Consider the following 275725-nt stretch of genomic DNA (forward strand, 5'->3'; position numbering starts at 1 on the left):
CTTGGTTGGCAGTTTTTCTCCTTCAGTGCTCTGTATACGTCGTCCCATTCCCTTCTTGCCTGCATGGTTTCTGCTGAGTAGTCTGAACTTATTCTTATTGATTCTCCCTTGAAGGAAACCTTTCTTTTCTCCCTGGCTGCTTTTAAAATTTTCTGTTTGTCTTTGGTTTTGGCAAGTTTGATGATGATATGTCTTGGTGTTTTTCTTTTTGGATCAATCTTAAATGGGGTTCGATGAGCATCTTGGATAGATATCCTTTCTTCTTTCATGATGTCAGGGAAGTTTTGTGTCAGGAGTTCTTCAACTATTTTCTCTGTGTTTTCTGTCCCCCCTCCCTGTTCTGGGACTCCAATCACTCGCAAGTTATCCTTCTTGATAGAGTCCCACATGATTCTTAGGGTTTCTTCATTTTTTTTTAATTCTTTTATCTGATTTTTTTTCAGCTATGTTGGTGTTGATTCCCTGGTCCTCCAGAAGTCCCAGTCTACATTCTAATTGCTCGAGTCTGCTCCTCTGACTTTCTATTGCGTTGTCAAATTCTGTAATTTTATTGTTAATCTTTTGGATTTCTACATGCTGTCTCTCTATGGATTCTTGCAACTTGTTAATTTTTCCACTGTGTTCTTGAATAATCTTTTTGAGTTCTTCAACAGTTTTATCAGTGTGTTCCTTGGCTTTTTCTGCATTAATCCTAATTTCATTTGTGATATCTTTAAGCATTCTGTAAATTAGTTTTTTATATTCTGTATCTGATAATTCCAGGATTGTATGTTCATTTGGGAAAGATTTTGATTCTTTTGTTTGGGGGGTTGGAGAAGCTGTCATGGTCTGTTTCTTTATGTGGTTCAATATGGACTGCTGTCTCCGAGCCGTCACTGGGAAACTAGATTTTCCAGGTAATCAGCTTAAAAAAATGCAGTCAGATCCCTATCTGAATTCTCCCTCTGGCTCCGGGTATTCGGATGTTAATGGAGCCGCCTGGGGAGAGAGAGCTAGGAGTGTAGCACCACAGAATATAGAGCTGATCACCGCTTTCACGCTCCACCCCCGTCCGCCAAAATCCGGGCGGGATGGCTCCTCGGTTGGCACGCTACTCTCCCCGCTCCGAGACCAGTCACTTCCTCCCGGGGACTTCTCCCTCCGGCTGCGCCGCTACGCCGCCGCACCGCTCGCGCGAACTGGGTGGGCGTCACTCGCACGATGAGGTGGGCCCGCCTCCTGGGTCAATTCAGGGGAATATAATTGGAACCCTCGCTCACGCCCCGCCCACTTTCGCCAAAATCCCAGCAGGACGGCTCCCCGCCTGGGACGCTGCTCTCCCCGCTCCAAGATCGGTCACTGCCTCCCGGGTGCTTCTCCCTCCGGCTGCACCGCTACGCCGCCCGCGCCAACCAGCTAGACTCTCTCCCGGGATGGGTTCGGGGGGGTAGGGCTGGGCTCCTTGTCTGTGCCGTCTGCCCCCCTGGGCTCTGCCCCAGATCAGGCTCCGAAGGTCACCTGCCTGGTACGCTGGCTCCTAGTTCTGAAAACGGTCGCTGTCTGCCCGTATTTGTTCGTTTTCCGTTTCTAAGTCTGTGCTTGTTGTTCAGTGTTCGTAGATTGTTATATATGTGATCGATTCACTTGTTTTTCCAAGTCTTTGTTGCAAGAGGGATCCGCGGTAGCGTCCACCTAGTCCACCATCTTGGCCCCGCCTCTCAACTGATTTTTGTATGTTTATCTTGTATCCTGGTACTCTGCCGAACTCTTCTATTAGTTTCAGTAGTTGTCTGGAGGATTCCTTAGGGTTTTCTCTGTATAAGATCATGTCATTTGCAAATAGATACTTTTACTTCTTCCTTGCCAATATGGATGCCCTTTATTTCTTTATCTAGCCTAATTGCTCTGGCTAGGAGTTCCAGCACAATGTTGAATAAGAGTGATAATAAAGGGCATCCTTGTCTGGTTCCCGATCTCAGTGGGAATATTTTCAGGCTCTCTCCATTTAGGATGATGCTGACTGTTGGCATTGTATAAATGCCCTTTATTATGTTGAGGAATTTTCCTTCTATTCCTATTTTGCTGAGAGTTTTTATCATGAATGAGTGTTGAATTTTGTCAAATGCCTTTTCTGCATCAATTGATAAAATCATGTGATTCTTTTGTTTTATTTATGTGGTGGATTCCATTAATTGTTTTTCTAATGTTGAACCACCCCTGCATAAATCCCACTTGGTCATGGTGAATTATTTTTTTGATATGTTGTTGAATTCTATTGGCTAGAAGTTTGTTGAGGATTTTTGCATCAATATTCATGAGGGATATAGGTCTATAATTTTCTTTTCTTGTGGTGTCTTTACCTGGTTTTGGTATCAGGGATATGGTGGCTTCATTAAATGAGTTTGGTAGTATTCCATCCTTTTCTATGCTCTGAAATACCTTTAGTAGTAGTGGTGTTAACTCTTCTCTGGAAGTTCCGTAGAACTCTGCGGTGAAACCGTCCAGACCAGGGCTTTTTTGTTGTTGTTGTTGGGAGTTTTTTGATTACCTTTTTAATCTCTTCTTTTGTTATGGGTCTATTTAGGTGTTCTACCTCTGTTTGTATTAGTTCAGGTAGTTAGTGTGTTTCTAGGAATTCATCCATTTCTTCTAGGTTTTCAAATTTGTTTGAGTATAGTTTTTCACAGTAATCTGATAAGATTCTTTTAATTTCAGTTGGGTCTGTTGTAATATTGCCCATCTCATTTCTTATTCGGGTTATTTGCTTCCTCTCCTGTTTTTCTTTTGTCATTTTGCTCAGTGGTTTATCAATTTTGTTGATTTTTTAAAAAAGCCAGCTTTTGGTCTTGTTAATTCTTTCAATTGTTTTTCTGTTTTCTAGTTCATTTAGTTGAGCTCTAATTTTTATTATTTGTTTTCTTCAGGTGCCTGTGGGTTTCTTTTGTTGCTCTCTTTCTATTTGTTCAAGTTGTAGGGACAATTCTTTGATTTTGGCCGTTTCTTCTTTTCGGATGTGTGCCTTTATTGGTATAAATTGGCCTCTGAGCACCAATTTTGCTGTATCCCAAAGGTTCTGATAGGAAGTGTTTTCATTCTCACTGGCTTCTCTGAATTTCTTTATTCCATCCTTAATGTCTTCTATAATCCAGTCTTTTTTCAGCAGGGTATTGTTCAGTTTCCAAGTGTTTGATTTCTTTTCCCTGCTTTTCCTGTTATTGATTTCCACTTTTATGGCCTTATGGTCAGAGAAGATGCTTTGTAATATTTCAATGTTTTGGATTCTGCTAAGGCTTGCTTTATGACCTAATCTGTGGTCTATTCTATAGAATGTTCCATGTGCACTAGAAAAGAAAGTATACTTGGTTGATGTTGGGTGGAGTGTTCTGTATATGTCTACGAGGTCAAGTTGGTTGAGTGTGGCATTTAGATCTTCTATGTGTTTATTGAGCTTCTTTCTGGATGTCCTGTCCTTCACTGCAAGTGGTCTGTTGAAGTCTCCTACCATTATTGTGGAGCTGTCTATCTCACTTTTCAATGTTGATAGTTTGTTTTATCTTGCAGCCCTGTCATTGGGTACATAAATATTTAATATTGTTATATCTTCTTGGTGTATTTTCCCTTTAATCATTATATAGTGTCCTTCCTTATCCTTTCTGATGGATTTACCTTGAAAGTCTATTTTGTCAGAAATTTATATTGCCACTCCTGCTCTTTTTTGATTGTTTGCTTGATATATTTTTTTCCATCCTTTGAGTTTTAGTTTGTTTGTGTCTCTAAGTCTAAGGTGTGTCTCTTGTAGGCAGCATATAGATGGATCTTGTTTTTTAATCCATTCTGCCACTCTCTGTCTCTTCATTGGTGCATTGAATCCATTTACATTCAGGCTAATTATGGATAGGCATGAATTTAGTGCTATCATTTTGATGTCTTTTTTGTGTGTTGACAGTTTCTTTTTCCCACTTGATTTTATGTGCTGAGTAGATTTTCTTTATATATTGTCCTTTCCTCATATTTGTGGTTGTTGATTTTGTTTCTGCTGAGTCTGTGTTTTTCCCTTGTATTTTATTTTGATGAGTAGGATAGTTTGTCTTCTTTGTGGTTACCTTATTATTTACCCCTATTTTTCTAGATTTAAAACTAACTTTTATTTCTTTGTATTGCTGTATCTTCCTCTCCATATGGAAGGTGTATGATTACATTTCTTAGTCCCTCTTTATTATTTTAATGTTGTCTTCTTTCATAGAATTACATTGCTGTTACCCTGTTTTGGGTTTTTTTTTTTTTAATACTCTTGCTTATTTTTGGATTTCCCTGTCTGGGTTGACTTCTGGTTTCTCTGCCCAGTGTTCTAGTCTTGGGTTGATACCTGATATTATTGATTTTCTAATCAAAGCGCTCCCTTTAGTATTTCTTGTAGTTTTGGTTTGGTTTTTACAAATTCCCTCAACTTGTGTTTATCTGGAAATGTCTTAATTTCACCTTCATATTTAAGAGACAGTTTTGATGGATATATGATTCTTGGCAGGCAATTTTTTTCCTTCAATTTTTTAAATATGTCATCCCAATGCCTTCGTGCCTGCATTGTTTCTGCTGAGTAGTCTGAGCTTATTCTTATTGGCTCTCCTTTGTAGGTGACTTTTCTTTTATCCCTTGCTGCTCTTATAATTCTCTCTTTATCTTTGGTTTTGGCAAGTTTGATTATAATATGTCTTGGTGACTTTCTTTTAAGATCTACCTTATGTGGAGTTCGATGAGCAGCTTGGATAGATATCTTCTCATCTTTCACAATATCAGGGAAGTTTTCTGCCAACAAATCTTCAACAATTTTCTCTGTGTTTTCTGTTATCCCTTCCTGTTCTGGTACTCCAGTCACTCGTAGGTTATTTCTTTTGATAGAGTCCCACATGATTCTTAGGTTTTCTTCATTTTTTAAAATTCTCTTATCTGATCTTTCTTCAAATACATTAGTGCCAAGTGATTTATCTTTGAGTTCAGAAATTCTAGCTTCCACTTGCTCAGTTCTGGTCCTCTGACTTTCTATTGAGTTGTCTAATTCTGTAATTTTATTGTCAATCTTCTGAATTTCTGATTTCTGTCTGTCTATGGATTTTTCCACCTTATTAAACTTTTCATTATGTTCCTGAGTAATCTTTCTAATTTCTTCAGTTGCTTTATCTATGTGTTCCTTGGCTTGTTCTGTGTATTGCCTCATTTCCTTCCTGATGTCTTGAAGGGTTCTGTATATTAAACTTTTGTATTCTGCATCTGGCAATTCCAGGAATGCACTTTCATCTAGAAGATCCCTGGATTCTTTGTTTTGAGAGCCTGTTGAGGTGATCGTGGTCTGTTTCTTTATGTGACTTGAAGCTGACTGTTGTCTCCGAGCCATCTATAAGTTTTTGTATTAGTTTATGCTTGCTTACTGTATCATAGCTGCTTGCTTTGTTTTGTTTTGTTATACCCCTATGGGTTGCTTGAGTGAGCTAGCTTGATTATTTTTGCCTTTGGAGCTCTGATGTCCTGTCCCAGATGGCTAGAGCTGTTATCAGGTATATCAGTCTAGGATTCCATTCAGTTTTCTTGTATGAATTCAGCTCAGGTGTTCAGATATCTGATCATCAGGTGTGTGGTACAGGCTCTGTCCTACAGTCATAGAGGGGCAGGGGTGATTGGCGTATATACCGGTACCTGATTGCAGCAGGGGTCACACTCTGAACAAGGCAGGGGGCTGAGAACCGACCCCCAAGTGTCTCTGAGGAAAACGCATCCCTGTTCCCTACAGCGTGCTGGTGGGTGGGTTCTGCAGAGGGGCCATGGCACACAAAGTTTTTCGTTGTAATGGCTTGGAGGTACCAGTTATCTTTGGACCCCTTTCGCAGGTGGCTGGGTGACCTGAGAGGAGCTACCAGCCCTTAGGTCCCTGATGTGGGTAGCCGAGGACCTTGTTTAATAGGCAAAGCAATGTCAAGCGTGAAACACCCACCTCTCCACTGCACAGCTGAAATGGTTGGAGTTTGCCAACAAGGGCCGCTTCTCCTGAAATAGGCCCACACAGGTCCATGCAGAAGGGAAAGGTGCTCAAGGTCCACGGATGGTTTATGCCTGGACAGGAGCCGCTTCTGTCCTGAGCTCCCCTCGTTAATGGAGCTACAAATTATCTTTTTCCCCCAATTGCAAATTTTTTCCTTCCCCAAGGCCGGGACGATGGCTCTAGGTACTCACCAGGGTCTATTTCAGGCCTAGGGATTCAGCCTCTGAAGCCGGCTTGGGGGTGGGGGGGGGCACGGTAAAATATACGCAAGTACTTAGCTTTTTACTGAGAGCGCCATTCTCCTCAGGTTCTGGAGGAGCGAGTAGGCTGTGTGGCTGGCTGCTTCTCCCTGAGGAACCTGTGGCCGAAGGCTAGTACCAGCCCGCCACTGCCGCCGCTGCTGCCATTCAAGGAATGGTGCCTGACGTTTCCCGGCAATTCAGGGCCGGTAACTCCTCTCCACTTCCGAACGGTCTCTTTTTCCCCCTGCCCCTCAGTTCATTGTCTAAGCTGGCCTTTGATGCTTAGGGCTCCCAGCTTGTCACAAATATACCTGTTTCACTTGTTTTGTTGGGTCTTTCTTGTAAAGAGGGCTCGCCAGAAGCATCCGTCTAGTCCTCCATCTTGGCTCCGCCTCCATCAAATCTATTCTGGAAATGGTCTTTAAATTTGGGTGGGATACAGTACTTGGCTCTCATGGACTTGTAATTTTATTGAGCTTCAGCTTGGACTTGCACTTGAGCAACTGATGGTCTGTTCCGCAGTCAGCCCCTATCTTATTCTGACTGATACAGAGCTTTTCTATTGTCTCTTTCCACAGAGGTACTCAGTTTGACTCCTGTGTATTTCATCTGGTGAGGTCCACATGTTTAGACGCTGTTTATGTTGTTGAAAAAAGATATTTGCAATGAAGAAGTTGTTGGTCTTGCATAATTCCTTCATGCAATCTCTGGCATCATTTCTATCGATATATTCCAACTACTGATCCTTCTTGTTTCCAACTTTTGCATTCCAGTCACCACTAATTATCAATGCATCTTAATTGCATGTTTGATCAATTTCAGACTGTAGAAGTTGGTAATTGCTTGTGAAGATACTGACACTAGTAGCTTGAGACACTAGGTCTTTAAATCAAGAATTGTAAAGGTAAAAATAATTTTTATATTGTGTTGCAGACTGCCTCAGTCTTATGAAACAAATCTTAAATATGCTGTTATATGAATTCTGGAAAAAGTCATTTATATCTTGTTCCATCTACTTTCTGTTTAGTGGAGATTTCTTACAGATATTGAAATTATATAGTATCTATTTGAATTGTATCTTGGAGGGCACTGTTTTTTGTTTGCTACTTTTTAAAATGTGTTTATAGTTATGAAACCCCATTCTCCTTACTGCTAGCTATTTCTAAATCTAAAAAAAAAAAAAAGAGGCTATCTGAAATACTGCAAAGCCTGAGATACTTTGTGTGTGAGGGGGGATGGAGGGGACATTTTCCAGAAGAGATTTTCCAGACATGGTTTGATAGGTGATGTGATGTGAGGCTGACTGCAAATCAGTCTCATAATTTCAGAAAGTAACAAAAAGAAATTTAAGCATCACTTCAATCAAGTTAATTTAGTAATAAAAATTTCATGAGAAGTTAGTGACCTGGAAAGAAGTATAATTGGTAGATGCAGTAAAAGTATAGAATTTAATGTAGCTTTTGACTGGATAACCTGAACTAATGTCAACAAGGAAAAGCATGGTTTAGATCCAATGCTTATTACAAAATCTAAAAAGGATATTTAGCCCATTTCCATATATTTTTACTCTGTCATGTAATTAAAACACTAAGCCAAGAAGGTTAAAATAGATTTTTTTCTCATGTTTTTTAAAGGGTAGAGAGTAAAGGAAGATTAAAGTGAATTATGTATGATTTATGTTCTTTCTCAAGGACTGAATTATTAAGACCAACCTTGTGGCTTCCTCATTAAAAGACTGATATTTTTATTCAAATGTACATAGCAATATGAAAGCAAAAATCAGTTTACGCTATTTGCCAGTATTTTATTTTTATTTACCAATCGTTGGTACCCTGGTCAGATCATGACTCCAATATACCTGATAACCTTTCTTTAAAGAATATGAGAAATAAAAAATCTAACAACTGTATATGTCTAAGGATTTACAGAAAAAAAGCAATGCAGATTTAAGAATGCAAATAACAAAAAGGAGGCAAATTCTATACCAAACTGCTCATGTTTTATATTAATATCATAAAAGATAAACTGTATAGGAAAAATAAGTACCAGAGATGAGAGTCTTACTCTTCAATAATAAATTATTTGATTCAATTAAATATAATAAGACACTAGCAATTTTATTCCACCCTAGACCATTAGAGCAAGTCTAAAAACTTTATAAAACATTGAAATCAAATAGTCCCTATTCTCAAACCACATGTACTTTAGTCTGAAATCAATAAGCAAATGATAGTGGAAAAATCAAAGGAATTTCTAAATAATCCATTGTCCAAAATGAGTCATTCAGGAAATTAGAATTTTTTTTTTTTTAAACTGGATCACAGCATAAGCGTATGGGATATAGCTAAAGTTATACTTAAAGGTAAACTTATAGACTTTCATGCTTATATTAGGAAAAAAAAGGCAAAAAAATGAATGAAATAATCACCCATCATGAAGAGTTTGAAAACTACAACAAAATAATATAAAAGTGTTATAAGGAAAGAAAGAATGATTTGAATAGGAATTATTGAGTTATAAGACAAATACGAGATGATCTACATAAAAACAAAAATTACTTCTTTGTTTTAAAAAATGATAACACTGACCACCCTCTTGTTAGATTGAGCACAAAAATAAGGGAAAAATAAAAATATTGGGAATGACGAAAGATATAATTATATGTGCTCGGATATGAAATGAAAAAAGCATATTTTGAATGAGTTTATGCCAATAAATATGAAAATTTAGGTAAAAATTTCTGGTAAAATACAACTTGGTAAAGCTGACTAAAAGAGAAACAGAAAACCTGAATTATAACTAAAGCCAGATTTAGCTACTGTTCAATAATCTTTCCACATTAAAAATGGTAGGCACAGTTAGGTTCACTGATGAGTACTACCAGATACCTGAGTAACAAATAAGTCCTATCATATAAAAATATTAAAAGTAAATATAAAGAGTGAAAACATATTTTTGAGGCTAATCAGCACCTTAAAACAAAACTTAACAAGGATATTTAAAAAAAAAAGTAAAATTACAAAGCCAGTGAATCTCACAAACATTCATACAAAAATTCTAAGCAAAATATTAGGAAGAAAAAAGAACAATGTAAGAAGCATAATTCGCCATAACCAAGTTGGGCTTAAAAATTTTTATTCAAAATTAATTAGTGCAATTTGCTACCATGTAGATTAATGAAAAAAATATCATTTCAATACATGAAGAGGAGTGTTTATACAGAAAATATAGTTTCGGTTTGCTGTTTACTTAGAGTGAATTTTATAGTGATGAATTACCTTTAGCTATAGTATGAGAAATCTGATTGGAACCCTGCCTTCATCTCTCAGTTTTAACTTTAGGTGAGTGAGAAGGTGCGGAGAGTGGTTAAGAGCAATTTATAAGTTACAGTAATAAAATAAAAACTTGTGGTTACTTCTACCCTCTTCACCATCCCATTCCCATTTTTTCCTTTATCAAGGGATTCTAGTTTTATCAAGATTTTCTGTAGAAATTCTCCTGTTTCCATGAATTGCTATAGGTGTGTAATCTAACCTACCATAGAGTGGAAAATGAAATAATCATTTTGATGATTTTATAACTATGGTGATTTTTATAACTATGGTGGTTTCATAAGTGGTCTTATTAGCATCCCTAAAGCCCCAAATTTTATCCCTTTACTTATTCCTATCAAACATTTACAAAACTGAAACTATTAAGGCAAAATTAATATGAATAAACAACTCACTAAGGAGTACTGGTTGACATGGTTTTCAGAACTTTTGAAATATATCACTTCTTAAGCCTAATAACTCTCTAGTTGGTGAGATTCCTAACAAGATGAAGTTACAAAGCCGTCTGCCTGTGATTAAAAGTTGAAATGTTTGCAGATAAAAGGCTTTCATTTTACCTGACTTCTCTAACATATATGGTCCCATCCTCCATCCACAATTTTAAAAATAAAATAATTATTCCCTAGCTTCAGTTTTTGGATACCTGGTTTAGTAGCGGTTCAGAGCTCGGCTGCTAACCAAAAGGTCCTTGGAAACCCTATGGGGCAGTTCTACTCTATCGGGTGGCTGTAAGTTAGAGTCACCTATGATTCAGAATCAACTTGAGGGCAACGGATTTGTTTTTTGTTTCTTTTAGTTTCAGTTTTTAATGATTTTGTACATGAAATCTTTTGACTTGACAGATCTTTATAAGGTCACATGGCCTTAATGACTATCTTTTCTCTAGAAAAGTCATTAGACTGTTTTTCTTCCCTTTAAAACATGTTTTGTATGTCCATTTGGAAAATAATTCAATTGATAATTAGGTATAAGTATTTAAAATGTTGAGAGGAGTACCACTGAGGGCTAGAACATGGTTTTAAACAAGGATTTTCATATCTACTCTTGAGAAAAGAAGCATTTCTTGACTTATTTTCACTATGAGGAAATGAAATTTCTTTGAAAAAACAGGATGAAATATTCTTTACCAAGAATTATCATTGCTGACAGTGACATATTCAAATAGGTGATGGATTATTAATCTCTTAAATTGTTTTGAATTAGGTGCAAAATGCCAGATGAGGTTCACATAACATGTCACTATTAATTAGGTAGGTTATTCCTGCTGAGACGCTTATTGTAGACAAAATAAATGGTTTTCATTAACTAGCAATTAACCTGGTTACATTACAAAGGTCAAAAATTAGTCTGTGGCATAGAACACATTACCGGCGGGTTTCAAAAAATAAATGTATCCATCTAAATACTCTCTGGATGATATAAGTACTGAGAGATGCAGAATCACAGTCGGTGAATAAAGAACAACAACAACAAATCCCAAATAGAAGAGAGCTACATGTGGTAGAGTCAGGGGAAAATAAACTTTTATTGACCACTCACTGTGTGTCAAATATTATCATTTACAGTATTTAATTTAGTTGTCTTTACCACTGTAAAATGTGATAATATTATTGCCAAGTTAAATCCAAAGAATCAGAGGCTCAGAGATGTTAAATAAATTTTCCTAAGTCACAAAAAATATAAGGCATAGCTGGGAAATGATCCCACATCTATCCTCTGGCTGCCAAATTTCGCTGTTCTAGTAGCAGGGAAAAAAAAAAAGAAAATATATGCAAAGACTGGCATATGGATACTTAAATAATAACTTAATGAATGAGTGAGTAAAGTAATGTCTATATTCATACGTTAATAAGCAAGCACACATTTTCATATGTAATTTGACTCATAATTCTACATACACGATTTTAAATAGTTGAAATACCAGTGGTGGGGAAAAAAAAGGCAATGAGATAGAAGAGAGTCAAATCTATCATATTGTAACTAATAATAAAATAAATAAAATTTATTTTAAGGTCATTGGAATTTTAATAAGGATTGCATTAAATCTGTAGATCAATTTGGGTAATATTGACATTTTAACAATATTAAGTCTTCCAATTTATGAATGTGGTATCTCTTTTCATTAATATTAGGTTTTCTTTACTTTGTTTCAGCAAGGTTTTATAGTTTTCAATATACAAGTCTTCCATCTCCTTGGTTGAATTTATTTCCAAGTATTTTATTTTTTTGGATGGTACTGTAAATGGAACGGTTTTCTTAGTTTCCCTTTCTGATTGTTTATTGCTAGTGTATAGAAATACAACTGATTTTTATCTAGTGATATTGTATCCTGTAACATTGCTGAGTATGTTCATTAACTCTGATAGTTTTTATGTGGATTCTTTTGATTTTTCTGTATATAAAATCATGCTATCTGTGAATAGAAACCACTTTCCTTTTTCCTTTCTGATGTGGATGTCTTTTCTTTCTTTTCCTTGCCTAATGGCTCTGTCTAAAACATCCAGCACAATGTTGACTAGGAGTGGTCAAAGCAGGCATTCTTGTCTTGTTCCTCAATGCTATGGGAAATACTTTCAGGTTTTCATCATTGAATATGATGTTAAAAAAAAGTTACCTGTGGGTTTTTCATAAATGTCCTCTATGAGGTTGATGAAGTTTCCTTCTATTCCTAGTTTGTTAAGCATTTTTTTAATCATGAAAGTTTGTTGGATTTCGTCAAACACATTTTATACATCACGTGAGATGATCACGTGGTCTGTTTGTTTACTTTCCTTTATTCTATTACGGGGTGTGTTATTACACTGATTCATTTTTTATGTTGAACCACACTTGCATTTGGGGACAAACCCCACTTGATCATGGTATGTAATCTGCTTAATGTGTTGCTGAATACTCTTTGCTAGTATTTTGTTGAGGATTTTTGCATCTATATTTATAGGGGATATTGATCAGTAGATTTCTTGTGGTACCTTTGTCTGGCTTTGATATCAGGGTAATGTTGGCCTCGTAGAATGAGTTAGGAAGTGTTCCCTCATCTTCTATATTTTGGAAGAATTTGAGAAGAATTGGTGTTAATTGTTCTTTAAATGTTTGATAGAATTCATCTCTGAAACCATCTGGTCCTGTTTTTTGTTATCAGGGGGTTTTTGATTACTTAGTCAATCTCTTATAATAGGTCTATGCAACATTTCCTATTTCTTATTGAGTAGTTTTGGTAGTTTATGTGTTTTGGGAATTAGTCCATTTCATCTAGATTATCTAATTTGTTGACATCCATTTGTTCATAATATTCTCTTATAATTTTTATTTCTGTATGTTCGGTAGTAATGCCCCCATTTTCTCTTCTGAGTTTAATATTTTGAGTATTCTGTCTTTTTTTCCTTAGTCAGTCTAGCCTCTTCTTCATTTTCTGTTTTCATGGAATCTCCACAGGTGTTTTCGGTACTTAATTTAACTTTAAACAGACATCTTTGTTGCTGTTCTATTCTGAAAAGAAAGAGGGAAAATGTGACTAAGAGACTTAATGATCAAAATCTAGAATAAACCAAAAAAGTTCTAAAGTAACCAAAATAGCTAGGAACAATTTATTCTTAAATAATTACCATTCTAATGAGAATTATGTTTCAGACAAATTCTTCCAACCATGTACATTACTGGGTTATTTGACCCTTGGAAAATCTCCTCCTTCTTGAAAGAGAAGATTTCGATTACCTTTTGTCCAGTCAAACACATCCTTGGCTTCACTTCATCTAGGCTGACTGAGTGTCATTTACCTCCCCTGCACTTACACATTCTCTCCACAGTTGTCTTTTCATTAAGTGGCAGATAATCATATTTAACTTATACCAGTTTTGTGGTATAAGGTATTTAAATTATTTAGAATTACTGTAAACAACTCTATTTTTTGCAATGTAGCAGACTTAAGAGGTTTTATACAAGGAATATTTTCTCCTTTGCACCTCTTAGATTCTTGAGTTTAGTTTTTAAGATTTCCATGGAAAATATCACTCTATATTTTGTGGTATAGTTTGTGAACACGTTCCCTCGTTAAAAAGGTAATCCAATAAATTCTCAGAATTCTCTGTGAAATGCGGATTGAGTCAAGCACATAAAATCAGAGTTCAACTTGTTTTTTGTTACAGTTGTCATTGTATATGTATGTACGCAAATGACGTAACTACTTTTTTTTTGTAAATTTATCTTCTAGGCTGTGATCTTTTCTGAAGCAGCACTAATCTATGCCTAACATGTAGTAGTTACTCAAAAAATGTTTATGAAAAGAAATAAATGACTTGACTTGGTTAATAATTTAAATGTATAAATTAGTCTTTTATTAAAAAATGTAGACACAATGGTACCCTAAAATCATTGAATTCCAAAAAAACTAGTTATGGTTATGACAATTTATGCATGTTTTATACTAACAATTTTTTAATAATGAGTAGAACTGACTAAATTACATATTAAGCCCATATTAAAAATGCCCCTAAGAGACTAGAAATCACTCCACGTTTTCTGTAATTCAATACAAATCATAGCTATATAGTGTTTAATTAAAACATCTATTAGAGTCATCAAAGAGTGTTCTAGAAAACTTTATGAAAGCTTTAGTTTGCATTTCCATTAATATTTTAACTGGTACAAATCAATTGCAGGTGCTGGAATGGAAATGTATTTCAAAGCAGTAGAGCTCAGCTTCCAAGGCAACAGAACCTCAAACACACAGCACTAATCATACTTTTCTTTTATGTCCTAAGAGATGCAGAAAATTAGGGTATAAAAAGGAAAACATCCAACTGGAAATGATGCATAAAAACAATACATCCTAAATCCTGGACTGTGTTTTCCTTGAGCTACATATAATCCACATATTTAAAAGCCATTTTTATATGTTGTTTTTTTTCTTTTTTTGTTTTCCAGTTTTCCTTTTCTTTTTGAAACAACAATCCTGTTCTAATACCCAGGGTATTTTTTAACAATAGTTGAAACTTTCTGTTTTAAAATTTCAGGTATCAGAGTTAATGGACCGTCACGGGGGAGAATATAGAAAATATATTTAGTGTCCCTGATTAATCAAAACACAGATTAATCTTAGAGAATACCAGTACGGAGCTCTTAAATAAATGAAAATAGCATATGCTACGTTACAAAAACAATCATTTTTAAAATGGACAGCCATTCATTCTAAGTAAACTTTTAGATTCAGTTACAGGAAAACAAAAAATTAGGAATGATGCTGACAATAATTCTGATGGCAATCTTTTTTTTAATTTCATATTCTTTCTTTTTTGGGGGAGGTGTAATAATATAATGCTTTGAGTATTCAGGAGTCAGATTTCTGTCCCTTTTAACAATATGAGACATGGCCATTATCTTTAAAAATACCCTGTGTAAAAAAATCCACGTATCTCTATCACAGATATATAGACACACTCACAGAGTGCACGCATGATTCATTCACTTATTTTGTCATTCAATAAATATTGAATGTCTACTCTGTCCCAATGATTATTACAGTTACTGAGCAAGAACAGACAGTGCCCTGCTTTCATAGAGTTTACTTAGAATGAGTAAGACTTTGTGAGAAATAACTAGTCATGATGTCTTTTTTGCTTAAACTACAAACAGGGTTCCTGATACCAAGCACCACCACGTTAGTCCAACACTAGATGTGCCCGTAATTAGCCTTACTAAAGTGTTTTTCCTTACTATACCTGTGTTCAAAAGTTTTAAATTCTTTCTCTTACGAATAGAAGAAAATCCAAACTTCAAGACCTTTCAGAATCTAACCAAAACCTATCTGCCCTCTAATGACTCTTCTTTCTAGCCTATTACTTATTTCACCTTCTTTATCATACTTAAGGAGACCTGGTGCGCAAGGGTGAAGAAATACGGCAAGTTATCGCTGCTAATCAAAATGTTGACAGTTCAAATCCACCAGCCACTCCTTGGAAACCCTATCCAGCAGTTCTACTCTGTCCTATAGAGTCACTCTAAGTCAGAATCAACTGGAAGGCAAGGGGTTTGTTTTATCCTACTTAACATTGTAGCAAAATATCGAAGTCACTAGAATAAGGCTTTTTAAGGGCATACACTTGGTTTATCTTTTTCACCCCTTCACTTTCCTAGCATCTAGGACAGGGTCAGGCAGATACTAGTGGCTCAATAAATATGCTGAACAGCTTACTACTTTCTAAAATCTCTGCTCCAGGTGGTTAAGCATTGTTCGTGAAAATGCCTTACACTTACCCATCTGAACACTTTTGTGCACACAGTATCTGCCTGGAAAGTTTTTGCAGCAATTCTTGCCCGTGGTTAGTATGCAACTTATCAAGTGTCCGCTCAATTGAGGCCTGACATCTCATTACCTTTAATTAGTATTTCACAATTAATACTAGCCCAGCTTATGAAAGCTTTTCTGTTGATATTTTCAATTATTATTTAAATATGTTATTCCTAAGTGAAATATTTGAAGTAGGAATCATCTTTATTATAGTATTAACAATTCTAATAGCAATATATTGATTTCAAATTTCTATTTATTGTGAGGCCACTCTATACCAGGTCTTCATAATTGAGCTCTAAGTGCTTGTCCCACCCATACTATACCTTCTTCTGGTTTTATTTCCTACTGACTCAGGCAAGAATTTAATAATGATTGATTTTATTTCAAATAATACAGCAGAAGAATTACTGACAGAAGAAAAAAGTAGGAGTTTCTAAGTAAATAATTAGAGATAGTTTGGACCAGATAGGAGAGGGGAAACATACGTGCCTCCCTCAGTGTTACACAGGTATCATAACACTACAGTTATTAACATGATGGGGAGGCTCTGAATTATTAGGGATTATGATGTTTGGGTTTAGTATGCTCTGTTTTAGATAACATGTGTTTGGAGAATATATTTATATTTTTATTCAAAATACTTTGTAAAGAAATAGGTAACAAAGGTTTAAGGGATTATAAACTACTACATTAACAAAATAAATAAATAAACTGCTGGATTGACCAAGCAAAAATACGTGAAACGATGAAATATTGTTAACAGTCACCAATACCAACAGAGGAGATGAAACAACAGTAACACATTATTGTCAAGTGGAACAACTCAATTCTTGACACACTTGGTTTGGCAGTTGTTCATGTGTTTTTTCGCAGCTCCAAATCCTCTCTTCTTTCTCCCACTTTGTGATACTGGAGCTGGACTCAGTCAACTGCGTTTTTCCTTCCTCTGCATACAGGGGGGTACTATGCAGAGACTGAAGGAGGGGTTTTCTTTTCTTCCTCCTGCTTTTGTTTTTGTCCTCTGGTGGCCCCAAGGCTGTTGAGTGCTGCTGGTCTCTAAACGTTCCTGTGGCCCTTGGCTGTTCTGGTGGCTTCAGGCAGCCTCAATTTGTTTCATTACCCCAGGAATGGGTGGGCAGTGTGCTCTTAGAGCAGCCACACAATCTCCTAATTTAGGAGATTTTTTTGTTCTGTTGTTGTTAGGTGCTGTTGGGTCAGTTCTGACTCATAGCAACCCTACAGGACAAAGTAGAACTGCCCCATAGGGTTTCCAAGGAGTGGCTGGTGGATTTGAACTGCCGACTTTTTGGTTAGCAGCCGAGCTCTTAACTACTACACCACCAGGGCTCCTTAGGTAGGAGATTTAGGCGTCTTGATCTCTACCTTGTGGGTTCCTCCTCCAAGTTTCTCAGTATCTCCTTGTTCACTTGTCTCTCAACTGCGGGGGTCAGGGGTGTTAGTTCCTTTCTACAGCTGCCACTTCTATTCTGCCTTAGAGTTCTCTTTCATCCCTTTTATTTGATAGCCACCTATTATCTAGTTGTGGCATAGTGGTTAAGTTCTATGTCTGCTAACCAAAAAGGCAACAGGTGGTCCTTGAAAACTCTATGGGGCAGTTCTACTCTGTCTCATAGCTAGTTAACGATTAATTGTCAACCTAGTTAACGATTCTTTATGCTGAATTTCCCTTGTTCAAATTGCTGGTGTGATTTCTTTCTCCTTTCTGTATTCTGACTGACACAGGTAGATAAATGCAGAGTAGAACAGGACCTCTTGGTGTTTTAAGTACCAGGGGCTCTTCTTAGAACCAGGTTTTTGTTCCTTTGCTTCCTTGTTTGTTTTTCAACCTGCATTCTCAATCTCACTGGCACAAGACTGTTAAGCTATATGTTTAATAGGGTGGGGCTTTTTCCAAGCTTTAAGTTAAGGAAGATGCAGTGGGTCACCTGTTTATATAACAAACCATGGTATATTAATTTCTTTCCCTTCTTCCACGCACCCTGCTGTCAAATGAGGTGAAGATTGCCATTCAAGCAGATTCTGACTTTGTCTAAAACTTGCTCAGGATTCTTTTTCCAAAAATTGGAAAATTTATAAAAGGATATCTGTTCAGATAAGTTCTATCCAAGAATGTCTTTTAGCATTTTACATCTTGAAATAAAATTAAAAAAAAAAAAACTGGATGGAGAGAGGGCTTTCTATTTTAATGTAACATGGGCAACAATTAAGAACTAAAGAGTTTTATTATAACTTTTATTTTTTAATTGCATTCATAACAAAGAACTGATAATCATTTTTTAATAAGAATTGCTTGGGAGGGAATGAAAAGCACAGGTAATGGAAATCCTGACACCAATAAAGGAAGAGTGTTTAAAAATAAGCAAGAGCAAGCCCTTCTGTGGAGCAGAGTTTTATATTTAACATCTTCATATTTACAGCTGGCAGAAGATTAATAGTAAATAACTGTCAACCAAGTCTAGGATGGAAAAGCATCACAAGGAGGCAAAATGCCATATGTCTTCCAATATCCAGGTACTATAATGACATTAGGAAGGTGATTAAGTTGCAACCACACAGTGTCCAGGTGTAATATGGCATATGGTACATTTCCTGACTAACTGTGCATCTCATTGCTCTTGTCAGCTAAAACCACTAATAGACTTTCATTGCCACATGTATATGTGCAAATATGGGATTTGCTGTTTGAGTAAAACGCTCAGTATTATAATGATCGCTGTATTACTTATTTCACTACTTATAATTACATATTAAAATTGTTTTAAGGAATGTGAATATAGATAAATATGATTCGTAAATTGAAAAAAAATTAAAGGTAATAATAATAAACAACAAAAAAACAAAACCTGTTGCCACTGTGGACTCATAGCGACCCTATAGGACAGAGTAAAACTGCCCCATAGAGTTTCCAAGGAGCGCCTGGTGGGTTTGACCTTTAGTTAGCAGCCACAGCACTTAACCACTACACCACCAGAGTAATATTTACTGAATGTTTTCTAAATGTTACTGCTTTGCTTTAGATGTATTACCTCACTTAATTTTCACAATGAATGTCATTATTGAATTTACAAAAATAAAAAAACTAAAGTAAGGAATTAGCCCAGGATCACACATTAATAAATGGAAGAGTTGATATTCAAATCCAGATATTCTTAATTATAATTCCATGCATTTTCTACTAGACCATTCTCATTTTAAATATCACAGATATTTTTAATAAATTGTAACATGATGAAAACAAAACATACTAAGTACACTGATAATAAAAATAAGAACTAAGTTGAAGATAAGAAGCTCTTGATAATAGTTGTAAGACACATCAACAAATTCTTTAATGTTTCTTCCCTTAAGAGCTGGAGCTTGATTTTACTCTCCTTAAGTATGGGCTGGACTTAAGAGACTTAACTTCATTAAATAGAAATAGCAGACATGATGGCACATGCTTCTGAGATTAGGTTGTATATAGACCGGGCTTCCATCTTGGGTGTGTTTTCTCTCACTTTCACTTGGATGTTTAACTCTGCAGGAAGCCATGTCTTCAGCAGCTCTATGGAAAGGCCCACATGGAGAGGGCTGAAGCTTCCTGCCAACAGCCATGGGAGTAAGCTTGGGAGCAGAACCTTAACCCCTATCAAATCAATAGGGATTGCACCTGCGGCAAACAACTTGCCTGCAACCTCATGAGAGACCCCAAGCCAGAACCACCCAACCAACCCAACTCTGGGTTTCTCACTCTGATTCTGTGAAAACCAGTTGCTGTGGAATGGATTCCAACACATAGTGACTCCATAGGGTTTACATGGCCTGGTTTTTTGGAGGTAGGTTGCCAGGCCTTTCTTCCTAATCTGCCTTAGTCTGGAAGCTCTGTTGAAACCTGTTCAGCGTCATAGCAACATGAAAGCCTCCACTGACAGATGGGTAGTGGCTGCGCATGAGGCGCATTAGCCAGGAATCGAATCTGGATCTTGTATGGAAGGTGAGAATTCTATTACTGGGCCACCACTGCCTGACACCACACACACGCTACCTTCTTAAATTGTTTTGCTCTACTCCATTGAACTGATGACCATTTGAAATACTATATGCTTACATGCTGTGGTGCATTGGTTATAGGCACTTGACTACTACCCAAAAGGTTGCCAGTTAGAAACCACCAGTGGCTCTGCAGAAGAAAGACGTAGCAGTCTGCTTCCACATAGATTTACAGCCTTGGAAACCCTATGGGGTCACTATGAGTCGGAATCAACCTGACGGCAGTGGGTATGCCTGTATACTTTATATTGGCCCTCACTAAAATGTAAAGCCTGGAGAATATGGGACATTTTCTGTGTTGTTCACTATCGTTGACTTGCCTCAAACATGCCTGACGTGTAATTAGTACTTTTTGAATTAATAATATATCTGGAACATATCTGAAGATTCAGAACATTCTAGATCTACTCTGTTCTTTTTTAATGGCTATACAGTTCTTCATTTTATAGATGGATATTAGCTACCTATTTTCATTTGAGGGTTATTTATTTTCATTCCTTACTTTTGCAGAATTTTCTTCATTTTAATTCATGTTTTCATATTTAAAAGCAGTTCCCTGCTTTAGCCTCCCCACCTGCAATTCTCCCTCTCCAGAAACAACCATTTCAGCTTCTTAGCTTTTTTCATCTGGTATTTAATCTACTTAGACAGCTATTTTTTTTTTTTTTTTACTTTTCCATTATCGATAGTATCAGCACAAGAATGTATACATAAACACATATACAGACACGCACCTTTTTATCCACTTTACACTTGGTTCAGTGAATTTATGGGTGAGGAAGAGCATAATCTTGTGTTTTTCACTTACATCAACATGTACATTTATACGTGTGTGTAGGAAGGAATATTTGGGGATCTATATATTTTTCCTCCTCTTCCATTAGCTTTCTGTTTAGAGGTTGAGGAAAAGTTAATCCTAAATCTGTCAGCAGAGGGAATATCTGAAATCTACCTTACAGAAGCTATCTCCATGTACAGACACAAGCTCTATGGCCATTAGCTACGGCTTATAATGGTTTTTGGGATTCAGAGTCCTGCACATGGTTTAAACGAACAAGTACCGGATTCTTGGTCCACAAATCACCTAATAAGACTCCACGAAGCATTATTTCAAAGGGATTGAGAAGAAAGGTGATGCAATGATGCTGCCTTCATCTTACACAGCAAATTAAACAAGCATGCATTTGGGAAATATAAGAAAAACCAATGTGCCTCACATTTGTGTTGTCTACTTGCAGGTGATGGGTATGGCTGTGTTGCCATCCACATTATTTCTTATGCACAAATTCTTAATTTAAGTATCCATGGAAACTACTAATACTATTCATTGATTTATTTTACCTTTTATCATTAAGAAAGATTGAAGAGGGACCTGATGCTACCCAACAAAAGAAGATAGGAACTCCAAGGATAGCATCTGTCTCTTCTCCAAAGCTGTCCCTTACTTCTTTTGGCTTGAGCCTTGGACTCACCTTTGGATTTGGCACTTCTGAGACGAGTAGAGTTGGTGAATCATTTTTTTCTTATTTGAAGAAACCACTGACTTCCAGGTCAGATTCACATTCTGGCAAGTGCAATTGTGTTTTTAAAAAAGGTAAGCAGGCCTTATTTACATTCTCTCATCCCATTATAGAGTCAAGCCCATTGTTTGATGTATAGTAATTGGAACACAGCAGACAGCAGTTACCATATTCTTTGCATAGAAATGTGCTGTGTTGGCTCCATGCCACTCATTCTCCTGCCTGGCATAGCTACCTCTCTGGCTCACATGCGTTCATTCTTAATTAGAACTCAAAAATGCCGACAGTTTTTCTTGCTGTGAAATTGCCTTGTTCTCTTTTCTTAAGTGTGGGCATCTGTATGTTAATACATTATGAGTAAAATTTTGGATCTCTTCCTAAAATAAGTTCTTTCTGACAAAGAAGCTGCATGCTATCTGGCAACATACCATCTTATTATCTTAGGTATCCATTTTAATGATACACCCCTACTCATACATTAAAAACAGGTTTTTTTTCTACCAATGACAGATCAAACCAAAAGAAGGCTCTTTATATTAATTGCAGTTTTCCTAAATATAGGTCTTATTAACTTAGGATGGGTTAAGATGCTAAGATACTAGCATGGAAAAAATAGCAACAATGACATATAGCTTGCCTTTTCTAGAGTCCTTTAAGTTAAGGCATATGGAGTTAAAAAAGATGTAGAGAAGAACAGTGGTTAAAAACAAACAAAAAAATTGTTCAAGCACATTTCAGCTCATCAGTATTTAGTCAAAATATTCAAGTAATGGTCACTGATTAAAAAAAAAAAATTCCATACATATGAAACAGAAAAGCCCTGGTGGCACAGTGGTTAAATGTTCCATTGCTAAACAAAAGGTAAGTAGTTCAAACCCACCAGTCACTCTGGCAGGAGGTAAATGTGGCAATCTTCTTCTGTAAAGCTTACAGCCTTGGAAACTCTGTGCATCAGTTCTACTCTGTTCTATAGCGTTGTTATAAATCGGAAATGACTTGATGGCAAAGGGTTTTTTATAAGGGACAGTAAAAAAAGGATGTTGCATAACTCAAAGATGACCGTTGTTGCTGTTAGGTGCCATTGAGTCGGTTCCAACTCATAGCGACCCTATGTTACTACAAAACAAAACACTGCCCGGTCCTGCGCCATCCTCACAATCACTGTTATGTGTAAGTCCATTTTTGCAGCCACTGTATCAATCCATCTCACTGAAGGTCTTCCCTTTTTTGCTGACCCTCTACTTTATTAAGCATGATGTCCTTCTCCAGGGACAGATTCCTCCTGATAACATGTCCAAAGTATGTGAGACATATTTTTGCTGTGATTTTTTTTTTTTTGCTTCTAGGAGCATTCTGGTTATCCTTCTTCCAAGACAGATTTGTTCCTTCTTTCGGCAGTCCATGGTATATTCAGTATTCTTTGCCAACAGCACAATTCAAAGGGGTCAATTCTTCTTTGGTCTTCCTTATTCATTGTTCGGCTTTCATATGCATATGAGGCAACTGAAAATACCATGGCTTGAGTCAGATGGAGCTCATTCTTCAAGGTGACATCTTTGCTTTCAACACTTTAAAGAGGTCTGTTGCAGCATATTTGCCCAGTGCAATGAGTCTTTTGATTTCTTGACTGCTGCTTCCATGGGTGTTGATTGTGGATCCAAGTAAAATGAAATCCCTGACAACTTCAATCATTTCTCCGTTTATCATGATGTTGCTTATTGGTCCAGTTGTGAGGATTTGTGTTTCCTTTATGTTGAGGTATAATCCATATTGAAGGTTGTGGTCTTTGATCTTCATCAGTAAGTACTTCAGATCCTCTCCACTTTCAGCAGGCAAGGTTGTGTCATCTGCATAATGCAGGTTGTTAATGCATCTTCCTCCAATCTTGATGCCCCGTTCTTCAGAGTCTAGCTTCTCGTATTACTTGCTCAGCATACAGATTGAACAGGTATGGTGAAAGGATACAACCCTTACACACACCTTTCCTGACTTGAAACCATGTAGTATCCCCTTGTTCTGTTTAAATGACTGCCTCTTGATCTGTGGTGTACAGTTTCCTCATGAGCACAATTAAGTGTTCTGGAATTGCCATTCTCTGCAATGTTGTCCATAATTTGTTATGACCCACCCAGTGAAGTGCTTTTGCATAGTCAATAAAACACAGGCTTTCAGGTAGGATCCATCTGACATCGGCAATGATATTCCTGGTTCCACATCCTCTTCTGAACCCTGCCTGAATTTCTGGCAGTTCCCTGTCAATATACTGCTGCAGCCGCTTTTGAATGATCTTCAGCAAAATTTTACTTTTGTGTGATATTAACGATATTGTTGGAGAATTTCTGCATTCAGTTGGATCATCTTTCTTGGGAATAGTCATCAATATGGATCTCTTTCAGTCAGTTGGCCAGATAGCTGTCTTCCAAATTTCTTGGCATAGATGAGTGAATACTTCCAGTGCTATACCGTTTTGTTGAAACATCTTAATTGACATTCCGCCAATTCCTGGGGCCTTGTTTTTTGCCAATGCCTTCAGTGCAGCTTGGACATATTCCTTCAGTACCATCAGTTCCTGATTCATATGCTACCTCTTGAAATGGCTGAAAGCTGACCAATTCTTTTTGGTATAATGACTCTGTGTATTCCTGCTATCTTCTTTTGATGCTTCCTGCGTCATTTAATGTTTTCCCATAGAATCCTTCACTGTTGCAACGTGAGGCTTGAATTTTTTCTTTAGTTGTTTCAGCTTGAGAAAGGTGGAGCGTGTTCTTCCCTTTTGGTTTTCTAACTCCAGGCCTTTGCACATGTCATTATAATACTTTGTCTTCTTGAGCTGCCCTTTGAAATCTTCTGTTCAGTTCTTTTCCTTCATCATTTCTTCCTTTTGCTTTAGCTATTTGATGTTCAAGAGTTTCAGAGTCTCTTCTGACATTCGTTTTCGTCTTTTCTTTCTTTCCTGTCTTTTTAATGACCTGTTGCTTTCTTCATGTATGATGTCCTTGATGTCATTCCACAATTCGTCTGGTCTTGGTCATTAGTGTTCAATGTGTCAAATCTATTCTTGAGATGGTCAATAACTTCAGGTGCGATATACTCAATGTTGTACTTTGGCTTTCATGGACTTGTTCTAATTTTTTTCAGTTTCCACTTGAACGTGCACATGAACAATTGATGGTTTGTTCCACATTTGGCCCTTGGCTTTGTTCTGACTGATGATATTGAGCTTTTCCATTGTCTTTTTCCACAGATGTAGCCAATTTGATTTCTGTGTATTCTATATGGAGAGATCCATGTGTATAGTCACTGTTCATGTTGGTAAAAAAAGATATTTGCAATGAAGAAGTCATTGGTTTTGCAAAATTCTATCATTTCCATCACCAAGGCTATATTTTCCAACAACAGACCCTTCTTCTTTGTTTCGAACTTCAGCGTTCCAATCACCAGTAATTATCAATGCATCCTGATTGCACGTTTGATCAATTTCAGACTGCAGAAGCTGGTAAAAATCTTTAGTTTCTTCATCTTTGGCCTAAGTTGTTGGTGCATAAACTTAAATAATAGTTGTATTAAGTGGTCTTCCTTGAAGGGTGGGTCCTTCTTTCTAGTCTGTCTCAGTCTGGAAGCTCAGCTAAAACCTGTCTGCCATGAATGACCCTGCTGGTATGTGAATACTGGTGGCATAGTTTCCAGCCTCACAGCAACACTCACGCCATCACAGTACGACAAAATGAGACAAGTGGGAGCAAAGATGATTAAGTCTAATTAATTCAGCTGAATGTCTTGGTTGGGACTACAGGAACTTTTATTCTATAGGCAATTGTGAAAGAACATGTGGATGTCAAGATTATGTGTGCCAGATAAATGGACATATGCATTATAGGGTCTTTTTGATGAGCTCTTGGTAATCTGATACCTCAATATTAGTTTACAAGTTTTCTGAAAATCAGAGTATGTGATTCCACAAGATTGACACTTAAAAAAAAAAAAAAAGGTTTCTGAACATAATTGGAAATCCACAGGCTTAAGAATAAAGCTTTAACTTTGACAAGTACATCTGTCCTCCACTTTTCAACCCAAATCCAACAGAGAGTGAACTGTCTTGATCAATTTTGAGAAGAGTTGACCCTAATTTTAACTGCTACCTCAGGAATGATTGGGCAGAAAGAAGTGAAAAGGAAGTCCGAACCCTCTTTTGAGAACTAGTTTTAGGGAACATAGATCTACAAAGTTCATTTCAACACTGCCTGGTCCTGCACCATCCTCACAATGTTTGTTATGTTTAAGCCCATTGTTATAGCCATTGTGTCAATCCATCTTGTCAAGGGTCTTCCTCTTTTCTGCTAGACCTCTACTTTACCAAGCATGATGTCCTTCTCCAGGGACAGGTCACTCCTGATAACATGCCCAAAGTATGTGAGACGAACTCTCACCATCCTTGCTTGCTGAAATGCTAATCATCAATAAATATTTGTCAAGTGTATAACATATTTATCGCTATGAGTCGGAATCAACTCGATGGCAGTGGGTTTGGGTCTTTTATAATATATTTAGCATACTAAAATATTATTGTTCCATGTCGCCGAATTGTATATATAGAAATTATTGAGATTATGTATGTTTTCTTATATACATTTTCGTCACACACACAAAAAATTACTATTGTTCATAGCGGAAACCCTGGTGTTGTAGTGGTTAAGAGCTTCGGCAGTCAACCAAAAGGTCAGCAGTTTGAATCCACCAGGTGCTCCTTGGAAATCCTAAGGGCAGTTCTACTCTGTCCTATAGGGTCGCTACGAGTTGCAATGGACTCAATGGGAACGAGTTTTTTTTTTTTTTTTTTTAATTGTTCCTAGTAGGAGAAAAACTCAGGGATACTTATATTCATTATGCATAGGAACAAGGCACCAAACTGATTTGCTTTCTGTTGGTTATTTAAGAAGAGGCTTGGGACAGTCTATGTTTTTAAGAATTTACAGAGATGATATCCCTGGGGAATACCCTTGTGTCATGTAACAAAATAATATGGGAGAGTCATTATTATTTTTTTTTTAATTTAGAATGAGGTTACCCTCCTCATTCTGTATTCTAATTCATCTTTCTCCTTGGATGTCTGGTTTAATGAAACTTGTTTTCTATTAAGTGGCTGGAAACAGTTTTGAATTCATGATATAGTGTTGCAGAAAATGACGCACTTTTAAATGGGTTAATGATCAGACATTAACAGGGGAAACTTATTGAAAGAAAGCCAACTTCTATTAGTACTATTTACTACATATATTATTTATTTACTACATAATTGGCAATTAACCCCTTCCTTCTTTTTAAAATGGAACTCTTCTTTTAAAATTTAATTCTTTAAAAGTTGTACTTTCCAGATTATTGTCTTTTCCATCCCTGTTTTAAATATTAATTCTCCTAGATTTTTAAATCAACCTCCTTGGCTCTTTTACTCTCAAATATATACGTCGCCGCACTGTAGCTCCTAAAAGCCACCATACTGAACAGATCACCCTCTTCACTTAAATCTAATTTACTCCTCTCTGTCCTTGCACATCTGTTTCCTTCTAACATCTTCATTTGTTGTAGCAGTACTAGATTTTAACTCACATGCCATTAGTCTGTCATTGGAATCAAACCATTTGGCTGCACATGTAAAAATATGAAGATGAAGCTTACACTGCTTTGATATGACTAGTGTTGATGTGTCTAACTATAGGTGAGTTTCTTACTTGCATTAACAACATACACACACAGAAAAAAGTTTCTTTTTCCCCAAACTTGACTTGTTTTATAGTTCCAAACATGAGGTAGAGTTCTTACCTCTCCCCTTTTACTTATTTTTTTTTTTTAAGTTTCTTTTAGAAGAAGTGAACAAAAAAAGTATCTTTCTATGATGCCTGGAAATACAATTTTGTAAATACTATTAAATTTGAATATCATCCCTTACCGAGAGACGTTCTTATGCTACACAGACACTGTAATGAGAAAATCAGTGTTACCTATAACTCCATTCTTCTGGCTACCTAAAATACAGCAAACTGACTCTCTAATGGAGTTATTTTTGTGAATAGATAGGAAAAGAAAACCACGCCTTATTTTCTTCTAATTAAAACTCACCATGATACAAAAAGTTTAATATCTGAGCTAACAGTTTTACTCTTTTTTAGAAGCATGTGTACATGCTTTCTAAATCATAGCTAGTTTTCAATTCTCATTCTGAATTATTGAAAATTTGCTTACCAGATTTTTAGTTATTGGCATCATAGTATATATACTCTTGACAGGCTCATATACGTCAGTAGATCCAGGTTTTTTTTTTTTTTTTTTTTCCTGCTAAATTATTTGCTTCCTTAGATTTAGGGATAAGGAGAAATACATAGATATGCATTTTTGGTTGTAAGTATCAGGCTAATGTAATCAGTGATGGAATTTATTTTAAGGATATCAAGATGCTCACAGAGTCAACAGAAAGCTTAAAAATCATATCCAGAAAATGCCAAAAACCATGGGACACTGATGCTAGAGAACATTGTCACTGGGCACTGGGCGTGGGTGTTTGACGAGTAGAACATAGGTTATATGGCCATAGCCAGGCTGCCAGGCAGTAGGGAGGGGGAGTTACAGTTCAATTTCCATAATGAAAAGTGGAAAACTGTTCCATCAATAGTTTGCCTAATGTCAAATACCCAAATATATGAAAGACAAACAAAACAAAACAAATCTCAACCGGTGGGTATACATTAAAGAATGGGAACCCTCAGGGCCTTTCACTTCCATCATATCATAATGCAAGTTAAGTGTTTTTCTGTTCTTTGTACACTGAGTTAAAAGAGGACAGGTCATCATCTTTGACACCCTATAAACTGATTCTCTAAATACTGCTTTCAAATGAGTTTTTGAAAAGATTTGCATAATGTATGTGTTCATTCATTTTCAAAGAAACTGTGATCTTAAAATAGCACATTAAAATGCTTTGTTGCTGTGGCAGGCAGAATAAAGGCACCCGAAGATGCCAAAGTCCTAATCTCCATAACCTGTAGATATGTTACTTTATGTGGCAAAAGGAATTTTGCAGATGGATTAAGATGAAGGACCTTGACATGGGGTGATAATCCTAGATTATCTAAAAATATACATATATATATATATATATATATATATATATATTTTATCTAGGTGGGCCCAAACTAATCACATGGATCCTTAAAAAGTGGAGAACCTTTCCCAGAGATAAAGATGTGTTCAGAGAGAGATGTGATGACTAAAACAGGGTCAGAGAGATGTGACTTTCCTGGCTTTGAAGATGAGGAAGGGGCCCCAACCCAAGGAATGTATTCTAGGAGTTCGAAAAGGCAAGAAAAGGATTCTCTCTTGGAGCATACAGAAAGAAACGCAGTCCTGCCAACCTTGATTTAAATCCAGTTATATCCATTGAACTTTTGATCTACCAAACTGTGAGACAATAAATTTGAGTTGGTTTAAGCTCCTAAATTTGTGATAATTTGTTATGGCACCAATAGAAACTAATACAATTGCTCTCCTGTAACGTAAGCAAGTGGAGAGCTTTCCTTTTCTCACTTTACAGATGGACTGGTTACGTGAGACTCAGGAAGAGTAAAAGACTTACTCAATAAAATGAAATTCAAGTGTTAGGGAAATAAAGTGACCTAGTTCTACTTTTCCTGAAAAGGGTTAAATAATAACACTCTTCTATTGCATGTACATTACTGTGAAATTGTCAGTTTTGATTTTTTTTATATATTATACATTGTTAAGCAACATAATGATAAATGGAGAAAATATTGAAGTTGTCAAGGATGTTATTTTACTTAGATCCACAATCAACACCCATGGAAGCAGCAATCAAGAAATCAAACAACATATTGCATTGGAAAAATCTGCTATAGAAGACCTCTTGAAAACATTAAAAAAGCAAAGATGTCACTTTAAGGACTAAGATGCACCTGACCCAGGCCACGGTATTTTCAATTGGCTTGTATGCATGTGAACGCTGGACAATGAATAAGGAAGACCAAAGAACACTTGATGTCTTTGAATTATGGTGTTCATGAAGAATATTGGATATACCATGGACTGCCAGAAGAATGAGCAAATCTGTCATGGAAGAAGTACAGGTAGAATTCTCCTTAGAAGTGAGGATGGGGAGACTTTGTCCCACTTACTTCGGATGTGTTAGCAGGAGGGACCAATTCCTAGAGAAGGGCATCATGCTTGGTAAAGTAGAGGGTCAGCGAAAAACAGGAAGACTCTCAAGGAGGTGGACTGACACAGTGACTACAACAGTAGGCTCAAACATAGCAAAAATTGTGAGGATGGTGCAGGAGCAGGTGGCATTTTGCTCTGTTGTACATAGGGTTGCTATGAGTTGAAAATGACCTGATAGCATCTAACAACAACAAAAACACACCATGAAAAAGATTTTCAGAAAAAAATGAAGTTACTTGGTTTATAAATCCACATTTTCTAACGATAAATGTATAAATGCTAATACCAAGAGAAAGGCATTAACAGTCATCGTGCTCTTTTGTTTTCTATTTAAAAACACAACATGCAGATAAGACTTAATGTGTAATTGAGACTAGATTTTCAATGTTTTAGTTATATAGTCATGCAAAACTTATGTCATTCCTTACATGAGAATTTTCGAGCGTATAAAATTGGTGGTGGATCTCTACCTCAGGGCAAGGCTACATTGCAAGTTATATGCTCTACAAGACAAAGATATTACAGTAGGAGCAATTCCCTAGAAACTAGTTTGAGGGAAAAAAGAAATATCAGCGTATACTGCATTTAAAGAATTCTAGAGTTGGAAGGTAGCATAATGACTATTTTATCTTTAGTATTACCCTATACGAAAGTTATATAATAGAGAGGTAACTAGCCAATTGACACATAATGAAGTGGTAGACTTTGCCTCATTCAAGCAAGGTAAACATATAGATGGAATATTGACAGATCCTCTCCATCCCCAATATAAAAACTAGCACTCTGTAAAAGCCCATTCTACCCAACAAACAGCTCACTTCATTACCAAACCAAAAAAACAAACCCAGTGCTGTTGAGTCGATTCCGACTCACAGCGACCCTATAGGACAGAGTAGAACTGTCCCATGGAGTTTCCAAGGAGCGCCTGTCAGATTCGAACTGCCAACCCTTTGTTTAGCAGCCGTAGCACTTAACCACTATGCTCAGGGTTTCCCACTTCATTATGGCTGAGTATAAATTCATAGACATTTAGTGGAGTATGCCAAAAATGTATTAGCGTTCGTATTATGAACTGTGTTCCCCCCAAATATGTATCAACTTGGCTAGGTCACAATTCCCACTATTTTGTGGTTGTCCGCCATCTTGGGATCTGATGTGATTTTTCTATATGTTGTAAATCCTAACATCTATAATGTTAATAGGCAAGACTGTTGTTGTTGTTAGGTGCCCTTGAGTCGGTTTCTACTCGTAGTGATCCTATATACGACAGGACAAAACACTGCCTGGTCCTGCGCCATCCTCACAATCGTTGTTACGCTTAAGCCCACTGTTGCAGCCACTTTGCCAATCCATCTCATTGGGGTCTTCCTCTTCGCTGACCCTCTACCGAGCATGATGTCCTTCTCCAGGGACTGATTCCTCCTGACAACATGTCTGAAGTATGTGACATATATTCTTGCCATCCTTGCTTCTAATGAGCATTCATTCTGGTTATACTTCTTCCAAGACAGATTTGTTCATTCTTTTGTCAAAACCCACTGCCATCTTTTGTCAGTCCATGGTATATTCAACATTCTTCTCCAACACCACAATTTAAAGGGGTCAATTCTTCTTTGATCTTCCTTATTCATCATCTAGCTTCCACATGAATATGAGGCAACTGAAAACACCATGGCTTGGGTTAGGTGCACCTTAGTCTTCAAGGTGACATCTTTGGTTTTCAACACTTTTAAGAGGTCTTTTGTAGCAGATTTGCCCAACGCGATGCATCTGTTGATTTCTTGACTGCTGTTCCCATGGGAGGCAAGATTAGAAACAGTTATATTAATGGGGCTGGACTCAATCTACAGGATTAGGCTGTATCTTGAGTCAATCTCTTTTGAGATATTAAAGAGAGAAGCCAGCAGAGAGGGACCTCATTGTCACAAACAAGGAGAGCCAAGAGTGGAGTGCATCCTTTAAACCCAGGGTCCTTGCACTGAGAAGCTGCTAGAACAGGGGAAGATTGATGAAAAGGATCTTTCTCCAGAGTCAACAGAGAGAGAAAGCCTTCCCCTGGAGCTGGCACCCCAAATAGCCTCCTACACTGAGAGAATAAATTTCTATTTGTTAAAACCATCTATTGGGTTATTTCTGTTATAGCAGCAGATTACTAAGATAAACTTCTAAGGCTTATTCTGACTTTTTTACATGTGTTTTTATGACTGATAAAGAAATTGTAGGCACTAGAAATCCTTGGTGTTTCATGGAATCATAGGTGTATTAGTTTCCTAGGGCTGCTGTAAAAAAATACCATAATCTGGATGGCTTAAAATAAGAGAAATCAATTGTTTCACAGTTCTGGAGGCTGGAATTTCAAAATTAAGGTGTTAGTAGGGCCATGCTCTCTCCGTAGGCTCTAGGGGAAGATTCTTCCTTCTCTCTTCCTAACTTCTTGTGGTTCTTGGCAATCTTTGGCATTCTTTGGTTTACAGATGGATCACTCTAATCTCTGACTCCATCTTTGCATGGTATTTTCCTTCTATGTCTTTTTTTATATCTCTTCTTTGTATAAGGACACTAGTCATATTGGATTAGGGCACATCCCATTCCAATATGACCTCATGTTACCAAATAGCATCTTCAAAGACTCTCCAAACAAGGTCACATTCACAAGTACTGACTTCAACACTTTTGGGTGACACAATTCAGTCCATAACAACAGTCATGTACTCGCAGTGCTTGGCGCATTCACAAATACCAATGGCTAAATCATGGAACATCTTAATAGCAGTTGTCAGCAGGTAACTCAATTCAACAAATATTTTCTCTTTCCAAGCACTTGGCTATGTGTGGGAATGCAAAGTTGAAAAATGTCTGGTGAGGAAGACTGAACCTGACCCATCTAACAATGATCTGCTGTAAAAAATTTAGGGGAGAAAGAATGAAAAAAATACCTTATAAACATCAATCAAAGAGCATTTGATTCAAGGAGAATAGTGGGCATGGGAACTTGATGAAAGTTCTTCAAGGAAGAGTTCATAATCGAGTTAGACATTGAAGAATAAATATAACAGTCAGGTAGACAAAGATGACATTGAGGTGAAGTGAGAAGGAGGGATTTTGATATTAGGGCATGTAGAAGAAGATAACTACCAGAAAAAGAAACAAGGTTCTGAAAAAATATTAAATATATAAAGACTATTGATGAGCCCCAAGTATACAGAGCATAAATGGAAGGGAGTAACAGAAGAAGAGACTTGTAAAAGACTAAGTCAAGATTGGGAAAGAGATTTGAGTGTCCTTAGTAAGGAGATGAGGTTCTATTCTTTAGGAAATAAACAAATGCATGAAGTTTAATGTAATATTTCAAAAAATCAATTATAAAATAATCATGGTGATTGGAACTTGACATAATTTCTAAAAGATAGTTAAAGAACACATTTTATGTTCCTGAAATATTAGATTAATTTTGCTTATTTCAGTTGCATATAACATTTTTGTCTTGCTGAAATCTGTGCATACCCATGCAATAGAGTTAGATACCATTAATGATTAATATTGTTTCAAAATTGAAATCCATGATTTATTGTTTATACAGAAGTGAGCTGATCTAATATCATGTATGAATAATATAAAACATTACAGAAAGGAATTCAGGCTCATTTTATAAATAAAATGGTAGACAGCTTTTGGATGAGTTGCACAAATACATAGTTCTCCTAAGAAATAAGTCTATAAACAAAAAAAAAAAACTGAGTTTAAAGGCTATAGATTAAAATTATGAAAGTTGTGGAATTTTTTGTTTTGGTAAGATCATTTATACCAGTCTTGCTTCTAGAAATATCATCTAATTTTAATTTATCATCAACCTATAACTAGAGAATCATGATTCAATTCAAAAAGTCATTTTCTGGTCTGTGACATTCAAAAAGTTATTCAAACCTCATGTTGTTGTTGTTAGTGCCATCTAGTCAGTTTTTAACAAAACGCTGCCCCATCTTGTGCCATCCTTACAACCGTTATGATTAAGCCCATTGTTGAAGCCACTATGTCAATCCATCTCATTGACAGTCTTCCTCTTTTTCACTGACCAAAGTATGTGAGATGAAGTCTTGCCATTCTTGCTTCTAAGGAGCAATCTGGCTCTACTTCTTCCAAGACAGATTTGTTTTTTCTGGAAGTCCATGGTATATTCAATATTCTTCGACAACACCATATTTCAAAGGAGTCAATTCTTCTTCAGTCTTCTTTATTCATTGTCCAGCTTCCTCATGCATATGAGTCCTCTTTACTTTCAGCAAGCAAGGTTGTGTCATCTGCATATCATAGGTTGTTAATGAGTCTTCCTCCAATCCTGATGCCACTTTCTTCTTTATCTAGATCAGCTTTTCTGATTGTTCAGCTTACAGATTGAATAAGTATAGTGAAGGGATAAAACCTGATGCACATCTTTCCTGATTTTAAACCACATAGCATCCTCTCATTAGTTCAAACGTCTGTCTCTTATTGTATGTACAGGCTCCACATGACCACAATTAAGTGTTTTGAAATTCCCATTCTTCATAATGTTATCCATAATTTGCTATGATCCACACAGTCGAATGCCTTTGCATAGTCAATAAGACACAGGTAAACATGTTTCTGATATTCTCTGCTTTCAGCCAGGATCCATCTGCCATCAGCAGTGATATCTGTGGTTCCATGTCCTCTTCTGAATCTGGCTTGGGTTTCTGGCAGCTCCCTGATGATGTGCTGCCGCAGTCGCTTTTGAAAGATGTTCAGCAAAATTTCACTTGTGTGTGATATTAATAACACTGGTCGATTATTTCCACATTTTGTTGGATCATTTCTCTTTGGAATGGGCACAAATATGGATCTCTTCCAGTTGGTTGACCAACTAGCTGTCTTCCAAATTTTTTGGTCTAAAGTGCTTCATCTGTTTGTTGAAACATCCCAACTGGTATTCCATCAATTCCTGGAACCTTGTTTTTTTCCCAGGGCATTCAGTGCAGTTTGGACTTCTTCCCATACCACAGGTTCTTGACTATATGGTACCTCCTAAAATGGTTGTACATCAACCCATTCTTTTTGGTACAGTGATTCTGTGTATTCCTTCCATCTTCTTTTGATGCTTCCTGTGTCATTTAATATTTTCCCTACAGAATCCTTCACTATTGCAACTCGAGGCTTGAATTTTTTCTTCAGTTCTTTCAACTTGAGAATTGTCAAGTGTGTTCTTCCCTTCTGGTTTTCTAACTCTAGGTCTTGGCACATTTCATTATAATACTTTGTCTTCTCAAGCCTCCCTTTGGAATCTCCTGTTCAGCTCTTTTACTTCATCTTTTCTTCCTTTTGTATTAGCTACCCTGTGTTCAAGAGCAAGTTTCAGCATCTCCTCTGACATTGATTTTCATCTTTTATTTCTATCCTGTCTTTTTAATGACCTCTTCTTCATGTATGATGTCCTTGATGTCATGCCACAACTTGTTTGGTTTGGTCATCAGTGTTTAATGAGTAAATCTATTCTTGAGATGGTCTCTAAATTCAGATTGAATATACTTGAGGTCATACTTTGACTCTCGTGGGTTTATTCTAATTTTCTTCAGCTTCACCGTGAACTTGCATATAAGCAATTGATGGTCTATTCCACAGTCAGGCCCTGGCCTTGTTCTGACTGATGTTATTGAGGTTTTCCGTTGCCTCTTTCCACAGATGTAGTCAATTTAATTCCTATGTATTCCATCCGATGAGGCCCACGTGTTTAGTCTTCATTTATGTTGGTGAAAAAATGTATTTGCAATGAGGAAGTCATTGGTCTCGCAAAATTCTTTCAAGAGATCTCCAGCGTCGTTTCTATCACCAAGGCCACATTTTCTAACTACTGTTCCTTCTTCCTTGTTTCCAACTTTTGCATTCCAATCACCAGTAATTATCAATGCATCTGGATTACATGTTTGATCAACTTCAGACTTCAGAAGTTGGTAAAAATCTTCAATTTCCTCATCTTTGGCATTAGTGGTTGGTGCATAAATTTGAATAATATTTGAATTAATTGGTCTTCCTTGTAGGCATATGGATATTATCTTATCACTGACAGCCTTGTGCTTCAGGATAGATCTTGAAATGTTCTTTTTGACAATGAATGCAATGGCTTCCACTTCAAGTTGTTATTCCTGGCATAGTATACCATATGATTGTCTGATTCAAAATGGCTAATACTAGTCCATTTCAGCTCACTAATGCCTAGGATATCGATGATTAAACCTCATAAGCATCATTGTTCCTATCTGTAATATGAAATTATCACCATATGACAGATTTTTTGACATTTTAAAGAAGGAATACCTAGAAGAAAATAATATTATCTTTTTTGGTTTTCATTGATTGAGATAGTTTGCCAATTTCTACTTATTTTCTCATACTCTTCAGGCCACTTCTTTTTCACTTTCAAATACTTACATATTCCTGTTTGAAAGAATGTCTGAACTTTCCCTGCTTACTATTTACAATGTCAGTGACAAACTGAATATGTTGAACTTTCAGGACTTCCTATAAATTTCTATAATATTTTTTAAAATGTGCCATGGAAATACTATAAAATTAAATGTATCTGCTAATGTTTATCAGAATTCAAGACAGTCATGAAAGTTTTATGCAATTATTATGTTTTCTGATTCCCTTAAAATCCTTGACTAATAACAAATAACTGATTTATAAGAGAGTTTATAAATTTTCATTTTAAACTCTCAGTGACGGGTTTCCTTATTTTCAAAAAGTGTTACTAAATGCGTCTCCTACTTTTAGCCACTGGCTTGTATTAGCCCAGGACCACATATTGTTGTTAGGTGCCATCAAGTTGGCTTCATAGCAACAACAGAATGAAACTCTGGCCTGTCCTGCACTATCCTCATGATCGTTGCTATGCTTGAGCCCATTGTTGCAGCCACTTGTCAATCCATTTCATTGAAGATCTTCCTCTTTATTTGCTGACCCTCTGCTTTACCAAGCATGTGAAGCATGATATCCTTCTCTAGGGATTGGTGCCTCCAGATAATACGTCCAGAGCCCTGGTGGCAAAGTAGTTAAGAACTCGGCTGTGAACCAAAATGTCAGCATTTTGAATCCCCCAGCTGTTCCTTGGAAACCCTATGGGGCAGTTCTACTCTGTCCTATAGGGTTATTATGAGTGGGAATCGATTCCACTGAAATGCATTTTTATGGAATAACTTGTCCAAAGTACATAAGATGAAGTCTTCCCACTCTTGCTTCTCAGGCATTTTGACTGTACTTCCTCAAAGACAGATTTGCTTGTTCTTCTGGCAGTCTGTGGTATATTCAATACTCTTCACCAATATCATAATTCACATGTTGTTGTTGTTAAGTTCTATGGAGTCAATTCTGACTCACAGTAACCCTATGTACAACAGAATGATACACTGCCTGGTCCTGCACCATCCTCACAATCATTGTTATGCTTGAGCCCTTGTTGCAGCCACTGTGTCAATCCGTCTCATTGGGGTTCTTCCTCTTTTTCACAGGCCCTCTACTTTACCAAGCATGATGCCCTTCTCCAGGAACTAATCCCTCACAGTCATTGATATGCTTGAGCCCATTTTTGCAGCCACTGTGTTAATCCATCTCATTGAGGGTCTTCCTCTTTTTCGCTGACCCTCTACTTTACCAAGCATCATGTCCTTCTCCAGGGACTGATCCCTCCTGATAACATGTCCAAAGTATGTGAGATGTAGTCTCGCCATCCTCACTTCTAAGGTGCATTCTAGCTGTACTTCTTCCAAGACAGATTTGTTTGTTCTTTTGGCAGGCCATGGTATATTCCATATTCTTTGCCAATACCATAATTCAAAGGCATCAATTTTTCTTTGGTCTTCATGTAGATTTTCTTTATTTTTTTAAATGAACTTAATAATGTAATAAGCAGAAGTGAATGCTGGTACTACATGCATATTATTTCCACATCTTTGAAATGCCCCATTGGTGTTCTTTTGAGATCTGTAGCATGCCTTCTCAGCCTTCTTTCTCTGCCCAGACCTCCTTTATTTGCTTCCTCAGGTCTTAAGTCAACAATGTCCTCTTCTACTTTACACTATGATATGCAATTTTTTTCTTTAGCCACAGTTACATTTATCTATATACTGATGGCCCTCAAAAATATATCCAACCCATCCCTTTCTCCTGAGACCCAGCCATTTTACATAGCTACCTTTCATACACCTAAGAAAGATGAGTCTTCTTAACATGTTCACATCAGAGATTGTGATCTTTGTATTTACTGGTGAAGATTTTTATTACACCTTCATTTCCTACTCTAGTAACGGATATAAGTTTTTTTCATGTGATTCAACATTGTGACAGATCTTTGACTTTCCATTGTGTCATTACCAGCCCTCTCATTCTTATTGGTTTCATTTCCTGAATCATTAAATCCTGAGTATTTCCTTAACTCATGTGTCTTAGACCTCGCTCTAATTAGCCTAAACTATCCAGCTTCTTTTCGTACCTTTTGCAATTGTACCCTGTCCACTCTTGTCACCCCACTGATCTATGTTCTACTTAGTAGCCAGAGTGATGGTTATTACACAAACAACCTATTTGTCACTCTCCTGTTTAAAATCTCTACAGTAATTTATTAAAAAATCATTGTGAAATATAACTGATATACAAAGTATCGAAAATGTGTAAATAAAGGTAAAGAGTGGAAATGAAATTAACGGCTGTGTATCTATCACCAGGGCAAGGCAAAGAACGTTAAGTACAGCTTCCATGATCCATTCACTGACCACCTTTTTTCCCCTCCTCTCAGAAGCAACCATGACCCTGAAATCTGTAGCAATCACTCCCTATGTTTTCTAACTTTTTCATTATTCGGGTCTGCTTCCTCAATGAAAACTTTCTATACTAATACATATTTTAGACACCATATAACTGGAATTGTATTTATCTCCTGAGACATACTTCTTCCACTCAACATTATTCTTCTAAGAGTCAACACTATTAATACATGAAGTTGTGTTTCACTTGTTTTGTTTTATTGAATATTCCACAATTATTTATCCATTCTAAATTGATGTACATTTTGACTGTTTTCAGGATTTTTCTATCATGACATTGATACTATGAACTCTTTTATATTTTCTGGGTATGTACTTTATAGACGGGGGCCTATGTTATTGTAATAGCAAACCCATTGCCTTCGAGTCGATTCCAACAGATAGCGACCCTATAGGACAGAGTAGAACTGCCCCATAGGGTTTCCAAGGCTGTAATCTTTATGAAAGCAGACTGTCACTGCTCTTTGCTGTGCAGCAGCTGGTGAGTTTGAACCACCAACCCTTCGGTTAGTAGTTGAGCGCTTAAACATTGTGCCACCAGGGCTTCTCCATTGTAATGGCAGTGGTTCCCAAACATCAATGTACTTTAAAATCACCGAGGAAGCTTCTAAACATCCCAGTGTCCAAGTGTTAGTCCATACAAATTAAGTCAGAATGTCTGAGGTGGAGCCTGGCATCCTTTGTAAAAGTCCTCCAGGTGACTCCAGTGAGCTTCAAAGTTTAGAAACCACTGGACTAAGGGCTTGTTCAACTCTATCAAGCAATGCCAGAAAGGCTTTTTAAAGTGGTTGCATTTCAGTTTACATCTCCAGCTGCAGTAAATGAGTTACTGTTGCTTTTCATCATCACCAAAGCTTGATATTGTAAAACTGGAAAAAAAAAAAAAAAAAAAAGCCAAACTGTTGGATGAGAAATAGTACTTACATGGAGTTTTAGTTTGTATTTCCCTGGCTGCTAGTGAGTACTTGAGTACTTGTCCTAAGTTTTATGTTTAGGTGGGCCATTTCAGTTTCCTCATCTATACCTCTTCATGTTTTCTACCTGAAATTTTTGTAGGTCTATTTATGTTTTCATCTTTAAAATTGATTGGCAGGAAATCTTTAAGTAATCTTGAAAATCCTTTGGCAGTTATGTATGTTGCAAACAACATCTCTAGGCTTTCTTTTCACCATCTTTACGTGGATTTGGATAGACTAGTCTTGGTTTTTAATGTTGTCAGATTCATCTATTTGTTTTGTTTGGTATCTGTGCTTGTTCTGCTTCCAGTTTAAAAATCCTCCCCTACCTCAAGTTCATTAAAGATATTCTCCTATACTGACTTTTGAACATTTTAAAATTTTATTGTTCACATTCAGTCTTTAATCTGCTGAAATATAGAAGATGCCATGAAGATATGGAGTTGCTGGCTTCCTCCATTATGTTCCTGTAACTCACGTTTTTACAAACCCACACTAATGCATCTCTACGTATATTTTATCCCAGGAATAGAAACATACTGCATAAAAAATACCTTGCTCGCATTAAGCAGTTTCACAGTAAGGCATAATTATCTTTCATTGTCTCTTTTATGAAGTAAAAATAGTTTCAGCTCATCTACAAAACTCTAAAAATTTCTATTTAATGGCATAGGTCAATAGAAAAACTGACAGAAAGATACTTAGAATAAAACGAGAACCTCTTTCACATGGGGAAATGATGAAAACTTTCTATAATACACCAATGGTTGCAGAAAATACTGTTTTGAAAATAAGAAAAACTTTGTAATTTCAATTTTTATATGGTGCATTATATTGCCAAGTCGTTTTGCAAAATGTTTCAACAAAGTTTATTTTAATCTACAGACTAGATTTCATAATATTGGTACCCCTTCTTCTTTCTCAGAAACCCTGGTGGCATAATGGTTAAGAGCTACAGCTGCTAACCAAAAAAACCAAACCTGTTGCCATTGAGTTGGCCCCAACTCATAGTGACCCCATGTGTTACAGAGTAAAACCACCCCGTAGGGTTTTCTTGGCTGTAAGCTTCTACAGAGGCAGATTGCCAGACCTTTCTTTCAAGGTGCTATTGGATGGGTTCAAATGGCCAACTTTTGCCTTAGTAGTCATGCATAAACCATTTGTACCACCCAGGGATCTTTTATCCACAATAGGAACTCCTAACTCTTCACTGTCGCTGATTTCACTTATTTTAAAAATAGAGCCTTGAGGTTAAACTATAAACTAATTCATTTGAAGATGTGAATATTATATAAAATACATAATTACTTAATCCAAAGAATTTATAATCAACAGTACTTTGAACTACAAAGAGCTTCCTGGTACCCCTAAATCATTTTACAGGGAAGTGCCTTCTCTGAATAAAAGAGTCTATGCACAAAGGAAAGCCTGTAATATAACTTTTCTAGATATTAACGGAAGTTGTGTCACTTTAAGGGCTAAGGTGCACCTTACCCAAGCCTTGGTATTCTCAATCACCTCATATGCATGCGAAAGCTTGTCAATGAATGAATAAGACTGAAGAAGAATTGATATGTTTGAATTATGGTACTGGATGGACTCCCAGAAAAATGAACAAATATATCTTGGAAGAAGTACAGACAGAATGCTCCTTAGAAGGATTGCAAGACTTTGTGGTATGCACTTTGGACATGTTATCAGGAGGGACCAGCCCCTGGAGAAGGACATCATGCTTGGTAAAATAAGGGTCAGAGAAAAAGAGGAGGACCCTTAATGAGACTGACTGACATGGTCCTGCAACAAGCAATAAGTGGCTGCTAACATAGCAATGATTGTGAGGATGGTGCAGGACCGGGCACTGTTTTGTTCTTTTATACGTAGTGTCGCCATGAGTTGGAGCCAATTCCATGGCACTTAACAACAACAACAATGGAAGCTGAGTCACTTTCTACACTCAGCTACATTCCTATTTGCCTCTGTTTTCTCTTACTCTGATTCTCAGTGTTTTAATCTGGGACTCCACAAGAGAGGAGGAGTGGACTGAGGTGATTTATAAAAGCTTTGCTCTTACGATGATGCGTAATGCATATGTACTGAGTTAGCAAGTCTAGTGGAAGAGCTGTTCTGTGGTCCTAATATGATCCCTAAACAGTATAAAACCCAAAACAAAACCCATTGCCATCAAGTCAATTATGACTCAAAGCGACCCTATAGGACAGATTAGAACTGCCCCATAGAGTTTCTAAGGCTGCTATCTTTAGGGAAGCAGACCCCCACATCTTTCTCCCGTAGAGCAGCTGGTGGGTTCGAACCCATGACCTTTCAGTTAGCAACTGAGCACTTTAACCATTTTGTCACCAGAGCTTCTCCCTTAAGAGAATATCTGAATATATATCTGAAATACAAGACTCAAAACCTTATTTGTAACATGGTCATATTAGGATATTTCTAATCCACCCCTTCCCCCACAACCAAAAATTTAAGAGTAGATTGAAGATTTTAAAACAGTACAGAAAATAGGTCTCCCTCTGATATTCTAAGCTGAGGGAGAGGTGACCAAAAAGGAACACCTTTGCAAAATTTAAGTGAAGTTACAAGCTCAGCCCTAACTTTACCTAAAAATGACTGGTCTATGTGAGCACCACACTCCCATGCTGCCTCTCATTGGCTCTACCTTCTGGTTGAATCAGATGCAAGAATAATGTTTGTGTTCCTTCTGCTGTACATTTTGAAATGGATTTATTTCAGCATGAATGTAGAGTGCTAGTCTCTGCTAAATCACAGTGTTTCCAATAATAGCATTCCTTCTTTTTTTTGAAAGTGTAAATAGGAAAACTGAATGAGATAATTCTTGCATTTTAAGTATTATAGCTTAAAAGACATTCTGGAAAAAAAAAATCATCTTAAGCCTTAAATTATTTCTACAAAATTTTTGTATGCATTGTCCACCACACACACACACACACACACACACACACACACACAAAGACCAGGCACAAAAAACAGACAACAGACAGATAAAAAACCAGGCACAGATAACAGACAAAGGAAACAGATTCACAAAGAATCAGACATTGGAGTTTTCTCTATAAAACAATTAAGTGTATTAAGCTCATGGATGGCAAAGAGTCCAAGGTTAAAATTTTCAGCAAAAATCTGAATGTGTCTATACACATTGCAGAAAAGCAAGATAACTAACTGGAAATACTAGAATTGAAAATTGCAAAACTCTTAATAGTTAAATTTTGGAACAGTATAAATAATTGGCCTTATACTCTACAAAACTATTGAGACCTAAAAAGCAAAGAGGATGGCTTAGAACAGTTTCAGAGTGAAGAAGACTATAGAGACATGTCAATTATATGCTGTGCTGGATATGAGTTAGATTCTAAGCTACGAAAAAAAAAAAAAAAAGCCTATGAAGGATATTATTGAGACAATTGATAAAATTTAAATATGGACTATGGATTACATAAAAGTTTACATCAATGTTAAGTTTCCAGATGCTGAAGACTATAATGTGGTATGTCAGAAAATGTCCTTTTTCTTGGGATATACATATATGGTTTGTGCAGATATAGAGTAATGGTAACTCTCTTTCCTTCAGTTGGAGAACTGGCCTTACTTACACGGTTAAATATATCTATACGTGATGGCCTGGAAGTTCCCCTCTTTGGCATATATTTAACAGATATGTGTGCATATGTGTACCAGGAAACTTGTGCCCCAGCTAGAAAGCAACCCAAATGTGTGAAAACTGTATGTATTCTTTTGAGTATTTCTTTTGTTCAGTATTTTTAAGAGATACATCCAGTTTTGTGTGTAGCTGTAGTTCTTTCATTTCTATTGCTAGAGAGCATCCTATTATATATAAATTATGCTTTGTACACTTTGGGGCCCCAGTGGCACAGTGGTTAAGAGCTCAGGCTGCTAACTAAAAGGTTGGCAGTTTGAACTCACCATTTGCTCCTTGGAAACCATATGGTGCGGTTCTACTCTGTCCTATAGGGTCGCTATGAGTTGGAATTAGCTCAACGGCAGTGGGTTTTGGTGGGGTTATGTACAGTTTAATTCATGTTTATATAAAGTTCAAAACAGACAAACTGCATGGTTAGCAGTATACACCTAAGTGATAAAATTACAAGGGAAAGCAAGAAAGTGATTCCTATAGATGCTGGGAGATTGATTACAATTTAGGGGCAGCATTTTGTCGGGGCATGCTGCAATCTTCTGGAGTGAGAGCCATCTTCTACTTTTTGGTTTAGGTAGTGTGTTTTGTAAATTAATTTGTTAAGCTGTGCATTTTATTCATATTTTTCATTTTTATGGTATTTTTCCAAATAATTTTTTAAATATAAACAAAATGTGATGTCACCGGCTAAGAGGCTAAGAAAAAAAAAAAAAAAGCGGAAGCAAAATTGAGACAAAATTGTGACGGAAATATTTTATTGATTAAAAGCAAACATAAAATATCAATACTGAGATACATTTTCCTGCTATATTCCATCTTAAAGGATAAGAAAAGTAATCTAGTGCCTTTCATTCTCCAATTCTGGCTGAACCTTAAAATGAATTTGAAACGTTAAAAATTATAGATAAAGAATTGATAGAAAGGACAATAATCATTTCGTAAAGTGTTGGCTGAACAAATACATATGAGATTCGCTGCGCCTAGGCTGGAATTATGGGCAAAAATAGAAATGATTTTTAAAAGATAATCATCTTTCACCATAGTCTAATTCCCAAGTCAAAATAAAGAAGCTTAAATTTAGATAAGTTTTAATCAATATTTATAAAAGTTTGTTGGTTTAACATCAAGTTTCTAGGAGCTAAAAGGCTATTCCTCAAACTTTTTATATTCTGTCTTCAAATTTTTTTTATAACTTTTTACCAGACAGAATCTCAGAATAGAGATCACAGAATCTTGTAATAAAGAAACCATATCAAACATTTCCAAATGTGTAAATATTAGAATTAGAATGGAAGTTTTTGAATCATTCGAGAGAGTTCTTCTTTGTTTGGATATATATTACAGATTATAAAAATATTACTGTATTGATATTATGTACTGCTATATAAATATATGGAAACCCTGGTGGTGTAGTGGTTAAGTGCTATGGCTGCTAACCAAGAGGTCAGCTGTTCAAATCTGCCAGGCGTTCCTTGGAAACTCTATGAGGCAGTTCTATTCTGTCCTACAGGATCGCTATGAGTCGGAATCGACTCGACAGCAGTGAGTTTGGTTTTTGGACATAAATATGTAATGTCAATATTATATACCGATAATATTGGAAGCAAAATAGCACATTTTTAAAGGAAACTGGTAGACTGGATGATTTGGGAAAATTTCGATATTAAATATTTAAAAAGTTAATTATCATTTCATATTTAGAGTCAAAGAGTAGGACGCATTTTTATTTGCTGACTCTTGCTCATGTAATTGACTCATTGACTGAATGCCCCAATTAAACCTGCAGGATTTTGTAAAACAGCCTGAGGTAAATACAGTGTTTATTCTTAAGCATTTTGCGTCGTTCCTCTGGGCTTTCTATTTTATTCACTATTCATTTAAGTTGCTCTTTTTTTCTGAGTAAAGATTTTTAAGCAAACACCAAAAAACCAAACCTGTTGCTGGTGAGTCGATTCAAACTCATAGCGACCCTATAGGACAGAGTAGAACTGCCTCACAGGGTTTAAAAGGGGTGCCTGATGGATTTGAACTGCCAACCTTTTGGTAAGCAGCCTTAACACTTAACTACTACGCCTCCAGGATTTCCTTGGTTCACATACGAGCTCCTAAGTGAATACCCCAAAACAAAAAATCAAACCCATTGCCATCAAGTTGAGTTCGACTCATAGTGACCTTATAGGACATAGTAGAATGGCCCCATAGGGGAGACATAGTGCTTAACCAGTGTACTGCCAGGACTTCCTTAAGTGAATAGAAGACTCCAAACTCAAAATATCAATTCATTTTAAAAAGTATCATTTATATCATTGGCATGGCACCAAAAAACAAACACACTTTAACAAAATACAAGCTCTTGGCTACACGTGAGCCAATTAAGTCTGTTTGGCTGTTGCATCAACTGTCAAAATAAAAATGAACTCTGTACCAATTTTAAGGACAGTTCACATGGGACACTCTACAGAGTTTAATTAAGAAACAAGAAATGATCAAAAACAATGATACTGTACCTGCACTTAATGGCAATTTTTAAAAAACAAAAATAAATTTACTTTTACTATAGGGTTGCTATGAGCTGGAATTGACTCAATGGCAAAGGTTTTTTTTGTTTGTTTTTTACTTGAAGAAATGATGTTCATGTCCTTCTTCAGTACAAAAATTAAGAGAAAAAAAGGGGGGGGGGAAGAAATTCCACAGTCTGTCCACTGAGAAGTTTAAACGTAATTTAAAAAAAAAAAAAGATTGCCTAGAGTCAGTCTAAGACATTTCAGTGGACATGAACAAATTCTCTTATCTTAGACATCACATTTTAGAGAAGGTAGCCACGTAACATCCAAATCAAATGCCCCAAGAGCAGTACCAAAAAAACCCAAATTCGTTGCTGTTGGGTGATTCCAACTCATTGGGACACTAAGAACTGCCCCATAGGGTTTCCAGGGAGCAGCTGGTAGATTCAAACTGCTGACCTTTTAGTTAGCAGCTGAGCTCTTAACCACTGTGCCACCAGGGCTTCAAGAGCAGTACAGTAGCTAGTAATAGGGATGTTTACCTCGGTCCAGAGTAAGTATTGATTAACTGAAAAAAAACACAATGGGTTTCTTTATTTTTTTTCCATGTTTGCATTTTTTTTTTTTTTTGTCATGACTACTAATAGTAACTAGGTAAACAAATTTAAATATTCTGTGACTGTCCTCAGCTGGGTTCTCTAGAGAAGAAAAATCAGTAAAGGATATAAATATATATATAAAGAGATTTATATCAAGGGAACAGCTCACATGATTGTAGAGGCTGGAATGTCCCAAGCCCGTGGATCAGGATAGAGGCTTCTCCTGATTCACGTAGTCACAGGGGCTGGTGAACCCAAGATCAGCAGGTCGGAGAGCAGGGCTCTTGCTCACAGGCCGTGAAGATGGACAAATCCTAAGACTGGCAGGCTGCTAGCTCAAGTTCCAAGAACCGGAGGTTAGACAAGCAGGAGACAGCTGCAGGATCCAGAGCAGGCAAAAGCAAGAATGTCCATTTATATTCAGATGGAGGCCACCTGCCCAAGGAAACTCCCTTTCAACTGACTGGCTACTCACAGCAGATCCCACATGGAGGTGATTGCATATAAACACTGAGAATCATGTCCCAGCCAAGCTGACACACAATTTTAACCATTGCAGTGACCAGAGAAGAGTTATTTAATTTAGCAGAAAATAATTGAAATAGCTTTCATTTGTGTCCCATTGTTTTGCATCTAATTCTTCACTATTTTTCTAAAGTCTTTCACCAATGCCTTCTACTACATGCCATTCCACTCCTTAAACTATTTTCCTCAGGTCAGGGGCCCAGAGATAATCTGCCTAGAAGCCATAGTGGGAGCAAAGTGGAATAAAGAATGAGTACTACAAAGAAAATAAATACACATTTTAGAAAATAATAACCAATCATTACTGAACACTTATTTAATATTCAATATCTTCTGTATTGTCCCCAACAGACCCACTGCAGCTGTTGATACATCAATCATGCCCATTTTACAGAAGAGAAAGTCAAACTTTAGAGGAATAAAATTATTTTTTCAAAATAAACAAACAGCAGAACTCAAATTCTAGTAAAAGGACCAGCTTTAATGGTCGGACTGAGACTGAAGGAACTCCAGAAGACATGGCCCCTGGAAATTCTGTTAACCCAGAGCTAGAACCATTCCCGAAGCCAACTCTTCAGCCAAAGATTAGTCTGGACTATAAGACACAAAATGATACTCGTGAAGAGTATGCTTCTTAGTTCAAGTAGATACATGAGACTAATGGGCAGCTCCTGTCTGGAGAAGAGATGAAAAGGCAGAAAGGGACAGGAGCTGGTTGAATGGACGCAGGAAATCCAGGATGGAGAGAAGTGTGCTGTCACATTACAGGGATAGCAACAAGGGTCACATAACAATGTGTGTATAAATTTTTGTATGAGAAACTTACTTGACCTGTAAACTTTCACTTAAAGCAAATATATATATATATATATATATATATATAATTAAAAAAAAAAAAGCAAAGCTAAACAAGCAAAAAACCAATAAGGAATCAGCATGGAATTTAAATTCAGTTCAGTCAAATGGAAAGACCATACTCTCAATGACAACGTTATATATTCCTTTGACCAAATTTTTATGTTACTTCTATCAAATTGACTTTTCTCCCCGTATACCTACCACCATGACAAGCAGTGGATGAAAAGTTTTTGTAAGCAGTTGGCACATCAGGCTCTTCTCTTGGACTCTACATTAATAAAGTCTTAATTTTTCCTGCAGTGTGTGTGTAGTTCAGCACTCAGGCTCTGGATTGGAGATTGTTTTGCATCTTCCCCCCAACACTCACAGTGTGCCTGTGGGCAGGTTACAAAATATCTCAAAGTTTTGAGAGACATGAAGAGAAAATGTGCAAATTCCCATTTCCTGGCAGAAAGTATGCATTAGGTAACTATTAACTGCTATTATTATTATTGTCACAGTCTGTCCAAATGTTTTCAGGTATTATCTTCACTGTGCGTATCTAATTTTCTAAGGATACTGAAGGCAGAGTTGGCTAAAAGAAAAAGGGAAGCCTGTCAAGTGGATAAACTTTCACTTGAAGTACTCCTGCATGTCCTTCAATGACCCCTTTCTCTTCTGCCACTCATCCATCTCTTTTTTATTTTCTGTTTCCCCCAGGGACTTACTGAGATGTTAGTGGGTAGTTGATAAAAATATACATAATACTTTGTTGGAAGAAGTCGACTTTTTACAGAGCACAAAGACTGAATGATCTTTAAAAACAAAATAAGTGATCCCATGGTAGAATTTCAGGTTGAGGAGGTAAGAAAGGGTAAGAAACTACCATTTATTTACCATGTGCCACATGCCTAAAACACATTGTTATATTAAGCTTATCTCATTTAATACCCATGAGAGTCCTGCAGGTACGCAGTGGAAAAATTTACAGATCAGAAAACTGAGTTTTCAAAGATTAATTAACATTTTGGGAATCAAAGAACTTGTGGAGAATGCATCTTGGATGTGAACCCACATCTTTCTGACTTCCAGGTCTATGCTCTGTCTACTTCATGTTCATTGAATCTGGGACTTTCTGGAACCTCTCAGGTGACAGATTCCACCAATTACGAGACCTATACTGATTTCAGAAATACAAAGTAAGTGTGAGTTATTGCTCTGTCTTGGGAATTGGCAGGTACATAAATCCATACACCACAGCAAAGATATGAAATAAAATCAAATGCCAAATCTTAATTACTTAAAAGCTAATTATGTAAAACCAAACAAAAGAGTGCCCAGTCCTACACCATCTTCATGATCATTGGTATGTTTGAGTCCATATAAAGTGTTAGAGGACCATCAGTATAATACAATGCATTTATTTTGAAAGTTGAAGAAATTTAATATTCTTTAATTATTAGATTCAGTAAAGTACAGTGGAAAAACAGAGTCACAAGGCTAAATTTCTAGTTTGACACTAGTTAAACGTTAGCTTGACACTGGTTAGTCAACTGGTGTTGACACGGTTATCACTAGCGTTAACTAGTTTGATGCTAGCTACATAAATAAATACTACATTGAACAGATTTATAATTTGGGTCCTAGCTGGGGAAAAAGGCAAAGTGATACCATCTGTTTTGCGTGAGTATTTGTTGGAATCTACAAATAAAAAATCATTAAAAACAAACAAAACACAACACTCTTAAAATACATGGATATGGAACTGCCACCAAAGCAAATCAAAGCCATACTACTTTGCATTGCCCTTGGTGCAAACAGCTGGATCAGAACATCTTGGTATGTCCAGATGCAGATACATAAAGTGTTAATGTTCATCTCTATTAACTACCAGATGGTGTTCCTTCACATTTTTTTTTTTTTCATTCTGTTTCGGATTCATGATATGTTCTTTCCTAATGTATTAGTCTCTTACAAAGGATCTTCAAATAGGAAAGAAAGAGAAACTATGCTTATGTGTGGGTGTGGATGGATGCATGTGTCTTCGTTTATGTAATAAATAGCCTTTGCTTCCAGCATTTCTCTATCAGCTTATTTTAGAGCTGTCTGACTTGTGATCCACCCCCTGGATGAATCTGTACTTTAATGTGTCATTTGATCTAATAGCCTGTCCTGCCTTTCCTCCATGCAGTCTTCCACTTCATTCTTATGTTATTAATTCTGACACTTCATCTAGTGTTGAAAGCCCTCACAGAGCCCACAATAGATCAACCTGTCTTTTTGGCATCTGGAAATTTTGAATAATCTGTGTCTTCCTTTTTTCAACCATTTGGATCTTTGTTCCCTCTTCGTCATAATGGTAGCAAATCCTCAATAACAATCCCTAAGAATGGTTCTTACATATGAGCCCTAGAGCATCATGGGATGGTAAACAACAATTACCAACCTACCCTCGAGTATGATCTCTTGGTTTGAGCGTTGATAAGCTAATAATACGGAGGTGTGGCATCCCAAATTTGGGGGAGAACATTAGTCTGGGACCCTGATAGCTCAAGAGCTTAAGGTCTTTTTGGTACCATCCAGTGTGGGACAAAATGTGGATAGTTCATTTATGCTGGAGAGTCAGTGTGGTGACTTTTAACATGGATGATTTCATTTAATATCCATAAATCCATACGGAATAGGTACCTTTCTTTTAAAATAAGGATCCCAGAGTGCCAGTGAGATTAAGCTACTTGTTCCAAACAGCAATGCCAGGAATTGGGAGAGCTAGAACTTGAGTTCAGATTCTTCAACTATATGTTTCACATTACACATGCTAAAACTTCTATAGCCACAGAATCTTCCTGTCCATCCATCCATCCATCCATCCATCCATCCATCCATCCATCCATCCATCCATCCATCCACCCACCCACCCACACTCCCTCCCTCTCTCCGTCTGTCCATGTATTGTTCTGTATTAAAGCTTTGTTGGCTTTTCCAATGTGACAATTGAATAGTCTCTGATAAAATGGTTGATAGTGTAGTAGTGTATAGTTGTGTTCATTTAGTGGGAAAGCTCAGTCTGCAAATTCCAAAAGGTCCCTCATCCAAACATATATTATAGGTATGTTTAATTTACATAGAACATATATACTGCTTAGTTAAAGGTGTTCAGCTGCCTATGTTAAGTTGATAGGTTTCACCTGTGCCTAAGAAGAGGTCGCATATGTATAGGAAGAAATCATCAGGAGCTTGTCAGAGTTCCTTGAGTTCCCAGCTCTAAAACCATGTGCTACATGCAGAGAGAGGCCAGGAAGCTGTCCTCAGAATGCCACTTCTGTGCTACTCTACCACATCCAAAGACAAGTGAACTGAGAAATGGTGCTGCTGTAACTGGCATACTGAGGAGCCATACGAAGTGGAAGTTTTGAAGCAGGGACTATGTGTGGGCACCTCATCATCAGTGTACAATCCTGCACTGAGACAATACAAGCCTCCACTAGTTTCTTCTACAAAATGTAAGGCTGTACTAGTTAAAATGTGTTGAGTGAGACTATTAAGGGGCTGTTTGTTGTTGTTGTTGTTGGTTGCTGTCAAGTTGGCTCCAACTCATGGCGACCTTATGTATACCGGAATAAAACACTGGCAGGTCCTGCACCATCTTCGTGATTATTGTTATGTTTGAGCCCATTGTAGTGGCTATTATGTCAGTTTATCTCATCGAGCGTTTCCCTCATTTTTGCTGACCCTCTGCTTTACGAAATACAGTGTCCTTTTCTAGCAATTGGTCTTTCCTGATGACGTGTCCAAAGTAAGCTAGCTGAAGTCTCACCATCTTCTCTTTTAAGGAGCATCCTTGTTGTATTTCTTCTACAACTAATTTGCTTGTTCTCCTCACTAACAAAAAAAAAAAGAAAGAAAAGCCCAACAACAACAAACCCATTGCCGCTGAGTTGTTTCCGATTCATAGCAACCCTATAGGACAAAGTAGAACTGTCCTGTAGGGTTTCCAAGGCTGTAAATCTTTACGGAAGCAGACTGCCACATCTTTCTCCCATGGAGCGAATGGTGGATACTAACTGCAGACCTTTCGGTTAGCAACCAAGCACTTAACCACTGTGCCACCAGGTCTCCTGTTCTTCTGGCAGTCCATATTCTTTGTCAGCACTACAGCTCGAATGAATCAATTCTGTCTTCCTTTTTCATTGTCCAGCTTTCACACGCATTATGAGGTGACTGAAAAGACCATGGCTTAGTCATCAATGTTACATCTTTGCTTTTTAAAAATTTAAAAAGGTCTTTTGCAGTACGATGCAAAAAGGATAATATGGAAAGGTACATTGGCAAAAGCGTAAGAACAGAAAAAAAAAAATCATTTTTAATAAATGGATACCAAATGTATTTACAGTGTTCTTATTCATTTCAAATGCTATAACTTTTAAAAATTTAAAGTGCAGAAATTGAAAAATGGCTGGAAATATTTGAGAATTGGTAAGTTTCAAAGGCAATGTTCAGCAGGGGATTGAAACGATTATATTTTTTAGCTATGCAATTTCGAAGGAAAGAATAACGACCTTGAAAGACTGATCATCTTGGAGTCTCGATGGACCCACAGAAGCAAATAATATAAAATGAATAAACTTCTGAGGTAAAATTCTTAAGCAGGGAAATGTTACCAAACACACAAGATTATTCCTATGGGTAGGCTCTTTCAAGTTTCTCAGGTGTAATAAATTTTGTGCTAGGAATAGTCAAAATCTTAATTACTTAGAAGCTAATTATCTGCTTCATCAATCTCCCAAGACCTTTTTTCTCTCAGGTTTTCTTCTGTTGGTCACTGTTAACTAGTTCCCATATCCGTTGTGGGAGAGAGGAGGCTGGGGAGTAGGTTATAAAACCAAATACAGAGGAGAAAGAGCAGATAAAACTCAAATTCATTCATTTTATTATCTACAATTATCTTTGATGAAATTGCAATAATGAAAATGATTGATGATTAAAATGAATTTTCAGATGTTTTGTAACTTTGCAATTTGAAACTTAACGGAAGAGGCAATTCCTTTTTAAATCAGTCTGTGAAAGGATATTATTTAGTACAAATACGAAGTATATTTCACATTTCTAGTCAGAGGTGTAGAATTCAACTCAAATGTAATCTTCCTACCTGTGGTTTCAGTCTGCACATAGGAACTCAAGCATCTGTTGTTTACAGTAAAGATATTTTTACTCAGGGAATATTAACCAAGTCAGTATCTTTTTAAAGAAATCAGTACAAGTTGTGAACATTTTATTTTATACTTCTGTATCATATTTATTTTTCTCAATAGCAAAAATACCATAAATGTTTTCCAAAAATCTTGATTATTTTTTTCTTTCTACAGGATATACTTGTGTGACCAATAAAACCTTCAATTTTTAGTACTGATTCTAACGAACAAATAGATTTGGGCATAAAAGTTTAAAAAGTAAGCACTCTGTTTTAAATGAGGGACCACAAGTTCTCTAAGAAATAATAGATGTTACATCTCCTATAATTACAGACTATGGGTTTCTGCATTGTAATGACAGGAGTGCCTGAGAACCCTGGGATAATGGTTGCTTAGCGAAGACTCAACGTGTGGCAATCTTTCCTCCATTTAGAAATTGTGGATTTATCAACTGTCACTGAAACAAGGTACTATGGCTCAAGCCATTCCATTGTGTTCCAGTGGCTATAAAACAAATTATCCCAAACTTCATGACATGACACCAGTTGATTTTGCTCAGAGTCCAGGGGTCAGAAATTCAAACAGGGCACAGAAAGGTGGACTATTACTGCTCGGTGATGTCCGAGGCCTCAGCTGGAAGGCAGGAAGCCTGAAGTTTGGAATCTTCTGAAGGCTCATTCACTCATGTTTTTGGTGTCTGGTAGTTGATGGTGGGGGGACTCAAACTGCTGGAAGCTGAACAGCTAGGCTGCTGGACATTTGCCTTTTTATGGTCTAGTCTCACAGTCTATCTGTCATGGTTACTTCAGGGTAGCCAGATATCTTCCATGGTGACTCAGGGCTCCATAGCTGTATGTCCCAAAAGAGAGAGGGCCACAGAACCTGTATCACCTTCTCTAACCTGTTCCCACGTGTCACTTCTATTATTGCATTCTCTTTGTTAGAAGGGAGGCTCTAAGGCTGGTCTGTATTCATAGGGGGAAGAATTAGACTCCATCTCTTTATGAAAGGTGGGTCAGAGATTTTGCAGAATATTTCAAGCCATTATACACTGTTAGGGAATATTTATATTTTCATATTAAAAAAAATTTTTTTTTTAAAAGTGGAAACAAAGACGTAAGATATTTTTCAGTCTTTATAACATGCACTCTTTCTACTCCTCTGGAAAAGGAAAAGTGACTGCATGACACCCCTAACAACCTTCTTGAGGTAAAAGAGATAGATGTTATTTTAAGAGGTGAAAACTCCGATTAGGTCATGCAGAGGGAAATTATACGTTTCTGCCTCTTCTTCTTAATATGCTCTGGGTAGGTGGAGAACATGGGAGTTCCTATTCTGCTAGGGATGTTTTAAAAATATTTCAAGAAAAGCAGAGGCCTAAGCAGTGGTGGAGCAGTGGGTAAGAGCACAGCTGCTAACTAAAAGGTCAGCTGTTTGAATCCACTAAGCTGCTTCCTGGAAACCCTAGTGGGCAGTTCCATTCTGTCCTGTAGGGTCGCTATAAGTGGGAATCGACTCGATGGCAATGGGTTTGGTTTTTTGGAAGCTGTCAAGAGAAATGATGTTTGATTCTTACTTTATGTTACCCTTAATAGAGAACATAAAGACAATTTATTGAAAAATCCTCCTGAAAGATGTAACTCTCTTGACTTTCTGATTATTTTCTTCCCTGCTGGCTAAAAATAACTTATCAATTAAGTTGCGGACCACATTCTCTAATGGAGTTTCTCCTGAGATTTGGTGATAAATTCCCATAAAACATGATTGAGGTTGACTATTATATCAAAAATTTGTCTCCAAATATGAGATATGTCATTTTAAATGTCCTAGAATTCATGTTTGCCTTACTGTGATGATAGATGATTATCATAGCTTTACACATAATTATAACTATTAACTATTATATGATTCCAGTTATATAAAATATCTAGAATAGGCAAATATGTAGAGACCAAAGTTTATCAGTGGTTACTAGGGGTGGGAAGGATGGGAATTCCAGAACACTTAATTGTGCTCACGAGGAACCTGAACATAGATCAAGAGGCTGTTGTTCCAACAGAACAAGGGGATACTGCATGGTTTAAAGTCAGGAAAGGTGTGTATCAGGGCTGTATCCTTTCACCATGCCCATTCAATCTGTGGAGACCCTGGTGGCACAGTGGTTAAGAGCTACTGGCTGCTAACTGAAAGGCTGGCAATTCAAATCCACCAGGTGCTCCTTGGAAACTTTATGGGGTAGTTCTACTATGTCCTACAGGGTTGCTATGAGTTGGAATCAACTCGGCAGCAATGGTCTTTTTATTCATTTTTTTTTTTTCCAATTTGTATGCTGAGCAAATAATCAGAGAAGCTGGACTATATGAAGAAGAACAGGGCATCAGGATTGGAGGAAGAATCATTAAAAATCTGCCTTATGCAGATGACACACCCTTGCTTGCTAAAAGTGAAGAGAACTTGAAGCACTTGCTGATGAAGATCAAAGATCACAGCCTTCGGTATGGATTACACCTCAACAAAGAAAACAAAAATCCTCACAACTGAACCAATAAGCAGCATCATGATAAATGGCGAAAAGATTAAAGTTGTCAAGGATTTTATTTTACTTGGATCCACAATCAACTCCCACGGAAGCAGCAGTCAAGAAATCAAAAGACACATTGTATTGGGCAAATCTGCTACAAAGGATCTCTTTAAATTGTTGAAAAGGAAAGGTGTCACCTTGAAGACCAAGGTGCACCTAACCCAGGCCATGGTATTTTCAATACATGCAAAAGCTGAACAATGAATAAGGAAGCCTGAAGAAGAATTGATGCCTTTGAATTGTGGTATTGGTGAAGAAAATTGAATATATCATGGACTGCCAAAGGAATGAACAAATCTGTCTTTGAAGAAGTATAACCAGAATGCTCCTTAGAAGCAAGGATGGTGAGACTGCATCTTACATACTTTGGACATGTTGTCAGGAGGCATCAGTCCTTGGAAAAAGATGTCATGCTTGGTAAAGTATAGGGCGTATGAAAAAGAGGAAGACCCTCAACGAGATGGATTGACACCGTGGCTGCAACAATGGGCTCAAGCATAACAACAATTGTGAGCATGGCGCAGGATCAGGCAGTGTTTCATTCTGTGGTACGCAGGGTCACTGTGAGTGGGAACTGACTAGATGGCACCTAAAAACAACGACAAGGGATGGGAGGGAGAGGGAAAGGTGAAGCCATTGCTTAGAGGGCATTGAGTTTCTGATTATGGTAATGGAATTATTTGGAAATGTAATAGCGTTGAGGTTATACAAAGTGATGAAGGTAATCAAAGTCACTGAACTGCACATGTACAAAATACTGAACTGGCAAATGTTTTATTATATTTATTTTTATCCCAATAAAACAAGAGCAACAACAAAAAATGAAACAAACACCACTTAAAAAAAAAAAGAGAAGTGTACAGATCTATACCCTGGTCACTTCTAAATATCCATATGCTAAAAATATTTGGTCAATTTTGTATCTCAAAAAAAAGAAATAGTAACTCTGAGGAGCATTACAAGAGCAGAGAACTTTTGAAAAATCTTGTAAATGTATTGCAAGCAAAAAAAAAAAAGCCTTAAATGTACATACATAACGTTTACGTAATTTAAAGACTGGTAATCACTTAAATAGTATGCTAAGAGCCTAGAAAAAGAAAATGATATATTTAAGCAATTTCTAAGAACAGCATACCCTATTTTAATGCAAATGATGCATGCCCTGTACTTCCTCTGTTTGTTTGCCAACTGACCTCCTCCAAGTATTTTCTGTGTTTACAAAAATACCTCACAACGGGGGTAGGCATGGTTGGCAAACAAATGTAGAAGGCCTGTTATTTGCATAAAAATATGATACTATGCCCTCAAAAGGAAATTCTGTCATACCAATATCACAAATAAGAATAAGATGCTTTGACACTGGGAGCAAGTTTGTATTTTAAGAGAACTGAGAATTAGAAAGGAGTCCTGGTAGCACAGTTGTTAAGTGCTCAGCTGCTAACCAAAAGATCAGTGGTTCAGACCCACGAGCCGCTCCTCGGGGGAGGGATGTGACACTCTGCTTCCCTAAAGATTGCAGCCTCTGAAACTCTACAGGTCAGTTCTACTCTGTCCTATAGGGTCGCTGTGAGTCGCGGTTGACTAAAGGGCAGCGAGTTTGGTTTTGGTTTTGAAGAATTAGAGCTAAATATTTAGGAATTTCAATCCTTTTACCAAACGAATATCAGGATTATCTCGTGTGTTTCAGCTCCCATCTAATGGGTACTTGCACAACTGGGGCACATACCCACGCTCCCCCACACACTCAATTACTCCTTTACATTCTCCTCTTTAAGTTGGTTAAAAAAAAGTACATCTCATTTGAGGAAAGAAGTTATTGGACTCCTGATGGAATGACATGGTAGCACCAAACCAAAAAAACCCACTGCTGTCAGGTCGATGACAGCTCATAGCAACCCCATAGGGTTTCCAAGGCTGTAAACCTCCATGAAGGTGGACTGCCACGTCTTTCTCCAGAGGAGCCACTGGAGGTTTCCGACCCACCGACCTTTCGCTTAGCAGTCAATGGCTTTGACCACTGCATCACCAGGGCTCCTTTCATAGTAATACAACAGATAGAAAATAAAAGAAAAAAACAGACCACTTAAAAAAAACAAAAGAATAAGATGCTTAAAGTAAATACAAATTATCAAGTGTCAGAGCTGTTACATTAATCCTTTTTTTTTTATTTGCAAGTATGTACTCTTTCTAACATGTTATATGGCTTCTAACATTTTAAACTAAATATCACAAATTGGGTAATTTGAGCCAGAATTTTTTTTTTTTTTTTTTTTTAATTTTTATTAAGCTTCAAGTGAACATTTACCATTCCAATCAGTCTGTCACATGTAGGTTTACATACATCTTACTCCCTTCTCCCACTTGCTCTCCCCCTATTGAGTCAGCCCTTACAGTCTCTCGTTTCGTGCCAATTTTACCTTCTTCCATCTCTCTCTATCTTCCCATCCCCCCTCCAGTCAAGAGTTGCCAACACACTCTCCCGTGTCCACCTGATTTAATTAGCTCGCTCTTCATCAGTATCTCTCTCCCCCCCACTGACCAGTCCTTTTCATGCCTGATGATTTGTCTTCGGGGTTGGTTCCTGTCCTGTGCCATCAGAAGTTCTGGGGAGCATTGTCTCTGGGATTCCTCTAGTCGCAATCATACCATTAGGTGTGGTCTTTTAATGAGAATTTGGGGTCTGTATCCCATTGGTCTCCTGCTCCCTCAGGAGTTGTCTCTTGTGCTCCCTGACAGGGCAGACATCGATTGTGGCCGGGCACCAACTTGTTCTTCTGGTCTCAGGATATTGTAGGTCTCTGGTTCAAGTGGCCCTTTCTGTCTCTTGGGTTCTTAGTTGTCGTGTGACCTTGGTGTTCTTCCTTTGCCTTTGCTCCCGGTGGGTTGAGACCAATTAATGTATTTTAGATGGCTGCTTGTTGGCATTTAGGACCCCAGGTGCCACAATTCAAAGTGGGATGCAGAGTGTTTTCATAATAGAATTGTTTTGCCCATTGATTTAGAAGTCCTCTCAAACCAAGTTCCCCAGACCCCAGCCCCTGCTTCGCTATCCTTTGAAGCTTTCATTTTATCTCGGAAACCTCTTTACTTTTAATCCTGTCCAATTAGGCTGACCTTCCTTGTTTTGAGTGTTGTCTTTCCCTTCACCCAAAGCAGTTCCCATCTACAGATTGATCAATAAAAAGCCCTCTCCCTCCCTCCCTCCCTCCCTCCCCCCTTTGTAACCACAAAAGTATGTGTTCTTTTCCGTTTTTTCTATTCCTCAAGATCTTATAATAGTGGTCTTATACAATATTTGTCCTTTTGCAACTGACTCATTTCGCTCAGCATAATGCCTTCCAGATTCCTCCATGTTATGAAATGTTTCAGAGATTCGTCACTGTTCTTTATCGATGCGTAGTATTCCATTGTGTGAATATACCACAATTTATTTACCCATTCGTCCGTTGATGGACATCTTGGTTGCTTCCAGCTTTTTGCTATTGTAAACAGAGCTGCAATAAACATGGGTGTGCATATATCTGTTTGTGTGAAGGGTCTTGTATTTTTAGGGTATATTCCGAGGAGTGGGATTTCTGGTTTGTATGGTAGTTCTATTTCTAACTGTTTAAGATAACGCCAGATGGATTTCCACAGTGGTTGTACCATTTTACAATCCCACCAGCAGTGTATGAGAGTTCCAGTCTCTCCGCAGCCTCTCCAACATTTATTATTTTGTGATTTTTGAATTAATGCCAGTCTAGTTGGTGTCAGATGGAATCTCATCGTAGTTTTAATTTGCATTTCTCTAATGACTAATGATCGAGAGCATTTTCTCATGTATCTGTTGGCTGCCTGAATATCTTCTTTAGTGAAATGTGTGTTCATATCCTTTGCCCACTTCTTGATTGGGTTGTTTGTCTTTTTGTGGTTGAGTTTTGATAGAATCATGTAGATTTTAGAGATCAGGCGCTGGTCTGAGATGTCATAGCTGAATATTCTTTCCCAGTCTGTAGGTGGTCTTTTTACTCTTTTGGTGAAGTCTTTAGATGAGCATAGGTGTTTGATTTTTAGGAGCTCCCAGTTATCGGGTTTCTCTTCATCATTTTTGGTAATGTTTTGTATTCTGTTTATGCCCTGTATTAGGGCTCCTAGGGTAGATCCTATTTTTTCTTCCAAGATTTTTATCGTTTTAGTCTTTATGTTTAGGTCTTTGATCCACTTGGAGTTAGTTTTTGTGCATGGTGTGAGGTATGGGTCCTGTTTCATTCTTTTGCAAATGGATATCCAGGTATGCCAGCACCATTTGTTAAAAAGACTATTATTTCCCCAATTGACTGACACTGGTCCTTTGTCAAATATCAGCTGCTCATACGTGGATGGATTTATATCTGGATTCTCAATTCTGTTCCATTGGTCTATGTGCCTGTTGTTGTACCAGTACCAGGCTGTTTTGACTACTGTAGCTATATAATAGGTTCTGAAATCAGGTAGGGTGAGGCCTCCCACTTTCTTCTTCTTTTTCAGTAATGTTTTGCTTATCCGGGGATTCTTTCCTTTCCATATGAAGTTAGTGATTTGTTTCTCTATTCCCTTAAAGTATGACATTGGTATTTGGATTGGAAGTGCGTTGTATGTATAAATGGCTTTTGGTAGAACAGACATTTTTACTATGTTGAGTCTTCCTATCCATGAGCAGGGTATGTTTTTCCATTTAAGCGTGTCCTTTTGAATTTCTTGTAGCAGAGTTTTATAGTTTTCTTTGTATAGGTCTTTTACTTCCTTGGTAAGATTTATTCCTAAGTATTTTATCTTCTTGGGGGCTACTGTGAATGGTATTGATTTGGTTATTTCCTCTTCGGTGTTCTTTTTGTTGATGTAGAGGAATCCAAGTGATTTTTGTATGTTTATTTTATATCCTGAGACTCTTCCAAACTCTTCTATTAGTTTCAGTAGTTTTCTGGAGGATTTCTTAGGGTTTTCCATGTATACGATCATGTCATCTGCAAATAGTGATAGCTTTACTTCCTCCTTACCAATCTGAATACCCTTTATTTCTTTGTCTAGCCTAATTGCCCTGGCTAGGACTTCAAGTACGATGTTGAATAAGAGCGGTGATAAAGGGCATCCTTGTCTGGTTCCCGTTCTCAAGGGAAATGCTTTCAGGTTCTCTCCATTTAGAGTGATATTGGCCGTTGGCTTTGCATATATGCCCTTTATTATGTTGAGGAATTTTCCTTCAATTCCTATTTTGGTGAGAGTTTTTATCATAAATGGGTGTTGGACTTTGTCAAATGCCTTTTCTGCATCAATTGATAAGATCATGTGGTTTTTGTCTTTTGTTTTATTTATGTGATGGATTACATTAATGGTTTTTCTGATATTAAACCAGCCTTGCATACCTGGTATAAATCCCACTTGATCAGGGTGAATTATTTTTTTGATGTGTTGTTGGATTCTATTGGCTAGAATTTTATTAAGGATTTTTGCATCTATGTTCATGAGGGATATAGGTCTAAAATTTTCTTTTTTTGTAATGTCTTTACCTGGTTTTGGTATCAGGGAGATGGTGGCTTCATAGAATGAGTTGGGTAGTATTCCGTCTTTTTCTATACTTTGAAATACCTTCAATAGTAATGGTGTTAAGTCTTCTCTGAAGGTTTGGTAGAACTCTGCAGTGAAGCCATCTGGGCCAGGACTTTTTTTTGTTGGGAGTTTTTTGATTACCATTTCAATCTCTTTTTTTGTTATGGGTCTATTTAGTTGTTCTACTTCTGTATGTGTTAGTTTAGGTAAGTAGTGTTGTTCCAAGAATTTATCCATTTCTTCTAGGTTTTCAAATTTGTTAGAGTACAATTTTATGTAGTAATCTGATATGATTCTTTTGATTTCATTTGGTTCTGTTGTGATGTGGTCCTTCTCGTTTCTTATTCGGGTTATTTGTTTCCTTTCCTGTTTTTCTTTAGTCAGTCTAGCCAATGGTTTATCAATTTTGTTAATTTTTTCAAAGAACCAGCTTTTGGCTTTGTTAATTCTTTCAATTGTTTTTCTGTTCTCTAATTCATTTAGTTCAGCTCTAATTTTTATTATTTGTTTTCTTCGGGTGCCTGATGGATTCTTTTGTTGCTCACTTTCTATTTGCTCAAGTTGTCGGGACAGTTCTCTGATTTTGGCTCTTTCTTCTTTTTGTATGTGTGCATTTATCGATATAAATTGGCCTCTGAGCACTGCTTTTGCTGTGTCCCAGAGGTTTTGATAGGAAGTATTTTCATTCTCGTTGTTTTCTAAGAATTTCCTTATTCCCTCCTTGATGTCTTCTATAACCCAGTCTTTTTTCAGGAGGGTATTGTTCATTTTCCAAGTATTTGATTTCTTTTCCCTAGTTTTTCTGTTATTGATTTCTAGCTTCATTGCCTTGTGGTCTGAGAAGATGCTTTGTAATATTTCGATGTTTTGGATTCTGCAAAGATTTGTTTTATGCCCTAATATGTGGTCTATTCTAGAGAATGTTCCATGTGCGCTAGAAAAAAAAGTATATTTTGCAGCAGTTGGGTGGAGAGTTCTGTATAAGTCAATGAGGTCAAGTTGGTTGATTGTTGTAAGTAGGTCTTCCGTGTCTCTGTTGAGCTTCTTACTGGATGTCCTGTCCTTCTCCGAAAGTGGTGTGTTGAAGTCTCCTACTATATATGTGGAGGTGTCTATCTCACTTTTCAATTCTGTTAAAATTTGATTTATGTATCTTGCAGCCCTGTCATTAGGTGCGTAAATATTTAATATGGTTATGTCTTCCTGATCAATTGTCCCTTTTATCATTATATAGTGTCCTTCTTTATCCTTTGTGGCGGATTTAAGTCTAAAGTCTATTTTGTCAGAAATTAATATTGCTACTCCTCTTCTTTTTTGCTTATTGTTTGCTTGATATACTTTTTTCCATCCTTTGAGTTTTAGTTTGTTTGTGTCTCTAAGTCTAAGGTGTGTCTCTTGTAGGCAGCATATAGATGGATCGTGTTTTTTTATCCAGTCCGTGACTCTCTGTCTCTTTATTGGTGCATTTAGTCCATTTACATTCAGCGTAATTATAGATAAGTAAGTTTTTAGTGCTGTCATTTTGATGCCTTTTTATGTGTGTTGTTGGCCATTTCATTTTTCCACATGCTTTTTTGTGCTGAGACGTTTTTCTTAGTAGCTTGTGAGATCCTCATTTTCATAATGTTTAACTTTGTGTTTATTGAGTCGTTACGTTTTTCTTGGCTTTTTTCTTGAGTTATGGAATTGATATTCCTTTTTGTGGTTACCTTTTTATTTACCCCTATTTTTCTAAGTAAAACCCTAACTTGTATCCTTCTATTTCGCCTTGTATCACTCTCCATCTGGCAGTTCAATGCCTCCTATATTTAGTCCCTCTTTTTGATTATTTTGATCGTTTAGCTATTGATTTCCATGATTTCCTGTTGTGTGTATTATTTTGTTTATTTATTTATTTTTTAGAATTAGTCTTAATTTGTTTGTTTTTGTGCTTTCTCTGTTTGAGTTGCGTTGATATCAGGACGTTCTGTTTTGTGACCTTGTATTGTGCTGGTACCTGATATTATTGGTCATCAGGCCAAACAATCTCCTTTAGCATTTCTTGCAGTCTTGGTTTAGTTTTTGCAAATTCTCTAAACTTGTGTTTATCTGTAAATATCTTAATTTCTCCTTCATATTTCAGAGAGAGTTTTGCTGGATATATGATCCTTGGTTGGCAGTTTTTCTCGTTTAGTGCTCTGTATATGTCGTCCCATTCCCTTCTTGCCTGCATAGTTTCTGCTGAGTAGTCTGAACTTATTCTTATTGATTCTCCCTTGAAGGAAACCTTTCTTTTCTCCCTGGCTGCTTTTAAAATTTTCTGTTTGTCTTTGGTTTTGGCAAGTTTGATGATGATATGTCTTGGTGTTTTTCTTTTTGGATCAATCTTAAATGGGGTTCGATGAGCATCTTGGATAGATATCCTTTCTTCTTTCATGATGTCAGGGAAGTTTTGTGTCAGGAGTTCTTCAACTATTTTCTCTGTGTTTTCTGTCCCCCCTCCCTGTTCTGGGACTCCAATCACTCGCAAGTTATCCTTCTTGATAGAGTCCCACATGATTCTTAGGGTTTCTTCATTTTTTTTAATTCTTTTATCTGATTTTTTTCCAGCTATGTTGGTGTTGTTTCCCTGGTCCTCCAGAAGTCCCAGTCTACATTCTAATTGCTCGAGTCTGCTCCTCTGACTTTCTATTGCGTTGTCAAATTCTGTAATTTTATTGTTAATCTTTTGGATTTCTACATGCTGTCTCTCTATGGATTCTTGCAACTTGTTAATTTTTCCACTATGTTCTTGAATAATCTTTTTGAGTTCTTCAACAGTTTTATCAGTGTGTTCCTTGGCTTTTTCTGCATTTATCCTAATTTCATTTGTGATATCTTTCAGCATTCTGTAAATTAGTTTTTTATATTCTGTATCTGATAATTCCAGGATTGTATCTTCATTTGGGAAAGATTTTGATTCTTTTGTTTGGGGGGTTGGAGAAGCTGTCATGGTCTGTTTCTTTATGTGGTTTGATATGGACTGCTGTCTCCGAGCCATCACTGGGAAACTAGATTTTCCAAGTAGTCAGCTAAAAAAAAATGCAGTCAGATCCCTATCTGAATTCTCTCTCTGGCTCCGGGTATTCGGATGTTAATGGGGTCGCCTGGGGAGGGTGGGGGAGGGATCTGAGAGCTAGGAGTGTAGCACCACAGAATATAGAGCTGAACACCACGTTCACGCTCCGCCCCCGTTTGCCAAAATCCGGGCTGGACGGGTCCCTGGCTAGGACACTGCTTTCCTTGCTCGGAAACCAGTCCCTTCCTCCTGGGGACTTCCTCCGGTGCGCGGCACCGCTCGTGGGCACTGGGTGGGCGTTTCCCGCACGAACGGGTGGGCCCGCCCCCAGGGTCTATTCAGGCGATTATAATTAGATCCCGCGGTCACGCCCCGCCTGTGCGCGCGCCCAAATCCCAGCGGGATGACTTCCGGGTTGAGACGCTGCTTTCCCTGTTCGGGAACCAGTCACTTCCTCCCCGGGACTTCTCCTTCCGGAGCGCCACACCTCTCGCGCGAACTGGGTTGGCGTCACCTGCACGGCCAGGTGGGCCCGCCCCCTGGGTCAATTCAGGGCAATAAAAATGGACTCCGTGCTCACGCCCCGCTCGTGCGCGCGCCCAAGCCCCAGCAGGACGGAACCCCGTCTGGGACGCTACTTTCTGCGCTTCGGGACCAATCAGTTCCTCCGCACGTCCAGGTGGGCCCGCCCCCTGGGTCAATTCAGGGCGATAAAAATGGACTCCGCGCTCACGCCCCGCCCGCGCGCGCCCAAGCCCCAGCAGGGCGGCACTCTGTCTGGGATGCTACTTTCTGCGCTTTGGGACCAATCAGTTCCTCCGCATGGCCAGGTGGGCCTGCCCCCTGGGTCAATTCAGAGCAATAAAAATGGACTCCGCGCTCACGGCCCGCTCGTGCGCGCGCCCAAGCCCCAGCAGGGCGGCACTTTGTCTGGGATGCTACTTTCTGCGCTTTGGGACCAATCAGTTCCTCCCGGGGACTTCTCCTTCCAGTGTGCCGCACCTCTCGCGCAAACTGGGAGGGCGTCACTCGCACGACCAGGTGTTCCCGCCCTCTGGGTCAATTCAGGGTAATAAAAATGGACCCCGCGCTCATGCCCCGCCCGCGCGCGCGCGCGTGCCCAGATCGCAGCGGAATGGCTCCCCGTCTGGGATGCTGCTTTCCCTGTTTTGAGACCAGACACCTCCGGGGATTTCTCCCTCTGGTGTGCCGTGCCACACGCGCGGACTGGGTGCGCGTCCTCCCGCACGAACGCGTGGGCCCCGCCCTGGGGTCACTCCAGGGAAACACAGCTGACCCCCCCCCCCCGCGCGCGCCCCGTCGGCTTCTCGCCTAACTCCCGGCGGACAGCAGGGCACCCCAGCTGGGACGCTGTTCTCCCCCCTCTCAGATCAGTCACTGCCTCCCGGGTGTTTCTCCCTCCGGCTGCGCCCCTACGCCGCCCGCGCCAACCTGCTAGGCTTCCTCCCGGGATGGGTTCGGGGGGGAAGGGGTGGGCCCCCTTTCTGTGCCGTCTGCCCCCCTGGGCTCTGCCCCAGATCGAGCTCCGAAGGTCACCTGCCTGGTGCGCTGGCTCCTAGTTCTGAAAACAGTCGCTGTCTGCCCGTATTTGTTCGTCCTCCGTCTCTAAGTCTGTGTTTGTTGTTCAGAGTTCATAGATTGTTATGTATGTGATCGATTCCCTTGTTTTTCCGAGTCTTTGTTGCAAGAGGGATCCGCGGGAGCGTCCACCTAGTCCGCCATCTTGGCCCCCCTCCCCAGAATTTTTTTTCCTCTCAGGTTTTCTCCTGTTGGCCACTGTTCACAGTAGTACCCATTGTGGGGGAGAGAGAGGGTTAATGAGTCATTCTAAGAGAATATCTGTGCTCATATGGAGTGAGCAAATATGTATTTGTCTAGTAACTTATTTTAAAATGCATTTATTGAAGTAATTTTTATATTTGTATTCTTTAGTATCAACATTTCACTAAATCTCTTGTCAAATATAATAATATTTATTTGTAAAAATAGTTTTACGAGTAGTCACAGAAAAAAATACTACCCCCAAGATGAAGAAGAGAATGTATCAGCCCATTTTTCATTACATTATAGAATTATAGACAAAAAATACTTTTCCCCACCAAGCATTAAGTATACAGGAAACAAAAATAAAATTGGAATAATTTACCTAAGTTTCATATGACAAGGTCTAATTATAATAACCAAATAAATACTAATGCTCCGTTTAATTAAAACATCTGGAAAACTCAGTTTAAAAGAGAAAGATTTCTCAGAGCAGCAGAAAGTGAACTGACATAACCTTCATGTCTTGCTTTTAGGCAAGTGTTCTTCAAGCCTTCACTATGAAGCAACATACTGTATTTTACATATAATTCCCCTTCCTCAGTGAGATAAGAGAGAGACAGGTCAAGCTATCTTTTTAGATTTCTACCTCTAGTCCTATAGCTGACTAGATGGTCTGAGGAATCGTCTTATTTGTAGAAGAAATAAATACTGGACAAGGCAAACTTTCCAGTGTATTGCTGGTCTTGCAAGGCATGAGGAATGGCTCCCAGAAACACCCTCCACCTCCCCTCCCCAGTGAGGGAGAGCCTGAGCTGGGAGCTGACCAGTGTGGGCAGAGATAAGCTTAATTTCCCTCAGGGCAAATGCTAATTGCGTTACCCTAATCTAATGAAAGAATGATAAAACATAGAATAATAATAATAAATAATAATTAAAAAGTATACAATTTCAAAAATGGAAGAGGTGAATAATATAAATAAATTTTTATAAGACAGCTGTTCAAAAGGAAACAGCAAAAGAGAAAAAGAAACAGAAAAAGTGGGATAAATAGAAAAAAATTTAAGATACTGGAAAAATGCAAATACATATGCAATCACGAAACTCAAAAAATGATTTAAACTCACTGAATAAAAATGTCTGCTTATTAGATTGAAAAAAAAAATTCAGCTATGTCCCATATTTAAAGGAGGGTGGAAAGTCAAAACAGAAAGGAGGGGCAAGGTATAGAAAAAGTCTAAATACATTGACTCCTCACAAAATAGCTTCGAAATACATGCAATTGAAACAACCATTAAACAGATAACTGGATATTATAAATAACTTCTTTCCAGTAACTTAAAAACACAAATTACTTGAAAAATAACAAAATGAATTCAAGAAGAAATAAAAACTCTGAATATACTTAAAACTATTAAAGAAAATGAGTTTGTAATTAACACCTTTCTAAAGGTCCAGGTGGTTTCACAGGTAAAGTATGAAATAAAAATTAAGAAATAAAACCAAATTTATACAAATGTTTTCAGAAAACATGGAGGAGTGAGTCCTTCCTAACTTGTTTTACGAGTACCTATAACACTTATGGAGCCCTAGTGACACAGTGGATAACAGCCTGGCTGCTAGTCAAAAGGCTGGTAGTTCAAATCCACCAGCCGCTCCTTGGAAACCCTGAGGGGCAGTCCAACTTTGTCTGATAGGGTCACTATGAGTCAAATCAACTCAAAGGCAATTTTTTTTGTGTGTGTGTGTGATAACCTTCATGAAGCTTGTGCCATGGTGGCACAGTGGTTAAAGCGCTTGGCTACTAACTGAAAGGTCAACAGTTGGAACCAACCAGCTGCTAGGGAGAAAGATGTGGCAGTCCGCTTCTGTAAAGATTTACAGCCTTGGAAACTTTATAGGGCAGTTCTACTCTGTCCTACAGGGTCACTATGAGTTGGAATTTACTTGAGGGCAGGAGAATATAGCCCTTGTAAGAAAACCTGGTAAACACATTACAAGAAGAGAAATATTACAGACAAATATTGCTCATGGACATGAATATGTGTGTCTAAAGTTTTCCCTTTATTTTATATGAGCTGTAATTAAAAATAAATTTCCTTTAACAACAAAATTGCATAAATTTAAACATTGTGGACTTTGTTCTATATTTGAAATAACTTTTCCTAATTACATCTAAATCTCCTTCACTTTAATAAACCCGTTGCCATCGAGTCAATTCCGACTCATAGCAACCCTACAGGACACAGTAGAACTGCCCCAGAGAGTTTCCAAGGAGCGCCTGGTAGATGCAAAACTGCTGACCTTTTGGTTAGCGCCAGAGCTCTTAACCACTTCGGCACCACGGTTTCCTGTGGTATAGAAAACTCATATTGTTCTAGGTAATAAGATTATTTTCAAATGAAAATGGGACACTTTTATTTATTTTCTTCCTTGCTCCAATGGTCTATCACAAACAGGTAAACATTCTTCTGCTTAAATTCATGTTCTAAAATTTCACTTTGACATTTTGACATTTGAATTGTGTGTTATTTCAATAAACCTAGACATCCCTACCACTGTCCAAAAAAAAAAAAAAGGGTGGTGCAAATGGTTAACATGCGGCTGCTAACTGAAATGTTGGTGCTTGAAGTCCACCTAGAGGTACCTGGATAAAAGCCCTGGTGATCTACTTTTGAAAAATCAGCCACTGGAAATCCTATAGAACACAGTTCTGCTCTGACACACACGGGATTACCACAACTCAGAACTGGCTTAGACATCACCGTGTGCCACGGAATGTGTGTGCAATAAGCTGCATGGTCAAAATGCAGCTATAGCTTCTAAAGAACTGCTCATTAGGGATTTATCACTGCCCTCTGGAGACTGAATCAATTTCAGTATACCCATGTTGCAGAATACTGTGTAGCCATTAGACTAATGCGAGTTAACTCTAAGTGGGCATGCAGGGACTTATTGGGCAGGAGTATGAAAAATCTTCTTAAGACTGATTTATAGTGATAGTTGCACCACTTAGTAGAGTTACTTAAAGAATAATTAAATTGTATACTTGAAATGAATTACATAAAAAAATGCCTCAATAAATTTGTTAAAACAAAAGATTGTTACTCTATTTGTTGATAATGGATCTGTCATTTTTGTGTGTGTGTGTGAGAAAAAGCACATCACAAAACAACATTCACAGAATGATAATGTGTTTGTAAAAATTTATAAATATATGCCCTTCTTTACCTATAGTCAGTCTGCTGTTCTTGTTGTTAGTTGTCATTGAGTTGATTCCAACTCACGGCAACCTTGTATATACACAGTAGAACTGCTCTATAGGATTTTCAAGTTTTAGACCTTTCAGAAGCAAATTGTCAGGACTGTCTCCCAAGGAGCTTCTGGGTGGATTTGAACTGCCAGCCTTTCAGCTAGTAGTCAACTGTTTAACTGTTTGCGCTACCTAGGGAATCCTGCACTCAGTCTACTCTACCTAAACTCGCTCTCTTTTATGACTGAATCCAAACTTATAACTTTAAATATTATCTAAATGCTGATGATTACCAAATTTATCTCTATCCCCAGCTTTGCTCCCAACTTCCAGATTCATACATGTAATTGATTTCTCAACCTCTCTACTTGAAAATCTAATGTACTTCTTAAACTCAACAGGTTACAATTCCAAAGCTGAACTGACCTTTTGATCTGTAAGTTCTTCTTTCTACTGGTTTTCTTATCTCAGGTATGTTAAGTCCGTCTCTACAGTAACTCAGTATAAAAACTTGGAGCAAGCATAAACCCATTGCTTTCTCTAACACCCCAGTCAATCTGTTGGCTCTACCATCTACTGTATTTTTATATGAATAATGTACACATTATATATTTTTGCCAACTGAACTCCCCCAGGTATTTTGGTAATCATGCTTGGTTGGCAAAAAACATATAACGTGCGTGTTATTTGTGTAAAAATATGGTAATGTTTTAAACATTCAAATATGGATCATTTCTCAGTCTTTCCACCGGTACCACACACACACACTCTCTCTCTTGGATTATCACAACAGCCTCCTGACTAGTTTCCTCCATCTACATTTGTCCCCTCCTGTCTGTCTTCAACACACAGAAAGAACGTGGCCTTCTAAAATACCCAGTCTTACCGTTGTTCTGCTCAAAACCTTACCACCGAGGCTCTTCATTTCCCTCTGAGTAGAAGTAATATCTTGGCACTGTCCTTGCATTCACCTATGTTAATTTTGGCAATGATAGAGCCAGGTTTGACAGAATAATTTAACCACATAACTAAGGATTTTCAGCATGGTTGAGTAGCTATTCTTCCCTTCCACTAGATGAGATTTATTGTTTTGTACTTTTCAGGTGCACTGAAACTAAGCTGAAACATAATTTTTGAAATTGTCGGAGAATTCTCTTACTTTGCCATGGATGATCAGAAAAGTTCATTATGCAAATTAATTTGCTTTTGATTCATCTGAAGTCTTTCCCCCATTTACAGCACTTGGAAAGCTAGTTGAAAACCCTCCGTGGTGACCTGGTTCTAACACCTTTCCCCAGAAAATGTTGTATTATCAATGATTATTAAGAGAAAGCAAGGATGAAATCAGCACTCACGAGAATTAATTTATCCATTACTTAGACTTCTCCTTTGTCTTGTAAGGAGTTTGGGGATTGGAGGTGCCATGTTCCTACAGGTTAGGACAGTTACATGGTAGTAAAAATAAAGCAGTGAAATGGAAATATCAAACCAAGGAAGAAAGCACTTTGTGTAAACTTTAGGTTTGTTTCTCTGCTGTGTGAAGCTATATTTCCCAGAGTAAGAAAAATATCAGCTTATGGATGAAAAGTGGAGTCTATCTTCTTCCTCAATTTTCATTTATTTACCTCTCAACACATGTGTGCACGTGTGTGCACACACATACACACAGGTCGTGCTTATCCATATGTGCAAAAACATGCATACTGAAATTGGAAAGAATGCAATTTTATTCAAGAATTTTAATTTCATAGCCCCAGGTCATTTCAAGGATAACAACATTAAAAAAAAAAAACAAACTCAATTCTGCCTTTGTACATTTTGAGTCACCCTTTTTCCAAAATTCCTCATTCGTATATTCAAATTATTGAAACAACAAAACAAAGAAACACATGAGAAACACTGAAGAGTCGAAACAACTGACTATGGTAAATTAAGAGACGTGGGACCTCCACTGGCTAAAAGTGGCGACCTCTGTCACTGCAGGGAGGGCTTTCATTTCCAATTACACATGATATTTTTTAAAACTTGTGGAGTAGTGGATGATTTTGCATTCCATTTTTGCTTTTCTGGATTTTCCAAAAACGGTTTTAAAAATTAAAATTAATTTCATTATTGGTTTATAGCGTGTTCTATGATAAGATTTTACTCTTCAGTCTTAAAGGCATGACCTATTTTCTTATTTGTCATATTATCTATCAAAGTCAAGTTATACCATAGAATAGATGTGAACTGGTGAAAGAGCCTCTTATACACAGTCCTGGGTTTTTTTTTTTTTTTAACGAGAATTTAAATAACTTTCTAATATTGATAAATAAGAGAAAGAGTGGCAGAGCACAAGAGACCAGTTTAAGCCAATTGTGGGTACTAGCAATACTACAAAATATACGAATGCTGTACAGATCATTCATTTAACTTCTCTGGGCCTTTGTTCTCTTACTGACACTTTAAATGTTGAAGAGCAAATGGTATCTAAAATTCTTTTCAGTAAAATACCCAGAAATCTCTGATTGTGATGAAAATTACTATGCCATTACTACCAGTTGTGATGTATTTCCTCTGTGGTAACAGCCCTCTGGGTTCTTTGGGCCTCTTCTTCCCTTGTGACCCTTCTGAACAGGGTCAGAGCACCTCAACGACAATGCCTAGAGATATCCAGGCCTCCTATTGATTGCTTTCAAAGAGACTGTTTGGTATTATGGGAAATGAGGGAAAGAAACTGATAGATAATTTTTAAAAGGAAAGAACATTCTGAGACACCCTCATGTTATAAAGACACATACACGCTCAATATGGCAAGATCTAAAGAAAACAGACACACACACACAGTGACCCCAGAAATTGTTAAAAGCACCCCCATTCAATAATCAGAAAATAACTTAATGAATATTTTAGCATGTAGCTATTATGAATTAGTCTTTGAGCCACAGGTAAATTCAGATTGAGTAATTATTAATTTGGTAAACCAGCATTTGAAACCACACACTATTTACTAGGTACTCTGCAAACACTGAGGGTATACAAAGATCTCCCCCAAGGAATATCAAATTAAACACTGTATAAAATATTACATATGTTCTGAAAGAAATAGATTTAGGACTAGTGGAAGGACAGGGAAGGAAATGTGTGTTATTCTACTTTGTGGGGTAGGAGAGAAAAACAGTGAGGTTTGCCAACCTTTATAAGGGCGTTGACCTTTAAGTGAACATTAAAATTCAAATAGTTCTTGGCCTATTAGGAAAAAAAATCGACCGAAGGTACAAAGGTGTGATAATAAGCACTATTGACTGATTTTCCATCTATTCATTCATTATTGAGCCTTAAACTATGTTCTTGGAGCTAGCAATTCCAGAAGAATGAACAAAAAAATCACCTGCTGTTTCACAAGGCAAAGAATCCTGGGACCTGCCAACAGTAGCAGAAGGCCTACCTAAGACTAGAAGAAACTGAGGGGAGATTTTGAAAGGAAGACAAGAGGCCAGACATTACTTGAATATTAGCTAGATACCAATAAAATCAGCACAGCTTCTATCCTATGGTAGCCTATGGTACATACGGTACATGTTTTAGTAAGAGTCCGTATTTGCTTTCTCACGTGTCCATTTTGCAAGAGAAAATGCCCTTTTTAAATCACTCAGTAGTTTTATTCAGTATACAATGAAATCTGAGAGAGTTGGAACTTGACAAGACTGCCTTGTTTTTCTGGGTCTCGCAAGTTTTCCACCTCTGACAGGGTGCAGTCTTACCACTTTTCTATCACTCTCTCTCAGTGCAAAATATTTGAGTTTCCTTCTCTGAAAGGTTTCCATGTTACACGGGTTCTGGCTTTCACAAGTTTAACTGTAATTCATTTTACATCATACATTATACAAAAGAAAGAGGGGTTTTCTACTTATAAGTATGGCTTAGGAGCCTGTATCATTGTAAGTTAAATGGCATTTGTTCTATATGGAAGTCAAAGATTGTGACAAGTTTTGATTCTTGATCACTCATAAGTGACCCTATAGGACAGAGTAGAACTGGTCCATAGGGTTTCCAAGGAGCGGCTGGTGGATTCGAACTGTCACCCTTTTGATTAGCAACCAAATGCTTAAACCACTGTGCTACCAGGGCTCCAGTACAAAGACCTGTTCCTTTTTATTATTTTCATGTTTGGTCTGGGAAATTTTCAATAAATCTTCACATTTTAATGCATAATTTTCAGGCAATCCGTAGTCCTTACTGTGTCAATGTCATTGACTGAACCAAAATCTTTATTCATGTTGGCTCATCTTTTTTAAGGTAAAAGATATAGTTTGTGCAAGGTAGATTCAAAGAAGTAAAATGTCAGTCCTTAAAAATAATGTCTACTTGAGCTACAATTTAAAGATTTTATATATTGATCAGATACAACTGAAGGAATAAAAAAATCCCAAGAATGACTTTTCTGTTTACTTAAAATGATGAACAATTTTAGAGTTGACACATCTTCAGAGGAGTTAAATGCTGGACATGAGCTTAATTTCATCTAGGTATACTTCATTGCAAATATAATCTGAGGTCAGTATACGTATAGTGAAGTTTTACTTTATAAGAAAACATGTGCAGGTTCCCAGTTAAGATTTATACTCACATTCTAAATTACAGTTGATTTATTAATGAATGGCTAAAAAAAAAAAAAAATCATTAGGTCCAACACTGATTCAGAAATGACATATTTCCTTGCTTTTGCTATGGTCCTCATTAAGAAATATTCTTTGAATGATTACAGAAAGGCTGTAAGAGTGTGCCTTTCTGAAACATCATACCAATTTCAGAGAAGAACATTTAGTAACCGTCCAGAGCAAGTCAATTCCTTCATTACACAGACTGGCAAACTGAGACTTCAAGGCATACCTAGGAACTATCTCACACAACTAGAACCCAAACCCTGCCCAGGGATGGCCACACAACACATACATACACACACATGCACATGGCTAGATTCTGGGTATTTTTTCTAGATGTTTCATGTGCTTATACTTATTTTATCTACATCCATGGCCACAGTTACCTGTCAGTCAAATATATGTATGCGTGTGTGTGTATATATATATATATATATATATATATATATATATATATATATATATATATATATATATATGCACATAGACCCTGGGCGCTAACTTATCCACAAAAGAGAAGTCACACGGTAGATTCACAGGACTTTAATGCTGAAACAAGTGCCAATCCTGTCACTCTTTCTGTTTTGCTCTATTCGTACTGAGTGCGGTAATGTTAAACATCCTCTCTTCCATTGCCAAGTTAAAGGCAAAGAGTGCACAACAAACTTGAAGGAGGCTTTAAATAAATCAGAAAACCCATTCTCTGCTATACAAACAGATGGGCAGCTTTGCTCAAAATACAGTAATTTTCCGAGGAAAAGTTAGGAAAATCGCAGTCTTTGGGTATTGAAAATTGTAAGTTTTCAAATATTTCCCTAAAATAGCCCATAGTCATTTGTTCTGAAAATACCCAGAGAAAGAAAGAGATCTAGGGAAATATCTAAGGCATATTCTGGCAGAGAAAGAAAGGTAGAATTATTATGTCCAAGAGATACCATTTCCCTTATGTGCAGGAAGGTAGGAAATCAGTATCTAGGTTGTGGGTAGTGCCATTCTTTGTTAATAGCAAAATATAAGATCTTTATATGAGATAAGGCAAAATGAGGAAAAATCTCAAAAGATATTTGTACATATTATATTTTAACAATAATTCTAAATAAGCCAAAAAAAAAAAATTCCCCTTGGGGTTTGATAAAAATACAATTTTTCATAAAAGGATGTACATGTTTTGGTTGTGTTAGAGACTGCTGTTGCCCCTCAATATCCATTTTCACCTTTTTTAGTAACCCATAAAACTAAACCCATTCCTATCGATTCTGACTTACAGTGACCCTACAGGAGAGACTAGAACTGCCTCATAGGGCTTCCAAGGCTATAATCTTTTCAGAAGCAAACTGCCACATCTTTTCTCTCACAGAACAGCTGGTGGGTTCAAACTGCTGATCTTTCAGTTAGCAGCCAAGCACATAACCACGGTGCCACAAGGGCTTCTTTAGTAACAATACTCTAGTTTTTATCCCATGCACTGCCACCTGGGACAAAGACTACCTTTCCCACACTAACTTGCTGCTATCTGGGGCCCTGTGACTAAAATCCAACCAATGAGATGTTTGCAGAATTGCTGAGTGGCACTACCAGGAATTGCCTTAGAAGCTTAGGGACTGTCTTCTTCCCCTTCCAACCTGCTGCTCTATGAAACATCCACGTGATAGTTCATTCTCTAGCAATTATTAAAGATTATTAGCTTGACCTTAGCAATGGAAGCCATGCCCTCAATATGCAGAAATTTAGAAGCCTGTGTTTTTGATAACACCATGAAACCACTTTGTCAGAACTGTACTGCCTATCTAGATGTAACTTTTACAGAAGAATGAAATACAATTCTTTCTCATTTAAGGAGCTGCTATTTTTTTTCCCATGGAAGCAAACCTATCCTAATTAGCTGTTACCGTTGATTTGTCAAAAGATACAACAAAATTCATGCAGATGATAATGATTCTCTGACAAAACTTCATAGAAACATAATAATATCATAATACTGTATACTTACATGGAACCTCAGAATGTGGGATTTGGGATATATCTCATAACTTCAAATTCCAAATTCAGTCTTCATGGAGAACCGGTAAACACTAGAAATTCATGAAAATGCGATAAAATTTTATAGGCTCTGTTCTCTATTTCCCTGGTAAAACACTCAAATCTGAATACTTACCTGTGAATAGTGTCAAATGGATTAGCTCCAGTAGATAAAACCCAGATATCATAACTAAGAATTCTTTTTGTTGAATGTGCTAAAAATACGTAGTCTCCATACCATATAACTGTCGGTGTAGTTTCTATTCCCCATAGACACAGGACATCATCATTGCCTATAGATACATATCGAGACTTTCAAGTCATCACAGAGAACAAAATTCTATTTCTTCACATAACTGTGGTTAACAAAATGGATGGCTGAATCTGCAACAAAACTCTAGGCACTATGATTTTTATAGGTAAAAATTTCATATGCTCAGGAAGCATTAAGATGTAATGTAAAAAAGTACCTTTGATATTAATGGGATTGGTCAAGTGTTTTATGTTGTTGCCTTACGCAAATTGCCTATCCCTGTTACAGAAACATTTTGCTTGATTTTTGTTTGAGTTCAATGCAAATGATAAAAAAAAGACTTTTGGATTCCATTAATCTTAAATGTTCTTGTATTATATAGTACATTCATAATCATCATTAATGTTTTCTTCTTTTTAAATACCTAAAGCAGTACAATTCCATCTTTGCTGGTTTAACAAGAGGAGACTGAATATTGTGATCGTATATTTGCATTTAAATTGACAGGGTAAAATACAGGAGCCCCATCACCATTCAAGTTATTCCTTGTACTAAAAATTCTTGTTATCTCCTTCCAATTACCATAGTTTCTGTGCTATTAGCAAAGCAGTACAGTGAATTAATTAGTCATTTTATTAAAATGAGTTTCTTAAAAGATAATTACTAAATGGAAAATTATGGCTTATCAGCAAAATATTAGCTTTTCCTCTTGCCTTAATTTCAAAGTTGATTTGTCTTAAGAAATGATGGACACTTTTCACATTCATGTGTTAGTTTTATTGTAATTTCCATTCTAAAACTGGATTGTTAACTTTTTTATCCCTCCCCAATACCATATTCAAATACACACACACACACACACACACACACACACACTCAATCTCTCTCATCTTTATTTTACTGGGCTATTATGTTTACCAGTTGTACTAAAGTAAGCCTCCCGGAAACACCAAATAATGGGTTAAGAGGCATGTAATTTGTTCTGTGGCCCTTGAAAACAATGTTGACTTTTCTACTTTTCAGGTAAAAATGCTAGTTTCTTAACATTCCAAGATCTATTTTTTTTTTATCATTTTAGTAATTACTAATGCATATATATATATATATATATTTTTCTACATTAAGAAAAAATACAGTTTGTATAGAACACTAAATACTGATTTTCCAAACTGATGGAGCATAACATTTGAAGAGAATAAGAAAAATCCACTGATAATTTACCCAGCTAAATTTGCCTGGCTCTTCACATTTTTAAGCAACTTTATTGAGGTATAATTTACTTATTATACATGCACTCATTTCTAAGAGTATGATTCAATGACATTTAGCAAATGTATAGAACCAAGCAACCATTACCAAAATCTAGTTTTATCTGACACCCCAAAAAGATACAACCTATAAGCTACTAAAGGAGCCAAGGGTAGAAAGCCCTATTAAATCAAGTGCAGTCCTGGATGCATGGGAAATAATTGTCACTTGATAAATCAACATATCTAAATAATTGGAAGTTTTACTTCAGTTGGTGATGTTGACTTTTTCTTTTCTTAAAAATTTCATTATAAGACAATTCAGTGACCAAATCCCATTAAAAAATAAGTATTAAAAAATAATAAGTATTAAAAATTAAAACTCAAATAAACCAAACCTGTTGCCGTCGAGTTGATTCTGACTCATAAGCAACCGTATAGGACAGAGTAGAACTGCTCCATAGAGTTCCCAAGGAGTGCCTGGTGGATTTGAACTGCCAACTTTTTGGTCAGCAGCCATAGCACCTAACCACTATGCCTCCAGGATTTCCAAAACTCAAATAGTGACTTCATATTTTTCAATGTATAATTATTAAATGGTTTGCTCAAATTTTTCAGACCATGCAGATTCTGAGTGGCTGTGACTCAGTGGGGGTCTGAGAGTTTGCATCTAACAAACTCCTGGGTAGTATCTATGGGGCTGGATCATGGCCCACCCTTTGTGTGTTAAAGTATATAGTTTCTTAAACAATTCCACAGTTCACAAAGCATAATGAACACACACAGTTGAAAATAGAAAAATGCTAATTTTCTGTGTATTTAATATATTCACATTTCATAAAGGTAAATTTAGTTTTATATAGGAAAGTTAGAAAAAATATAAAATATTGAATAATGATATAATTATGACAGTGATTTTAAATTATTGCATCAAAATAGACATGAAAAAGGACCTTTACTGAACAGTTACTGTTCTGGTTTCTGGTTTCAGTGAAGTTTCCTGGATGTTGATAAATTAAATGGTATACATGCACTTTTAATTGATTGTACTTGAGAGAGTGTGGTGCACCTGGTGAAAATCTAAGTAGTGTTTAAATGGTGTGAATCTTCAAACTGAAAAGCTGCTGCTTCCAAACACCTCCATGCTTGCCCAGGTTTTTTGCTTGTCATATATTCTCTTTATAATAAAGGATATGAAAATAAATTAACACCTCATCTTCTAAATTTAAATTTATAAACTTCTGTCAATGTGTAGCATAGATTATTTAGACACCTCTATTTTAACATCTGTCATAAAACATGAACTGAATAAACATATAAGGCTCTCAAATAGGATGTACACCCTTCTTAACTGTGCTTGTACATTTTCTTTTTTTGCTATAGATGTTAATTATAAATGTAAGTGTATTCATTTGAATGTGATTCAGAAATGGAATAGGAGGATGTTTATGTGCCATCCTGGATAGATTGGGCAGGGGAATCTCAAAGATCAGGAAATTAGAAGTGTGGGTAATGATAGGAATAAGAAAAGAAACTACTTTGATATAGGCTGAGTCACAGAGAACATCCTAAGAAGCAAGGCTGGGTTAAAGAGAAAAAATAAACTATAGACAATTCCTCTACACTAAAATTTGGACAAGATGACAGGGTATAGGAAAAGGGTGGACACAGGAAACAGCTTGGGGTGTTGGGCCAGTTACCTGAAGTCAACGTTGGAGCAGATAGCAATTACAAAGGACTATATATTCATAAGAACAGAAAATTGTACTGATTTGATTGAAAATCAGAGCAGAGAAAGAATAAACAAACAAACAACAACCACAAAAAACCTATCTTTACCATCTGAACCTGACCAAGCAGTTTCTCTGACTAACATGTATATTTTGATGATTCTGAACTCAGTCTGTATACCAAGAAAAGCCACGTGGAAAATGGTTTCTAAAATTCTAAATGGATAATTGAATCAAAGATGAAAATAAACACTGCACCTTCTGAATCTGAATTTATAGACACTGTCAAATGTGTATCATATGTTATTTAGACCAATCCATATTAAAACATGAACTGAATAAAAATATATAAGAAGAACTCAGGTGGGGGATAGTTTCCCTCAGATTTCCGTTTTCTGTTGGTGAGTGTAGAGTAGGTCCTGTTTCCATGTGGATGGCCCTCACGTTTTGTAACATGGGGAGAGCATTTCTACTTTTAGTTTATGAGGCTGACATTATTGACAGGCTTCAAGGATTTTAGCATTTATTTAGACAGGTGTGGAAATGAAGAAAATGTAGGTGTTTTGCTTGGAAACTGTTACTGGGCATTCTGATACAGAACTCAGTGAAATGATGGAAAAGCAGTAACATTTCAGAAATGTTCTTTTACGACCCCATGAAAGGAGCAGATGGCAGGTACTGTGTGAGTTCATACTGATGCTTCTGAAGGTTGACAACGACTGCTCAGTTTCAGGTTTTGAAGTCAACAATAATCTAATTACTGGAGCTGTCTGGTCATTACAATGGGAGGATGAAATGCAACGGGACACAGTGACTTCATTCCAGTAACAGCTGCAGACACTAATCAAACCCAACAGTGCTAATTACAATTGGGAAGAAACAGAACAGTGACAAAAACAAACGGATTTTGTAGGATAACAACCACTCAAAGGTGGCCTCCATTTGATATCAAGGTAGCCAAATATACCATATGCTATGAAAAAATGGGAGGCAAGGGTGAGGCAATGCCTTTATAGTAGCTAAACAATAGAGATTAGACCAAAGTCTCCACATAGAAAGAGCTTTCAAAGAAAAAAAAATACTCATTATAGAAGAAATTTCAAGGATTAAAAAAATAATTGAAACTAGCTAAAATGTAAATTTCATAGCATTGAATGATGTCAAAAGAAGGCATTATAAGAGCAGAAGAAAGAGAACGCTTTTATGAGACTCATACAGAGAATGCTGAAATATTCAAATATTGGTGAAAGTCTCAATTCTCAGATTCTCTGGAAGAGTGCTGTTCAAAGCATAGTTTCCAGACTGATGGTGCTCCTTCAATGAGATAAGGAGCTTGTGCCAGAATATAAATAAACTGCATTACTGAGGACGGTGTTCACTTAAGCCTCTTCCTTTTTAATAATAAGATTTATTTATGAAGAAAACTGTGCTGATTTATATTTTAGGAAAAGATCAAATCTGCAGCAGACAAGTATTAAGCAGTTACCTTAGAAACTCTCTAAAAGGCATTCCCCTTGAGTAATGATAATAATAAGTACTATATCATATAATGCTTATGCTAAAGGATAGTCTTTAGAACCCTATTTTATGTTGTAAACATAAAAAAAGGGCAGAAGTGAGACTTAGTATTTATTGAATGTATCAGTCAATGTTCAGTCTGGAGACAAAAAACAGAACAGTCTCTGAACAGGGAATTTGGAAATTTCTAAACTTTAAAAAAATAGCAAAATAAAAACAACAGGTTTACAGACAAGTAAGAAGTACATGAAAGAAAATGCTGGTATCTAATAAATTTAAATCTATAAGAAAATATTTCAACTTAAAATTAACTCCTTAATTACAGATATCTGATATTTTTAACTCCAAAGGTAAATATTGTTGTAAAAGAAGTGGTAGAGCCAAGATGTTGGATTAGTCAGTTGCCTAAGCCATTTTGCTGCAACAAAGACCTGAAAAACCAAGTAAAACATAACCCTGAACTAAAAAGGGATAAAGTATTAGATCGAATTCACTGAGAAGAAGAAACTGATAGAAAACGGGGAAGGAACACAGAGATGAAGCGGTGGTTCCCAGCCAAACAGCATGACTCAATGTAGCCATCTTGGAATAAAGCCAACAATCCCACACACTGAAAGGCACCTCTGTGGAATTCCCAATAGGAGATAGAGGTATGGCATAGACAAACCCAGGCTAAGTAAGACCACATTTCTTGGTTGCAACTCAAGGAGGAGCCCAGACTCTCTCAACTGTTGAAAGACTGGTCCTGTATACCTGGACAAGGTAGTAAGAACTATCGCACCCACAGACGAGCAAGCAATAAAGCATGCCCAGACCACCCACCCAGACATAACCAAACCAAACAAAAAAGCAGGACAAAACAAACAAACAAACCTACAATCAGTAAATAAAGAAAATAATATCTGAATGTGTTGGAGACAGCAGACAATATCAAAACATAAAAAACAACAACAACAAAAAACAAACAAACAAAAAACAGGAAAATATGCCTCCAGTAAGTGAGTGGCCAGAATAAAGCAACAGTTGACCTTCTCGCAGAAGAGAAGGCAATGGAGCTGCTTGATAGGGAATTCACAAGTCTAATATTCAGAGCTCTCCAAGAGATCAGGAAGGAGATCAAGGAAAATGCAGGCATCATCATGGAAAACATGGTCAAAAACAATCAAAACATAGACAAAATAAAGGAAAAGACAGGCAAAGCAATAGAAGAATTCAGGAAAATAATACAAGAACAAAATGTCAGAATAATAAAACAATTAAAAATCATACAAAAATAATAATTAGAAACCAAAAAGATAAACACAAAATTTCAGAAATGAACAATGCAATAGGTTTTACTAGCAAATATGAAACAGTGGAAGACAGAATCAGCGAAACTGAAGATAAAATCCATGGATGCCAAGTTCTTTGAGGAAAAATCAGAGAAAATAATGAAGAAAAATGAAGAAAACCTAAGAACTATGTGGGATAAAATTAAGAGCAAAAATTTATGTATGATTAGACTTCCAGAACAAGGGGAAAAAATGAAAAACACAGAGAGGATCATTGAAGATTTGCTGACAGAAAACTTCCCTAGTATCATAAAAGATGACATCCAAGAAACTTAACGAACCACATATAGGGTAGACCTCAAAAGAAAGTCATCGAGACATATAATCACACTTGCCAAAACCAGAGACAAAGAAAGAACCCTAAGAGCAGCTCAAGGAAAACAAAAAGTCACATACCAAAGGGATATGGTAAGACTAAGCTCTGATTACCCAGCAGAAACCATGCAGGCAAGAAAGCAATGGGATGATATACATATATATAAATCCTTGAAAGGAAAAAATTGCCAACCAAGAATAATATATTCTGCAAAACTCTCTCTCAAATATGACGGTGAAATTAGGACATTTCCAGATAGACAGAAATTAAGGGAATGTGTAAAAATCGAACCAAACTTACAAGGATTATTAAAGGGAGTCCTTTGGTTAGAAAGCCAGTAACAGCAGACTACAACCTGAATCTAGGACACAGGTCAGTATCAGCCAACTCTCAAGGATAAAACAAAACTAAAAGATTCAAAACAGGGAACTAGAGGCAGCAATCTATAAATAACAACAACATCAGAACAATAAAAGGCAGAATACACAGTGTAGGCATAAAACTTTCAAAGGAAGAGGAAGTCAAGGTGATATCAAGTAATAAAAGACTGGTTCAAACTTAGGAATATAAGCATAAATTTTAAGGTAATCACAAAGAAAGTTAGCAAGCCTATTCAACAAAACAAAATAGAAAAACACAAAGTCTCAGTAAATACAAAATCTACAATAACAAAAGAGACAAAAAGAAATTTTACAGACAAAAGGAACTCAGCATTGGAAAGTAAGAGTAACAAACGAAACATAAATACCACAAAAAAGAAGCACTACAAAATGACAGCAGTAAACTCACACCTATTGATAGTCACACTGTATGTAAATGGCCCAAATGTACCCATAAAGAGACAGAAAGTGACAGAATGGATTAAAACAAACAAACAAACAAACAAACAAAAATCACATCAATATGCTGCCTACAAGAGACAAACCTTAAACACAAACACATAAGGATATTAAACATCAAAAGATGGAAAAAATAGGTCAAGCAAACAGCAACCAAAAAAGAGCAAGAGTGACAATAATAACCACAGATAAAACAGACTTTAAGGCAAAATCCACCATAAAAGAGAAGGGAGGACATTATATAATGATTAAAGGGAAAATTCACCATGATGACATAAGCATAATAAATATCTATGCACCCAACAACAGGGATCCAAAATACATAAAACAAACTCTAACAGCATTGAAAAGAGAAATTAATAGTTCCATAATAATAGTAGGAAACTTCAACATACCATTCTCGGTAAAGGACAGAACACCTAGATAGAAACTCAGCAAAGTTACAAAGCCATAAAGGCCACAATCAACCATCCTGATCTCATAGACATATACAGAACACTCCACCCAACAGCAGCAAAGTACACATTCTTTTCTAATGTAAATGTAACATTCACCAGAATAGACCACATCTTACACTACAAAGCAACCTCAACAAAATCCAAAACACTGAGATAATACAAAGCATCTTCTCAGATCACACCACCATAAAAGCAGAAATTAATAACAGGAAGACAAAGGGGAAAAAAAATCAAATACATGGAAAATGAATAACACCTTGCTTAAAAACCACTGAGTAACAGAAGAAACCAAAGATGGAATAAAAAGTATTCCTAAATTAAAATGAGAATGAAAACACACTGTACCAAAACCTTTGTAGCACACCAAAACAGTTCTCAAAGCTCAATTTATAACAATAGACACACACATCAAAAAAGAAGGGACAAAATCAAAACGTTAGCTATACAACTCAAGAAAATAGAAAGAGAACAGCAAAAGAAGACCACATCTACCATAAGAAAGGAAATAATAAAGATCAGAGCAGAAATAAATGAGAGAATAGAAAAACAATAGAAAGAATCAATAAAACAGAAAGTTGGTTCTTTGAAAGGAGCAACAAAATCAAAAACAACTGGCCAAACTGACAAAAGAAAAACAGGACAGGAAACAAATAAATTATATGGGGGGTAGAGTACTATGAAAAATTGTACACTAACAAATTTGAAAGCCTAGAGGAAATGGACAAATTTCTGGAAACATACTACCTACTTAAACTAACAAAAACTGGGGCTGAAAATCTGAACAGACCCGTAACAAGAGAAGAGATTGAAAAGGTTAAAAAAAAAAACAACAAAAATAAAAACCTCCCAATTAAAAAAAGTACTGGCCCAGATGGCTTCACTGGAGAATTCTACCAAACATTCAGAGAAGAGCTCACACCAGTACTACTGAAAATATTTCAGAACATAGACAAGGAAGGGATACTTCCAAATTCTGGGAAGCTAGCATAACCCTGATACTAAAGCCAGGCAAAGACACCACAAGAAAAGAAAATTACAGGCCAGTAACTCTCATTAACATAGACGCAAAAATTCTCAACAAAATTCTAACCAATAGAATTCAGCAACATAAAATAAATAAATAAATAAAAATGCCCCGACCAAGTGGGATTCATACCAAGTATACAAGGATGGTACAACATTAGAAAATCAATCAACATAATTGATCATATAAATAAATTAAAAGGAAAGAATCGACACAGAGAAGGCATTTGATAAAGTCCAACACCCACTCCTGATAAAAACTCTCAAAATAGGAAAAGAAGGGAAATTCCTCAACATAATAAAGGGCACCTATACAAATGGAGTCCTGGTGGCACAGTGGTTAAGAGCTCAGGCTGCTAACTAAAAACCTGGCAGTTCAAATCCACCAACGGCTCCTTCAAAACCTATGAGGCAGTTCTACTCTGTCTTACAGGGTCGCTATGAGTAGGAATCAACTCGACAGCAATGGGTTTGGTTTTCTTTTTTCTTATACAAAACCAACAGCCAACATCATTCTTAATGAAGTGAGGCTGAAAACATTCCCCCTGAGAACAGGAACAAGACAAGGATGCCCTTTAGTGCCACTCCTGTTTAACACTGTGCTGAAGTCCTAGCTAGAGCAATAAGGCAAGAAAAAGAAATAAAGTGTATCTGAATTGGCAAGGAAGTATTAAAACTATCCCTATTCACAGATGATATACTATATATTGAGAACCCAAAGGACCTCACAAGAAATCTACTAGAACTAATAGAAAGATTTACCAGAGTAGCAGAATACAAGATAAACATTTAAAAAATCAGTTGGACTTCTATACACCAATAAAGAGAACTACCAAAAGGAAATCAAAGCAATACCATTTATAAAAAGCCCCTAAAAAAATAAAAAAAACTTAGGAATAAATCTAACCAGGGACATAAAAGACCTATACAAAGAAAACTATAAAACATTACTGCAAGAAACCAAAGAGAAGTACATAAATGGAAAAACAAACCTGCTCATGGATAGGTAGACTCAACATTGTGAAATGTCAATTATACCCAAAGCAATCTACAAGTACAATGCAATCCCCGTCCAGATACCAACAGCATTCTTTAACGAGACGGAAAAACTAATCATTAACTTTACATGGAAAGGAAAGGGACCCCGGAAAACTAAAGCACTAGTGATGAAGAACAAAGCAGGAGCCCTCACATTACCTGACTTCAGAATCTACTATACAGCTACATGGTCAAAACAGCCTTGTACTGGTACAACGACAGACACGTTGACCAACGGATCAGAACTGAGAACCCAGATGTAAATCCGTCTACCTGTGGCCACCTGATCTTTGACAAAGGCGCAAAGTCCATTAAATGGGGAAAAGACAGTCTTTTTAAGAAATGATGCTCGCAAAACTGGGTATCAATCTGTAAAAAAATGAAATAGGACCCTGCCTCACACCATAGGCAAAAACTAATTCAAAATGGATCAAAGACCTAAATATAAAGCCAAAAGATCATGGAAAAAATAGGGTCAACACTAGGGGCCCTAATACATGGCATAAACAGGATACAAACCATAACTGACAATACACAAACATCAGAGAATAAGATAGATAAATGCTATCATCATCAAAATTAAACACTTATGCTCATCGAAAGACTTCACCAAAAGAGTAAAAGAGAACTTACGGACTGGGAAAAAAAAAATTTGGCTATGATATATCTGACAAAGGTCTAATCTCTAAAATCTATAGGAAAACCCAAAACTTCTACAATAAAAAGACAAATAATCCAAGTAAAATATGGGCAAAGGATATGAACAGACACTTCACCAAAGAAGATATTCAGGCTGCTAACAGACAGATGAAGAAATGCTCATGATCAATAGCCATTATAAAAAAAAAAAAAAAAAGCCATTGCTGTCAAGTCGACAGCCATTAGAGACACGCAAATCAAAACTACAACGAGATACTATCTCACCCTGACATTACTGGCACAAATACAAAAAACAGAAAATAATAGATGTTGGAGAGATTGTGGGGGGGATGGGAACTCTTATGCACTGCTGCTGGGAATGCGAAATGGTACAACCATTTTGGAAAACGATATGACGCTTCCTTAAAAAGCTAGAAATAGAAATACCATATGATCTAGCAATCCCACTCCTAAGAATATATCCTAGAGAAATTAGAGCCATCACATGAATAAACATATGCATACCCATGTTAATTGCAGCATTATTCGCAATAGTAGAAACATGGGAACAACCTAAGTGGCTATCAACAGTTGAATGGAAAAACAAACTATGGTATAAATACACACAATGGAACATTAAACCCCAAACCAAACCAAACCCACTGCTGTCGAGTCGATTCTGATTCATAGTGACCCCATAGGCTTTCCAAGGCTGGAAAGCTCTATGGAAGCAGATTGCCACATCTTTGTCCTGCAGAACTGCCGGTGGTTTTGAACCGCCAACCTTTCAGTTAGCAGCCAATTGCTTTAATCACTGCACCAGCCATAGAAATGGTGATTAAAATTTCATAATGAAAATAAGGATACATGGAATACCTTTCTTGTTCCAATCTCACTGCCCAGGGATCACTCTTTCTTTAAGCCACAATCTAGATATTCTTTCTTAATGCTTTTTTACATAAAACTCATGTTTGATCTTATGATAGTTACAACATGGCAGTGATTTCATTTACTTAAATCTCTGGGAAGGAATATTCTCTGTAGCTAAGCAGTTTGTATAGTGGCCAGGACAAGAGAGAGATAGTAATGGAGAAGGTGCTGTCAAATTGGCTCCAACTCATAACAACAGAATGAAACACTGCCCGGTCCTGCGCTATACTCACAATTGTTGCTATGCTTGAGCCTACTGTTGCAGGCATTGTGTCAATTCTTCTCGTTGAGGGTCCTCCTCTTTTTCGCTGACCCTCTACCAAGAATGATGTCCTTCTCTAGGAATTGGTCCCTCCTGATAATATATTCGTAGTCCTGGTGGCACAGTGGTTAAGATTTCGGCTGCTAACCAAAAGGTCTGCAGTTCGAATCCACTAGTCACTCCTTGGAAACCTTATAGGACAGTTCTACTCTGTCCTATAGGGTCACTATGAGTCGGAATCAACTCGATGGCAATGGGAATGGAATATTACGTAAAGATAAAGAACAATGATGAATCTGCAAAACATTTCACAACATGGATGGGTCTGGAGGGCATTATGCTAATCGAAATAAGTCAATTACAAAAGGACAAATAATGTATGAGTCCACGATTGTAAAAACATGAAATGTTTCCACTCAGAAAGAAATAATCACTGATGGTTATGGGCGGGTGGTGGTGAAGAGGGAAAAACACTAACTATATGGGAGATAAGTGGTAACTTCGGTGAAGGGTAAGACAGTATACAATACTGGGGAAGCAAGCACAACTTGACCAGAGAAGAGTAATAGAATGTTCACAGACATATCCAAATGCCCTGAGGGATCGAGCTACTGGGTTGAGGGCTAGGGATCATGGTCTTGGGTGACATCTAGCTCAATTGACATAACATAACATAACATAACATAACATAACATAACATAACATAACATAACATAACATAACATAACATAACATAACATAACATAACATAACATAACACAACACAACACAACACAACACAACACAACACAACACAACACAACACAACACAACACACCTCACCTCACCTCACCTCACCTCACCTCACCTCACCTCACCTCACCTCACCTCACCTCACCTCACATCACATCATCTATTAAAAAAAGTCTACATCTGACTGTGGTGAGTAGCGACTGGGGTCTTAAAGGCCTGTGAACGGCCATCTACTGGTCCTATCCTGGCTGAAGCAAAGGAGAATGAAGAAAACCAAAGACACAAGGGAAAGATTAGTCCAGAGGACTAACGGATCACAACCAGCACAACCTACACCAGATTAAGTTCAGAACAACTAGATGGTGCCCGGTTACCACCACTGACTGCTCTGGCAGGGATCATGATAGAGGGTCTCAGACAGAGCAGGAGAAAAATGTAGAACAAAGTTCAAATTAGGAAAAAAAAAAAGACCAGGCTTTCTGGTCTGACAGAGATTACAGAAACCCAGAGAATATGGGCCCCAGACACCCTTTTAATTCAGTACTGAGGTTACTTCTGAGGTTCAACCTTCAGGCAAAGATTAGACAGGCCTATAGGGCCAACAATAACACATGCGAGGAACGTGCTTCATAGTTCAATCATGTACATGAGAGTAATGGACAGTCAAGTCCAAAAGCAAAGATGAGAAGGGAGGAAGGGACAGGAAACCTGGATGAATGGAAACAGGGAACCTGGGGTAGAGACGGGGAGAGTGTTGACACATCATGGAGTTGGCAGCGAAAGTCACAAAACAATGTGTATTAACTGTTTAACAAGAAACAAATTTGCTCTGTAAACTTACACCTAAATCAAAATTAGAAAAAAAAAAAAAAGATGTATTTCTCAGTGAATACGAAGGTGATATTATTTTCAGCACCGCTTCAAGGTAAGACTTAGTGATCTTATTCACAATTTTTGAGATCTCTGTCGGCCATACACTGTTTCACATTCAGTACATGACATCTCCCAGCCTTGACATTATGCTTAGGTAGAAAAGTAGAAAAGCCTAATAAATCAATGACAAGACACCATGTGGATCATTCTAGATCCACCAATGACAGCACTGTTGTATGAACTCAACTCCTATCTGTTAAAAAATAATACATGATGTTCTAACTCAGTCCCTAGGCTTCTTCTTCATGACCCTGAATTTTGTACTGGAGTGGATAATTTATTCATAAACAGACAACCTTTAATATATGTGTTGTAATAAAACCATCCTGAACACATAGAAAATGAGTTTTCTATGACAAGATTTTTTGACAGAAATATTCATCATGTTTAATGGATTCTCTCAGATTAGAAATTACCAAGTAAAACTTATGCATATCAAATGAAGTAGAAAACTTTCACTTTAATTATACAATCATTAATTATCACCATGTCTGTGTAATATCTACACCTTAACTAAGATATACACAGAATTAGCTCATGAGGCTTTCTTTTGAATTTAGTCACTTAATTAACATACGAATGTGTAGCTCATTCTGATGGACTCATCTAAGCCATCCATACAAATGGTGACTACAGTTTCATAATAAAAATAAGGACACATGGAATACCTTCCTTGTTCCAATCCCTTTGCCCAGGGATCATGCTTTTTTAAGCCACAATTAAAGTATTAACCTTTTCTTGATGCTTTTATACATGAAAATCATGTTTGATCTTATAACATGATACAACACGGCAATGATTTTGTTTAATTAAATCTCTGGGAAGGAATGTCCTCTGTAGCTAAGTAGTTTGTATAGGGGCCTGGGACGAGAGAGATCAGTAATGGAGAAGGCGTGGTATTGGCTTCGGTACTTGGTCCTTGGTCCAGCAAATAGGTGAAGACAGATTGTTCCTTGCTACCCAGAGGCTGTCTGTAAAGTGGCAGGTAGCACTAGCCTAACACCTCACTATCACTTTCCAGCCTTGGAGGCCCCAGGCTTGCATGTAAAATAAAGCAGGGAAATAGTCTTCTTACTTCTCCATCTTTTCCTTCCTTTTCATTTCTATTTTTTCCACTGTTCCTTCTTCCTCTCTGTTTGTTATCCTTGTCCCTCCTTCCTCTCTCCATCTCCCAGGAAAGTTAAGGAATCTCATCAACATTAACTAAAGGGATAGTCATCTATCTCCTTCACCTTCATCAGGTAATCTTTCCGTTCATGCACTGGTCCTCAAGCTGGAAGGTGTATCAGATCACCCGAGAGTTTGTCAAAACACAGACTGCTGGGCCCTACCTCCAGTCTCTGATTCAGTCAGTCTGAGGTGGGGTTCAATAATTTGTACCTCAGGCAAGTGAAAAAGTGATGCTGATGTTTTTGCTACTGTTTAGGGGACCATGCTTTGAAACCACTGCCTTAATATGGTATAGTCATGGCTACCCCATGTGTGTTGGTATAGAACTGTGCTCCACAGGGTTTTCAATGTCTTGACCTTCTGAAAGTAGATCAGCAGGACTTTCTTCTGAGATGCCTCTGGGTGGGCTTGGACCTCCAACCTTTTTTTAGCAACCTAGTGCATTAAATTTTTCCATTGCATGGAGTTGTCATAAGTTCAAGTCAACTGAACAGCAACTGGTTTTAATATAGTATAACAAACAGACTGCAGCAGCTAATGCTAATACAAAATTTTATGCCAGGTATTCTTCCACTCTCATTACATTTATGACATCATTCAGACTTCATAACAACAACATGAAATATCTATTCCTATTTTACATATGGGGACCTGAGAAAGATCAAGTGAGTTTTCCAAGAGTTTTCCAAGTAATCCCCAGGGCCTAAATATGAATCTATGCAGTCTACTCAGAGTTAACGAGCTTAAACACTCAACTGTACCATTTCCACAACCCCTGAAGAAAAACATTAAACCATCAAATAAACTGGAATTTGTATAACAGATCACCATGGAGAAATCAGAAATATTACCCTTTTATGTGATATTAGCAGGAAAAATGGAATATAGAAGAGACCACTGAATACTTAGTGATTTTACCACTGATTTTCTTAAATCTGCAACATCTATCTATCTCCCATGTGTCTGTCAGTTTGTCATACTGTGGGGACTTCTGTGTTGCTGTGATGCTGGAAGCTATGCCACCGGTATTCAGATACCAGCAGGGTCACCCATGGAGCATAGGTTTCAGCTGAGCTTCCAGACTAAGACAGACGAGGAAGAAGGACCCAGCAGTCTACTTCTGAAAAGCATTGGCCAGTGAAAACCTTATGAATAGCAGTGGAACACTGTCGGATATAGTGCTGGAAGATGAGCACCCCAGGTTGGAAGGCACTCAAAAGATGACTGGGGAAGAGCTGCCTCCTCAAAGTAGAGTCGACCTTAATGACGTGGATGGAGTAAAGCTTTCGGGGCCTTCATTTGCTGATGTGGCACGACTCAAAATGAGAAGAAACAGCTGCAAACATCCATTAATAATCGGAACATGGAGTGTACGAAGTAAGAATCTAGGAAAATTGGAAATCGTCAAAAATGAAATGGAACGCACAAACATCGATATCCTAGGCATTAGTGAGCTGAAATGGACTGGTATTGGCCATTTTGAATCGGACAATCATATAATCTACTATGCTGGGAATGACAACTTGAAGAGGAATGGTGTTGCATTCATCGTCAAAAAGAACGTTTCAAGATCTATCCTGAAGTACAACGCTGTCAGTGATAGGATAATATCCATACACCTACAAGGAAGACCAGTTAATACAACTATTATTCATATTTACATACCAAACACTAAGGCCAAAGATGAAGAATTAGAAGACTTTTATCAGCTGTTGCAGTCTGAAATTGATCGAACATGCAATCAAGATGCATTGATAATTACTCGCGATTGGAATGCGAAAGTTGGAAACAAAGAAGAAGGATCAGTAGTTGGAAAATATGGCCTTGGTGATAGAAACAATGCCAGAGATTGAATGATAGAATTTTGCAAGACCAACGACTTTTTCATGGCAAATACCTTCTTTCACCAACATAAATGGCGACTATGCACATGGACCTCGCCAGATGGGACACACAGAAGTCAAACTGACTACATCTATGGAAAGAGACAGTGGAATAGCTCAATATCATCAGTCAGAACAAGGCGAGGGGCCGACTGTGGGACAGACCATCAATTGCTCATATGCATGTTCAAGCTGAAACTGAAGAAAATCAGAGCAAGTCCACGAGAGCCAAAATATGACCTTGAGTATATCCCACCTGAATTTAGAGACAATCTCAAGAATAGATTTGACACATTGAACACTAGTGACCGAAGACCAGGTGAGTTATGGAATGACATCCAGGACATCATCCATGAAGAAAACAAGAGGTCACTGAAAAGACAGGAAAGAAAGAAAAGACTAAGGTGGATGTCAGAGGAGGCTCTGAAACTTGCTCTTGTGCATCAAGCAGCTAAAGCAAAAGAAAGAATTGATGAAGTAAAAGAACTGAACAGAAGATTTCAAAGGGCCTCTCGAGAAGACAAGATATTCTAATGACATGTGCAAAGAGCTGGAGATGGAAAACCAAAAGGGAAGAACATGCTCGGCGTTTCTCAAGCTGAAAGAACTGAAGAAAAAATTCAAGCCTCAAGTTGCAATAGTGAAGGATTCCATGGGGAAAATATTAAATGATGCATGAAGCGTCAAAAGAAGATGGAAGGAATACACAGAGTCATTATACCAAAAAGAATTAGTTGATATTCAACCATTTCAAGAGGTGGCATATGATCAGGAACCGATGGTACTGAAGGAAGAAGTCCAAGCTGCTCTGAAGGCATTGGCGAAAAACAAGGCTCCAGGAATTGATGGAATATCAATTGAGATGTTTCAACAAACAGATGCAGTGCTGGAGGTGCTCACTCGTCTATGCCAAGAAATATGGAAGACAGCTTCCTGGCCAACTGATTGGAAGAGATCCATATTTATGCCTATTCCCAAGAAAGGTGATCCAACTGAATGTGGAAATTATAGAACAATATCATTAATATCACATGCAAGCAAAATTCTGCTGAAGATCATTCAAAAACAGCTACAGTGGTATGTTGACAGGGAACTGCCAGAAATTCAGGCCAGTTTCGGGAGAGGACGTGGAACCAGGGATATCATTGCTGATGTCAGATGGATCCTGGCTGAAAGCAGAGAATACCAGAAGGATGTTTACCTGTGTTTTATTGATTATGCAAAGGTATTTGGCTGTGTGGATCATAACAAACTATGGATAACACTGCGAGGAATGCGAATTCCAGAACACTTAATTGTGCTCATAAGGAACCTTTCCATAGATCAAGAGGCAGTTGTTCGGACAGAACAAGGGGATACTGATTGGTTTAAAGTCAGGAAAGGTGTGCGTCAGGGTTGTATTCTTTCACCATACCTATTTAATCTGTATGCTGAACAAATAATACAAGAAGCTGGACTATATGAAGAACAGGGCGTCAGGACTGGAGGAAGACTCATTAACAACTTGCGTTATGTAGACGACACAACCTTGCTTGCTGAAAGTGAAGAGGACTTGAAGCACTTACCAATGAAGATCAAAAACCACAGCCTTCAGTATGGATTACACCTCAACATAAAGAAAACAAAAATCCTCACAACTGGACCAATGAGCAACATCATGATAAACGGAGAAAAGATTGAAGTTGTCAAGGATTTCATTTTACTTGGATCCATAATCAACAGCCATGGAAGCAGCAGTCAAGAAATCAAAAGACGCATTGCACTGGGGAAATCCGCTGCAAAGGACCTCTTCAAAGTGTTGATAAGCAGAGATGTCACCCTGAAGACTAAGGTGCGCCTGACCCAAGCCATGGTATTTTCAATCGCATCATATGCATGTGAAAGCTGGACAATGAATAAGGAAGACTGAAGAAGAACTGACGCCTTTGAATTGTGGTGTTGGCGAAGAATATTGAATATACCGTGGACTGCCAAAAGAACGAACAAATCTGTCTTAGAAGAAGTACAACCAGAATGCTCCTTAGAAGCAAGGATGGCGAGACTGCGTCTTACATACTTTGGACATGTTATCAGGAGGGATCAGTCCCTGGAGAAGGACATCATGCTTGGCAGAGTGCAGGGTCAGCTGAAAAGAGGAAGACCCTCAAGGAGGTGGATTGACACAGTGACTGCAACAATGAGCTCAAGCATAACGATTGTAAGGATGGCGCAGGACCGGGCAGTATTTCATTCTGTTGTGCATAGGGTCACTATGAGTCAGAATGGACTCAACTGCACTTAACCTAATCTGTTTCTATCTGGGGGTGGAGGGGGGAACTGTATTAGAATTATAACAATGTTTGAAAATTTTAGAATTTTCTTTTAATTGCTTAAAAGCCTGAACAAATTTCACTTTAAGATTTGATTACCAGCATATATGTGAACTCAAATATTGTTATATATTTTTCTTTGTCTTTTTTATCCATCTTTGCAATATGATTATACAATCATTGAGTCAATGTCCTTTTAAACAATGTTTATCAAATTATCAAGATGACCATGTCAAATCACTCTAAAGTTTTTTCTTTGAAATTCCATCACGATTGTTAGAAGTGGTTTTGATGCAACCTATTGAATAGAAATTTATACCAGATACCCATGGAAACCCTGGTGGTGTAGTGGTTAAGTGCTACGGATGCCAACTAAGAGGTCAGCAGTTCAAATCTGCCCAGCACTCCTTGGAAACCCTATGGGGCAGTTCTACTGTGTCCTATAGGTTTGCTGAGTCGGAATCGACTCGATGGCAGTGGGTTTGGTTTTTTTTGGCTTTACCAATCGGAAAAAATGCAGACTTTATTTTTTAGAATTTGAAAAATCAAAAGGATCATTCCCTTTTCCTCTCTGATAATGCTGGTCTCATTACTAACAAAGATTATATTTAAAAATATCCTGTGTACAAATAAAACCACACAATTTCTGTTCCTTAGTGTCCTGTGAGTACTTTTCTCACATTTTATTAAATTTTTTAGTTTTTTTCCTTTCACTAGAATGTACATCCCAAAAGAGCAAACAGTTATGACTATTTGTTCATCATTTTATCCCTAGTGCCTAAAAAAATACTTAATATATACTAACCTCTTGTCATGGATTGAATTTTGTCCCCCCAAAAATGTGTGTAGCATTTGGGCTGAGTCATGATTCCAAGTATTGTGTGATTTTCCTATATGTTCTAAATCCTGCCTCTATGATGTTAATGAGGGAGGATGGGCAGCAGTTGTCTTAGTGAGGCAGGACTCAACCTACAAGATTGGGCTGTGTCTTGAGGCAATCTCTTGAGATATAAGAGAAGCCAGTAGAGAGACAGGGGACCTCATACCACCAAGAAAGCAGTGCTGGGAATAGAGTGTGTCATTTGGACCTCGGGTCCCCGTACAGAGAAGCTCCTAATCCAGGGGAAGATTGATGGGAAGGATGATAGAGAAAGGCCTCCCCTGGAGCTGACACCCTGAATTTGGACTTTTAGCCTACTTTACTGTGAGGAAATAAACTTCTCTTTGTTAAAGCCATCCATTTGTGATATTTCTGTTACAGCAGCGCTACATGACTAATACACCTCTCAATAATTGTTGAAAAAGTAAATGAGTGAATGAAATACATTATGATTTACTCATAATCTCAATGTTTCCTACACACTAAGTGCCCAATAAATGTTTTTTTTTTTTTTTTGAACTGAATTGAACAGACTCTAGCAGTTGTATCTAAACTGCAGAAGCCCAGGCTGATTATAAAGTATCAAAAAGGCATCAAAACAGAGCTCTTTGGCTTTACTTTAATGTGATGGTTTACTTAATTAGTTGTTAGTTTGTATTTACTGGCATATTTTTGCTGTATATAATGTATATATAATGTGTGTTCTTTAGTATTTGTACATTTTAATAAATATTGGTGAGTTATTTATTACTTCTTTTTTTAGTTCCATCAATTTGTCCATTTTAAATTCCTAAATTGGAATGAATGATTGACTCTATTAGAATTGACATTTCACAAGCGCTCTTAGGAGATTTTATGTGTTGACTGTGCGTGTGTGTGTGTGAGTGTGTGTATGTGTTTATATATACATTTTACACATGTGCATAAATGGGTAAAGCTGATATATATATGTATATGTATGTATATATATATATATACATATATGTCAGCTTTACCAATTTTTTAAAATCACTTACTCTAGTTGAGAGAAAAGAATTAATATATACTTGGGAAATTATGAAAAGATATAGAAAAATATTGACAATATTTTGATTCAAATATTATGTGGTAAAAATAAATTTAGGGAGATTGTACAGTGTTTATTATATATGGTCAAAAATTGGATATTTTGCTTGTTTTCAGCTCCATATTTTTTAATTACACAACATGTCTGTAGCCAAATTATATTTCTGAGCCAAGCAAATACTGCAGTGGAAAGGTCACTCTGCAGAAATAGCAGTATTATGACTTCCTCTTCTCTGGGTTCGTTAACGCCATGATGCGGATGTCTTCTCTATTTAGATGTAAGAAGATAAAGGAAATTGTATTGCAATTTTAATATTTTCTTTGTCACTTCGAATAAAATTCATAACCACCAGGGCTTTTACAAAACTGTCCTATGTGAACGGAGAATACAGCCAGGTTATTAACCAAATGTAATTGCCTGGTGATAACAGAACATTTGGGTCTCTATTTGATGCTGATTTAACTTCAAAGAGGCTATCAATTAGGGGAACACATTTAAAGTAAATGGAAAAATTATGCACGGACACTTTCAACAAAAAGGTGACACTTTCATAAAATAGTACATATCATTTTTAGAATACCGAGCTCTTTCTTTAATATTGTTTAAAAACGATAGAAATTAATACTTTTTTTTTGTCCCCCAATGCCAAAAGGCATGGACTGAACATCCCTGTCATGGATTGAATTGTGTCCCCCCAAAATATGTGTATCAATTTGGTTAGGCCATGATTCCCAGTATTGTGTGATTATTCACCATTTTGTCATCTGATGTGATTTTCCCATGCGTTGTAAATCCTACCTCTATGACGTTACTGAGGTGGGATAGGCAGCAGTTATGTTAAGAAGGCAGGACTCAATCTACAAGATTGGATTGTGTCTGGAGCCAATCTCTTTTGAGATATAAAAGAGAGAAGTGAGCAGAGAGACAGGGGGACCTCATACCACCAAGAAAGCAGCACTGGGAGAAGAGTTCATCCTTTGAACCCGGGGTTCCTATGCAAAGAAGCTCCTAGTCCAGAGGAAGATTGAGGACAAGGACCTTCCTCCACCGCTGACAGATAAAAACTTTCTCTGGAGCTAATGCCCTGAATTTGGACTTCCAGCCTACTAGACTGCAAGAAAATAAATTTCTCTTTGTTGAAGCCTTCTACTTGTGGTATTTCTCTTATAGCAGCACTAGATAACTAAGATGATGCCCAAACCTCAAATGCTGTGTAGCTGCCATATGCAGGGCTGGATTAAGGCATGTGAGGGCCCTAGACGCTGATAATCTGTGGTGCCCCCTACTCTGCTTTTTCACGCATTCGAATGGATCACGTGAGACAGATACATACATGTATATATGTATGTGTGACTTAGTTATCCATGATGTAACTTCTTTTTAAATGTGACTATAACGTTTATAACGTTAGTGATTGAACACAGAAGTGGCACATGCCATTTTAGCAGAATGCGATGAACTGGATTATAAAAAATTTTAGTGGATGCACAGTACTGATATTTTTATGATATACCACAGCTTCTACAAAAAAGAATATTTCACATATTCTACAATAAGGAAAGTTTCTGGATGTTTGTTATGCTAGTATTATATTATTACCTATGTTAGTATTATATTAAATGTATGCTAGATTGCATCCACATGTATACCAAACATATTTTAAAGTTAATATTATAAATGTTATTGTTTACAGAATTTAGGACACAACTGTACATGTAAATGCTACACAGCTAAAAAATAACTTGATTGAATTCATTGCAATGGTTGACTTATTAGATAGAGTTCCCTTGCTTTCGTACATCACCTGGGACTGGAATTCCCATTGGTTGTTTACCTGGATGTGCGTAAGAGTTTACCCTTGTGTTTGTATCACGGCAAAGAGCATTGCTAGCCCTCCTGGCTGGAGATGCTGAATCAAGCAGATGTGGATATACAAGATGATTTTCTCAGAATGGATCAGAGACCTGTTATCTATTAATGTCCTTGCTTAGTAACCACTCATGTTGGATCCAGCTGCATATGGAGTGAATGTAGCAAGTGTTAGACTCGACAGGCCACCCTCACCTCTATTTTATTAAAAAGAAATAGTATACTCCCAAGAGACCCATCAGGATAAGGAGTTTCAAATACACAGGAGGGGACCACAGAAGACAGATATCAATGAAGATATTGAAGTGATAGGGGCCCCATAGTTTAAACAACCTTGTGCATGCATGCCCTGGTGACCCTGTACCAACTTTATCTCCAACACATTCTCATGCACTGGAGCTGGTATCAATTTCATTTAGTGCTCCGCCAGTTCCCTTCCACTGGGGTGCTTGCTTTTCCTTGTGTACAGTCTGCTTGGCATATATGGGTCTTTGCTTTGTACAACTGATGTCCATGTTTTATTGATCCCGTAAGCACATGCTTACCTTGCTTATTGGGTAATCCGTCCCTGGCCATATGTACAGTCATGTTGCCCCGGGCCCTGGTGAACCTATCCATACAAATCAGAGGATGGCCAAAAAATATAAAGGTTGTGTATGTGTGTTTTACAAATGTTCCTAGCAATGAAACATGCTAATTAGAACACTGAGAGATAATAACATTGGTTTTGTGAGACCAATACTTAATCTTTCAGTCCTGAATCTGGAGCAGTTTGTCTTCAAAGATGATTCATACTTGGATCATGGGGTTGGGTGTTAGGACAAATACAAATTGAAAATAAGAGGTTTTAATTCTCCCTGTCGAAAATAAAGAAAGAGGCTTCTCTGCTCTCCTTTAGATAACTTGTAATTGTAAATTCTTTGTCTGTTCCTTTGAAAAGGATGTAAATCCAAGAGGTTAAATCAAGGACCTGGCAGCCACCTCTTTAAAGTGTAACTTCAGGTCATTCTCCCCTACCTCCCCTAGTTTCCTGGAAGGAGATTAGTGTAACCTCAGGTGGCTAAGGACCCAAATTGCAAATGTACCTATAGCCATAAAGATACTAGACAATTAGCAATTTTATCTTGAAAACAGTGTAATGGGTTGTAGCCACTGAGTTATATAAAGGGTGAGATTTCTTTCTGTTTTTGAAGTCTCTTTAGTTGATTGCCTGTGACGTATCACATTCTGGCTTAATGCTTATTCAATAATAAAACTTCATATTTTTGTGGAGAAGTTTCTAGGTTGGGAGTAAATTTTGTTTTTAATTATATTTCCCCAACAGTGTACAACATATTCTTATGATGACAGTTTTGAGGGCTTCCTCTGTGGCAGACAACCCTCTAAGCACATAGCAGGTATGAACCTCATAAATTTGGAAAATTTATTTATCTTTCTAAGTACTAATTTCTCTTTTATAAACATATGTGTAACAGTGCAGTTAGGGGAAAGACTCCTTGGGTAAAGCAAAGAGTTAAGTGCTCTAGTATTAACAGAAAGGTTGGTAGTTCCAATCCACCCAGAGGTGCCTTAGAGGACAAGCCTGGTGATTTTTGTTTCTGAAAGGTCAGTCACAGTCTTGAAAACCCTATGGAGCAGTTCTACTCTGCAACACATGGAGTCGCCATGTGTCAGAATCAACTCAATGGTAACTAACAACATAGTTAGGGAGAAGCTGTCATGAGTCTTACTCAACATGATTCTTCTTCTTTGCTCCTTTCTCATGAAAGAGGTCACTTAATCTGATGGGTCTGATGCTATGGCACTAATCAGACAAAGTCCATACCCAATAGAGTCATTAGAATTTTACAGATGAGTGTATAGTCATGGCTTTCTCTTCTACTTCTCCCGTCTCCTTCATTTATTTTTGGAAAATTTTCAAAAAAATTTTTTTTTTAAGGGCAAGACATCATGATTATTGGGGGTAAACTGCCCTAGTCACAGCAATACAGTCTCTCTCTTTTTCTCCAGTGTAGCCAGACTGACTCCAAAACTATTTCTTTGAGAGATCTAGCAAGAATATTTCTTCTCTTCATCCCATTCAACAACAAAAAAAAAGCCGAAAGTCACTACTTTTTTTTTTTTCCAGAAACATGGCTTTTAATTGATGACGTTCCATTATCATTAAGTTTTCATTTTTTTAAAAAATAATATTTTATTGTGTTTTCCGTGAAAGTTTACATGGCAAGTTAAGCTCCCGTTGGACAATTTCCACACAAACTTATCAGTGACATTAGTTACATTTTCCACTTTGCATCAACATTCTCTTTGTCTTCTGGTTGTTCCATTTCCAGTACTCTAGTTTCCTTGCTACCTTATCTTCTCATCTTTGTTTTGGATTTAATGTTGACCTTTTGGACTCCTACAGATGTTCTTTTAGAAGAGCACCAATCTAACAGGTAATATCCTTTATTTTGCGTGTCACTCTGCTTTTCTGCTAAAATGTGATCTTATGGGATAGTTTTGGTTCAAGATTTAAAGAGTATCTCAGGACAATAACCTCAGAGAGTTATCTGGTCTCATGTGGTCCAGTCAGTCTGGCCTTTTTTAAGAACCTGAGTTTTGATCTGCATGTTTCTCCCATTCTAACTGGGATCATTGATTGTTCTCCCTGTCAGATTTGTCTGTGGTGGTAGCCAGGCACCATCTAGTTCTTCTGGTCTCAGGGGAGTTGAGGTTGTGGCTCCTATAAACTATCAGCCTTGTAGACTTGTTTCTTCTCTGTGATTTTGGTTACCTTCTTATTCCTGATGACTAAAGACCAGTATTTGTATCTTAGATGGCTGCTCGTGAACTTTTAAGATCCCAGATACTACTCATTTCACTAGGATGAAGAACATGAACTTTGTGAGCTATAGTATGCCAATTGACTGAGTTGTCCCATGAGACTATGGTTCTAAACTTTCCAACCTAGAAAACCAATTTCAGAAGGTGTTTGGTTATGCCTGGGGAGTACCTGTAGTTGTTTCTTCAATGAATATATGTGCCTGCCCACACATATCTGTATTTACATGTACATACAGATACTTCTATCTGTTGTCATATATGAATACACCCGTACCTACCCATACACATATATGCTTTGTCTTAGTCTGGGTTCTCTAAAGGAGAAAAACCAGTAAAGAATATAAATGTATATATAGAGAGATTTATATCAAGGAAACGGCTCAAGTGATTGTAGAGGCTGAAATGTCCCAAGTCTGTGTATCAGGATAGAGGCTTCTCTCAATTCACGTAGGCGGCGGTGGGTTTATAGGGGCTAGTGAACCTAAGATTGGCAGGTCGGTGAGCAGGGCTCCCACTCTCAGGCTGTGAAGATCAACAAATTCCAAGATCTGCATATAAGCTAATAGTTGCTGGGGGTATAAATGGAAGTGACCACTCACTTCACCATCTTGCCCAACCTCTGAAGTTCACTACTTGATCATGTGTTTTTTTACCATCCATGGGGCCAGATGATGAAAAACAAATCTGAGAATACTTATCTTTTGGTGGAATTAGAAAAATGAAGAAATTTCTTCATAAATATTTTATACTTAAAATTGGTACATACAATCTTCTCAAGCAATGATAATTAAATGGACAACTATTTCTAAGCCCATTTAAAAAAAGAGCCTTTTAATTCTAAAATCATTTTGTGTTACATTTTCCTGTTGAAATCTAATTTAAAATTGGTACATTATTTTCATTTTCTTTCTAAGAAAAATATTAGGGGCTGCAGTTTTGCAGTTGAACAACTTTAGATTTGAACAAATAGGAAAGTAGCTCTAGTGATATCTAGAAGAGCATTTAATTTGCTTCAAAATCTTGTGCAGAACATATCCAGTGTCAAAAGGAGTTAGCTGCAGCCTCCAGGACTGATGATGCATTTCTAATGTTTGAGGGCCATGGCAGATAAGAGATGGAAACCCATCCAACCTGGCATTTTTCAGAGGAAGCTTTCCCCAGTTCTCTTCTCAAAAGCCTCTGGAGGGATGCACAGCCCAAACTTAGAAGCAGAATAACTTACGACTTTTGTCACCTGCCTTCAATTTTCAGTCCATTCAACTGAATGCTCTGATATGTCCCAATGACACAGAGTCCATTTTCTGTCCCCATATCATGCCCTATGCGTTCTTTCTCATCCATTTGTTCATGGCTCCATCTCTCTATTCTACAGTTTTCTGACTCTTAAGGGCCAGCCCAAGCGCACCTCTTGTACAAATCCTTTCTGCTTCTGTGCATCCTGTCTCTGAATTCCTATAACATGCATTGTGTACATTTGGCACGTAATTATCTGTTTCTCCATGTTCTCTTCTCGTTTTGTCTTGTGAGAGCTGCTGTTCTGTGCTGTTCCTGAAACTCACACAACCATATAAGTAACTTAAATGTGTTTTCTCTTCAGCTATGAAGGACTCTCCCCTAATTCTTTAAAAAAATATTTGGAATATAGTGAGACACTAGTGATAAAAATTTTGAGTTAGTGATTCTTTATAACATATTTTTTAGCCCTTTTGATAAATCAATAAATAAATAAAAATTTGCCACTGAGTCAGTTTGACTCATGGGGGCCCCATGTGTGTCAGAGTAGAACTCTGCTCCATATGGCTGTGACCTTTTAGAAGTGTATTGCCAGGATTTGCTTCAAAGGTGCCTCTGGGTGGATTTGAATTGCCATCCTCCTCCTCATTACTTTTGTTATGCATGTAAGAGTCAGATACATGCACACATAATCAACATAGGGACAGAACTGAGGTAATATCTGCTCATTGTACACTAATCAAATGCTTTAAATATTAATAATAAGAGCTTACATTTATTAAAAGGAGAAAGTGAGTTAAACTGTTCCTCATTTTAAGGATGAGGAATCTGAAACTTAATAAAGTTTGAGCCATTTCTCCAAGTCACACAAGTAAAGGGGGATTAAGGAATCAAACCCAGGCCAGACTTACTCTAAAGCATTCTCCTCTCCTTAAAAATAGTTATCTAGGGAACACACATGTTCGTTGATAGAACATAGGCTGCCAAGTTTTCTGACTTAAAGCTTATACTTCAATCCTTCAAATTAGTTTACCTCAAAATAAGTAAAATTCTTGACGTGAAAAAGGCATCTGATACAGTATCTAAAATTCAAGGTAATTTTTACAATATTAACTGTCACTTACTGAGTGGAGACATGGATATTTATTAACTCAGTTTTGTAGATGAGGAAACTGAGTGATCAAATGGTCAAAGAATGTACCTACTCTGACTCCCCAGTCTGAGAGTTTTCCATGATGCCATGCACTCTTTCCAATACATTTATGTATTTCTTCTGTCTCAAACCCCTTTCTCTAACCCTGCCCACCTTCTCATGCCCCTCCCCCCAAAAACTAGCCAGATACCAATTTCATTACGTAGTGTTCTCTAAATATTCTCTGTGCACATATTTTATTTATTTTTGTAATCCCGGCATATAGCAATTTTGAAATAAACTCTTTGAATAAAAATAATCCCCAAATTTCAATGTTATGTATTTATTTAAAGTCGCATTTCTTTTAAGTCTTTATTTATTTATTTTTATGACAAAGCTTTCTTGATTACAACTTTCAAATTTGGGTTAAGGCTATTCCCCAAACCCATTGCCATTAAGCCTATTCTGACTCATAGTGACAGTATAGGACAGAGTAGAACTGCCCCATAGGGTTTCCAAGGATGTAATCTTTATGAAAGCAGACTGCTACATCTTTCACCTGCAGAGTGGCTGGTGGGTTCAAACTGAAAACCTTCCAGTTGGCAGCTGAGTGCTTTAACCACTGCAACACCAAGGCTATTATTTCCCTTTAAACATCACTAATATTTTATTCAGGGTTATTTTCCCTTAGTGAGAAGCAGTACAAATTGGCATCATACCAAGTAGGCTGATTCAGCAAGAACGCACCTGGCAAACTCAAATGATTTTGTTTTATACTCTGCTGTGAAAAGCTATACTGGGTTGCATAGTAGCTGGGGACAAAATGCTCATGCAAATTAGATTTTACTTCCAGTGTTGTTTATTACCAATGCTGATTCCTTTGTAGATATAGAAAACTCACATATGTTGGATATATTAGTTGTGTAAATAAAACTTCTATTTTATTTTAAGCACCACCCCTTCCCCATATTAGCTTCCCCATTTAGAATTTTTTTTTTAAATAAATAAATAATAAATCCATGTATTAGTCAATAGTCTGACTATATCTTGATAGGTAATTAATTTTAAAAATGTAAGTGCTGTTTTATAAATGCAGGATTAAATTAAATAATCCTGCATTAACAACCTGCACTAAAAATCCTCATTAATGACGTTTGATATGCCAATGACACAACCCTGCTTGCTGAAAGCAAAGAGGAATTGAAGCACTTACTTATTTATATCAAAGATTACAGCATTCAATAATTCAGTATGGATTACACCTCAACATAAAGAAAAAGAATCATCACAACTGGACCAATAAGCATCATAATGATAAATGGAGAAAAGACTGAAGTTGTCAAGGATTTCATTTTAATTGGATCCAAAATCAACGCCCATGGAAGCAGCAATCAAGAAATCAAACAACATACTCCATTGGGCAGATCTGCTCCAAAAGACCTCTCTCCAGTGTTAAACAGCAAACACGTCACTTTCAGGACTAAAGTGTTGCCTGACTCAAGCCATGATGTTTTTAATCACCTCATATTCGTGTGAAAGCTGGACAATGAATAAGGAGTTTTGAAGAATAATTGATGTCTTTGAATTATGGTGTTGGTGAAGAATATTGACTATACATACCATTGCCTGCCAAAAGAATGAACAAATCTGTCCTGGAAAAAGTACAGCCAGAATGCTCCTTGGAAGTAAGGATGGCAAAACTTCAGCTAACACACTTTGGACACGTTATCAAGAAGGATCAGTCCCTGAAGAGGGACATCACGCTAGGTAAGGTCAATGAAAAATAGGAAGAGCCTCAGTGATATAGACTTACATAGTGGCTACAATAATGGGCTCAAACAAAGCGACAATTTTGAGGATGGTGCAGGACCAGGCAGTGTTTTGTTCTGTTGTATATAGGGTTGCTATGAGTTGGAACCAACTTGACGGCACCTAACAACAACAACAAATTCAATAAGAGATCATGGGTACTTTAAAATGCACTTATAATAAACAAAACAAAAAACCAAACCTGTTGCCATTAAGTCGTTTCCGACTCACAGTGACCCTAAAATCAAAACTGTTAAAATCATTATCCATTATAACTACATAAAATGCTTCAAAGAATTTTACCAGCTCTTGGCTGAAATAGAAGAGTGGTGCTTGTCTCCCAAATAATCAAAGCAAACTAAATTTTATTGAGTTTCTACAATATCCTAGCAACTATACTAAATGTTTTGTTTTGTTTTAACCATCTCATTACCAAAATAACTTGATGTATTAGATATGGTATTCATAGCAAAGGTAAAGAAGCTGCAGCTAAGATGAACGACTTCTCAAAGTCAAGTATCTGTCAGGTGAGACAGTAGCAGAAATAAAGGAGGGCAGAGTTGTTGGTCAGGATACAGAGGTGAAGGTCAAAGTACTTTGAGGAATAAAAGTCGAAGGAAAAGAAATTGGGATATATTTGGGGCTACATGCTGCTTTTTCCTCCTAGGATAGCAACGAAGAAAAAAAAAGATACCTTTTTAAATAATAGTAATGTTTTACTGATTTTGTCTTTATTAATCTTCACTTAAATTTATTTTTGTCCTTTTAAAAGTCCTAAAGTAAAATTCAGAGTAATTTGAAGAAAATTCTATGCAGATTGTCACTAGAATTTTTATTTTTTATGCTATAACCAAACCAAACCCATTGCCATCCAGTTGATTCTAACTCAATAGCGACCCTATAGGACAGAGAAGAACTGCTCCGTAAGGCTTCCAAGGAGCAGCTGGTGGATTGAACTGCTGGCCTTTTGCTTAGCAGCCATGGCTCTTAACTACTGAGACACCAGGGCTCCTTTTATAAGCACATAATATCTTTAAAAACAAAATATTTTAAGTATTTCTGGTGTTAAGGCTATATATTTTATGCAAAGAACATAAAACTAGGACAGATCTGAGCATGAATATGAGTAATTCTGGAAGCTGAGTATGTAAAAATTAACATTGGGATCCAGTTTTCGAACTGAATATCCAAAGGGTGTTGCTTGCTTTGTTTTGATCCAGAAGCGCTGGGTTTCCTTCATTTTGTATTTCTCTCCCTGTCTCTTTCTCTCTGCTTCTCTGAAAAATAATTTCTTTATGCTCACTCATGACACAATATGATTTCTTTGTAGATGAGCATTTGTCTTCTGAAAAGCTTAAAACGCATTCAGCAGATTCTCACCCATAAGGATAAGCTATCAAAATGTCTAAATTCAATTCTATATTTAGGGATAAGTATAAAAGCTCTTTTTCAGTTTAGTAGGTAAATATCATAAATAATTTCTTGCTTAGTAACTCTTATAAACAAAATTTCCTCTTACAGAAGGTGAATATTAAGAAAAAATGAAACATTATTAAAAAAATTTTTTTTCAGGGGTAGACATTTTACTAGTCCTGCAATACATGTTTTACTTCCCTTGAATCATGTAACCACCTTCAGTGGATTTAGAAATAATTATTTCAGTAAAAAGGTGTAGAGCTCCTGAACTGGCATAATTTCCCATAAGAAAAATGAAATCAGAGTTATATATCACTAGAAATCCTGTTGGCCCCGAGGCGATGCCTGGGAAGAAATACGAATGCAGAATTCCACAATAATCAGGTTCGTCATAAGCTCTACTTGCCCTTGAGAATCTTACTTAAATGATCATTTGGAGGAAGACTATGAATACATAGACTATCCATGGCGTAGTAAAGGTTTGGAAATGAAAAGCAGTCGAATATTGTAGTAAGAACCCAAGTATGGAGTGAAAAATAAAGGGGTGGGGTACACCTTTTTAAAAGCAAGAGAGGGTGAATAGTGTCTCACTGATTTCGTCTTGGCCTTCAGTGAAGCTAAATGATTTATGGAAGAAAACAAAATCAGGTGTGAAAGCAGGATTATCTGAATTTGCTCTTTATACTTGCCAAATTATCGGTATAATTGGAAATTACTCCTCTCCAACAAAGATCTTTAGAAGGGATTCTTAGAAAGCATTTAGCAGAGTTGCCAGCTTCCCGGTCAAACTATAGTTCTCAGCCATGATATTCTTTATATTATTACAAATAACATAAACCACACGACTGTAATTTCTGTTCATGGAGTGGTACTTCCTGTTTAATTTGTAGATTCACTTTGACGCTTAAGATATAAAGATCAACAAAACATTCTCTGTACTACAGGAATAACTGTGTACTTAGTCCAGTCAAGTCATAGATATGGATCATAGATAAGTCCAATGTACGTAGGTCTGGAATTCAGGGTAGCAGGGGGAAGAATGGGCAGGTGAAGTGAGCATGGAGCACAGCAGCCCACGGTGCCTATACTCAGTGGTAACCATCACCTAGCCTTACAGTTGGCGTTAGGCATTCTAAGGCAGATAGCATTCCTATTTTCTAGAGGGAAAATTGAAGAAATCGTGAAGTAACTTGTCCATTATTGCCTATATAGTATCCTAATACTTCCTGCTGAGCACTCAATCATTAAGTAATTTTTATTTATATTTTCACTTATTATTTGCCCCCATCACACACACATACTCACACACTGAGCTTACTTCGGTGACCGTGTCTATCGTATCTCTCTGGTCTACCACTGTACTACTGTGTCCCCAGGCATAGCACAGTGTCTGGCACAAGGTAGGTGCCAATTCAGTATTTGTTTACTTAATAAATGAAATATGATAGGCCTGTGATCACTGTGAGTCGCAACTGACTTGATGGCAATGGGTTTGGTTTCAGTTTTACGGTTAATTCAGGAACCCTGGCGACGCAAGGGTTAAGCACTCTGCTGCTAACCAAAAGGCTGGGGGTTCGAACCTACTAGCTACTCCACAGGAGAAAAAACCTAGCAATCGGCTCCTCTAAAGATTTATAACCTAGGAAATCTTAGGGGACACTTCTATTCTGTTCTTTAAAGAATCACTATGAAAATCGACTCCATGGCACACAACAACAACGTGGTTAATACACCTATAGCAGTGGAAATTCAAATCTCTTTTCTTGAGAAACTATTGGTAAATTACTATCAGTCATTTCACCATTCAACCCAGGTTTCTATTTCCAGGAATTTGTCTTCATAATGAGAAGTTAGAACATAATTTTATAAACATCGATGTTTATTGCAGTAATACTTGTAATACTGAGATTTGAAAGCAGAAAACAGGAATGTTTAGCAATAGAGGAATAATTTCAAAAATGTTATATTCATACCTTTGAAACATTATGCATCCATTGAAATGGTGTTCTAAAAATATTTTTAAAGAGGAAAATATTTTAAATATAATTTCAATGAAAATATATAAATCTACATACCAAATATATAAATCTACATACGAAAACCAAACCCACTGCCATTGAGTTGACACGATTGTGGTCATAATATATACATAGACTATCTTATTAAATTAAAATAAATGCCAATTGAGGAACTGGACATAGTAATTAGGGAATATTCCACCCAAGAGATCTATAAGGACGGAAGTTAAAGTAAAAAAAAAAAGCATTGTAACATACGGGTCTAGCAAAGTTTGAGTTTTATAATATATATTATTTTTTAGATATATAAAATATATTTTTATAGGCAACATTGAAGGGTGAAGTGGAAAACCAATAGAGAAATATAATAAGTTTTATGGAGAAGTTCAGAATCTGGGTAAGCTAGAGAAAATAAGATCAAGAGTAAAACAGGATACATTTGTTTTAAAGAGGAATATTATTTTTATGATTCTGGAAAGAAGGGTTGGGAGCATATATAAATACATTTGTATTCATAAAGTAAAAAATGTATCAAGCACGGGGATGATGGTTTTATACTTCTCTGTGAAATCAGAAGTAAGGTGGAAGAAGATCAACACTGAAGAAGGGAAGACTGTAAAGAAAGGAGATGGCTCTAAGTAGCTAGGGTGGGGAATGGGGTACGTAGACAATGAAGTCACAATCTACTAGTAGATCCTCGCGCTTGCACTCATCTAATTAGATTTCCTTTAGCAGCGATCAATGGCAGGCATAGAGGAGAGGGAAAGACAGAAACAAAGCTAGAATTTTAGTGTGAATTCATCCAGACTATGTGATTGCCAACTCTTACACTTTCTTAATATAAATAACTGTTTTCACATTCCCAAATCTGTCATACGATTCAATTAAAATCTAGTAAAGTTAAAATGTTTCACCAGTGATGAATGTAATTCTAATTATTAGTACTAATAATAAAGTGAAATATTTGAATAACAAAGCACTGTCATATATATTTTACATTTAATCCCCTGTGTAAATAAGCTTCTTGGATAAACGACTAGTCATTAGATAACTTAAGAATTTGAAAAAAAAAAAAAAAAACGGCTGTCCATTCACAAGTTTTCATATCCTCATTTGATAAGTGCTTTAGGATCCTAAATATAAATCAAATATTTGCAAATATAGTTCTAATAAAATTCATCAGATACCTCTTGGAATGGCCTTTCATTGCAAACATTTGTGGGAATTCTCGGGCCTGTGAAATTATCTACCATATCTTCAAATTTTATTTGTGCTCAGGCAATATTTCAGATGTCTTTTTTTTACTTTAATATTTTTACTCAAAAAAAAACCCCACTAAATTCTAGACTCAGTAGAAAACCCCTAAATTTTAGATTCTGTGGCTAGAAATAATCTTTGACCTCAGTTAATTTTAAATTCTTCACTTAATTATCTTAAAGAAGTTAAATAAAAGCGTTTCAGCTACTTCCTCCCTCTTTCTGTCCTTGCTGCTTTCTTTTCCTCTCTTCCCCATTTCTCTTATCATCACATGTTATTCTTTATTAATGCAACAGCAATTCTATAATTCTATATGAGGCACTAAAGATTATGATATAACTGACTTGTCACAAAGTGATAAAAAATAATAAAAATAAAAAAGATAACTTTGTGGGCATTATTACAAACCACATACATTTATGAGCTTGTCACTATTATTGATGAAAGTGGCAGTTCCTAGTTTGTATGGGTCATTGAGACCTTTTTCTTTTGCTTACTGACAAAAATGTAAACTTCATTGTTGACTTTCTGCTTGTACACAAGGAAATTCATCACTTTCATTTTATGGAGTGTCACTGTCTCTCAAAATGGGCATTTCCAAAAGCACAAGATATGGTTTTTAAAAGCTAAATGCCATGTAGCCATTAATTTTTGTTATTTGAGGTTTTCAATTGCATATGTCATAAAAAATTATTAATCTTCAAAATTTAATAATCATAAGTAAACATGTGGCATCAACTGCACTGCTAGAAAATCATCTTGGATTGAATCAATACTTTTGTCTTCCCAACTGACTGCGTAAGCACGTTTTGCAGTCAGTTCTACAGTGCTCCGGAAAGAGCTGCCAGTAATACTGTTAATACCGTGAATCTTTAAGAGCCGTTATGACTATTCTGCTCAAAGTTTTAATTAGCATCAACTCTGATGTGCCCACTAATTATGTGAAAGAAATATGAACTTGTGTAGTATAAATGCCTAAGTTAAATATTAAATCATAAAAATATATCAGCAATGGAGATCATTCAAAATGTAAAAATCAGCAAGAGAAATATACTAGTTTGACATGTTAAGCATTTCCTCTGAATCAGATAAGTGTTAATGGAACTATCTAAAACATAATTTAAGTTACTGAATAGTCACAGATATATCAGGAAAACATTTTATGTAAAATATTTAAATAAGGTAAGGAAAAATGAAAATCTATACTTAAAGTGCATTTCAAAGTATAAAAATATATGGAATTTATGGATAAATTAAAATTTATAGAATTACAGTTTAATTTTACCAAGACAGCAAAATATCATCAAAAAATATCTACAAATGTTATGCGTAATGATAGATTACAATTTAATAATTCACATTCTGAGTTCCTTAAAAAAATGCTGGAATATATTTAAATGTAAATGGCTTCTTAAATTTTTTGCTAGATTGGAAAACCATCATAGAATCTAAATGTCCCATTACCCTGAATAATTTTTAGTTAGCTTAATCTGGTTGTTGTGAGGAGCCAGATACTTGCCCTTGAATTCAAGGCCACATTTCTTATTTCCAGAAATCACTGTGGTTACAACAACAGGGAACTACTCATGAAAATAAATCACTCAGATTTCATATTCTGAAGCATGTTTCTATGTAAAAGTCTAGCAATTAGCTACAATATTATTTAAAATGATGAGAATAATATATAGAGTACTATTAGAGGATGCAAGTAAACAGGAATAAGATATGAGAGTGATATGAATGATACTCTATTAATCCTTCTACATAAATAAATATTATATGGAACTGATCGTATATATTGATATTGTATATATGTAAAGACCAGATAGGTCTCTATGCCTCACCTCAATTCTATTCTCCAAATAACACTTTTACATGTTAAAATAATAGAATGATTATATGTGCGTGTATATTTCTGTATGTCTGAAAACAGTAAGGGATTTTTTTTTTTTTTTAATATTCCAGGTAGCTGCATAAGGAATGCTATTAAAAGTGTAGCTTCATTGTTATGAATTCAGTTGTGTCCCCAATAATGACATGCTGACATCCTAACGTCTATCTATACCTGTGAATGTGTCCTGTTTGGAAACTGTGTCTTTGAAGATGTTATGAGTTAGGATAACTTGAGGACACATTAGAGAGGGGTGGGTCCTAATCCTATAAGAATGTGTTCCTATAAAAGAGAAGATACACAGAGACTAAGAAACTGAAAAAGGACACCAAGTGATACTGCAGCTGCAAGTCAAAGAACATCTGGAACTACCAGAAGCTAGGAGAGAGGCATGGAACAGTTTCTCCCTGAAAGCCACAAAATGAATTAACACAGCTGATACCTTGATTTGAACTTCTGTCTTCCATAAGTGTGAGGCAATAAATTTCTGTTCTTATAAGCCACCAAGCTGTTGTATTTTGTTATAGCAGCCCTAGAAAACTAATACACTATTGTAACTGTGTTGTGGGTTATTTGGATGGACTATAAAATACAAGTTAGATAAGATTTATACACATTGTGATTATTTACTCATGAGACTGATTATATTTGGTTTTAATTTCCTGTACAATGAGAAACTAAAGAATCACAGAATAGTTCTCTATTATATAATCTTCTCATTTGTGAAAATACTGAAAGATTTAGAATTTTGTTGTTGTTGTTAGATGCTCTTGAGTTGGTTCTGACTCATGGTGACCCTATGCACAACAAAACAAAACACTGCCCGGTCCTGTGCCATCCTCACAATCATTGCTATGCTTGAGCCCAGTGTTGCAGCCACCGTGTCAGTCCATCTCGTTGAGGGTCTTCCTCTTTTTTGCTAACCTTCTACTTTACCAAGCATGATGTCCTTTTCCAGGAACTGGTCCCTCCTGATACCATGTCCAAAGTACGTGAGATGAAGTCTTGCTATCCTTGTTTCTAAGGAACATTCTGGCTGTAATTCTTCCAAGACAGATTTGTTTGTTCTTCTGGCAATCCATGGTATATTCAATATTCTTTGCCAACACCATAATTCAAAGGCATCAATTATTCTTCAGTATTCCTTATTCATTATCCTGCTTTCACATGCATACAGGGCAACTAGAAACGCCATGGCTTGTGTCAGGCGAACTTTGGTGCTTAAAGTGATATCTTTGCTTTTTAACATTTTAAAGAGATCTTTTGCTACAGATTTATCCAATGTAATGCGTCGTTCGATTTCTTGACTGCTGTTTCCATGGGCATTGATTGTGGATCCAAGTAAAATGAAATTCTTGACAACTTAAATCTTTTCTCTGTTTATCATGATGTTGCTTACTGGTCCAGTTGTAAGGATTTTTGTTTCCTTTATGTTGAGGCGTAATCCATATTGAAGGCTGTGATCTCTGATCTTCATTAGTAGTGCTTCAACTCCTCTTCACTTTCAGCAAGCAAGGTTGTGTCATCTGCACATTGCAGGTTGTTACTAAGTCTTCTACCAATCGTGATGCCCCATTCTTCTTCATATAGTCCATCTTCTTGGATTATTTTCTCAGCATACAGATTGAATAAATATGGTGAAAGGATATAACCCTGATGCACACTTTTTTTTTTACTTTAAACCAGGCAGTATCCCCTTGTTCTCTTCGATAGACTGCCTCTTGGCCTAAGTACAGGTTCTTCATGAGCACAATTCAGTGTTCTGGAATTCCCATTCTTCACGATGTTATCCATAATTTGTTATGATCCACAAAATTTCCAATTTTCCTAGATTCATACTTCATATATTCCATGTTCTGATTATTAATGGATGTTTGCAGCTGTTTCTTCTCATTTTGAGTCATGCCACATCACTAAATGAAGGTTCCAAAAGCTTGACTCCATCCACATCATTAAGGTTGACTCTTCTTTGAGGAGGCAGCTCTTTATCAGTCAACCAGAGGGGCTCATCTTCTAGCACTGTATCAGACAATGTTCTGCTGCTGTTCATAAGGATTTCAGTGGCCAATTGTTTCGGAAGTAGATCACCATGTCCTTCTTCCTAGTCTGTCTTAGGTCTCAGTCTGGAAGCTCCGCTGAGACCTGTCCACCAAAAGTGACCCACTGGCACTTGCAATACCAGTGGCAAATCTTCCAGTATCACAGCAACATGCAAACCACCACAGTATGACAAACTGACAGACACATGGTGGCATAGATTATACAGAAGGGAGCAGAATTTGATCATTCACATTGCCATGTGTCTTCTCTAAACCCAAAGAAGAGAAAGACTAAGCCAGTGTATTGATAAACAGTATAAATCAAAACACATGAAAATAAAACACAAGGGGTGAGCTCTATCTCAACTCTTAATAAATAATGCTAAAACAACACACACACACACAATCAAGAAAAATTAGGATGTTTGCAGTCTTGGAATTCCATCTTTTAAAATCTCAAGATTTTCCCATTACAATATTTTCCTCAACTCCCAAACAAAAATTTAAGGATATACTAATGTCAGTATGTTGATTCTTGACTCAGAAAAAAACAAACACAAAAGTGTGCCTGTATTTTGCCTCCTCTTCTCAGTTTCACATAATGCATTTCAAAACCAGTTCAATTAATCACTTTCAAAAAGCTATGTAATTAAATTTAACCCTCAGGCCACTGTAAAGCTGCGAAAGTACGGTCTTTTATATCAATTTTAAATGGATTCTATTTTGAATGAAGAATAAGTGACATGTCAAAGGGCTGTGCGTCTATTTCTGTAGCTCTCATATCTCTTTTTCAATTTCAAAAAATTATATTTTTCAAAAGTTATTGGGTTACAAATGGTACTAGCAAACATCATCTTAATTACTACAGCTTTAAATACATGACGAATTTGGAAATAACATCTTTTTTTGTTTGTTTTTAGAAGTGACATAACTATTCTTGAAACTTTACCCTTAAATGTGAATTTCAGTATCAATTTGGCAAGTCCAAGCAGATCTCAGTTGATATTCTGATTGCAATTGCATATATTTAAATATTAGACTAAGAAAAAAACAGCATCATTACGTAATGTATTATCATGAATATAATACAGCTCCTCATTTATTCAGAAATCCCTCCAAGAGCTATAATGCTATTCTGAGATCTTTTCCAAAGAAATCTTGCACATATGTTAATTCAAAGGCATCTTTTTAATTTTTGTTCATAGATTTTTGGATTAATATTGAATTTTTTTATTATGTTTTAAAATTAGTTGTCTGGGTGGACACTTAAGACTATATTGGCATCTCCTGCCTGGTGGGGGGAGATGAGAGGGTGGAGGGGGTTAGAAGCTGGTGAAATGGACACGAAAAGAGAGAGTGGAGGTAGAGAGCAGGCTGTCTCATTACAGGGAGAGTAATTGGGAGTGTGTAGCAAGGTGTATATGGGTTTTTGTATGAGAGACTGACTTGATTCGTAAACTTTCACTTAAAGCACAATAAAAATTATTTAAAAAAAAGAAAAGGCAATATACAAAAAAAAAATTAGTTGTCTGTTGAACTTTTACTGAGAAAACTTACTGAACTTTATGTGTGTGTAAAACCAAACCCACTGCCGTCGAGTTGATTCCGACTCGTAGCGACCCTATAGGACAGAGTAGAACTGCCCCATAGAGTTTCCAAGGGGTGCCTGGCAGATTTGAATTGCTGACCTCTTGGTTAGCAGCCGTAGCACTTAACTACTATGTCACCAGTGTGCGTATACGTATATATATAAAATCTGTCTGTAGATTGCCTTGGATGCGTACTTATCTCTAAATAATAGGAAATTGTCTCTTTTCCAATGTTCATATCTTTATTTTTTCTTGCTTTATTTTTTTACAAGGTTGCTTGAGAAAATGTTGAATAGGAGAGATAGTAGTTATCATATATATAATATTTCCTTTTGTCCCTAAATTCACTGACAGAGGTTTAATATTTCGTTCTGCAGAGTATTTGCTGTAAGTTTCAAGTAGAAATGCTAGCTAGGTAAAAGATGTTCTCTTATGTTTCTAGTTTTTGTCTGAATAAGTGTTAGTATTTTTAAATGTTTTTTATTATTTCTATGTAATAACTATATAGTTTTTCTCAGTTAATTGGAATGATGAAATAAATTAATACTTTGTCTGATAGAGAACTTCCTTGAATTCTGAGAATAAATACCATATGGTCAGGATGAATATTTTATAACACTTCTAGATTTCATTTGCCAAGACAATTACTTAGGATTTTTGCATCCATAATCATAGATTAGCCTATAACTTTCCTTTCTTATACTTTTCTCATCATTGGATTTCAATAGTTTGCTCATATATAGTATGTTGGGATATGTGCCTTTTTGAGCTTCTCTAAAACATTTTTTAAAATCTGCTCCCAAGATTCTGGTAAAACTCAAGCATAAAACACAACTATAAACCTTGGTTTATTTGTTCCGAAGGGGAATAGGGAATTTGATTTATGAGTATTTAATAGCAATTGTTCTATTCAGGTTTCTTTTTCATTTTTTATATCATACATATAATTGTCTTCTAGAAAAATTTCAGGTATCTTCTATATTTACTGTTTTAATTGACTGAAAAAATTTATAGTCTTATGTTTTATAAATGTCAGCTATAATTTTATATTCTGTTCTTCTTAAGTTTTGAAGTAATTTGTTTGAGTTTGCTTCCTCTTTTTTTGATCAATTTTGATAACTTACTTTGGAGTTTGATGAGAAATTCTGAAAATTCTGTGGTTTTCTTTATTTTTTCTCCCTTCTTCCACTCTGCTTTACAAGGGCGGCTTTGCATCCTTGTCACACTCAGAGTCCTGATGGCCCACTTTTGACCCAGAAACGAGGAGGCCTCTGGCTGTAGCCCCACTGCTGCTGTGCAGTTCTCTGCTGTTTCTGGAAATTGGCAATTTCAAATTATACCGCTGAATGTGCCCATGTTTCTTAATGACTTCTTAAAAATAGATCTTATTTCTTACTGCTATGTTTAGAGGTGTCTAATATAGTCCCAAAAAATAGGTAAAAGAAAGTGGGTCACTCTGTAAGCAAACTTCTATGGTTTGGAAAAAATATGGAGCAGCTGTGATAAAAATGATTCAGAAACAGGGATCAAAGAACTGCAATAACAAAATCATTCAATTTTGCCAGTTACTTCATGCGTTTAGGAGTAATCAGCTGTGTTTGTGAGCGGTGTTTCATTTCATTTATGTTTAAAAAAAGTACACAAGTTCTTTGGATTTTATAATTACAATGGGCACTGTGAAAATAATGTTTCATTAAACATTTACAAAATACTTTAAAATATATTTTCTCAATTTGATCATTAATACAATTCTTTGAGGTAGTTAATACAGATGTGTTTCACGCACACTGAGGTAAGGCAATTAAGTGAATTTTTTACATTAAATATGAGCCTTCTCACTCAAATATGCTATTCTATTTACTTAAATGCACACACACACAAACCTGTATTTCATTTATACTAACAAAATGAGTAAATATGAACAGTATATAAATTTTCAAAAACTCTTTGACATAGCATTCTTAATGTTGGGTAAAACAGAAAATTCCATCCTTTTTAAAAAGTTAGTTCTTCAAAGTATACTTTATATTATCGTTATTTGGGCTGAAACTAAAAACGTTATATTTGCAGTACATGGAAATACAGGTCATTAACTGTGTACCAGGAAAATAAATAGATCCAATATACATCTTAAATAATTCTAATTATTATAATTCATCCCAAAATGAAACGGCATTCTTTAAGGTTCAATGAAACACAAAAATAATTTTTATTTTTAATTGTTCCTTTGAGTGGTTTAGCTTTCAGAAACAAAAATCAAAGGAAATGAAATATATTTATTGTTTTCAGAAGAACTCTATTAGAGAAGTGAGAGTCCTTTGTATAAGCTTATAAATTAAAAAATAAATATAATGCTTAAATCACATTAAATATAATGAGAAATATAATTTTTAAACAATAGGAATTGTCTGAAAATAAAATATACTCCCTTGTGAATTAGTGAGTTCTCTAACACTGGACTGATTTAAGTGCAGGTAATGTTAATAGAGTGATTATTACATAGAAATGATGATTGGATCAATAATCTTTATGGTTTTTACCAATTCTAATTCCCAAAGATTCTTTGAAACTTTTGCTTCTCCAGTAGAGTAACCCCAAAGCACTGATTTTTTTATTTTTATTTTTTGTGTCTGAAATTATATGTTCTATAATATACCCCTACATTCATTCAATAAATATTTGTTTAACAACAATTATATACCACATACTCACATACCGCATAGATGCTGTGGGCATACAACATTAAATAGTGCTAACAAACAAGATATAATCTGTGTCCTCATGAACCTTATATATAAAAAAAAAAAAAGAACCTTATACCTGGTAAAAAAATATATACAGGTATTAAACAAGGATATATACCTATATAACTGGTTGCTGTCGAGTAGAGACTGACATATAGCAACCCTACAGGGCAGAACAGAACTGCCCCCGTAGAGTTTCCAAGAAGCGCCTGGTGGATTTGAACTGCTAACCTTTTTTGGTCAGCAGCCATAGCACTTAGCCACTATGCCAACAGGATTTACATATACCCATATACAAGTAGAAAACCATATTTGGGGATGTGAAACGAATTAAAGGAAGATGGTACTGTGAGATTAATGGTGAAGTCCTATGTGAGAGAGGGGTATATTAGAAAAGGAAAATGTTTAATATCAATGATCTAAGCTTCCAACTCAATAGGTTAGAAAAAGAACAAGTGAAACTAAAAGAAAACTGAATTAAAGAGATAATAAAAATAAAAGTTTAACAAATGAAATAAGGACTAGATGCTTGACCTTTGGCTTTTCAACAACAACATTTGCAATCAGAAGATGCTGAAAAAAAGTTTCAATATTATGAAAAAACAATCCATACTAAAATTATGTTGTTGTTGTTAGGTGTTGTAAAGTCAATCTTCAACTCATAGCTACCTTCTAGGACAGAGTAGGGAAGCCCCACATGGTTTCCTACACTAAAATCCTTACAAGAGGACATTGCCAGGCCTTTCTCCTGCAGAGCCGCTGGGTGGGTTCAAATCATCAACCTTTCAGTAAGCAGCCAATCACTTAGCTGTTGGGCTACCAGGGCTCCTACTAAAATTATAAACCTAGCCAAACTATTAATACAGTTAGAGAGTACAATAGATATATTTTGAGACATGTAAGATAAGAACAATTTTATTCCAACACTCTTTCTTAGGCTACACAATTGAAGGAAAAGTCTTACCAAAATAAGAAACAAAATTCTGAAACAGGAAGTCATGTGTTAAAGGAAACATTCTACAGAAGAGAATAGCAAAGAGAAGCCAAAGAAGGACACCGAATGTACTGAGTAGCGCGTCATCTGTGCTGCAGGCACAGAAAGTGTCTAGTCCAGACAGGGGCAAGTATGGAAAAAGAGTCTGGGATGACTTTTTCAGGAGATAAAGTTGATAGGATACCTCAATGATGGAAGGAACCATGTGGAGATGTCCATAAGTGATGGAGAATTTTGGTAGAAATAGTGATAAGAACACAGAAACTCAAGCAAATGGGAAAGACAAACCAGAAGATCAAGATGTGCAGAAAAGGAAAATAATCATAGTTGAGTATTTGGCTCAAGCCTGAATTACATACAGAGCCTTATTAATGAGAACACTGCATCCTGAAATGACCAAATCGGCAATTCAACTATACTGAGAGAAGAGTATGGAGTTCAGGGAGGAAAACGTGTATGCGTGTGTCTGGGGGAGAGGAAGGAGAGATTCAAACCTTCAGTCATATAAATCTCTGGGGGCAGTATGGTTCGGTGGTAGAATTTTCACCTCCCATGCGGGAGACGGTGTACAATTGGACAATTCACCTCAGGTGCAGCCTCCACCTGCCTGTCAGTGAAGGCTTGCATGTTGCCATAATGCTGAACAGGTTTCTGTGGTACTTCTCCTATAGGGTCGCTATGAGTTGGAATCGACTCGATGGCACTAGGTACTGGGTTTTCAGACTAAGACTGACTAGGAAGAAAGTTCTAGTGATCTATTCCCAAAATAGCAGCCAAAGAAAATCCTATGAACCACACCAAGGTGATACCACTGTGCGTGGGGTCGTCACGATTTGGGGGTTGATTCAACAGCAGCTAACAACAACAACGATATCAATCTGCTGATTTAACCCATTGTAGAAGCCACAGGGAAAGTCCTAGAAATAAGACAATATTCTACATTTGTACAATTGTTATGTATTCATTTTAAATCAGTTCTTATACTGTTTCATTATCAATAATTCTATATTATCAAGGCACAGTATTGAGTCCCAAGAAACATCTATTTCACCTATAGTGACCTTTGCATGAGGAACCCTGGTGGCTCAGTGGCTAAGTGCTGGGCTGCTCACGAAAGGTCTGCAGTTCAAACCTTTGCATAATACTTACACATTTAAGATTCTAATCTATTCAAAGTACTGAACTTGGAGTATTCTGAGGTAATACAGAAATTGCCATATAAAGTATATCGTAAAAAAAAAAAAAAAAACCTAAATCAAAGCCAAATGGAAAATCTTTAACATATTGAGTCGGAAGTTAATTGTTTATACCATGTACCGCCAGTTAGCTCCCATCCCTTGTCTTCCCTGCCCAGAGTTCCTGTCAGTGCAGGAGGAGGGAACTGCTTTGGCAGAATAGGGTAGAGGGCAAAGGTGGGAAGTGGAAAGAATTCATGTGGTAATATAAAAGTTGCCAGCCAAAATGAGGACACTCTTTCTGAAAGGACAAAAGAAAAAAAAAATTGGGACAGAAAGCAGAATGGGTAGGGAAGCATGTTGGATAGAATTAGGGAGAAGAAAACCCAACACCCAGATAACACTTGGGGTGGCTTTCAGGTCCCCACATCTTGACAGGAAGACTATGGCCAACCCAGTAGAGCATACCATTTTACAGTGTTACTGTGAAAAGGGCTTTGGAGCAAACCATTCCACTTCTACCTTTGAAGCCTAAAGGTCTGTCAAAATAAGCATCAAGGCTAAACAGGGCTAACAGTTCTGGGCTGGTGCCCCCATGTCTAATAACCCCCTCTTTGGGTGATCGGGTGGGAAAACTTGCATTACATTCTGTGCAGTGAAATTCACAACGTTTGGAGGTATGAAACCAGGTGGGGGAAGATCCTTGGGGTCCATCGACCATAGTGCAAAAAGAGGGGCACCTGTAGAAGTTTTCCATCCTGCCTGGGCAGCTTTTGAGCCAGAGAGGACTGCTCGTGATGGAACTTTTCTTGTTGTACACTGTCTGTAGTCTATGAGTAATTAAAAAGGCTTTCACTAATGCCAACACCACGTACCTGTCTCATGCGTACAGCTTGATCAGGATAAATAAACATAACACCAACAGAGTGATTGGTACCACCAGGTAGGATTCTCATCCCAGTGCATTGGTGGGTATTTGGGATCAAGGCACCTTGAGTTTGCAATGCAAATGTTTAACATGAATTTTCAAAGGAAGGTATACCAGAGCATCTCACATATGACTAACAAGGTGCTACCAAATTCCTGTAGATCCCATTGCTTTAAAATTACCAGCCAGAACAAATTTTACTCTTAGCCCCAATTCCTATGACTCACTGTTCACATTGTCAAAGCAACTGTCACTTCTAAGTTTAAGCCAGGCATGTTTTCTCTATTTCATTTGAATCACATATTATAAACACTACACAATTAAAAAAATGGAATTTATAACAATGCAGCTAATTTGGCATGAATAAACATCTACTCATACAAGAAAAAAATTCATGCAGTTAACTGAAAAAAAAAAAGATCATTTGATCAGAGAAAAATGTAGTGGAAAATGAAATATTATTACAAAGAATCAGAATAAAGTAAGTATTCAGAGATAAATTAAGTTTGGAAATTGTGCGTGTGTGTGATTCTGCTTGTCATCACCTATAAGATACAATGTGAAATGGCCTTTATGATGGAGGTATCACATAATAAGCAGAGAGTATGTTCAGTAAATGACTAAAATTTAAGAAGAGCCATTTAGTTTAATAGAAGGATACAAGGAAACCTATAAAACAGATTTTAAAATTATTTTGTATGCAGAGTGGTTGTAGAAATGAAAATCTAGCAAACTTGAGAACCTTTGCCAGAATTTAGAGTAAAAGGAAAAATAAAGGGGATTAAAATATTTAGAGAGTATGTAATTCATATACCAAATGAAATGTGAATGTCTCTGTGTGTGTGTGTGTGCATATTTCCAAAGGAATAATTGATGATCTAGTAGTGGAAAAGAACTGCGGAAAAATAAAAATATATATATAAGAACTAATATTGCATTTAAAGTCTGCCTCAGCTGAAATTTAAAGGCTTGAGCACACAGATTGAATGTGCTTTTCATGATTACATTAAGTTTATTAAGCACTGATAAACATGTAGTTATAGTCTGTTCATATTCAAAGTTAAAGGAAAAATATTTTTGGTCTTTGGGAAAAAAAAAGAATAATTTCAAGGTTGTTTTTAGGTGACAGAGAGTCAGTTCTGACTCATAGTGACTCTATATACAACAGAATGAAACGCTGCCCGGTCCTTTGCCATTCTCACAATTGTTGCCATGTTCCAGCCCATTGTTGCAGCCACCATGTCAATTCATCTCCTTGAGGGTCTTCCTCTTTTTTGCTGACCCTCTACTTTATCAAGCATGAATGTCCTTCTCCAGGGATTGGTTCCTCCAGATAATGTCCAAAGTATGTGAGATGAAGTCTCGCCATTTTTGCTTCTAAGGAGCATTCTGGCTGTACTTCTTCCAAGACGCATTTGTTCATTCTTAAGGCAGTCCATGGTATATTCAATATTCTTCACCAACACGATAATTTAAAGGCATCAGTTCTTCTTCAGTCCTCATTATTCACTGTCCAGTTTTTACATGCATATGAAGTGATTGAAAATATCATGGCTTGGGTCAGGTGGACTTTAGTCCTCAAGGTGACATGTTTGCATTTTTAACACTTGAAAGAGGTCTTTTGCAGCAGATTTGCCCAATGCAATGCATCATTTGGTTTCTTCACTGATGCTTCCATGGGCATTGATTGTGGATCCAAGTGAAATGAAACCCTTGACAACTTCAATATTTCTGTTTATCACGATGTTGCTTATTGGTCCATTTGAGAGCATTTTTGTTTTATGTTGAGGTGTAATCCATTCTGAAGGCTGTAGTCTTTGATTTTCATCAGTAAGTGCTTCAAACTCTATTCACTTTCAATAAGCAAGCTTTTGTCATCTGCAAATCAAAGGCTGTTAATGAGTCTTCCTCCAATCCCGATGCTCTTTCTTCTTATAGACCATCTTCTCGGATTATTTGCTCAGCATATAGATTGAATAAGCATAGTAAAAGGATACGATCCTGATGCACACATTTCCTGATTTTAAACCGTGCAGTATCCTCTTGTTCTGTTCAAACAACTGCAGTAGTTAAAGTGTTCGACTGCTAACCAAAAAGCTGGTGGTTTGAACCTACCAGCCACTCCATGGGAGAAAGACGTGGCAGTGTGCTTCTGTAAAGATTTATAGTGCCTGAATTGCTCACATAAGGGAATATTTTTAAAATGTTGTCTTATTCTCGACCTTAATTTGAGAGCTGTAAAGATTCAAGATTTTAAAAATAACTCAGGAGCAATAAAGTGACTCAGTAGGAATACAAGCAATATATATAACTTCCAAATCAAGGGCAGAGAATAAAACATCAAAGCAGTATCAAAAAGCATAATTCCTACAGGAAAACACAGAAGGTATAGATAACATCAAGAAATAAAAGCAATAAAGACAAGAAAACTGACTGATTTTTTATTTATGACATTACATGTTAATATTTTAAACCCTTCTTTAAAAGACAAAGGCTCTCAGATCGACTTTTATACAGGTTTAAAGGAGGCGCAAGAGTGAGTCTGTACATGGAAGACAGCAACCTGCACGCAGATGCAGTGCTGCTCCTTGCCCTTCTCTCCCTCTTCCCCTTCTCTGGGCCCTCTTTTCCCTTCACTGTAATAATACAACATGGAGAACACAAGTGGCCGGCCTGTGGAGTATGCTTCTGATATATTTTTGACCAGAATGTCGGGAGTAAAACCAGTGTGAGATCACAAGTTTGGTTGGCCTGGATGCATAAAGCTGGAGAAATGTGGACTTGTCTCTTCTGGGGGATTTTAGTTCTTCTGAAGGAGGGCCTAGTTCAGATGCCTGTGAATTCTTTACTGGAAACATTCCTTGTATACTTATAAACAAACCGTTTGCCCTCTAGTTGATTCCAACTCATGGTGACCTCATGTGTGTCAGAGTAGAACTGTAATCCTTAGAGTTTTCAATGGCTGATTTTGGAAATAGATCACCAGGTATCCCAAGGCGCCTCTGAGCAGACTCGAAACTCCCATCTTTGGGTTAGCAGCTGTGTACCTTGACCATTTGCACCACCCAGGGACTCCTATACCTACAAGGCCCTCTATAATCATGAGGGTCAAGTAAAATTTAAAAAGAACAGTGTTGTTTGCCTGTCTCTAAGTCTCCATGTTGGGAGAGAGACACAACTTGAGTATTAGAAGACTGAGACAGAAGAGCTTTCCCACTGCAACACACCACAGGCACCACAGTGCAACTCCCCACAGTTCACTGTTAGAGTAGAAACTGTTGGACACTCCATCACCAACTGATAGATTACACCTGAGAGACTCTCACCATTAAATGACTAGTCCTGAGGGGATGGAAAACCATCTCCAGAACAATGACCCAGAAAAATATTTTCATCAGTAGAAAGGGTAATCCATGAAGATGAAATCAGAGTAGGGAAACGACATTTCATAACTAAAAAAAAAAAAAAAAAAAAGCCAGATCATACTGTAATTTTAAATTTAACTGATGAGATCTCTATTTCAAGAGAAGATCAATAAGCAGACAATTGACCACAAAAGATAAAGGCAAGGAATTTAGGAATGTTGGTACATGAAAATCCTGAAATTACAGTATGCCTAAATAGGAATCACTCCCAATTAGTTTATCAGAAGTGATTACTCATTTGGAATTAACTTAATGATAGTAATTAAAGTAGTCTCAAGGAAAAAAACTCAAGAGATAGGATAAGAATGATGGCGATGGTGGCATATGAGGTAAACCTTCATCTACTGTGTTGAGTTCTCAACAGATAGTATAAAATGATTAAAATAATAAATATCAGGAAAAGCATATGATATAGAAACATGAAGATAAATAGCACGAGAAACAGCTAACAATATAAAAGTAGTTCTAAAACTGGGCTTTGATTAAAATTAAATATATTTTAAAATTTTGTGAAGTCACATATGGCATAGTTTATAGCTGCTGAGATTTGTGTTTGTTTAGAACGTTCTGCATTGAAAGATGACAAAAAAACTCCTATGTTCTTATAATTTCAAGCTTACTTTTGTTTTTTAAATGTTATATCTTTAATATACTTGTAGTTTAATTTTGTATGGTATGGATTGATGTCTTTTTAATTTTTACCTAAGTAGTACATATAATTTCACGGATTTATTTATTTTTAATAAATTACTTATTTAAATAAATTTAGGCAGAAGGCTATGGACTCATCCATTCTGTTCAAAATTTTAACTGAATTCCATTATGTTGTAATCAGGAAAACATATAAAATTTATTTTTAATGTTTTAGATACAATTTTATAGTCATCTTAAATATCACAAATACCATCGCCACCCCCAAACAGAAATTAGCTAAATTAACACATCTTACACACTTTTTTTCCTACTATTTGTAGCTTTCATGAAGTTTGAACTTTAAAAATGTAAAGGGAATTTCATGCAAGCGGAATAAGGTATTCTTCCAACACTAAAGGCTTAACTGTGGCTGTCTATGGGCTACTGTAAAAGTTTCTCACATTGATGCAATGCCATAGAATAATGTAATCTGATCTAAACCAATGTTATTTATGTTTTCTCTCTGGACATCTTCCAGTCTTTGAGACTGAACCATTTGGCAGCATCACCAAACCTTCACGTCACAGTGATTGATACCCAAGCACAACCATGTTTACTAAAAGCAATGTTATCCTCAGCGAAGTCAGGCAACAGGAAATGTACATTGTTATTATAAACCATTTATGTTTTTAAATTCTGAAATTCCTTTTGCTAAATGTTGCTTTACTCTTTTTGAAAGCGCTGATGAATCTTTGGGGGCAAGATACGATAAATTAACTTGTGCATTAGGAAAGATATTTGTTGACTTTTTCTCCTAGTTTCCAGATATTTGCAGTAAGTATTGGCACTTTTGTTGAAATAACTGAAATAAAGTGCCAGCTTATAACATGAATCGCTGAGTTATTGGGGTACCCTGAAATTGCTTTCAATCCTACCCTCTATATGAAATAAGTATTGCCATTCTTATATTATTAGAAATTATCTCAACTTTTGTCATGAACATCTGTACAATACCTAGGCTCAGTGTGGGCTATTGTGGCGTGTGTGTGTGTATGTGTATTTTGTAGCTCCAAATAAACATTTTTTTTCCTTTTCTAAATAATGAGTCCAACTCTAGAAATATTAGCCATTACATACCACCATGAGACTCAACATTAAAATATCAAAGAACTAAGTTCTACTCTACAGTTCTAAAAAAAGCAGTCACTTCCTAAAGACCACAATTAAAATGAGAGAATTTATACCAAAATCTACCTCATACCTAGAGAAATTAATTGAAGAATTATGAACAAAAGTCTGGTTCCCCATCAACAGATGACAGGACTAAAAGAAGGCTAAAGGGAACTGATCTAATTTCCTGCTTTTCGGCACTGAATGTATAATATACCCAAGAAAATCGTAACTAGTTCATTCAAGAAATCACCAATTTATAGATACATACAGTGTTATCTAGCTCTTTATTCCACTTTATAGCTTAATGCTAAAATGAAATATCTTCCTTTTAAATGTTAAGTTCATATGTTTCTACTTAGTTTTCTCTTGCCACAAAGAATTGCTCACCATCTTCATCAGAACAAATGGTTATGTGGTTAATGATAACAGTCAAATTGTGGCAATTACTCAAAGTAACAGAAGTTTAATTTCATCTAATTTTCTTTGTGGGAAATATTCTCAAATCATTTCCTCATTGTTGTGATTCTTCTTAAGATCCTCTTACTTAAGTGTCTCATGTACATCAGATGGTTTCCAAAACACTCTCTGCTACAATGCTGGCAAGCTGATAAAGGAGAAGTTCTTTAGCAACCCAATAAACATACATATGACACTTAAGCAAATCACGAGCTCATTTGAGGCCTTTTTTTTTCTCACCTATAAAATGGAGATGACAATCCCTTATAAAGCAGGTAGGATAGTGTCTGTCACACAGGGAAAATAATAAATGAGATCTTTTGTTAATATTATACTTAAGCTTCAGCAGTTCTTTTCCGTTTCACTACGTATTATGTTGTCAGGTATACTTAATTTTTTTTTTTTCCTTATGGCTTGTAATCTTTTTCTTTAGGACCATTTTCTAGCTCCACTTCTCTTCAAAAACAAAGGAATTCAGTTATAGGGTTGCTAATTCTCTGTTTCTTTATCTAGGTCATCAATGTGGCAATTAAGTAGCTTACTTAGGACAAATCTCCTTTCAGCATAATTTCTTGCCATAGATTCATGCCTTGCATCAATAACTATGGTTCAACTTGTACTTAGTGGTATCTTGTCCCAATAGAATACATTCAAATATGGGATATGTTCCTCTCTGGTGATTAGATGCTTACAGTTCCAAATAAGAACATTATTACCTTCAATACAGAAATTTTTTTTCCAACTTAAACATGCGAAGCCACTATTACAGAAAAAAAAAAAAAAATTATATTGGTCTGGTACAATTTGAAAAATTCTCTTTATTTTGTATGAATTCCAATTTAGTAGATCATAGAAATATTGTACACATCTCTAAAAATGATTCTCTTCTGAACAAAAGAATCATCCTCAATCAGAGTAGAAACTTCCAAAATTTCCTTCATTGGCTATCTATACCAGTGAATATAAAATTCAATCTTCATTTGAAGATATAAAAAAAAAAAAAAAAACCTAAACTCATTGCCGTCAAGTCGATTCTGACTCATAGTGACTCTGTAAGAGCAGCTAAATGCTTAACCACTGTGCCACCAGGGCTCCATCTGAAGACATACCTATTGCCATCAAGTCAATTCCAACTCATAGCAACCTGATAGCACAGAGTAGAACTGCCCCAGAGGGTTTCCAAGGAGTGGCTGGTGGATTCAAACTGCTGACCTTTTGGTTAGCAGTGATCCCTTAAGCCACTGAGCCACAGGGCTCATTTGAAGATATAGGAACCATATATTTGAAGGCAATTCCAGAAAATATTATCTTTACAACCAAATGTAATAGAAAGAAAAATTAAAGTATGTGCTCTTTAGAAACAGATCATTTCAACAAGGTAAAAATGCATTAAAATTAGAAAGACTCACTCTTAAAGTTCAGCTACAGTAAGGAAAGTTGCATGGGCGAGAACACTTTGGAGGTGATCTCATTTCCCACAACAATCACTGACTACATTTTTATTCCTGGGAAGAAACCAGGGCAGGTCAGGACCCATAAGTCCTTTGCATTTTGAAGGAAAATGTATACAGTGTATATGTTAGCTCAACACTAGTCTCTAAAGTGTATGTAACAGGTCCCCTTGGGATATAGAAACAATACCATTTTTACAACAGTCTGACTTAATAAAATCAACTGCCTAACAGCTCCTTTCTGTTACATATTTTTTTATTAACCTCCACAAGATCTGGGTAATAAGGCGTTATGAAAAATGTGAGAATAAACAAAGGCAAACTATTTTCTGTATATATTTTTTCACGTTTTACATAATTCTGTGGCACTTTACAATAAAATATTAAATTTTCCTTGTTGCAACATATTTTTCCTTAGGTTGATCAATATGACCCTATTGGACAGAGTAGATCAATATAAGCTATGCTTAAATTACTATAGTTCTATTTTAAAATGTATATATTTAGGAGCTGATTTATATAACAACTAATTAGTGCAAAGGAATTAAAAAAAAACATTATCAGGAGTTTCTTATTTAATATGGCTATGTGTCTTTATTCTGCCTAAATTAAAACCAAAAAAAACCCAAACCCAGTGCCGTCTACTCGATTCCGACTCATAGCGACCCTATAGGACAGAGTAGAACTGCCCCACAGAGTTTCTAAGAAGCACCTGGCGGATTCGAACTGCTGGCTCTTTGGTTAGCAGCCATTGCACTTAACAACTACGCCACCAGGGTTTCCACCTAAATTAAAGAAAACCTATTTAGATGCCCATTTTCTTGTATTTAATATTTACAGTATTTACACTTTTAAACATTTAAGATGACAAATAAGAATATTTAAAGAGGAAAATTCAGTTGCTTATTTTACTAGTCCCTGACATTTTTTAATCTGATATGTAATAGTGTCATTATATTATCTGATAGAATTTGAAAAATCCTCTTCATCTTGTATGGTTTCCTTTGGTGAATTTGGTGGATCATAGAAATATTGCACACATCTCTAAAAGTTTTTCTCTTCTAAACAGCAGAATCATCCTCAATGAGAGTAGAAACTTCCAAAATTTCCTTCGTTGTTTACATATACCAATGAATAAAAAATTTAATCTTCATTTGAGGACATAAAAAAAGCTAAACCCAAACCCATTGCCATCGAGTCAATTCCAACTCATAGCAACCCTATAGGACAGAACAGAACTGCCCCATGGGGTTTCCAAGGAGCAACTGGTGGATTCAAACTGCTAACCTTTTGATTAGCAGCTGAATGCTTAACCACTGTACCAAGATTATCTGACAGGATTATCATTATAAAATGAATTTGGTAGTAATGTGAATAGTTTTATTGAGATATTTCAACAAAATATGAGAAAACATACACAGTAAGAGTTTAAAGTTTCAAGTGGTGGAAGGCAAGGACAAGCATTATTTATGATTGTCAAACTTTCTGCGAGGCATTTCCAAGATTTCTTAAAAAGCATATTTCCATTTTTGTACAAAAATGTATTTTCTAAATTTATTTGCTCTGAAGGAAACCATCTCTTAAAAAGTAGAATGAGGTGAAGAAAGTAATGCTGATTGAATATATATTAGGTGCCAGGTGCTATGCCAGGTGCTTCACACATAATTTCTTCAATCTTTTAGAGAGTATCATATTTTTTTTTATAAGTAATATGCTCAAGGTCACAGAGCTAATAAATAGCAAAGTCTATCTCCTGAATTATCTGGAGGAATATGGGTGGGAACAAATAGCTCCTTTCTAATCAACCCACATTATTTTATCAACTCAAACACTCAATACGGGTTCCTAAAATATGGAAAAGAGGCCACAATATACCATCCCACCAGCCTTATTTTTTCCATTAATAATGGCTTTGCTTTAAGGTTTCAGTTGTTTTTCCACAGGATGGGTATAGTTGGCAATGGGTATGATCATTGAGGCCCTTCTGGACCAGCACTTGGCTGATGTAAAACTGCCATTTGTGGTGTGTCGTCTGCAAAAACAGATGCCAGCCACTCCTGGGATGTCCCTGGATGTGCTTATGGAGACTTCCATAAAACCATGAAGTAAATTCTTATCCTCTTGAAACTGTGGTGGCCCTGTGACCTGCCTAGACCAGTAACACCTGGGGGAATTGGCATTGTGTGACTCCTAGGAAGCCCTCTGGGAAGCCAGCAGTGTGCATGTGAAGAAGCTTACTCTCGACTATTGAATATGAGTTATTACTCAGAGCAAGGGAAAAGCCACACCAGCAGCTGCCATTCCAGTCCTCCCATTTAGGTATCGGATATGTCAGTGATGTCATCTTGGATATTCCAACCCCACCTGATCTCGAAGTTGAATGTGGCTGAAAGAATGACCCCAGCCACCTGCATGTGAAGTAGAAGAACTACCTGGCTGAACCCAGAAAATACACAGAATTGTGATAAAAATAAATAAATGTTTTAAGCTCCTATGTTTGTGGGTAATTTTTTATTTTTGTAGCTACATGTATCTGAAACAGAAAGTGGTACCTGGAAGTGAGGTGCTGGTACAAAAACCTAAGATCTGTGCCTTGGCTTAGGCACTATGGCCATGTGAGTGCTGGGAGGGCAGTGAAGAGACTGCTAGTGATGGCTATAAAACACAGAGAAGTCATTTGAGGCTGGAGAAAGGGAGGCATGCTACGAACTAGTGCAAAAATTAGCAAGAGTCTCACTGCGTTAACATGGGAACTACACAAAGTGTAAAAATAAACTTGTGGATCTAGCTAACAAGATTTCTGGTAGAATATTTAGGTGCCAAATGGCCTCTTCAGCTATGTGCGAGAAGGGATTGCAAGGGAGAAACAAGGTAAAAAATGAACTGTTTTGTTTTCAAGTGGATTTTGGAGTAAATATAGAAGACTCAGGCAGTCCCAAAGTAAATTGTCTCCAGGTAAAGATAAATTCAAGGTGGTCTTCTACCGTTTGTTAAGAACTAGGAAAGACTTAACCACATAGCTGCACGAATAATCTAAAATTATTAAGGGTATTGTCCTATAGCACTTCAGAAGCACAAAGGAGAGAGAGGTTTGTCTCAAAAAAGAATGGAGATATGGTTTGGGGGGCGTGAATGTGGTAAGCCCTGATAATATTCATACACAAAGGTTTAAATAAAAGTTCCACTTGGAAAAGAACCACTAGCTTGAGACAAAAGAAACAGAGTTCAAAATGAAAAGAGGCCTCTGCTTCCCCAACATTCTCTGGGCAGTGCATGGGAGAAGAGAGCTAACCGGCAGCAAATATGGCTTCCTTATGAAGGAAGGATGATTGAGAGAACAAGCAGGAATCCTGAGGGTGAATCCAAAATCCACTCCTACCCTTCTTGGGAACCAAGTGCCATATAAGAAGTGCAGGCTGTGCTGCTGAATGATGAAACATTCAGACAGGACACAATAGTCCAGCCAATCACAAACACATGAGGGAATCCTTCCTGGAAATTCCACCTCCATGGAGCTCCTAGATGAATGTAACCCCAAGAATGGCCTCACCCTGCATCACACAGATCAGAAGAACCACCATTTGAAGCACAGTCAACCTACAGAATCTTGAATAACAAGAAATCATTGTTGCTTTCAGCCTTTAAGTTTTAGCATAGTTTGCTGCACAGCAAGATATAAATAAAACAATATTTTAGTTTCCAGCATTTAGGAGAGAAAACATTGAGGTTAATACCTGTCTTAAATCAGTACCTTTCCAAACTAAAGGTTCACTAAGCAATCCCCCTGAATGAGGGTTAATCCTCTTCTAGTGCTTTCTTAAGAAGCCCTGGTAGTGTAGTGGTTAAGCACTCAGCTGCTAACTGAAAGGTCAGTGATCCGAATCCACCAGCTGCTCCACAGGAAAAAGGACCTGGCGATCTGCTCCCATAAAGATTACAGCCTAGAAAACCCTGTGGGACAGTTCCACTCTGCCCTACAGGGTAGCTATGAGTCAGACTAGACTATGGCACCCAACAACGACAATACTGTCCACAGTTCGGTCCACTAGAGCAGAACTCTCTCCCCATTGGGCCAGATCTTCAAACTCTGTTATGGGAAATCAGTGTTACATCCAGGTTGTTTTAACTTATGCAAATTTGTCTCAAACACATTGTACATCCAAAGCAAATAAAAGAACACATTCAGTATGAACCGTATTACCCCTTATATACCTTTATATGGCTAAGATAATCAGAAATAAATTCCACATACAGGAGAATGCCTATTTTTCTTCAGTCACCTCTCACCATGAGATAACTATAAACCAAACTTTAGAAACCACCTAAATAATCAAGATTCAGACTCATGTTTGTAATGATTCAAAAAAGGCTACTTTCAATACATTGAGCTACCTGCATGATGAATACAGGCTGCGTCACCAGGGCTCCAAAATAGGCTTAGAACCCATAAATAGCCCAAGGAATCAATGTGGTTTGAAGGGTATGAAATAAACAAGGTTCCCACTGTCAAACAGACAAAAACCATATGCAAACAAATCTATCAGTTACTTAAACAAACCATTACTTTTACCTGAATACAATGGTTCTCTCACTGACTACCCAGCAATCTGTATTATTTTCAACTTATTTTTGCTTAGAGATACTATAACTCTTTTAGCTTTTATGAGAAATGTATTCTGAAAGCTCATTTTGCCTTCTAAAAATTTTACATATTTTAGACTTAAATTTTTTTATGGTTTTTAAATTGTCTTCACCATAACATGCAACATGTATTAGCCAACAAACAAACAATAAAAGCAAAGAGACCCATCGATTCAAGTATCAGGTGTCTGTGAGTTTTTTCATCAATATTTCTACATAAAATGAAAATGTCACTGATATTTAAGAAAACATGAAAAAAAAAAAGGATATCAAGTTTTTCTTAACTAGTATTTCAATCTTGAATTCAATATGGTATATGAAATAATTACCGGCTTTGTAAGTGTTTGAGTTCAGTCTCCAAGTTTTCATTTATTTCTTTCTGTTCACCCAGAGATGTCTGGAGCTTATGGATTTGTTTCAGGGAATCATCAAGCTGAAAGCAAAGTACAAAGTGCTTGAGTTACAGTGATTGAAATGAAGAAATCTATCATTTGCATGACACATTCTTATTAGTGGTTCTCTCTTGTATATATGTATATACAGGAATGTATGGAAAATAGTCATTTATTTTCAATAATAGAATAAATGCACAAATTTCATAATAAAATACACATCTTTATGAAAATAGAATATTTGATAAAATTTTTCCTATCTAGGTATTTCTCCCCAATTCCCTCTCTTGCCTCATCTACCTATATAAGTCATTGTACAATAACTTTGGTTTATTTTATATATATGTGTATAAATTTATGTTTTTATATATATATATAAATATATGTATTTGTTGTTAAGTGCAGAAGTTGATAAAAATCTTCAATTTCTTCATCTTTAACATAAGCAATTGGTGCATAAATTTGAATAACAGTTGTATTAACTGGTCTTCCTTGTAGGCGTATGCATATTACCCTATCACTGACAGCACTGTACTTCAGGATAGATCTTGAAATGGCAGCTAACGACAGCAACAACAACAAAGCAATTGGAAGGGATTCTGTTTAAACACATCTTCATCAACACTTGATATTGTGATCACAGACAGATATTGTTAGATGTTTAAAAATATTTTGGTCCAACTAATAGTTGTAATATAGTGTCATGGATTGAATTACGTCCCCCCCAAAAAATGTGTATATCAACTTGGTTAGATCATGATCCCCAGTATTCTGTGGTTGTAATTTTATGTTAAAGAAGATTAGGGTGGGATTGTAATACCCTTACCAGGTCACATTCCTGATCCAATGTAAAGGGAGTTTCCCTGGGGTGTAGCCTGCACCACCTTTTATTTTATAAGAGATAAAAGGAAACGGAAGAAGCAGAGAGTTGGGGACCTCATACCACCAAGAAAGCAGTGCCAGGAGCAGAGCGTGTCCTTTGGACCTGGGGTCCCTGTGCGGAGAAGCTCCTAGTCCAGGGGAAAACTGATAAGAAAGCTGACAGAGTCGGAAAACCTCACCCTGGAGTTGACACCCTGAATTTGGACTTTTAGCCTACTTTACTGTGAAGAAATAAATTTCTTTTTGTTAAATCCACCCCCTTGCAGTATTTCTGTTACAGCAGCACTAGATAACTAAGACATATAGTATGATACTTAAAGTAAGTAAAAGTTATTTATTATACTAAAACTTGGTCAAGAACTTATAATTTCCTAATTTCCAGTTTTTCCATTGTATTAAGAATGCATATTGTCAACAGAGTTAGAATTATTTGGTCGGGAACATATTTTGGAGCACTTCATCAGTGCAGGAAATGATTAAAACACTAGCAATTTAAGTTCATTTCATGTTTTATTTATAAAAATTTAAAAAATTGTGTATTTGTATGGATTTATTTTATCATAATTATTACTTTTTGTAGTCATTTATCAAGTTTTTTTAGTATCTTGATTGCTTCAGGAATACTTTGCTGTTAATATATCCACGTTAATATCCATGTAGGGAGATGCATTGGCGACTGTAAGTCAAGCAAGAGATCCCAGGCATCATCTCCAAGTGTTACTGTTTGTTTTAATTATGTAAGTACATAGTGATGCAGTTATGTGAGATTTAGCTCCCTTATTTTAAAAACAGGATAATGGTGTTAAACCATTTCACAGAGCTGAGGTAAATAGCCATTAAAATCTTAAGAAGGTGTTCTGTAAATCAAAACACAGCAATAAGCAATAATGGTCTTCAGCATAGCTGTCTCCCTTCAATCAGCATTTCTCAGAATTATTCATTTCAAATATTTTGCATTGGCCCCTCTAGACGAAAGATACTTACTAAAGTTGGTTAATGTGTGGGGTTTCCTAAGACAGATATTGGTAGCATTCATCATTTTAGAAGATAACAAATATTGAAAGCTCACTATGTATTAGATGCATTTTTAAATACTTTCAGAGTATTTACTCATTATATCTACACAGTAATCCTGATATTACTGTGGTAAAATGAGGATACTGAGGTGTCTGGAAGTTAAGTGACTTATCTTTTGAAACAATGCTCATCAGCTGGAGAGCCAGGATTCGAACCAGACGATTTGATTCCAGAAGGCTAAGCTCTTATCTGCTACCCTGTATCCAGTGGGATGTCTTGCTTTATACAAAATGGACAGAACTCCATTTAATTACAGTGTTAGATTTTATCATTAAATTATTCTTTCCAGTGCGGTATTTGAGATATCTTTGTTTTCTTTTTCCGCAAGTGGTCCACACATTAATAACAGTCTGGAACATTTTCAAAAATTCAAATTATAGGCCTCTTACCAGACATTCTCAATCAAAATCTCAGGGACAGGCCTCAGACAACTATATTTTCAGCAAAGCATCTAGATAATGGCTTTGTGTATGAAATTTGAAAACATTTGAGGTATACTGAGTACCGTCAAAGGAAACTCTTTAAATCTTAAGTGGGAACAGTAAGTGTATTTCCAGGTAGTTGCCACAAGATGCCACAGGAGATGCATCATTTTCTGACTGCTGTTGTTGGGTGCCATCGAGTTGGTTCCAACTCATAGTGACCCTATGTTTAACAGAATGAAACATTTCCCAGTGATTCACCCTTCTCACAATCGTTGATACGTTTTGAGCCCATTGCTGCAGCCACTGTGTCAATCCATCTCATTGAGAGTACTCCTCTTTTTTTTAGCAAGCATAATGTCCTTCTCCAGGGATTGAGTACTCCTGATAGACAACGTGTCCAAAGTACATGAGATGAAGCCTCACCATCTTCCTTCTAAGGGTCAAGGATTTCATTTTACTTTTTAAAGGTCATCATGAATTTTAGGAGAAGAGCAGAAACAGATAAACCTGCCAGGAGGCTGATGATGAGGTCCCAGTGGTAGCTTTAAATATGGGAGTGGCCATGTAGATGAGATAAAAGTGGACATGTTTGAGCTATTATTATTATCAAATCCACAACTGTGCCTTAATAGTAGTGGCAGCTTTGGGGTATGCAATCAAGGCTGCTTTGGCCTTTAGAACTTTAGAATCACCCTTTAAATTATACTGCCTTCAAAGCTGTTCATTTGCCAGTGTTGTTTGGTGTAAGTTCACTTCTCTATTTGAAATCTATAAATTTAATGTAAGTGTAATAATGTATTACAACAGAATTTCACATTTTCCTCCTCATGTGGTCTTTATATAGTTACAACACTCAAATAATGACAAGGATGGGAATAAAAACTGGAGCAAATTTTGTAATGTACACTAGTAATGTATACCAAAAGTCTCAAACTATTCATCGTGTATTGAAAGTTATGCAAACATAATACTGGAAACACATAAAAGCACTTTTTGCACAAATGCATTCCATTATGATCACAAAAAAATGTCAAATTGACCTAAATAGTTACTAAAAGATTGTTTAATTATAGTACGTTAGTCTGGTGGAACATTTTATAGACATTAAAATGTTTATTTAGATTTCATAATGCCATTTTTATGTTGCTTAAGTTGAAAAAAAATCTCCACAAAATCGTGAGTAAATTAGGGCATCTCTTAAATAAAAATTATATATAAATAAAAGAGAAAAACAAAATTACTACCAAAATTCTGATAAAGGTGGCAGTGACGCCATTATTATTCCTTTTGTGTTAAAGTTTTCGATATTTTCTAAATTCTGTGACAAGTTTTTATGAAATTTGCAATAAAAAATAAATAAACATTTAAATTAATTTTAAGGTTGTTTTAAGTCCAAGCAAAAGTACCCAAGGTGTAATCCTGGCCTTTGCAATCTCTTATCTGGCCTATGTCAAAGGCCCATTTAAAATACAACTCTGACCATGTTGTCTCACTCAACAAATCCTTCACTAGCTCCTAGTGTCCCCAAGATGAATCTCTGTGTTCCAGATGAGCACACACGCACCAACCCCCAGCTGATTCCACAATATTGCCTGCTATCAAGGTAATCTCAGATTTTGTTGTATTCTCCAGCAACCTTGAACTTTTTGTAGTTCTTAGCAAACAGCAAAGTGAGTTTTTGGTTCATTTGTGTTATTTTTTCTTTTAGCCCATGCCTTTGGTCATGTTCTATCTCCTTTCCGGAATGGACTGCTAGTCTGAGAATCCTTTAAAATAGTTGTCTTTGAACTTTAACATTCTTATGAATTACTATATAATTTTCTTAAAACGCAAATTCTGATTCATTTGATCTGGGTTAGAGCAAAAGAAAATTGCATTTCCCCAAGTTCTCAGGCGAATCTGATGCTGCTAGTTCTTGGAATTCACTTTGAGTAGGAGAAAATACAGTTATCCTGGCTTGAATTATGCAGGTTTATTAAATACTTCAATTATACCTGTTGGTTATCTTTATCCTTGACATTACCAAACTAAATTATAATGATCATTTTCTATCTCTCTCATAGACTGAGTTTCTTTATAGCATCTCCAGCCACAGATTCTATCTTTACAAATACTAAATATATATATAAACCCAGTGCCATCGAGTCGATTCCAACTCATAGCGACCCTATAGGACAGAGTACAGCTGCCCCATAGAGTTTCCAAGGAGGCCTGGCAGATTCAAACTGCTGACCTTTTGGTTAGCAGCCATAGCACTTAACCACTACACCGCCAGGGCTTCCGTATATATATATGGTCTATTATGCCAGGAATGAAAAATTAAAGAGTGATAGCATCACATTCATTATCAAAAAACATTTCAAGATTTATCCTAAAGTACAATGCAGTCAGTGATGGGAAAACATCCATACACCTATCCATACACCTACAAGGAAGACCAGTTAACACAATTATTGTTCAAATTTAAGCACCAACCACTAATGCCAAAGATGAATAAACTGAAGACTGTTTACCAACTTCTGTAGTCTGAAACTGATCGAACATGCAATCAGGATGCACTAACTGGTGATTGGACTGAGAAAGTTGGAACAAAGAAGGATCAGTAGTTGGAAAATATGGCTGTGGTAATAGAAACGATGCCTGAGATCACATGATAGAATTTTTCAAGACCAATGACTTATTCATTCCAAATACCTTTTTTCAACATCATACACAATGATTACACATGTGGACTTCGCTGGAAAGAATACACAGGAAACAAATTGACTACATTTTTGTTAAGAGATGATGGAGAAGCTCAATATCATCCATCAGAACAAGGCCAGAGGCTGACTGAGGAAAAGACCAGCAATTGCTCATATGCAAGTTCAAGTAGAAGCTGAAGAAAGTTAAAAAAAAAAAAAAAAAAAAAAACTTCAGGAGAACCAAACTATGACCATTAGTATACCCCATCTGCATTTAGAGACTGTCTCAAGAGCAGGCTTGACACATTGCACATTAATGTCTGAGGACCAGATGAGTTGTGGAATAACATCAAGGATATCATGCGTGAAGAAAGCAAAGGGTCATTAAAAAGACTCAAAAGAAAGAAAAGATGAAAATGGATATCAGAAGAGACTCTGAAACTTGCACTTGAATGTAGAGTAGCTAAAGCAAAAAGAAGAAATGATGAAGTAAAAGAGCTGAAAAAAGATTTCAAAGGGTGGCTCGAAAAGACAAAATAAAGTATTATAATGAAATGTGCAAAGGCCTGGAGTTAGAAAACCAAAAGGGAAGAATACGCTCAGCATTTCTCAAACTGAAAGAACTGAAGGAAAAATTCAAACCTCGAGTTGCAATGCTGAAGGATTCTGTAGGTAAGATATTGAATGACGAAGGAAGCAGAAGCACCAAAAGAAGATGGAAGGAATACATGGGATCACTGTACCAAAAAGAATTGGTCCAGTCACTTAAAATACACGAGTGAATAAAATGAATATTCCTGCCATATATATATATATACATATATATATATGTATATATGCCAATTCCTCCACTTGCACAACAGATCATTCCCTCTCAGCTACTCAAATGCATATCCATTGCCATCAAGTTGATTCCAACTCATAGCAACCCCAGGACAGAGTAGAACTGCCCCCATGGGATTTCAGAAGCAGACTGCCATACCTTTCTCCTGAGGAGTGGCTGGTATGTTCCAACCACCAACCTTTTGGTTAACAGCCAAGTACTTCAACCACTGTGTCACCGGGTCTCCTTACTCAAGGCAATAGCCTCAGCAATACACAGTTATCTCTCATATATCATCAGTTTCCTCTCTTTACTTGATCATTCCCACCAGGGCCTTGTATTGAATGTTCCTTCTGCTTGAAATACCCTTTCAACAGTTAGGTGATTAACTTCTCTACATCTTTCACACATTTACTCAACTCTGAGGCCAGACACCATATTTAATGCTGCAACCTGTCCCCAGCACATGAAATCTGATCTTTTCTAACAGTTATATGATTTATATATTAATTGTCCCTCTCTATCCACTGGAATATAAATTCCATGCGGCAGGGATATTCATTTTATTCATGCATGTATTTCAAGTCCTTGGAAAGTCTCTGTTAAAAAAGAATAAATGGATGCTGGATAGGCTAAAATGACAGATGCAATTCCACTGTTGATAAAACTCTTGCCAAGTGACTGGGTCATAATTTGAAAACTTCTTTATAGATACTATCCTAAAGCTTAGATAAGCCGGAAAAATCTAACTCAATTTTACTGTGACTGGAGAGTAACTGCTTTGTTCCCACCGCTACTCTGATAAGGCCCCAGGCAGTCTGGCTGAAATTTGGGGAGGTTCCCAAAAATTTATACTGCCAGAAAAATATGTTCAAACCATATTTTTTAATTTGATCAAATTAGCAATATAATAAGGGCCCAGCGACATTCTAGACCTTGGTGATATGGTGATAATGATTTCATCTAAAAAAGGTTCACAGTTCCTAGCAAATATTAATTTCTACCATTAAAAAGAATGAATAAGACTAGCAAAGAAAAGCCTGTTGAATGCTGCAGGCAACAACAACAAACATACACACAAATCCTATGCTTATTTGTATGATAAATCTTTATCTAATTCTAAACGGAAACAGTGGACATAAGTTTTGATGCATTTTTCCATTAGCAATTAAGCAGGACCAATTCTTGTCATGGAACTTGGAATGACATATTGAGCACCAGGAATTCTGGCAAGTCGTGTTGGCCAATCAGCTCCAACCCTTTGCTCCAGGGCATCCGGACAGATGTTTTTATCATCTTTTCAGCTTGGAAGTTTGATTAAGGTAATAAGTAATGATGGTACAAATTAAAATAATTTTCCTGTTCACAGTCAGTTCCAGGTCCTCACATATAACATCTTGCTATTGCCTACCAACATGGTAATTACTGGATAGTTTAAATTCAGTGAGTCCAAGAAATTATTACAAGGGTATTTGAATTTAAAATGTGATCTTCTAAAAAAAAAATTCTGTGAACTTGTAACCCATGATGATGGATGTGATTCACCAGAATGATTTATGCAGGTCTTTAATGGTCTTCTTTTTTCGTATATATGCCTTTAAATGTCACAGGAGTTTCAAGCCTTTATGGAACTGGCTACTCAATTTCTACCAAATATTTTCCATTTAAAGTCAGTGGCTTCATTGTCTATGCACAACTTGTTAAAATATTCGAGAAATATTAAATAAGCTTGCCCTGGATGAAGGTGTTGCTGAAATAATTTATTCAACTGTGAGGACTACAAACTATCACTTTTCTAATCAACTATACTAAGAAATACAATGTTTTAAATATATGATTAATAGAACTAATATGGGGATATTTCAGGTGAATAATTCAGTCTCTGAATTAAATTCCTTAGAGAAAAAGGTACAATTTTCTTGTAAGTGAATTGGTATAATTAAGTCTTTCCACTTGGAATGGCACAGGTTCAGATTTCAGAGATTTTTGTCTTTAGGAAACTACTTTTTGCGAATCTAGAGACTATTTTCTGTAATTGGACTGTTACAGCGATTGGAATGTTGAGAAACTATATCCCCAATTATTTGAACCAATTATTTCTCAAAAGGCTCTGTTGTCATCCTAAGGGACAAAAGGTCAGCATAGCTTTTGAATGCGGTTTTATGCCAGCGTGGTTTCTCCCTTTAGGAACACATAGGGGTAACCTTAACCAAAAAGTATGAAAACAATCTTGAAAAAAAAGAACATAGTTGGAATACTTACACTTCCCAATTTTGAAAGCTACAGTTACTTAGGCTGTGCGGTAGTGAATAAGTATAAATATATAGATCAATGGAAGAGAACTTCAAGTTCAGAAATAAGCTATTACATTTATCTTACATTGATTTTCAACAAGGGGGCTAAGATAATTCAATAGGGGAAAGAATAATCTTGTCAACAAATAGTGCTAGGACTATATGTTCATATGCAAAAGAATGAAGGTGGACCCTTCTCTCACGTCATTAACAAAAAGAAAAAAAAAAAAACCCAAAATGGATCATACCCTAAATATAAGAGATAAAACTATAAAACCCTTAGAAAAAAACATAAGATCAAATCTTCATGACATGTATTGTTGTTAGGCGTTTTTGAGTCATTTCCAACTCAGGGTAATCCCATGAATAACAGAACGAATATTGCCCTGTCCTGCACCATCCTCATAATCCTTGCTATGTTTGAGCCCACTGTTCCAGCCACTGTGTCAATCCATCTCATCGAAGGTCTCCCTCTTTTTCGATGATTCTCTACTTTATCAAGCATAATGTCCTTCTCCAAGGACTGGTCCCTCCTGATAACATGTCCAAAATAAATGAGGTGAAGACTTGCCATCCTAATTTCTAAGGGGCTTTCTGGCTGTACTTCTTTAAAGACAGAATTGTTCGTTCTTCTGGCAGTCCATGGTATATTCAAAACTGTTTGCCAACACCATGATTCAAACACATCAATTCTTGAGTCTTCTTCATTTATTCTCCAGCTTTTGCACGCATATGAGATGACTGAAAATACCATGGCTTGAGGCAGGTGCACCTCGGTCCTCAAACTGACATCTTTGCTTTCTAGCACTTTAAAAAGATCTTTTGCACCAGATTTGCCTCATGCAATATGTTGCTTGATTTCTTGAGTGCTGCATCTATTGGCATTGATTGTAGATCCAAGTAAAATGAAATCCTTGACAACTACAATATTTCTTCCATTTACCATGATGTTGCCCTTTTATTGGTCCAGTTGTGAGGATTTTTGTTTTCTTTATGTTAAGGTATAACCCATACTGAAGGTTGTAGTCTTTAGTCTTCATCAGTGGTGCTTTAAGTCCTTTGCACTTTCAGCATGCAAGGCTGTGCCATCTTCATATCGCAGGTTGTTAATGAGTCTTCCTCCATTCCTGATGTTGTGTTCTTTTTCATATAGTCCAGCTTCTCTGATTATTTGCTCAGCATATAGATTGAATAGTGGTGAAAGACTACAACTCTAACACACGCCTTTCCTGATTTTAAATCATGAAGTATCCTCTTGTTATGTGTGAATAATTGCCTCTTGGTCTATGTACAGGTTCCTCATGAGCACAATTAAGTGTTCCGGAATTGCCATTCTTAGCAATGTTATCCATAATTTGTGATGATCAATACAGTTGAATGCCTTTGCATAGTCAATAAAACACAGGTAAATATCTTTCTCATGTTCTTTGCTTTCATCCAAGATTCATTTAACATCAGCAGTGGTATCCCTCATTCCATCTCTTCTTCTGAATCTGGGTTGAATTTCTGGCAGTTCTCTATCAATGGACAGCTATGATCATTTTTGAGTTAAAACAAGTCCCCTGGTTATGAATGTCTGACTTACAGACAAAACTTACTAGCCTTCTAAAGTTATGTAAATCCGCCGCCACTTAGAAATGACTGAACCAACCCCTACTTACAACAATTCTTCATCACAATCACCTTCACTTGCTGCATGTGCAGCTTTTACATCATTGAAAAGGCTCCTAGCATTTTCTCACACTAAAGTAAGGCTAAATAAGAACCATATGCGCCTGTTCCGATTTACCTACAAACTTGCCTTAAAGACAGTTAGGAACGGATCTTGTCCATAACCCAGCGACTGCCTGTATCTGCAGCAAATTTTACTTGCATGTGATATTAATGATACTGTTTGATAATTTCCACATTCTGTTGGATTATCTTTCTTTGGAATAGGTACAAATATGGATCTCCTTCAGTCATTTGGCCACATAGCTGTCTTCTAAATTTCTTGGCATAGATGATGACCATTTCCAGCATTGCATCTGTTTGTTGAAGCATTCTCAGTTAGTATTCTGTCAAATCCTGGAGACTTGTTTTTTTGTCAATGCCTTCAGTGCAGCTTGGACTTCTTTCTTCAGTACCATCCATTCTTGATCAGATGTTACCTCCTGAAATGGCTGAACATTTCAAAGGGTGGCTCAAGAAGACAAAGTGAAGTATTATAATGAAATGTACAAAGACCTGGAGTTAGAAAACCAAAAGGGAAGAACATGCTTGGCATTTCTTAAGCAGAAAAAATTGAAGTAAAAATTCAAGTCTTGAGTTGCAATATTGAAGGATTCTATGAGCAAAAATTGAATGATTCAGGAAACATCAAAATAAGATGGAAGGAATATATACAGACATTGTATTAGGCAGTGTTCCTTTTAGACACAACACCAAAAGCACACGTAATAAAAATGATGAAATAAGATAAGTTAGACTTCATAAAATAAAAATAAAATAATGCTTCAAAGGACACTATCAAAAAAGCGAAAAGACAACCCACAGAAGAAAATATTTTCAAAGCACATATCTGATAAGGGACTTGTATCTACAATATCTAAAGAGTGCTGACAACTCAATAATAAAGAAGACAACTCAACTTAAAAATGACCCAAGGATCTGAATAGCTATCCCTCCAAAGAAGATATACAAAGACCAGTTAGTATATGAAAAGATGCTCAAGAGCATTACTCATTAGGGAAATTGAAATCAAAACCATAATGTGATAGCCACACCCACTAAAAAAGGCTATAATGAAAAATCAGATAAAATAACTGTTGGAAAAGATGTGGAGTGTCAGTGGGAATATAAAATAGTTGAAGCCACTCTGGAAAGTACTCTGGTAATCCCTCACAAAATTAAACATAGAGTTAGCATATTACACTGTGATTTCAAGGGAAATGAAAATATACGTTAACACAAAAACTTGCATAAGAATGTTCACAGCAACATTAATCATAATAGACAAAAAGTGGAAAAAAATCCAAACGTCCATCAAGTGATGAGTGAATAAACAAAATGTGGGATATCCATACAATGGCATATTATTCAGCAATAAAAAATTGAAGTATTCATCCATGCTATAACATGGATGCACCTTGAAAACACTATGCTAAGTGAAAGAAGCCAGTCAGAAAAGGTCACATATTACATGATTTTATTTATATGACATGCCCGTTGTTGTTAGGTGCCGTTGAGTTGGTTCCAACTCATAGAGACCCTACATAGGCATGAGATGACATGCCTAGAATAGGTAAATTCATAAAGACAAAAAGTATAGTAGTGGTTGTCAGGGGCTGGTGGAAGGAGAATATGGAGAGTATGGTAATGGGTATGGGATTTCTTTTGGGGATGATGAAAACGTTCTTAAATGAGGTTATAGTGATTGTTGCACTTGAACACTTTAAATGGGTGAATTTCATGGATATGAACTAGATATCAATAAAGCTGCTAAAACAAAACAATAAGTATGACATACATTTCCAGCTGCTTTAATATTTATATATTACACAAAATAAAAAATGATTTCTAAGGTATCTACAAATGAATAAAGTCAATAGAACATACTGATTCCAAAGTTATTAGAACTTTATGTTAAATAATTGCATTACTTGAATCTAGAATGTTTGATTGCTTTAACTCTGATAAACTTTTGAAATTTTATTAAGAATTGATTTGGTAAATGGACATGCCTTAATAAGTCTAAAAAATGTTGACAATGCTTTAAAATCATTAACCTAGGTAATGTAGATATGGTAATGTTATATGATTATTAATTTTATATACAAAGCATCCCATAAAGCAAAAGACTTCAGCTCAGAGTTATTTTTCTCTTCTCTTCTTGTTTCCTCCCTCCCTCCCTCCATTTCCTTCTTCCCCTCCCTCCCTCTCTCCTTCCTTCCTTCCTTTTCTTTCATAAATTAAACCAGCACTGTCACCACTGAGAGTGGGGCACATGATAGCCTACAATGCTGGTGCTTCTTAATTTATGCCCTGAGGACTAATGCTGAGCATTTCTTCAGAGTTCCATAGCAACAGCAGAGTCAAAGCAATGGCACCATGTGGCAAATTCGTAGCTGACAGACACTTCAAGATTTCATTTAGATCACCTGGGGCAGCAATATTACAAGCTTCTGCATATGACATCTTGATAAGAGATAGTTAATTGGTGTTAATTTTATCCAAATCAAAGACAACGACCACAGAACACTGCTTTTCATAAAGTGGAATATTCTCATCAAGATGTATGACAAAATGTTAAGAGTATTTAATTTGTAACCAGCACCTCACAAGAGCTTTTGTATGGATCTTTATTAAAACTGACTCAAGTTTCAGGTTGCAATTTAACCTGAGTAATATGCTAAAGAATTTGTGCAGAGAATAACAATATCTTGTCTAACATCAAAGGAAGACAAAAGAATTGTCAAAGAATATTACTATCAATTTTCATAACCACAAAGCTTGTATTTGATCATCACAAGAGATACATATTTCCTACTTCCCTTTCAGGATCTTAATAGTAGTGAGCACTAATAAAGTATCCAGGGAACTAATGGTCCTTACTCTCCTATTTTATCTTTGCTCAATTAACACATGACAGATGTCTGCTTTCAGAAACAGATTAGAAGGAAGCTTTTTAAGTGTACTGGGCTCTGTGCCTCTTTGCCTCTGGATATTGGGATAGATTCCAGCCTCAAGAAACTGAATGAAAAATGAAATAGCCATTTTTTCCTCAAGTTTCAATCTGTTATCACATGTCATGAACCACCATACTTAATACCCAACTAATGTTGAATATAGGTAAAAAAAATTCAGTCTTTTTCTCATTATTTTGACCAAAATGAAAGGAAATTACAGTAACATCAGTTACCATAGAAAGGCATAGATTAAATGTGATTAAAAAACCCTCTTAAAGAAATCTAAACATTAAGAACAAGGGAATTCAGTATAAAACCACTTGATTCCAGATATGCTACAACAATTTGGTAACTCTCATGGCTCTACACTTTAGCAATCTAAGCCAGTCATTAAGGCAACACCTGTCACACTATAGGTCCTCTACACAGGTGACAATCTCCTAAAGAATCAGAGAAAACCACTTACATAAAAGGTGATATAATTTTCATAGAGCACAGCAAATTGCAATTTTAGTTAAGAGCCACATGAACTATAGCCAAAAGACAAAAAAGAATGAAAAACAAATTAGGAACTAATGGAATATTTAAAAACCAATAACTATTCTTGGTTAATTGATTTCAACTAAGCTCAAACTACTATTAGAGCATAAATTAGATATCCCAAATTAGAAAGAGAAAATTCATTTTAAAATGAATTCATGAAAAGAATTAGAAGAAAGGAAAAAGTCTCCAAACGTGCTTTTTAAATAAGCAGTCTTAAAGAAGTTAAACTGTAAGAGATGCAAAGCATATGAAGGGGAACCAGGACTTCTAACTGGTTCAGACTCTTTCAGTCATGGCTGAGGAAGTGAAACTAACAGACCTGAAATGCTACAATTTGGGTGATCCAGAACAATAAGTGGGATGGGAAAGATTAAGGGCTGAAGCCCCGGAATGAGAGTCTCAGAAGTGGTCTAGTGAGCCTTTTCAGGAGCCTTACATCCGAAATTGGATTGCTGGCCAGACTGTGGAGAGCAACACACATTCAAAGCGCAGCAGTTAGCCACCATCTTTAAGCAGGGCACCACTGTTTCCAACTGTGCTCAAAATTCAACAGGGCAAGAGATTTGGTTGCTATGCAATGCATATGCTGTCCTTATTTTCTGAGATGGAGATTGAGTTTCTAGCAGTATCCAGTTCTGGTTATCATTCTGTTTCACCCAAATTTCAAAATTTCAGGTCTATTCTGGTTTCACTTCCTTGGCCATGGCTGAACTGGGAAGAACCGGTTTGAAGCCCTGGGGTAAACAAACAAGTTTTATGATTGGCTTATAAATCAAAGGACAAATGCTTAGTCCCTTACGAAGGGAGAACATAATAATTTAACATTAAAAAATTTTTTTTTTTAATTTATACAAGAGCCAGTAAGGCTCTAAAAAGGACTATAATGATCAGAGGGATGATATATGATAAAAAGAAACGCTTTTCTCTGAAATACACATCTCCTTCTAGGTGACATCTTCAGGTGAAAAAACACAGGCAGGGAAATGGGTTTATCCTGCAACCTCTCCTTCATTAATGAAGCCCTTTGGGTCATGGACACTTCAATGCGTTCATCTGACTTTCTTTCCTGGGATAGAAAAATAAACCAAATCTCTCTTTTATGGGATAAACTTCAAATAGGAAATCTTACAATAAAAAAAACCCAACACATTCCTTTAAAGAGCATAGATAGTGCCCGGGTATGAACCTCTGCACGCATAACCCATAGGCACAGCAACGTGCCAAATTCTCATGAAAGTTTCCAAGAACCAGAAGAGATTCCCAACTGCAATGTTTCTAAAAATACATCTGAAACAGAAATGAGCACGTCATTATTTGCAGAATTTTATTTAAGCTTTTGAGTTCCAAATTTGCATTTGTCTACTCTAATTTTGGTTATTTTATAACTGGGCCAATAGCTATAACTTTCTAGATATTTTCCCACCAAGAAACTGATTAATTTCCATGAATAATTTTGGTAAGTATTATCTGAAAAAAAATCAGCACTTATAGCCCTGGTGGCTCAGTGTTTAAGAGCTCAGCTGCTAACCAAAAAGGCTGGCAGCTCGAATCCACCAGCCACTCTTTGGAAACCCTATGGGGTGGTTCTACACTGGCCGGTAGGGTTCCTATAAGTCTGAATCAACTCTATGGCAATGGGTTTTTTCCAGTATTTGAACTGCTGAATACATGAGGAAAACTAAAGTGGTGTATTAGGATAAGTGTTTTCAAAGCAAAAAATATTTAACTACTGTATTTTACATATTTTCCAGTAAAAATAAGTTTATGATCCACTTACATTTTCCTTCATATTTACTGTTAATCTATTTTGAATATTAACAAGGAATATTAAATGGAACATCAGTCATGATATGATATTGAAATATAAAGAAAATGTTCCTTCTGTTAAACAATAAGTAAAATAAAGCTGGTATACTTTTAGTTTAATTTAACTGGAACACATCACTTCTAGTCATAGCATTAGTGATATTACAAATGTCAAAGATACTCATTAGTGCTGATGGGATAACATCATATAACTGATTTTTAAAGCACTTTCCTTAAAACATAATTCCAATTTTGTACTTATGAAAACTGATGACAATAAGCATTCTTTCAGTTCAGTAGCATTCAGATTCCAAAATCTAAAAATGTTTCTTTGCATCCTTCTTTCTTGAAATGAACATCATCACTGCCTCCCATCTGAATCACTGGAACCAACTCTAAACACTTTTACCTGCCTTTTCTTTTGATTTATCAGCGCAATTGCCAATACAGTGAAAATGGCAAATAACATCTTGGAATTATGATGGAGGTAGTTTTCACCTTGCAGACCTCCAGAAAGTGTCTCTGGAGACTCCAGAGTTCATGGACCGTATGTTGGAAACTGCTGGTTTAAAGAATGTGTCTCTAATGGAGTACATTCCAACCTGTATGAACTCAAAACAAGATTATTTTCCATTTGGCTAGAAGTTTCTAGAAAGCAGCTTAAAAACCATTATCTTCAACTATCTTGCACACTCTTTGGAGATAGTAATATGTGTTTTAGGAGGACATGAACCTAGAATCCTACCCAATTCATCTCAGAAGGTATGTTAATATTTTTGGAGATTTCTTCCACTAAGAGTGCACAGGTTCTGGCACATTTGTCCCCTGACGAAGAACTATTCAATAAGCGAACGACTAAAAGCAAGTACACATGCCTATAAAAGCATATAAATGAATGGAGTGGGAAGTGGACTGGAGTAATTCTGAGTTGGTACTGAAGGTGGAATGGGGTAATTATTATTATTATTTTTCTGTTTACAACACATTCTTTTTTTCCTTCACACTTCTCAGACATCCAATGAACACATTACATGTGGGACGCTAAGGTAAATCTCTCCACGTCTATATGACGAGACAAAGATCATGCACCTCAACACATGTATGCATTGCTCAAGGAAAAAGCTATTCTATCTTTCTTACTATGTGTGAGGGTTAATATTATGTGTCAGCTTGGCTAAGCTATGATTCTCAGTGGTTTGGCAGACACTATGTAATCACCTTCCATTTTGTGATCTGATGTGAGCAGCCAATCAGTTGAAAGGGGAGTTTCCTTGGGGGTGCGGCCTGCATCCAGTGTATAAATGGATGGTCTGGTAAAGCTCGCACTCTCTCTCTCTCCTCCCTGCACTCTTCTCATTGTCTGACCTCTATGTCTTGGGACATAAACCAATAGAACTATCTGGCCTGCCACCCGACCTGCAGATTTTGGATTCACCAACCTCCCCGACCCCATGACCTTGCAGGGCCTCCAGGCTGCTGCCTGATCTACAGATTTTCAGTTCCTCAGCCCCTGCAACCACATCAGCCAGTAGAGATCTTTGGTCTGCTGCCTGACCCACAGGTCTGGTACTTGCCAACCCACACAATTGTATCAGCCATTTCCTTGAAGTAAATTTCTCTCTCTATATATCTTTATATATGCTTCACTGGTTTTGCTCCTCTAGAGAACCCACACTAAGATACTGTGGTATAGTTTTACTATGAAGTAGTTCTGAGTTGCATGAAACTTAAAAAAAATGGTCTTCTCTACCAACATTATAAAAATTTCACTGATGTCACAACGCATAAAACTGAACATTAAACAAGATTTGAAACTAACTGTCAGGCCTTTAAGGTGAAAATGTTAATGGACCAGATGATTTGCACCTGAGCATAATACAGATTCCATCAAAATGAATCTTGCCTGTTATATTCCATTTCTAAATGTACACACGATACAAATTGGGCGAGTGAAAAAGAAACGTATGTATTTATCATATGCCAATCAAGAAAACTGGAAATGTGCTTTAAATTATTTTAGTATTTATTAGAATTGGAAAACATTTTTTTAAGTAATTTTTATTGTGCTTTAAGTGAAAGTTTACAAATCAAGTCTGTCTCTCACATATAAACCTATATACACCTTACTATTTTGTACATACTCCCATTTACTATGAGTCAGCCCACTCCCTCCGTCCAGTCCCTCCTTTCGTGACTATTTTGCCAGTTTCTAACCCCCTCTATGCTCTCATCTCCCCTCCAGACAGGAGATGCCAACACAGTCTCAAGTGACGACCTGATGCAAGTAGCTGACTCCTCATCAGCATCTCTCTCCAACCCATTGTCCAGTCCAATCCATGTCTGATGAGCTGTCTTTGGGAATGGTTCCTGTCCTGGGCCAACAGAAGGTTTGGGGACCATGACTGCCGGGATTCTTCTAGTCTTAGTCAGACCATTAAGTCTGGCCTTTTTATGAGAATTTGGGGTCTGCATCCCACTGTTTTCCTGCTCCCTCAGGGGTTCTCTGTTGTGTTCCCTGTCAGGGCAGTCACCAGTTGTAGCTGGGCACCATCTAGTTCTTCTGGTTTCAGGATGATGTAAGTCTCTAGTTCATGTGGCTCTTTCTGTCTCTTGGGCTCACAATTACCTTGTGAGCTTGGTGTTCTTCATTCTCCTTTGATCCAGGTGGGTTGAGACTCATTGATGCATTTCAGATGGCTGCTTGTTAACATTTAAGACCCCAGATGCCATACTTCAAAGTGGGATGCAGAATGTTTTCTTAATAGAATCTATTTTGCCAATTGACTTAGATGTCCCCTGAAGCCATAGTCCCCAAACCCCCACCCTTGCTCTGCTGACCTTTGAAGCATTCAGATTATTCAGGAAACTTCTTTGCTTTTGGTCCAGTCCAGTTGAGCTGGCCTCCCCTGTATTGAGTATTGCCCTTCCTTCACCTAAAGTAGTTCTTATCTACTATCTAATCAGTAAATAACCCTCTCCCGCCTTCCCTCCCTCCTCCCTCTCATAACCACAAAAGAATGTGTTCTTCTCAGTTTAAACTATTTCTCAAGATCTAATAATAGTGGTCTTACACAATATTTGTCCTTTTGCACCCGACTAATTTCACTCAGCAAAATGCCTTCCAGGTTCCTCTATGTTATGAAATGTTTCACAGATTCATCATTGTTCTTTATCGATGCGAAGTATTCCATTGTGTGAATATACCATAATTTATTTATCCATTCTTCTGTTGATGGACACCTTGGTTGCTTCCAGCTTTTTGCTATTGTAAACAGTGCTGCCATAAACATGGGTGTGCATATATCTGTTCTTGTAAAGGCCCTTATTTCTCTAGGATATATTCCGAGGAGTGGGATTTCTGGGTCATATGGTAGTTCTATTTCTAACTTTTTAAGGAAACGCCAGATCGATTTCCACAGTGGTTGTACCATTTGACATTCCCACCAGCAGTGTAGAAGTGTTCCAGTCTCCCCACAGCCTTTCCAACATTTATTATTTTGTGTTTTTTGGATTAATACCAGCCTTGTTGGAGTGAGATGGAATCTCATTGTAGTTTTAATTTGCATTTCTCTAATGGCTAATGATTGAGAGCATTTTCTCATGTATCCGTTAGCTGCCTGAATATCTTCTTTAGGGAAGTGCATGTTCATATCCTTTGCCCAATTTTTAATTGGGTTGTTTGTCTTTTTGTGATTGAGTTTTAACAGAATCATACAGATTTTAGAAATCAGGCGCTGGTCTGAGATGTCATAGCTGAAAATTCTTTCCCAGTCTGTAGGTGGTCTTTTTATTCTTTTGGTGAAGTCTTTAGATGAGCATAGGTGTTTGATTTTTAGGAGCTCCCAGTTATCTGGTTTCTCTTTGTCATTTTTAGTAATGTTTTGTATTCTGTTTATGCCTTGTATTAGGGCTCCTAACATTGCCCCTATTTTTTCTTCCATGATCTTTATCGTTTTAGTCTTTATGTTTAGGTCTTTGATCCACTTGGAGTTGGTTTTTGTGCGTGGTGTCAGGTATGGGTTCTGTTTCATTTTTTTTGCAAATGGATATCCAGTTATGCCAGCACCATTTGTTAAAGACTATCTCTTCCCCAATTAACTGACACTGGGCCTTTGTCAAATATCAGCTGCTCATATGTGGATTGATTTATATCTGGGTTCTCAATTCTGTTCCATTGGTCTATGTGCCTTTTTTTGTACCAGTACCAGGCTGTTTTGACTACTGTGGCTGTATATTATGTTCTAAAATCAGGTAGAGTGAGGCCTCCCACTTTCTTCTTCTTTTTCAGTAATGCTTTACTTATCTGGGGCTTCTTTCCCTTCCATATGAAGTTGGTGATTTGTTTCTCCATCACATTATAAAATGTCATTGGAATTTGGATCGGAAGTGCATTGTATACATAGATGGCTTTTGGTAGAATAGACATTTTTACAATGTTAAGTCTTCCTATCCGTGAGCAAGGTATGTTTTTCCACTTATGTAGGTCCCTTTTAGTTTCTTGCAGTAGTACTTTGTAATTTTCTTTGTATAGATCTTTTACATCTTTGGTAAGATTTATTCCTAAGTATTTTATCTTCATGGGGGCTACTGTGAATGGTATTGATTTGGTGATTTCCTCTTCAATGTTCTTTTTGTTGATGTAGAGGAATCCAAGTGATTTTTGTATGTTTATCTTGTAACCTGAAACTCTGCTGAACCCTTCTATTACTTTCAGTAGTTTTCTTGAGGATTCCTTAGGATTTTCTGTTTATAAGATTATGTCATCTACAAATAGAGGTACTATGACTTCTTCCTTGCCAATCCGGATACGCTTTATTTCTTTGTCTAGCCTAATTGTTCTGGCTAGGACCTCCAGCAGAATGTTGAATAAGAATGGTGATAAAGGGCATCCTTGTCTGGTTCCCCTTCTCAAGGGAAATGCTTTCAGGTTCTCTCCATTTAGGATGATGTTGGCTGTTGGCTTTGTATAAATACCCTTTATTATGTTGAGGAATTTTCCTTCAATTGCTATTTTGCTGAGAGTTTTTATCATGAATGGGTGTTGGACTTCGTCAAATGCCTTTTCTGCAACAATTGATAAGATCATGTGGTTTTTGTCTTTCGTTTTATTTATATGGTGGATTACATTAATTGTTTTTCTAATATTGAACCAACCTTGCATAAAAAAAAAAGAAGACCTTGCATAAAAAAAATTGCATACCTGGTATAAATCCCACTTGGTCGTGGTGGATTATTTTTTTTGATATGTTGTTGAATTCTATTGGCTAGAATTTTGTTGAGGATTTTTGCATCTATGTTCATGAGGGATATAGGTCTGTAATTTTTTTTTTTTTGTGGTGTCTTTATCTGGTTTTGGTATCAGGCATATGCTGGCTTCATAGAATGAGTTAGGTAGTATTCCATCCTTTTCTATGCTTTGAAACACCTTTAATAGTAGTGGTGTTAACTCTTCTCTGAATGTTTGGTAGAACTCTGCAGTGAAGCCGTCCGGGTCAGGGTTTTTTTTTTGTTGTTGGGAGTTTTTTGATTAGCTTTTCAATCTCTTTTTTTTTGTTATGGGTCTATTTAGTTGTTCCACTTCTAATTGTGTTAGTTTAGGTAGGTAGTGTTTTTCTAGGAATTCATCCATTTCTTCTAGGTTTTCAAATATGTTAGAGTACAGTTAGGAAAAACATTTTAATGAAGTCAAGTAACCAAACATTTTCCTCAGGATCGAGGAGATGGAAGCTCCCTTTGAGGTCATTTACGCCATCATATCACCTCCTTAGGGAGAAGTCCCACAGTCTACTTCTCATGAAGAAACACTTCATAAAGACCTTAAGAGCCCTGTTTAACATCTGTATGGGGAACGTTACAACACAGATGTGTGGAAAACTTGATGATTTTTAATAGTATGGGTTTAAATTCTATTAGTTCTGAGTATCTTCTTGAAGAGTACGCTGAAAATGAACACTGAAGAACATGTAGTACCACTCTCTGAACTCATGACTGAAGAAGCTGAGGATCACAGACAGTAAGTCAATTCTCCAATATTATGCAGTAAGCCGGTGAAATCCTCCCAGTCCACTTTTCCTTGCCTTCCCACCTACGTTCACTTTTTTTATTGTACATGCAGGTGCTAATTTCTATAAAGGTATTTCTTTTCATGGAACATAAGCTCTTGGATGATTGGGACCATGAATGTATTAATATTATATATATAAAGGGGACAGATAAATACACAGTGGAAAAAATAAACATAAAAGAATTATTTGGCGTCCACAGGTTTCACCTCAGAGAACTTAACTGAATCCCAGTCTATGCCACCTCCTGTGCCTTCGGAAGTACTAACCTCCATATCTATTCTCTTGCTGGTCATCTAATTACCTTTGTATTGAGCCTCCAAAGGCTGTATTCTGCCTCAGTCTGAGATCATGACATCATCCTGTCTCCCAGATTTGACACTGGATTCCTCTCTTGATACTCTGTGGAGTAAAGTTCCTTTTAACCTGAGATGCTGATGGTATCACAACAGTCTTCTCTCTCAGAACAAGAGTTCTGCCTTACAACAGCCATCTGAGAGGGTGTTAAAATGATGGTTTTAGACAAGCCTCAAGGACTACCTGTTTCTGGATTCTCCAGAATCATGCTCAGAACACCCTTCTGGAGCTCCCTCATGTAGAATGCCTACCAAGATGGATCCAATGTAAACTGAACATCTGGCATACCTTTAATACCCCCAAAGATGTCATTATTTCCATTATATTTTGGATAGCGGAACTTCCAGAAAGAATTTTACTTCCTCCTAAACACAATATAATATCTCCTGTTTTATATTTCATTTTACTGAAATATTATTTCAGATGTGATATTATTGAACCCAATTCTTATTTGTGCATGAAGAGAACCTTCTGATAAGAGAGAGGAAAAAAATATATATTGTTCTTGATCATTGCCTATCAAATGGCTCACCTAGATTTTTGAAAACCAATCTTTCAGGAAGCATCTACTATACATAAGGTCAGCATGAGTGCAAACTGACCTAACAACGATAGTTGGGCAATTAACAACAAGATTTATCTTCTCTCTTTTCCACACTCTTTGGTGACTACGCCTATGAAATTGGCTTTTATTCCATCAATAAAAGGCATTCAGGTAGGAGGTATAACCTCAGTCTCCTAACAGTGTCACAAATCCTACATGCTTGAGACTGCTTCCACTCTACCCTACCCTGTCCACCTCACACCTTTGTTTTCCTTTTGTCTGAGTTCTGGCTTTAGGACTTTTGGTGGATGACTTCTAGGTAGTTATGCTTAGGCCTGACCTTTGGCAACCTCAGATGTCCAGTCTTGCCTTGATTTCCCCAGTTCAAGAATGACTTTTCCAACCATTGCTGTTATGTTCTCATTTTCTTGAAAATATATTCTGAGGATTTAGAATTCCCTTGATTATAAACCCATGGTGGACAGACGACATCACGTAACAGACATACATTTTTTCTAACAACAAGAGCTGTGTTCATTATCCATGTCTTAATTTTTCCTACTCCCAGGCATCAGATTAAAATATACTGAAATATCTTTAATCTACATGAGGTAACAGATGTTAATTCAATAGACTGATACGTTTTCTCAGCAATTACTGTCTATATAAACAATTCTTTGTAAAAGAAAATTTTTGAAGAATATATATGTGTGTACATGTATGTGTGATTATATATATACACATACCTACATGCATTAAAAAAACGAAACCCATTGCTGTCAAGTCAATTTCGACTCCCAGTGACCCTATAAGACAGAGTAGAACAGCCCCATAGGGTTTCTAAGGAGCAGGTGGTGGATTTGAACTTCCAACCTCTGTTTAGCAATCAAGCTCTTAACCACTCTTAACCAGGTCTCTACATACATGCACACACATACATATATTGTTATACTTTAAAGTCCCATATTTCCATTCTAAAGATAACTTTGACACCTGAAAATATAATTTTTGTAACGTCATGCCTTAATTCAAGATAATAGAACAAATATTATTTATTCTCCTTTCCCTAAATTTATTTTTCAACAGTTCTGTGATTCATGTTAGTCTCCACTTCAGGCTATGTATACTAGTCTCTTTAGAATGCAATTAGGGTGCCTTATTATCTATAATTCCTTACATTTTCCAGTACTTACTTCAGTGGAAGGTATAAAGAAGAAATGAACAACATCTTAAGCCTAACTTAAGCATTATATTTATTGTATTTTATTTCCATGACAACTCATATAAATATGACTAAGGTACTTTTCCCATGACAGTTTGGTCTGATTCCATAGGTGATTTAAAATAATATCTATAATATCAATATAAAATTATTTAAAAATATTTATATAAAATTATATAATAAACTATATGTTTATCTATTACCTCAATAATATTAAATGAACTTGTCCTAAAATTTTTACTATTAGTGATACAGATAAAAACCAAATATTTATAAATTTAAACTACAGAAAATGTGCGTCATATGCTTACAACCATTATTCTAATATCTTTATTCAAACATAATTAGTCCAACTTATAGTGAACATATAAAATAAGGCATATGTCTTCATCTTGAGTCAGAAACTTACTCATTCATTTTCCCTCATAAAAAGGAAACCCAGACCTGGCATACAATATTTCTTGATCATTTATGCCAATGTAAATTTTAGTCTTGCATTCAGAGTTATTAAATTGAATTGAATTGAAATGCGTCAAATTCTGAATAAAGATTTAAAAGATTTTTCTAATTGTGTGTGATTTTTTCTCATGTGATTTTTCAACTACAACAGACCAACACAAATACACAGGAATAGAACTAGAATATGTATTTTTCTAATTTCAAAAAAATCTCAGCTTTATTGTAGCATAACAGAGAAATATCAAGTGTTAGAATTTCACAGCTTTAAAGATATTTAGATACAGTCATTCCCTATTTTGATGGTACCAGACTGAGCAAGCCTGAAAAATGGTTTTACTTTTCACGTTATTTAGGTAAACAAATGTCCTGTAATAATGCCCTTTCTGGCAAATCTTCAAAAAAAACACAGAACTTCAGTTATCACTGGTGAAAAATAGTAACATGATTCTCATTTTAGAAATTAAAACAACATCATAATCTAAAGGTATAACCCCCACTTTGACATGTATTTTCTTTTGAACATACCTTTAATACTCTAAAACCCATTGCTGTTGAGTCAATTTTGACTCATAGGGACTCTATGCTCCAAAGATGCATTACTTCCATTATAATATGTTTTGGGTAGAGAAACTTCCAGAAAGAATTTTACTTCTTCCTAAATACAATATTATTCCTTCTGTTTTACATTTTATCTTACTGGACTGTTATTTCAGATGTGATGTTACTGAACCCAATTCTGATTTGTGCATGAAGAGAACATTCTAGTAAGAAACAGAAAATGTCATCCTTGAGCAATGCCTATGAGATGGCTCACCAGGACTTTTGGAAACCAATCTTTTAGGAAGCATGCTTGGATACTCGTACATGGAAGCAAAGATCCTAAATAATACTCCTTCTCGTTATTTTCATTTGCAGGGAAGAGAAGTTGAATACATATAATAATTATTGTTGTCATGGTGTTGAGCATATGATAGTGTATAAAAACAAAGGATATGTTCTTAACATGTATTCCAACACCCAGGCTGGTATCTTAGCTCTTCCTTTGCTACCCATTATGTGGTTACGGTCATTGTCATTTGCTTACTTAAACCACAAATTTCTATAACTACTGTAATTATGGTACCTAAGCCTTACATGAGGTAATAAGATAATATTTTTGTTAATAATTCATAATAACAACTACCTTTGATAGATTTATAATGAAGATTAAATAAATGATTATAATATTTAACATTATTACATATTAGACACTAACGTTAAACACTGTAACATAATGTAAAATTAGATGAAATACTCTAAACGTTGAACACTGAGCCAAAACCTAGTTAGGTTAATTTTGTATAAGCTTTCACATTTTAAGATACAAGTAGCTGATTTAAAATGGGGTTCCATTCTGATGACTCCATCACAAGTTGTAAGTCAGTTGTGATGTAAGTAGAATATCTATTTTTTTAAGTTTTAATTATTATTACCTTTTATTATTAGTATATTTATAAATCTGGTCTTTATTTGTCTTTGGGGGTTGGAAACATCATATATAAACATCTGTAAGTGAACATCTGAGAATGTTAACATCAGCAAATTACACATTGCAACAATGTGTGTAGTTCATATTGCTAATGATAAGATATAAAAAAAAAAGGTCATAAATGTGGTCTGTGGTAACTCAAATTGTCTTAAATCGGGGACTACTGTATACCGTTTCTTCTCTCCAAGCTTTCACTAATCAACTGCACATATTTTAGAAGTTAGATTTATGAAATTCCACTCATTATTCTTCCTCTTATAGATAGGGAGAGTGTAGTCCAGAGAGACTAAATAACCACTCTGAAATTAAAACACACAAACATACTAGTAAATGCATAAGTCAGCATTTACTCCCAGAAGAGCTGGACAACGAATAAGGAAGACCAAAGAAGAAATGATGCCTTTAAATTCTGGTGTTGAATATTGAATATACCATGGAGTGCCAGAAGAATGGACAAATTTGTCCCGGAAGAAGTACAGCCAAAATGCTCCTTAGACGCGAGGACAGAGAGACTCCGTCTCACATACTTTCGATATGTTATCTGAAGTGACCAGTTCCTGGAGAAGGACCTGTTTGGTAAAGTAGAGGTTCAGAGAAAAAGAGGAAGACTCTCAATGCTCAAAGAAATGGATTGACCTAGTGGCTACAACAACAGCCTCAAACATAAAAACGATTGTGAGGATGGTACAGGACCGGATAGTGTTTTGTTCTGTCGTGCGTAGGTATGCTCTGGGTTGGAATGAACTCAGTGGCATCTAACAACAACAACAATTTACTTCCAGGTTTTACTTTTTCTAGCCCTTTATCTTATCTACTATGCTATATATGGTTCAAAATTCCCCAAGCTAGATTGAGTTTCTCATCACTCAATCAGAGTAAGAGATCAGAAAGATACTGTTTCCTTGTTTAAATCTTATACTTTTCTTTCTTTTTTCACTAATCATAGTTTTTAACAACCCTTAGTGTGCTGAGAAGAACAAATAAATCTGTCTTGGAAGAAGTACAACCAGAACACTCCTTAGACGCAAGGATGGCAAGACTACATCTCACATACTTTGGACACATTTTCAAGAGGGATCAGTCACTGGAGAAGGACATCATGCTTGGCAAAGTAAGGGTCAGTGAAAAAGAGGAAGACCCTCAATGAGATGGACTGACACAGTGGCTGCAACAATGGGCTTAAGCACAGAAACAATTGCGAGGATGGTGCAGGACCAGGCAGTGTTTCATTCTGTTGTACACAGGGTCACTATGAGTCAGAACCAACTCGACAGCACGTAACAACAAGAAGTGTGATGATGTGCTCATCCTGTCTGTAGTAGAGCTCTCCAGGGTGTGCATCCACCAGGTCTTATCTCTCCACTCCTCCAGGGACCCACCCAAGCTGCCTCATCTCTCACCCCCAGAAACAATGCTGCCACAAATACCGTGGACCCATCCCCTCAAGAATCTATGTGAGGGATTCCCTGGGTTAGGCAACCAAGAACAGAGTAACATAAGTTAAGACACATGTACTCAAACAAAGGGCATATTTTTCAAAAACACATTTGAACAATAAGATACATAAAAGTCTCTTTAAATGGCTGCATATGGAGGGAGGGGAATGGGAAAGGGTGTGAGAGTAAAAGGGAGGGAGGGAAGGAGGGATGAAATGGTCTTGCATGGAACAATGAATGTGCACGAAATAGGAGGTGAGATTAACTCAGTCCTCTGCACCAGAGCACCAGAGGGAGAAAAATTTAAAAAAAGATACACTGCTTTGATGGGTTGTCCGTTGTCATGGTTTATTCTTTTGTTAACATTATGAGGTCTATGTTACTTTCATCATTTTCCATAGCATAAATAAATGAGCAATAATTGAGCTAAATGTTGAAAGACAAACAAAAAATTGCAAAGGTTAAAGGAAAGTGGCCCCTAAGTGCTGCCTAGAGTTAGGAAGGTGAGGAAAAGGAACAAAAGATCACGGTCTAAGCCTTTCCATGGAACTCGTCCTTGAAACATCTTGATTTTCCTCAGTTCACTCTCTCAGGCTTCACTTATACACACAAAGAGCTCATAAAAATGTTAGCCAGGAGTGCAACATGCATGAAGAGTCTGGTTTACATTGTCATGTTATGAAGATGAGCAGAAGTAGTAGACAATCAAGGTGGCTGGGAAAGTTAAGGGAGAACAAGGTCATGATAAAAAGTTGCAGAAAATGGTAAACTGTCTACAGAAGAGGGAATGAAATTATTACAATGATTTAGCTTAAAAATGTAGACTAACAACTCAGAAAAGCAGGGTGAGAGTTCTTGCACAACTCATAGAACGTAATCCATGCTACTGAATTCAACATGTAGACACTATTGAATTGGGGTATGTCTGCTGTTTATATTTTCAACAAAAACAAAATAAATAAAATTTCAAAAAAACAGAGAGACTGTAGCAGAACTGTCCTGCAGGATCCTGTAGTAGTGGATAAATGATATTAAGCATTTGCCAAAACGGAATTGACTCGATGGCACTGGGTTTGGTTTTTTTTTTTTTTTTTTGTATAGAACCGTACAACATAAAGAGTGAACCTTGATATAAACTATGAGCTTTACTTCATAATAACATCTATATCAGTTCAGGATGTTAATAATAGGAGAAATTGTGTGCAGGGGAGAGAGGTGGTATATAGTAACTCTGAACTTTCTGTGCATTTTTTCTGTAACCCTAAAACTGTTCTATAAATAAAATACATTGAATAAAAACAATTTTTTTTTTTTTTAAAGAATGGAGACTGGGTTGCTGGAGTATTCATGTTGCATTTCGCCTGTGATTTTTTCTTTTTAGAGGCCTTTCAGATAGCACTCTTCATACAGGCCCTGTGGAGGCACAGACTGAGCTCATCCTTGTCCAGAGACTCCAGCTGAGGTGTCAATGATAAATAAGTAGAACGAAGAATTAACTACAAATAGCCCTAAAAAGTTTGAAGGAAAAGAAACATGGCGGATGTCATGGGTTGAATTGTGTCCCCCAAAAATATGTGTATCAATTTGGCTAGGTCATGATTCCCAGTATTGTGTGATTGTCCACTATTTTGTCACCTGATGTGATTTTCCTATGTCTTATAAATCCTCTCTCTGTGATGTTGATGAGATGGGATTAGTAGCAGTCATGTTAATGAGGTAGGACTCAATCTACAAGACTAGATCGTGTCTTGAACCAATCTCTTTTGAGATACAAAAGAGAGAAGTGAGCAGAGAGCTATGGGAACCTCATACCACCAAGAAATAAGCACGGGAGCATAGCGTGTCCTTTGGACCTGGGGTCCCTGTGCTGAGAAGCTCCTCGATTGGCGAAGATTGATGACAAGGACCTTCCCCCAGAGCCAACACAGAAAGAGGATCTTCCCCTGGAGCTGACACCCTGAATTTGGACTTCTAGCCTACTGAACTGTGAAAGAATAAATTTGTTAAAGTCATCCACTTGTGGTATTTCTGTTACAGCAGCACTAGATGACTAAGACAGCGAATTATTTCTCTAGTATCCTGTGAAGACCACCATCTTGACATTTATTTTGTTACATCTAAACTCACATATTTATGCTTGGATATCCCCCAGTATACTAAAATCTCTTCCTGGGAAAAAGTCAAGTATATTCAAACATCTACTATAGATGCTAGGAAGTAGGATTAACTGGACTGGTGTTCGCAGCTGAATTCAGATGCTGCATCTGTGGTGTTCTTATCAGGAAGTGTCACATTTGTGTCCCCATGGGAACCTGCAGCTGGCCTCTCTATTATTTCTTTTTCATCTTCCCTGAAACACTTACCACATCTTTTTCATAGAAAAATGGGAATTTCAGTCTATCACTATGCTCACAAACTTAAAATTATTTAAGGGTGTAAATTAATGAGATTTTAGTGGAATATAATGAGAACTAGGATTTCTGTGACCTTCCAAATAGAGATTTGTTTAAAAATCAGATGTTAGTTTAGATAATTAATGTTCCGTCAGTTTAAACAAAGTGTCTCTCACATTCATCATTGCTGATGATATCAGACTTTTGAAAAAATGCCACCTTTGTGACACCTGAAGGCATTAAAATGTGAGGCCAAAATTAGCTAAGCTGTAATAAAAAGGTGATAATTGCTAAGTGTAAAGCCACACCGATAATGCATTAAGCAAAACACTAACAGTGTGAGCTGATAGTATCTTATTCTTTCCATGTGTTTAAGTGATTTTCCATCTCTTGAATTTTATCAAAACTAGACTTGATACTTTAATTAATTTTACATATTACAATGCCAACAGGTACAGGCTATAGTGGAATAAAAGCCTCTTTTTTGTTGCAAGTTTTTTACTTCTACTGGCAAAATCTGCCATCATAAATATATGCGTTCTAGGCAGGAGCACTAAAGTTATAAATGCAAGTCTCAACTGTGGCAGCCTTTTCTCACTGGACAGCTGGTTCTAAAATCTGGCTATACGTTAGAATTTTTAGTGAAGCCCAAGCTCCACCTGAATAACTAAATCAGATTTTCTGAACTTGGAACTTGAGTCTTATTAAGGGGGAAAAAAAAAACTTGCCATTTTTTAAAATTTGGGTAGCCATGTTGCAAAGTGGTTGTATTAGACTCTTTGGCTTACAGTGGTAATATGTTTTATTTCTCTCTATATTCTAGTGCCTAGAACTGTATGGAGCAACTAGTTCAATAAATGTTACTTCACTGATGAAATCCATGAATTAAGTAAAGTTTGGTGATTCTTCTTTCCCTTATCCTAGAGCTTTAATTTTGCCATTACTATATGCTAACTTTCATCATACACGACTTTATTTATGAATTATAAGCATCTTTCAGCTAGGGACTAGGTTACCACTGATTTATGTCTCTTTTAACAAAAAATATTCACTGAATATTTTGAAGGTTCATCTATTTATAAAATGTATCACTAAAGAATAAACAGGGAAAACAAGTCAACAGTAAATATTGATTTGCACTACAGGGAAAAATAATTCAATGAAAGGGAGAAATTTTGGAATTAAAATTAAATTCAATTAACAAATCAGCAAATTGACTGGTTAAATCCTTGTTAATTTTAATACGAAATTATTTGAGGTTTACCTTATGCGGTGGGTTAATTACTTCTGTGTGTGGCCTTTCTAGCCATGGTCTTATAACGCACCCCCTCCAGGTGACTATGTGATAGGGTAATAGAGGCCTATCAAGGTGATTGGTCAGTTTTGCCTTAAAAGAGAGCCAATTCCAGGGTAAAGAGGAGAGCTCACCACCATCAAAAAGGCAAGACCCTCAGGAGAAGGCGCAGAGGACTTCCCAACTCATAGAGCGAGAAAGCTGAGTACCTTAGGACAGAGACTGAGGGGCAGGGGGAGTCTACGCCTGACCCACGAATTTAGGACTTGCCAGTCTCCACAACGGCATAAACCATTTCCTTTATACGGTCTGTGAGCTCTGTGAGACATTGCAGGAAATTAGGGAACCCAAATACAGAAAGGAGAGTACTGAGGAGAGAGGGAGTAGTTGATGGATGTTAGAGATGACAGAGGGGTACAGCAGCTTGGAAAAGTCAGACATTTGGGATATCTTTTACCTCTGCCTCCTAGAAACCAGCTTTGTGCTAACTCTTATGAAAGAAATTATTTGTTTGCCTTACTTCTGAATCAGTAAAAAACAAAGAGCATTGGATAATATGTTTTTATCATCACCAGTTATATTATTCTTAATTATTAATACTTATCCAAAAAAAAATTTTTTTTTAATCCAAAACAGGGTTAATTAGTATATTGACAGTTTAAAATGTGTTTATTATAGAGTTAAAGACTGTCTTTATTTGTAAATAATTTTATATATTTAAAATTTCATATTATTTCACACAAAACCAGAATTAAGTTTTAGATGTTAACAATGTATAATCAAAAATAAACAATTTATTTTTTCATAAATTAGCATGACAAGTTTGGGTTAGTGGCATAACAGAGGCATTAACTAAAGAAATTTACCATGCAAACACTGAACAACGGCTACCACGATTCTTGCATTTTTGTTTTTTAAATAATCTTCAAGCTGAACAGAACAACTCCAACCATTCTTATTTTAACCTGATTTCCATAGTCTTTGTTAATGCTGCCAACCTGCCATGAATATTATTCCCCAAGTTTTTTGCAAAGATGTCTTCTTTACCTCCCTACATCTTTGCTAAAATACTATCTCCGTGTGCTCTCTCACTTTAAAACTTAAATCCAACATCCATCCCCGGAACTCCTGATTTCAATTACTGTGCTCTATATTTTTCCATAAGATTCATCATCGTCTTTAAAAATACTATATGCTCAGCTTCTTTATTATGCTTATTGTCCCACTAGCCTTGCCAGAATGCAAGCACCATGAGAGGAATCTGTTGTCTGTTTTGCTATCTAAAGCACCTTGGATAGGAGTAAAGGCTCAATAAATAATTTTTAAATTAATAATAGAATTAAAGAATACCTCAATTTTTCAATGTCTCTTTTAGAACTGGACACCTTTAGAAAAGGTGCCCTGGTGGTGCAATGGTTAAGTGATCAGCTGCTAACAAAACGATTGGTGGTTCAAACCCACCCAGGGGCTCCATGGGGGAAAGACCTAGTGATCTACTTCCGTAAAGATTACAGCCAAGAAAACTCTATGGGGCAGTTATATCCTATCCTGTAGGGCTGCTATGAGTTGAAAATCAACTCAATGGCACCCAACAATAACGGCCCTTTTACCCTCAGCAATAACAAGCTGCTTGAATTTCCCCAAGAGAAATAATGCAGTTTCATTCCTCCATCTTCTCCTTTTGGGAGGAAAACTCTTTCTTCTTTCCCCTGAAGAAAGTCTTTCTTCAAAGCTCAGTTTGAAGCAAAGATGTTCTCACAGGAAGTCATTTCTGAACTTCTGGGCTGAGCTAAATGCATCCTGCCAGTGGCACTTGTACGTTTTTCTCCCTGACTATGTCAAAAGTACCCACTTCACAGGGGTGCTTCATAAACGTTTGTTGAGTGAAACTGAATTAAGAAACATTAGTTTGATTTCTAGAAGAAATGCTTTCTACTTACTTCATATGAAACATATATATTATCTATAACAATTTTATTCTTCTTTATAACTTAGGACATAAATAATGTGTTTCAGTTGATTTCAAGTCAGGAGATAATAACGAATCTGTCAGGTGGTATAATAACCACCATTCCATTTTTTAATGTCTTCCCATGTGTCTGAGTGTCAATAAAGCGGAGTATTTTATAGACTAAACCAAAACCAGACCCGTTGCCATCAAGTCAATTCCGACTCATAGCGACCCGATAGGACAGAGTAGAACTGTTCCATAGGGTTCACAAGGAGCAGCCGATGGATTTGAACTGCAGACCTTTTGATTAGCAGCCATGGCTTCCCATAACTTGCCATAGCTCTTAACAGCTGTGCCACCAGGTCTCCATTTTACAACCTAGTGGCCACTTTTTAGAAAAAAAAAAAAGTTTATAATACTGCATTTATAAAGAGGAATATTATATGTATATCCTTCAGCCAAGAAATCACACTTGAAAAACTAAATAGATATGTATATATATGTATGTGTGTGTATATATATGTATACACACACCCACATACACATGTAAATGGGAAAAAGGGATATACATAAAAATACTCATAGTAATGTTGGAAAAAAAACCCAAATGACTGCCAATAAGGGAAGATTGGATTAAATACTGGATATCCAAGGAAATAAATCTTCACCATCTTTTAAAGTCCCAACTATGAAACTGCATAAGAACAAGAAAGCTGTCTACAATAATCAATAAAGCAGAGTATAATTTATTGGCAAACAATTACTGCATTCACATATAAAAATACCTAGACATTTGAAGCCAATACATTGAAGTAATATATTACAATGATGGGGTTATAGTTAGCTCTTTCCCTTCATCCTTCTTTGTGTTATACTGTTTTAAAGATTTTAAGATGTTCTTTGGCAAACCTTATCTCATTCAGTCCTTTAAACTTCCTGACCCTAGTTCTACAGAGTGGAGCGCCTTTGTGTGTTCATAAATTTTTAATACAACGCTCCTTCCTCTTAGGTACTAGAGAAATAACCTTGGGAGTTCAGTTTACATATGTTTTTGTCTCTTACGACTTTGCTCATTGCTGTTGTTGGGTACCACCAAGCCATTCTGGACTCAGAGTGACCCCATGTGTTACAGAGTAGAACTGCCCCATTGAATTTCCCAGGCTCTAAACTCAACAGAAGCAGATCACCAGGTCCTTCTTCTGAGCAGTCACTTGGTGGGTTTGAATTGCAGCCTTTTGGTTAGCAGCTGAGTGCTTAACCATTTCTCTTACCAGGGCTTCTTAATATAATTCATTAGGGAATTTTTCCATCATATTTATTAAAGCAGTGAGTTATTTTGATATTTTAATATGGATATATATGTAATTGTTCCTGTACTATGGTAATGAAATCTCAATTACATTTTGCTATTTTGTAATATATAGTCACAAAAAGACTTCAGTAAAATTATTAGAAATTAATGTTTACCTTACAAAAATATACGTGAAATCAGATTTTGCAAATTTACTTTAAGAAAAGCAATCCATCCAAAAAGGAATTCTTTTTAACTTGCTCATTTCTTTATATCAGACCCTGAACTTTCTCTTATGGCCTCAAATATGTCTATTATTTCTACAGTACAAGGAATTAATATCTCATTTTCCTTTATTTTTAATCCGTTGACTGTGGGAGCCAAAAATTTTGTCTGACAGTTTTAATTAAACACCAATTTCAACTAATTGCAATTTGAAGAATTTGCTACTATAAAATTGAGAAGATCAGCAGTGTAACTTTTAGAATTTTCTTTGCTTTTTTATGATAAGTCAAATTGTGGGTAGGTTGATTGCCATCTAATGCAAAATCATATTTCCATGATAAATGTTTTCATTCCCCAAAAAGTAATGACCTTTAATAAGAGCAAACTGAAAACCTGACAACTGCAATCAAATAAATCAGATTACAGTACCCTTATGAATGGATAATACATGGGTCAATCCTCTCTTGTGAACAACTAATTGGATGTAGAGGTGGATAATGCCGAAATACTTAAGTGTTTGAGCATATATTTCCATGTATCTATTTTTTTTTTATTTTATTTTCAGGCCTCGAATAAGAAATATAGCCAAATACTTCTCTGTGTGGATAATATATAAGATTCTTAAGATTCTGTTGGAAAGCAGCACAAGTCTGATATGCCAAATGAGTCACAGGGCTATACCTTGCCATTAATGTTTGGGAAGTGTATTCCTACCACAGAAAAGGGGAGCAAATATTAAAAACATAAGCAAATATACACACATATATACAATATACAAAGTCTAAACTATTGTTTATAAAATCTTTGTTTTCCTCAATGATATGGCACTTCCTTAAAAAGCTAGAAAGAGAAACACAATATATCCTAGAGAAATCAGAGCCATCACGTGAATAGACATATGCACAGCCATGTTCATCGTAGCATTATTCACGATAGCAAAAAGATGGAAACAACCTAAGTGCCCATCAACAGATAAGTGGATAAACAAACTATGGTACAAACACACAATGGAATACTATATAATGATAATGAACAATTATCTTACAACATGGATGAATCTGGAAGGCATTATGTTGAGTGAAGTAATTCAGTAACCAAAAGACAAATACTGTATGAGACCACTATTTTAAAACTCATGAAAACGTTTACGTATAGAAAGAGACAGTTTTTGATGGTTAAGAAGGAGGATGGGCTGGGGAGGGAAAAACACTAACTAGACAATAGATAAGTGATAACTCTGGTGAAGGGTAAGACAGTACACAATACTGGGGAAGTCAGCACAACTTGACCAAGGCAAAGTCATAGAAGGTTCATAGACACATCCAAACTCCCTGAGGGACTGATTTACTGGACTGAGGGCTGCAGGCCATGGTCCTGGGAACATTCAGCTCAATTGGTATAACACAGTTTATAAAGAAAATGTTTTACATCCTACTTTGGTAAGTCCTACAGGGTCACTATGAGTTGGAATCCACTCAACAGCAATGAGTTTGGTATTTTTTTGGTTCTGGTGAGTAGTGTCTGGGGTCTTAAAAGCTTGGGAATGGCCATCTAAGACATGTCTACTGGTCCTACTCCATCTGGAGCAAGGGAGAATGACGAAAACCATACACACAAAGAAAAGATTAGCCCAAAGGACTAATGGACCACAACTACTACAGCCTCCATCAGATCAAGTTCAGCACAACTAGATGGTGCTGGGCTACCACCACCTACAGTTCTGATAGGGATCACAATAGAGGGTCCTGGGCAGAGCTGGAGAAAAATGTAGAACAAAATTCAAGCTCACAAAAAAAAGACCAGACTTACTGGTCTGACAGAGACTAGAGAAACCCTGAGAGTATGGCCCCTAGATACTCTTTAAACTCAGTACTGAAGTCATTTTTGACTATAAAACAAACAATAACACATGTAGTTCAGCCATGTATATGAGACTAAATGGGCACACCATCCTAGGTCAAGGGTGAGAAGGCAGGAGGGGACAGGAAAGCTGCATAAATAGAAATGGGGAACCCAAATTCGCGAAGGAGAGAGTGTTGACACCTCGCAAGGGTTAGCAACCAGTGTTACAAAACAATATGTGTATTGTTTAATGAGAAACTAACTTGCTCTGTAAACTTTCACCTAAAGCATAATAAAAAAAGGAAAAAATGTTTTCCTCACTTCTTCACTACAAATATTTCACCCATTCTCCAAAGAATTTTCACCCAAAAGATCCTCCAATTGCAGCATCAGTCTCAAATTCCATTATCTCATATAACAATCTCTTAGACCTAGATATGTCTTTTCTTGCTCCGAAGATCTATGTAATTCACCCCCGCATGCTCATACACCCAAATATACTATCATGAAAATAAAACCTAAAACCAAACCCATTGCCATTGAGTCAATTCCAACTCATAATGACCTTATAGGACAGAGTAGAACTGCTCCATGAGGTTACCAAGGCTGTAATCTTTAAAGAAGCAGACTGCCACATCTTTCTCCCACGGAGTGGCTGGTGTGTTCAACTGCCAAACTTTTGGTTAGCGGCCAAGCACTTAACCACTGTGCCAACAGGGCTCCTTATCGCAAAAAATAGGACAAGAAAATTGCAACACACGCTTGCGTATAGAATGTGGAAATAAAAAAATATTTCTGAAATCTAACTGTGCAGAGGTTGCAATGGGCCCCTGTACTTTCCAGGGAATAGTCCCTTTTTTGTCCCAGGTTCTGTTTCCTGAGAGTAGTTGATTAGTATATGGGTTTCTGTTGTTCTTTACTCTGCTTTCTAGAAGGTTTTTTTTCTACTTTATTATATATATTTTTGCCATATCTGAAGATGGCAATGGAGACTATGCTTTCCCTAGGTGTTCACAACATACTCAGGCTAGTCCCTACCCATAAAAGTTTGGGGAACCAGGATCTTTTCAAATCTTAAGAAGTCAGTCTCATTAAGCCCAGGCTGAAAGCTCATTTAAAGGTTTCTTGTTCATTTTGCTTTTAATGTTCATATCAGTCAGCTTTGACTAAGTTATGATGCAATAACCAGAGCTTTGAACCATGTTCATGCTGGTTTGAATCCCTGCTGAGAATTTGCATTTCTAACAAATTTACGGGTGATGCTAATGTGGGTCTCAAAATTTATTATACATAAGAATCACCTGGGAATCTTGTTACACTGTAGATTCTGATTCAGTATATCTGCGGTAGAAATGTAAATTCTCAGCAGAGGTTTAAACTGGAAAGAGCTGGTTCGAAGCCCTGACATTAACGAACAACTCCAAAATCTCACTGGCTCACAACAACAAAAGTTGACTTACACAACCTTTCACAGTGAATTCCACTGTGGGCCAGTGAAGGTTCTGTGCCATGTCCTCTTATTACAGGATCCATGTTGAGAGAATGACACTTAATTTGGACGTGCTGCCTCAGGATATGAGACATGGCAGAGCCCCATATGTTGGTAAGTGGCACTGTTGCTTATGCTTATTTGACACTGGCCAAGCAAATACCACGTGCACAAGCCTGATGTGATGTTGTGGAAAGTATAATCCTCTAACAGGTAGGGGCAAACAGTATAACCTCCCAAAGACCACAGTTCATTTTTTCTAAATTACAAATTAGATGTCTGAATCAGATATTTGGGGACTAATACTTCATTAATCCATGAGTCCTAAATAATTTCACCATTTCCTCACAAATGATTCAGTCCCAAGCATTTTCTTAAAACTCAGAGGTGTATTCTCCTTGACAGCCAACAAATACTTGCATGTGGAAATTATTAGCGGGAACAATGGCCAATGTGCAACAGAAATCCAAAACATTGTCTTAAATATTTCTACTGTATTTCTCTTCTGACTTACTAGTCCATAGTACAGCCCCAATATACATATACATCATAAAAAGGTCACACATATCCTCATAAAAAAGAGGCATATCAAAGATGAAATCTCTCCCAATAAATCAACACAAGGAAGGGCAGAAAACAATGCATGAGCCTCACTGGCTGAATTATTCTGCGTTCACGTGATGCTGCTGGTTGCTGTTAGGTGCTGTCAAGTCAGTTCCGACTCATAGTGACCCTATGCACCACAGAACGAAACACTGCCCGGTCCTGAGCCATTCTTACAATCATTGTAATGCTTGAGCCCATTGTCGCAGCCACTGTGTCAATCCACCTTATTGAGGGTCTTACTCTTTTCCACTGACCCTGTACTTTACCAAGCATGATGTCCTTCTCCAGGGACTGATCCCTCCTGACAACATATCCAAAGCATATAAGATGCAGTCTTGCCATCCTTGCTTCTAAAGAGCGTTCTGGCTGCACTTCTTCCAAGACAGACTTATTCATTCTTTTGATAGTCCATGGTATATTCAATATTCTTCGCCAACACCACAATTCAAAGGCATCTATTCTTCTTTGGTCTTCATTATACATTGTCCAGCTTTCTCACGCATATGATGTGATTGAAAATACCATGGCTTGGGTCAGGTGCATCTTAGTCTTCGAGGTGACATCTTTGTTTCTCAATACTTTAAAGAGGTCCTTTGCAGCAGATTAGTCCAATGCAATGTGTCTTTTGATTTCTTGACTTCTGCTTCCACGGGTGTTGATTGTAGATCCAAGTAAAATGAAACCCTTGACAACTTCAACCTTTTATCCGTTTATCATGGTGTTGCCTATTGGTCCAGTTGGGAGGATTTTTGTTTTCTTTATGTTGAGGTGTAATCCATACTGAAGGCTGTGGTTGTTGCTCTTCATCAGTAAGTGCTTCAAGTCCTCTTCACTTTCAGCAAGCAAGTTTGTGTCATCTGCATAATGCAGGTTGTTAATGAGTCTTTCTCCAATCCTGATGCCCCGTTCTTCATATATACAGCTTCTCAGATTATTTGCTCGGCATACAGACTGAGTAGCTATGGTGAAAGGATCCAACCTTGATGCACAACTTTCCTGACTTTAAACCACTCAGTATCTTCTTGTTCTATCCGAACAACTACCTCTTGACACGTGATGCTATTAGAGAAAAAAATCTAGTTTGACTGGAACAGTTCTGACTAAAACCTAAATCAGAAAATGTAATATGTGTTTGGTTATTAAATTAACCCACAGAAAAATAATTCAGCTTGTTATTTTGTTTTGTTTTCCTGTTTGGCATTATCTGGAAACAGTCTTTCTAACCCAGAAGCTAATGCTTTTTGCTCCAAAAGTTGTTCAACAGGAGCTGACGCAATGACTGAAGTACCATCCGAAATTGCTGCTGTCATGTGGCAGCAGCCTCACAATCACATAGACATTTGAAAAGATGTTTCCTTCAGAAAAAAAAAAAAACTCTTTGTTGTTTGTAATTGTAGCTGAAATCGCCTGAGTTGCCAGTGTGCTGTCAGGACATTACATTGGGCCTTTACCTTCCAGAAACTTCTGAAGTACTCTAGAAACCATTAGCAAGTTTACCTTTCACAACGACATGAGATATGTAGAGAGCACTGTGGGGAGAAGATCTATGCTAATCCTCTGATATATAAGCTTAAAGCTTAAAACTTGAAACCCTGAGCTTTACTGATCTCATGCCTATATTTTTTACACATACACATACCATACACAAACATGCTGGTTGAAGATACAGAGCACATATAAAATAAAATAAAAATTAATGAGTTAATTAAAAACAAATAAAATAAGAAAATAAACTACAAGCACCACAAGGATGTTCAGGTTGTTCATGTAATATTTTTTCTCTTTCCTTACACTTAAAATTGCTTACTGATTTTTCATGATTAACATGTGGAGGTTATTATCTTAAAAAAGAAAAAAATGCTTTATATATGTTATAAAACACAATTTTGAAGATGCCCAGCATACATTTACTTATAAAATACCTCATCTTCCTTCTGGTTGAGTCCCCGTTTTAGTTCTTCTACTTGAAATCTCAGTTTCTTTACTTCTTCCTCATTTTGGTCCACTTGGTTGTTTGCATGAGTCAGCTCTGCCCTTCTTGCCTGATATTGCTTGTTCAGTTTATAGTAGGCATGTTGAACTTCCAACAGTTCCTTTAAAAAGAAAACAGGGATTCCGTTATTGATAATTTATTCTGATAATGTCAGAAGACTGGCTGCTTGTTTGACAAAGGAGAAAAGCAGTTGAGGAAGAATCCAGATGAGTCATCTCTACGTTTCTGTAATTAAATATTTTGATTTGTATATGACTGCAAATAAAAGATATATTTGTGTGTGGCCAAAACTGCTAAAACAAAATGCACTCTTTTTGTAGTGGAGTAAATGATCCATTTTCCATCTTACACAAATATAGCATTTTTGTAAGCTTTCCAAAACAGGAAACTGATATCCATAAATACATTTATTTAAATATATTTTCTTCAAATACTTTTATTATGTAAAATAGAATAAAAATAAATGCAAAAAATGCTGTTCATCTACCATGTCAGCAGAAGTATTAAAAGTTAGTGATATTTTTCTGAAGAAAAATGGTTTTGTACTGCGACGGTCGTGCCATCGCTTCACTTGGCACCCTTTCTGAAACCACAGGAATCTGGCTCAGAGGTCTGGAGTGACGTGTCCACCCTGTGGTGAAGAAACAGTGTGAATCTATCAGTCATGAAGGGATTAGATCTCAATCAACCTTGATATAATTAACACCATACATTATTTGAATTAGCAGGTCACCTTAATTGGCCTCCAATTATTAATAATATTGCTTCTCATTTTTATTAAGACTTTTCTGTGTAAAATTAATAGCTCTGTCATTATAGAAAATACCTTTATTAGAACTATGTAGAAAAAGACTAATTTCTAGTTTCTCATAATGTTACAAAACTGTAAGAAAATCCTAGAATATTTTTTGATTTCCCCAAAAATTACTGTCATGGTACTTTACATATGGAGATCACAAAGGGTGGCATTACCTAAAAATCCATGGCTAAATTTTTTAATACAGCTAGGCAAGCCATTAAAAATGGAATTTTTCCTCATATACTAATAATGATGATTATGATGAATATAAAACTTTCCATCACAGTTTCAAAAGTAAAAAATAAAACTATAAAATATTGGAAGAAAAAAATTTTTTTTTAAATCACCAAGTAGGGAAGGCTTTTCTAAGTATGATTCCAAATCATGAGATGACAAAACAATGATAGATGTAATCACACTAAATATACAATGTGTGTGTAGAAAATAAGATAGTATGTCCCACACAGAAAATCTTGCAACCAGAAACAGACCATGGCTTTATTTACTGTATGAAGAGTTACATCAAGTATATGTAAATTGGCTTGATATAAAACATGAAAGGACAGAATTCATAGGATAAAAATATCTCAAGCATGGGAAAGGTTACTCACTGTTACTGAAAAGAAGGGAAAATGATTCCAATTTATATAATATTCTTGAAATGAGAAAATTATAGAAATGGAGAACAGATTCATGGTTGCCAGGAGGTAAGGACCAGGGGGAAGGCAGTAATATAAAAGGGCAACAGGAGGAGCCTTTGTGGTAATGGAGATGTCTGCTTCTACCCTATCAGTGTCAATAACCTCATCGTGACTGTGTACTACGGTTTTAAAAGATGGCACCCTTGCCTAAACTGGGCAAAGAGTACACAGATAAAAAAAAAAAAAATCTCTGTATTATTTCTTAAAACTATGAATTTATAACTATAAAAAATAAAGTAAAAAAAAAAAAACCGAGCACATCGAAATACTATTTTTCATGCTGCAGATTTGCAGGAAAATTGTGATAATACAACCTGTTGGTAAAAAGCGGAGAAACAGAAAACTATTTTCTCATGCATGGAGAAATACTGGTGCTGTCCTTTAAATGCACATAATGTCTGACCTAGCCATTCTTCCCCCAGGACTGTACTCTCTAGATGTACACACGGTTGTGTGCAATGTTGTACATGTCAGGATACTTATTACAACTTTATATTTTTGTTCATAGTGAATGATTAGAAACGAAATATCCATTGTAACAGGGTGATTAAGTTAAAAAAAAAAAAAAAAACCCAAACCCACTGCCCTCTCATAGCGACCCTATAGGATAGAGTAGAATTGCACCACAGAGTTTCCAAGGAGCACCTGGTGGATTCGCACTGCCGACCTCTTGGTTAGCAGCCTTAGCACTTAATCACTATGCCACCAGGGTTTCCATTATAATTAATTATAATTATAATAGTTATAATTATTATAATAAGGCAGATAGTTGTATATTGATATAAAGATTCTCCAAAATATTCTATTAAATATCCTACTAAGTAAATCAAAGTGCCAAACAGTGTGAACAAAGAGTTCCCACACGGAAAAGCTGATACAAAGTGAAGTTTGATCTGGCACCATTGGTAATGGGCAGGCTCCTTTCCTCTGTGAAACCGCTGCACTCAAATGGGACCAGGCTGAAGTTCTGAGGATGTGGGGAGAGAACTGGAGGGCAGGACTGTGGAGAAACACTTGCTACCACTCTCAGAAAGCCAGGGAGAGGACAAGGAAGAGGAGGGTCCCCTCACTCCTACCAGCCACCACCCACTAGCATCCAGAAAATGTTAGCCTCTCAATATCCTCTAACAAACTGGGCATCAAATACCTGGGAGAGTCCTTGCCTCAGAGCTGCTGTCCTTCAAAACTCTATCCCTGTAGGAGTCTGAGTCACTGACACTCATGTTTAAACCCAAGAAGTGCCAAATGGCAGCTGGGAACACACCAATTTGGGTTGCACAGCTCAACCCTGGGTACTTCCCAGTTGGCTGGGCAGGCATTCCCTGGTTACCTCACTAGCCTCAAAACAGCCCTGCAGGGTGGAAAATCACAGAATTTTGCAAGAGTTACATCACCAATTACATTTAAAATGCAGACAAATTTGTTTCTTCAGAGTGTATTTTTCAAATGTCAAATTATGTATCATATCCTTTTACAAAGAAATGTGTAATATGGAACTCAATCCTATTATCTGGAATAACAATGGAACATTTAAAGAAAGATCGTCCCTCTTCTATGAAACTTCAACAATTTCCTGCAAAGATAATGCAGGGCTTAATGGCAGCATTATAACTCTCCTGCAAAATGATGGCTTTTTCTCAGGAATTATGCACCTAGTTGTTGTTGTTAGGTGCCGTTGAGTTGGTTCCGACTCATAGCGACCCTATGCACAACAGAACGAAACACTGCCCGGTCCTGCACCATCCTTACACAATCGTTGTTATGCTTGAGCTCGCTGTTGCAGCCACTGTTATCAATCCACCCCATTGAGGGTCTTCCTCTTTTCCACTGACCCTGTACTCTGCCAAGCATGATGTCCTTCTGCAGGGACTGATCCCTCCTGACAACATGTCCAAAGTATGCAAGACGCAGTCTCGCCTTCCTAGCTTCTAAGGAGCGTTCTGGTTGTACTTCTTCTAAGACATATTTGTTCTTTCTTTTGGCAGTCCATGGTATTGTCAATACTCTTCACCAACACCACAACTCAAAGGCGTCAATTCTTCTTCAGTCTTCCTTATTCATTGTCCAGCTTTCACATGCATATGATGCGACTGAAAGTACCATGGCTTGGGTCAGGAGCACCTTAGTCTTCAGGGTGACATCTTTGTTCTTCAACACTTTGAAGAGGTCCTTTGCAGCAGATTTCCCCAATGCTTGCATGTGATATTAATGATATTGTTCTACAATTTCTGCATTTGGTTGGATCACCTGTCTTGGGAATAGGCATAAATATGAATCTCTTCCAGTCAGTTGGCCAGGACACTGTCTTCCATATTTCTTGGCATATACAAGTGAGCACCTCCAGCGCTGCATCTGTTTGTTGAAACATCTCAATTGTTATTCTGTCAATTCCTGGAGCCTTGTTTTTTGCCAACGCCTTCAGGGCAGCTTGGACTTCTTCCTTCAGTACCTTCAGCTCAAAGCAAAAGGAAGAAAGATGAAGTAAAAAAACTGAACAGAAGATTTCAAAAGGCGGCTCGAGAAGACAAAGTATTATAATGACATATGCAAAGACCTGGACATTAAAAACCAAAAGGGAAGAACACGCTCGGCGTTTCTCTAGCTGAAAGAACTGAAGTAAAAACTCAAGCCTCAAGTTGCAACAGTGAAGGATTCTATGGGGAAAATATTAAATGACGCAGGAAGCATCAAAAGAAGATGGAAGGAACACACAGTCATTATACCAAAAAGAATTAGTCAATTTAAGCATATGCATCTAGTTACAACTACATAAATACCTGTGTGATTTAGCAAGATTATTTCTCAAGATAGTCAATGCTTTGCTATTAGGCAAGTACAAGTCACTTAGATTGGTTTTAAGTAGTTAAGTAAACAAAAACTTTGAGATTGAGATATGGATATATATATATATGGAAACCCTGGTGGCATAGGGGGTGAGAGCTACACTGCTAACCAAAAGGTTGGCAATTCGAATCCACTAGGGCTCCTATGGCAAGTCAGCAAGAAAGAAATGAAAGAAGCACATAGAGAAACACTGCTGTTTGTTACTGTGAATCCCACCCTCACCCTGTGTCATCTTTGTAGGTGGAGCCCTAACATTCATGCTCCACCGCTTGGCCACTTGCCCAAGGTAAGTCAACTTATCCTCAGATCCAGGAGGTGGATATTAAAGTCTGAGGCAGCGGTGGTTCAATGGTAGAATTCTTCCCTTACATGTGGAAGACCCTGGTTTAATTCCTGGCCAACACACCTTCGATGCAGCCACCACCTGTCTGTCAGTGGAGGCTTGTGTGTTGCTATGATGTTGAATAGGTTTCAGCAGAGCTTCCAGACTAAGAAGAAAGGCCTGGCAATCTACTTCCAAAATCAGCCAAGGATCACAACAGTTGATACTTCCGTGTGTGGAGTCACCATGAGTCAAGGACTCAAGGCAGCTAACAATAATAAACACTGTTCTCAGTGAGTGGTCCCCAAACCAGCAGCATCAGCTGGGAATTTTGCCAACACTAGCTGAGAACTTTAATGCAAACTTACTGAATCAGAAATTCAGGGGGTTAGGGCCCAGGAATCTTGGTTTTAACAAGTCCCCAGGAATCTTGGTTTTAACAAGTCCCCCAGGTGGTTCTGATTTAGCCTAAAATTTGAGGACCACTGGTATAAGCCAATTAATTGTAGTATCCTCTACCCTTGCCAGTGACTGTTTTGGGAAGATGTATGTAACTGAACTGAGCAAAGACATGTGAGAAGTCTTTTTGTGTGGGAGGAGATGATCTAGACTTTTTTTTTTAAATGTTTAAAATATATATAAGGAAGATACATACATGCCTGGAGCTACAACAGCAATCTGGGCCCAGAGGGGAAGCCTGCTTACACACCTCAGGGGAACAGAGCTGAATGACGGGAAGAATGGGATCCAAGATGACACTTTGAAGTTATAGAATAACTAGCCCAGGACTGGCTGGCCTTGGGACTCGCTGTGACATAAGAAAATATATCCAATGTTATCTATAGCCACAGACAAGCATATCCTAATTATGGTCACAGGATATATTTTACTTTCTATTCTAAAAAAGATGAAAATTAGATTTAACTTCAAGGAAAAAATAATTGTTTTACTAATATAATGCTTTCCAAAATCAGTTTAAGGTGAAAAGAATGAATATTTGCCTAATGCCTACTATGGACTAAATTCTTACATAACTTCTCACTCTCTTAGTCCATACAAAAATCCTGCGTCGAAGATAATCTTTTCCCAATTCAGTCTCAGAAAGGCTATTCCAATTGCTTATGGTTAACCTGAGTGTAAATTACTGCTGCATTTTTCATTTCATCAAAACAGTATCACCTGGCTGGCTTTAATCTTGTTTTCAGGACTTAACTTTCCAAGACTTCACAAGTTGACCGTTTTAATCCATTAATTCACCACCATCTCCCCACTTCTGGGAAGAGATGGATTTCTTCTTTAATTCTCAAAGCTATGGCTTTAACCACCCTACGTTTTTTTTGTGTGAATCTTGTGATGAGAGAGTAATGAAACTCCCCCCCTAGTTTTTCTTCACATACAAGCTACAGTAAATGACAGAGGCACTGAGGTTCACACACCAAGATCCCATGCACCAGTCTGATGCTGTTATCTGAAATCCAATATCCCCTGTAACGAGCTGTACATGTACAATCATAGGCATCTAAATGGATGCTCATTTAAAGGGGTTAATGATTTGCGATTTGAAAAGAGAAATTAGATGGTTAGTAGAGATCCATATGGACTTTTCAAGTAAGCTTATTCTAACCGATTTTAATAGTAAACGTACATAGTAACTATGATGTGACTTATTATCTTTTAACAGGTTTTATTTAAACAGGCTTCAGCACAGCTTCCAGGTTAAGCCGTACTACTAGGAAAGGCTTGGAGTTCTACTTGTGAAAATTACCCAATGAAAACATTATGAAAGCTCAATCCCACGTGCATGGAGAAATCTGAATGGAAATTAAACATGTGTAAGAAACATATCCACCATTCTTCTGTCAGTTTGTCGTACAGTGGGGCTTGTGTGTTGCTGTGATGATGGAAGCTATGCCACCAGTATTTTAAACACCAGCAGGGATACCCCTGCTGGCCAAGTTTCAGTGGAACTTCCAGACTAAGATAGACTAAGACAGGGCATCAAGATTAGAAGACGATGCATTAACAACCTGTATTATGCAGATGACACAACCTTGCTTGCTGAAAGTGAAGAGGACTTGAAGCACTTGCTAATGAAGATCAAAGACCACAGCCTTCACTATGGATTACACCTTGACATAAAGAAAATGAAAATCCTCACAACTGGACCAATAAGCAACATCATAATAAATGGAGAAAAGATTGAAGTTGTCAAGGATTTCATTTTACTTGGATCTACAATTAACAACAACCATGGAAGCAGCAGTTGAGAAACCAAATGACCCATTGCATTGGGCAAGTCTGCTGCAAAAGACCTCTTTAAAGCGTTAAAAAGCAAAGATGTCACCTTGAGGACTAAAGTGTGCCTGACCCAAGCCATAGTGTTTTCAATCACCTATGCATGCAAAAGCTGGACAATGAAGATGGAAGAAGAATTCACACCTCTGACTTTATCGTATTGGCAAAGAATCCTGAATGTATCGTGGACTGCCAGAAGAATGAACAAATCTGTCTTGGAAGAAATACAGCCAGAATGCTCCTTAGACGCAAGGTGGCAAGACTTCATCTCACATATTTTGGACTGGTTATCAGGAGGAACCAGTCCCTTGAGAAGGACATTATGCTTGGTAAAGTAGAGGGTCAGCGAAAAAGAGGAAAACGGTCAACAAGATAGGTTCACACAGTGGCTGCAACAGTGGGCTCAAACATAACAATGATTGTGAGAACGGTGCAGGACCAGGCAGTGTTTTGTTCTTTTGTACATAGGGGTTGCTATGAATGGGAAATGACTCGACAGCACCTAACAACAACAACAACAATTTGGGCAAATACATGAACTCTTTCAGGCATTAGCAGACCATTTAATCATTCTCTAACTCCCATAATCTTTATCTATATGACACACAGTGAAGTGGGCTTTTGGCAAGAGACCAGTTAATTTGACCAATGCAGAGGCCAAACAATATTATGCACGCAAAAATGTCACTTGCCAGCTTAAATCTGGTCTTACTGGACCATATGGTTTGATGCAATTGCAGGAATAGTTTCCTTACCTTTATGCACTGGCCCTGTAACATCCACAGAATATAAGACTAGCTGAAAATTAGTTAAGAAACTCTTTTTGACTTTTATTATTTTACAAACCTTTCTTAGTGGCACAGTTGTTTTTGACATGGGTGCCATATCAGTCATCAGATGCTCCAAGCTGGCCCTTGCTGCTCTTGCCCTTCTACCACCTACCACCTTACTCCCAGCCCTGAGTTCTTACTGTCAATCCTTCCATAGACAATCCTGTTGCTATTACCCAGCCATATAAGTAAGCCTTCTGGTGGATCTTCTTAAATATGATGCAAGTCCAGCTCATCTCAGCAGGGTCCACTCCTGCTAACCTGAAAACTTCAAGCATTCTTGTTCCAACAAATCCTCAGAGTGTGAATGACTATTAGTGGAGCACCCTCTCCGTGCTCTGTAACAACAGGCTGATTTATTTTTCCCAGTGTGATTAACCTGTTCTCAACCTCCAGGTGACACATGTCAAGATCTCCAGGGGGTTGTTTGAAGCCACCTTGATTTGGCTGCATGTGGGACAGGTGACCCCTCTTTGATTCTGAGGGTAAGAGAGGCAGTGCCACAGGGCTGGGGTACCAGGTCTCCCCACTCTCTCCTAGTGTGGTCCACCCCTGCACACCCTTGAGGGGGTGGGGCCTGCAGGGTGCAGGGCTAGTCCTCCCCCTCCCTCCCACTTTATTTTTCTTTCTGGTCATCCCTTTGTTTGTTTTGGCTCCTCTTTTTAGAATTTTAGGAAATCAAGAATCCTTTGTTTTCAACGATGAGGCTTTAGGTAAAACTGGGACAAAAGGAAAAGCTTTAATATCTTGTCACATATACAGCCTGTGTGTCCTCTGTGTGTGTGTGTGTGTGTGTATATTGAAACTATGTTGTATGTATAAAGTTGAATGTTGTACTTTTTATTCTACGTTATGTCAGGATAACAACAATTTTAAGAATGGCGCAGGACCGGGCAGTGTTTCGTTCTGTTGTGCATAGGGTCGCTATGAATCGGAACCGACTTGACGGCACCTAACAACAACATGTCGGGATCATTATTTTTGTGTCATCGAAATTTTTCCAATATATTTTAAAGGCTTATAATATTTCCCTGGAAGAGTCCCTAGGTGGTGCAAACAGTTAAGCATTCAGTTAAAGTAAACAGTTAAATGGGAACATTGGCAGTTGGAACCCTCCCAGAAACACTTCAGAAGACAGGCCTGCTGGTCTACTTCTGAAAGGTCACAGCCTTGTAAATTCTATGGGGCAGAGTTCTATTCTGTAACACATGGGGTCGCCATGAGTTGGAATTGACTTGAGGGCAAATGGTAATATTTCACTGTAAGGATGAACTAGGATTTTATTCAACAAGGGCCTGATCATATAGATTATTTCTAATATTTATTATTAGACGTAATGCTGAATGAATATTTTTAAACATAAAACTTATATCTTGTTACTTCCTAGAATAATTTTCTTCTTATAAAATATGTGTAAGATTTAAGAACTGATACATTTTCATAAATTATCCTCTCCAAAAAAATTTATGAAAATTTAAATCTTCCTTGAGCAGTGTGTCTTTCTTACCATTTGTGAATCAGCATTTTTTATTGTTAGTATTTCTTTCCATGTTTTAAATTATTACATTCCTTGTACCACTAATTTTTTTTTCTTTTATACATTTTTCTCTTGGCCTCTGGATGCGTTTCCCATTAATTTTTACGAACACAATATAGTATTATTTCTATTTGTCTGTCTGACCACTTTTTCACTGCCACCTAGATCAACCTTTCTAGTCTTTCTCTTACCTAAAGGAAAGTAGGGAATTGTTTGTACATTGAGCCTGTAAAACTCGGTATGCATGTCTATTTATTTCATTTCAATTATTTATTTCCCTAGAATGATGAGCAAAGCAATGGCCTTATCTATCAGGAGAGTTTACTCTGTACAGAGTCACGTTCATATTCAGGAGACTATGTGGAAGATTTGCAAAAACCTGATTTGTCAAATGAAATTAAGCCATTTTTCAACAAAAAAATTATTTTCTCTGAACATTTCAGCTTTGAGCTATTACAGGGCACTGGATGTGGGTAGAGGGAATGTTGGAAACTAGTTATAAAGCATTACTTGGCTAAGTGTGCATGGCTTTAAGCAAAACTGCGTAGGCGTAATGTGTTCCCCACTGGGTGTGAGTCACTTATCTCTCTGTACCCCCATGGGACCTGAAAAATAGAGAAAGAACTTATGATTCCATCTATAATTTTGGTGAGTAACCATGAAGGCTTTAACTTAATATCTGTGTGTTCTCTAGAGGCACAAAATGCTCTATGAATGCTAAGTTATATCTGTAACTTATAGTTATGGTTTAGCTGCAGGGTTAATAGCCATATTAGCAATTCTTTAGAAACATTTAAATATCACACAGTCTGGGTAACAGATGAAAATGTATTGCTTACTTTTATGGAACCTTATTATTTGTAGATTTAATTGGTAACTAATGCATGTTATTAAAAGAAAACAAATCTAAGGAGACATTATTTTTATTTAGTCTACATCATAAGAACCAACTTGTATTTGTACATGAGATACGTATGAGATATATTCAGGATGTATACATCTAAAAACCGTGTAAAAATAAAAATAATCTTGACTTAAACTTTTTCTCTTTAACAGCATATCCAAATGAATGTGAATCCTAATCTAGATGCCTTATTCTTGCTAGTTAGGATGTGATTTTTTTTTTTTTTTCATTTTACTTCATTTGGTTCTTTGACTAAAAGGAAAAAACCAGCAGTCACTATGTACCAGCAACTAAATAAACTAAACAATTGCTTGGGAATAAGTGTTTGGACCTCTCATTTGCACTCTGTCATATACAACAGGGGGCTGAAAACTTTCATTATGCTCATTTCTTATTTCATTCACGCAGGTAATGAGTGGTTTTCAGCCACATTTCTAAGCCGATCTAAATTAAAAATATACTGCCAAAGAGTTCAGGGAGATATCAGAGTCCTCGTTAGTACCTCAATAGCCTCTTGGCTAGACTCCATGCCTACTCCTACTTCTTCCATTTCTTTCCACTTGTGCCTATTGTTGTTGTTAGGTGCCATCAAGTTGGCTCTGACTCATAGTGACCCTATGTACAACAGAACGAAACATGGCCCAGTCCTGCACCATCCTCACAATCGTTGCTATGCTTAAGACCACTGTTGCAGCCACTGTGTGAATACATCTCACTGAGGGTCTTCCTCTTCTTTGCTGACCCTCTCCTTTACCAAGCATGATGTCCTTCTCCAGGGACTGATCCCACCTGACAACATATCCAAAGTATGTGAGGCATAGTCTTGTCATCTTTGCTTCTAAAGGGCATTCTGGTTGTACTTCTTCCAAGGCAGATCTGTTCGTTCTTTTGGCAGTCCATAGTATATTTAATACTCTTCTCTAACACCACAATTCAAAGGCGTCAATTTTTCCTTTCTCATTGGCCAGCTTTCTCATGCATAGGAAGAGGTTGAAAACACCATGGCTTGGGTCAGGCGCATCTTAGTCATATTTTAGGTGCATCCCCTTGTTTTGTTAGAATGACTGCCTCTCGATCTAAGTACAGGTTTCTCATGAGCACAATTAAGAGTTCTGGAATTCCCATTCTTTATAATATTTTCCATAATTTGTTGTGATCCACACAGTTGAATGCCTTTGCATAGTAAATAAAACACAGATAAACATCTTTCTGGTATTCTCCAGTTTTGGCCAGGATCCATCTGACATCAGCAATGATATCCCTGGTTCCACATCCTCTTCTGAAACCGGCCTGAATTTCTGGCAGTTGCCTGTGGATGTAGTGCTGCAGCTGCTTTTGAATGATCTTCAGCAAAATTCTACTTGCGTGTGATATTAATGATATTGTTCGGTAATTTCTGCATTCAGTAGGATCACCTTTCTTGGGAATAGGCATAAATATAGATCTGTTCCATTCGGTTGGCCAGGTAGCTGTCTTCCAAATTTCTTGGCATAGATGAGTGAGTACTTCCAGGGCTGCATCCGTTCATTGAAACATCTCAATTGGTATTCCGTCGATTCCTGGAGCCTTGTTTTTTGCCAATGCCTTCAGTGCAGCTTGGACTTCTTCCTTCAGTATCATTGTTTCCTGCTTATATGGTACCTCTTGAAATGGTTGAACATCAACCAATTCTTTTTGGTATAATGACTTTGTGTGTTCCTTCCATCTTCTTTTGATGATTCCTGAGTTGTTTAATATTTCCCCTTAGAATCCTTCAATAATGCAACTCAAGGGCTGAATTTTTTTCTTCAGTTCTTTCAGCTTAAGAAATGCAGAGTGTGTTCTTCCTTTTTGGTTTTCCATCTCCAGGTCTTTGTACATGTCATTATAACATTTTACTTTGTCTTCTGGGACTGCCCTTTGAAATCTTCTGTTCAACTCTTTTACTTCATTTCTTCCTTTCACTTTACCTACTTGACATTCTAGAGCAACTTTCAGAGACTCTTCTGACATCCATTTTGGTCTGTTCTTTATTTCTTGTCTTTTTAATGACCTCTTGCTTTCTTCATGTACAATGTCCTTGATGTCATTCTACAGCTCGTCTGGTCTTTGGACATTAGTGTCCATTGTGTCAAATCTACTCTTGAGATGGTCTCTAAATTCAGGTAGGATATACTCAAGGTTGTACTTTGGCTCAGGTGGACTTGTTCTAATTTTCTTCAGTTTCAACTTAAACTTGCATATGAGCAAATGATGGTCTCTTCCGCATTTGGCCCCTGGCCTTGTTCTAACTGATGATATTGAGCTTTTCCATCATCTCTTTCCACATAGTCAGTTTGATTCCTGTGTATTTCATCTGACAAGGTCCACGTGTATTGTCACCATTTGTGTGGGTGAAAAAAAGTATTTGCAATGAAGAAGTCATTGGTCTTGTAAAATTCTATCATGCAATCTCCAGCATTGTTTCTATCACCAAAGCCATACTTTCCAACTACTGATTCTTATTCTTTTTTTCCAACTTTTGCATTCCAGTCTTCAGTAATTATTGATGTATCTTGATTGCACGTTCAGTCAGTTGTGCCTAGTGGTCGTCAACCATTCCTGCAAAGTTAGAATCCCATGGGGAATTTCTAATACATGATACTTATGTCCCACTCCAGACCAATGGACCAGAATCTCTGGACATGCGGCCAACATTACAGTTTGGAACCTTGACTGTAACCAGATCTTTCTGAATGTAAGCCTGATCTTATGATTTCTACAATAACAACTCCTTGCTTTTCCTCTGACCTCAAGAAAAAAGTTAAATTCTTCAGCATATCTTAAGTATTACTTGCTCTACTGGGTACCAGCTTTCTTAGCCAGCCTCATATCTCACCTGCACACAATTCCACTCTAATCCATGCAGGAAGTTTATTAGGGGGTTCAACACCTGTGGGGAAAAAGCTGCAGAAGCATTGGACACAGGCAGAAGTAGGAGCGTGGTGCAAGGATAACAAGGTTCAGCTGATTTTCTGGGTGCTTCAAAGCTGAAATGAAGCAGTGAGGCAAGAACAGTCCCTTGTACCCCTTAAATGATGACGCTGCCCCAGGAAGGGATGTGACCTTGGTGAGGAGGCTCTTTCCAGCCAAGGGGGGGATCCTGAAAGGGCTGTCAGCTGGGAGCTGCCATCAGACAATGTTTCACGAAGTGGAACTGTGGTGGCCCGGAGCAGCATCTCCCAGTATCAGATCTTACCTGCCTCTCTTCCACTGCCCATGAATTATTCCCTAACTTACCACCTCATTTGGTTCATTCTTAGCACCTGTCACAATTGGCAGTCTTGGCTAATGGACTGGTCTTTAGTCTAATATCTCTGCTGGATTCTAAGCTCTATGAGGTTAGAGACTGTATCTGTCTTACTTTTATAATAAAACACATAGCACAGCTGTTGGCACAGGATCGATATTCTGAGTGTTGAATCAATGAATGATAAGGTGTCAACTCTCTAATACTAAAATTACTCTGTATTTAACATATAAGATTTCAAATGAAACAATTATAGAGGCTCCTTAAGATGACTAAAATGCTCTTGTTTTAAAGTTAGAATCTAATCACCAAAAATATGTTTTGAATTTATTCTCATTGAAGATGTATGTTCCTCTGACTTCTGCAATTTCGGAGGTAAGAATTATGTATACGTGTGCATACGTGCATATATGTGTATATATATGCTGATATTTTATCTTAAGAAAATGGGCAGGTGGTACAAGAAATTTTCATAATATACTTAATGTGGATGAGATTGTGGTGGTATTTAAGTAGATGGATTTGACTGTGATAACGATCCATGTATTTGAGTCAATTTTTGAGAGGAGAAAATCTGCCCTTGTTGATAGCGTTATTAAGCACAGCTGGAATATAACAAGGCTATCAACAGAACTTCAGCAAGTTATTTTCAATTTCCCAAGTGCTGTTCTCGTTTAAATATAGTTGAACCATGTATTACATTGTGAATTTCAGGCTGTCCACAAATCAATACACTGTTATTATGCTATTTTTGAAATTAAAGATGTAGTAACTTCAAATTTTCTATGGACTTTTAAAAACTGAACAGAAATCATGTTTATAACACTTAAATTTTCTGCATGCCATTTTGTTTTTCCTTCAAATGGACGTTCAGAAACTGATTAGAATAACATTTACCAGCCTCTCATTATGTCATTTCAAGTTACAAGGAAAATTTTAGTTTTGTCTGCTTGTGACAATCAGTATCATTTAAGCCTTAGTACTTGATGTCTCAGATGCGAAATTAGTGGTAGGTAGGTAGAAATACCCTTAATTATAATATAAGCATAAACTAACACATGGGTTCATAAGCCCTATACAAATTTTAAAGCCTGTTATCAAATACTTCATATCGATAGAAACTAAAAATCCACTTATTTGAGAAACTACAAATATTCCATAAAAATATTTGTGTACATTTTACATATTTCCTATATGAAGACCCAATATCATTCATAGCCACTTACAAGAGAATTATGAATATTTAATGATTGTTTAGTTTTTGATTTGTATTTGTTATTTGATTTGTATTTGTTATTGTCAGGTGAAGTTGAGTCAGTTTTGACTCATAGGGACCCCACGTACACAGAACCAAATGCTGCCTTGTCCCGCACCATCCTCACAATTATTGCTATGCTTGAGCCCATTGTTGTAGGCTCTGTGTCAATCCATCTCCTTGAAGGCCTTCCTCTTTTTCACTGACGCTCTACTTTACCAAGAGTGATATCCTTCTGCAAGGACTGGTCCTCCTGATAACATGTCCAAAGTACACGAGACAAAGTCTCACCATCCTTACTTCTAAGGAGCATTCTGAATGTACTTCTTCCAAGGCAGATTGGTTTGTTCTTCTGGCAGTCCATGGTATATTCAATATTCTCTGCCAACACCATAATTCAAATGCATCAATTTTTCTTCAGTCTTCCTTATTCATTGTCCAGCATTCACGTGCATATGAGGGGACTGAAAACACCAAGGCTTAGGTCAGGCTCACCTTAGTCCTTGCTTTTTAACACTTTAAAGATGTCTTTTGCAGCAGATTTGCCCAGTGCAATGTGCCCTTTGATTTCTTAACTGCTGTTCTCAGTAAAATGAAATCCTTCACAACTTCAATCTTTTATCCATTTAGTTCAAAGTATAAACGTTTGGATATATGGCTTTTAATTATCAATTTTAAGCATAAAATCAATATATTTTAATCTTTAAAGATTTAGCCCTCTTTTATTCCCCATTCTTCATCTCCACATTTCTGATTTTCATTACTTTAGCATGGAATTACGTTAGTGTGGATATGTTTAGCAGCCCTAGTGGCATAACAGTTAAGCATTTGGCTGCTAACCTAAAGGTTGGTGGTTTGAAACTACCCAGTGGCTCCGTGGGAGAAAGGCCTGGTGATCTGCTCCCATAAAGATCACAGCCAGGAAAAACCTATGGGGCAGTTCTACTCTGTTACATGGGGTTGCTATGAGTCGGAAATTGACTCAACGGCCACTGACCACAATAGAAATACTAATAGTTATTTTGCAATATAGTTTCAAATTAAGCTTTTAAATTTGTTTCAACGTTTGGTATTTTCAATCCTTTTTTGGAAACAGCATCATTATTTCACTAGACAATACTGAGAGAAGACAGGAATTGTTAGCCTAATGTCATATTAAAAGAAGTTGTAAACAGATGTTATTAACTACAGGAGAAGGTTACCATACCCTGGGAGTTCAATAAGAAATCTGGTGCCCAGGGTTCACCCCAAAGGAATGGGATAATAACAATACTATTAAAACCATCAAACATTTATTCAACATTTAATTATGAGTTGGTATTGCAATGTGTATGGTGAAAGGATACAACCCTGATGCATACCTTTCCTGACTTTAAACCACATTGTATCCCCTTGTTCTACTAGAAAGACTCCCTCTTGGTCTACGTACAGGTTTCACATGAATACAAGTAAGTGTTCTGGAACTCCCTTTCTTCTAAACAGTATCCGTTATTTGTTTGATCCACACAGTGGAATGCCCTTGCATAGTCAATAAAGTCCAAGTAAATATCTTTCTGGTATTTACATTCAGCCAAGATCCATCTGATATCAGCAATGATATCCCTCATCCCACAACCTCTCCTCAATCCTGCTTGAATTTCTGGCAGTTCCCTGTCAATGTATGGCTGCAACCATTTTTGAATTGCCTTCAGCAAAATTTTACTTATGTGTGATATTAATGATATTATTTGATAATTTCTGCACTCTGTTGGATTACCTTTCTTTGGAATTTGCACAAATATGGATCTTTTCCAGTCATTTGGCCAGGTAGCTGTCTTCCAAATTTCTTGACATGGATGAGTAAGCACTTCCAGCATTACAGACATTTGATGAAACATCTCAATTGGTATTCAGTTAGTTCCTGAAGCCTTATTTTTCACCAATTCCTTCAGTGCAGCTTCAACTTCTTCCTTCAATACCATCAGCTCTTGATCATTTGCTGTCTCCCAAAATGGTTGAATGTTGACCAATTCTTTTTCGAGAGTGATTCTGTGTATTCCTTCCACCCTCTTTTGATGCTTCTTCATCATTCAACATTTTGCCCATACAATCCTTCAGTGTTGCAACTGTAGGATTGAATTTTTTCTTCAGTTCTTTCAGCCTGAGAAATTCTGAACATGTGTATGCTGAGCCAATAACCCAAAAAGCTGGACTATATGAAGAAGAATGCGGGATCAGGATTGGAGGAAGACTAATTAACAACCTGTGATATGCAGATGACACAACCTTGCTTGCTGAAATTGAAGACAGCTGACAACTTGAACCACCCACTGATGAATATCAAAGACTACAGCCTTCAGTATGGATTATACCTCCATATAAAGAAAACACATGTCTTCACAACTGGACCAATAAGCAACATTATAATAACTGGAGAAAATATTAAAGTTGTCAAGGATTTCATTTTACTTGGATCTATAATCAACACCCATGGAATCAGCAGTCAAGAAATCAAATGACATATTGCATTGGGAAAATCTGCTGCAAAAGGCCTCTTTAAAGTGTTAAAAAGCAAAGATGTCACTTTGAGGGCAAAGGTGTGTTTGACCCAAGGATGGTATTTTCAATCTCCTCATATGCATGTGAAAGCTGGACAATGAATAAGGAAGACCAAAGAAGAATTAATGCATTTGAATTACACTGTTCCAAGAATATTGAATATATCACGGACTGCAAGAAGAACAGACGTTTCTATCTTGAAAGAAGTACAATCAGAATGCTCCTTAGAAGGTAGGATGGTGAGACTTTGTCCTACATACTTTGGGCATGTAATCAGGAGGGACCTGTTCCTGGAGAAAGACATCATGGTTGGTAAAGTAGGGCATCAGTGAAAAAGAGAAAGACCCTCAATGAAATAGACTGACACAGTGGCTGGAAGAATGGGCTCAAATACAGCCAACGATTGTGACAATGGTGCAGGACCAGGCTGAGTTTTGTTCTGTTATACACAGCGTCACTGTGAGTTGTAACTGACTGTATTGCACCTAACAACAACAACAACATTGCAATGTGTGCTTTGTTGTCTGACTCCAAAGGCTAAGTTGTTAACTCCACATACGATTTTTTGGCAGTGGATTATTTCAGAGATTTTTTAAGTAGAGAAATGACCAGTAGATAACCAGGTGTGTTCCCAATAGCTCATATTTGTGTATGTCTGTGCCTGCAAGGGGACAACCTTCAGCATTTGCATTTCAGCTGAGGTAGGTAAGACAAAGATTGACTGCAGGACAGTTTGGTTTCCCTAGATAAACAAATAAGAAGAACCTCTCCAATCCACATTTCAAATTTCACATCATTTGAATAATTTTAACTGCACTAGTATTTTTCACCCAAAACAATTTTAAGTTCCAAATGTCTGTAGCTATGGATAATGGATCTAAAAAACCACGTTACATTAATTCACTTATTTATATAAAATCAAAACATAGCTCTCCTTTTCAAAAATGAATCAACGACATTAAAGGGCTAGTATTATAAATAGTGCTTTACATACTCCCACACCTAAAGCAGATCTGGCTGTTAATGTGATGATAAAATGTATTTTTCTACGCTATCAAAATGAATGAATATTAGAAATGAAAATAAGCTTTTTCTACTGTATACGAAAGCAAATTAAGAATGAATTGATAAATCAAAAATAAAATGGCAAATTGAATTCAGCAGTATATGAAATGAATAATAAAACAATTCTAGAATTGCTGAGATATTACTATTGTGAAGGTTATTCATATAATTCTTCCTATAAAATGCTAAATTGAGGCCAAAACAAAAAACAAAACTAAAAACACAATCATCTCAATATAAGCCCAACAGGCATTTGATTAAATATAAAAACTCATTTCAAAAAAATGCATTCCAAAATCACTAAACTGGAATGAGCAAGACATTATATAGATTTATATATGGTATCCATAATCAGTAATCTTATTTAATGTTAAAACATCACACTATTTCCATAAAAAAAAAAAAGAATTTGCATAAGATCAGGAAAAAACTTAGGATGCCTGATTTCAATCCTATGTCTCAATGTTGGTATTTAAATTTTGGCCACCTGAAGAATTTACAATATTTACACGTTAAAAATATTTTAAAATGTGGGTTCAAAATTGTCATTTTTTTGCATAGAAGGGTAAACAAGCTAACCCCTAGAAAATAAACTGAAAAATTCTGGGAACATATTTGCCTTCCATCTGACCATACATTATAAATCACAAATCAAATACATACAGACCAATAGCTTTTCTTCTGGTACAGAATTGACCTGAATGACAGTAAAAACAAAGCTCGGGTAATATAAGCCAAAGATGCATAAAATATCTAAGAATAAAAAAAAAAAAAAATTTTTTAAGAATAAACTGAATAGGAAATCCGAAGGACTTACATGAAGAAAACAAAGAAATGTTTCTGAAGGAAAAAAAAAGAAGTTTAAATACTGTAGAAATTTCCCTCGTGATGTAAATAGTCATCAATAACGTAAAGAGTAAAATCTCTTAATTGACAATTTAATGTCATTCAAATCAAGACCATAATAGGATTTTCCTTAGAAACATGCAACAGTAATTTGGAAAGGCATCTGCAAAGTAAGTGCAGTAAAAGAGCTAAGCCAGTTTTGAAACAGTAACATATTACAGTTCTTGTCCTATCAATTAAATACAGTCATGCATAGCGTAACATCCATGATCCACCCACGATACGTTCTGTGAAATAGGACATTACGTGACTTGGACATTGTGTGAATATGACTAAATCACGAGCAATAGCATTCACTGATTTTCCACATTTGCGTCATTTAATAACCTTTTGCTTCACTTCCAAATCAGTACTGCTTCTTTGCCTCTTGCTGCTGTTATCACTAGCACTGATTTTGCTGCGTTTCAGAGCCGTGATTCACTTCATGGTAATATTTTCAAAAGAAAATTAAACAGAGAGATAACACTACAACACTCAAGAGACACAGGGTACATGAGATTGGAAGACGCTGCCTACAAGACGAACCATATACTGTATATGGTAAACTTTTTATTTGTAAGTAGGGAAGTTCACATTAAAATGATTGAAAGTACAGTACAATACATACATAAGCCAGTAACACAGGTGTTTATAATGACTATCAAGACACACATATTGTAGGCTATATAAATATTATACCATTATACTCTGGCAGTGCAATTGCTTTGTATACAAGAGACATGAGATAAATGTGTTGCATTTGCTATGTCCCGTTCTCCGATTGGGATTTTTGAACTCTATTATAACCTTGTGGGACCATGGACATATATTCAGTCGAAAGACGCCCAAATGGATGTTATGTAGCTCACGACTGTATATTATAAAGCTACATTATTTAAAACCAGGTGATGCTATGGCAGAAATAGATAAATGGATCCATTTAAGAGGGAAGAAACTCTGCAAATTATTCCCAAGGATTTTTGAGTTAGTAGTTCGCATTGACAGGAAAGTACAGATTATTTAGTAGATAGTGATTGTGCAATAAATTTTGATGAAATTAAATAATTAATTATAAAAATAAAACCATAAGAAATCCAGAAAAATACATAGGTGGTTACTGATTCAATGTACAGTATGGGAACAGCTTTACAGACATAAAAGCAATGGCAGATGATAGGAAAAGAGATAGTTAAAAACAACCTGGAAATGCAACTACCCAAGAAACATAAATTTGTAATAGGCCTTGCAAATTAGCAAGAAGAAAACATCGATAGAAAAATTGTCAAAGGGCATGGACAAGTTATAAACAAAGAAGAAATACAAAAGATCAATAACCAAGAAAAGATAATAATGCTATCTATTATTGAAAAATAAATAAAATATTCCTCTTAAATTTTTGGATAGTTTATATATTTTCCCAAATTTTCACATGAATTTACATTATTTTTGTTGTTATTATTTCATTATTTTATTATCATAATAAAACAATAAGTTGTTTAAAATAATTACTATTTTGGACAAATTTAATTTTCTAATACTGACATTTTTGTTAAGATTTGTTAAAAGCCATTACTGTATTTTTACACAAATAATGCATCCATTATTTTTTTTGCAAACGGCACAACCCCCCCAAGCATTATTTTCGTAAGTGCGCTATACCATTTTTTTCACATGTTGCTGAATTCAAGAAGATAATTAGACTATGAAATAAGCAGACCCAACATAGCTTAATGGCTTCACATAAGATGATCTGGTAAGGCTTTTGAGTGCAAATGTTGTTCTGAGAGTGATGTGTATCAGTTGTGCTTTGTTTACTCCTTCAATTAAAGCCAGAGTTGGAAGACGACTGTGATGATTATGTCAACGCAGATTGAATGGAGACTCCTATAGATAACTACTCGGATGCTATTTATGCCAGTGCAGGCTTCGCTTTGTTTATACTTCCAGTTGAAATCAGGTGATTTATGGATAGGCTTCAGTAGGTTCAAGGTTCTGATTGATGACTCAAAAGGGACGGGGATATAATTATAAATTTAAATTAACAGAAACAAACACAGTTTCAATTGTTTATTTTCTGATTCCTGGGGTACTACCAAACTTGATCCATAACTTCTTGACCATGGTTTATACTTTTATTATACAAATCTGATCAAAAGTAACATTTTCAGACTATTTAATGAGGGTGAATGAAGCCAAAATTCACTTCTGGAAATGTCATGAGATGTGCATGGTATATGCATGGGTGTGCTATGCCAGAACTTTTTTACATAATTTTGTCATCTCCACACGTTATATATGTGCCAGTTATTTATGTGGGTGCACTATTTGCAAAAAAATATGGTAGATTTTTTAGTGGAAGTTTGAGCTACATTAGTCAAATTGTTTATTGTTTTTGTACAGTTTATGTATACACACAAATGGGAATCTAAATACATGTTACTTGCAACCTTAAACAAACCTAAGAGAAAATAGTTCATACTTTTTAAAAGTTTGTATAATTCCAGCAATAAAGAGAAAATGCTTTACTGAGAAAATGGAATTTTCTATGCATAATATTTCTTCAGAGCAAACTGAAAAGCATCTGAATTTCTATTGAATCCTATGGACATAAAACCTAATTATTGCTGTCTAAAAAAGGCTAAAAATCCTAGGGAAAGAGAGAGAAAAATATTGATTGTGAGGAAGCTTGAAGAGCCTTTGGTCCCATAGGGCTTGTTTGCACAGATTTCATGATGGGGAAATTAAAAAAAAATTAAAGTCACCAGAGGAGAGTTTGGGGCTGTTTCTCCCTGCATATTATCAGGTGTACCAGCTGTTGACAGAACTAATGAACGAAAGAAGTCACTTGTAGAATGATCCAAGGCAGGAGCATGCAACACCTCTTGGCAACTGCTTACAAAATCATGTTATTGGGCAAAGTGATGGTGGTGAATGAACAGCATACAGAAAAGCTGCTGTTATGGATTGAACTGTGTGCACGAAAAGTTATGATGAAGTCCTAACCCCTGCAAAAGTGAGTGAAACCCTGTTTGGAGAAACAAGGTTTTTCTTTGAAGATGTTATCAGTTAAATTAACGAACATGTATCAGAGGACAGTGGTTCCTAATTCTAATCCCTTCTTAGTGATGTCTTACATAAAAAAGACAGACGTGGAAATAGTCACACACTGGAGGAAGATGCCATGTGAAGATGTATCTACAAGCGAAGGAACACCCAGAAACATCCAGGGCTACCAGCAACTGAAGGAAACAAGGAAGGATCTTCCCACCAGAGCCTACAGAGAGGAAGAGAGAGCATGGTCCTGTTGACTCTGTGAATTCAGACTTTTAGCCTCCAGAACTGTGAGAAAATAGATTTGTTCTTTAAAACCATCCACTTTGTGGTATTTTGTTGTGGCAGCTCTAGGAAACTGAGCTAGCTGATAAACTTCAGAAAATAACCCCAAACCATACACTCTGATTGAAAAAAAAAAGTGGGGTGCATACTCTTACCTTATCATTACTAATGTCCTATTTTTTTTTTTTATTAATAGAACAAAGATGTAAAATAATACTCCTCAAACAACTCAGAAACAGCTTGGCTACCTCTATGGTGACAGATATCATTGTGAAGACACTAAATACCACTAAACTGTATACTTTAAAATGGCTAATTGTATGTTATGTGAATTTCACTTCAATTTAAAAAAACAGAAAAACTGATCCACAGATAATTCTCAAACATCATTATAAACTGTACAGTATGTATTAGCTTCTTTCCCTCCACAAATATTTGGGGACAATTGCAACATACAGTGAATTGCTATATGGTCCAATTACTGTTTTCCTAGGCAAAAAAAAAAAAAGAGTTGAAAGATTTAATAACTGAACCTTTGCTTTCCCTTGGCCTATGGAATGTTCATGATATAATACTGATTAGAAATATTAGCCAAAAGATAAAGGGGCAAGCAAAATTCACAGAATACACAATCCTGAAAAATCAATTTAATTGTCTTCAAGTATACAGTTGGCATTGGTGCCTAAAATAGATGTCTACGCAGTCCACTTGGCATGGCTACTTGTAATCTTTCCATGTACGCATATTTTTGTTCTCAGCCAAATTGTATATCCCTTTAGGATGTGATGTCTATGATTCTTTGAATTTCTCATAGCATAAGTGCAGTCTCTTTCAGCTAGAGTGTAGATGGAAAGAGATAATTTTAGTAGACTATTATGTTTTATCTGTCCATAAAATATAACCTATCCAAATATTTTAAATGAATATTTGTAAATTTTATTTTTAATAATGATTGGGGAAAAGAGATACATATATAAAAGGTACCATGCTGATTCTTCCAAAAAAAAAAAAAACTGATTCTTCTATAGACCTTAAAATCTCAATTTTCTATGTTCTTGCATTAAAATTCAATTTGTCAATTTTTAGTATTTGTATGTATAATTTCATGGTCACTAAGGGAGATTTGGTGGTGTAGTGATTAAGAGTTCAGCTGCTAACGAAAAGGTTGGCAGTTCTAATCCACTCAGCTGTTCCTTGGAAATCCTATGGGGCAGTTCTACTCTGTCCTACGAGGTCACTATGAATCGGAATGAACTTGATGGCAACAAGTAAGGGAAATTTAAAGGAGGCCTGGTGGCGCAGTGGTTAAGCACTTACCTGCTAACCAAAAGGTCGGTGGTTTGAACCCACAGGAAAAAGATGTTGCAGTCTGCTTCCTTAAAGATTACAGCCTTGGAAACCCTATGAGGCAGTTCTAATCTGTCCTATATTGTCACTATGAGTGGGAATCAACTTGATGGCAACGGTTTTGGTGGGTTTGGGTAACGGAAATTTATAGTATATCATGGGGAAAACATTCAGGAAAATCAGGTGTTGCATTAAATCATGCATATAAATGACTATACCCAAGAAGAACCAATATTTTTTTTCAATAAAATTAATGGTAAAATGCCATAGGGAAACGTAGACCCAAATAGCTGAGCTCTAGTGTTTTTCTTCAGGAATAAAAAAAAAAAGAAGGTATTCCGTAGTCAAATTTTTTTTAAATCTAACTACTAAATATAAACCAAATCACCAACATCATTGCTGACAAAATTGATCAAATCATCAAAAAACCACTGCTGTCAAGTCGATTACAACTCACAGCGACCCTACAGGACAGAGCAGAACTGCCCCATAGAATTTCCAAGGAGTACCTGGTGGATTCAAACTACCAGCCTCATATTTGCTTCTTTTATATCAGCTCGAATACATTTTTTAAAAACCATTTATGTGGAGTGGCTCAAACTTTGCAAAGAATTTGATGTTGCAGCAGTTCAGATGCAATGGTTTCAATACAGTTTTTGCAAGAACAGTGAAAAGCAAACCTGTGACTATTTTGCATTAAAAAAATAGTCAGCATTAAAAATCTAGCTCCAAAACAATCAGCATTTTTGACACAATTCTGAAGTCATTACCTGAAGAACATTCTTTTTGAGGAAAAAAAATGCTATTTGTGGAAAAATAAAAATACTGAAAGAATCATAAATATTGTATTTTTTGGTAGCTAGTGATGTGTCTTGTTAAATAATGGTCAATAAATTTTTAATGATGCTGTATGTTTAGAAGTATATCCACACAGTTTGTAAGCTATAAAATATAGTGAAAGTTGAGCATCCTTGACTGGCATCAGCATGCCACACCTTGGTTTGTTAAGATGTATATATTATTCACTTTTTAGGCCTAAATCAGAGACACTGTTGGATAAACAAGTATGACAGATTTGGGAGTGGTGTGGGTCAACCTAAGCCTACTACACTCCACAAGGCCAAGGTTAATGCAAAGAAAGCAAAGTGGATTTATTATTTTGTGAATGGGTGATCACTTTTATAATGCTCTGGATCATATCTGAGCCTTACTTTCTAGGTTGTTTCGTATCCAGCATTAGACATAAAACCACAAAAACCAAACTGATTGCCGTCAAGTAGGTTCTGACTCATAGCAACCCTGTAGGACAGAGAACTGCTCCGTAGGGTTTCCAAGGCTGTAATCTTTACGGAAGCAGACTGCCATATCTTTCTCCTGCAGAGCTGCTGGTGGGTTTGAACCACTGAAGTTTGGGTTAGCAGCCAAGCACTTAACCACTGCGTCACCCGCAAACCCACTACTGCTGAGTTGATTTTGACTCACAGAGACCCTAAAAGACAGAGTACAACTGTCCCACAGGGTTTCCAAGGAGCAGCTGATGGATTCGAACTGTAGACCTTTATGATTAGCAACCAATTTCTTAACAAATGTGCCCCCCAAAAAACCCCAGGGCTCCTTAAATTACAAATAATCTCCATAAATAATAGGTTTATTTGCTTTCAACTATTTTATCAGTATATGGAATCCACTAGAACAGCTATCTCCATCAAAACAGAAAGTAAACAAAATGCAATACTTAAATAGTTAAGACAGTCTATTATGCATTTGATCAGGGTAATTAAGGACTCAGGACTCCATGCACATTGCAGCAATACGCAAGTCAATAAACAGAGCCAGTGGTTTGAGTTTATTACTATTAGACTACCCATAATCCAAATCTCACCAAAAGAACCTTAGAAACTACGCTGTATATCTAAGCCTTTCTCAGTGAAAGTATACCTTGACTGAAGAATTCATGAATAGTCTACATGAAATTCTAAATATATATTCATTTTCCTCTACTACTGTACATTTTCAGACATTAACTGTAGCCTTTAAACAAAGAGAAAATATTTTTATTCAAAGACCTAAGAAAACTACACAAAGCAGAAAGATATTCCTGTAAAAAATAAGTGCAAAATTCACCATCATTAATTTTAATTAAAATTGAATTCAAATAATGCCTGAAATTTTCATCGCTATTAACATTCATTTAAAATTATAGCACTATATATTATGTCATTAGTATCTAATGTTTTCCCATGCATATTTCTGAAACCAAAAGTCAATTTACTGAAATCTATGAATCTGTTCAAGAAATATTTACTGAATCCCCGTTATATGTCAATTCTCTGCTGGTATTTTAAGGGGCCTTGACAGAGAACAAATGTTTCCCCCCAATGGTTATAAGCCAGTTGTGAGAGAAAAATTTGAACACACACAAATGAAAATGTTACTGAAAATGCTGCTAGGGAGCCTGGTTTAGTTATAGGACAAGAATGGGCATCCTAATATATGGGGAACCATAGGGTGACACGGGCTTCCCACGCAGCCACAGCAGAGGGTAGCATGCCCCTTCAGCAGCACAGCTGAGAGCTCAGGAGATGGGCTATTCTCTGTAGGCAGACCAAAGAGCCAGGACAGGCAGGGTAGGGGCTGAGTACACCTGCTTCCTGCTGCCAAAACCGTGCTTCAGATAATCCTCTCCTCCTCTTCCTTTCTCGAAGAATCTTACATGGAAACATGAACGAAAGGTGAAGAGTAGTCTGGACCCCAAACCCCAACATCATCTTTGAATAAAAGAACTCAGAATCATTTCCAAAACCTAGTGGGAGCTATTGTTTGTTTTATGTTTTTTAAAGAAGCATTATGCTAATATGCCTATTACCGTTCCCTGGTGTGACTGAAGACAGGTTTACATGGATGCTGTCTTGCCTTGGCCTTAGGTTCCAAGCATTGATTTTACCAGGACAAAACGTACAGACACGGAAGTGGACAGGAGGAAGAGAGAGAGAAAATACAACTGTGTTTTAACCCTTTTCATTCTAGCAGATCCAATTAGCTACCACTAATACTTCTTTGAAGAGATAAGCATATTGTCTAATACAGGACACAGGTACCCACATTAATAACTGTGGCACAATATGATATATGCTAAAATTTACTATAATAATCACTGAGTGTTATGCAGGAGCACAAAAGAAAAGTCTTGGCCCAAATAGGGGAAGATTTCAAATGGTATAAGCATGTTGTTTGTTCTTTCAGTGGCCTAGATAATTTTCTTTGCTCAGATGCAAAACGTCTAGTGGTTTTTAATAGAGCTTAATGTTATCTTGTGTTTTCTACTTCCCTTCACTTTAAGTGTACAAATTAGCTCTTGATTTATGCAGCATTCACAAAAAAATACAGTGCTCCTCAAAGAGAGCCATAAATACAACAGGTGAGCATATATTCTCATAATTAAAAAAAAAAAAAAATTCCTGTCAAGTTGATTCCAACTCATAGTGACACTATAGTATAATTGGAGGGAATCAAATTTCAAAGCAATGAAGAAGTATTTGTTCATATATACATATTTGCATATGTCTGCGTGTTTGTGTGTAACGTCAGTTATTTGCTGGGGGAAAAGGCTAAATGGATGAATGCGTAAAGGAGTGAAATTGTGAGAAGATAGCACTGACCATAAATCTGCAAAGCTACAATGCAAAAACAAACCCAGTTATATAATACAACAGTAAGATGTCAAGTGTTAACATTTATATATCACTTAAAAATATTTTTACAAGCACAACTTTAGGTCCACCTATTGGGGCAAAAGGAAGTGTGAAAAATTGGAGGTAATCAAAATAAATTTGATTAAAAGCTCATTAAGAAAACATTTTGTTGAAAGGTATTTTTGATAGGCTTTATTACTATTCCTACAGTGTTAGCTCTAAAAAGTAATGTTTTTATAATGCAGATATTTATTTTACTTTGTTTTTCTTGAAAATCGCTACCTTGACTGTAACCAAATATTTATTTTTATTTAATTTTTTCTGCCCAATGAATTCACATTTAGTTCACCTGTCCCTTGGGTCAAATTATGCAGCTCATGTACATAGCGAAACCTTTCTTCAGTATAACATTCTAAAATCAAGGATGGAGCCATTATCCTTTTTTGCTACTATTAAAAATATTACAGATTCCACACATATTGTGTTTAACTTATTGTAGTGTTGCACATTAGATAAAGGTTCTATTCAAAAAAGATTGATAGAGAGCTCTAACAACTTAACAACAATCCCCAATTTTTTTTTAAATGGACAAATGACTTGAATCGACATTTCACCGAAGAAGAAATATAAATGGCCAATAAGCACAAAAAAGGATGCTCTACATCATTAGACACTAGGGAAATGCAAATCAAAACCACAATAAGATACCACTTTGTTCCTACTAACATGGTTGTGGTATAAAAACAAAACAGAGAACAACAAAGCAATGGCAAGAATATGGAGAAATTGCTGCCCTCATCCACTGCTGGTGAGATTGTAAAACGGCAAAGCCGCTATGGAAAACAGTTTGGAGGTCTCTCAAATAGGTATAGAATTACCATAAAACAAAAAAAAATTCCTTTCCTAGGTATATACCCAAAAGAAATGAAAGCAGGAAAACAAACAGATTCAAAAGATAGAAAATAATATAACTGTCCATCCACAGATGAATAAACAAAATGGGATATATACATAATGGAATATGACTCAGCCAAAAAGAGAAATGCAGCAGCCTTGATACATGCTACAACATGGATAAACCTTGAAAACATTACCTGAGTTAAATAAGCCAGTCACAAAAGGACAAGTAGTGTATAACCCACTTATATGAAATACCTAGAATAGGGAGGTATATAAAGACCACAGTTTATTTATGGCTATCAGGGGTGTGAGGAAAGGGGGAAATGTGAATCACTGCTTAGGGGGCATTGAGCTTCTGTTAAGGGTGATGGAAAAATCTGGAAAAGGATAGTGGTGATAAGTTACACAATATGATGAAGGTAACTACTATCACTGAATTGTACAAGTAAAGAATGTTGAAACGGCAAATATATTGTTATGTATATTTATCAAACTTGAAAAAGTCAATAAAAGATTGGTCAAGCATATAGCATTCAAAAATAATATTAGTATACTTATTAATTATTTATGTGCTAGAGGCTGTTCAAAGTTCTTAACAAATACTAAATCATCTAATTTGCTAAACATTTCTGGTACTCTTATATAACCATTTTACAGATGAAGAACCTGTGGTAAACATAAATATTCCTAAGGACATACTGCAAGTATGTGGGAGAGATAGGATTAGAAACCAGGCAGAAAAAATATAATTAATATAATTGAATAATGAAACCAAACTCATTGCTGTCCAGTTGATTCCCACTCGTAGCGACCCTATGGGACAGAGTAGAACTGCTCCATCGGGTTTCTGAGGAGTGGCTGTTGGATTCTAACTGCCGTCCTTTTGGTTAGCAGTCGTTGCTTGCAGCAGCTCTTAACCACTGCGCTACCAAGACTTTAGATATTTTGAAAGAATAACGTAACAACTGGTAATTCTATAAGCATATTTCTCCAAGTTGGCATGAAACAGAAACATCAGTTGTTTTTCTAACAAATATTTGGCATAAAGAAATATTTTTAAATGAGGACTTGTGCAATATAAAAAGGAATATTTGTTACTTCTAATTTACAGTACAAGCTCTTGTTCTTTGTATTTTTATTTATTTCACCTAAAAATAAACTCTTAGCTGTGTTCTTCCCGTAGGCAATAAGTGATAAGCAAAGAACCTGAAAGATAAATAAGTGTCCTTTAGAGATTTACCGCTAATATTGTATCTCTGTTACTACTGAAATACAGTCGGTCTATAATTTTCATAGCAATAAATATGCTAAATATTTCTCATTTGCTCATATATTTCATGAAACTCTCTCATTCTGACAGCTTAAAAGGAACCTAAATTTCTCATTCTCAAATTCAATAAGGAAAATAGACATGGTTGATGGAGTCACATGATGTAAGATTTATTGAAAAGTAATAAAATTATACTTCAAAGCTGTATAATTTACTCTTGCCAGAATAAATATGTATATGCAGGATACAAAATATTTTTACTCTTTGTCAACTAAATAATTTTGAAACCACTGATGATGAGAACCCAATATTTTAGATGATTATATACTTCTGGAATTGACAGGAAAAGAGGGCCATTCATCAAAAAGATGTGATAAAAATTAATAATTCAGTAAAAAAAAGATGTTTAAAATACTAAGAATAGTTTTTGTCAACCCATATGTTGGAGGAAAGAAATGAGGCCATGAAAAGTAACACCCCAAAAAATATAAAAAAGCAAATTTTTAGCACATATGTTATTTTATCACAGTGTCTATTACACTAATTATGATACGCTGTTTATTTACTTAGTTAACAAATATCCTTTGGGTGCCTTCTATGTACTAGGACTGAAATGGAATTATAAGGAAAAAAACACAGTAATTAACCTCATGGAGCTAATGTTGGCCTATAGGGATTCAGAAAAAATACATATATAAAGGGGAGAGAGTAATATACTAGATAGTCCAGGCAAACTTCCTACAAACCTACAGAGGCTCCATAAATGCAGGCTTCATTGCTGGGCTCATAGATATTAAGAAAAATCCCCAAGACAGCAGGAAAAAAAAAAAAGCAGACAAACAGATCATTTTCCTTTTAATTTTTGCTTTGCAGTTTAAAACATTCTTCCCTATTGCAAGTCATAAGAGCATTCTCCTCCTGGATTATTTTTATAACATTATGGTTCTGCTATTCATATACAGGTCCACAATAAATCTGAATTTTATCTTTATGTATAGTACAAGTTATATTTTTCTCAACATGCTCTAATAAAGAATCTTTTCTTTCCCATGAAAACTGAATTGCCACCTTTAAAATTCCTTCAGTTTCCACTGTTTGTCCCTGATCTGCACTGGCTTTTAACTCTACTCACGTGCCACTATCACACTGTATGTCAAAGGACACAAAGCCAGTTCTCAAACAAGGGAAACAACAAAGGAAAGCATGTATCTGAAGAGAACTCAGACTTAGTAGTAACCAGAGAAATGCAAGTAAACAGTTTCCACTTTTATTCATGTGGAAACATGCTCTCAAGGATACAGAACAAACTGAAAACAGTGTCTCATAGAGTCTGAGAACAGGAGTAAAACAATAGGTATTGTTAAGGATAATTTTTGTTTTATCTACATTATTTGGATTTCCTAACAACTAAAACATGTTAATGTTTTACCTGACTGATTAAATAGAATGTGAAATTCTGTCTTAGTTATCTAGTGCTGTTGTAACAGAAATATCAAAGGGGCTGTCTTATTGAACAGAAATTTATTTTCTCATAGTTTAGGAGGCTAGAAGTCCAATTCAGGGTGCCATCTCTAGGGGAAGGCTCTCTCTGTTGGCTCTGGGGGAAGGTCTTTGTCTCTTTTCATCTTCCATTCCTCGGTTCCTTGGTAATCTCCATGTGGTATGGCATCTATCTTCCCCCATCTCTGCTTTCTTCCCTCAATGGTGACTCACTTAAGAAATACTGTACGGCCTCATTAACAAAGAAAACCCATGCCCAAATGGGATTACAACCACGAGTATAGGGGTCAGGATTTACAACACATATTTTTGGGGTGATACAATTCAATTCGTAACAGATTAACATCTCCCCCACTTTATATCTCTCTCCCCCTCTCCTTCTCCCTTTCCACATTGTTCACACTCATCCTCCCTCCACTCTAGTGTGTAAAATTAACACCTATTTTCTCTATATTTACAATTTCCTGCCTCCTGGAAGCTCTCTATAACTTTCTGACTTAATTAAATCATTCAACTCTATAGGAGTCTTCACTACAGTCACTCTCACGCTGTGTGGGGCTATGGGTTTACAAATCCTTTCCACTGTTAGACAAGCTCCATAAGGATCAGGTTGTGTATCATTCACTGTCATATCCACTGCACTAAAGCATAATGCCTGATGTGTACAAGTACTCAAAGATGTAACCAATCAATAAAGAAGTGAATCAATAAAGTCTCTGTCTTATAAATCAGAAAGAATATTTTAGACTCTTCAGAATAATAAGTAATAAAATGACTTTGATTAGGGGAAAAACAATAAAATCAACTGCTGAGGCCAGTATCTAGAAATCACTGGAAATCCAGAGATTTCAACAGTATATACCTCTGGTTTAATGGAAATTTAGGGACAGATATCAGCAATATTCATAAAGAAAACATCAACAGCATTTGGATTTAATTTCCTTATTTGTTTGACTCTAAACTTCATAAAGACAATGACTTTGTCAAACTTACTGCTGTATATACAATGTCTTGGTTGTGTCACCTGCATAATGCAGGTTGTTAACGAGTCTTCCTCCAATCCCGATGCCCCATTCTTCTTCATACAGTTCAGCTTCTCGTATTATTTGCTCAGCATACAGACTGAATAGGTATGGTGAAAAAATACAACCCTGACGTACACCTTTCCTGACTTTAAACCAATCAGTATCCCCTTGTTCTCTCTGAACAACTGCCTCTTGATCTATATACAGGTTCCTCATGAGCACAATTAAGTGGTTTGGAATTCCCATTCTTCACAATGTTATCCACACAGTCAAATGCCTTTGCATAGTCAATAAAACACAGGTGAACATCCTTCTATTATTCTCTGCTTTCAGCCAGGATCCATCTGACATCAGCAATGATATCCCTGGTTCCACGACCTCTTCTGAAAACAAAAAAAAAACCCATTGCCGTCGAGTCAATTCTGACTCATGGCACAGAGTAGAGCTGCCCCATAGAGTTTCCAAGGAGCGCCTGGTGGACTCAAACTGCTGACCTTTTGGTTAGCAGCCATAGCACTTAACCACTATGCCACTAGGGTCCTCTTATGAAACCGGCCTGAATTTCTGGCAGTTCCCTGTCAATATACTGTGCAACCATTTTTGAAGGATCTTCAGCAAAATTTTGCTTGTGTGTGAAATTAATGATATTGCTCTATAATTTCCATATTCGTTTGGATCACCTTTCTTGGGAATAGGTGTAAATATGGATCTCTTCCAGTCAGTTGGCCAGGAAGCTGTCTTCCATATTTCTTGGCATAGACGAGTGAGCACCTCCAGTGCTTCATCTGTTTTTCAAAACATCTCAATTGATATTCCATCAATTCCTGGAGCCTTGTTTTTTGCCAATGCCTTCAGTGCAGCTTGGACTTCTTCCTTCAGTACCATCCTGATCATATGCCACCTCTTGAAATGGTTGAACATCAACTAATTCTTTTTGGTACAATGACTCTGTGTATTCCTTGCATCTTCTTTTGATGCTTCCTGTGTCGTTTAATATTTTCCCCATAGAATCCTTCACTATTACAACTCGAGGCTTGAATTTTTTCTTCAGTTCTTTCAGCTTGAGAAATGCCGAGCGTGTTCTTCCCTTTCGGTTTTCCATCTCTAGCTCTTTGCACATGTCATTAGAATACTTTGTTTTCTCAAGAGGCCCTTGAAATCTCCTGTTCAGTTCTTTTACTTCATCAATTTTTGCTTTAGCTGCTCAACGCTCAAAAGCAAGTTTCAGAGTCTCCTCTGACATCCATCTTGGTCTTTTCTCTCTTTCCTGTCTTCAATGACCTCTTGCTTTCTTCATGGATGATGTCCTTGATATCATTCCACAACTCATCTGGTCTTTGGTCACTAGTGTTCAACGTGCCAAATCTATCCTTCAGATGGTCTCTAAATTCAGGTGGGATGTACACAAGGTCATATTTTGGCTCTCGTGTTCTTGCTCTGATTTTCTTCTGTTTCAGCTTGAACTTGCATATAAGCAATTGATGGTCAGTTCCAGTTGGCCCCTGGCCTTGTTCTGACTGATGATATTGAGCTTTCCCATCGTCTCTTTCCACAGATGTAGTCAATTTGATTTCTGTGTGTTCCATCTGGTGAGGTCCATGTGTATAAAAAAATAGTCACCGTTTATGTTGGTGAAAGAAGGTATTTGCAATTAAGAAGTCATTGGTCTTGCAAAATTCTATCATTTGATCTCTGGCATTGTTTCTATCACCAAGGCCATATTTTCCAACTACTGATCCTTCTTCTTTGTTTCCAACTTTTGCATTCCAATTGCCGGTAATTATCAATGCACCTTGATTGCATGTTTGATCAATTTCAGACTGCAGCAGCTGTATGAAGAAGAAATGGGCATCAGGATTGGAGGAAGACTCATTAACAACCTGCATTATGCAGATGACACAACCTTCCTTGCTGAAAGTGAAGAGGACTTGAAGCACTTAATGAAGATCAAAGACCACAGTCTTCAGTATGGATCGCACCTCAACATAAAGAAAACAAAAATCTTCACAACCGGACCAATGAGCAACATCATGATAAACGGAGAAAAGACTGAAGTTGTCAAGAATTTCATTTTACTTGGATCCACAATCAATACACATGGAAGCAGCGGTCAAGAAATCAAAAGATACATTGCATTGGGTAAATCTGCTGCAAAGGACCTCTTTAAAGTGTTGAAGAGCAAAGATTTCACCTTGAAGACTAAAGTGCACCTGACCCAAGCCATGGTATTTTCAATTGCCTCATATGCATGTGAAAGCTGGACAATGAATAAGGAAGACTGAAGAAGAATTGATGCCTTTGAATTGTGGTGTTGGCAAAGAATATTGAATATACCATGTACTGCCAAAAGAACGAACAAATATGTCTTAGAAAAAGTACATCCAGAATGCCCCTTAGAAGCAAGGATGGCGAGACTGCGTCTTACATACTTTAGACATGTTGTCAGGAGGGATCAGTCCCTGGAGAAGGACATTTTGCTTGGCAGAGTACAGGGTCAGTGGAAAAGAGGAAGACCTTCAACAAGGTGGATTGACACAGTGGCTGCAACAATGAGCTCAAGTATAACAACGATTGTGAGGATGGCGCAGGACTGGGCAGTGTTTCGTTCTGTTGTGCATAGGGTCTCTATGAGTTGGAACTGACTTGACGACACCTAACAACAGCAACAACAAACAGTGTCTTGGAGAAAATATTGAAGTTGTCAATGATGTCATTCTACCTGGATCACAATGTCCATGGAAACAGCAATCAAAAATCAAATAGTATACGACATTGGGCATATGTGCTACAAAAGATCTCTTTAAAATTTTGCCTAAGGTGCACCTGACCCAAGCCATAGTCTTTTCAATTGCCTCATATGTGTGTGAAAACTGCAATGTGAAAAAGGAAGACAGAAAAAGAATTGATTCATTGAAATTGTGGTCTTGGTGAAGAACATTGAATACATTGTGGACTGCCAGAAGAATGAACAAATCAGTCTTAGAATAAATGCAACCAGAATGCTCCTTAGAAGCAAGGATGGTGAGACTTTGGCTTGCTTACTCAGGACATGTCTTCAGGGAACACCACCCACTTGAACAGGACATCGAGTTTGGTAAAGTAGACAGTCAATGAAAATGAGGAAAACCCTCAATGAGAAAGACTGACACAAAAGCTGCATCAATGGACTCAAATATACCAACAATTATGAAGATGGCACAGGACCAGCAACATTTCATTCTCTTATATATAAGGTAGCCATGAGTCAGAGTCAAATGAATGGAAACTAACAACAATATAATGCTTAAGACCAGTACCTAAACATAAATGCTCAATATATAATTTTTTAACACTGAATATAAGAATGAATGGATGAAATCATAATTATCAATCAATAAATCAAGCAACAATCCATCCAATTTCTGAATATAGGGAATGATATAAAATGATGGTACAATAATAACTAAAATATTTTGAGTAGGGAATAAAGGAGAATATTACTGCCACTGAAAAGCATGATTTCCTTGAAAATGGAAATAATGAGTAGAAGATGATGAATTTTTGTCGATGTCGTATGGTTATTTTAATGAGCTGACCAAGGGGAATTTTGTTTCTTCAATAGCTGGAGATAGAAGGCTGAAGTGAGCATAAGACAACCAAAGCGATATATCTATAACTTGTCCATGGAGAGTACAGAGCTAAATCCAGAGGAAACTTCAGAGACTAAATCAAGTAATATTTTCTTTTCAAAACTAAGAAAACATACTGCCTCAACATAATTAAAAGCAACTGAAGTAAATCAAGTAAAAGAATGGATATATCTAGATTATATTAGAAAAGACTACTACTCTTAGCATGGTATTTCTAAATACCAATTAGGCTGTTCACTGGAAAATCAAGAACTAATTCTCCACCACACTCAGTGAAAACATCTAGTGAAAGAAATGTTTACTTTCCAAGACATACAGTCCATAAATAAAAATAATATATGCAGTAAAATGTTCAGGGATCCTACAACTTATGAAATTTAAAAATAAAATAAATTTACAGATTCCAATACAGGATGAATACACAAAAGCAGTTACAATTCTATTAAAATCCATAAAGTACTATGTTAGTTGGTACCAAATTATACCCTTCTGGAGAATGTAAAGTACCATAACATTTCTACAAAAATGCTATTTTATATGCGCATACACAGAACACCACATAGAATATTCATTATGAGAAAAAAGCTACAATTTGTACAATGTAAAAGCATAAGACAAATTTTCAAAGCCCCCTTATTCATGTCATATAACAATTTTGTTGGCAGAATAGCTGGACTATTTATTTTATAGGTGCATCCAAACATCTATAAAATTTCCTGTAAATTTAATCACATACTAAGAGTACCGTATTGAAGAACTTTACTACTTAAGAGAACACTATTGTAAATCCATTTTGAAGAAACTTAAGTTTTGTCTTATTACCAAATGAATATGTGAGCACTTTACAGTATCTAAGAAAGAAAATATTCTCATAATCCCATATCTGGCTTTGTTTGCAAATATAAAATTTTACAAATGCTTTTTGTCACTGTATGTTTCCATTTTACTTTGAATGCTTTTGTATGTAAAGCAATTTTGTACAAAAAAGTAGTGAATTCCTTCATATTTTAAAGGTTCTTCCAAGAAAATACAAATTTGCATTTATCGTGTGTGTATGTATGGTAATGCATTTGCCAAATCTCTTTTAAGTTAACATGTTAACATACTTTAGCCTTTATGGCATTAATAAAGTAGTAATACATTTGTTTGTACTGTTTCAAACTCGGGATCAAAGTTGCATGTCTTAATACAACATAATGGAAAATTAGTGCTTCTGTGGCTTAGTTCAGTGAGGTAAAGTCAGCAAAAGTAAAATGGTGTGTTTTGCTCCAGTAACAGAAAAAAAGCATTGCTCTACACTCCTGCAATTAGAGGCAGGTGAGAGTCAGTGCTGAGGAGAAAATGTGAAGTCAGATAATTCTCCCAAAACCCAGGGCAGTGACATTATTCAGTACTAAGGGACACAGTGACCTAATTAGCATTCCACTCTGAAGATGTTTCAAGAATTCAGTGAAATTCATGGGAACATTTCCTATTTAAGTAAAAGTTTACAAATTAAGAAAACTAATTGAAGAATCATTTTTTATTATTTAATGTACTTTAATACATTCATGTACCTCATAACATCCATTCAGGCAACATCCAACCACATATATGTCGGTGGTCCCATAAGGTTATAATAGAGTTCAGAAACTCTGATTGGAGAATGGGACATAGCAGACATAACTGGACATAGTGAATGCAACAGCTTCCTGCACGCAATACGTGTATCTCATGTCTTGTATACAAAGGACAGTGCTGCCAGGCATATAATGGTACAGTACAAATATGTCTTGATAGTCTTAGTCATAGGTATGTATTGTACCATACTTCCTATTGTCATTTTAATGTGAACTTTGCCTACTTACAAATAAAAAAGTTTACCATATAACAATGTATGCTTCAACTCGCAGGCAGCAGTAGTATATAATATGATGTTCACACAACGACCAAATACATAACGACCCGTTTCACAGACCATGTCATGGACATTAAATGGCTCATGACTATAAATTGCTGGGGCAGAGACACAGAAGAATTCATTTTCTACATAAGTAGCCCAACTGAAATCTATAGCTTCTCTAAAGGAAATTTATTTCTACCACCCATATAAAAAATAAATTGGTGACTACTAATACATAGGAAACCCTGATGGCATAGTGGTTAAGTGCTATGGCTGCTAAGCAAAAGGTAGGCAGTTCAAATCTAGCAGGCGCTCCTGGGAAACTCTATGGGGCCATTCTACTCTGTCCTATAGGGTTGCTATGAGTCAGATTCTACTCTGTCCTATGGGGTTGCATGAGTCAGATTCTACTCTGTCCTATAGGGTTGCTATGAGTCAGATTCTACTCTGTCCTATAGGGTTGCTATGAGTCAGAATCGATTCAATGGCAACAGGTTTGGTTTTTGGTTTGGTAGTAACACATAACACAAATGTACACCTATTTTTTTTTCTTTTAGTAATAAAAATCCAGGCCATATCAAGCCCAAACTTTTGCAATGTTTCTCACTGAGTCTAGACATATTCCCCCCCCACCCCTTTATTATTGACATGTGTTTATCTTCTGAGGTAGTTATGAAAGCATTGTTGGTGGTGGAGGTGGTGGTGGTGGCGCGTTCTGTCAAGTTGATTCTGACTCACTGCAACCCTATACGACATAGCAGAACTGCTCCACAGGGTTTCCTAGTCTGTAATCTTCATGGAAGCAGACCGCCAGGTCTTATTACATATACAGAATTCACACTTCCTATGAAATGGCATGGCAGTATGGAAAATGCTAAGCGTATTTAACTTCATCATATAATATAGCTCAAATTTATTGAGGATTATTTTTCTCCAAAGAAATAAATTTTCTGGGTTGAAATAAGAGACAATAATTGCAACATGACACAGGAGTGCAGTATAATATGGCTAAACACAATGTGTTGAAGGAAGTGGAATTTTTCAGAGACTAAGAATTACAAACGTATTAAGAGACTCAGAGCAATGAAAACAATCCTTCATCTGCACAGGAGCTAGTGGTTTACCTTCAGCACTGGTAAGGCCCCTGAGGGGCCAGGGATCAGCCTTCCCAGTTGTGTAAAATACACACAAAGAAAGTTAGTACTGGGGCCTTCCGCATAGGAGTAGAGTGGCCAGGGCTAAGGAGAGGGAGAACACTTGGTAGAAATGAAGAAGAAAAATGGACAGAGTATTCCCCACAACTAGAAAATAATGAATCTATTTTAAGTGCTCCAATTTACTGAAACACTGTTGACTTCCCAATGTGTGCTTTAAGGTGGAAAGTAATACCACCTCTGTACAATGGGTTCTTCTAACCTCATACAGATTTTCATCTGTCATGGCATCCTAAATTGTGGTAAACTCCCATGTGTGGCTATTCGTCCATAATATCCCCATTAAGTAACTTCATTTTATAATAAATTTGATCTTACAGAATTAATAAAGCAGCAATGCGTGCCTTAAAAATAAAGTTCTAACATTTGCTTTACTGTCAAGTGGATTTTCTAATTCCAAATTCAAAAAGCCACAGTTTTTTCTAATGAAAAATAAGAGAGACATTTGATGCATTTTAGTAAATTTCTCTTTGCAGGAGTAGCATCGCCTTGTGTAAACACAAGCCAGTATCAGGTAAATTGTCTAGAAAGTACACCATGTATCAACAAAAGGCCACCTCATAAGTCTCGAAAATAAGATGTTAAAGAACTTTCATCACTAGTATTAAAAGCTTCATAAATAAATTATAAAGGCTTTATTTTATCTGCAGCATTTGGAAATGCTGAGCTTTAGCAAATGGTTACCACGGTAGGGCAGATGGTAACTAAGCATTAAAAAAAAAAAAAATTGGCTTAGGGGGCCAAGATGGCGGACTAGGTGGATGCTACCGCGGATCCCTCTTGCAACAAAGACTCGGAAAAACAAGTGAATCGATCACATACATAACAATCTACGAACTCTGAACAACAAACACAGATTTAGAGATGGAGAACGAACAAATACGGGGAGACAGCGATTGTTTTCAGAGCCAGGAGCCAGCGTACCAGGCAGGTGACCTTTGAAGCCCGATTTGGGTCAGAGCCCAGGGGGGCAGACGGCACAGACAAGGGGCCCAGCCCTAGCCCCCGAACTCATCCCAGGAGTGAGCCCAGCCGGTTGGCGCGGGAAGCATGGTGGCACAACCGGTGGGAGAAGTCCCCGGGAGGCAGTGACTGGTCTTGGAGTGGGGAGAGCAGCGTCCCAGCTGGGGAGCCGTCCCGCCGGGAGTTTGGCGGGCGCGGGCGGGGCATGAGTGCAGGGACCAGCTACATTTCCCTGAATTGACCCCCGGGGGCATCCAGTCGTTCGTGCGGGCGGCGCCCACCCAGTTTTTCCAAGCGGAGCAGCGCACCAGAGGGAGAAGTCCCTGGGAGGAAGTGACTGGTCTTGGAGTGGGGAGAGCAGCATCCCAGCAGGGGAGCCGTCCCGCCAGGATTTTGGTGGGAAGCAGGCGGGGCGCGAGCGCAGGGACCAGCGACATTTCCCTGAATTGACCCTGGGGGGGGCCCAGTAATTCGTGCGGGCGGCGCCCACACAGTTCGCGCAAGCAGCGTGGTGCGCCAGAGGGAGAAGTCCCCAGGAGGAAGTGACTGGTCTTGGAGCGGGGAGAGCAGCATCCCAGCAGGGGAGCCATCCCGCCGGGATTTTGGAGGGGGCGGGTGGAGCTTGAACACGGGGATCAGCTCTATATTCTGAGGTGCTACACTCCTAGCTCTCTGATCCCTCCCCCACCCTCCCCAGGCAGCTCCATTAACATCCAAATAGCCTGAGCCAGAGGGAGAATTCAGATAGGGATCTGACTGCATTTTTTTTAGCTGATTACCTGGAAAAACTTGTTTCCCAGTGATGGCTCAGAGACAGCAGTCCATATCAAACCACATAAAGAAGCAGACCATGACAGCTTCTCCAACCCCCCAAACAAAAGAATCAAAATCTTTCCCAAATGAAGATACAATCCTGGAATTATCAGATACAGAATATAAAAAACTAATTTACAGAATGCTTCAAGACATCAGAAACGAAATAAGGCAAACTGCAGAAAAAGCCAAGGAACACACTGATAAAACTGTTGAAGAACTCAAAAAGATTATTCAAGAACACAGTGGAAAAATTAATAAGTTGCAAGAATCCATAGAGAGACAGCATGTAGAAATCCAAAAGATTGACAATAAAATTACAGAATTAGACAACGCAATAGGAAGTCAGAGGAGCAGACTCGAGCAATTAGAATGTAGACTGGGACTTCTGGAGGACCAGGGAATCAACACCAACATAGCTGAAAAAAAAAATCAGATAAAAGAATTTAAAAAAATGAAGAAACCCTAAGAATCATGTGGGACTCTATCAAGAAGGATAACTTGCGAGTGATTGGAGTCCCAGAACAGGGAGGGGGGACAGAAAACACAGAGAAAATAGTTGAAGAACTCCTGACACAAAACTTCCCTGACATCATGAAAGACGAAAGGATATCTATCCAAGATGTTCATCGAACCCCATTTAAGATTGATCCAAAAAGAAAAACACCAAGACATATTATCATCAAACTTGCCAAAACCAAAGACAAACAGAAAATTTTAAAAGCAGCCAGGGAGAAAAGAAAGGTTTCCTTCAAGGGAGAATCAATAAGAATAAATTCAGACTACTCAGCAGAAACCATGCAGGCAAGAAGGGAATGGGACGACGTATACAGAGCACTGAAGGAGAAAAACTGCCAACCAAGGATCATATATCCAGCAAAACTCTCTCTGAAATATGAAGGAGAAATTAAGATATTTACAGATAAACGCAAGTTTAGAGAATTTGCAAAAACCAAACCAAGGCTACAAGAAATGCTAAAGGAGATTGTTTGGTCAGATGACCAATAATATCAGGTACCAGCACAATACAAGGTCACAAAACAGAACGTCCTGATATCAACGCAACTCAAATAGGGAAAGCACAAAAACAAAGATTAATTCTAATAAATAAATAAATAAACAAAATAATACACATAACAGGGAATCATGGAAATCGATAGATAAAAGATCACAATAATCAAAAAGAGGGACTAAATATAGGAGGCATTGAACTGCCAGATGGAGAGTGATACAAGCCGATATAGAACGATACAAGTTAGGGTTTTACTTAGAAAAATAGGGGTAAATAATAAGGTAACCACAAAAAGGAATATCAACTCCATAACTCAAGAAAAAAGCCAAGAAAAACGTAACGACTCAACTAACATAAAGTTAAACATTATGAAAATGAGGATCTCACAATCTACTAAGAAAAACGTCTCAGCACAAAAAAGTATGTGGAAAAATGAAATGGCCAACAACACACTTGAAAAGGCATCAAAATGACAGCACTAAAAACTTATTTATTTATAATTACGCTGAATGTAAATGGACTAAATGCACCAATAAAGAGACAGAGGGTCACGGACTGGATAAAGAAACACGATCCATTTATATGCTGCCTACAAGAGACACACCTTAGACTTAGAGACACAAACAAACTAAAACTCAAAGGATGGAAAAAATATATCAAGCAAACAATAAGCAAAAAAGAAGAGGAGTAGCAATATTAATTTCTGACAGAATAGACTTTAGACTTAAATCCACCACAAAGGATAAAGAAGGACACTATATAATGATAAAAGGGACAATTGATCAGGAAGACATAACCATATTAAATATTTATGCACCCAATGACAGGGCTGCAAGATACATAAACCAAATTTTAACAGAACTGAAAAGTGGGATAGGCACCTCCACATTTATAGTAGGAGACTTCAACACACCGCTTTCGGAGAAGGACAGGACATCCAGTAAGAAGCTCAATAGAGACACGGAAGACCTACTTACAACAATCAACCAACTTGACCTCATTGACTTATACAGAACTCTCCACCCAACTGCTGCAAAATATACTTTTTTTTCTAGTGCACATGGAACATTCTCTAGAATAGACCACATATTAGGTCATAAAACAAATCTTTGCAGAGTCCAAAACATCGAAATATTACAAAGCATCTTCTCAAACCACAAGGCAATGAAACTAGAAATCAATAACAGAAAAACTAGGGAAAAGAAATCAAATACTTGGAAAATGAACAATACCCTCCTGAAAAAAGACTGGGTTATAGAAGACATCAAGGAGGGAATAAGGAAATTTTTAGAAAGCAACGAGAATGAAAATACTTCCTATCAAAACCTCTGGGACACAGCAAAAGCAGTGCTCAGAGGCCAATTTATATCGATAAATGCACACATACAAAAAGAAGAAAGAGCCAAAAGCAGAGAACTGTCCCGACAACTTGAACAAATAGAAAGTGAGCAACAAAAGAACCCATCAGGCACCAGAAGAAAACAAATAATAAAAATTAGAGCTGAACTAAATGAATTAGAGAACAGAAAAACAATTGAAAGAATTAACAAAGCCAAAAGCTGGTTCTTTGAAAAAATTAACAAAATTGATAAACCATTGGCTAGACTGACTAAAGAAAAACAGGAAAGGAAACAAATAACCTGAATAAGAAACGAGAAGGACCACATCACAACAGAGCCAAATGAAATTAAAAGAATCATTTCAGATTACTACGAAAAATTGTACTCTAACAAATTTGAAAACCTAGAAGAAATGGATAAATTCTTGGAAAAACACTACCTACCTAAACTAACACATTCAGAAGTAGAACAACTAAATAGACCCATAACAAAAAAAGAGATTGAAACAGTAATCAAAAAACTTCCAACAAAAAAAAGTCCTGGCCTGGACGGCTTCCCTGCAGAGTTCTACCAAATCTTCAGAGAAGAGTTAACACCACTACTACTGAAGGTATTTCAAAGCATAGAAAATGACGGAATACTACCCAACTCATTCTATGAAGCTACCATCTCCCTGATACCAAAACCAGGTAAAGACATTACAGAAAAAGAAAATTACAGACCTATATCCCTCATGAACATAGATGCAAAAATCCTCAACAAAATTCTAGCCAATAGAATCCAACAACACATCAAAAAAATAATTCACCCTGATCAAGTGGGATTTATACCAGGTATGCAAGGCTGGTGTAATATCAGAAAAACCATTAAGGTAATCCATCACATAAATAAAACAAAAGATAAAAACCACATGATCTTATCAATAGATGCAGAAAAGGCATTTGACAAAGTTCAACACCCATTTATGATAAAAACTCTTACCAAAATGGGAATTGAAGGAAAATTCCTCAACATAATAAAGGGCATCTATGCAAAGCCAACAGCCAATATCACTGTAAATGGAGAGAACCTGAAAGCATTTCCCTTGAGAACGGGAACCAGACAAGGATGCCCTTTATCACCGCTCTTATTCAACATCGTACTTGAAGTCCTAGCCAGGGCAATTAGGCTAGACAAAGAAATAAAGGGTATCCGGATTGGCAAGGAGGAAGTAAAGTTATCACTATTTGCAGATGACATGATCGTATACATGGAAAACCCTAAGGAATCCTGCAGAAAACTACTGAAACTAATAGAAGAGTTTGGCAGAGTCTCAGGTTATAAAATAAACATACAAAAATCACTTGGATTCCTCTACATCAACAAAAAGAACACCGAAGAGGAAATAACCAAATCAATACCATTCACAGTAGCCCCCAAGAAGATAAAATACTTAGGAATAAATCTTACCAAGGATGTAAAAGACCTATACAAAGAAAACTACAAAGCTCTACTACAAGAAATTCAAAAGGACATACTTAAGTGGAAAAACATACCCTGCTCATGGATAGGAAGACTTAACATAGTAAAAATGTCTATTCTACCAAAAGCCATCTATACATTTAACGCACTTCCAATCCAAATTCCAATGTCATATTTTAAGGGGATAGAGAAACAAATCACCAATTTCATATGGAAGGGAAAGAACCCCCGAATAAGCAAAGCATTACTGAAAAAGAAGAAGAAAGTGGGAGGCCTCACTCTACCTGATTTCAGAACCTATTATACAGCTACAGTAGTCAAAACAGCCTGGTACTGGTACAACAACAGGCACATAGACCAATGGAACAGAATTGAAAACCCAGATATAAATCCAACCATGTATGAGCAGCTGATATTTGACAAAGGACCAGTGTCAGTTAATTGGGGAAAAGATAGTCTTTTTAACAAATGGTGCTGGCATAACTGGATATCCATTTGCAAAAGAATGAAACAGGACCCATACCTCACACCATGCACAAAAACTAACTCCAAGTGGATCAAAGACCTAAACATAAAGACTAAAATGATAAAGATCATGGAAGAAAAAATAGGGACAACCCTAGGAGCCCTAATACAGGGCATAAACAGAATACAAAACATTACCAAAAATGATGAAGAGAAACCAGATAACTGGGAACTCCTAAAAATCAAACACCTATGCTCATCTAAAGACTTCACCAAAAGAGTAAAAAGACCACCTACAGACTGGGAAACAATTTTCAGCTATGACATCTCAGATCAGCACCTGATCTCTAAAATCTACATGATTCTGTCAAAACTCAACCACAAAAAGACAAACAACCCAATCAAGAAGTGGGCAAAGGATATGAACACACATTTCACTAAAGAAGATATTCAGGCAGCCAACAGATACATGAGAAAATGCTCCCAATCATTAGCCATTAGAGAAATGCAAATTAAAACTACGATGAGATTCCATCTCACACCAACTGGACTGGCATTAATTCAAAAAACACAAAATAATAAATGTTGGAGAGGCTGCGGAAAGATTGGAACTCTCACACACTGCTGGTGGGAATGTAAAATGGTACAACCACTTTGGAAATCCATCTGGTGTTATCTTAAACAGTTAGAAATAGAAGTACCATACAACCCAGAAATCCCACTCCTCGGAATATACCCTAGAGATACAAGAGCCTTCACACAAACAGATATATGCACACCCATGTTTATTGCAGCTCTGTTTACAATAGCAAAAAGCTGGAAGCAACCAAGGTGTCCGTCAACGGATGAATGGGTAAATAAATTGTGGTATATTCACACAATGGAATACTACGCATCGATAAAGAACAGTGACGGATCTCTGAAACATTTCATAACATGGAGGAATCTGGAAGGCATTATGCTGAGCGAAATGAGTCAGAGGCAAAAGGACAAATATTGTATAAGACCACTATTGTAAGATCTTGAGAAATAGAAAAAACTGAGAAGAACACATACTTTTGTGGTTATGAGGGGGGGAGGGAGGGAGGGAGGGAGAGGGTTTTTTATTGATCAATCAGTAGATAAGAACTGCTTTGGGTGAAGGGAAAGACAACACTCAATACAAGGAAGGTCAGCCCAATTGGACTGGACTAAAAGCAAAGAGGTTTCTGGGATAAAATGAATGCTTCAAAGGTCAGCGGAGCAGGGGCTGGGGTCTGGGGAACATGGTTTGAGGGGACTTCTAAGTCAACTGGCAAAATAATTCTATTATGAAAACATTCTGCATCCCACTTTGAAATGTGGCATCTGGGGTCCTAAATGCTAACAAGCGGCCATCTAAGATACATCAATTGGTCTCAACCCACCTGGAGCAAACGAAAATGAAGAACACCAAGGTCACACAACAACTAAGAACCCAAGAGACAGAAAGGGCCACATGAACCAGAGACCTACATCATCCTCAGACCAGAAGAACTAGTTGGTGCCCGGCTACAATCGATGACTGCCCTGACAGGGAGCACAACAGAGAACTCCTGAGGGAGCAGGAGATCAGTGGGATATAGACCCCAAATTCTCATAAAAAGACCATACTTAATGGTCTGACTGCGACTAGAGGAATCCCGGCAGCAATGTTCCCCAGACCTTCTGTTGGCACAGGACAGGAACCATCCCCGAAGACAACTCATCAGACATGAAAGGGACTGGTCAGCGGGCGGGGGGAGAGAGATGCTGATGAAGAGTGAGCTAATTAAATCAGGTGGACACTGGAGAGTGTGTTGGCAACTCTTGACTGGAGGGGGGATGGGAAGATAGAGAGAGAGGGAAGACGGCAAAATTGGCACGAAACGAGAGACTGAAAGGGCTGATTCAATAGGCGGAGAGCAAGTGGGAGAAGGGAGTAAGATGCATGTAAACTTACATGTGACAGACTGATTGGAATGGTAAATGTTCACTTGAAGCTTAATAAAAGTTAATTTAAAAAAAATTGAAGAAATTTAAAGTTCTAAATTTGAAGTGAATGTTGAAATGAATCTCATCAATTCACATATCATGCTCATGGAGATGGTTCAGGCTGTCATCTGTGCCCACCTCTTCCCACAGCGGCCTGGTGAGGTAGCATCATGCTAGTTTTAGGTGGAAATGTTTGGAATTCAAAGTATTATTATTTTTCTACTGTGCAAGTGTTATTGGTACAAATTAATGTCTCTAAATCTCAAGTTTCCCCTTTGTGAATCAATTAATAATAGCTCTCCAAGGTTACTGTAGGTTTATAAATATTAAATTATATAATGTATGCAAAATGTCTAGCATCATATATAGAAATTAATAGATGTTTTAAAATGGCATTTTCTTATTCTTTTTTTTTTCCTCTCCTTCCACATCAACATTATTTTCATATTATTGTTGTTAGTTACCACTGAGTCCATTCTGACTCATGGCATTCCCAAGTGTTACAGAGTGGAAGTGCTACAAAGGCTTTTCTGGGTTATAATCTTTATGGAAAAAGATAGCCAGGACTTTTCTTCTGTGGTGCCACTGGGTGGGTTCGAACCACCAACCTTTAGGTTAGCAGTTGAACACAAACTGGTTGTATCACCTAAGAACCTAGGGTCCTTGTGTACTGAGAGTATAAATGTGACTTTGTTATAGCCCTGACACCTGCAAAAGGAGTAAATTTAGACTCATGTTTTAGCTAATTTTTTAACTGAGTAAATATCAATGCACCATCTCAGAAGCAATTATGTTGTAGCCATCAATGCCATATTATAGTTTCCAGACAACTGAAAAAAGTGAAATTAAACCGTGAGGGTAGTTCTATTCTTTGTGTAACAGTTGGCAAGATATTTCGAAAGATCAGCATTTCTTGTGGATGTTGTATCACTTCCGTAAGTCAGCATATCATGTATATTGTGTCGCTGATGTTACTGTGCTCAAGGGTTATGATGTTTTCGTATTGAAAAAGGCCACTAGTAACACCGCAAATATTCAAGACAGGAATGTCAATGATGAGGCAATGCAATTATCCGTCAGACATTAAAGGAAGAAGCCATTCAATGGAAATCACTTGAGTATTTTAACGCCATGTAAGTAGATTCAAATAATGCTCAAGAAGTTATGAAATTATTCTAAGAGTCAGTTTTGTCTTTAAAGCTTCTTGAAATCTCAGTTGGAAATATTCACAGGAAACTAAGATTTCTTCAGCTGTCATCTGGTAGCCTTACCCCTCCACAGTGTTATACTCGGTTCTCCTGAGGAAGCATTTTTATATCCATTTAACTATTTCCACAATAGCAAACAAACCTAAAGTAACATTTTTAACAAAAATAATGATTCTATTTGATAAAAACAAAGGACACAATAGATTCCGAAATAAATTTTCTACTTGCTTATTCTACCTTACTGCATTTAGAACAGGAAAATTGAAAATTTCAAGTCAAAAATCAATGCTAACTTTAAATTACTTTAAACATGAAATCCCCTTGTTGTTGTTAGGTGCTGTTGAGTCAGTTCCAACTCATAGCAACCCTGCGTAGAACAGAATGAAACACTGACCGGTCCTGCACCATCCTTGCAATCGCTGCTATGCTTGAGCCTACTGTTGGAGCCACTGTGTCAATCCATCTAGTTGAGGGTCTTCCTCTTTTTCACTGACCCTCCACTTTACCAAGCACGATGTCTTTCTCCAGGGACTGGTCCCTCCGGGTAACATGTCCAAAGTACGTGAGACGAAGTCTCGCCATTCTCACTTCTAAGGAGCATTCTGGCTGTACTTCTTCCAAGACAGATTTATTTGTTCTTCTGGAAGTCCATGGTATATTCAATATTCTTAACCAATACTTCTAACTCCCAAATAAAAAGGTGTTGTTGTTTTTGTTAGGCATGGTTAAGTCAGTTTTGATTCATAGTGACCCTATGTACAACAGAACAAAACACTGCCCAGTCCTGTGTCATCCTTGCAATCAATAAAATGACAGATGGATAACTGTAACATAGTTTCTTCTGTGACAGTCACAGTGGCCACTAAAAGGATACTTACTTTAAGTTCAAATGATTTTTCACTTAGATCTTTCAATATAATGTTAGAGCCATACAAAATATATGGGAAATACGATGCATGTAATTAAACGAATACCCATGAACCCAACAACAAACTTTAAGAACAGGAACCTTACTGATATTATGATATTACTATGTCTTCATCTCTGTTGACCCCATGTCCCATCTGTCTGACTCCTCCCAAGAGTAAAAACATTCCTCAGTGTTTATCATCCTTAAGATTTTTAAATATCAATCTATGCCATAGGTATAGTATGAGTTGCTAAAAATATATACCATTTTAATTTCCTTTTATTTCTGATATTTTGAAAAATGGAATCATCCTGGATATAGTGTTCTGAGACTTGGTTTTTCACTCAATATTGCATCTCTAAGATTCACACATTGAACCTGCTGCATGCAGTTTTGCTTTGTTTTTATTCCTCTAAAATATTCCATTGAGTGGCCATAGCACAATTTACTTACTGTATTTTTGAAAGGTGTTTGGGCTCTTTCTGTGTTTTGCTACTTTATATAGTATTTCTACGTTTTGGTCTACACATAGACTGTCAATATAATTTGATGTCTAGTACTAGGACTGCTGACTCATGAGAAAGGCACATTCAAACTGGATCATGCAAAATTTCTTTCAAAGTGATTGTATCAATTTAGATTCCCAACAACAATGTATAACAGTTTCTGTAAGCACACAAAACACAACCTCCATAAAAAAAAAACCTCCATAGCACTTGGTATTTTCAGGGTTTATAATAGCATTTATAATCAAGTAGTGTTAATAGCAGAGCCCCGATGGCACAGTGGTTAAGAGCTCAGCTGCTCACCAAAAGGTCAGCAGTTAGAATCCACCAACTGCTCCTTGGAAACCCTGCAGGGGGCAGGTCTACTCTGCCTTATAGGGTCACCATCAGCTGGAATCAACTCAACGGCAATAGGTTTGGATTTTTTGGGTTTATTTCTTTAGTGATAATAACACTGTAGCTCACTGGGGTTGACCAAATGTTCTCAATTGTCCATTATTTATTTACTTTCCTGTTTGAGAAAATTTAGTCTGGTTTCTCTCCTTGCCACAGGCCTCTAAACTTTGGCTTGCCCTGATGTTTGAACAAGAACTAAAGTGCTAGGTACCAAATATACCCTCTTAACAGCTCATTCTGAGAATCAGACAACCACAAAATGAAATTTTTCACGTGAAAGTGTCCGCATTTTGCTACCTGCTAATCTCATCTCATCTGCTTAATCTTCTCCCCTACAAACTTTCTGCTAGCACTGCTAACCCCTCCCTGTAAAAGTCTTTCTCTGTTTGATTTTGAGATGCTAGCAGATCCTGATGTTAAAGAGTTCTTTCCATTCCAGTAGTCTTTTAAAATAAAGTCTCTCCTTATCTAAGTCTAGATTTACTTTTATTTGACAGTATACTTTTCCATTTCCCTAAATAATAATAAAGTTTATGAGAATAAACTTTCTCACGTATTTGTTGTTTTCTCTTTCACTTAATTAAGAACTCTTTCACTTATTTTTCTACTTGTATTAATCATGGATAGAATCCATTAGTGATTTTTGGTAGTTCTTTTTTTTTTCTATATATTAAGATGTAGTGGTTGAGCATTTGGCTGCTAACCAAAAGATTGGTTAACCAGAAAGACTTTTATAGGGAGGGGTTAGCAGTGCTAGCAGAAAGTTTGTAATTCAAATCCAGCAGCTGTTCCTTGGAAACCCTATGGGGCAGTTCTACTCTGTCCTGTAGGGTCGCTATGAGTCAGAATTGACTCGAAGACAACAGATTTGATTTTGATTTTATATATTAAGATACTAAGCCATTGTCAGTTATGTATTTTGGAAATACCTTCTACTAATTATGGCACTTTTTTTTGGTGACAGTTGAACAGAATTTCTTATTTTTCATCTAGTTAATTTGTAAGCCCTTTTTAAATAATCAATGCTTCTGTTCCTAGTTTAAGAAACTATTATATTCCTGTCCCTGATGTCTTGAGGGTGTTTTCCTATAATTCTTAAAAATTTTATATTTTGATTTTTTAATTCAAATCTTTAATAGTTTGGGAATTTATTTTGGAGTATGGTCAAGATAGGTATTCATTTTTTTCTTCATACAGCTAACCAATTGTTCTAGAATAGTTGCCTCTTCTCCCACTGATTCATAACTATTTTTGTTATATGAAGTTTTCATATAAAACGTGGCTATTTTTTTCTTAGCCATTTGGGTACTCACTCAATTTGCCTAATCTTGAATAAATAATACTGTCTTAATAAACATAACTTTGGGATAAGTCTTGATATCTGATAAGGCAAAAACCATTTCCAACACTTTATCCTTGGGAATGACTTAGTCCTTTCTTTCCAAGATGTTTTTAGGAATAACCTGTATATTATCAAAAAGTAATTTTAGAAATGTATTGCTAATTTGACTAGAATTCCATTTACTCTATCTGATAAAACAATGTACACCTCTACTTATTAAATTCCAAAGAAGTTTTACAAATCTATTTGTAGAGTATTTGTATATCTTTTGCTAGTTTTATTTCTAGATGACTTATATGTTTTTGTTAATTATTCTTCTAATTATTTGTTTCTATAATATAGAAATGTAATAATATAGAAATACAGCAATTTTTATGAGTTTATCTTATATATAGTCACCTTACTGAATTTATTAATTATTTCCATTTATTCATTATGTTCTATTTATTTATTCCTCTGAAGTTCATAAAGTAGGCAGACATTGATTAATAAATTTGTGAATAAAGAGTACATTGAAACAAATATTTTATCTATATGATGACCACTGACATTTCTTAATGATGGAAGTATACTGTAAAGAACATTAATATTCAGTACAGACAGTTCCGGGTTACGAATGAGATCTGTTCCTAAATGTGTCTTTATGTCAAATTTGTAGGTGAGTCAGTACAGGTGCATACGGTTCTTATTTCCCTTACTTTAGTGCAAGAAAAGGCTCAGGGCCTTTTCAGTGATTTAAAAGCTGCATGTTCCGAGCAAAGGTGATTGTGATGAAGAATTTGTTGCCAGCAGAAGTTGGTTCAGTGGTTTCAAAATGAGGGCAAATTTACTTACATAACATAAAAGGGCAAGTATAAATTGCCAGTATTCAGGCGTTCATAACCTGGGGATTGACTGTACTTTGTTTTATCTACCAATGCAGTTAATGACAATTTGAATTTGGGTGAAGCTCATTGCTGTTACGGAAGACAGCGATTTCCTCTTTTCTTTATTGAACTTAATTTACACATTTAGGAGAGAAAATTGCACATTTTAATAGCAACTCTGTAAAAGAAGTTCAGGTCAAGCTCAATTTTTCATAAAGATGAGCAAAAATAATAATACCAATTTTATATAACAAAAAAAGGAGGAATGATATACATGTGGAAAATTTTATGAGACATTGTTCTTTTAATATTATACTAATTAAAATGTAGATATTTTAAAAAGCTGCAAATGGAGAGACAAAATATTCTTTTTTTCTATCCTTATTGAGTAATCTCATTACTATATCACTTGACTTCAGAGTCAGGAGATGAAAATTGACCCAAGACTTTTAATTAGTATTAAAAAAAAAAAACCCACTGCCGTCGAGTTGATTCCGACTCATGGGGACCCTACAGGACAGAGTAAAATTGCCCCGTAGAGTTTCCAAGGAGCGCCTGGTGGATTCAAACTGCCAACCTTTTGGCTAGCATCCGTAGCACTTAACCACTACGCCACCAGGGTTTCCGATTTAATTAGTATAGAATATTCAATATTATTGGGAAAAATGGCTTCAACATCTCTCTAAAACCTAAATTAAACTATAAGATATCTTATATTTGTAAAACACCTCATAACTTTTCACGTTTATTCACTTATTTATTTGACATCACAGTGTTATGGTGTCCAAGTTAGCTGTGATTTGGCCCATTTTTTAAAAGAAGCATATAATTGGCCACCTTTGCAGTTACATAATTCATGAAAAATCACTTCTAGAGTAGGTGGAGGAGCAGAACTAAAAACCAAGTTTTCTGCTTCCTCATCCAACTGCTCTACTATAGAGAAGTATTATATGGAATATTTCATTTTTAAAGTTTATGATATTAATAAAAAAAAAAAAAAACGCTAAACAATAGGAACCAATATCTTCCTCAGACTCAAAACCACAATTCAAAGAATTTTATTTGACTCTGGGAGACCAAAATTTCAACCTATTCTTGACATCCTTGATAAATAAGCCTGGATTTCTCCTTGTAATAATTAAGGTTGTGTGTCAATTTGGCTGGACCATGATTCTCAGTGGTTTGGCAGTTATGATGTAGTTTGTTGTATAATGATGTGATCACCTCCACAAAGAGATGTGATACAATGTAATCACCTCTACGATGGGATCTGCTGTGAGTAGCTAATCAGTTGAAGGGGGGTTTCCTTGAGGGTATGGCCTGCGTTCTATATAGGTAGACTTCCTGGCAAGGCTCGTGGGCTTTTGCTTACTCTGGATTCTGCAGCTGGCTCCTGTCCATATACCCTCCAGTTCTTTGGGATTGAGCTAGCAGCTTACCTGCCGTCCTGCCTGCTGATCTTCAGATTCATCGGTCTTCATAGCCTGTGAGCCAGAGGCCTGCTGTCTAACCTGCTAATCTTAGGTTCACCAGCCCCTGAGGTTACATGAATGAGGAAAAGCCTCCCGCTTGACCCAGGAACTTGGGATGTTCCAGACTCTACAACCACATGAGCCATTTTCTTGATATAAATCTGTCTCCATGTCTATATTTACATGCTTTATTGGTTTTGCTTCTCTAGAAAACCCAGCCTAAGATCTCCCTTACCAGGATGCTGGTTTGGAGTTCATATTCAAAAAGACTATAAGCTGAATATATTTGAATAATTTAGAATTTCAGTAATCACTTTGGGAAAATGAGCTTCCATTTATCTCTTTCCTTCCATTTTAGGAAAAATAAGTTCCCATTTGTGTAGTCTTTTCTCTACCCTGGAGAACTTTTGTTTAATGCTCAGTTTTAGTCAAAGGATCTGAATAAAATTCCACCATCTGAGACTCTGACAAATTAATAAGTTTATATCTAAGACCTGTTTTTCTGAATTGACCTTATCAAAGAATTGCTGTATACATTTTAAAGAACTAGTTTCACCACGTTTGTCTTGTGCGATGTTGAACATAAGCTTGAGTTTTGTACTGGCCTCAAAGACTAGTGAGTTTATGTGGTTTTCCTGTTTGATTTTGTTCTGAGAGCTTGCCTCTGGTCTACATAAAAACCTAGTTTGTATATAGTTTTTTTTAATCTAATATCAAGTTGAAGGCCATGGCTGGCAGTTACAGTTTTTCATGAGGCTGTCTTCTTTCTTCAAAGAAAAACTGCTTCTTGTGCTTTGGCTTTTAATAGCTACTTTGAAGAACTTTGATATAAATTTGTCTATTTGAAAAGTGCATTGAAAAGGGGCAAGTTATTCTAAATTGTTTTTTAAAGGATCCTATAAAACATGCAAAAGACAGGGTTATGAAAATATAATAATTTACTATTTCCAGATGATATTATAAAATTAGATTATAATATTTCTTCAAAGAACTCCTCTGATTAGCTTAATGATAAATAAGCACTTATATAAATTGAATAGTCTTAGTTTTCCTAGAAATTAATGAACATAGATTCATTCTGACAAAGGTTTTTATATTTAGGTCAAACTTGAAAACCAAATTTTAAAGCAAAATCTTTCTAAGTAACTTACTGATATAAAATTGAGGATATTCACTATAATTGAAGTTTACAGGCTTTTCTTATACCACAGAAAAAGGATATATATATATATATATATATATATATATGGTCTAGTAATGTACGTATTCATCTTTGTCAGTTAAAAGGTTGTACTATAAGACATATATAACAAGGACAGGAAATCTAAAGATTTATTAAAAAGGATTTATTTAATAGAGCCAAACTTCTTATTTACTGCAACTAAAAGTTTGACAGGTTAATTTATAAGAATTTTTAAGAGCTTTAATATCAAAGAGCACATAAAGCAAAGAATTAGGTTTCTTGCTATTTAAAAAACCAAATCTTCCTGAATACTAAGTTGAAAAGTTAATTTACTCTTTGGGCAACCTGCCTCAAAGGCAAAGGTTTGGCTTCTCACTAGAATAAATTCTGCGTCAAAAACCAAGCCACAGGGCTTTAGTAAAAGCTAGAATTTTTACCTTTAAGATCTTCAGATAAATAACTTAAATATTGTTTCTTGATGGCCTATGATAAACTCCTGACAACTATGAAACTTCATAGAAAGCCACAGAAGATTTCTTCCATTTTATAAAGGAAAAAATACTAAAAGAAAAAGGTTTATCTAACATGCTATGAATTACATAAAAATGTGCTGTCAAATCAGGAAAAGTGCCAAATTTTCTTTGAGTTAAAATTATATGTCCATGATGTTTGCCTAATATTAGAAACAAGAGCATATTATGTCATATTTTGATTATTTCAATTGCTAACATGGTTGCAACTTTGATTCTTTTGAATCTAGGATCACCAAAGCCAATAATTTTAACTAGGGAATTAGCATCATTTATATCCTGACTATTTAATATTATGTCTAAAGATTATTATATATTATATTTGAAGCTCTTTAAAAATAAGGTTAATCATTATGTGTAGAGGGTTTTTTGTCTGAAGTTTCTTTTTAATTGACTTTATTTGGCTTTACATTACTTTTATAGTTGATTTCTTATACTTTTAAGAATTATATTTTATTATAAGTTAACCATGAACATTTTTAAGTTGTCATTTACAGATAAGTTTTAATTTACTTATTTGCTGAAAATGCTTGGCCAAAATATTTCAACAAAAATGGGCTAAATAAAAATTTCTCTAACTCTGGTGTAGAAGCTGATGGGGTTTTCACATTACTGTTGATCCAGAATTGCATGGAACCAAGACTAACTAACTAGGGCTGAGTAAACCAAAAGAATTACAATAAGGTTAATATGAGAATACTGCTGGTGATTCAATGTTCTATTGTCTAGATAAAAGAAAACTTTTTTCCTTCCCTTTTTTAATGTAAGAATCAACTATTTCTATAACTAATAACACTATGCTGGCTACAGAATGTATTTCACAGGTTAAAGAAGCCTTTGATGATCATAAACTAAAATCCCAGGGTTTGCCTAACATTATCCAAGAGACTGTATATATTGGAAAAGATGTCAATTAAAAAACTCAGTAGAACCTCATTAGAAAAAAACCTACTTTGTTTCTCCTTACTAATCCATGTTCTGCCAAATTACAGGGAGTTAAAACCTGGATCTATTTGACTTAACTAAAGAAGACTAAATCATCTTTTTGGACTTGCCATCCATCTGAGGTCCTTAAGGTTAGACTCATATGCCCCCACAGCCAGAAGCAGAAAACATTTGAGGTAGACAGTTGATCCCAAGTCTATGTAACAAGACTTGATGCAGCTTGCTGAATTTTTCAGACTGTTTCTTAGTCATGTATTTTTATGACGATTGCCTTATTGCATACTTGTGGTATTATTCCTTATTTAAACATCTTATTTTTCCATGTAAGAAACTGAAAGAGCTAGTTTTGTTTTAGTCATCATTTTTGTTATTTGCTTTGCTATATTATTTTTGATTAGTTTACCTCCATTATGAAGTTTTTCTTGAGTTCTCTCATGTTTTTCTTAGGTGTTTTTCTTGGTGAACTTTTTGACATATATTAGCAGGTCAGACTATTATTAACTGAAGCCCAAGATTTAGTTTTCAGGGAAGTACCTCAGGAAATTTGTCAGAATTTGAGAGGCAATAGTCTTTGGACCACGGGATGTTGGTGAACACAATTAATAATTTCAGTTATTTTTGACATTTGAAAATCAGGAGGCAATCATATCAAGATCTGAATTTATATATTTTTCTCTAACATTTGGAAGGGACAACAACTTGGTTCATAATCTGTTTTGGTAACAATCACCTAGAACCGAAGAGTTTGTCACATGGTCCCTTTGCTCTCTAGGTTTTTATCTATTACATTACAAACTATCTCTGTGAACATCTCTTTCCTTCAGCTTTCCCATTTTTAGTTGAAGAAGTTGAATGAAGCTCTCTAAGGTATGTATGTGTCTATGTATCTAATAAAGAACACAGAAAAAATCTAAAAGTCTATACAGAAAAGACAATAATAGTGTTGCTTAGAAAAAAAAGATTTTTTTTTTTTTTGCAGAATTATGGATGAGCTTCAGTTTCCTTTTAATATGTTCTGACTTTTTTGCTATAATTTTATAATCTAAAAAAAACAATAAAGCTACAAAAAAAGCTGCCAAGTGCTTACCAGCAAAAGAAACTTTTGAACAATTAGCCCACTAAACTATAAATACAATGAAATGTATTGGAAAATAACAAAATTAGGAAAATGAATACATATGATGCATGATAGAGAAGCAGAAAATAAAGTGCCCATTTTGGAGAGGGCTGTATTTAAAAATTCCCCCAATCCAGCAGTGCGCAAGGTCAATTGTTCTAATAACTGTGGTTATAAGAAGACAGCGAGCTATCAGAAATAACAGGCCACAATTACAACCTTAAAATTAAAAAAAGGACAATTATTAAAGTATCGCATCATAGAAAAAAGCGAACAGATATAGTCTCTTGGGAATACACAAGGACAAATTGCTTTACTGCTGTTCTACAAGAGATTTTCCACAACATTTATGACAAACACCTTGAGGTTACATTGTAACAGCATGCTTCAGTGACCTACACTATTAAAAACAGTTTCAATCCATTATCTACTGGAAACCAACAAACTATAAAACATTCTGCCAACAAGCTAAACAAAGTCATTTCAAATAAACTATGTAGCTAACTTTTATATGAATATCTGTGTAATTCTGAAACTAAACTTGTCAGTGAGGAACTAATTTTTTCTATATCATAGAAATGAGTGGATGGATACAGATTTGTTTAAAAAAAAACGATTTGCTTATGGTCAGCAACTCGCATGTCTTAGATGACCTTGACAATACTAATTTTGTAATTTGAGGTTGCTTACTTAAATTGACATTAGATTTACTTTAAGTTTGTAATGTAGATAATTCACTGCTACTACTTCTCTTAGTAGTTACACAGTAGTTTCATCACATTTTTCCCATGGTATGTAAAACACATAAATTACTATTCATATATTATCCAAATCAATCAATAAACAATCAAATAGACAAATAAGCACACACTTTTGTGCATACATGCACATGTAGAGAGAGAAAGAGGGAGCAAGAATACATGCACCTGTGGCAAGTGGCTTGCTAGTTGAGAAACCAAGGCTTCTTCTGCCAAGCAAGGACCTCTGGCGCTCTCAAATGCCTTTAAGAAATTGGAACCACCAGGGCTCACCGACTATTACTATTATAAAGGAGATGAAGCTAGAAAGGAGAATTCTGAGGGCAGTATCATGGTGAACATCTCAGGACCACAGGCTTTGGAGCCAAACATAGGTTAGACCCAAATCTGGAACTTGCCAGCTCGGTGACCCTTAGCAGTTTTCCTACCCCTGCTAGTATTCTCTCACTCACAACTGTGAAATATTCTACCGATGCTGACATCATATGTTTATTAATATTACATGAATGAATCTACATAAAGTGGTAATTCACTGGCTAGTACTGTTGAACAGAGGACAGCTTTCATTACTGTACATGACTTACGATATCTGTTTTGTTCAACTTTCTGAATCAATCAACATTATGATGCTATAAAAAGATATTTTCCAAATTTTTAAAAGCAATCATTTCCTTACAATAGCTATAAGCATGAAAATGTGCTGTAACAGTATATAAAGAGTCCGTTTGTTGTTGTTGTGTGCCATCGAGTCAATTCCGACTCACAGTGACTCCATGTGACAGAATAAAACTGCCCCATGGGATTTTCTAGGCTGTTGTCTTTATGGGAGCAGGTCACCAGGCCTTTCTCCCAATGAAACACTAGGTGGGTTCCAACTGCCAACCTTTTGTTTAGCAGCCAAGTGTTTAACCAATGCACCACCAGGGCTCCTTAACATATTTTTGTGTGTGTGTATGTACATATTAAACATTAATCTCTACAAAAGTAGGTTCATGCTAGGGAAATACACTGAACTCAGGTTAATTAACTTCTGTTGAGTTTAGTAACCTGAGTTTTGTATTTTCTGATAGAGGAACATCATTGTTGAATACTCGATGCCAAGAGAATTACCTGATTTATAATAAATGTAATAAAATTGCATTCTGTACTTCCATATATCCCTCATAATTTTTTAGGTACCTTATATATTTGTTGTCCTTGAAAGATCAATGCATACTCTGTTTTAAACGCTGGCTTAACTACAAAGCTCTTTTTCAGATGCCTACGTGAAAAAGTTAAGTTTTCCTTCAAGTCTGTAAAAACATAGAACACTTTTATGAAATGAGAAATGTGATCACTTCTAATGAGAATTCATTAACTTGTATATCACAAGCTGCTTTTCGAGATTTTCCAGGGCACGATTATATATAATAATCAAAGCGTTAGTAAGCATTTCACGTAATGGAGCATGAAATAATGTTGGCTTTCATAAGACAATTTTCCCTACATGCCATGTGATTCATTAATGTAAAGATACAGTCAGTGCATAATTACAAAGTCATCTGTGGGATACTCTGGCTTCTGCAAAAAAAAAAAAGAAAGAAAGAAAAAATCGAACAAGCATATTTTCTGCTTTACTTACAGCACATTTGAAAAATTCAAGGGACTTCCACAAATATAAATTTTCAAGTGACATTTATGATAATATTTTCTTAACATCTGAAAACAATATATGCTATATGCCAACTATTCAAAACATAACAGTTGAATATACTTAGGCTGAAAGCATTATGACTCTTTGTAGTAGAATTTTTAACTATTTTTTTTCAAATATTTCTAAATTTCCTTACTTACTGTAGTGCCATCTAATAGTTCTTGTTTCTCTAGTCTCCCGAAAGACTATCATATCTAAAAGATACAATACTGAGAAAACCATATTTAGAATTTTTGACCTGGAAAAAAATGGCAATCAAATTTATCTGATTATGTTACAATCATGGGTTTATATACCTTAATGTAGTGAATTATCTAATACTACCATGTAGACAGAGAATATTAAGAACACGCATGTTTAATTCATTGAGTTAATTTCATCAGAGTTTTAATCTGTTGAAAGATTTTTAAAAAATAGGATGAGGAGACATTTTACTTTAATATGAAAGTAAAATGGTAAAAAGTCATTATCTTTGACATCTGTTATCTATTCTAACCTTCACCTAGTAGTGTCATCTAGTTCACATCTCTTCTACAGTAAAAGAAGTAACTATCCAAGCCACAACAATTGGTCTCTACAGGCAGCCCCTGACTTATGACGTATTTGAGTTATGGCCAACTACTATGACTGACTTTTTTTTTTTTTTAATACATCTTACCATTAATAATATGTACTACATACAATGTGGCAATGCATAATTTGCCAGTGTTATCATTCTCACATATCCACTCTTAGATATTCAGTGTTAGGATCCACTGTTCAAAACACTGCTGTATAGCAGGCTATGTATGGCCTGGTATACAATGAAGTTGGTGTCGGTGGCAGGAGTCCTAACAAATAGAAAGCTGGCAATGTTCAATTCTAATTACGTACTACAACTGAACTGTACATGTGTCTGACAGCCATTATGATTCTGAAATTTATTGTTATGACACTGATGCCAACTTCATTATAGACCATGCCTATTAAAAAAAAAAACCAAACTTCTTGCCGTTGAGTCAATTCTGACTCATAACAACCCTATAGGACAGAGCAGAACTGCCCCATAGCATTTCCAAGGAAAGCCTGGTGGATTTGAACTGCTGACCTTTGGTTAGCAGCCCTAGCACTTAACCACTACACCACCAGGGTTTCCAGACAATGCCCATAGTGTGATCTTACTCAGTGTTTCATACCATCAGAAGCATCAGTTGTTAAGTTCATCATTGGAGTAAATTTTTATGACTTATGTACTTTTTTATGTATGTATGTATTAAAATATATCTGTGATTATATATGTAATGTTTCCAACCCCCAAAGACAAAGGTTGGATTTATAAAGATAGTGATAAAAACAAAAAGGCAACAAGAATGAAAACTAAAAAACCCCCCAAAAGCTAAGTTTTCAACTCACATCAGAAATGACTTATGATGGAGTTGTCAGAACAGGACCCAGGAACTACCTGTATCCACCAGAAGCAACAAACGAAGCCAGAAATAGGAGGAGGAAATGAAATGTGTGGTTAATTGCCTGTGTGAACAAACGTCCCCTTTGTCATGAAACCAGAAGAAATGAATGGTCCCAGCTACCATTACTGAACATTTTGATCACAGATTCTATAGAACAATCCTGGTCAAAGGGGGAACATACAGAACGGAATTTCAAATTCTCATGGAATCTAGACTTTATGGAGCCATGGATGCTGGACGAACCCCTGAAACTACTGTCCTCAGATAGTCTTTAAAACTTAGACCAAAAATATCCCCTGAAGCTTTTTAAAAGCAAACAATAATTTAGCTTAACTAGAAAAGAATATCTGCCTATCATCTATACGGGATCAAACTGACAACATCAACTCAGAAGATTAGATAATTACCTTACAGGGCAGTAAGTTTATGTTAATGGAGGAGGAACAATTCAAAAAAGAGGGCGAGAATGGTTATACAACTTGAAGAATGAAATCAATGTCACTGAATTGTACATGTAGAAACTGGAAGTGGTATATGTTTTGCTGTGTATATTCTCAAAAACAAATAAAACAAACAAAAAACTAAGAAGAACCTTTATTTCATCAATCATATGAGAATGGTGAGTCAAGATAGCAAGTTCATGATTATAGCTAAAACTTGACTTTTAGCTATATCAGACTCAACAGGATATCCTCATCAAGAATAACAGAATCAGGAGGCGGGGCCGAGACGGTGGAGTAGTCAGACGCTTCCTGTGGTCTCCCTTAGAACAAAGACCTGAAAAAACAAGTGAATCGATTATATATGACAAACTAGGAGCCCTGAACATCAAAGATAATGCTGAGAAGTCAGACTGAGTGGCAGTGGGAGGGAGAAACAGTCCAGAAGCTGTGAGGATGTGCCAGACCTGACCTGGCCAGCACCCTGCAGGCTGGATAAGCAGGTGCATGTGGGCTAAGGCAAGCAACAGGACTCAGGATGCGTTTTCCACATCAGGAGAAACCGAGTGACAGACAGTCTGTATAAGCCTCCAGAGCCAGAGGGAAGTGGCACTGAAACTGTGTGTGCAAGCATCTAACCTACCATGTGGGATCAAAATAACCCTTCTCTCCTCTGGGAGGAACCTCTCTCCCCTTTGCCTGACCTTTCCCCACTCTGCTCCGATCCCAGAGCTGAAGCTGCACCCATTGTGCCAGAAGTGGGACCTGCAGCACATTCTGAGCCATTCTGCTGGCTTTGGAGAAGAAACAAAAAAATAACAAACAGGGAAAAACAATCTGCCAGATCCCCTAAGCCAGGAATTTAGGGCAGGCAAAGACCCTCTGCCTAGGCACAGGCATAAGGGGTGCATGTCTTTGAATGCCTTTCACCACTACCTAGACCTGAGCGTGCTCATTTCACAAGCGTAGGCCGTCATTAGCATAGTACAACAGGGTATATAGCTGGAGCCTATTTTCAACTGCCTCAGCTAAGGGGGAGTGGCAGATTGGAGACATTTGACACTGTCCTGCCCATTAAGCAGGATCCTCACCTACATACATCAGAGGCCCAAGAACTAGTAGCTCCACCCACTCCACCTAGCCACCCATGACAGAAGTCCAGTAAGAGTGGTACTTCCTAGTCCTTACAGCCAACAGTGCTGAGTGCCCAAAATCTGCCTGCAAAACTCACCCACCTTCGCACTCTAGGGAACAGGAACATATCTTGCACCCAGGAATGCAGGAACAACTATCAGCCCCCTACCTTGCTCAGCACGTAACCATCTACTGCAGCCAGATACCTGTGCCTGCTCCAATCATCCCCACATAGCCCTGCCCCTCTAAGACTGTAGGTGAGAGCCTGCACCACACACTCGGTGACCAATGACCTGGACACCTGAGCTGAATAAACACAGGGAAAGTAAACAGACTTCTGGGCTCACACAATTAGTAGCAGCTCTAACCACATGGTGACAGGAAGTGAGGGCTTCAAAGACACCAATGATCAAAGCAGCTCACATGACTAGCCTATTTGGGCATATTAAAATAAAATAAAACAAAACAAGAAGCTAGGATACGGTAAACGAACATAAAATAAATAGAATAACTTAAGAGGATATACAAGAGGAAACTGACAAATTTATCAGGCTGCAAGAATCATACAGAGACAGCAAATAGAAATCCAAAAGATTAACAACAAAAATTCAATATTAGACAACTCAATAGAAAGCCACAGAAGCAGAATTGAGGCAAGGGAAGTTAGAAATAGTGAGACTGAAGATAAAGCACTTGACACAAATTTATTTGTGGAAGTGTCAGATAAAAAGAATTAAAAAAGTGAAGAAACCCTAAGAATTACGTGGGACTCTGTGAAAAAGAATAACCTATGCGTGACTGGAGTACCAGAACAGGAGGGGATAACAGAAAATACAGAGAGAATTGTTGAGGATTTGCTGGCAAAAAACCTCCCTGATATCATGAAAGATGAGAAGATAGCTATCCAAGAAGCTCACTGAACCCCACACAGGGTAGATCCCAAAAGAAATTCATCAAGACATATTATAATCAAACTTGCCAAAACCAAAGATAAAGAGAGAATATTAAGAGAGGCTAGGGATAAACAAAATGTCACCTACAAAGGAGAGTCAACAAGACTAAGCTCTGACTACCCAAAAGAAACCATGCACACAAGAAGGCAATGGGATGACATATATACAGCACTGAAGGAAAAAAAAACTGCCAGCCAAGAATTACATATCCAGCAAAACTGTCTTTCAAATATGATGGCAAAATTAGGGCATTTCCAGATAAAGGGAAGTTTAGGGAACTTGTAAAAACCAAACCAGAATTATAAGAAATACTAAAGGGGGTCCTACAGTTAGAAAATCAGTAACAACCCAAGACTAGAACACAAGACAGAGCAACCAGATATCAACCCAGTTAGGGAAGTTACAAAAATAAATCAAAGCTATAGCACTGAAAATAGGGAAACAGAGACATCAATATGTAAAAGATGACAACATTAAAACTAAAAAGAGGGACTAGAAAATGTAGCCATAGATCTTTCATATGGAGAGGAAGTCAAGGCGATATAAGGAAATAAAAGATTGGTTTAAACTTAGAAAAATAGGGGTAAACACGTAACCACAAACAAAAATAACAATCCTACTCATTAAAATAAAAACAAGAAAAACAAAGACTCAGCAAATACAAAATCATCAACAACAAAAATACACAAAGAAAAATGACTCAGCACAGAAAATTAAGTGGAACAAAGAAACTGCCAACACACACACACACACACACACACACACACACATAAATACATCAAAATGACAGCACTAAAGTTATACCTATCAATAATTACACTGAATGTAAATGGTCTAAAAGCAACACTAAAGAGACAGAGAGTGGCAGAACGGTTTAAAAAAACACAATCTGTCTATATGCTGCCTACAAGAGACACACCTTAGACTTAGAGACACAAAGAAACTAAAACTCAAAGGACGGAAAAAAATATATATATCAAGCAAACAACAATCAAAAATGAGCAGGAGTGACAATATTAATCTCTGACAAAATAGGCTTTAAAACAAAATCCCCCACAAAGGATAAGGAAGGACACTATATAATAATTAAAGGTTCAATACACCAGGAGAACATAACCATAATAAATATTTATGCACCCAACGACAGGGCTCCAAAATACGTAAACTCTAACGGCATTGAAAAGAGAAATTGCTCCATAATAATAGTAGGAGATTTCAACATACCACTTTCAGTTAAGGACAGAACATGCAGAAAGGAGCTCAATAAAGACATGGAAGATCTAAATGCCACAATCAACCAGCTTGGCCTCACAGACACATACAGAACACTCCACCCAACAGCAGGCAAGTATACTTTCTTTTCTAGTGCACATGGAACATTCTTCAGAATAGATCACATATTAGGCCACAAAGCAAGCCTTAACAGAATCCAAAACACTGAAATATTACAAAGCATCTTCTCTGACCATAAAGCCATAAAAGCAGAAACCAACAAAAGAAAAAAAAAAAAAAGATACATGGAAACTGAACAACAACTTCCTTAAAAACTACTGGGTTATAGAAGAAGTTAAAGATGGAATAAAAAAAAATCATAGAATCAAAATGAGAATGAAGACACATCCTACCAGAACCTTTAGGACATGACAAAAGCAGTGCTCAGAGGTCAACTTATAGCAATAAATGCACACATCCAAAAAGCAGAAAGGGCCAAAATAAAAACATTAACTCTACAAATTAAACAAATAGAATGACAGCAACAACAACAACAAAAAGTCTTTGGTCACCAGAAGATAGGAAATAATCAAAATTAGAGCAGACATAATTGAAATACAGAACAGGAAAACAATTGACCAAAATCTGGTTCTTTAAAAGATCAACAAAATTGATAAACTACTGGCCAAACTCACGAAAGAAAAACAGGAGAGGAAGCAAATAACCCGAATAAGAAATGAGATGGGCAGTATCACCACAGACGCAACTGAAATTAAAAGAATCGTATCAAATTACTACAAAAAATTGTACTCTAACAAATTTGAAAACCTAGAGGAAATGGACAAATTTCTAGAAACACACTACTTGCCTAAACTAACACAAACAGAGGTAGAACACCTAAATAAACCTATAATAAGAGAAAAGATTGAAGAGGTAATTAAAAAAATCCTAACAACAACAAAAAAGCCCTGGCCCTAACAGTTTCACTGGAGAATTCTACCAAACTTTCAGAGAAGAGATAACACTACTATTACTAAAGGTATTTCAGAGCATAGAAAAGTATGGGGTACTCCTGAACTCATTCTATGAAGCCAGCATAACCCTGATACCAAAACCAGGTAAAGACACAAAAAAAGAAAATTACAGACCTGTATCCCTTGTGAACATAGATGCAAATATCCTCAACAAAATTCTAGCCAATACAATTCGACAACATATCAAAAAAATAATTTACCATGACCAAATAAGATTCATATACCAGGTATGCAGGGATGGTTCAACATTAGAAGAACAACCACTGTAATCCATCACATAAATAAAACAAAAGATAAGAACCACATGATCTTATCAACTGATGCACAAAAGGCATTTGACAAAGTCCAATACCCATTCATGATAAAAACAAAATAGAAATAGAAGGGAAATTCCTCAGCATAATAAAGGGAATTTATACAAAGCCAACAGCCAACACCATCCTAAACGGAGAGAGTTTGAAGTATTTCCCTTGAGAACCGGAACCAGACAAGGATGCCCTTTATTACCATTTTTATTCAAAACTGTGCTGGAGGTCCTAGCCAGAGCAATAAAGCAAGAAAAACAAATAAAGGGCATCCAAACTGGTAAGGAAGGAGTAAAATGATCTCTATTTGCAGATGATATGATCTTATACAAAGAAAACCCCAAAGAATCCACAAGAAAACTACTGGCACTAATGGAAGAATTCAGCAGAGTATCAGGATACAAGATAAAACATACAAAAATAAGTTGGATTCCTCTATACCGACAAAGAGAACTTCGAAGAGGAAATCACCAAAACAATACCATTTACAATACCCCCCAGGAAGATAAAATATTTAGGAATAAATTTAACCAGAGATGTAAAACATATACACAAAGAAAACTACAAGACACTACTGCAAGAAACCAAAGAGACCTACATAAGTGGAAAAACATACCTTGTTCATGGAACAGAAGACTCAACATTGTGAAAATGTCACTTCTACTCAAAGCAGTCTACAGATACAATGCAATCCTAATCCAAATCCCAACAACATTTTTTAATGAGATGGAGAAACAAATCACCAACTTCATATGGAAAGGGAAGAGGCCCCGGATAGGTAAGGCATTATTGAAAAAGAAGAACAAAGTGGGAGGCCTTGCAGTACCTGATTTAATACCTATTATACTGCCTCAGTAGTTAAAACAGCCTGGTACTGGCACAACAACAGATACATAGACCAATGGAACAGAATTGAGAATCCAAATGTAAATTCATTCATCTATGAGCAGCTGATATTTGACAAAGGCCCAAAGACCGTTAAATGGGGAAAAGACAGTCTCTTTAACAAATGGTGCTGGCACAACTGGATATCCATCTGCAAAAAAAAAAAAGGAAACAAGACTCACCTCACACCATGTACAAAAACTAACTCAAAATGGATCAAAGACTTAAATATAAAATCTAAAATAATAAGGATCATGGAAGAAAAAATAGGGACAGTGCTAGGAGTCCTAATACATGGCAGAAACAGAATACAAACCACAACTAATAATGCACAAACACCAGAAGAGAAACTAGATAACTGGGAGCTCCTAAAAATCAAACACTTATGCTCATTAAAAGACTTCACCAAAAGAGTAAAAAAGATTAACCTATAGACTGGGGGAAAAAAAAATTGGCAAAAAAAAAAAATTGTCTACAATATTTCCAGTTACAGTCTAATCTCTAAAATCTACAAGATCCTGCAACACCTCAACAACAAAAAGACAAATAACCCAATTAAAAAATGGGCAAAGGATATGTACAGATACTTCTCCAAAGAAGACATTCGGGCAGCTAACAGATACATGAGGAAATGCTTACCATCATTAGCTATTAGAGAAATGCAAATCAAAACTACCATGAGATACCATCTCGCCCCAACAAGGCTAGCACTAATCCAAAAAACACAAAATAATAAATGTTGGAGAGGTTGTGGAGAGACTGGAACACTTATACATCGCTGGTGAGAAAGTAAAATGGTACAAACACTTTGAAAATCAATCTGGCGCTTCCTTAAAAAGCCAGAAATAGAAGTACCTTACAATCCAGCAATCCCGCTCCTTGGAATATAGCCTAGAGAAATAAGAGCTGTCACACAAAAAGATATATGCACACTCATGTTCACTGCAGCACTGTTCACAATAGTAAAAATATAGAAACAACCTAGGTGTCCATGAACAGACAAATGGATAAACAAATTATGGTACATACACACAATGGAATACTATGCAACGATAAAGAACAATGATGAGTTTGTGAAACATGTCACAACAGGGATGAATCTGGAAGGCATTATGCTGAGTGAAATCAGTTAACCTCAAAAGGACAAATATTGTGTGAGTCCACTATTCTAAGAACTCAAGAAAATGTTTAAACACAGAAGAAAACATTCTTTGATGGTTACAAGGGTGGGGAGGGAAGGAAAGGGGAATTCACTGACTAAATAGCAGAAAAGAATTATCTTAGGCCGGGACAACACACAATACATGCAAAGTCAGCACAGCCGGACTAAACCAAAAGCTAAGAAGTTTCCTGAACACAACCACATACTTCAAGGGACAGAGTAGCAGGGGCTCAGGTCTGGAGACCATGGTTTCAGGGGACATCTAGGTCAACTGGCATAACAAAGTTTATTAAGAGAATATTCTGCATCCAACTTTGGTGAATGGAGTCTGGGGTCTTAAAAGCTTGCAAGCAGCCATCTAAGATGCATCAATTGGTCCCAAACCACCTGGAGCAAAGGAGAATGAACAACACCAAAGACACAAGGAAAATATTGGCCCAAGAGACAAAAGGGGCACATAAACCAGAGACTCCATCAGCCTGAGACCAGAAAAGCCAGATGGTGCCTGGTTACCACCAATGACTGCCCTGACAAGGAACACATCAGAGAGTCCCTGACAAAACAGGAGAAAAGTGGGTTGCAGAACTCAAATTCTAGTAAAAAGAGCAGACTTAATGGTCTGACTGAGACTGGAGGAACCCTCAAAGACATGGCCCCGGATGCTCTCTTAACACAGAACTAAAACCATTCCCAAAGCCAACTCTTCAGACAAAGATTAGACTGGACTATAAGATATAAATAACCCTCATGAAGAGTGTAACTCTTAGTTAAAGCAGATAAAAAAAAAAATTTTTTTTGTTAAAGCAGATACTTGAGACTAATTGGGCAGCTCCTGTCCAGAGGCAGGATGAGAAGGTATAAGGGGACAGGAGCTAGTTGAATGGACACAGGTAATCTGGGGTGGAAAGGGGGAGTGTGCTGTCACATTATAGGGACTGCAGCTAGTGCTACATAACCATATGTGTATAAATTTTTGTATGAGAAATTAACTTGAGCTGTAAACTTTCACCTAAAGCACAATTAAAAAAAAAAAGAATAGCAGAAACATGTTGTTTTTCACCTAAATTTACAACAACTGTACTGGGTTAAGCGGTGCCTCCCCAAAACAAAAACCTATACCCACCTGGAACCTCAGGATGTTCCCTTATTTGGAAATAAGGCCTTTGCAGATGTGATCAAGTCAAAATGAGGTTATACTGGATTAGAGTATACTCATCCAAAAACTGGTATCCTTATAAGGACAGTAAAATTTGGACACAGATGAGAGAATACGATGCAAAGACAGAGACAAACAAGAAGAAGGCTCAATGAAGATGAAGGCAGAAATTGGAGCAATGTATCTATAAAAGAATGCCAATGATTCCCAACAACCACCAGAAGCTAGGAAGAAGCAAGGAAGGATCCTCCCCTAAAGCCTTCAAGGAGAACGTGGATCTGCCAACACCTTGATTTTATACATCTAGCCTCAGGAGCTGTGAGAAAATAAATTTGTGTTATTTTAAGTCACCCAGTTTGTGGTAATATGTTACAAAAGCTCTAAGAAACTAATAGGCAAGCTATATGTACAAAGTATGCCTGAAACAGTAATAAAAATATAAATTATATTAAAAAAAATACATACAGAGTAATCTAATAATAGACTACTTTTCTCTTAGAAGAGTTAAATCAACAGAAATAAAGACCTTGAAATCAGCATAACCAAAAATAATGACATTTGGTAGACATAACACTTATTTGCTATTGCACAACTATAATCTCAGGAGTATCAATTACTTACTAAAAACTTACCAGAATGACTTATTTGGGTTAACATTCACATATAATTAGCTGGCTAGTCTTTTTAGAAAACCCTGAGGAATAATAGAAATATTATCTCTTACTTCCCTATTGGCTACACATTACATCATAGAAAAGGTTTAATTATTTAAAAAAAACTAAAACGATATCATTGTTTTTAAACTGGAAATGTTATTCGGTGCCCTCCAGTCTCTTCCAACTCATAGTAACCCTATGTACAACAGAACAAAATACTGCTCAGTCTTTCACCATCCTCACAATCATTGCTATGTTTGAGCCAATTGTTGCAGCCACTGTGTCAATCCATCTTTTTGAGGGTATTCCTCCTTTTGCTGATCCTCTGCTTTACTGAACTTGATATCCTTATCCAGGGACTGGTCCCTCCTGATACCATGTCCAAAGTGAGTGAGACGAAGTTTTGCCATTCTCTCTTCTAAGGAGCATTTTTCCAAGACAGATTTGTTCATCCTTCTGGAAGTCCATGGTATATTCAATATTTTCCACCAACACCATAATTCAAATGCATCAATTCTTCTTTTGTATTCCTTATTCATTGTCTAGCTTTTGCATTTATATGAGGTGCCTGAAAATACCATGGCTTGGGTCAGGTGCAATTTAGTCCTCAAAGTGACATCTTTGCTTTTTAAAACTTGAAAGAGGTCTTTTGCAGAAGATATGCCCAATGTAATGCATCGTTTGATTTCATAACTGCTGCTTCTATGGGCGTTGATTGTGGATCCAAGTAAAATGAAATCCTTGACAACTTCAATATTTCTCCGTTTATCATGACATTGCTTATTGAGATGATTTTTTGTGTGAGAGAATTTTTGTATTCTTTATACATACTGAAGACTGGTCATTGATCTTTATCAGTAAGTGCATCAATTACTTTTTATCCGTATCTGATTCCATATTGAAGGATGTAATCTTTGATCTTCATCAGTAAGTGCTTCAAGTAGTCTTCACATTCAGTAAGCAGGGTTGTGTTGTTTGAATATTGCAGGTTGTTAATGAGTCTTCCTCCAATCCTGATGCCATGTTCTCCTTTATACAGTCCAGCCTCTCAGATTATTTGCTCAGCATACAGTTTGAATAAGTACAGTGAAAGGATACAACCTTAACGCACATCTTTTCTGATTTTAAATCATGCAGTATCCCATTGTTCTGTTCAAACAACTGCCTCTTGGTGTACATACAGTTTCTGCAGGAGCACAATTAAGTGTTTTAGAATATCCATTCTTCGCAACGTTATCCATAATTTATTATGATCCACACAGTCAAATGCCTTTGTATAGTCAATAAAACAAAGATAAACATCTTTCTGGTATTCTCTGTTTTCACCAAAGATCCACCTGACATCAGCAATAATACCTCTCATTCTCTCCTGAATCTGTTCTGATTTCTGGCAGTTCCCTGTCAATGTACTGTTGCAACCATTCTTTAATTTTCTTCAGCAAAATTTTACTGGTGTGTGATATTAATGATATCGTTCAATAATTTCTGTATTCTTTCAGGTCACCTTTCTTTGGAATGGGCACATATAGGGATCTCTTCCAGTCGGTTGGCCAGGTAGCTGTTTCCAGATTTCTTGGCACAGATCAGTGAGTGCTCCAGTGTTGCATCCCTTTGTTGAAACATCTCAATTAGTATTCTGTCGGTTCCTAAAGCCTTGTTTTTCACCAATGCCTCCAGTGCACCTTGGACTTCTTCCTTCAATACCATCTGTTCTTGAACATATGCTACCTCTTGAAATGGGTGAATGTGCACCAATTATTTTTGGTACAGTGACTCTGTGTATTCTTTCTATCTTCTTTTGATGCTTCCTACTTTGTTCAATATTTTGTCCATAAAATCCTTCAATGAGGCAACTCGAGGCTTGAATTTTCCTTCAGTTCTTTTGCAGCTTGAGAAATGCCAAACACGTTCTTCTCTTTTGATTTTCCAACTCCAGGTCTTTGCACATTTTGTTATACTTTACTTTGTCTTCTTGAGCTACCTTTTGAAACCTTCTGTTCACCTCTTTTACTTTATTATTTTTTCCATTTGCTTTAGCTACTCTACATTCACAAACAAGTTTCAGAGATTCCTCTGACATCCATCTGGACTTTTCTTTCTTTCCTATTCTTTTAATGGACTTTTCCTTCTTCACGTATGATGTACTTGATGTTCAATGCATTAAATCTGTTTTTTGAGATGGTCTCTAAATTCGGGTGGGATATACTCAAGGTTTTACTTTGGCTCTTGTGAACTTGTTCTAAGTTTCTTCAGCTTCAACTTGAATTTGCATATGAGCAAGTGATGGTTTGTTCCACAGTTGCCCCCTGGCTTTGTTCTGACTGGTCATATTGAGCCTCTCCATCATCTCTTTCAACAGATGTATTTGATTTGATTCATGTGTATTCCCCCCAGCAAGGTCCATGTGTATAGTAGCTGATGAAAAAATATATTTCCAATGAATAAGTCATTGGTCTTGCAAAATTCTATCATGCGATCTCCACCGTCGTTTCTATCACCAAGGCCATATTTTCCAACTACTGATCCTTCTATGTTTCCAACTTTTGCATTAAAATCACCAGTAATTTTCAATGTATCTTGATTTTATGTTTGGTAAAATATTCAATTTCTTCATCTTTGGCATTAGTGTTTGGTGCATAAATTTGAATAATAGTTGTATTAACTGGTCTTCCTTGTAGGTGTATGGATATTATCCTATCACTGACGGTGTTGTACTTCAGGACAGATCTCGAAATGTTCTTTTTGACAATGAATGCAGTGCCATTCCTCTTCAATTTGTCATTCCCGGCATAGTAGACCATATGATTTTCCAATTCAAAATGACTAATACCAGTCCATTTCAGCTCACTAATTAATGCCTAGGATATCAATCTCCGAGCATTCCATTTCATTTTTCACAACTTTCAATTTTCCTTGATTCATCCTTTGTACAACGCATATTCCAAAGGGTGTTTGCAGCTGTGTCTTCTGATTTTGAGTCGTGCCACAACAAAAGAATGTTCTGAAAGCTTAACTCCATCCACGTCATTAAGGTCAACTCTACTTTGATGAGACATCTCTTCCCTAGTTGTATGTTGAGTGCCTTCCAAATTGAGGGGCTCATCTTCTGGCACTATAACAGACAATGTTCCACTGCTATCCATAAGGTATTCCTTGGATAGTTTTTTTTTTTTTTTTTTAAGTAGATCACCAGGTGTTTCTTTCTAGTCTGCCTTAGTCTGGAAGCTCCTCTGAAGCCTTTCCACTATGAGTGAACCTGCGGGTACTTGAAATACTAGTGGCATAGCTTCTAGCATCACAGCAACATGTAAGCCACCACAGTATGACGAACTGACAGACAAGGGTGGGAACTGGAAATAGAGCACAGTTATTTTGCAAGATTTTTGTAAAATAATACAGAATTTAATATATAAGGAGGAACTTTAGTAGAAAGCAATGAGTATTTATAATATGGAATTGCTATGTGTACTGAATTCAAAAACCCTTTATTTTTTGAGTAGACCTTTTTTAGTGCAATATAAATTAAATATATATGGTATAAGATACATGATTTAAGAGAGATACACAGTGGTTTCATCACGGAAATCAAGAAAGCTAAACTAATCAGACAATTTTTTAAGGGTCTGAAAAATAAGACTTTAAAATAGGTTTTTCCAAAAACTCTTAGTAGGTTAGTCATTTTAATTTAAATTTTACAACTTAAAAAAAACTCCAAAATTATTTCCTACCACTTTAAAGTATTTAGTTAACTTCCCCCCTTTATTATTAAAGATAGAGCAGTATGGCTACATGGTGATCTGCTGATGAAGGAGGTGGGGCAGCAGAAACCAGCTGCTTCTAAGATAAGATTTATCATCAGGAATGTATCATCATAGGTGAAAGGACATTTTTATACTGGCATCTGAAGGCATTTACTGACATATTTAAAAAGAAGGGTAATTTTAGTTACAGTAATGCACAAATAGATCTTTCTGGCTTTCAAATATTCCTTTAGAATAAACTGATATGAGATAGAAGTCACATTCTAAGGTTTTTTTTTTTTTTTTTGTTCAGTTGGGTGACTGGTTTTTGCTGTTGGTATCTAGTTAATTTTGTTTTTAGTTCAAAACTAAAGGGGCCAAAGGGGTTATAGAAGCTTGCAGGTAATTGCAATGATCCTAATTATATTCACACTATTGTAGTGTAGAGATCACAACACATACACTTCTCCTATGATTTGAAACCATGACTGAATAAAGCCTGGCACTGTATAATATAGTAAGTTTTCAAACTGATACTCACTTCCACTATTTTATCAAAAAAATATTCTTGCAGGATCTAGAGGTCCATAGTTAACATACTCATTCAGTTTTTTGCCCAGGCGTCTTCATATACATGAATGACTGCCAAATATCAAGGCTGTGTAGATTTGGCTACATCCCTGCCATATGATCTGCTTTCGCAAAAAAGTCACACATCACCAGTTAAGATGATGTTAACATACCTAGGAATTGTTTATGGAGGAAAATTAAAATTATGCTTTTTTTATAGTGTAAGAATATTTGGCCTCCAAAAAGCTTTGGACAAAAGTTTTAAGTAAAAATAAATGCATCTCATTAAAATTCAGTTTCAAATCGTGAACAAATTAGGAAGTAGAAACCTGACAGTGTCATCTGTTAAGTGCTTATGGCAAGGTTATTGAGCAGTATTTCAGAGCTGTGAGGGGCGTGGCCTTTACAGTCAGCCAACCTTGGTTCCAAATCCACCTCTACTCTGACAAGCTTTGCTTAATCCCTCCACCTCAGCTTTCTCCTTTGCAAAATGGAAACAATAAATGAATAACCATTTTATACTTCTGTGAGGAATAAACAAAACTTTTAAAGAGCCTAACATAGAGTTCATGACACTATAATCAGTCAGTTACAATCCTCAATAGCAGAAATGCAAATTTAAAATGAGTGTGCGAGGGGGTATGGGCGAGTTTTTGTGTAGGGGCACTGAGCTTATTATGTTAATGGTGGTGGAATGTTCTGGATGAGGTGAACAATAATGGTGGCACACATGAAAAATGTAACCAGTGTCACTGAACTGTAAATTTGGAAGTTGTGTTGGAAGATGTTTTGGTGTCTATATCTTCACCACAATAAATTTTTAAAAAAAGGAGACAGAAAAAGAAATTTTCAAAGATTACTGTTGCCTTCACTATAAAGATGAAATCAGCAAAATCTAGAACATTCAAAATTCAAGTTAAATGACCCAGCTTCTTCAACAAAGAAATGACATTAAAAAAAAAAGAAGTGAAAAGGAAAGGAATATATTATTGATTAAAAGATACTTAAAAGGCATGAAGTTACAACAAAATGAGCATGCACTATATTTTCAGCTAACAATACTGAAATGAATGCCCAGTTCAAAAAATAAGACTAAGTATGTGCTTCCTTAAACAATTGGCTATATGAGACCAAACAGTCAAGGTTTACCCAAAAGGCAAGGAGGGGAAGGGAAGCTAGTTCAGTGGAAACAGAACAAACAGAATGGACATAATGAGAATGCTGAGACACTGGGAAAATTGTAACCAGTAACATGGAACAATTTGCGTAAAATTGTTAAATGGGAACCTAATTTGCTGGGTAAACTTTCGACTAAAACACAATAAAATACTGAAAAAAAAAAATGAGTAAGAACCTGTTCTCAAGATTTTGGGTGGACATTAAATTTACGTATTTCTGTCATCACTCAAGAGCAGAAAGGAAATTTAGAGATATCATTTGGTATCACTCGTCTATAAATGGAAGGGATGAAAACATTCACTTAAGAAAACCCCATCGTTTATTTATGAGGAAATTAAGAAACAGCATGGTTTATGTATTTCACAGTGAGGGCAGGTTTAGAACCAAGGTCTCTTACTTCTCCTAACAGTGTTTGTTGTTTCCAAACCTTCTTACCTCAAATTTAACCAAAAAGGACATAAAGGAGTATTTTCTTTTTAAGCATTTTTAAGTGGATAGAAAAAGCATCCTCTAGTAATTTTGTTACTCTAGTAATTTTGCTGACTGTGTTACATAAAATGGAATAAAGGAGTAGGAATGCTAATCTAAGATACATACTGGAGTAATTGTTTGCACCAAGTTTGTATGTTAAGATAGTCTAAATTGTCTCTACCTATGGTCTTCTCCCATATAAGCAATCCAAAACTACCACATGGTCTTTGCAACAGAAAATTTTGTCATTTGATTGTCATAAAGAAAAGTATTGCATCCCCATTCAAAATGACTTATCAAATGAATTGCACAAAGAGCAATTTAAAAAAAATCCAAAATGATTAGAGAAGATTAATAATAAAAGCCATATTGTATAATAAGATAAATAAATTTATATTTAAATGTCAAAATAATATAGTACAAAAAGAAAAGACATGGCAAAAGCCTTGACTAAAATCACAGAAGTACTGGTAGGTTACATAGTGTTGACCTTGAATAAGGGAGAATTCCATAAAAGTGAATTGGACTCACGATTCCTCATCATTGGTCAAAAACCCAGTGGCAAGACCTACAGAGCTGGCACCTGAGCTATTTTAGAAGTTGCTGCATAGAGATCCCCAGATCAGCTCAACAAGAGTTCAGGAAACACTCACTGAACACCCAGGCTGTGGCAGGTACTCAACTAGGAATTGGAATTTAAAGACCACTAGCTACTCACTATTGGGCAGTTCTACTCTGTCCTATAGGGTCGCTATGAGTCGGAATCGACTCAATGGCAGTGGGTTTTTTTAGCTACTCACCAAGGACCCAAGGTGGCTCAGCGGTTAAGCCCTAAGCTGCTAACTAAAATGTCATCAGTTCAAACCCACCAGATGCTCTGTGGGAGAAAGACACAGCAGTCTGCCACAGTAAAGATTAAACCCATTGCTGCTGAGTCAATAATGGCTCCTAGTGACCCTAAAGGACAGGGTAGACCTACCCCATTGGGTTTCCAAGGGGCAACCGGTGGATTCAAACTGCCGACCTTTTGGTTAGCAACTAAGTTCATAACCACTGTGCCACCAGGGCTTCCAGTAAAAATTACAGCCTTGGGAACTCTAAGGGGCAGTTTTTTACTCTGTCCTATAGAGTCACTATGAGTCAGACGCAATGTGAAGGCAACAGGTTTAGCTATTCACAAAAAGCTGTTATACAGAAGAATCCTGACTGGGGGGGGGAAATGCGAAATGAATTTCAAATTCTCATAGAAGCCACACTTTATGGAGCCAAAGGGGTGGACGAACCCCTGAAACTGTTGCCCTGAGATAATCTTTAAAACTTAAACCAAAAATATCCCCTGAAGTCTTCTTAAGACCAAACAATAGTTTAGTTTAACTAGTAAAAAATGTCTGCCTTTAGCATTATGCTCTTTTAAGAACTATCTATATGGGATCAAGGTGACAACAGCAAGTCAAAAGATTAGATAGGAAACTTGGGGGGCAGTGAGTTTATGTTAAGAGGGGAGGAACAACTCAGAAAAGGAAGGTGAGAATGGCTGCACAACTTGAAGAATATAGTCGATGTCACCGAATTGAACACGTAGAAACGGTTGAATTGGTTTATATTTTGCTGTGTATATTTTCAACAATATCAAAATAATTTTTTTTAAAAAAGCTTTTTTTCTCTTTTTTTTTTTCTCTACTCCTAGGACCCATGGGGTCCCTGAGTAGTACAAAGTGCTTCAATGGTAACCTAAAGGTTGGAGGTTTGAGTCCTCTGAGAGGAGCCTCGGAAGAAAGGCCTGGTGATCTACTTCCAAAAATTAGCCATTGAAAACTCTATGGAACACAGTTCTACTCTGACACACACGGGGTTGCCATGAGTCAGAATGGACTCCCAGGCAGCCCGTACTGATAGAAGAGATAAAGCATGACCACAATATTATGAGATTAGTTTATCCATTCAATTACAGAGCTACTCCCTCCAAAACAAATAGAAGAGATTGAGGCACATAGTATCCTCACTATTTTATTGTCCTCAGGGCTGGCAAACCATTCAGCTTTTCATATGACATTCAAGGACCAGATATTTCTCACTTTAAGCATGTAAAAATTGTGCTGAAAGCATTCTGCAGTAAATATATTTATGGTTCTTCTTGTAGATTATGATATGATATTACCCAGTCCAACCCAGTGCCCTCGAGTCGATTCTGACTCATAGCGACCCTATAGGACGGAGTAGAACTGTGATATTAGTATATATTAACTCATTACTTTTGACACTAAAATTCTTGTTATTCAAAGTTTTTTCTCCAATTGCTTTCATTTTTCAAATATGCAGGCAAACTACAGATTCAGCTGAAATCCTGTCAACTAATGATAATTTCTGTCATTTGTTAATTGGGGGAGGGGGAAACACATTTCCCAACTCATCTATTCTGGCTTCGTGTGTGAGAAACATATTCAGCTTAATAACATGTGTCACTTAAGGGACCCAAATTATTGAATAAATATGATTCCTTGGTCTTGCAAGTATACAAAATGATGCCTAATTAAATTAAGCCTAACGAGAATCTCTGCATTATGAGGAAGAAAACTGTGATGCTCCTAGAAATAAACTGTAAAGTCTACTTTAAATTTTAGGGTGTCTGTACTTATTAAAAAATAAAAACCTAAATTTATGTATCATGCCTCTGAATAAGATACGTAGTATAAAATAAATAAGAATAATTAGAGGGTTCTTTAGCACTAAAAATAAAATAGTCTTTGCCAAATAAATCACTTGTTCTTTTGGAAAAAATACATGTATACATATTTAAATAAGTAATTGCTATTGTGGTCTTGCATTTGCTGTAGATTTCCTGACACTGTAGCTTATTCCTATTTGCTTTTCAACTGGCTTTTTCTAATACAACATCCCCAAACAAGTATAGCACTATTGTGACTACTGGTTTGTGGTGATTTTCATAGAAAGAAGAGTCCTCAGTCAGTGCTCAACTTCTTTGACCCTCAGATGTATACCATTTGCTAGTCATGGCCGGTAGCTCACATGCTGCCTTTAATTTCAACCCCATCACATCTTGGGTGAGGCATCCTTCTGCAGAGCACAACTTGCATGACCACATATAGCCGACTGGACTGCACATCATACACTCACCACCGGTCCACAACTCCTTAGCAGCCATTCACAGAGTTATTTCCCCTGTGATGTTTCCTGCTCATGGTACGTTCTATATAAAATACTAGGGAGTGGTGAATCAGAATGATCTGCCTATATTAGAATCTTGAGAACCCCTATTATAAAGAAAAGCCTATAAACATACATATAAAAAATTCATTGCCATCGAGTCAATTCCAACTCATAGCAACCCTATAGGACAAAACAGAACTATGCCACAGGATTTCCAAGGAGTGGCTGGTGGATTTGAACTGCTGACCTTTCGGTTAGCAGCCAAGCTCTTAACTACTGCGCCACCAGGGCGCCACATAAATGTAAATATATGCATCTTATAATTGCAAATAAAATAATTGAGTCCTTTATAGACTGAATTGTCACTGTTAGTTTGAAGATCTTTTCAGCAAGCTCTGTGTGATTATAAAGTTCAGTCTCACAAAACTTTTTTTTTAAATTGTGCTTTAGATGAAAGTTTACAGAACAAATTAGCTTCTCGTTCCACAATTTATACACTAATTGTTTTGTGACATTGGTTTCAATCCCCACAATGTATCAACACTCTCCCCTTCTCTACCTCAGGTTCCCCATTTCCAATTCATCCATTTTTATTGTCCCTTCCTGCCTTCTTGTCTTTGCTTTTGGGCAGGTGCTGCCCATTTGGTCTCATATACATGACTGAACTAAAAAGCACATTCCTCACATGTGTTATTATTTGTTTTACAGACCTGTCTAACCTTTGGCTGTGCAGCCCTGCTGGCACAGTAGTTAAGAGGTTGCCTGCTAACCAAAATGTTGGCAGTTCGAATCTACCAGCCACTCCCTGGAAACTCAGTTCTGCTCTGTCCTGTAGGGTTGCTGTGATTGGGAATTGACTCGACTGAAACAGGGGTTATCTATGGCTGAAGGATGAACTTTGGGAGTGAATTCAGTTCTGAGTTAAAACAGTGTCCCGGCCCTGGGAAATTTTTGATGTTAAGACAGAAATTAAAGAACAACAACTACAAAAACTGAGCTAATATAGAAGGCAATGTAATTACCCTGTTGATTTTTTGGATTGTATAATAATAGGCTATTCCTCCTTACAGTAAAATATATATATATATATATGTCATAAAAATGTTAAAGATAGGATAAAAACAAAAATTTTTTTTTTTTTAGAGTTGGTGACCGCAGATATATTATACCCATACATATACACACAGACATATATATAAAATTTTTAGTAGCCATACTGTGTTCCATACAGTGCACCTCTACTTGGTCTAACAAAACAGGACTAATAAAGTTTGATGACGTTACCCTAAATTCTTTTCAGAGAAAGACTCAGAAGCTGTTAAGATGGCTGATGTCTGAAATTTTGAAATAAAATTAAATAATGACACATCTAGGCCTATTAGCTACCAGGATTTTTTAAGCAGGATGGAAAGGAGAGGGCTTAAATCCCAACTTAAATTTTATACCATTTTTAATGTTTACCAGATCAGGCCTAGTGTTGCCTTTGCCTCACTGAGGGGAAACTGAAGTTTCTGAGAGTCAAGCAGCAGGGGCACCTATAAAAGACATTTTCTTCCTCAGTAAAACCAATGCAAAGGCAGTCTGCTGGAAAACTAGCACTTTTGTAAAGTGGAAAACTCAGCAGAAGGATAGAATTGTTCCATTTAAGGTAGAAAACTCTTTATATGGCCTCTCCATCCATTTGGTCAAAATTGAAGTTTTGGGTCTTATGAGACACTGAAGGGTGAAATTAACTTTGAAACACCTGCTGGGTGGAATTTCTTGAGAGAGAAAATGCCTTTGTAAGGCTGCATTTTCTGCCCAAATTATTAAGACTTTTGCTTTAATCTAGTAAAAATTGACGTGCATTTTCATCGCCCTTTGCAGGTACTAAAGTATATGAGCTACTAACTACTACTCATTAGTTGTGATGACTTATAAGGTATTTGAGTAAAATCCTGTGTAACTCATTGAGCGCAAATTCCTAACCATCCGCTTGATCTGTTTTGATGCCTGACATCACCAATACTTGAACACACAGCTGTTCTCCCTGTTTATCGTGACCTCAGGCCCATTGATCCTACAAATTTCTCCACCACTTCTCTTACTATTGACCTTAGAAATCAGGATTCATTATTTCATCTTCTCTTTTGCCTTACAATAATCTTTTGTGTCCCTCTATCCAAAACCCACCTGCCCAGAAGAGCATAAGTCTTACTCTTGACAGAAAAAAAATATTCTTACATCAACACACATCTGGTCTTTCTTCCATCTTAGTGCAAAAGAAGAAGTAACACTATTCTATGGCAGTCAATATATTCACCAGTGTTCAGAAAATTTGCATTATTGGTTATCCCCTTTCTGTCCTATGATTTCAAACTCTTTCTACTCATCAGCATTAAAAAGGCTCAAGCCTCTCTAATAAATATATATACATATATCCCTTCCACCCAATGTAACTATTATTCTATTTCTCATTTTTTAAAAATTCACAATCAAAGGAGGTGGGGCCAAGATGGCGGACTAGGTGGACGCTACCGCGGATCCCTCTTGCAACAAAGACTCGGAAAAACAAGTGAATCGATCACATAAATAACAATCTACGAACCCTGAACAACAAACACAGATTTAGAGACGGACAACGAACAAATATGGACAGGCAGCGATTGTTTTCAGAGCCTGGAGCCAGCGTACCAGTCAGGCGGCTTCATTAACATCCGAATAGTCTGAGCCAGAGGGAGAACTCTGATAGGGATCTGACTGCATTTTTTTTAGCGGATTTTCTGGAAAAACTAGTTTCCCAGTGATGGCTCAGAGACAGCAGTCCATATCAAACCACATAAAGAAGCAGACCATGACAGCTTCTCCAACCCCCCAAACAAAAGAATCAAAATCTTTCTCAAATGAAGATACAATCCTGGAATTATCAGATACAGAATATAAAAAACTAATTTACAGAATGCTTCAAGACATCAGAAACGAAATAAGGCAAACTGCAGAAAAAGCCAAGGAACACACTGATAAAACTGTTGAAGAACTCAAAAAGATTATTCAAGAACATAGTGGAAAAATTAATAAGTTGCAAGAATCCATAGAGAGACAGCATGTAGAAATCCAAAAGATTAACAATAAAATTACAGAATTACACAATGCAATACGAAGTCAGAGAAGCAGACTCGAGCAATTAGAATGCAGACTGGGACATCTGGAGGACCAGGGAATCAACACCAACATAGCTGAAAAAAAATCAGATAAAAGAATTAAAAAAAATGAAGAAACCCTAAGAATCATGTGGGACTCTATCAAGAAGGATAACTTGCGAGTGATTGGAGTCCCAGAACAGGGAGGGGGGACAGAAAACACAGAGAAAATAGTTGAAGAACTCCTGACAGAAAACTTCCCTGACATCATGAAAGACGAAAGGATATCTATCCAAGATGCTCATCAAACCCCATTTAAGATTGATCCAAAAAGAAAAACACCAAGACATATTATCATCAAACTTGCCAAAACCAAAGACAAACAGAAAATTTTAAAAGCAGCCAGGGAGAAAAGAAAGGTTTCCTTCAAGGGAGAATCAATAAGAATAAGTTCAGACTACTCAGCAGAAACCATGCAGGCAAGAAGGCAATGGGATGACATATACAGAGCACTGAAGGAGAAAAACTTCCAGCCAAGGATCATATATCCAGCAAAACTACCTCTGAAATATGAAGGCGAAATTAAGATATTTAGAGACAAACACAAGTTTAGAGAATTTGCAAAAACCAAACCAAAGCTACAAGAAATACTAAAGGATATTGTTTGGTCAGAAAACCAATAATACCAGATACCAGCACAATACAAGGTCACAAAACAGAATGTCCTGATATCAACTCAAATAGGGAAATCACAAAAGAAAACAAATTTAGATTAATTAAAAAAAAAAATAACAATACACATAACAGTGAATCATGGAAGTCAATAGGTAAAAGATCACAATAATCAAAAAGAGGGACTAAATACAGGAGGCATTGAACTGCCATACGGAGAGTGATACAAGGCGATATAGAACGACACAAGTTAGGTTTTTACTTAGAAAAATAGGGGTAGATAATAAGGTAACCACAAAAAGGTATAACAACTCTATAACTCAAGAAAAACGTAACGACTCAACTAACATAAAGTCAAACACCATGAAAATGAGGATCTCACAATTTACTAAGAAAAACATCTCAGCACAAAAAAGTATGTGGAAAAATGAAATGGCCAACAACACACTTGAAAAGGCATCAAAATGACAGCACTAAAAACCTATTTATCTATAATTACGCTGAATGTAAATGGACTAAATGCACCAAAAAAGAGACAGAGAGTCACGGACTGGATAAAGAAACACGATCCATCTATATGCTGCCTACAAGAGACACACCTTAGACTTAGAGACACAAACAATCTAAAACTCAAAGGATGGAAAAAAATATATCAAGCAAATAATAAGCAAAAAAGAAGAGGAGTAGCAATATTAATTTCTGACAAAATAGACTTTAGACTTAAATCCACCACAAAGGATAAAGAAGGACACTATATAATGATAAAAGGGACAATTGATCAGGAAGACATAACCATATTAAATATTTATGCACCCAGTGACAGGGCGGCAAGATACATAAACCAAATTTTAACAGAATTGAAAAGTGAGATAGACACCTCCACAATTATAGGCTTCAACACATCACTTTCAGAGAAGGACAGGATATCCAGTAAGAAGCTCAATAGAGACACGGAAGACCTACTTACAACATTCAACCAACTTGACCTCATTGACTTATACAGAACTCTCCACCCAACTGCTGCAAAATATACTTTTTTTTCTAGCACACATGGAACATTCTCTAGAATAGACCACATATTAGGTCATAAAACAAACCTTTGCAGAGTCCAAACCATCGAAATATTACAAAGCATCTTCTCAGACCACAAGGCAATAAAAATAGAAATCAATAACAGAAAAACTAGGGAAAAGAAATCAAATACTTGGAAAATGAACAATACCCTCCTGAAAAAAGACTGGGTTATAGAAGACATCAAGGAGGGAATAAGGAAATTCATAGAATGCAACGAGAATGAAAATACTTCCTATCAAAACCTCTGGGACACAGCAAAAGCAGTGCTCAGAGGCCAATTTATATCGATAAATGCACACATACAAAAAGAAGAAAGAGCCAAAATCAGAGAACTGTCCCGACAACTTGAAGAAATAGAAAGTGAGCAAAAAAGAATCCATCAGGCACCAGAAGAAAACAAATAATAAAAATTAGAGCTGAACTAAATGAATTGAGAACAGAAAAACAATTGAAAGAATTAACATAGCCAAAAGCTGGTTCTTTGAAAAAATTAACAAAATTGATAAACCATTAGCTAGACTGACTAAAGAAATACAGGAAAGGAAACAAATAACCCAAATAAGAAACGAGAAGGACCACATCACAACAGAACCAAATGAAATTAAAAGAATCATTTCAGATTACTACGAAAAATTGTACTCTAACAAATTAGAAAACCTAGACGAAATGGATAAATTCTTGGAAAAACACTACCTACCCAAACTAACACATTCAGAAGTAGAACAACTAAATAGACCCATAACAAAAAAAAGAGATTGAAACGGTAATAAAAACTTCCAACAAAAAAAAGCCCTGGCCCGGACGGCTTCACTGCAGAGTTCTACCAAACTTTCAGAGAAGAGTTAACACCACTACTACTGAAGGTATTTCAAAGCATAGAAAAGGACGGAATACTACCCAACTCATTCTATGAAGCCACCATCTCCCTGATACCAAAACCAGGTAAAGACACTACAAAAAAAGAAAATTACAGACCTATATCCCTCATGAACATAGATGCAAAAATCCTCAACAAAATTCTAGCCAATAGAATCCAACAACACATCAAAAAAATAATTCACCCTGATCAAGTGGGATTTATACCAGGTATGCAAGGCTGGTGTAATATCAGAAAAACCATTAAGGTAATCCATCACATAAATAAAACAAAAGATAAAAACCACATGATCTTATCAATAGATGCAGAAAAGGCATTTGACAAAGTCCAACACCCATTTATGATAAAAACTCTTACCAAAATAGGAATTGAAGGAAAATTCCTCAACATAATAAAGGGCATCTATGCAAAGCCAACAGCCAATATCACTCTAAATGGAGAGAACCTGAAAGCATTTCCCTTGAGAACGGGAACCAGACAAGGATGCCCTTTATCACCGCTCTTATTCAACATCGTACTTGAAGTCCTAGCCAGGGCAATTAGGCTAGACAAAGAAATAAAGGGTATCCGGATTGGCAAGGAGGAAGTAAAGCTATCACTATTTGCAGATGACATGATCTTATACACAGAAAACCCTAAGGAATCCTCCAGAAAACTACTGAAACGAATAGAAGAGTTTGGCAGAGTCTCAGGTTATAAAATAAACATACAAAAATCACTTGGATTCCTCTACATCAACAAAAAGAATACCGAAGAGGAAATAACCAAATCAATACCATTCACAGTAGCCCCCAAGAAGATAAAATACTTAGGAATAAATCTTACCAAGGATGTAAAAGACCTATACAAAGAAAACTATAAATCTCTGCTACAAGAAATTCAAAAGGACATACTTAAGTGGAAAAACATACCTTGCTCATGGATAGGAAGACTTAACACAGTAAAAATGTCTATTCTACCAAAAGCCATCTATACATATAATGCACTTCCGATCCAAATTCCAATGTCATATTTTAAGGGGATAGAGAAACAAATCACTAATTTCACATGGAAGGGAAAGAAGCCCCGGATAAGCAAAGCATTACTGAAAAAGAAGAAGAAAGTGGGAGGCCTCACTCTACCTGATTTCAGAACCTATTATACAGCCACAGTAGTCAAAACAGCCTGGTACTGGTACAACAACAGGCACATAGACCAACGGAACAGAATTGAGAACCCAGATATAAATCCATCCATGTATGAGCAGCTGATATTTGACAAAGGACCAGTGTCAGTCAATTGGGGAAAAGATAGTCTTTTTAACAAATGGTGCTGGCATAACTGGATATCCATTTGCAAAAGAATGAAACAGGACCCATACCTCACACCATGCACAAAAACTAACTCCAAGTGGATCAAAGACCTAAACATAAAGACTAAAACGATAAAGATCATGGAAGAAAAAATAGGGACAACCCTAGGAGCCCTAATACAAGGCATAAACAGAATACAAAACATTACCAAAAATGATGAAGAGAAACCAGATAACTGGGAACTCCTAAAAATCAAACACCTATGCTCATCTAAAGACTTCACCAAAAGAGTAAAAAGACCACCTACAGACTGGGAAACAATTTTCAGCTATGACATCTCAGATCAGCACCTGATCTCTAAAATCTACATGATTCTGTCAAAACTCAACCACAAAAAGACAAACAACCCAATCAAGAAGTGGGCAAAGGATATGAACATACATTTCACTAAAGAAGATATTCAGGCAGCCAACAGATACATGAGAAAATGCTCCCGATCATTAGCCATTAGAGAAATGCAAATTAAAACTACGATGAGATTCCATCTCACACCAACAAAGCTGGCATTAATCCAAAAAACACAAAATAATAAATGTTGGAGAGGCTGCGGAGAGATTGGAACTCTTATACACTGCTGGTGGGAATGTAAAATGGTATAACCACTTTGGAAATCTATCTGGTGTTATCTTAAACAGTTAGAAATAGAAGTACCCATACAACCCAGAAATCCCACTCCTCGGAATATACCCTAGAGATACAAGAGCCTTCACACAAACAGATATATGCACTCCCATGTTTATTGCAGCTCTGTTTACGATAGCAAAAAGCTGGAAGCAACCAAGGTGTCTATCAACGGATGAACGGGTAAATAAATTGTGGTATATTCACACAATGGAATACTACGCATCGATAAAGAACAGTGACGAATCTGTGAAACATTTCATAACATGGAGGAACCTGGAAGGCATTATGCTGAGAGAAATGAGTCAGAGGCAAAAGGACAAATATTATATAAGACCACTATTATAAGATCTCGAGAAATAGTAAAAACTGAGAAGAACACATACTTTTGTGGTTACGAAGGGGGGAGGGAGGGAGGGAGGGAAAGGGTTTTTTATTGATTAATCAGTAGATAAGAACTGCTTTGGGTGAAGGGAAAGACAACACTCAATACATGGAAGGTCAGCTCAATTGGACTGGACCAAAAGCAAAGAAGTTTCCGGGATAAAATGAATGCTGCAAAGGTCAGCGGAGCAGGGGCGGGGGTCTGGGGAAAATGGTTTGAGGGGACTTCTACGTCAATTGGCAAAATAATTCTATTATGAAAACATTCTGCATCCCACTTTGAAATGCGGCGTCTGGGGTCTTAAAGGCTAACAAGCGGCCATCTAAGATGCATCAATTGGTCTCAACCCACCTGGAGCAAAGAAAAATGAAGAACACCAAGGTCACATGACAACTAGGAGCCCAAGAGACAGAAAGGGCCACATGAACCAGAGACCTACATCATCCTGAGACCAGAAAAACTAGTTGGTGCCCGGCCACAATCGATGACTGCCCTGACAGAGAGCACAACAGAGAACTCCTGAGGGAACAGGAGATCAGTGGGATGCAGATCCCAAATTCTCATAAAAAGACCATACTTAATGGTCTGACTGAGACTAGAGGAATCCCAGCGGCCATGGTCCCCAGACCTTCTGTCGGCACAGGACAGGAACCATCCCTGAAGAGAACTCATCAGACATGATAGGGACTGGTCAGCAGGTGGGAGAGAGATGCTGATGAAGAGTGAGCTAATTATATCAGGCGGACATTTGACAGTGGGTTGGCAGCTTTTGTCTGGAGGGGGGATGGGAGGATAGAGAGAGAGGGAAGCTGGCAAAATTGTCACGAAAGGAGAGACTGAAAGGGCTGACTCAATAGGGGAAGAGCAGGTGGGAGTACGGAGTAAGATGTATGTAAGCTTATTATGTGACAGACTGATTGGATTTGTAAACGTTCACTTGAAGCTTAATAAAAGTTAATAAAAAAAAAAATTCACAATCATACGTCTTCTAAAATAGTAGTCTATGGTTGTTCCTTCCATTTCTTCACCTCCGCTCCAATCTATTCTACCATTCCAATCTGGTTTCTTTGCCCTGTCACGTCTCTGAAAAGCTCTCACCAAGATCATCATTAGCTCCCATGTTGTAAATCCAAGGGATATCATTTAGCCTCCATTTTAACTCTTGGCACCACTTGGTCCACCTCTTTCTCCTGGCATCAGTGTCTTTCGAGTAACATCATGCCCTTCTCGCCTTTCTCCTATTCTTTTTGATGCTCTTCCTTAGATTCCTTTTCCAGCTACTTTTATTTTCTCTACCGAATTATTATTTTTTTAAATTATGAAATATTTCTATGCCTTCCATTCCAGTTTCTTATTCTTTCATTGTCAATTGCTAGGCTTTATACCTTCTCATAGGCTCAATGATTACCTGTGAACCCAAGATTCTAAAATCCATATATCTAATAGTTCTGATGACCAGACCCATATAATACTCAATCTAATTTAATAACTGCAGTGCTCTGAGCACTTGCTATGTGCCAATCTTTAAGATGAGCACTTTAATGGCAGTACCTCACTTAACCCCCATGAATGCCCTAGAAGGTAGATACTATACCTATCACCTCTTTACAAATGAGAAAAATGAGGCTTATATAAAAAGAGGTGTCCAAGATTACAGTTAGCAGGTGGAGGAGTCAAAATTCAAGCTAAGGACCAAGTATGAGTTTCTTATTTATTACCTAACCATCCAGTTAGCATCTACAAATTAGATGTTTGGCAAGCGTCACACCAAACACATCTGAAAATAATTTGATAAATCCCTCCGATTTTCCCCTTTCCTGTTTCCTCAGAAAAAAAAATTTCAATTTTAGCATCTACAATTTCATTCATCTCTACAAAAGCGTCACTCCCACTCAGTTACACAAGCAATTTCTCCTCCTTTCTCTCCCTTGGCAAAGTTCTAATCATTTGTCGTTGTTGTTGTTTTTTGTTAGGTGCCGTCAAGTCACTTTCGACTCATAGCAGGCCTATGTACAACAGAACGAATCACTGCCCCATCCTGCACCATCCTCACAATCATTGCTATGTTTGAGCCCATTGTTGTAGCCATTGAGTCAACCCATCTTGTTGAGGGACTTCCTCTTTTTCACTGACCCTCTACTTTACCAAGCATGACAGTCTTTTCCTGGGACTGGTCCCTCCTGATAACATGTCCAAAGTATGTGAGACAAAGTCTCGCCATCCTCACTTCTAAGGAGCACTGTGGCTGTACTTCTTCCAAGAAAGATTTGTACATTCTTTAGGACTGTATATTCAATATTCTTTGCCAACACCATAACTCAAAAATCTTCTTTGGTCTTCCTTATTCATTGTCCAGCTTTCACATGCATATGAGGCAATTGAAAATACCATGTCTAATCATTTAATTAACATTGCAAAAAATGGGAATTCCAAAACACTTAATTGTGCCCATGAGGAACCTTTACATAGATCAAGAGGCAGTTTTTCTGGCTGAACAAGAGGATATTGATTGGCTTAAAGTCAGGAAAGGTGTGCATCAGGGTTGTATTCTTTCACCATACCTATTCAATCTGTATGCTGAGCAAATAGTACGAGAAGCTGGACTATATGAAGAAGAAAGTGGCATCAGGATCGGAGGAAGACTCATTAACAATCTGCGTTATGCAGATGACACAACCTTGCTTGCTCAAAGTGAAGAGGACTTGAAGCACTTACTAATGAAGATCAAAGACCACAGCCTTCAGTATGGATTGCACCTCAACATAAAGAAACCCAAAATCCTCACAAATGGACCAATGAGCAAAACATCCTGATAAATGGAGAAAAGATTGAGGTTGTCAAGGATTTCATTTTACTTGGATCCACAATCAACAGCCATGGAAGCAAGGGTCAAGAAATCAAAAGATGCACTGCATTGGGTAAATCTGCAGCAAAGGACCTCTTTAAAGCGTTGAAGTAAAAAGATGTCACCTTGAAGACTAAGGTGTGCCTGACCCAAGCCATGGTATTTTCAATCACATCATACGCATGTGAAAGCTAGACAATGAATAAGGAAGACCGAAGAAGAAATGATGCCTTTGAATTGTGGTGTTGGCGAAGAATATTGAATATACCATGGACTGACAAAAGAACAAACAAATTTGTCTTAGAAGAAGGACAGACAGAATGCTCCTTATAGAAGCAAGGATGGCGAGACTGCGTCTTACATACTTTGGACAAGTTGTCAGGAGGGATCAGTCCCTGGAGAAGGACATCATGCTTGGCAGAGTACACGGTTAGTGGAAAAGAGGAAGACCCTCAATGAGGTGGATTGACACAGTGGCTGCAACGATGAGCTCAAGCATAACAACGATTGTAAGGATGGCTCAGGACTGGGCAGTGTTTCATTCTGTTTTGCATAGGGTCGCTATGAGTTGGAACTGACTTGATGGCACCTAACAACAACAACAAATCATTTAGTTATCTAATTATGTAAGACCCCATTTCTCCAGTAGGCTTAGCTGTCCATTAGCATATTTTCTATTCTGGCCACTGCTATATCCCCAGAGGAAACCTGGTGGCACAGTGGTTAAGAGCTCACATTGCTAATCAAAAGGTTGGTAGTTCAAATCTGGCAGTCACTTCTTGGAAACTCTGTGGGGCACTTCTAGTCTGTCCTATAGAGTCACTAAGAGTCGCAATCGACTTGATGGCAATAGGCCACATTTTATATTCCCAGAGGCAGGGGAAGTACTTAGTACTATTTGGCTTTCAAAATATACTACTGAACTAACTACCGGTGGGCTAACTATATCAACTGTTGATGTTATATTATGTGTAATTATTGATTTTAAAAACTACAAACCACATGTTGTCAATGTCATTTTTGGGTATTATTAGGCCATTTCTCAGGTAGGAAAATTTCCACCCAATATGATGTTATATACTGAATAAAAATCAGACTGGTCATATGAGTAGAAGAAACAGAGGACACAGACATCATTGAGCATTAGCATCTAAAATTCACTGAGCAAGAACAAATTTTATCTTAGTAACAAGTTACCTATTGTGCCTAACAGAGTGCTTTCACAATATAGCTGCTCACCAAAATGTTGATTGAATGAAGGAATAAATGCTTAACTAATTGAATGAAGCAACTTTCACATGTTAGACATTATCAGTGTACATGATGTTATTTAATTCTCACAATATTCTTATGAGGACTTAAAAATAATTTTTTGAGAATATACACAGCAGAACATACACCAATTCAACAATTTCTACATGTATACTTCACTGACATTGATTATATTCTTCAAGTTATGCAAGTATTCTCACCCTCCTTTTCTGAGTTGTTCCTCCCCCATTAACATAAACTCACTAAACCTAAGTTTCCTATCTAATCTTTTGAGGTGCTTTATTCAATTTGATCCCATATATACAGATCTTAAAAGAGCATAATGATCAAGGCATACATTCTCTACTAGTTAAGCTAAACTATTGTTTGCTTTTAGGAAGACTTCAGGGGATATTTTTGTTTTAAGGTTTGAAGATTTTCTCAGGGCAATAGTTTCAGGGATTTATCCAGCCTCTATGGCTCCAGAAAAATCTGGATTCCATGAGAATCTGAAATTCTGTTCTACATTTTTCCATTTTTGATCAGAATTCATCTACAAAATCTTTGATCAAAATGTTTGGTAATGATAACCAGGCACCATCCAGTTCTGGTTTCACGGCAAAGGGGGCAGTTGTTCATGAGGACAATCAGCGACACATTCCATTTCCCCCTCCTATTCCTGACTCTTTTTATGAGGACTTTTAACGAGGAATCTGAGATTTGACAAGGTTCTCGATCCAAAACATTTCTGATTCTGAAATCCACACTCTTTCTTCTGTACCATCTTGCTTCTCACTTCAGATACTGAGTACATTCAGAGATTGGAGTATTTCCAGGTAGTATAAATAATTGGAGCTAGACAAGACTAGAGAAGCCTGGATGGAAAATACTCAGTGCTTTCCACTTTTTCAGAAAATATATATTGAGTACCCTGTATACACTAAGCACTATACTAGGCAATGACTTTGGGAATCGAGTTTCAAACACAACAGGTGCAGCCTTTGTCATCACATGTATTGCACTCTAGACACCATGACATGACTCTGTCATCTTGCATACTTTCATATTTCAAATAAATTCTAAACTTTGGGTCATTTATGAGTTTCACATACACCATCAGCTAAAGAAGAGGAATGGCACTGCATGCATGTCAAAAAGAACATTTCAAGATCTATCCTAAAGTACAACACTGTCAGTGACAGAATAATATCCATGTACCTACAAGAAAGACCAGTTAATTCGACTATTATTCAAATTTACACACCAACCACTAAGGCCAAAGATGAAGAAACTGAAGATTTTACCAACTTCCGCAGTCTGAAATTGATCGAACATGCAATCAGAATACACTGATAATTACTCGTGATTGGAATGTGAAAGTTGGAAACAAAGAAGAAGGATCAGTAGTTGCAAAATATGGCCTTTGTGACAGAAACGATGCTGGGGATAGCATGATTGAATTTTGCAAGACCAACGACTTCTTCATTGCAAATACGTTTTTCACCAACATAAAAAGCGACTATACACATGGACCTCACCAGTTAGAATACATGGATATCAAATTGACTGCATCTGTGGAAAGAGACGATGGAAAACCTCAATATCATCATTCAGAACAAGGCCAAGGGCCAACTGCAGATCAGACCATCAATTACTCAAATGCAAGGTGAAGTTGAAACTGAAGAAAATTAGAACAAGTCCACGAGAGCCAAGGTATGACCTTGAGTATATCCCACCTGAATTTAGAGACCTTCTCAAGAATAGATTTGACATGTTGAACACCAACGACCAAAGACCAAATAAACTGTAGAATGACATCGAGGACATCACACATGAAGAAAGCAAGGGGTCATTAAAAAGACAGGAGAGAAAGAAAAGACCTAAATGGATTTCAGAAGAGACTGTGAAACTTGCTCTTGAACCTCGAGTAGCTAAAGCAGAAGAAAAAAATGAAGTAAAAGAGCTGAAAAAAAGATTTCAAAGGGCTGCTACAGAAGACAAAATAAAGTATTATGATGACATGTGCAAAGTCCTGGAGATAGAAAACCAAAGGGGAAGAACACGCTCAGCATTTCTCAAACTGAAAGAACCGAAGAAAAAATTCAAGCCTCGAGTTGCAATACTAAAGGATCTACGGGGAAAATATTAAACAATGTAGGAAGCATCAAAAGAAGATGGAAGGAATACATGGAGTCACTATACCAAAAAAAAACTGATGAACTTTCAACCATTTCCCAAGGTAACATGATCAGGAACTGATGGTACTGAAGAAGAAGTCCAAACTGCACTAAAGGTATTGGCAAAAAACAAGTCTCCAGGAATTGACAGAATACCAACTGAGATGTTTCAACAAATGGATCTAATGCTGAAAGTACTCACTCGTCTATGCCAAGAAATTTGGAAGACAGCTACCTGGCCTACTGACAAAGAGATCCATATTTATGCCTATTCCCAAGAAAGGCGATCCCACAGAATGTGGAAATTACTGAACAATATCATTAATTCTTTTAACAATATCATAAATTTTGATGAAGATCATTCAAACAGGTAATTGTCAGAAATCAGGCCAGGTTCTGAAGAGGACATGGAACCAGGGATATCACTGCTGATGTCAGACGGATCTTGGTTGAAAGCAGAGAATGCCAGAAAGTTGTTTACCTGTGTTTTATTGACTATGTTAATACATCCGACTGTGTGGATGATAACAAATTATAGATAACAAACATTTCACAGAATGGCAATTCCGGAACACTTAATTGTGCTCATAGGTAATCTGTATGTGGATCAAGAGGCAGTCATTTGAACAGAACAAGGGGATACCGCATAGTTTAAGTCAGGAAAGGCATGCATCAGGGTTGTAGCCTTTCACCATACCTATTCAATCTGTATGCTGAGCAAATAATACGAGAACCTAGACTCTGTGAAGAAGAATGGAGCATCAGGATTGGAGGAAGACTTATTAACAACCTGTGTTATGCAGATGACACAACATTGCTTGCTGATACTGAAAAAAAAAAAGATACTGAGGAGGACTTGAAATACTTACTGATGAAGATCAAAGGCCACAGCCTTCAGTATGGATTACACCTAAACATAAAGAAAACAAAAATGCTCACAACTGGACCAATAAGCAACATCATGATAAATGGAGAAGAGATTGAGGTTGTCAAGGATTTCATTTTATTTGGATTCACAATCAACACAGAAGCAGCAGTCAGGAAACCAAAAGATGCATTGCATTGGGCAAATTGGGTGCAAAAGACCTCTTTAAAGTGTTCAAAAGCAAAGACATCACCTTGAGGACTAAGGTGTGCCTGACCCAAGCCATAGTATTTTCAATCGTCTCATGCATGTGAAAGCTGGACACTGAATAAGGAAAACCGAAGAATTGATGCTTTTGAATTGTGGTGCTGGTGAAGAATACTGAATATACTATGGACTGCGAAAAGAACAAACAAGTTGGTCATGGAGGAAGTGCAGCCAGAATGCTCCTTAGAAGCAAGGATGGCTAGGTTACATCTCACATACTTTGGACATATTATCAGGAGGGATCAGTCCCTGGAGAAGACATCATGCTTGGTAAAAGAGAGGGTCAGAGAAAAAGAGGAAGACCTTCAACAAGATGGATTGACACAGCGGCTGCAACAATGGGCTCAAACACAGCAACAATTTCGAGGATGGTGCAGGACTGGTCAGTTTTTTACTGTGTTGTGCATGGGGGGTCACTATGAGTAGGAACTGACTCGATGGCACCTAACAATGACAACAACAAAGAATATTATCTGACCTGTAAAAATGCCAAAAACTGAGGTGAAATATTGTATTTTCCTGACTTATTCACATTTGATTTTCCAAATTTTACTCAGGCAATTATTTGTAACTTTCTTATTTAGAAACAAATGTTCTCACTGTAACTTATTATAGCCCTTAAAAAATAATGATGAACACAAATTAAATTTCAATAAGCCCTGGAGGGAAAATCATTTAAAAAATGAACTGCATCTTGAAACAGATTATAAAAAAGTCAGTGCCAGAAAGATATCCATTAAATAATGAAGTTTGATATCAGTCATTTATGCAAAATGAGTTTTTAATAATACTATTGGTATTCACTTTTAATATCTACTAACTTCAAAAGAACTGAAAATTTATATCCATTGTAGTTTTTTCTAAAAGAGAATTACATTCTGTATAACTTCTATCTCCTTTAAAATGAGAACATTTTCATTCATATTAGTAGATACTAATAAGGAGTCAAGGAAAAAATTATAATAGGAATTTTAAACTCTTACTCTAAAAGACCCCTGGTGGCGCAGCAGTTAAAGCACTTGGCTGCTAAACGGAAGGTCAGTGATTGGAATCCAAAGGCCACGTCAAGGGAGAAAGATGTGGTGGTCTGCTTCCATAAAGATTACAGCCTTGGAAGCCCCATGCGGCAGTTCTACTCTGTCCTTTACGGTCATTATGAATCGGAATTGACTCAATGGCAATAGATTTGTTTTTTTTTTTGGATCTTACTCTAATGGATGTTTTGTAAATCACTATAGGTATTTGATTTCACAATTTAATTCAACATTGCTGATTCCAAGACATTAACAGACATTTTAAAATGCAGAAGCAGTGACTAAAATATAACTGTAAGTATTGGGACAGGATTTGTACTAAGTAAACTGTTAGAAAATTTTGTAAATATATATTTACATTTTTAGTTACCTTTCCAGTTTAAATTTTGAAACTTTTCCAGCACTTGCATATTTAAAAATAGTCTATATTGTTGCAGCTATTATAATAATTGATTTTTTAAAAAATAGATGACTAAATATTCCTGTACTTTCTCACTAAATGTTAGCAAAAGCCATCATATACCAATCTTGGACCTCTTTCTTCCTAGGCTGGTTGCAATTTTAATAATATTTTGCTAATTTATTATTCCCATCAGAGAAAACTCTAAGATTAATTCACAAATGTAATATCAACCATAATACTTGTCTTGAATGATTTGTGTATAAAAAGCAAAGACGTGTCAAGTAAGAGGTATTTTATTAATCTTGTCTTTAAAAGAATGTCTCATATTTTCTGTATAGATAATACATTACCAGAAATAACTGAATTGTTTGGTACAATTGTGCTTAACCGCTGTGTCTATTGTAATGGTGTTCCCAATTTAACTGTTCCTCAGTGAGCTTTCTGGCAGGGGAAGCAGTTATCTGGAATATAAGGAGCCCTAGTGGGGCAACATTTAAGCTCTCAGCAACTAACTGAAAGGCTGGCAGTTTGAACCTACCCAGCAGCTCTGCAGGAGAAAGACCTGGCACTCTGCTCCCATAAAGACTAAAGCCTAGGAAACCCTATGAGGCAGCTCTACTCTGACACTTGGGGCTGCTATGCATCCGAATTGACTCAATGGCACCCAAAAGCAATGATGTATAGGTTTATGGACCAGTGTGATATCTTCCCAAAATTATATTGGTTCAGAATTCTATCTTCCTTCCACTTTTTAAAAATTAATGCTATTTATCTAAAAGTCAAACATGAATATCATAAATATATGATTAAATATATTACAAGCTGGGAACATGCTGACACATAGTAAAAAAAAAAAAAAAAGATAAAGAGGTGTTATTAACATTTTAGAAGAAAGAGTGCATCATAGCCATGAACATCATGAATAAAAACTGAGGTGAGGAACGGCCAAGCCAAATGGCTTGCCTGGTGCTCCACTTTCTGATTTGAGGGTGTGGAGGGTGTGACCAGAGAAAGAAAAGTCTTCAAGATGAGGGATGAAGAGCTAGAGCAAGCTCATCTAAGAAGAGAGTGGTGAGGGGAGGAAAATGGAGACTGGCTTCATTAATTCCTTTCAACCCACCCACACTTCACTTTCAATATGAAATGTGGGTATTCTGATGTGAGTGGTATTTTAATATACGATTAAAGTTTTCTCAAATTAGCTACGTTCTGGGCAGAGGGGCGGGGTCTCACTTGGACGTCATTCTTTCTGTCATCATCTAGAGAATAAAGAAGTGAAATGACCCTTGACTAAGGAAATCCTGGATCTGTGGCCCATGGTGATGAGAGGAGGTCATGAGAACATCAACCATGTAGAAACAGTCTGAGGTACAGGAATCAGAGGAAAGGTGTTGGATGCCTGCAAAGATGGCCTCCCCTTTTGGGCTTGGTGTGGTAATGAGCACAGGCCTCACAACAGAATCACTTGGTGGTAGGGAGGGTTAAAGAAAAAATGCTGATACCACCACACTATCCTTGGTTGATTTAATTAGAAACTCTTGGAGTAGAATCTGACTATTTCTTAATAATCTCTCTAAGTAATTTTAATATTATGCTAGAGTTGAAAACACTGGGCTAAGATACAGTTCTCTTAGAGAGGCTGTGGACTGAGACAGGATGAGGAGATTTAAGAGAATAATTATCTTAATTACAGATCAGAAAACTGCAATTTTTTAAAACATTTGTTCTTGAATTTTCCACATTTCCTTTCTGAGTGTCTTCACACATAGCAGTGGTTCCTAAGGTGCGGTGGTGCTAGGCCAGCACTATCAGCATCAGCTGGAACTGTTAGAAATGCAGATTCTCAGGACACACCTCAGACTGGCTGCATCAGCAACTCTGGGGATGGGGTGCAGTAATCTGTGCTTTACCAAGCTCTCTGGGTGATTCTGGCAACACACTGAAATTTGGGAATCATTAGCCTAAGTAAGGTGTTTATACAACTCAGCTATGATAAGGGAGATCAAGAGAACACTTTAATTCTTCACTGCTTGACAAGAGCCTTAAATTGAGGACTAGAATGAGCTAAAATAAGGAGCCCTGGCGGCACAGTGGTTAATTGCTCGGCTGCTAACCAAAAGGTTGGTAGTTAGAACCCACCAGCTGCTCTGCAGATACAAGATGTGGCAGTCTGCTCCTGTAAAGATTCCAGCCTTGGAAACCCTATAGGGCAGTTTTGCTTTGTCCTATAGGGTCATTATGAGTTGGAATGGACTTGATGGCAATGGGTTTGGATTTTGGGCTTAGCATGCAGAAGGCAATGGGAGTCAAAGTAAGAGGATGATAGTGGAAACAGGATAGCATAGAGTCACGGGAGATTGTCCTTCCTATTCGAAAATCTGGTAGCCCAGGGTATTGTGATTCTCCACTTTTGTTTACATCTTCAACCAAATCTGGGTATATAAGGTGTATAAAGGGAGAGGAACGGGCAAATAGAAATAGAGAGATCTGATCATGTTTGTTGGAGGGGAAAGCAAGGATGAAGAGCAGAGAGGTAGAGACTGCCCAGCAGAGTAAGTTTTAAGACTAATTTTAGGAAAATAGTTCAGCAATTTCACTCTTGGGAGAGTTCTTTGTTTGGCAGTGATCCCACCTACAGCAATATGCGCAGAACAAAACAAAGTACTTTGTGATAGATAGTTCTGGGAGAAAGTAGAAAGTTTTGCTAATGATAGCCGCAGATTCCTTGTCATAGCTAGTAAATTGAAAGCATTCCCCTGGAATCCAGACATTCATTATCACGCATCCATTCCCTGCAAATGCAGGCTAACTGTGTTCCAGTGCGTCATGAGTCTGCGTGGGTGACTACACATGTGTGACATTGTTTTCTGGATGATAAAAAGAAAACAAGCTTGATGCAATTGAGTTACCATGGTCACCTCTAACTCTTTAATTTCTGTTCACAGAGAGGCCAAACCCGTTGCCCTCGAGTCGACTCTGACTCATAGCGACCCTATAGGACAGAGTACAACTACCCCCTAGAGTTTTTGAGGAGCACCTGGTGGATTTGAACTGCAGATCTTTTGGTTAGCAGCCAGTAGCTCAACTGCTACACCACCATGGTTTCCTCACAGGGAGGCAACAGTACACAAATAATGCTTCCCTTTTGCTGTTCAGTGCAAACCAAAAAAAAAAAAATCTGTTGCTATCCAGTGATTCTGACTCATAGCAACCCTAGAGGACAGAAGAGAACTGCCTCATAGAGTTTCCAAGGAGTGCCTGGTAGATTCGAACTGCCAACCTTTTGGTTAGTAGCCATAACACTTTACTATATGCCACCAGGGTTTTCGCAAACCTATATAGGTTCTGTGATTTCATTTTAATTACAGTTTTTTAAACTGCCCAGGACTATTGCACTTTTTTATTTCTCATGATTTCTCCATGATGTTAGGATTTCTCAAAATCAGTGGATTGTAGCTCAGACGTGGCAATTTCTATCCCTTAGCGATCCTGATGTTCAAGTCCTTTGGCTCTGCTGTTTTTTTTTTTTTTTAATTAATTTTTATTAAGCTTCAAGTGAACATTTACCATTCCAATCAGTCTGTCACATATAAGTTTACATACATCTTACTCCCTTCTCCCACTTGCTCTTCCCCTTTTGAGTCAGCCCTTTCAGTCTCTCGTTTCGTGACAATTTTGCCATCTTCCCTCTCTATCTTCCCATCCCCCCTCCAGTCAAGAGTTGCCAACACACTCTCCAGTGTCCACCTGATTTAATTAGCTCACTCTTCATCAGCATCTCTCTGCCCCCCACTGACCAGTCCTTTTCATGCCTGATGAGTTGTCTTCGGGGATAGTTCCTGTCCTGTGCCATCAGAAGGTTTGGGGACCATTGCCTCTGGGATTCCTCTAGTCGCAGTCATACCATTAAGTATGGTCTTTTTATGAGAATTTGGTGTCTGTATCCCATTGGTCTCTTGCTCCCTCAGGAGTTCTCTGTTGTGGTCCCTGTCAGGGCAGACATCGATTGTGGCCAGGCACCAACTAGTTCTTCTGGTCTCAGGATAATGTAGGTCTCTGGTTCATGTGGCTCTTTCTGTCTCTTGGGTTCTTAGTTGTCGTGTGACCTCGGTGTTCTTCCTTTGCCTTTGCTCCAGGTGGGTTGAGACCAATTGATGTATCTTAGATGGCCGCTTGTTGGCATTTAGGACCCCAGACGCCACATTTCAAAGTGGGATGCAGAATGTTTTCAAAACAGAATTATTTTGCCCATTGACTTAGAAGTCCCCTCAAACCATGTTCCCCAGACACCAGCCCCTGCTCCGCTGACCTTTGAAGCTTTCATTTTACCCCGGAAACCTCTTTGCTTTTAGTCCAGTCCAATTAGGCTGACCTTCCTTGTATTGAGTGTTGTCTTTCCCTTCACCCAAAGCAGTTCTTATCTACTCATTGATCAATAAAAAAAACCTCTCCCTCCCTCCCTCCCTCCCCCCTTTGTAACCACAAAAGTATGTGTTCTCCGTTTTTTCTATTTCTCAAGATCTTATAATAGTGGTCTTATACAATATTTGTCCTTTTGCCTCTGACTCATTTCGCTCAGCATAATGCCTTCCAGATTCCTCCATGTTATGAAATGTTTCAGAGATTCGTCACTGTTCTTTATCGATGCGTAGTATTCCATTGTGTGAATATACCACAATTTATTTACCCATTCATCCGTTGACGGACATCTTGGTTGCTTCCAGCTTTTTGCTACTGTAAACAGAGCTGCAATAAACATGGGTGTGTATATGTCTGTTTGTGTGAAGGCTCTTGTATCTCTAGGGTATATTCTGAGGAGTGGGATTTCTGGGTTGTATGGTACTTCTATTTCTAACTGTTTAAGATAATGCCAGATGGATTTCCAAAGTGGTTGTACCATTTTACAATCCCACCAGCAGTGTATGAGAGTTCCAATCTCTCCGCAGCCTCTCCAACATTTATTATTTTGTGTTTTTTGAATTAATGCCAGTCTAGTTGGTGTCAGATGGAATCTCATCGTAGTTTTAATTTGCATTTCTCTAATGGCTAATGATCGGGAGCATTTTCTCATGTATCTGTTGGCTGCCTGAATATCTTCTTTAGTGAAATGTGTGTTCATATCCTTTGCCCACTTCTTGATTGGGTTGTTTGTCTTTTTGTGGTTGAGTTTTGACAGAATCATGTAGATTTTAGAGATCAGGTGCTGGTCTGAGATGTCATAGCTGAATATTCTTTCCCAGTCTGTAGGTGGTCTTTTTACTCTTTTGGTGAAGTCTTTAGATGAGCATAGGTGTTTGATTTTTAGGAGCTCCCAGTTATCTGGTTTCTCTTCATCATTTTTGGTAATGTTTTGTATTCTGTTTATGCCCTGTATTAGGGCTCCTAGGGTTGTCCCTATTTTTTCTTCCATGATCTTTATCGTTTTAGTCTTTATGTTTAGGTCTTTGATCCACTTGGAGTTAGTTTTTGTGCATGGTATGAGGTATGGGTCCTGTTTCATTCTTTTGCAAATGGATATCCAGTTATGCCAGGACCATTTGTTAAAAAGACTATCATTTCCCCAATTGACTGACACTGGTCCTTTGTCAAATATCAGCTGCTCATACATGGATGGATTTATATCTGGGTTTTCAATTCTGTTCCATTGATCTGTGTGCCTGTTGTTGTACCAGTACCAGGCTGTTTTGACTACTGTGGCTGTATAATAGCTTCTGAAATCAGGTAGAGTGAGGCCTCCCACTTTCTTCTTCTTTTTCAGTAATGCTTTTCTTATCCGAGGGTTCTTTCCCTTCCATATGAAATTAGTAATTTGTTTCTCTATCCCCTTAAAATATGACATTGGAACTTGGATTGGAAGTGCGTTATATGTATAGATGGCTTTTGGTAGAATAGACATTTTTCCTATGTTAAGTCTTCCTATCCATGAGCAGGGTATGTTTTTCCACTTAAGTATGTCCTTTTGAATTTCTTGTAGCAGAGATTTATAGTTTTCTTTGTATAGGTCTTTTACATCCTTGGTAAGATTTATTCCTAAGTATTTT

At 36.8% G+C, this 275725-nt stretch overlaps 1 long non-coding RNA gene across 1 annotated transcript; it reads right to left on the bottom strand.

Moving 5' to 3' along the window:
• Positions 1–9294: 9294 nt before the first annotated feature.
• LOC111749585 (uncharacterized) lies at positions 9295–175979 on the bottom strand. Its single transcript, XR_002784786.2, has 5 exons — positions 175867–175979; positions 173149–173319; positions 133264–133367; positions 75650–75731; positions 9295–13070 (listed from the first exon to the last, which is right to left on the bottom strand). It is a non-coding gene; the product is annotated as an uncharacterized LOC111749585 (long non-coding RNA).
• Between the last annotated feature and the right edge of the window lie 99746 nt (positions 175980–275725).

This window comes from Loxodonta africana, chromosome 11 (genome assembly GCF_030014295.1).
Source record: "Loxodonta africana isolate mLoxAfr1 chromosome 11, mLoxAfr1.hap2, whole genome shotgun sequence".
NCBI lineage: Eukaryota > Metazoa > Chordata > Mammalia > Proboscidea > Elephantidae > Loxodonta > Loxodonta africana.